This window comes from Plectropomus leopardus, chromosome 2, assembly GCF_008729295.1.
Source record: "Plectropomus leopardus isolate mb chromosome 2, YSFRI_Pleo_2.0, whole genome shotgun sequence".
Taxonomy (NCBI): domain Eukaryota; kingdom Metazoa; phylum Chordata; class Actinopteri; order Perciformes; family Serranidae; genus Plectropomus; species Plectropomus leopardus.
The window spans coordinates 21,564,616-21,798,523 of record NC_056464.1 but is presented as its reverse complement, the minus strand read 5'-3'; the positions used below and the strand labels follow the sequence as shown (position 1 = coordinate 21,798,523).

The following is a 233,908-nucleotide window of genomic DNA, read 5'->3' as shown; positions in this document are numbered from 1 at the left end:
GACTTCTACTCTCATGAGGAGTGCAAAAGGACATTTAAATTAGCCTTAAGGAGGAATTAATCCTAATGACTTCTTTTCATTAACAGCTAATTAAATATTCACATGCCGGCTCCAATCTAACCCCCCACACCCCACCTTTGTCTCTGTCTCTTATTTCATTGGTGGTCCGCTGCACAGTATTCTGCTATACTTGAGAGAAGGCAAAAGTAAATTGTATTGTGCCACTGCATGTATGAGATATGGGCTTAGGAAAATGGGCACCTAGTCTATAATATGACATGAAAGGCATTAGTTTTCATTGAGGAGATAATTGAAAATTAAATCGCCCGCAATTACTTTTTATAGCTGACCACTAAGAGTGCTTATAGGAATAGTTATTGTGAATGAATATTCAGGATTTTCAAGTCTGGTATTTAAATGTGAAATGACAAGGAAGTTTTTGATTTACCATGCAGCTGTCTGGCCACATGGGCCCCAATCAATAGCTTTAACTCATTTTGTTAGCTCTGTAGGGCAGAGTGAAATACAGTGGCAAGAGCTGAGTAAAGCCCTCCACTCTTAAGAGCGGATCAGTGTTGGTTCAGTGAAACCAGACAAAATATCTGAGTTTACAAGTAAAAGAGAGCAGGAAAAGAAAAAAACTTTGGCCAACAAGGTTATTCACAGTTCACCATAAGGTTTGTAGGCTAGTGAAGGTTTGCAGTGTTGACTTAAAAGCAAAAAGATAAACGCTCCCTTGCAGCAGCTTGGTTTGTATATTCTAATCTTTTAAAGGAGCAGTGTGTAAGATTTAGGGCAATTTAGCGGCATCTATTGGTGAGGATTGTAGATGGCAACCAGCTGACACTTCTCCATGTTAGAATTCCTTCAGTGTTCAATGTTCACCGGGAGCTGAATAATCTGCAAAGGTCTCCTTCTCTCCAATCCAAATGGACCGGTGGCCACTTGCATAAACAGTGTGTCTGCATAAAAGGAAAAAAAAAAAAAACTCACACATTCTTCAGACCAAGCGTACACACGGCTTTAGCTGAGGTTGCTGCAGGTGATATGATAAGGAGCAGATAAAATATAAGCTAAGCCCGGAGGCTAAAAATTGCCACAGCTATGTGTACTGACGGCTGCTATGGCACCATTAGAGGACCTTGCCGATGCGACGCGGTGGATGAAATTGTTCTTTTGCTTGTTTTCCATCAGTGGCCTGGTTTGGCATTACCCGGTCTGAGACTAGACCAGCCAGGCAAGCGCTGCAGATATTTGCATTTCAATCACTACCCGCTTGAAGATGTGTCTTTAGCTGATGAGAAAGTAAAAAAGTAGCGGGCAAAAGTCCCCTGTTGTTGTTGTGTTTTTTTTATGTTTGCATGTTTTTCCATTACACAGCGGACTAGTAAAAGAGTTGTAGACTGTTGGAGGTGATTGTTTGCAGTGGTGGTTAAGATCCTGTTTCCTGCTCTTCCTGTCCTAGATGCAGTACTAGTATACTCGTTTTCATTGAAGAAAAGCGAAAAAATCCTGGTAATTTAATTATACACTTTTAATTTCCTTCCGACACTTCGCAATGAAAGTCCATTGTTATTTTGTTAAGAAATAGCTTTTATTGCAGTGCAACTGAAGTGGCAAAACAAGGAAATGTTGGATTTAGCAACTGCAACTAGACTTCTGAACACGGACATGAAACAGTAGAATAAAGCAGAGATCTACAGTAAAAAACAGGCACAGGAGAGAAACTACACTCCTAAACACAGAGACTCAGTTAGAAGCTAGAAAAGTACTGAGAGCTGAACACAGGAAGACGTTAAAAAACGTTTTTCTCTCTGGTCTCCTGCTGCACTGAGGTGAGGGGAGTCTCGCACACACAAACACTTGTTTCAGGGGGAGAAGCGAGGTCTTCAGGGGTTGGCTGAGACGTCACTGCTACTTGCTTGAGGGCAGGCGTTTGAGCTTTTCGACCTACTACAGAGAAAGTCCATCTTGAGAGCAGTTTGCCGTGGCATGTGTATCTAAACTGACAATGGAAATGCAAATAGTTCTTACATGAAACTCCTCACCACAAGGTCTGTAGATTATCTTGAGTAACTGGGTCATGATTTCTGGAAAGACACATTGCCACTGAATGTTACAAAAGAATTGGCATTATTGGAGTGCTATCTAGTTCTATTGTATTTTAGAGAAGGCAGACATCTCTGTACCAACTCCGACCAAAACATTCTAGATTTATAAATAGCACTGCAAGTAAGAGGAAAATATCTCTTTTGATTTTTGGGTGAACTACCCCTTTAAATAAAAGATCTGAGTACCTCTTCCACCACTGCTTTCATCAGTGCCAGCTACTAGACACTGATATCAAAGTGGTTTGAGATAGAATGGCTATGCCTTTTAGAAACGGCTCCAAATTCCTCCTTTAGACTTAGTCACTGAACAGGCGTACTTCAAGCCTGAGAATCAAAGCAAGACTGGCCATTTTCTATCAAAGTGACTATTGCTCTGTAATTTGGTGTGTAAAGGAACTCGGCAAGAAATTCCCTCAAGAGCCTGACTTGGCAATTGCCTACATGAAAATTAGATGCATGGAGGATTGTAAACTTCCTGCTGAGCATTAGCCTGGCATGGTCTGCTGTTGGATTTGCTCAGGAACATAACAGTTTACAGGGCTGGAGAAGTTGAGAAGCATTACCCTTACAAAGTTGCACATACTTAAGCACAAGATCACTCTGAGGAAAAAGTGGTGAAGTACATCACATGGAGCTATGGTTCAATTGAGGGTATCGAAGCTTCCTGTTGATGGATTCCCCCAGTGTCGATAGAGACGTCCTTGACTGATAATGATCATTGCCCACTCGGGTAGTATGCATTTGTCTGGGCTGAAACCTGCAGATAGTCATTATTAGATCTAACGACCATCTGTCTGTGAAAACCTTGTCTGTCACCTTGTGATGATGTCATCCCCTGGACCAGAGCCAAAACAACAGTTGCTTGGGAGCTGGATCTAGGTGTGGGCTGGAAACAGACTCAAATCATCAGGGTCAAGAGCCTCTTGCTCCCTCTGTGTCCTGCTTGCCCAATGATAACTAAAGAGACTTGTCAATGGGACCCCTGAGTGTATTCATATTCCCTGCCAGCTCCCACTGAGTCGGTTGGCACACTACGCAGCCTTGGCCAAAGTAAAAGCCAATCTGCATGGAGTGAGCTGAAAGGAAAGGAGGACACAAGAGAGAGGGGAGGAGAGGAGCAGAGAGGAGAGGAGAGATTGGGTAATCTTCCCATGTGTGTAAACCTACTCTCACCACTAGTGTAATCCAAATGAAATATTAAAGGAGACTCGACCTCACAAAGTGTTACAGAGACGATCCTCTTGTTGTGCTAACATGAACCAGTTTTCCATACAAGTCCTCTACTATTCTCCTGTATACACTATGTAATAATGCTAAGAATATGCTGATCAGCATTAAAACAGTTTGTATAATCTAACAGTTTATATTTATCCCAAAGAGCAGGACAGAGCTGGTGTGGTTACCCTAAAGTTTACCATCTTTGCTCAGCTCACACACAGTGGGGGTTCCAGTCTCAGAAAGGATTTTTTTAAACTTAACTTGTAATAGCACAAAATTTATATATTTAGTCAATTTAATGCTCTTTGGCTTTGGAAGGAAAGAAATGTTGTTAGGTAGGTGTGCTAATGTTTGCAACTTGCATGAGAGCAGACAAACCAAGCTGAAACCTGCAGAGCTGAGAAATAGAGAATCCCAGTAATGAGTCCTAAAACGCAGAAATGAATTGGCATTTTAACACCTCCGATTCCCTTGTCTCAAAGTCAGTGGGTTTTTTGAATGGGTTTTTGATTAGAAGCCTTAAATAAGGTGTGTGGTTAACACAAGTTGAAAAGACTGTTGTGTTTTGTTCCAGGAGATAAATTATGTAAGTAAATACCTCCCTGTGAACTTCAAAGCTTTTATCTCTCTTAAAAAATGGTTGCTAACATGTGGCTAAATTATACTACAGAACATCATCATATTGAACCAAATCCAATTTTACAGCAGTAGCAACACAACCGTAGTGTGGGTTGTTTAAGCTTAACAGTAGTTTTTTTACTTCTGGTGATTACATTTAGGCTTCAAAAATCCTGAAAGTTGTGTTTATTTGTCAGTATTGTCTTGCTGAACAAAATGTGTAAGTATCATAAACGATTGTTTTCCAAAATCCAATGGAAAAATCCTGTGGGCTTTTGGGAATACCAGGGTGAAGTTAGCTTCCGGTCTGGCCTACAGATAAATGTCATCCTTGGGGCACTCCATGATGCCAATGCGGAAGTGCCCAAAAACTGCAGTTCCTCAAATGGCCACTTGAGGCTTGCCTGACAACTGTACTGGGGGTGAATTTTAACGTAACTTCACAGTTTAAATTAAATTAAGTCTTAAAGTTCTGATTAATCAAAGAGGTATTTCTCTGCTGGAAATAGTATATTCATATAACTGGGCTAACTATGGAGTAGAAAGATGCAAATACTTTCAAAGTCGGTGCTCAATGACCAGAGAAAACAAAAAAAAGGACTTTGAGCAACAGCCCTAGAGCCAGCTAAAATTTGAGGTGAGAGATGAGCAGGTAGCTCTGGGTGCTGTTAAGATGGAGGGAAGTTTACCCCAGTTCACTGAAACATACTTCTGCCATTGTTATGATACAAAGCTGGTGTTAAATCACCAAAGTATAATTTAAAGGGCATGGCAGCTTTGAGTGACAGGCTGGTTGCTGGGCCCATAGGTCGCTCCTCCAAAGCTCTCCCCTCTCATCCAAATATGGTCCCTTGACTCTTGTGAGTTATGAGTTATGGAGCCATAGGTGTAATTTATGGCTCCATAAATTTCAAGATGTCAGTGGCCAAAGTATCAAAGTTGAGGCCTCAAACCAGTCCACAAACCATTGGTTGGCATCACAGTGGCATGAGACAGTCTACGAGATAAAGACATGATTAATCAATTTCTTACATTCATTTCTTTTTTTGTGTTTTTGTTTTTGGAAAAGTGAAAAAAAATGCGTCCAGTTACTGTTTCTAAGCTGAGATTGAACCATCATTGTTCAGGGAATGAGTTTAGGGAATGGTGCTTGAGGCGGCCTTTAAAGTACTCACTCTTTTTTGCAGCTTCCTCTTATACCTTAAGCTAAAATCAGCTCCTTTTTTCAGAGAGGTGATGTGCTCATCAGCATGTGCAACAGCTGATGAGCACATCATCAGCAGAAAGAAGAGGAGAAAAACAAGTTATTTTTATGGAAGGACAGAGACAAGAAACTTCTCATCTTTGCTCTTTATATTCATGTGTCCATGCGTTAGCGTACACAAAGGGCTCGCTGTCATTAATGCATTTTGTTCCCTCTTGTTCCCAGTGCCTCTCAGTGCTTATTGAAAACATGGCTCTTCCCTCCTAACACTCATCTCTTGCATTGAAAGGCCCAGTCAGTATTTTCCCCCAAATAACAATGATTGAAAAAAAAGGCCTGTATTTCTTCTGTTTTTACATTAACTACGGAGTAAAACTACCATATTATAGCATCATTGCAACACTAATAACTCAAATTTAGTTGAATGTATTAATACCATGTAATCAGTTTGGTAGCGGTGGCTCCCTTAACATTTTAATAGTGTATTGCACCTTTAAATAAGCAAATAATGCACATTGGAGATAAGAAAACAGACTCAATGCATAACACCTAATGACTATGATAAAATATACACTGCAAAGATACTTCTACTGAAGCACCAAGATAACTGCTATGGACTGTGTAATACCTCTTACTTGATAATCGCTTAGTATAAGTAATTCTCCATTCCCTGAACAAAGAAGTGCTGCCAATAAATCTGACTTTTCTTTTCAGCTTCTGAGCTTTCCAAATGTCTTTTGTAAAATAAAGAGCCACTTTCATGGTGCCAATGGATGGAAATGTATTCATAAGCAGGCCTGGACAGCAGGAAAGTCTAGGCACAGCTGATCCAAAGAGCTGCCTGCAAAGAAAGCTGCACTGAAAAACGACTTTGTCGGAGAGGCCTATTCATTCAGGTGCTTGCCTCGGAGGAACATTACACTATCAAATTCCTCAGAATAATGCAAATAGCTAGAAGTAACCTCTCAGTGAGATACTCCAGCATCATTGTGGCATGAACAAACAACCATGACAAAAGCTAAATTTGGGTAAGCGTCCCTCCCAGCAAATGCTATCAAAATGCACCTTTGTAATTTAATATCTGCTGTAATTCCAAACCCGTGTGAGCCCCTGCTGCACAATGTCTACCCAGAATTCACATCACCTCACTAGAACAGAGCATGGCTCATCTTCCCAGCACTGCTGATCAATATAAGATGCCGGCTTTATAGATGACTGCCACATTGTCACAGTCAATACTATGGCAAATGGCAATTATGGACACATTATGAACAATTTCATGGGTGAGCTCCTCTCGCCTCTTGGCAATACGGTTTCTATGACAGATTTGGCACTGGCAGTCCTGCGACACATCTGCCTTATTGCCTGTGTTTGGCTCGCTCGCTCACTCTGACATATTTAGATGTTCCATTCAGTCAACGACAGAGAATTGGTCAGGAGAGAAAAAAGATTTGTTCAGGGATTTGTGTGAAGCCTGTGTACAACTCTGTGCATGCGTGCACTCATGTATAAACATGCATATGTGCGGTATGCACATCTGTGGAAACAACATGTATGCAAGCAATACAGTATATGTGTGAAAATGTACGTATACACAAGTATATGTGTGTCTGAGTATGAGTAAGACATGTAGACCTGAAGCTACAACATCCAGTATGTGCCGAGTTTCTGCATACAGTTCATTTATGTTTGTATTAGGGCTGCCATCTTCTGGTTGGTTGGCTGAAAACGCCAGTTGTTGTTCAGCACTAGTACGCGTATGTGACAGTTGGTCATTGTGGGATTTGTCTCACACCTTCTTCACTGTGAGTGGACAGCTGGGTAAAAGTAACAGTAATGAGTACAACGCATTACTTCAAGGAAAACATTTTTCACTTCTCATTTTTAAATCTTAAAATTGGATATATAATCACAGACCACTTAAAGTGTCAGATTTTTCACAAAGTTAAAAAAGACAGAGTTTAAAGCTGGATTACAAAGTTTCTGATCCCACCGCAGCACTTGTTGAAACGACAGCAAGGTTAGCATTAGTCTCTTGGCAAAACGAAGTACGTCTCACACATGCAGCGAGATATTTAACGTTAGTAACATTATGTTGTATATGACATCATCAACCCCAGAGTGGATTTCTATAGTGTGTCAGATTTTTTTTCACCAGTCCTGTTTAATGCTGAGTGATGAGGTGGACTAACACACGCAGACCAGCTGGAAAAGCTTCAGGGATACAGTACACAGATCAGTTTCAGGTAGATATCACATTTACTTTTCACTTGCCTGTTGGAAAACTGCATGAGGTGTTCCACTTTCCTGAACACGGTTTAATTGACATGGACAAGTGGCACTCTGCATGATGGGGAATTTAGTTAATCTAGAAATAAAGTGCAGATTTTTGTCCCCAAAGACTGAGATTTTCTTTGGCTGACTACCGCCCCAGTATGTATATGTGATTGTGTGTGTTTGTGTGTGTGTATACAGGTGTGCATCATTGGCACTCTTGAATGATTGTGAGGTTGGTAATTAACCTGAAGCTGTAACATTATTTCTGCATGAGATTTCAAAGTCTTTTAGTTTTCCATTACATATCATAGTCTGTATAATTTAAATTAAAAATATCTATTGTTTTGATACAGGCATTGCTTATCTTTTTCCTACGTGATATTTTTGTCTTTTGGTTGTACTTCCTGTGTGCAGTAAGTACTTTTTCCAGTAAGCAAACCTCTAAGTGCTTAAAGTGGCCTTTAATGGAAACCTTTAATAAACTAGAATATGTCTGTGCCTTAAATTGAGGCTTCCACCTCAAGCAAGTGAAGCGCCCTTATCTATCTGGTCAACTCAAGAACTGTGCGGTATACTTTTTGCACAAAACATAACTATAAAGCATCTGTAACTTTTTTTTTCATTCCTGCCCTTAATAATCTGCCTCTACAAGACTCAAAATGTTTACTGTTTTGAATTTAACCCAAACCAGTGCAATGTGTTGATGAGCAACTAAATGTACCCAAACTTCCCAAGCTTACCACTTGAAAATTTCACAAGCAAGCACAAGAGGCCATGTTTCGTAACATCTTAACCACTAACACTGTATACAAATAAATGCTAATGTGCTAAGTCTCGTGTAAATGCAGTAGCATATTTGTAAACTGAATATCTTTAAAAAAAAAAAAAAAAACTTTATTAAATTTTAACCCTGTTCCTCACCATTAGCACTGTAAACAACACAACTGTGGTGGACTGAAGTTGTTTCCCCTCCCTTTTAGAAATGCCACTTGATGAAAAACACATTTTCAGGGACAAATATTGAAAACTTTTCCATGACTTTTAAAGGACCCATAATAAAGTTTCCATGACCATTCACAACCTAAAATTCAAACAGTACAGTACAACCAACACTACTCCTGGCGTTAACAAAACTTTCTGTCACATCTAACAGTTGGCACTCATTTAGCTAAACCTTTAACCAAACTAATTTAACATTGAAAAACAGGTAAATTAATGGACTTCACACCTCCTGTAAGTGATAAGTTAACGTTTTGTCCCAATTTTGGTTTATGAAATGAAAATATTAACTTTTACTTGTCAAAAGTAAAACTTGATGCTAGCTATTTTTTAACCATCTAAGCTAACGTCAGCCTGGAGGACTTCCGGAGAAGCAGTGAGGTAACGGGCAACCGTGAAGGTAATGACTAAATTTGACTAATAATTTTTAACAGTAAAGAACATTTTCAGACGAAACCCCTTTTAGTGACCAACATTTTGATTAGTTACCTAACAGAGAGTGGTGACAACTAAAATTGCCAATCATTTGAGCATCAGTATGGTCGAACTCTAATTGTAAGTTCATTTTACTAGTTTTTGTGTTATACTGTATCGTCATTGCTCAATTGGTAGTCAGTGTGACAAAAGAAGGCATTCCTGCACGGTGTAAGCAACTGAATAAATGTTATATTCTACTTATTTTTTTTGTTTTGGTTTTGTACGGTAAAAATTCAGTTACATTTTATCCCTATTTGGCATCATAAAATGAAAATTGTATATTTTACTCTTAGAAAATAAGACTTGATGCTAGCTAATTTGAACCATTTAAGCTGTCATCAGCCCGGAGGACTTTCAGAGAAAAACACATTTAGGAAACAGGCAGTGGTGAAGGTGTATTGACCCATTTTTGAGTCATACTCTATTTTCATCACTCAATTTGTAGAATCAGTATCACAAAAGGGGGCATTCCTGCTAGGTTTAACAATGCAGTGCAACTTAATAAATGTTATATTCTATATTTTAAAAAATGTTTTTGTACCGTAAAGATATTTTCAGATAAAATCCCTTTGTTTTTCCAACATTTTGATTAGTAACCTAACAGACAATGGTGACAACTAGAATTGCTATGATTTTCTGCATCTATATGGTCCAACAGTAACTGTGAGTTCATTAGAATAGCTTGCTTCAGAGTAATCGTGAAACAGCTCCTCTACTGGCACTTATTTGATTAACAAGCTCAATTTGATGTTGGTTTATGCACTCTTGGACCTTGTGTAGGCCTATACTAAAAGTACAAAACAATTCCCATTCTCACTTGAGAAAGTGGTCGGGGGGCCACCCAGCACATCACGGGAGGCCAGATTTGGCCCGCAGGGCTTTTGTTGGGTATCACTGTTTAAGAGCAATGTGGTGCCTCTGATCCTTAAGGGCCACCATACATTGCCTACAATCCTGCTGACATTAAGGAAACTTTCCGTTTCACCTTGATGGCTAGGATTTAGTTGGTCATTTAGGTAAAAGTAGTTGCAGGGTTACTTAACTTAATATCACACATACACACGCATACACAACACACACGCACACACACAGGTTAATTAACTCACTTTAGACCTACGGGAAATGATAAGGTAACGTTTTATCTCCATTTTGGTTTTAAGATAAAAATACTCACTTTAACTAGTCGAAAGTAAAACTTGGTGTTAGCCAGTTTTTAATTATTTAAGCTAAGGCCAGCTCGGAGGACTTTCAGAGAAACACTGTGAGGAAGATAATGAGTAATTTTTGAGTCATGCTGTATCGTCATAGCTCAATTTGTAGACTCGTAATCTAACATTAGCTGGCTTCTGGGTTTAAGACATGCATTGCTGAAGTGACACCGACGTTGGACTTCGTCACCCGGTGTAAAACACATGCCGTCCTATCCTTGCTCTCTCCTGCTCAGGGCGAATTTAATTGATCCCGGCAAACCGCGACCACCTCTGAGGTGCTTTCCCCTGAATTCATAACGCTTTTCTTTTTTCTCCACATTTTTCCAGGACACTCTTATTCGAGATTAAACCAACGGGAATCCAAGGAAACCGGAGTAATTATCCCTGCATTGTTGTGGAGGCAGCTCGGAGGAAGGAATGGATGCAAGCAAGCGAGCAGAGGCGCACCGAGGCAGCTCTCTGACAGACCCAGCTCCCCTGTGATGCAGCTGTTTGTGCTGGCTGTGGAAAAAAAAAGCCCAGGATACCCCGACGATTGCCTTTAAAACGCTAACGGACGAGTAATCAGCCTGCTGTTTGTTATTCTGCACGTGTTGGGATTGCATATGATGAGCGGAGAAAGCTATGTAGCCAGTGTACTCTGCCGCACACACACACACACACACTGAGAGAGAATACACCGCCGCTTTGATTTTCTCTTTCAGATTTCTTTTTTTCTACGCCGAGGTGATTTGTCCAATTGTTTTCTTCCTCTTCAAACGTGATCCAGTTTTTGCAGATCTGTTTTGAAGCCAAATATCAACTCGCTGATATTACAGGAGTGTGCGAGGAGGAGAGGACAGCGTTGGCATCTATCCATGCGCGCTCCACACCGGGCTATTTATTATGGAACTGTGACCCCAGCCGAGGTGCTACACACCACACTTTCTCCAAGTGTTTTCATACAAGGACGGGGTATTTCGAGGATATCTTTGGTTAAAATGCTTTGAATGTCGGAGTATTTTTGCCGGCTGTCAGTGACGCAACATCTCATATAGACTGCATGAGAAATACATGCGTAGAAGGGCGTGAACTTGCAGACAGTAACCGCCTTCCCATAAAGAAAGCTTATCTATACAGCCAATTTCCTCTGTTTGCTATCTCGTACCCTTCATACATCTAAACTCATCCCGGGGACACTATGGATCTCAAAGCGGACTCGGAGGACATGGACTACAAGCAGCCGGCTCCCATTGAAGTTTTCGCCAGCAGGTCCACGCTGCATGGCATCTCGCACATGTTCACTTATGAGCGGATGTGTATCAAGCGCACCCTGTGGATTTTGTTCTTCCTGAGCTCCTTGGGTTTGCTGGTGATGGTGTGTGTGGACCGGGTGCAGTTCTACTTTCAGTACCCGCATGTCACCAAGCTGGACGAGGTAGCGGCTCCTATGATGGTGTTCCCCTCCGTCACCTTCTGCAACCTCAACTCCTTCCGCTTCAGCCGGGTGACGCGCAACGACCTGTACCACGCTGGGGAGCTGCTTGCCTTGCTCAACGGCAGGTGTGTGCTTCTCACTTTTACATAAGTATTAACCCTTTAAAGCCAAACCAACCGGTTTGATTTCTTTCAAAACAGGCGGAAGGCAAAAAGCAACCTATCAAGACGTGGGCCAAAAATTTAGTTAAAAAGTTACAAGAAAATTACCTGAAAATATGTTAAAAAAAAAAAAAAAAAAAAAAGTAGTTTAGTAGTTAAAAAGTCACAAAGAAATGACATTGGAAAAAGTGTGGAAAATAAAAAAACTATGTGTTTTAAATATTTTTAATATATATATATATATATTATATATATACACACACACTCATTTTAGGTAACATTTTTTGCAATTTTTAGGATGTTTCTTGCCAAGATGCTCATTGCCTTTTCCAAAAGCAATCAAACCACTTTGCTCCGTTTTGACAGGATCAAATATCTTGATCTTGTGAAAGGCGTCTGAACGCAGCATAAAAAACTGATGTCAATCCAGGTTTCATAGGGTTAAGGACTGCCTGTTGCCTTTAGAGGCTCTACCTGTTGGTAGGCATCATTGCTGAGGCAAGCCTGTCTGTGATTAAGTGCTGTTAAGGAAGAAATTTCCTGATCTTTTAAACTTAACCAACCTATAACAGTCAGTTTCTTTTATCATGTAGGCCAAAACAAACCAGTACACAGACTCTCAAACAGACTCCCTGGCTGCTTGGATGATAAGGTGATTGGTTTGCCTCTGGGAAACCAATCTGTGATGATTTAGTGGTTGTTGATTCAGGATTGGATTGTATCCACTGCACTATATGAGATAACAGTCACAAGATTGAAACATTTAGCTGAAACAGTACATTTTTTAAATTGGGTACATTCTGCAGTTATCTTGAAACTGAAACTATTCTTTATTCCAATAAAATGAATCGAGAACCATTAAATCACTAAATCCCTGAACCCACTGACTAAATGCAGAAACTTCTCTGGATATTCTGTCAAGGGAAATACTGCTGATGCTTTACTTGTTAGGCCCAACAGTTCAAATTCACAGTGGAACTGTGAACTTTCTTGAAATTTTATCTTGGTTTTCAGTAGGGATGCACACCTGGGCTTTGGGTATTAGCAGATACAGAGTAATGATCTGATACCAGGGTTTACATAATAAGCTGAATGCCTCACTGTGTGAAAGTGACTGGGATCATTCTTTTATATGTATTGCAACATCAAGAAGAGGAAAGGAAAACATTAAAGTAAGATCACATCTTTGTTCAGCCCATATCTCATAGATGTAAATAAGCTAAATTTGACATCAGTATGAGATTTTGACCCTTTTCTCACGCTTCTCAAATTTAGCTCTTGAGAAATAGCCTTCCTCTTGTCTCAGCTAAATTCAATATCTGAAAAAGATCTTTTTGTCTTTCTCACTGCACTGGTCTTTATTTGTCTGTAATAATCAGCTATTTATATAACAAGTGAAATCCAAAAGAAACTTGATTGGCATAAATTGACATGTACAATTTCAGTATTGGTCTCAGTGATCAAATTTCAAGTCTCAACTCTGCATTTTATCTGTTTTCAGAGATGTCTCTCTTCTGAGAAGCCTATGAGCACTGCAAAAGAACTCATGCTGATATATTCTTTCGCTTCTCATTTCTCATAAGGCAGGGTTTAAGAGAAACTGTTTATAATTAAGTAATCTCCAAATAAGAAGCTGATTTATTTCTGATGAGTCAAAGAAAAGACTATTGTGAGCATCCTCTGGGCAGGCTTGATTTAAGCATTGCTTTCCTTACTTGTAAAACAAAAATGTGAAAAGTAAACACATAGATTTAATTTTAATGTAGATTAAAATCTTAGCTCTATATTAAATTCAGAATAACTCCAGACAGATGAAATGTTTGTTGTTAGCTCCCTCAGCTATTCTGCATGATGTAGGACTGTATGTACACATGTAATCAGACATCAACATACAAGTGAATTAAATAGATTGGCCCTATTCTCACCAATACCTCAACTAACTGTTTGAGTCAGTATTGGCCCGCTATCAGTATTGGGTCAGTGTGCCATTAGTTTTCAGTATAGGTGTGGGCAATATGGCCAAAATACCCACAATGTATGTAATTTTATATTACGATAACAATATATTTTACGATACTGCTCTCTAAACTGAATTAAGAAAACACAAACATAAAAACAGCTGCCTAAGGAAACAACACTAAAAACAAAAGATTCAAACAGTAAAACTAAAATTATTTAATGGAAGCTTAAAGGTGTGTCAAGTTTACAACTTCACTCTCTTGCTCCTTGTCTGCCCAAATTATGATGTGAGGCAGCTGGATTTGCGAGATGTCGCAAAAATCACCTGCCCTGATATGCTACATAGCCTGCCCTGAATTGCTCCCGTTGTTGAAACAGTATTGCCAAGTCCCTACCAATAGACATACCGTTTTATCACCCAAACCTAGTTTTCAGCAGCCTTGTTCAGATGTAACGTTAGTTTTACTTTGATGTCTAAATTGTCTCAGATGAAATCTTACATATCACATGGAAGTGCAAAGCAGTGTTTTAACACCTGTCTCGCCGGTTGTCACTGTCAGGCCACCAGGAGATATACAAACAACATGAACGAAGCATGCAAAACCTTTTAAGGCTCTCCGTGAATATGAACTCGGACTGACCTTAGCTTGAGGTAATCGGGAAAAGAAAAAGTGTACGGATGAAAGGTGTTTTCTAAAAAGCAGAGAGAGGCTCAGCAATAGAGTTAGTTATTTAATAATTTAGTGGCGTTACAGATCATGTCAGCTGAAATCCACCCTGCACATAAGCTGCTGTATTTATGAAACTGTATGCGCCAACATGAAGTATACCCCTAACATCAATCTGTCGAAATATGTTGATACAGTATTTGATGTTTTTAAAAAAGAGAGAGGAACACATTTTATCACAGATCATGTAAATCCTCCAGGTAACAGATAACGGATGAGCTGTTTCTAAGTGGTTAATATAAAATGATGAAGGAGAAAATGCCGTCGGTGCAAATTCTTGCCTCATCATTTTACAGTTCATGTGATACGAATATCTCAATATTGGATAAGTAGACAAGAAGATTTTTAAATCCCCTGCTGACAAAGTGTGGAGAGACGTGCGTGTGTGTGTGATTCACAACTGCCTTCCCCTCCCTTTACACTTGTTGCTCTCTGCTCCGCTTTGATCATTTAGTCTTTCGGCAGCCATGACAAGCTCACCGTTGACTGTTGAAACTTTTGACTTTAAATTTCTTCACTTTTTCTTTTCTCTGCCACCCAGCTTATTCCGATCACGTTTTGCCAGTATAATACAGATAACCGTCCTTGACTCTGTATTCATAGCTGTAGCAGACCAATTCACACTCGCATAGACATGGAATGCAGCAAAAGTAAAAGACCTTCTACATACAAACATGTCTAAATACCATGTCGAACACATTAGCCAGTGTATTTTTAGCGTATTGATGCATGCAGCTCTGCAACTAGCCCAAGGCACAGCCGTGGTACATGCTAAAATGACATAAATCCAATTCCCTGTCTTCATGCTGAATATCGTTGCTCTGTGACCTCTATATGCATCCATATTACAGGTGATAACCTTAGAGTAAAGCAGAAGATAACTTTGCTCTGGGCTGCTTTGTGTGATGTAGATTTCAACCAGCGTGCCTACATCCTATACTGATACGTTTCTGCATGTTTGTACTGTCAGCTGTAATGGAAGACCATTAAAACATTAACATATGCTTTCACCGCTTTGATTTATTAGTGCAGGTTCAGCCAGATTTTCTGTGAGATGCACCTGAAGAAGAAATGAGGGCAAATGCACGGAATAAACAAGACAGAGGAAACAGACAAATTAAAGCAGTGGCACTTGCTCTAAGTGACTTTGGAACGAGCTGACTTTAGATGGAGAGGGGGGACTGCAAGCAGAGGCAATTAACTTGTGTCTCGTAAGCTGTGTGATGAACAAGTCTTTATCCTTGTGTAATTAGTGCTGTTTGTTAAGCTACAGAGTTGTGCCGCTGATTAACACCCTCACATCTCTCTCACTGTTTCTTGCCCCTGCTGTTCTATTTGGCTTTGGGGGAGATGTCTCCTTACGTTTACCCATTTAGACCATGGTACTCTATATGACATTTTCTTAAAAGATGGCAAGGTAATAGGATTGGGCCAGTGTAAAAATGTTCAAACCAGTTTGATATTAAAAAAACAGTGTGTAAGATTTAGGGGGATATATTGGCAAAAATTGGATCAGAGAAAGGTGAGTGCACATTAATTTATAAGAGTAAACAGGTGAGCATGTTGTGGATTAGCAGCCCCTCCCCTACATGCCAAACTGCGTTCGAGATTTGCTGATTTGTAACATGAAACTGTGTTATTAATTTTTTATTCTGAGTTTTAGTCAGCTGTTTTTAATCGCCTGCTTTGTTAGTTTTGGAGAGGAAGAGACCTCTGTGGATAATTTGCTCCCAGTAAAAACCTCCTGTGTAATGAAGACTAAAGGAATTCTAGCCGGGAGACGTTTTAGCTGGTTGCAATCTACAATTCACTGCTAGACGTCACCACAGCCCATTAAATTTTAAACACCTCACCTTTAGGACCCAAACCAGGCGCACTTGACTTACCAGCAGATCCCAAGTGGAACATAATGATCAGTGTCGGAAATTAACTTTTTGACTTGACTTGACTTTTTGCCAAGGAGACTCGGAGATGAAAAAAATCCACTGGCCAAGCATGCTTTCTATCAGCCAAAATAACAGTAGTGAGCAGCAGACTGGCGGCCGGAAATAGTTTTGTTTATTTTGAACGTATATATATGTTTACTTGCCAAAATGTATTTAATTGGGTATGACTTAAGTAGTTAATTTTTTAAAAATGCTGTAGTAAAACAGCTTGAAAATGATCATAGAGGTACTTGGGTACATGTTAAAAAGGATAATGCAGAGTTTGCTGATAACAACTTGATTTGATTTTTAAATGGAATGTTTAAAATCTGCCTATGTAGAAATGAATGGGATATTGTTAGGATTTTAGCATCTAATTATTGAAATGCTCTCCTGTTTTAAAAACAATCTTCATTGCCATTTGATTACAGGGCTGAGGTTACAAAGTGCACTTAAATGCACCATAGTCAGCGCCCACACTCTTTGCTGTAAAAGCAATGTTGATGTCAGAGTTAATGAGGTGCACCTGAATGCAGCATGAAGTTCACGTTACTGCCAGACAGACAGCAGAAGACAGAGGCAGCTTGGTTGTAAATGACATCAAAACGCTGTAGAGATTCTCAGCATGTTTTTTTTAATGTTATTTTTAATGTAACTATTTTGGTACAAATATTTACCTGCCAGTGTGGCAGTCAGCCCTCTGTGATTTACTCTCCAAACAGGAAATCTACTTGCATTTGGCTTTCGCCATCATTCATTTGAAATCGTGCTAATGCCACTGTGTCCCAGCAAAAACTCTACTGTGCACTCAAGTTCAGACTGAGATGTAACTATGTAAAGATGGTTGAATAGCTTATCTGCTATCTTTCCACATTTCTACCTTTTAAAACACGTTTTATATTGTGATATTTACTAGAGATGGCATGCAATATAGCCCTCCGCAAGTATCTCAGATTTTTTTTAATGATGGTCATTTAGTTTGCAAGAAATGTTCAGCTCCCTGGCTATGTCTCTCCAGCTAGCTGCCGCCCTTATTTTGGTTTTATAGTGAAATGAGGTTTTGTGTAAATAATTCCACATTTTAATGAGTTCGCTGTTCCTCGTCTATTACTGTGCTTTCAAAGGGCTTGATGATAGAAACACGGCATCCGATAAAAGTTCAGCTCAAAAGGGAGCATCTTATTGCTTGCAGCAAATTAGGGCACCTCTTTCATCAGCGTCAAATGTTGCCCAGTTGGCACAGTTTTATTTTCTTAAGTGACTAACAATGACATGTCTTGTTTGAACACCCCAACAAAACTGTGACCTTTGTAGTGAACAAACACAATGTATGCTGCTGCTGCTCTATCTCCACCCCCCCTCTACAGAAATTTGATCTCCTTCATTTTGCCGTGCACGGCTTATGGCCAACACACTGGGCTCTGTTAGTCTACTTACAAAAATAATATTATGTTAATCACATTGTCAGATTGCTTATTACTACAGTACATGTTGGATTTAGTGACATGACGCCATCAGTTCAGGTTGTAGGCTAATTTTGAATTTACCAGAACAGGTCATATTGTCAAATGCTGGTTCAGCCAGTTTGCATAAAATCAGTCAGGTTTAAGCTTTTACACTTACCTGAATGCCGAATCTTGAAATCGACAAGGAGAGTTTCTCTTTGACAATCTTCACAGAAGTATAAAAGCATGGTGTAACAAGGACTTTGGAGGAAAAAACAAAGGAATTGGAAATAACTTGAATATAACTTATCAATAAAAACGTCTTAGGGTATCCTGTAGACACTTCTTTGAAATTAAACACTGATTGGGTGGAAAATATGTCAGTGGTAAGCTTCTTGGTATCAGGTGACAACACGCTGTGGCATTTGTTAGAAAATGGCAGAAGAAAAACAAAGTGTCATGCAGTTGTGAGTCTGTGTCCATCTCTGTCTCAGGAGGAAGCAGGAGGCAATATCCACCCTGGCAGTGATGCCAGACTGTTAGACGCTATGAAGTTTATAGCTGAGCTACTAGTTACTTACTTCATCTTAACTCACTCCATTCCTGCAAGTTCTGTACCAAAAACAAAGTGAATCACTTTCTCATCGTGTTCTTGCAGGTTGAAGTCACACTTGGCAGTGCAGAACATTACAAGTAAATTGCTCAATTTTATTTTTATTATGTCGCAAGGGCAATTATGTGATAATTAACAAAAGAGAGGTCATTTTAGAAAAGGTGTTGGTTATGTGGTGTATGCTGCCAAAATCTGTTGGATCAGCTCATGAAAGTCAGAGAAGCGAGTCCTCTGCTTACACAGATCCCAAGCTTTAGCATGTTTCCTGAGCTTGCAAACATGCTCTAAATTCACAAGTGTTGTGTAAATTGCCCCAAAATATAATGCTCGATAACTTTGACCATGTGATTTGTCTCAGCAAATTCACAGATCCTAATTGGGATTTTATGGGTGTAAATAGTGCTTGGGAGGGGACATGGGGAGGCCAGATCATCATGCTGAAAATACAAAATTTAAGAGAAGCTTCTAAAGCTAATATTTCAGATGTGGCTTTAATTGCATTTAATATATGTCGTGAATATTTATCAGACCTATAAGACCTTAGCAGGCACCTTAGTGCTGGGTCAGTGTTTCTAACACTGGCGAGGCATTGCATGTAATTACTGTAGTTTGCATCTTAGTGTGATTGCTTTCCAATAAAATAAAAATTTGTGTGGGTTGGCTTCACCTCTCGCTGACCCTAGTTTACTTTTCTATGATCTTGTCCAAAGTGGCATAATAGCTGTGTCACAGGTGCACCGTCATTAAGGTGATTATCAAAACTCTGCTACCAGTCATTGCAGTTATTCATTTTCAAGGACACAGCACAAACAATCCAATCCTCTGTAGTAGATGAGTTCAATTAGTGCTAATTGGATAATTACCTGAGATTATATCAAGATGTTCATTGCTGTATCACACAGCCTGTGGTATAAACACCAACTTAACACAATAGGAGCATGAACTGCTATGGAGGGATTTTTTTCTGTTATTTATTTATTATTTTTTAACTGAGGGTATGAAGTCCTCACTGAGGACAGTTCTGTGGACACAGTCGTAGGTTCACTCTTAAAATCTGCAGGTGCTAGTATTTACCCACTCCTCTGAGTGAGGTGGCAAAGTGATGCAGATGCTGCCTTCATTCGTTTTAGTTCCCGCAAGAAAATTAAAGTGCTTGTGGCCCATAATCCAATTTAGTTACCCCCGCCCCTAACGCAGTGAGTTTGCTGTGATTGCTTTAGGGAGCAGTGGCAGGGCAATATTAAAAATCTACCCATATTATTGTGATTGTATGCGCTTCAAGTAAAGCCTCCTGACTCGGGGATCTAAGCACGGCGTCTTAAGTGCTCTCCTGGCAGCTTTGTGTTGCTTATAAGACAGAGGCTCAGGAAACAATTCAATTAAGTTGAGAATATACAACAACAGGCTGTATCTTCTTATTAGAACAAAGCGTGACAATGTAGTGATGTAGTCCCACTGTGGAAAAACTTAGTCAAGTCAGTTTTTTCTATATAGCCCAATATCACAAATCATAAATTTTGCCTCAGGGGGTTTCAGCATAGCATACAACACACACATTTGGGCTGTGCGTTTTATCTTATATACCATTTTTCAATCCTTACCAGGCAGGGGTCAGTTCTCGCTTGAAAAAGACATTCTTAATCTCAATTGGACCAGCCTGGTTAAATAAAGGTTAAATAAGATAAATGGGTGATTTTAAACTGTCTGGAAACATTACCATTCCTGTCACTGGAATTAGTAAATCAGTTGTGCTGAAAGAGATACTTTGCAGATCTTCAACCAGCTTCGAGTCATTATGTGGGTTGTATGTAAATTAAATATGGTAACTTTTTCCTCCATCTTACCAGCATCCACCCATTCATGTTATATAGTAAACAAGCTGACAGTGCTTATGGTGCATCTGCAGGCTTAAACGGTAAAACCAAACAGTGCTGATCAAATATGAACCAAGATTCTGTTACTGCTTTGCCTGTTTCTCACCTAAAATGTTTCCAGAAACATATTTTAGCTTACTGTTTGAGTGCAAGTCGAAATCGTTGTTACCAGTCGACCCCCATATTGTTTCCTGTGTCTAAATGGAAACGCTCATATTATGTAACCCAACAATGGGAGCATTTATTGGTTTAGTGCAGTGCATTCTGGCAGTTTTAGGTTTTCTGTTTTTTGAACAAAAGCAAATGGCACAGCATTTTTTCTCTGTTTTTGCTGGTCATGCAGTTCCAATTTCAAAAGTGTTTGCGTCTCTCTACTGTATAGATTGCCCAGTTTTAGAGCATCTTTCCAGCAGTGAAACACTCCTTTAACTTACTGCAATTACAATTACATCTTTTGATGTATCTGCCAATTTAAAATTAAGTCACTAAACGATGAGAACATTATGGAAACTGGAAACAGAATACATCACCATCTGCAAAGTTCCTTTAATCGTCAATTATAAAACAATGTGGATTACTTTTTCTGTTACACTGGCTCAACTCTACAACATAAACATGCTGTATGTCTCTAACATGTAGTATGGTTTCTTTTTGCATTAAGTCATTTTAGAGCATTTTGTGGCTCTTTTCCACTTTCAGTCCACTGGAGCAGCATTGTGAGCTAAAAACCTAGTTAAGTCTTTGAAATTCTAATTAATGAAATAATTTCCCCTAAGATAAAATACTTAATGCACTGTGTGTTCCTGAAGGATATAGGTAATTTTATGATAAAGGTTAGTCTGATTTCATGCGTAATCAAAGATTTAGTTGACCTCTATTCAGAGCTGCTCTCTCTCCACCTAAAACCCACTCATCTCTCATGGTAATGAACCTCTTCAAAAACAATTTAATTAGTACACTGAAGCCAGTCAGGTCACACATTTACAGTGCATTATCCGTCCACATATTCACACAACAGTGTGCAGTTTAGTATTAACCTCACATAACCCTAATTTGCCTTAATACAGTTTCAGCAACAGCTAGATACATGAAGCACGGGCAAATAACGGACAACCTTTCTTGGGTTTATCATCTATTTGATCTTTGCTTTTGCAAAATGTTCTTGAATTGTTTTTATTCTATTTTTTTTAAGACAGCTGTCACTTCTAATGAACACGTAAAATACACCACAAAATCAGGAAGTGTTGACTTTTAAGAGTTTGCTTTGATTATGTGGAGAAACTTAGAAGAAGACATTGACATGAACACGTCATGTCAATACTAATATTTTACTCAAGGATTTTTGTATTAGAGAAATTATTAGACGGGATTTGCAGATGGGCTTGAAGTACTTGGAAATAGTCTCTTTTTAAACGAAGTGCTTAAAAAGGCCTTGAAATTAAAATGAACCGCACACACTGCTGCCTTACATTTTGACCAAGTTTTGTTCATCGGTCATTAATTGCTCAGATTCAGAAATTGCACAGCTTTTTCTTTTAAAAATTCGGACTTTGGTCTTGTGGGTGTGTGTGTGTGTGTTGTGTGTGTGTGCACACCTGTCAACAAGTAATCTCTCATACTGCTGTACCTACAGATAGACTAAAATGTCAAGATTTTTGGGAGGTAAACAACTCATCCTTGCAGACTGGGTTCAAAAACTGCAGCTAACATTGTAATCGTGTGGTAAATCTGTTCTCCTTACTACAGTTTCAGTGTTAACCCATTTAGCAGGGGTTTTTGAGTCACTTCCTAAATTTGCTGCTGTGCCATAATACTTGTGTAATTGTGTTTCATAAATATATTTTTAAACACTTGGGAGAGAGCTGTCGCTTTTGATTTAGGGGAGGGATATTCAACTTTAAAAGGTTGTGTTATAATTATTTAAAAACCCTCAGAACCCCAAAACCCACAAATGGGTTTAAAGACATGTTTTCTTTGAAAAATATCTAAAAAATCACTGCATTTATCATAGCCAGAAACTGTAAAATATGGTTATTTGCGTTGTAGGGAGGATTATACATTTTCCCCAAGTCGCTAAGGGAGGCTAAATGAAAAATTTTAAAAGCACCGGGGCTAAAGTACAGTCCCTTATGTGGGATAGAGCATAGATTTCACTCTAACCAGTATCAAACTCACTAAGTCTACATACAAGTAAAAGGTCCAAAGTACCATGTGTGGATCAAACCAGTCAGGGTTACCCCACTCTAGTTGCAGCTGCTAAATAAACATAAAAAGAAAAGTATATCAGTTAATTGAGGTGTCAATCATTGTACCTGGTTTAGGTTGTTAATTCTAATTAATTATAATAATATTAATATTATTATGCAACTTCTGGTAAGATAAAAGAGCAGTCTGGTAAGATAAAAGAGCAGTAAGCTGGTTGTATGCAGTAAGCTGGTTGTATGCTTTAAATTTCTTTGTAAATGGTTTGTTTTTTTCAAAACTAATTTGCCTTTAATTTAGCAATCACACAGTACACACAGTGCACAATGTCCTTTTGACTCTTGTGAGGCGACTGCACGAGGGTGAAACAGGGACTTGATGCTGTTTTTAAACCTTAGACCTTTTTAAACCTTAGAGTTACTGAGGCAGTTGACATATGGGGACTGGGATGTGTCCTCGCATACCTGTATTTTTGCTTCTACCTCTTCAGTATTAGCTCACAATTCAACATGATACAAGCTATTTGGAATCTGCTTGGTCAGCCAAGGGACCACCTGCTGAATGCTGGAAGGTACACCACACAGATTTTCACCAGGGAAAAGGGCTCAACCAAACTACGATGGAGACTAAAGACGCCAGAGGAGTGCGTAAAAGACCATTGTCAAAAGCCCCCGAAGAGTCCATGGATTTTTGATACTGTCAGTAATTTGGCAGAAGCAGTAGAGAGCCAGTCAGTGATAGGGGATGGTATTGAGTTAAGAGACAGGATAGCATTTGTAAGCCTCCTAGAACAGCTGCTCAGTGTTGATGCTGCAAATAGAATCACGCCTGGGGAAGCTCTACAACATTGTTTTATTACAATGGCACACCTAGATGAGGACATGGACACCAGTTCTTATGCAGAAACTGCCGGCATAGTTGATGGCCGTCTGCCACATAGAAGAGTCAGATGATTAATATGGATTTGATGTTTCTATTGACTCGACTGATGGAGTAGAAAACTATGCTCCTCAGATCTCCTATGGTGCTCACCTACAGGGAGAGCCATTTGGGTCCACCAGCGGTGAAGATTTCATAATTGAAAGATTCAGTTATGGAGATGGGGACCCACGAGCAATCTCATGCATTCCTCTGATCCCCAATGGTGCTCACGTACACAGAGAGCCATCCATGGCTTTCAACAGTGTAGATTCAGTAGCCATGAACAAAGAAGAGGACCAAAAAGAAAACCGGTATAATCCTCCAATGCCAAATGGTGCTCACCTACAGAGAGAGCCATCAGGGACTGAATATTTATTAGCTACGGGATTCCATCTGTGAGTTTCGAGGACCTGCGATTACACTACTCTAATCCACCAGCTCAAAGGTCTCACTCACACAGAGAGCCAATCGGGTCTCTAGAGCTGAAGATTTAGTAGCCATAAACTTCATTTACCAGGACAATGACCAACAAGTAAACCGGTATAAAATTCTAACTCCCAAAGATACACGCCTACAGAGGGAGTCATCTGGGACTTCCAGTGCTGAAGATTCATTGGCTAAGGCTGTTATCCGTGAGATCGTGGACCTGCAGTTGTGCTACTATAAGCCATTTTGGACTTCCATTGTTAAAGATTCAGTAGTGATGAACTTCATTTATGAGGACGAGGACCAACAAGAAAACTTGTATGATCTTCCAACTCTCAGTGACACTCGCCTACAGAGAGATCCATCTGAGACTTGCTGAAGATTTAATGGCTTTGGATTTCCTCTGAGTGACTCACAGGTGTCCCTCACAGAGAGAGCCACGTGGGACTTTCAGCATTGGCATCGAGGCGTACACTACCTACTTCTGTGATGGGGCGTCATACATTCCAGTTTGCCTTCAACTTCTAACCTTCTACAAATCAACACCCTGTGGAGCCATTTGCTGCTGAGCTTTAGTGATGCAGCCACCACTATTTTAAATCCTGGTCCTGAAGCTGCCATTAGACCTGTAACACCTGATATGGGCACTGTCAACATCAGCCAGCACAGCTCCCAAGGATTGCTGAGTGAAAGAGGAAGAGATTTCCTTCTTCACTGTCAACATCGACCCTGAGAGAGGCGGCAGAACTCCCAGAGTTTGCTGAGTGACAGACAAGGAGATTTCCCTCTTAACACATCGAAAGGACTAATCTACATTGACTCCAAGACTTTAGCCCAGACAAATAGAACTCTCTACAATGACTGCGGGTACATGGACATGAAAAACCATTTATAAGGCTCATCCTGGTTCTAAAGACATTTGGGATTCATCACGGTGGTTAGAAGCAATACAATACCCAGAAACAGTGGTGGATGAAATACCTGATAGCCATACAACAAGGTCCTTTTTTCAACTTAAAGCATTTAAAGAACAAAATCTGGTTTTGCCTTTCTTGCCATTCCTCCTTTCGTCCGTCCATCCCCTCCTTTTTCCCTATTTTGTAGTAAGTACAATGTTTAAGAGAAATGTATTGGAGTAAAAGAACACTTTTTGTTTTGGAAATGTAGTTGAGTAAAAGTGAAAATTGGCATAAATATTAAAAATCAAGTTAAGTACAGATACTCTTAAAAAGTACTTGAGTACTGTAACAAAGTTACTTTATGATGTTACACCTCTACCTAGAACAAGAAAATACAACACAACCATTGTCAGTACTATACAGCTGGATATTAGCTTAATGTTTTAATGTCTTTGCATTTGATTGGGCCGCTAAAAAGTGGGTGCAGAGTTTACCACATATATTTACCTCAGAGTCCTCAGCCGAGTGAACCACTGGCTCCACACACATTTCCATTGCTGTTATATCAGGAGGATGACGAGGGAGAGATGAATCAATTAGACCTCCTTTTTCTCTACATATTGCTCTGTTAGCAACAACAACCCACTAACGGTAATGTGCCATTTTATATGATCAAAGTCTCATGTGTATAGATAAACTTTTGTAAACGCCCTTGAGTGCTGGATGAGTCATCAACATTTGAAACTGTTATACAGAAAGAGGAAAGGCAGGGGTTTTGATGTATAAATACTTGACATAAATGCGGCATATAGCAAGATAAATGATCAGTTACTATCGTGACACAGGATTAAAAGTGGGAAAATGTATTTTTCATTTCATAGGGACTGTTAAGGGGAGCTACACCCATTAAAACATCATACATGTTATTACCTTGGCCTAAGAATGTCATCAACATCTAAAAATGTTTTTTAATAGGAACAACTCTCTGTCAAATTGACATGAGTGCTAAAACTCAAATTTGTGATGTAATCAAGTAAACAGTCTGGAGCTGGATTTAAGTGAATTGGGAAAGACATTGTAGATGACACTGAGAGCACCCAGGGGAATCTTCTGAGTATATGAGGACATTTTCTGTTTCAGTACTGAGAACTCTGCAGTAGAATGAATGATTTGGATTCAAAAAACAAAACAAACATTTTGTGGGTCCACAAAATCAGGCTCCTACTCATTGTCTATGGAGCAGCTGCAGACATTACACTCAATGACATCACAAGTGTGAGACTGTCTCCTCTGGTTTTTGACTTTTAGAAAGGGTAGATCATGTTCACGAATATTGGTCAACTTTGCTAGGCCATGGAAAACTTTAGAATTACTAATTTATGCAGAGTTCTTTTTAGAAATACCAGCAAAACCAGGAGGCCTATGTTGGCATGGCTAATTTTAGAAGACTTAACTTAAGGGGCCGGCTTTTCACTGTCATTTGTTTTTCTCTCTTTAGTGGTGTGTGGAACTGATAGAACTGCAGAAAACCGGGGAAAAGATAAAGATGATTTTTTTTTTAACTTTCTTCACAATGTGTAATAAGTGACCTGTCACTGAAAAAAGAGACATTGATCACATCATTAATATTTAAAACTGGATTATCTTTTGAAAATAAAAAAAAAATAGGGCTTGAAAAAGTACTTCAAATTCCTTGCATTTAGTGCTGTAATGACTGTGTGAACCTGTAATTGGGTAAAATGTCAAAGTAATTAGCTGGTAAAATATCCATAATATTCTGCAAGCATTTGATTGCTGTGTTACACCTGATCTTTCATGTAACAGTGTTGAATTTGACGGCAATATTGTGGGGCATTCAGTGCAACTCTTCTTCAGAACAATAGTCTCAATCTTCTCCGTCGCAGCACTAATAACTCCATTCAACATGAAGCATGACCGATTCCCATCTCTCTTCAGTGTTATGAGCTCAGAAGAGAGATACAAGCCTCATTTCAAATTACGGCACATAGTGTCGCACATGGTGAATATTTTATTTCACTTTGTTTGTTTCAGGTAAACAACACTGTAGCTGTGCTGGAACATATTACGTTTCTTGTAATTTGGTTGGGACACGAGTTGAGGATACATTGCCGGTTGAATATTAAGGAAATGCTCACAAAAGAAATAATGTAATATTTCATTTTTTATTCATGGATCAACTTCCATTATTCCCATCATCAAGGGACAAAATCTTGTTCATGAGTGCCGACAAAGCTTGACCTTGTGGAATTAAAAAAAAATCCATTAAGATTTACCACCAATTATGGTTTGAAATAGTGCCCATATCCATGAGAAACAACTCTGCTGTCAGCGTCCGCAAAGTCATTCACAGATTTATAGTCAGGGGAGAAGGGTATGCCTTTGTCTCTCTCCGTCTCTCATGGTTCCCAATTCTAATTCTCGCTTCTCTAGCTTCTGGCTTATTCATGTTTGCAAATGTAAATTGAGTTGTCCAAAATTATTACAAAAACATAATACATGAACCCTATTATAAGATGGCTGCTGCTCTTTCACATAACACACAAATTCGGGACTTTATATTAAAATCCCTTACTTTACGACTTTGCAAAAATGTGGAACAAATGGAAGGAATGACTACCTTGTTGCTGAGTTCATTCAGAAAAAACATTATGCAGTCTTTTACAGTGCTGTTCACACTGATAGACTATGTGTGTCCTAAGTAATTATTCTCATAAGTGTCTGTCAGTAGTGCTTAATCTTAGCACTTCATAATTTGGATGCTTGTACCGCTGATGGGCCATTGCTCAGCAGGGGTCATCAACAAGCCGTCTTTTCTTCCAGCAGGGCCACACTGGTTAATTGAGGTTAATTTATATCTCTGAATGACTGTGAGCAGGTGCTGGAGGTTGATGGGTTGTCAAGCAAAGGCATGTCATAAATGACTTCCCCCAGTGTTTTCTTTCTGTGAGTTGTAGTTGAGTTTCAGCTGCATGTTTGTGTGGAGGAAACGGAAGCAGAACAGTGTGTACATTTCTCTATATGATGCACCTCATTTTTCCTTGAAAAAATGTAGCAGATGCTATGTGAAGTGTTTTGCTTTGATGTAAACCAGGAACCTTTTTCCTACCAAGGGCCATTTCAATTTTTATGAAGTCCTCCGAGGGCCATACTAAATTTATGAACACTTATGATGCAATGATTATAGATTTTGATATTATGAAAAAGCATAGTTTCACTATTATTACATGTAAATTACACTCCTTCAAACACTTAAGGCACTCCTTCACAGACTCCTTGTGCGTGAGGTTCCAGCTTCTTAGCTATTAAGTTACTCACCACAAAACTTGCCCTCCTAACATTGTCTGTCAGTCTGTGGTCTTGTGAAAGCTGATTGTTGGTTGCCCCAACTCAGACAAAGAGCGTTAATTTTATCAAAGCGCATTTGTCCTTTCAACTCGTCCAGTTTAGCTTGTTTCGAGCTGTAATGAATGATTGGCCTTTTTCATCACTGCCAGCACCATGCCACAAACAAGGCAAAGTGGCTTACCTTTTACTTCAACAAATAAATTATCATTTGTCCATTTCTCCTGGAAAATGCAGCTTTCTGCATCCACCTTCCTTTTCTTGGCACTCGCTATGGCGCATATCACTTGTCACTCAATCCTCAATGTTATTGCATGACGGCACATAACCTAACGTGTTGTATTCACTGACCCTGAACCTGACTCGGACGTGCATAGCCGTCAGTGTTATCTCAGAAATTGAATTGCTGTCAATATTTTTTTTCCCTGAGTTTATGTATTTATTTTTAGAATTGTGTGGTGGGCCAGATCAAATGGTCTAGTGCGCTGTATACGGCCCGGAGACCGGAGGTTCCCCACCCCAGATTTAAACGCTAAATAGTCTCTGTAATCTTTCCAGAGTGCGTAGGATCTGAATTACCGCTTTACGAGCACTGTTATGCTTATTACGTGAAAACACTTTGCCACCACAGTTAATCCTAATTATTTGGCAGAATGATTAACATGATTGTGTGAAAGGAAATACTCCCATCCTTTATGTGATGAGTGATTTTCTTCCACTCGGTGCCACCGATGGTGGCTGGCATGCCACAGCCAGGGTGCCAGTTTCAGTCCACGTGTGGATGATATTGTGAGAACTTGCTAACTGCAGGTATGGGAGAACTGGCATAAACATATGTACCATATGTTTAGTTAGAGGGTGAATATGCACGTTTTGCTGCTTCTCTATAATTGTTTTCATGTTAATGCCTATTGTCCTGCCAAAAACGCTTGTGTGCCTGCCAAACTCTTTAAATGCAATGAATTGAGGAACTACTGAAGTTGTGTCTTGTTCTACTTCCCATGAGAATTCTTGAGGTCATGTCTATTTTTTACTTTTTCGTGGATAGGCTACCGTTTTGCGTTTCGAGACTGACAGTTCAGAATTACATTCCTTGGAAATTCATTTCTTCTTTTTCATGTAAACTCTATTCATATCTAAGTATTCATTTTGAAGAAAGCCATTTTAAAAAAGTGCGTTCTTATGATTATGATGAAGAGAAGTTTCAAAAAAAGTTTGCATGTGAATTTGACATCACCTATGACTTTGAAAAAATTGTGGTGTAATATAAACCCTTGTCATATAATCATAAAATTAGTGTTGTTATGTTGGGTTAAAGTAGCTTAATTAATAAAGGGCTGCACAATAGGGATGGAACAATGTGAAATACAATAATAATGTTGTCGAATTAAGATGACGATATACAATAAATAAACAGACGTTAAAATGTACTCAGTTTTGCCTTTCCGCTGCTGTCACCATAAAATTCAACAAATTGCTTGCTGAATGGAAAAAATAAACTTTATCCAACATAACTAAACAAAAAAAGGCACCAATAAAAAGGAATAATGGGTACATTTAAAAGCAGTTTTCTACTGATACTTCTACAAGATTACTTTGGATATATTGTGCAGCCCCAAATTATTATATGGTTTATTTGTGCACTGACAGTATGCATATTTATGAGTAGGGCTGCACATTGTGCAAAAAATAAAATAAAAATCAAATTGCAAGTACTTTAACAGAGATTACACTTTCCAAAAAAGACTTGTTGGAATAATATGTTTTGCACTTTATTTTAATTGAAAAACATATAACAGCATGTTCCTTTCCTCTCTTCCCTGCTACTCTGATGTATGTATTGCAATTGCGATCATGATTAAAAAAAGGAAAGACATGTTGTGCAGCCCCAAATTAATAGATGTTTTACTTGTACATCGACAGTATGTGTATTTATGAATAGGGCTGGACACAGTGGAAGAAAAAAGCTTATAATAATCATATTGCAAATATTTTAACAGGTAATGTGATTGTGATACAAGACTGATTTTAGTTGGAATAATAAGTTTTGCAGTTTATTTTCACACACAAAAACAATATAAAAATTAAAAAATTTACAACTATTGCAATTTGGATGTTGTACTTTGCCATATTGCAATTTAGATAATATATTGATGAATTTTGCAGCTCTTTGTATGAATGTGGTACCTTGTGTCCACATGATAACTTAGTCCAGAATGTTCTTTTCTAGGTATGAGATCCGGGACCCACACCTGGTAGAGGAAAATGTTTTGCAGATTCTGAAGGAGAGGGCCGATTTTGACAACTACAAGCCCCGCCCCTTCAACATGCGTGAATTCTATGACCGTACAGGCCACGACATCAAGGACATGCTGCTCTCATGCTTCTACCGGGGTCTGGAGTGCAGTGCTGAAGACTTCAAAGTGGTGAGTCAGGCGTGTCAATAGTTAAATGTCCTCTGCAGGGCTTGCCAAGATGAGGGTCGTCGAAGGATGTTTGTAATACAAGGTCAGCGTTGGTAGAGTTTATTGTAACACCTTCATAATATGATCTCAGTTGAGCAGTCATTGCTGAAGTTTGCTTTTGGGACATGGCAGCATATATCAGTATAAGATAGTGATTTGTTTGGGCTGTGTAGACAGTTCAATCTGTGGAGCTTCATCAGTCTAGATCCCTCTGTTCCCCCTCAGGATGCGCCTGAGAACCATTGTGTACACAGGCCTAGGGCCACTGAGTGTACATCTTATCTTGATGCTGGCCTTAGTGCGCTAGTTTACGGCCTGTGAAAGGCTGAGCAATGCTTTCATAAAAGATTGAAACTTGTTCTGTTGCTGAACTCTTGGTCAGTGCCATAACACTTGCGTTATGAGCAAGAAGTTAAAAAAATCAGTCCCTCCGGGAGATTTTCTGGGAGTGTTTGTTTTTCTCATCTATGGGATGGTTACAGACACCCAGTTATTAACTGGAACCTGTGTGACCTTTACATCTATTGCACAGTATATGAGTTATATGTTTGGTTCAGTTTGTTGGTTTATTTGTCTGTTTGTCAGCAGAATTACAAAAAACCACAGGCCCAATTGTTATCAAACTTGGGGGAAAGGATGTAGCATGGGCCAAAGAAGAGCCCATTACATTTTGTAGTGGATCCAAATCACAGAGCAGATACTCAAATTATTTTTCTCTTTCATTAACATTGGGAGATGGGATATATGGCCTTGGCGGAGGTCTGTGCTCTCTCTTTTAGTCCTGATAGTGTAGATTTGGTTGTTAGTGGTTACTATACTTTTTTTTCATGCCTATCTCATAACACCTGCAACATGCGGTTATATTTTTAGACACTGGTTGCAAAATGACTTACACAGACTCACAGAATTTAGTCTTTTAAAATAATGTTAACTACTAAAATAAAAAAAATATTGAATGAACTGCAGGTACAGTAAAGTTAAATAGAGTAGCATATAATAAAGTTAAATACATTACTGTTATAGTAACATTTAATAAAATACGGTTATAAGGAAATTACATTGAGTGCTTTTATAATGAAGTTTTAAGAAGTATTCTTAAAATTAAATAAATGAAAGTGGGACCCACAGTGCTTTTATTTTGAAGGACCTGTCTTGTCTCAGGCCGAAAATGTCAGTGTTTTTGCTGTGGACTTGAAGCTTCCAGTCAACAGTTGGATGTTAGCATTAGCAGACAGATACCACGGCACCTTTAACCGTGAGAAGTCATTCACTGCGAGCTGAAATCAAACTAAAAGCTCTCCAATTCGTATATTACTAATATTTGAAGGTCACACTGGTGCTCTGTGGTGTCTATTTGGTCGCAAAATGTGACCAAATAGTCACGATCAGAGCTCTGTTACCACAGTGCTGTAAATTATCATGATTCATTCACTGTAAGCTGGAAACAAACTTACAGCTCTCCACTTCATATATTAATCGTATTTGCACATGACAGTAGTGCTCCATGATCACAAAATGTCATGGTCTGGAGCTCTGCAAAAGCCCTGCTTTGTGTGTGTTTGTCTATGAGAGGCAGAGAGCTGTAGGAGAGAGCAAGAGAACCACAACACCTGTTGTTTATATAAACGATGTGACAATTTATACTCGATGTATGTGATATAGTCATTTTATATACTACACGTGGAGCAAGCTGCGATACATCTGGTATATTCGATATATTGCCTACCCCCACTCTCAACCATACAGTACATGTTTGGGCTGTAATGGAATACTGTGAAACATTTTAGATTATCATCATCATTTTCAGAATGTTTTTTCCTGTTTTGTTGTCTGAGTAAGTGAGGCAGCGGTTACCGTACTTAAAGCATTAGTGAGGGTGGGACTTTGTTGATGCAGTGAAATAACTGCAATCTAGCTAAGCTCTTAAATAGATTGAGAATAAAGTGCTGAAAGGGATGACTGGAAAAGGATGTATTAAAAGTCACAGAAAAAGAACACCAAAACATTTAGATGGACAAGACAACTCAGAAAAATTTGTTTGAGGTGAGTGTTGCTTATGAAATAGATGAAATAAGAATCCTAAAATACATTCTAAAACTAAAAAAATCCTAAAAGAGAGAAATCCCTGTTTTCTTTTTTAATGTTACAATGGTCATATTAAAAAAAGGGGTCTCACTATAAAATGTCACACATTGCAACTAGTGGCAACATGCTGTGGGAGGGGTTTATTAGTTGATACTGCATGCTTGTTTCTGATAAAATGCTACTTTTTGCTCTAACTAACTCAATGTAGGTCCTCTGGGTTGGACAGGTGTTAAAATTAAGCCAAATAACAGAATTGTAAACTGAATTTAACATTAGGTGTCGCATCAGCTGCTCTTGTTTTGAACAGAATTACACCACGTCCCAACAGCAAATGAGAGTCCTTCTACTGGTCGCATCATTTAACATTGCAGCTCTCTTTCCATACTGAATCTGTTAAATATGCACTTCTGTTACATCATGTAAGGAAACCACATACATAAGATCTGTATGCTCGAGATCAGACTGGCACCATAACCACTGAAAAGATTGGTGTGCACTTGTTATCTTTCTGTGTTTGTACTTTTTAAACAGAAAACAGATGTTTTATATTGTGATATTAACTAGATTTTACATACAATATATCCGACAGCAAGTTTTTAGCAATGCTCATTTACCTTACCAAAAACTTTCAGCTCTTTGGCAGTTTCCCTCCAGTCTTCTGCCGCCTTAATTAACTTTTTGTTGTGAAATAAGAAGTTATCATGCTGATAATTAAGCTTGTACACCAGACCGAACCGTCAAAACCAGACATCACCTCAACTCTACTCTGCACACCATTTCATGATATGTATTTTCTGTCAGTTATAAAGACTGTTATCCTTACCAAAGCCTTCTACGCCTTAAAGTGGACTGTCTCTGTAGAGGCTGAGACATATGCATATGCATATATAATGAGACTATTATTACAGGTGCTCTTCAGATTACAAGCAAACTGCTGTTCCAGACTTGTGCTCCAGCTTGATGTTTGTTTATAGGCATATACTGTCTGAAAGAAGGCAAGAAAATGCTTATGAAATGTGGCCCAGTGTCTCACTCTTACATACTGTGTCCTTCAGGGGTCCTTTGAGGTAGAATATCTCATGCTCTGAGCGATTTTCTTTCTCCCCCGTATCCCGTAAAACCATGTAGTACAGCAGTCGGCTGCAACCTGGCCCACATGGTGTGGCACCTCTTAATGTGCTGATGTGACCACATTTGCTGTAGTTAGTTGTGCTTATGGCAGATGGTGCTTCGCAGGGCCATACTGTATTAGTACAGTAGAGGACCTGGATAGAACAGCTCAGCAGAGAGCACTAATGGTGTGGAAAGAATCCTCAGTGTGATAGAAAAAGGAAAAAAAGTACGACGAACGCTCCCACCAGTCGCTGCCTCCAAACCCCAGAGCATGGAAGCAGTAAAACTGTGATTAACACTGTCGGCAGCTTCTGCTTGTTTACCCCGAGCATCGGCAGTGAGTCTCGCTAGCTGCTCCCTGGCTGTGGAAGATAGCCAGACACAAATGTCTCCTCTACATATGGCGTCAGGGAGTCCAGTTGCATTGCATCATTTCATCAGTGCTCTGATAAAGATGGAAAATAAAACAGTCAGACCGCAGAGATGGTAGCACTCAATGCAGATAGATGGGATGGGATACTGAGAATCCGCAGTGTTATACAGTCTAATGTTCTGGTGGATGGATGGACTTGTTTGAATGGAATTGATTTCACATTGTTTTCAGGTTCACGTTCAGGTGCTGAGTTCACCATTATCAAATCAGAAGCTCACTTTGTCCTTGTCAGAGGCCGATGTTATCATCAATTAATGGTCATTGGCCCCAATACCCAGTGGGACACAGTGCCATATAACCAATTTTCAGTCATTACAGCTGGAAGTGTCATAGATTAGTAACGCCCTCTATCTCTGAATCCCTAAATTCTACTCATTGTGTCCCTAACTCCTCTTTCTCCTTGGAAAGTCTTTTGCTAATTAAGGATGCAGAAGGCTGGGCTTACGTCTTTTAGCTCAGCTGATATTAGAGAACAGCAGGAAAGAAAAATTACCCTCAATTAATATTAATAGGTGGCCTACAGCTTCTGAGCCATAGCTGCAGGAGATAATAAGAAAACACTAAAAAGTGAGTGAAATACAAAGACCGTAATTTGATTTTTTTATGACCTTTTGTTTAATTAAAGAGACACATACGTCGACACATAGAGAAATCATAAATTTAGAAAATCAGTTTAAGAAGAAAATTATTGGGTACACAGTCTATCTTAGCGCATCCCCAAGGAACCCTCTGCACAGATAATATGTTGATAGGTGATTGATGTCACAGCATCTCAGTTATTCCATTTTGAACACTTCAAGACACCCACGCCTGACTTGAATCACCGGGGAAAACTCTGACAGACTTATAACTTTGCAAGACTCAAGCTAAGAGAGTTGGCAGGGCGAGTAAGAAAGAGAGAGGCGGCGCATTAGAGAGAAAATAAGAACAAGAGAATGAGGGACAGATAGAGGCCCAGGTAACAACAAAGTCCTTGGGATGAAACTGAACATAATGGTCAAGTGCTGCAGAGAGGCACAAAGACTCATAACAGCAGCTGCCACAGCAGTAGCAGCAATAGCAGTACTATCAGTGGACACAGGTTTGGGCTCATTTAACCTCTCAGAGAATGCAGAGCTGCAGTGTATCTCCCCTTTGCAGCTGCCCAGTTGTTTGCCCAGACACAATGAAGTATGGCAGCTCAACAGGTCTCTCCTTTCCACTCTGAAATTTTTGTTTAAAACAAAATGTCAGCCTCTATCCAAATGCATAGACAGGAGTAAAATTATAGGCCACAGTGGTATTTAGACAAGATCTCAGGCTGTCTTGAAGGAATTGGGAGAGTCATCACAGTTACGCCAGTTTTCTCAAGTCCCTGTTAGCAGCTACTTCACCTGTTGTCTGTACAGTCTCATCTGCATTAGGGCTGCACAATTCTGGCCAAAAAGTTTGTAACAATTATTTTGATCAAAATGTTTTTATTGCACTCTTACATTTACATAAACCAGAGCACTGCTTTCACTGCCATGCTACATGCCAGATAATGCATCAAAAAATAAAAACAAAATATAAATAAAGCGGTACCAAAACAGTTTTCCCTCAATTTAATCAATAGAGCACTTTTTTCACTTTCACCTTGTGCTACATTCCTCCTAGTAAAAAAAAATCTTTGCATCAAAATGAGACTTAAAATAGGTTAGTCTTACTGGAATTCACTGCATCTTACATGGACACATCTATCGAATATATACTTTTATATATACTGATTTTTATCATATTAAAATTATTGCAAGACTTCTAAACACACAAAAGCTCACCCTCAAAAACCCTTCAGTATTTAACCCTACAAGCATTGTAGTACGACATTTAGACATAGTGAGTCTAAATAAAGTTAAGTTTACAGCCTGGTTTAAATATTATTGAGGTAATATTCTGATTATCTGTAGGGTTTTTTGTTGGTTAAATTTTTTTTTTTACTATATCCTATATTTTTATTTTTATTTATTTTACCTAACATGGTAAGAAGACATAATACAAACAGAGAAATTCTAAAAATTTCAAGTGAAAAAAAGTACAAATTATAAGGGGAAAAAAATCACTATCAACATTCATAGCTTGATGAGCCTGCTTCTAAGCCATTTAGAATCACTATAAATGCGTCTAGTGAGACCAGCTCCCCACAGATTCAGGTAATTTTGCATCTGATTCCAAGTGGAGGCAGCAGCATACATAAACACTCCTTTTCCTCAATTTGTTGAAGTTTAAATTATGGCTATATTAGACAAGATTTTTTATTTACCTTTCATAGTTCCCATCAGCCCACGTAGTCTCCTTGTGAAGCCTGTGACAAGGTCCACGCCCTCCCCCACCTTTGTGTAACCCAGACTCTTACGTAATTACAATGATCATTCTATTGAGCTATTGGCTCCATTTCAGCTGTGCATTGACCCTCAGAGTCCACCCTTGGTTGTACAGAGAAGTGTCACTAATGAGATGTGATCAATAGAGAAAGCCTTTCAGAGACACCTGCCCATAGATCACATTTCACAAACACCCTGTGAATCGATCCAATGGAGAGATTCAGATTTTTTGAAGTCTTTCTTAGATATAATTCTCCCTTAGCACCTTCCCTTAGATATGTATTATGTTTGAAATCCCCCCCCCTCTGTGTTTACAGGGGCTGTATTTTATGCTGAGCCATAGTGGAAGTACACTTGCAGTTGTGCTTGTGCTGGGCGACAGCTCGAAGCATCTGATTTCTTAGCCTAATTTCTGATGTAATCTAATTTAGTTAAATCAGCCATTAAATGTGATGACTGTCGAGACTGAAAGTCTTTTGAGGTAGTTGCCATTTAATATCAGACATGCAGATGTGCTTTAATCTCCCATTCCTCATCAACTGTTTTTGACACTGCTCACCTTTGTTCCACCCTTTTTTTATTCATTGCTATTCCAGTTTTATTCGTCGGCTCAAAGCCGATGATTCTGCCGTTCTTTTTAGCTGGACAATTCCCACTGCTCTCCCTCTTGAGAATAAATCAATCAGTTTGCTATTACTGTAGAACTCAAAGACATGGATCAATTAGGTTGTTGCTGAGTAATGGATGCATCCCTAATGAAAATAAAAACACCCTCCCTTTGAGTGTAACGAGGTCAGTGGCTCTCCCTGACACAGTCTTGTCTTTTACTTTCATCATCTGGCAAGTCAAAATAAGAAATTCAATTGATAGGTAATAACAGGGTGTCTGCAGGTCCTTAGGAAGTCCTAAAACTCTCAAGTTCAATTTATAAAAGGTAGGCCTTTAACGTCATTAAAGGCCTACCATCTTTAATCCTAATTTATGAGGTCTTAATTTTCCATATTATATTTTTTTATATATTTTTTTATATTTTATCTGATTTTATTTATCCATATTTTAATTTACTTTTTTCAAAATTAGTCAAAATCATTGGCATGAAAGTCTGCATGTCTGATGTTACAAATCTTTAAAGCTATTACTGAACTGATACTTTACTTTATACTTGCACTCACCTGTTGGCAAAATGTAGATTAACCTAACTAAAAACCTTCCTCTGCACAGGACCTCATATTTACCTTCATACTTACCTGCAATGCTTGAATAAGAACACAATGATATATCCAGAAATCTGTCTAAGATTTGTTAAAAAATGATCTTTAAATGGTCTTAAAAAGCATTACATCTGTGTATCAGATACCTGCACGCCCAAAATAAGAGTGTTGCAATGTGTCTATCCAAAATACTTTTTCAACCAACCACTATGCAGAATCATAGATTTTCAGTGCAGTTTCATTCAAGCCTTTAAGACTTGTCAAATCAGTTAAGGGAGACCCATATTTACAAAGATGCCAAGCATGAACTAAGATATAAAAAAACAATCAATAAGTGAACTAAATATACATATATCTTGTAGTACTCTGGTTAACAACCTTTCTCCTCTAATATACCAACACAACTCTATCAGATGAGCTCAAGAACCACTTAATCACCACCACGTTCTTTATGTGTTTTTTTTTAATGGTCTTTGAACTGTATGTAAAAGTAGATATTGTTTTTTTTCCTGCCCAGACTGCTTTTTTTCTTTTTTCTTAGATTTGATGAGGCTTTCAGTCATGCTACTGCCACTGTTCGTTCTGTACTTAAAACCTTCTTTTCCACTGGCTAACTAGTTTTCACTAAAGACATAGTATCAAGGTGAATCTGGTTGGTACAAGCAGCCAATTGTTGTTGGTCATTTATTGGTTATTGTTACAGGCATACTAAAGATTAGCCAGATGTTATAATGACGAAAAAAAAAAACGAAACACACCTAAAAAGCATAGTATGGCTGGTTAAGGGGTGGAAGAGAAAATTGGTACAGTATATAATATTGCAGTATTTTGTGTGGCAATATTGTATTGGTTCACAGACACCAAGTATTGATTTTTATAATGTCGAAATTATTAGTATTGCAAATACAAATTAAACTTTTTGTTGCCTACTAGAATAATATAGTCAGGTGTTTTTTTTCAGTTCACTAAATATATGTTGCTGTAGAAAAAATGATAGAAGTAACATGAACAGACTGAAACCTTTATATTATTAGACAAAAACAGATGTTGGCAAAGTTTTTCATTATTATGTAGTTTAAAAGGGTAATACATTGCAATATACAGTATGTTATTGCAATACTCAGCAAAACGTTTAAAATGGCAATATTATTGTATTGTGAGCCAAGTATCATGTTATTATTATATTGAATTGAGGGGCCTCTGGTGATTCCCATCCTTCATTTTGTTTAAATTAAATGGCAAGATGTCTGTGGCAAAAGTTTTTTACATCATTTATGTTACGTAGAATAATTTTTCAGTTGCATGTAGTTGTAGTTCTGATGAAGATAAATGTTTCATTGGCATGTGTAGTCATGAGGTGGCAAAGTGCTTTTACTCTCAGTAATTATTGTCCGTCCTCAGCGGTTTGACAGCAATCTGCCTCTTGCCTTATTGCATAGTTTTCGTTGGCTTTATCAGCAGAGAAGAGGGGGTCAATACCAGGCCTTCATTTTCTGACAGGGCTTTTGAAATAGCCAAACATGTCCTTTTGCCACCCACACTCATACACGAAAAGAACATCTTTACCTGACCTTTTGGTTGCATTTTTGATTGCAAAATGATGAGAAAGAGAAAGTTTCCTGATGTGTGAGTTGCAGAGTGGAAAAAAATGTAAAAACAGGAAGGAAACATAGATGAAGGCAAATTGAGGAGAGATCTGAGAATCCATTTATTCCATGTGACCCTGTCACTGCTCCTACCTTTACAAACTGATTTTTAATAATGAATCGGGTGGGGGACAAACACAGTGGGGATGGCTTATCCCCAAATAATCAATTATAAACACTTTTGTAGAGATCAGAGGCAACGGATGGCTGTATGGGGCTTTGGAGTAAGAGAGAGGAAGAGAAGGCGGAGGGGGCAGGACACTGTCCTGAAATAAGAACGTCGGTGTGTGCCAGTGGGGGAATCTCTGTTTGGCTCTGGGTTAGTGGTGTCGGGCAGCCAGTGGGAACAGTTGGGAGGAGGAAAGAGGTGGGGATTGATAGACACTGAGGGAGACCAGAGGCACACTAGCTGAATGAGAAGCAGGGTATTGTGAGCTCTCTGTGCTAAGGTTTTCCCTGCATGCACACGGTGTGTGTAAAGCTCTTGGTTCGCTCCACTCCAGTGCTCAAACATCGCATGTACGGTTTAGTTTCTGCAGACAGTCCTAGTGAGTATTCACATGGCACTGGCAGGTGGCACGCCGTCGCATTAGTCAGATAATTACCGTCCAGAGTCATACAGACGGGGCTGACTCTTTTTTTTCTTCTCTTATTCCCCTTTCCATCATTTTTGTAATTGAGTATTTCTTAAAGCAAACCTGTTACATTTTCCTTGGTACATTACATCTGGCAAATTTTATCCTTCCCTCTAGTTCATTAACACCTTTAAATTCATTAAAGATAAATTACTGGGAAACATGATGAATGGTTTTGACATTTAAAGTTGATTCTGATAATTAAAGCAGCTGATTGATGACTGTGACTGAAAGTATGTGCTGTTTCCAGATATTGCATGATGTGGCTCTTGCCTTAACGGTATTATTAAATATGACACTGGGGATGGTGAGCAGCAGACAGGTCAAAAAGATGTTTCTTTATTTCACAGATGAGGGGGTACAGATTCTGTCATCTTGTCTGGGGATAGATAGAGCGAAAAAAGCAATTGTAACACCACTAGTTCCCCATGGGATGGTGTGTTTTCATCTAACCAGCCATTGCCATGATTGTTTTTTTCCTTGTCTCTTGGGTACATCCACTCAAAAACCTTACATACCCTTAAAAATGCCCTATCAACTTCCTTTTGACTCTACACTACTACTGAATTGTTGGTTGTGTTCTTTTAACAGATCTGAAAAACAAATAATTTATTTCATTTGTAAATATGATTTTTATTCCTAATGCACTGATGTGTTAAAGCATGTTGGCAGGTACTTAGCATGGTGCCCGGGGCTGTGCATCTTTTTAACGCTTGCTCTTTTATTGATGTTGAGGCAATCTTTGAATTAAGCTTAAGGGTATGTTCATATTACAAGCAAATGTTGCCCATATCAGATTTTTTGCTCTTATGTGGGTATTGTGGACATAGAAATAATTTTATTTCCTATTAGATCTGGGCCACCTTTATGTGCTGTCTTAAATTCCATAAATATCCAGTCGCCAGCCATGCGACCCCTGAGAACTTTCATATCAGAATTTATCTGTGTTTTTGCCATACCTCATCATACCCAAATGGTAATCACTGGGGTTGAAAAATGAAGTTAACAAGGAAGAGTGCAATTCTTTGAATGGCCACTTGAGGCTGGCTCCAGAAGCGAATAAATCCCCAAAGACATCCATGTTAAAATGCCTTCACAGCAGATATAAAAATGTTTATAGCCTGGTACACTTATTTATTACAGTTATGTACAGTTATTCATAGTTAAGGATGGGTTGCTTTGAGTAACGGGCTGTCTGCCGATAGTGCCCTTGGCTCCCCCACAGTGCCAGCGTTTAGCCCAAATATTGTCACTTCTGGCTCCAAATAAAAAGTTAGCAATGACTGCTATGCCAACTCGAGGCTTCAAAACGTGAGTCCACAAACAAGTGGGGGATGTCACGGCAGCTCTGTCCATTCTTCTAACAATCTATGGTCATACTTCACTGCACAGAACCAGATCACTTCCCGTACAGTGTCCAAGCTGTCTGTTGCAATGACAGAAGGCTGCCTAACCGCTGCTGCTGTAGGCTGCCTTAGTCCAATAGAGCCCAACTGCAAGATGCTTTTTGACGGGGACAGCTTGCCTTCAAGCTGTGACTGCGCTGTCATGAGGTACCGACAGAGATGTTGGAATGCAGCCTTGGACATTTAAAGTTTTGAAAAAATTATTTCTCCATAAAACCTTCCACATTGCGGCCCCACCACTACTGACTCCTCAACCGTCAACACCCACACCACCATCTCCACAGAACTACCAGCAGTAGCTTTTAATATAGAGCTAGTGGATGACAGTCCATTTGTACGTACAGCCTGCTATCCAAAAAAAAAAAAAAAAAAGCCAACTGCTCCAAAGGGCCATTTCTCCAAAATTATGCTACACACTCTCCCAAACAGATGCACATGGGTAATTACTATGCAGAATGAAGTCATTGGACGATCCTTCTGTGGCGATCATTCAGAAGATGAAGCTTGCATAGCTATGTCATTCATTTTTTCTCCAGTTGCCTGTTTCACAAATGTGATGTTTTTGTTGTTGTTCCAGCGAGTATGTGTGAAGTTACTGGTTGCATGGGAGGCATTTCAGGTCAGGGATGAGTTCACACTGATGTCAGATATGGGTCACTTCAAACATGAAGTCCATAATTGAAATTGAGTATTTACGCCAGTAATGTGAACATAGCCTAAAAGTGGTTGCTATAGCACCTGGACTGCTGTGGAGTTGTCAGTTTGGAGCTTTGGTCCAGAGTACTTCCTCCGATAGAGACACAATATAAGGATATGATAAAGAGAAAAGCTGAAATAATTATCTTTATGTAGTAATCAATTGACTGTCTCTTTAATTTACAGTACATAAAAGAGTCTTGGGTCAAGATGTCTTGAGATGGCGCAAAAACAAGTGGCATATTTCAAAATATAACAAAGCATTCCTTTTCAAGAAACTGTATGCATTGGAGGAGACAAAACTTGAGAGGGGAGGCGATAGAGGCAGCCATGCATAAGACTTTAAAAGAAGTGGTCCACACATTGATGAGTCCTTATCTTGTTTTTACTCTTTGTTGTGTATTTTTTTGTTTTACTCAGATGTGATATAATGATCTTGTTTTTCATGCATTTGCAGCACCTGACTTCACATGTCTCAGTGCCCCATTCAGTCAATCAGTCAACAGTTTTAAATGAATAAAATATGCTTTGGATTCCTTCCTGATGAAAATAGAGGCTTGTCAGTCAAGGCTCAAACAACCTCCTTGTGTCCTTGTTATCGTCTGTTCACCCACCAAGGCCTGAAGGCAGCAGCTCATCCATTGTTTATTGCATCTGTTGTCAGTATTTTGATATGAAGTTTCTGAGTTGCAAACTTGTGAAAATGGAGCATTGAGAATATTGGCGTCTCAATCATCTGCCTCTGACTTAGAGCAAAGACAAGCTGCAAGAAAAGATGAGATCCAGAATTTCTCTAGAAATAGGACAAAACTGGTGTTAGATTTCCAAAGCCAGATGACATGAGAATTTTTTTTGTAGATAAAGATCTTTGAGATTATTTTTCTGGGCGATGTCTTGACTTTTTAAGCATTTTCTAGAAATAAAAATGTGCCTTGTTGGCTGGGGATGAGTCTAAAATGACTATGATATGTTCATTAAAAATGAGGCTGCATTTAGCATTCAAAAGGCTTTTGAGGGAACAGGGGACCTCCTAGAGTAACACTCTTTTTAGGACTAGAGGGTGGCTTCAGGGCCCAGTGTACAAAAACAAAAAAGACTTCCATAATTCAAACAGTTTTCCAATCTAGTAAAGACACAGACTCAGAGCTTCAGTGAGTGGCAGTGATAGAGGTGTGCAGAGATCCAGTGGTTTAAACCTACATGCCTTCAAGCAATGTTTCAATATTCAGACTCTGCCTGCAGGATCCCAGGCGTTGCTCTCTTTCTGGACCTCATTCATGCCCTGTCTGAATGTCACTTTTTAATGTTTAATTAGCAATATAGTGTAATTGATTAAATATATATGTAAACATAAATTTGAACCTCTGTAACCCTGACACTGCATTCTACATTTTCCATTTCTAACCTTTTTCCTCTTTGCTGAAGACAACTGTCAGTCATTATCTTTTAATGTTTCCTCCGCTTGCAGTCTTTTTATCTCACTATTCCCTTGCGATGGATTTTTTTCTCTCCCCCAGCAGTGGGGGTTGTAGAGGGAATTTAAAAGCATCAGAAATCATTTACAGATTGCTGAGTGTACAGTTCACACCAGCCCAGTTCAGTGTGTGCAGACCTCAGAAAGGTGCATGCAGCATATTCATGCAGTCCATCTAATTTATGGCTCTATTCAGTATTAAATATGTGTGTACGTGTGTGTGCGTGTAAGTGTGTTTGTGTGTGTGCATGCAAACAGGTCACACTCACTAAAAGCTACAAATTAAATAAACATATTTAAGAGTTTTTGCTACACAGCAATATGCTGACCTGCAACTTTATTGGTTAAACCTCCCAAAAAGCAAAGTTCATCATCTTTTTATCTCCTTTGGCCGGACAATTATCAAAAAAGTTGCCCAGTGCATAGGTTGTTATTTATTAAACAGGAGCAACTCTGCCTCTCCTGCTGTTTCCTTTGTGACTGTGTTTGTGTAAGCATGTTGTATTCATCCGTGTTTTTATAACGTGTTTTATGTCTATCATTATATATTTTTATATGCATTGTCATTTACTCAAGGCACAGATATTTTCCATGTGTTTGTGTAATACTGCAACTTTGGCCACTGCAGCATTTCTTTTTTAATACAGGAAAGTAATTTTGTCCTAATGCCAGACTGACAGTTGCAATAGATGTGCCAGGTCTAGATTACAAATCAGTAGATGGAAGGTGGCAGCAGCTAAAATACAGCTGCTGCACACTTATGCTGTCACTGAGTTTATGCTGCCGCTTACCAGAGGAGCCAACAGCTGGCTAGATAAGTACTGAGATTATTGTTTATGAAAGGAGGAAGGAAGGAAGTTTGTAGTGGAGTTACGGCCACCTTTATACATCACCTCAACAACAGAGACGGGATACGACAAAGTGGCTCACTCCACTCATGTAACTTTGGAGTCTCTTTCTCTTGGTTTAGTCAGACAGGCTCTTGACAGTTTTTCTGACCTGTTTTTTGTAAACATGAAAAGCCCAATAGCCAACTCAAATTGCCTAATTTTCTAGTGTCCTCTTTGTCATCTTATCTTATGGTTTTGTGCTTAGATCTGGTCACCTGGAATGCGTAAAATACAATAACACTTGTCTTTTAGTAGAAATGCACCTGATACCATCACTGATTTGGCTGATAGTTGATGCCATGTTTTTTTGTTGTTATTTATCCCCTCATTTGCACCAGGGAAGCAAAGTAATCTTCATTGCTCAGTCCTTTACTACACTGGGGTTTGAAACATTTTCATCCACCCGACACTATGGCTGGTGGATTCCAGAATCTACCAGCCACTCAATAGATTACCTTTTCTGTTTTTTTGACTTGTAAATGAAGCAAATCTAGCAGCCACTTCTTTATTTTATCAGCATTTTGCTGTTGGCTTCTGCTAATGTCCAACACCGATTACACTACCTTTGAATTTGCCCAAATTGAGTCATAAATTTACAAAACAACCTTCAGTATAACCTCAAAACAATAAAACAACAAATTTCTCCTTCAAACACCTGTATTTATTCAAGTTTCTCACCAAAAACTATAAGATTACATTTGAGGTCATCGTGATAACATTAAAATGAATCCTCACCAAATACTTATTGTGACTGAACAGATTGTGAATGCTTAATAATTCGTCAGCAGTTAGTTTCAGCCACTGACTGATTAGCCGGATAACGCCACCGTGATGAAAGGTCAAAGCCTCCAATTCAGAAAGGCCACATTACTTCTCTGCTGTTTGATGTTGATCAGAGAAGAACACAAATGATGCATGTTGTTACAGATGCAGCCAGGGTTGTCTGCAGGCTTTCAGCACCTCTCAGAATGGTGACATCAGAAACTTAACTTTTGGCAGTTTTGATGTTGCCATGTATGTTCGTGTACACACCTCAAAGAGACCTCAAAATTATGAAGGATGAGGTGATTTTTAGAATGCCTGGTAGAGTGTGCACCACATAGAGGCAGAGGCCTCTGCTGCAACCCAGGTTTGATTCTAGCCTTCTGCCTTTTGCTGCATGTCTCTCTCCCAAGTTTCTTATCTATCTACAGCTGTCCTGTCAGTAAATGAAAAATGGTCAATAATAATAATAATAATAATAATAATAATTTTTTTTTTTTTTTTTTTTTTTTTTTTTTTTTTTTTTGCGGTCATTCATTCATTCATTTTACTGCACCATGCAACCCACCGGCTTATGGAAAAAGGATGCGTTAGAATTTACAAAATGAATTCCCCTTTCTTTTAAAATTTTGTGTAAGAAATATAAAATCATCTTTCCATGATAAAGAAAATTTGCCCAAGTAATTCTTTCCCTTAGTAAGCCCTACTTTTCTCAACGCCTCTCATTTGTTGAGGAAGATGAAGCTAACCATTTGTGTAGCTGTGTTGTTTTCTGTGTCTGTCAAGTAGACTTTAAAAGTCATAGGGCTATATACATTCTGTACAGTTCCAGAAACAGTTTGTGATAAAAAAGAGAAGAAAATGTGAAAATCTGTAAATAAATCGTGAGAAATATGATAACATAGTGCCCTTAGGAGGACACCAAGAAAGGCTAATGAAAAACGGGATTCTCCTGGGAAAATTTAAAGGGTGTCCTGATCAATACATTTATTTATTTTTTTACTTGATAGGTACTGGCTTAAGCCTGATTTATGTTTGATCTTGTGTTTTTTGGAACCCTTTGCGCACCCCCTGGTGCATGATAACCCCTCTACAAGCACAAACAAATAAATAGCAGCCAGTTGTATATGATTATGATTTAACTTGTCAGTGTTTGTCAGCTGGAAAAGAGAGAGGAACTCTTTTTGGTATATAAAAAAGGCTTGGTATAAAAAAAATAACTTTTTGGGCTCAATAATATGTTACTTACATTAAAGACATATTTTTGCCAGGTCATCATTAGTGGGATAAAACAATTTGAATATACTGTTTCCTTTGTTTTTGCAGCATTTCCTAGATAGTAATGGCCTGAGGTTCTCAAAACCAGCCTGTCTATTGACTTTAGCTTCAACTCTCAGCCTTTACTACACTGACACAAAAGCCTCCATTTTCTACTTTAAGGCGCTGCGCAGAGTCACAGCTAGAATAATCACTTTGTCCAGCAGGCTATAAGAAGTAGATGGTTGGTGCTGAGAGCGAGGACCCACTTTTTTATTTATTTCTTTGATAGTCCCACTCTTGTCATGTCTGGGTCTCACAGCGTCTTTTCCTTGAGACACAAAATGTAGACGGCCTTAGTTTTCCGGTTCAAAGCATAGTTTAGTCAGGGAGCAGAGCTTCACTTCATGTGTCAGAGAAATAAAAAGCTTCCACTTAACACTGTTGTGCATGACTTCATCTTGCAGATTATGCTCAACCGACTGTAAGACTTGGTGTGTCGAAGGGAAGGGTGGTTGCTGGTCTTCCCACCTGTGTGTGAGCATTGGGGGAGCATAGGAGTGTGTGTTTGGTTTGAGTGTTTCTTTTGGTGCACAAAGGCCTGCATGTGATGCGTATGTGCACATCAGTGTGTGATGGTTTTAAGTCAAGAACAGTTTGAATCTTCTATTATAGAAAGTTGTAGTACCAAAAAGGTGGGGGTATATTGGAAATGAACTTCTTTATACAGTTTGTCATCTAAACATGTTGAGGGCAAATGCTGACCATATTAGAGGGGTAGAAAGACTTGATAACTGTTTAAATTTGGAGATAAAGTCGCACCCTTTGGGATGGTATTTCCTAGAGGGGATTCATAGTGTTGCATATTTGCACGCAAAATGAGATAAATAGTTTTGTAATTTTCAACTCCTACATATAGCCTTGAAATTGCAGTAAGTCATATGTGATATACTAAGACAGGGGACATTTTACTTTCCTTTTAAAGGGTAAAATTTCCAATTGTCAACCAGCTCTATGTCATCTCTGTGTGATCAGTATGTGCAGATGAACAGCGTTTGACTTCTCCCTCTGTCATGAGTATCCTAACTTCCTGTTAATATGCGGCAGACTTCGATGACACGTTTTTGACCCTCCAGTCTGCTGGGGGAGGAGCGCCAAGTTTCAGCAAAGTTTCCCTTTAAGAAGCCTCTGAACAAGAAATGTATATGTGAAAGCGAAAGGGAGGCCGTTGGCACTCACACTGTGAAAATGCAACAGCTAGAGAAATGTGTTATTTGGGCTTAACTGAATGGTTTTTTTATTCTTTTTTTTTTTTACATTCAAACTTTCTATTAAGGTTTTTCCATGAAATCTCAAAAGTCAGTTTTAACAGTTTTTGACATTTTCATCCTAAAAAGCAAAATCCTTGAACAAATTCTTGATATGAATAAAGTGATTCATTGCATTTACTGAGTCAGTCTATGTAAATTAAATAAAATGTATTAAATGAATTATAATAATTTATAGTGCTTTTAAACTGCTGTCAGACCCTTTGTGTGCGGCAAAGCCGGAGAGCCAACAATTTTCTTACATCGATGAATATGTTGTTTTTGAAGGCTAACTGCCAACAAATATGGATTGAAGCAGAATATTTCAATAGATAGAAACATGTTGTGAATTTGGGAAATGACTTCCTCAATCTTTTTTCCATGAATCTTTTTTTTTCAGTAACTTTTTAACTTGACGGCACTCTGGAGTGATTGGCGGTGTTTAGATTATATAAATTGGAAACAATCCTAAGAAGCCCCCATCTAATTCCACAAATTGTATATAAATAATAATAATAATAGTTCAGCCTAAACTTTTATCTGCAACAAATACAGACAAACACAATAAAATGCATGCAATAAATAAACAAGCTGTGCAGCAATTTAATGTTAATTTAGAATTAAAATGTCAACATTATGAATGAGGCTTCGAAACTTAACACTATTCATTACAGCCCTACAGCCCTTACATTTAGCTAATTAATGCATCAACAAATGTATATTGGTGCTAAAACTGTGATAAGAAAATGAAATTGGCATTCAAACTGTTTAAACATTACTCTGTTTTTAAATAATAAGTTATAGTCAGTGTTTAGAGGTCACACTCAGGTCATAACCAATGGTGCTCTGTTGTTTGACGTATAAAATTCTGTTTCATAAAGTAATTTGGTCTTTTTGTTCTCTGTTATTTTCAATGTGTATTATGTTTATTTATCTTGAACTGTAGGGCTAGATTGGTTCTAAATAGTGCAAACTGAGTTCCATTAAATACTGTTTGCTTGTTATGTTTCATTACATGCAAAATAAATCCTAAAAAGCGAAAATGAAAACCAAAAGTTATGGTCCATGTCAAGACCTATCGTCCTATTTAGAAAACACTGATGTGATATTAATGCCATATCGCCCACCCTGAGTGTGCATGCTTAATCTTTGTGTCAGTGTGAACGTACAATATGTGTGCACTCATGCATGATTACATGTATGCAGATCCCAAAAGCTTTCAGCAGAAGTGCTGCAGGTCAGTGCACTCTAACCTGGAGCACGCCTCAGATTTTCTCTCAGAGGCAAGACCTCGCGTTTTAGCAGGAGTGAAGAGAGCAGCAGTAAACAGCTATTACTATGCACCGTCACAGTCTGGACCCGAATTACAATTACTACCTGTCTTTTGGTCCAAGTGGATCTGCCTGCCCATTAGTGTCATATATTAAAATGTGGGATACCAAAAAGGCATAATTTTTTTTCAGTTAAATAGATCTTAATGAACAGTTTGGTTAATGAGGCAGCGAGCCATGAGGCGGAGAGGAACAATGGCAAACATGGCAACTGGCAGCACCTAGTGATTCCACTTTGTCATCAACCTGCCCTTGCCTGTCACGAGAAATAGGCTCCATTTCCTGGTATTATCCCTGATGTTATTCCCTTCCTCTCTTCACTCACATCAATATTGCATAGGGTGACCATGATATGCACGTATTATGTTTCTCTTGCTAAAAGTAAAGACATAATCTCGTATGAAGGAACTCGCAGTACTTTATTTGCTGTTGTGCAAATACATTCATGTCTAAACCTACATGGCAGCTCTCTGCGTGCTTGTGGCTTCATCGGTTTAAGCCATTAGGGAAGAGCTGAATGAATTAATCATTAACCATAATAAAGTGACATGTGTAAGATACATGTATCATTCATCAGTTTACCACCAGGCTGAATTAGTCATTGTCTCACTAGCCATCATTAGCTGAGGGAAGCAGAAGCTTTGTCATCTTGCTCACACTGCTGTGGAGAATATACTGTAAATCACGCTATTTGCTTCCTTGGCTGTTGTGTCTTTACGAGGCATTAACGAGGAGGTGATGCATTGAAGGTTAGAGAAGTGGGCCAGTAAGCGGAAGATTAGCTTACCAACCAGCTGGGAAAATTTGGGTTTGGAAAGTGAAACAAGTACTGCTTCCTTAACATCTATCATTAAAGTGCCCTTGAGTGGAGACAGTGAATGCTCAGTGGCCAACAGTAAAATACTGGTACGAATGTGAGTACAGAGGGAGATGGGAAATGAGAGGAGGAGAGTTGTCGATGGATGAAAGATGACGAAAAAGTTTTATCATTTTTATTAAGAATGTCATCAGTGACAGGCAGGATGTCATCACCCTCGGACCATTTTAAAGCGCATATATTTGCCTCAAGTAAGGGTTCGTATGGAAATGTAATTTTCTTACAGCAATGGATATTTGAATTAGAATAACACACTTTTTGTTCCCTTCCCACTGCTAAAATCATTTGTTGTTTCGGAGAACTACAGGAGCGGCACACAGGGAACTGTTATGTCCAGGGTAGCGATGTTTTTTGGTAAACATGACAGAGTTAGGCCCTGATCAGACAGAGTGCTTTTTTGCTTGCTTGCTGTGTATTTTTTAATTGGTGCAATGCAGCCCTTTAATTGCCTGCCCTTACCTTGCTGTTATTTTGTTCTGAATTAGCGTCACAGATCTGTACTTTAAAATATGCATAAAAACAGGCCACTTAAGGACTTGACATAGGTAAATGGAAATCTGCGTGGGTATATGAGCCCTTCAGAAAAAGGAGAAATCACAGGGAGTACCACCTGCTCTTGTAAGTTAACTGAGTTTTACCTGGATGATGGTCAGTTCAAGATTTATTTTATTTTATTCCCATTTTTGAATTTCGCCATTTTCTTATTATGGAGCCAGAACTGACCATATGTGTACAAGAGGGTGGAGTTGATAGGAGAGAGGAGTGGATCAGACTCACAGATAGCCTGTCACTCGAGCAGCCCCACCCTTAAATATGCGTAACTTTGTCATGAATCGTGAAATTAGCAAAAATGTAAGATGCACAGAGCAAAAAAAGTACTCGCCAATGCAAATACAGCATGCAAATCGCTTCACTCCTGTTGAAGACCATTACACAAAGCTGCCTCAGGCTGCTAAAACGTGCTCTGTCTGATTGAGGCCTTACAAAAGCTGTACAGGCCTGAGAACCCCATTTCTTTGGGTTTGCTCACTTGGTTTAGCAGAGCTTCAACACACGACAGACTCCCAAGTGGGCCAATTTAATGCCAACCAGGTTTCAGTTCTCAAATTATTACGTCCTTGTTTTTTTTTTTCTGAATTTTAAGGCTAGATAAATGTAGTATTTGTGAGAACAGACAGATTTTCAAACCAAAAATATTAGCAATATTTGCTTAGATGCCTTTATTTGCTTAGAATTAAATACACTTGACATCTCCAGACTCAATCTAGCTATTATCTTGCACAGCATTAGCAATCAAATCACAATTATGAATTTGTAATACCTGACAAGCATTAACTATGAGAGAGTGATTCACACACAATCCTCTGTGGAATAGTTGGGCTTAAGACATGCACGGGAGTCAAATCTTAATTTACCTCCCTTGAGCTTCTCTGTTCATGAGGGACTTGTTTCAAAAATTGACTTTATATCTGTCAAAAAGTCTCTGAGGGTCTTTATGAGGACTTAACACATGGCAAGGCATTAAGAAAAATTATTTTAAAAAACACAAGGCAACACAGTTATTCTGCCCTGTGGTCACATACTGTGTGATGGATGATTTTACAAGTTGGCTGCTGCTAGAACCTCAGCTGTCGTACACACATAACAACAATGCAGGCTTTCCCACTTCATTTGATAAATAACATCTGTGTACTTCAGGTCATCTTTGATCTGACTTTTAAGAGAGAGTCTAATGAAAAGCGATAAACAATGGCAGAGAGGCACGATTCTTCTCTTCTGAGGAGATGACGCCAATCTGACAGGACACGGGAGGAAAACAAAGAATAAGCAGATATTCAGTTGGGAGTAGCTGAGAACCTCTGGTGAAATGAAAGAGGAGGTGATGGGAAATGTTTGAAAAGAGTGTAGCTGTCCCGTCAAGAGGTCAGAGGTGAAGAGCCAGCTGTGTATAGACATACAGAAAAACTGTATGCAAACTTCCGCCATGAGTTTTCACTCACAAGTAAGAGGATGTTGTTCCAGTCTGGATTATGTTCTCCAATTTAGTTATGTTTCACTGCAGGAAATATTTCACCCAGTGAAACACTGCAGGAAAGGAGGTCCAGCTTGATGTTGACATCCAAAAACTGTTTCAGGGGAGGTTAGGGTTACATGATAATGGAAAGATATTGAAAAAAGATGAAGATGAAACATGCCAGAATGAAACTACAGAATGTTTTTGTCTGTTGAGATGTGTGTGATATTAGCCCAAAGATGTTCTCATTTTGAGGGGTGGATACTACATGAAGTGAAAGGAGAAGGGCTGGACGATATGGCAAAAAATATTATCACGATCATTTTTTCCACATATATCAATATCAATATTTGTCAAGATTTGATCATTCGACCAGTAAGAAGAATATCCTGATAGTTACCAAAGCCTGGAGAAACCAGAGGATTCTTCAGTAAAACCTTGAATACAGTTAATTAATTTATAAAACAGAATAATGCAAGCATTGAACTTTGCATACATGGCTTGGTTTAGAATATATTTTATGATAAAAGAATATCTTTAATAATATCTAAATGTCAACATTTAACCTTGCAAACACGCTTTATCCGTCTTAACAAAACAAATGAGCTTGCCTTGTATTTAGTGTTGGGTATAGTTTTTTTTTTTTTTTTCTCACTGTCAGCATTAACGGCACACACTTGCTCTTTCTGTGTTTCTATCTCTCTTTCTTTCGATGTTACACGCTACATCCGAAATCTGCACTGTGATTTGAGCTGGAAGTTACTGGTGCAATATTAGCTACTTGTAGCTCATCAATAAAAAATGTTGTGGTTGCTGGGATGGTGGAGAAAATTGTTTGCCTTTCCCATCTTGGATGGCACCGACTGACATTATGTTTTGCAGAATATTTGCACCTTGTCGTTTTTGAGAATTTAAAACCACTTCCATATAACTGAGACTGTGTCACCTCTTTGTCAATCATTTTCTCAACTTGAACCAAGTGCTTTGAGTTGGCTTATCATTGCAATAAGTAGCAGATATTGTAGAAAAAATGAAAGGAAAATGTTTTGCAGATAAAGTCAATATTAGATATTATTTTGAGATTTGGGATGCACAATATGAATGCTTTTCAGCTGATGCTGAATAATTATTTGCTTCCCATTGCCAATACTGATAACTGATTTTTTCACATTTTCGTTTTTCATTCTGATCTGAACTGCACACCTGAGTTCCACAACTGAATTGTGAATAGTTGTGACACTATTGCTTTGACAAAATCTGTCCACAAACAGATAGACATATGAAAATCTAGCAAAATACTGGAAATGGCTTCTGGGATGCGTCCCACTGCAATAGATGTCTCCGGGACCACATTTCACCATGATGACAAACACACACAAACTCATGAGGTGAAAACAAAACCAGCTGTCACAACGTTGTCACCACTGGGGACAAATTTAGGCAGCATTACTTTCATTAAATGTATTAGATTATGCAAATAGTTTTACTGTTCTTAGAGGCAGAATATTTTTTGGCATATTTCTCTTATCATTGTTTGGGGTTTTTAAGAAAAAAAACTACCGGGTATGACAGACGTTCCAGAGTGCACAATTTTCGAAAACTTAGTAATGCTTTGTGAGCAATAAGCAGTGTTGGTGGGACACTGAAAACTAAGTGGGTAAAATGAATGGATCTGTCAGGCAGCGGGGGGAAATGTGATTGAATTTCCCTCTTTGGCTGCAGCTGATATGCGGACTTTATTGAATTGCGTTCCCTTATTTGTGCTCCAACACTTAATTACGAGAAGTAAGATACAGTAGTTTTCCGCCGTAATATTTTGGCTGTCCACCAGATGAACCTTTTACGACACCAGCACTGAGTTGTGGGATTGTCACTTAAACTACTTGGTTTAATTACGCTTTTTTTTTACCCACACTTGTTCTTGAGCTGATAAACAAGAAAAAAAAATCTTCTCGCTACAATATTCTCAGACAGACTGTTGAAGTCCTCTCTGCATGCCTGCTGCACTGGGACAACAGAGACCACAGGCGCTGTGTCCTGACTGAGTAAGGCATGTGTTAGGACAGCACAGCACACATGGGTGTCATTAATATCTGCTGGAACTATTGAGCGTCAGGTAGTGAAAACGTGATCCAGCACTCTCACACCCAGCACGCATATCAATAGCACTTCACCCAATACTCTTGGGGGAAATATGAGTCCCCCCTTCTCTGCAAAGACACCATAATAGGCAATTAAACAGCTTATCTGGCAGAAGCAAAACAAGGTTGATGAAAAGGAATGGAGCATTTAGAGGGTGACTAATTAACACTAGATCTGGAATGGAGCCAATGACATGTTTCTGTTTCCTGTGTATTGAACTCTGGCAGCTGATGAGTGGGTATATGGATGGGAAATTGCAGCGCTGAAAAAGTGGCTTGTATTACATTTCATGAACCCCTTTCCATTATTGTTGTTAATTGTGTTGTGTTTGAGCAGGTAATATAGTGTCTGGGGGTGAAGAGTGTAGTCATCCATCCTAATAACAGTCCTCTTGGTGTGCTTCACATGTTATTGTTGCTCACTTTTCGGAGGGAAGTAGGTTGTAAGGAGGCTTGTAAAGACCTAACCCATATGCATTTACAGAAAAAATACATGATGATTGAGCTGAGCTCCTGGAAGGTGTTGCACACTTGAAAAAATATTACTTTAAATGTGTTTTAAGACACAACTTAAAGAAGCAGTGTGTGAGATTGAGGCACATTTAGTGGTTTCTAGCATTGAGGATTGCAGATTTCAATTAGTTGAAACTTCTCCTGGTCAGAATTCCCTCAGTGTCAATTTTTGAGGTTTTTACGGGAAGCTGAATGATGAATAGACCTCTCCTCCTCTCCAAAACAAACAGTACCGGTGATTTAAGCACTAGAGGCAGACACTGTTGTGTTTAACGCCACACCTCTTTTGCTTCCGTAGTAAAATCACCCAATCAGCATTCAGAACGGCATTATGGCACCTTTGTTTGGTTCTGTGTACAAATGCAAAGGCAGCGCAAAGATATGACTTTGTAATGGCCATATAGCGCAATCTCTGTGTAAAAAAAAGGCTAGTGTTTCTCAGACAATGTTCTGCTGGCCCAGCACCTGCAAATGTGTGCTTACTTTCTTTTGTCTGATAATTTAGGTGTTTACTGAATTATTCAAGGTGTCTTCCTCTCCAAAACAAAAGCACCAGTTGATTTAACCGTTACAAACACTAAATAAAGCAGTTACATGTTAAAAAACAGTTTTTTTCCAACACACTAAAGAGGAGCTGTTGACTACAGTGGCTGACCTAAATGGCTCTATTTAGAGCCAGTGTTTGGTTTGTCCGTTCTGGGCTACTGCAGAAACATGGAGGTAAAGCATGGCGTACTACGTAGACCAAGGCTAACTCCCTAGCGACTCATTCTGAGGTAACAAAAACACAACAGTTCTCATTTTTGGGCGATTTTACACACAAGAAAAAATACTTGTTATATTATGTTCTATTTCTTTCAGTATATCCCCCTAAAGCCTAAAAACTGGAAATTTAAACAATAATTATTTTTTCTTTACTGCATACTCGAGGCAATAAAGCCTGTAAAAAATTCTCACACCAAGTATTTGTACCCACAAACAGTTGCACACAACTATAGCTCAGCCATCAGACTTTCCACTTGGGTTGCCTGCTGCTTAGCTGCTCCTCATGGCATGCATCACTGGCCATGCGGGACCAGATTTAACCCACGTCCCTGTAATTAGAATTCAACCTCTCCAGCTGAGATACGACCAGGAGCTCTCACTCTATTTGGATATTTACTAACCATGCAGCTGCAGCTCTTACTGTATGCGCTCTCAGACTCAGAGACAGATTTTGTGAGGTGATTCAACAAGCCCTAACATGAGCCTGCAATATGTTAAAAATTTTGTTATTTCCCAGATGAGGGGGACAAAAAACTGATTGTTTTAGAAACCTATATAGAAGCAAGACCCCTTCCATATGGCTTCATGTAACCTTAGACCACTCTAGGGTCAGTTCACACATAGGAGAAGCCAATCTGTTTCAGGTCGTCTGCTGGGGATAGGGACTCCTAATGTTTTGCAGCATAATGAAAATATTCAATCACACTTAACGAAAAATGAAGACTTGCCCTCTGAAAGCCAGTGTATTTTGGCCCTCAGGACCACTGATATGCTCACAGTGTTAAAGGTGATGTGGGTTGGGCTGTATGTGTCTGCTGAACTGCAGTTTCTATACCAGCTATTAAAGAAAGGAATTCAACTGTTTGGTTCTGTTGAGGGAAATCAGATTTCACTATTTACAGTGACAGTTCACCCCGAAATCAAAAATACATAATTTTCCTCTTACCTTTAGTTTTATCTGTCTATCTAGATTGATGACCTGGTTACTCTAGATAATCCACACACCTTGTTGTGAGCAATTCCATACAGAAACTATTTTATGTCTACCAAACTACACCCTCCAACTGTATTACCAGGCAGTAGGAAGCGAACATCTACTGTTAGCTCATGTAGAACCAATAGGTTCTCAGTTATGAAGGGCACCATTAATGTTCTTATCTCGCACTGTCATTAGAACGGGCCTCTGATCTATGAGTATGCTTCATTCTGCGCAATGATGCAGTGGGAGGTTGTAGTTTGGTAAAAAAAAAAAATAGTTCCTACATAAAACTGCTCACAACAAGGTGTGTGGATTATCTTGAATAACCAGGTCATGATTTCTGAAAAAAGACATTGGTGTTGTGTTTTTCAGATATATTTTTAGTGCTTTGAGCACCACGAGCCAAGTGCCATCTAGTGCCATTACATTGAAGAGAAAGTAGACATCTCTAATACTTGGCAACTTACACCAAAACTATCAAGATTGATGAATAGCACTACAGGATGTAAGAAAAATATGTTTTTTTAATTGTGGCGTGACTTCTCTCTCTACTAACAACTCCTTGCTACAACTAAATAGTTCTTTTTTAAAATCTTACATACCGTATAGTGTTAAATATATGGCAAAAATACTCACTCCGAATGCCAGAACACACACTGGCACAAACTGGACCGTTCGTAAATACAAATGTACCTTTCGGTTATTCAGAATCCCTCACTCCAGCAGCAGCAGAGTGTACTCTGGACACTGTCTAGGGAGATGGAGATGGAGATAGAGTAGTAGAGCGCCAAGAGAAGTAAACCTGTGATTTACTTTTCTGTTCTTTAATTCATGCAGAAATAGAACACACTTTGTGGTTTTATTTTTTTTTTGTTGTTGTTGTCTTTTATACCTTATTTCTTTTCTCCCTGCCCTTCTGTCTTATCCACTATTCTTTTTAACCTTTTGTTCTGCATTACGAGGGCTGAAGCATCACTTCTTTCATCTTTTCCTTCCTTCTTTTTTCCTCTCCTGATTTCTTTTTGTACTTCCATTCCCCTTTTCCTTCTTCCCTTTTCCATCACCACTTTTCATTCCTTATCACATTTTCTTTCTTTCTTTCTTTCTCCCTCCATTATCCCTCCCTTCTCCAGTTATGTCATTGTTCCTTTCTTCTCTTTGTACTTGTAACTCTCCTCCTCTTCCTATAGTTCATTCACCTTCAGCCCCCCCCCCCCCTTCTTTCAACTCCTTCAGCAACTCCTCGCCCCCCCCCATCAATCTGCATTTCTCCCAGAAAATGCACTTTCTAGTTTACTGTCACATTCTTTTTTTATATATTTTTTCCCCATCATTTTATCAGTCCCTTTCTTCCTTTCTTGTCTGCTCTTGTTGGAGACATACAGTCACAGTCAATCATTATAGTGAACTTTGTCGTGCTGATGTTACCTTTACAGTGTTTTTCATGGCTATCCCATACATTTTAGCACCATTAGTGTCCCAAAACAAAAGGAGAGAAAATATAGAATTATCATTATCTGACAGTGATATCACCTTGTGTTCTTTGTAGACACGGAAGAAGAGAACTTCTCAGTTGTGCAACTGTATTATGTAATGCCATATAAAGTCACCATAAAATCACGTTTTCTAAGATTTGTGATGCATCAGATAACCAACCGATTACGAAGGAATATGAAAGCATCATTTGGTTGTGGTATACATGCAATTTGTCTGCATAATTTCCATCACATGGTCAAACTGAAAGGAAAGACAGGACAAACATAAATCATAATCCCTCGAAAGAAAGGAGGGATTATGATTTTCATTCGGACAAATAGCTTTTCTTGTGTTTTCCACATTACAGTTAATACGCTGTTTTACAAATGAACAAATAATGAACACAGGCCAAACAATAAGCCCATTGTGAGAATGTGTTAATTCTTTACTCCGCTCCAAGGTCAGATTTGTGCACTGCAGCATTGCACGTACAGTACAATTTATTTTCCATGTTTTCAGCATTTATCAAGTGACCCTGCTGAAGCCTATGCATTCAAACTGGATGATTATATCACTATATTCTCTGTGTATGGATTAGAGAGGGGGAGACAGATAGCTGGCTACTGTGACATAGTGAGCTGCAACATCTCTCTATGTACGACTACGTAACTGTGTCGAAAAAAGCAATCTAAGATCAGATCGAAAAAGCCAAAGAAAAAAACAATATTCTCACAGTAGGACGTATACTGTATATACATGCAGTGGTTTATGGTAATGCAGTTGGCTTGCCTGTAGCCCTGACTGGGATGATGATGATGAGGTGCAAATCTAAAAGCCATTACACCTCCCTATGAGTTCTATTATCACCGCTGACTGATAATTGCATTGGGCTGTGGTGCTATGAGAGCGACAGCCTGGCGCTGGTGCTTTTCTTTATGGTGCGGCCTGATATGATCTTCGGGCGCACTGGTGCGAACACTCTGGACTTTTTATGGTGTCCTTTTGTGTCACTCGGGCCAGACGGAGCTGAGACTGAGAGATAGGAGTAGGAAGAAAAGGGAGAAGAAGTTAATGTTAATTAACAGAGAAGAATGAAGGAGGGGAGAGCAAAATCAAATCTCATTTATGAGAATATTTACTGGTCCTCTGCTCTCGTTTTTATTCATCCCTTTTCTTTCAAAGAAGAGAATAATGAAGCTGGTTTTACTATTAAAGGGATGACGGGTCATGCAAGGACGGCTGAGTGGAGAAAGGTGAACCGAAATTACATCTCTCCTATAACATCACTAATTTAATGCTGTTATTACCACTGTAAGTGGATTTTCATCTCTCTATTTGCATTCCAACATTCAGTCATTGATATTTAACTTTAGATGAGCTCGGCTGAAAAGACTCCCCAAGGAGAAGTCTGTTGGTTTCAGTGGGTATTTTCATTCTCTAGCAAAAATAATGAGGCAGCTGTAGCCGAGAGGTGAGGATAATAAGCTTGTGGTCACTGGTGAGATCTTTAGTCTGGCTGAGAAACTCCTGGCTGGAGAGTCAAGACAACACACTCCATTAACTGATCAACTACCACTGAGATGCCTTAGAGCAAGGCACTAAACTTAATTAATCCAGCAGAGCTGCCCACCGGCAGATTGCTGTTGTCATATTACGATGCTCCAAGGTGTGCCTACATGTTTATTTGTAGAAAATGCACAAGGAAGCTTTCTCACTCTGAGGTATTCCTGAAAAAAAAAAGAAAACGACTAAAGAGCAGTTGAAATATGGATCAGTCAGAGCCTATTTAGATGCATCGTCTTTGGATCATGTTAATCAGTGCAAGATGCATCCCATTTAATCATTTACTGCTAAAGAGACATTAGAAACTGAGCATGCAGTGGATCAAACACTTTTTTTTTGTGTGTGGGTTTTTTTTTTTTTTTTGCATGTGCCATTTCTCTAGCAGCTCAAAAGACCGTTCAGCAGCATCATCAGTCCCATTTACATTGATCTGGTGAAACAGTCAGAACGTTGCTCTCCCTCTCCTTTGAGCTTTGAAAAAAAGATGCATCTGCAATTATTTTCCTCCTCTCCTGCCTCATCATTACCTCAGAGACTTACTTCTATCTCCCTCTGGTTTCATCTCGGTTGTCCGTCAAGAGCTCTGCTTTGATATTCATGTAGCTGCGTGATTGAGATGCAAAAGAGCTAGTTGCGAGGTCCTAGGTCGTCTTTTTCTCCTTGTCTGTTTCCTTTTCACCTCTTGCATCTCTTCATCCTCCTCTCCTGCCTTGGTTCATCCTCTCTGCTACTTCTTTAAAGTTGTTTAGCTGAGTTTGTGCCTGCATGGCAAAAACCTTTTATATGATCCACATACTAATCATTGGTTCTAACCACAAAAAACATCATTACATGCTCTCAAGTCAGCTTGAGCTTTGTAAATGAAGAAAAGAAGAAAAAGGAAAAGAGGGAATTAAAGGGATAGTTTAGAATTTCTGAAGTGGGGTTTTACGGGTACTTATTTGTAGTTGGTGTATTACATACAGTAGATGAAAATCAATCAATAAATCATTATCAGGTGTATGCTAGTAGAGAATATTTTCACTGTTTTACCTGTCTGTTAGACAGTACGTTCCAACCGTGACACCGTTAAAGGCTTCAGCTCCGCCTGTATGCTCTCGTCAAAGCCACCATCCTCCATTGACAAAAACATACATTTTAGCGCCCTGATCACATGAGCTGCTGGTCTACCACTGACTTGATCAGTTAGTTAGTTTGTGATACTGTGTGGCTTTGGCAAATCCGAACTAACTTTTTTAAATGCCAAAGTCACACAATTCTAGAAACAAATTAACTGTTTAAGGCAGCAGTACACCAGCAGCTCCTGTGTTCAGCAATGATAAATCTCTGTTTTTCTCGGTGCATCATTTCCCCATTGGAATTTACTGTCTGTCTTAAGGATAAGCAGTGAACATATTTCATATATAGTATACACTCAAACTGATATTGATTTTTAAGTGGCTAAAGTACACTTTTTGCTGACCCGTCCACAGCAGTAGATCGCTAAGCTTCCATTTCGGACTCCAGCCTGCTCTTCCAAACTGAGGTCGTGCTGACTGACACCTGCTGTATGTAATACACAGTCTGTGTAGAAGTATCCCATACAACCCCATTTCTTAAAAAAAAGTTGAGCCATCCCTTTGACACCGTCTTTTTTTGTTGCTCTTACACACTCTTTGCATTTTGAATTGTTACATTCTACATCGTATAACATCCCATCCAGACACTTCTTCACTCTCTGGTCAGTTTCTCTTGAGATATTTCAAAGCCCCGCCACTCATCAGGCTACAAAGACGTTCTACGTGTGAGCCAGCAGCCAACACTGGTCTGGTGTAAAGAGTTGGTAATTTGCCCTTCAGGACAACTTAAACCTACTTCTAATTCTTGAACTTGTGTGAGACTGGAAGAAAGTTTGGACCCTCTGAGAAAAGAACACATTTGAGAGAGAATTCGGGCGAAGCCACTTGATCCGGCTTTGCTGTGGATTTGCGATTTCCTCCTGCAGAGTGAACTGAACTGAACCTTTACCCTTTTTTGCCTCCTAGTGTCTCTGAGGGGGTACTGTAACACACCTTTTGTTCAGTGTGTCACATAGCCTTGTGCACCTCTTCATTAATATGACAGTAAGAAGATGGTGATGTGTCTTGGCTCATGTTTCTGAAAAATCTGCTGTAAATTCCGTCTCAAACTGTTAGTTTACACCCACGCTGCTGGGAATACATCACACACACACCCATTCATCTTTTCACATTCACATTAAAACAGATTTTCACATCAGGCAGTGCTAGTGCTGCAACCATGGCCTTTTGATACCTTGGTCCTCAGAGTTGTAGGAGGACAAGTTGTGCAGACCTCTGAAACGTGTTAGCCTCCCCCGGCCACAGCATTTGCACCACTGACCTTTTCAGACAGGCACGCTTGTGCTCAGCCCTGGCCACGTCTGTAAAGCCAAAGCCAATATCCAGTGATTTATTTCATTTGGCTGCTCGAGTACATCCTCTCGGCTGAACTGCTCTGCCTTAGGCAAAGATAAAGCTGCAGCTTGAGCCCTGGGGGGATGCTGTGGATGTCCCCCCTCATCAACTCTCAGCCACTGTCACATCCCCACCCTGCGCAGAGAAACGACACAGGACAGGGATAAGCACTAAGAGGTTGTGCCATGCCCAGGCTTCAGGTTAGAGCTCTGGAGTACGACGAGACACATTGACTGTGCCACTTAAAATGGTAAAGAAAGCAAAAAGAAAAGCAGCGCAGTGGTCATTGGGCTGCTGTTTGACAACCAGGCTGTGTATCTTGGGGGCTAAAACCCTGCTGTCTTTGTGTTACAGTGAACAGGAGTGGCAGGGGATGGAAGCAGGGGGTAGAGGAGGCTGGAAATGGGCTTTGGAGGACATGGACCTATAGAGCTTTGCCTGCAGCAAGAGCATTTGGTATTCACCCTCAGAGGGTTGTGTCAGCAAACTCTCAGAGGTCAGCATGAGAAAACGCATCCTTCCTACATGTCAAGATTGGATAAATATCACAAAGTTTTTTGAAGAGACAACTTTGAAGTGTCATACCATATAAGGATGTTAAATGGCGTATGCTGTTCTCAGATTTTTTGAGGCTTCATGCATGTTCGGATCAGCAGATATTTCAGGGTTTGGTTAAGAACGGGATAAAAAACTGCGTGTTTACTAATTTCCCAAAAGTAACCATTACTGCTGACATTTTGGAAGCGCGTGTATTTGAAGCAAAAAGTTAAAGCCCTATAAATGACATGGCAAAGAGATGCATGTTTCTATACTGCAAAAAAATGCTCAGCCATTGCATTAATGTATTGCATGGTGAGAAAGAAACAAGTGCGAGAAATAAAGAACACAAGTTAGAGTTTATCTTTATACATAAATATTTATGGCTTCACATAAACAGTGACGAGTGATTATGTGTCTCTGTGATCGGGTATTTAAGAGCAGTCATTAGTTTCATCCATCCAACACATGGCAGATATGTTTGAAATGTGGCTTCTGGTATAAAAAGAAAGTGCATCCAAGCTGTGATTGTCCCTGCTGATCTGGAACATACCTTGGCACTCATTTCAGTAACAACACCTGCAAAAAGTTAAGCATTCGTGATAATGCTTTGCTGTCATTAAAATAATGTTTTTGGTTCACGGCTGCTCCTAACCCCGGTGCTGACTTTTCTATAGTGGATCTAAAATACTTGTGTTTTGTCTTTAAAATCTGAAAAATGAACATCTTTTCACCAGTTGCATAAGTGTCCATTCACACATCTAACCAGGAAGAAAATTGTCATTGCAGCCCTTGTCTTCCATCAGGAAGTGTGTGATGAGAGCCTTTGTGCCCTTGTTTGAATAGCCCTTTTTATACAAAGATTCTGTAATACTGCTGTAAAGAAGTTCCAGCAGTACACCAGCTTTGCTTTTTTACTTGGAACCAAACAACAGTGGCATAATGCTGCCTATGTGTGTGATTTTAGATTTTGGAATACTAGTGTGTCGTCTGGACCTGCTCTATACGAGACGTGTCCTGAGATAACTTTTGTTATCATTTGCATCATATAAATTAATTGACCTGACTTGACTAGATAGCTGTCAGGGTTTTCCACACTATCATTTATTTGTGGCGGACCACCACGTTTAAAACATCTGCCGCCACAGACGTCAGGTGCATTGTGAGTTAAGGTGTTCATTGAGCTGTGTCTAAAAAATTGCATTCAGCTGCTCCACTCACCCATTGATCTGATCAGCTCTGAATGGATTGACAAATCAGTTATCCTAACCTCAAGTCACAAACTGCATGAGCTGCATGCAAGTACCCTCAGAATTTAGAGAGAGGACACAGAATGATGCAAAGGGACACACACACATTTAAAAAGACAATGTCTTGTCATCAGCTACTTCTACACGTACACTATAATTCTGTTGGAAACACTGGCTGTTATTTTATTCAAACGTCAATTCGACTGTTACTACCTCTGCTGTCATCCTAAAGGCAGAACAATAATGTCCCCCTCATTTTGTGTCCATTTTATACAGGATGGTAAGGTGGAATAACTGCAACAGGACTGAGCAGGCTATAAAAAAGGAGAAAAGTGATGCGTGAAGCACACATGTGTCAGTCCATCTTGTGCAGCCTTTTCAGAGCAGTGTGTAAATCCTCTCTAAACCCCTTAACAAGCTGATTGCTTGCCTTTATGTGCTTGATGGTTAAGTGACATTCAAGACCATGTGACCCTTTCTCCTTCTATATATAGTGATACAGGGACTGATGACTGGAAGAACTAGCGTAATTATGATGTCTGTCACAGGGGGAGAAGACATCTGAAACTAAGCATAGTTCTACGATATTGTCAAGAATATATATGATGTAGTTTTGTCAAAGTATTGTTATTTCTGTATGATTTTTAATGCATCTCCAAAGCTTTTTTTCCCCTGCCATTTTCTTAAACCAGTAATCTTTGAAAATGTCCACTTACAATGTAATCTGTAACACATTTCGATGCATTGCATAAAAGTGAACTCTGACCCTGATTGCTTTTTGAAATTTCCACTTGTCTGACTTGCAATTTCAATATTCTCACAGTTAATTATGGAACACAATTTTGTAAAGGATGAATGGCTTTTGTCGAAGGTAATTGAGCCGACCTATTATTGAAGGGAAAGTGGCAAACTGCTTCCTCCAGTTGAGTGCGAGAGACATAACTATCCTTGCTTTTAAGGCCTCAAGGCAGCAGAGAGGACACTAGAGAAATGCCAAGGAGCTGCTGCTGCCACCACCGCTGCTGTGGTTAGCCCTGTCTCTCAACTCTCCACTCTCTCCCGCTGTTGTCACCATTCCCCTTTTTCTCTAACCCGACGTTACATCTTTCCTTTTTTCCCCTCTTTTCATTCTCTTCATCTTTCACTGCACCTTCTTTTTACTCAGCAATGATAAAAGCAGAAGGGCATTACATCAAATCTCATATGCTTTCACATCTTTTTTTCATACATTGCTGGTGCAATGAGAGTTGGGGCAAGGCGAAAGAGCAGAGACCAGGAAGAAGTGGGTATCGCACAAAGTGAATGTGGTGAAGTGCCAAAGACAAGATGTAATGAAAACAGGATTTTGGATTTGTCTATCAATCCAAGAAGTAACATGTCCGTGAAAGCCGAGTGGGGTATTTTGTTGAACAACAGAGACACAGAAAGAGTGTGTGACTCTTACAAATATTTATAGATGTAATGATTTCAGTCCATCGAGGCAGTAAAGATTCATATAGAAAGGCAAGGCAATTACATTAGCCATTTTTTAGTAGCTCAAAATTATTTTTGGAAAATACCCCATGCATTATACTGATGCAGCATTGATGGATTCTTGTAGACATATCTCCAGATGGTGTGTGTGTGTGTGTGTATGTGTATCTGTATCTGTCTCCCTCTGTCTTTATACTTTGCCAAATATACTGTGGACAACTACAGTGAGATTACGCAGTTGATACCTACAGTACTGACTCTGAACATGGGCTGAATGTCTGAATGAATCAGGAAAAAAAAACATCTTCAAACACACGCACAAACACACAAACTGTTCTTACCTGTACACATTCCTCTTGAATGTTTTGCTGTTTTTCAGCTCAACATCATTTTGTGCATAAACAGACAATGGTGCTGTAGTGCAAACACACACATGTGTGTGTACACTACACTAATTCATTCTTAATTAAAAATATATGAGTGCTCAGCAAATGTTGACCGCTCTCCTTTAGCAGATGGCAAACATTGACAGCAGGATTTCTGGTCGATTTGTGAACTGTGTTTTTAATGGAGGGACAGACATAATTTCAGGTGGTGGGTTGTCACCATACTGGAATTTTTTACTTCAGTACAGTACCTTGAAAACACAGATACTCAGAGTCAATAGACGTTGACATTGAGGGCTCAAACCTTTAAAAAATATATCAAAACACAAATAAAAGATAACAATAACCTTTCTTGGTTAGTAGCAGCAAAAGGCAGGATAACTATTAACATTAACAATAAGAGAGAATGAATAAATTCAGCTGGTACTGGTGTGTTGAAACCGTTTGAAATATCAGAATTGGCATCAATAAATCAATATTTTTTGACAACACTAGATTGAATCAATGCAGTCTGCTAGTTGTTGCACAAAAGTGGTGGACCGACCAGCTGGTATTGTCTTCCATAGAGCCAAACGCACCTAAATGAGTTTAAAATGCAACTATTAAACACATGTTATGGTTGTTACAGCAACAGGTTACAACTTTTTCTAATAAGCTACTTATTTTATTGTAAAATCAGAAAATTTGAGTTCTGTGTATTTAATTAACAAACATTTTGGAGAAGAAAGTCCTGAATTCTGCTTGATTTCTGGTCCCAGGCCCTTGTATCAGTAATACCTCTGCTAACAGAAGTCTCAGTAGTTCATAACTCATTCATAATATATGATTTGTTGTGATCTGAACAAGGTGGTGCAACTCACACTCTTTCTTGGGCAGGAACTCTGTTGTTGCTGTTGCCGTGCTATCACAGCTTTCCTCACCTTGCTGCTCTGAATCTTAAAAGCTCAGGCATGACCTCTGGAGACTGTTGAAAGGCATTGTGGGAAATGCAGGAAATCAGTGACTGAAATAGCACAGCACCTAAACAAAGTACGGAGATAGGTTTGGCTACATGAGGCAAGTCTCAAGTAGCAACGGGGACTTTGAACTGAGATAGTGTCTGAGAGAGGTGGCCCATGGCAGGTTTTATACCTACAGTCTACATCCTTTGAGCCTCACTATTTGCCCCCAGACTTATTATAGAGAACCTTAAAGTTCACATTCACAGACTAAAGTGGCAATCAGGTCATAATAGTCGAGGCCTTCAGGTGTCTTCACAGACTGTTGGCTGTACAAGACGTGTAAAAAGAATTGAAAAGAAATGTCACAGCTTAAAGGGCCTTTTCACTTATTTGACACAAGCTGTACACTTAATGTATCTTTTGACTGAGTACCGAATGATTTGACAAGAGCTGAGCTACAATTAGTCTGCCAAGGTTTAAAGGATCAAAGTAATTACCCTGTATCATTTTTTAACACATTCATCTTGAAAATTTGTTCATAAATTCAGCAAAAGTCTCACAATGTCAGCTCATTCACTGCTCCGAGTATTTACAGCCAAAGGTCATCATCTGAATTTTAGTAACTGAAAAGACTTTCCTCTCTCAAAGCTTTCAGTAATTCTGAACATCTTACTGTACATATCAAATACATTAATCGGTTAAGAATATTTCTTCATCATTTTTGGATCAATCCTAATTCTATCCTAACTAGTACAAAATAAGAATGATGTAAAAAAATTAGCTGATGAGTATAACTTCATATTATTATATAAGGTGAAGTGAAGACACATAGGGATCTTTTTAAAGCTTCAGTCTATGATCAGTGCTCTGCCCTGGTTCCCTCGTCAAAAAGACTAGAGGTTTTTTTCCATTGGATTATGGATTACTGTAGAAAATAAGTTCTGCGGTTTAACAAACATTTATGATGTATTACTGATTGTGATATGCTTGGTATTTTTCATCTTGGATAGATTATTTCCGTGATCCCCCTGAGTGTTGAAATCCATTTCTTTTCTTTTGGGAGATCAGTGCAGTCAAATAAGCACAATTTCTAATCAATGTATAATTGCTACAAATGAATTATTACACCCATACTGATACTTCAAAGATAGAGTAGCCTGAAGTGACCTTGTTTTGTGCGACAGCCTCCAACAGATTGTGACGGAGACACTACACAGTGATGCAGTTTGCCGTTAGTGAGTCGGGTAGATGTTATGCGTATGCTTTTGTGTTGGAAAAAATACTGGAGTAGACAAGAAATCACACAACCAGAGCAGGTGAACCTTGAGATTGTGATTAACTGCCTGTCTTCGTTTGAGTCCTCACCTTTAAAGACGTGCTGTGTTTGATCATACAAAAGAATATGAAACAAGTCGACTCTCTTTCATGTCTGTACAGTTGAAACGTTTCAAAGGCATCAGACTTTCTCTCAATCCATCCAACAGTGGAGCTATTCGCTTATTATGTGTTCCTCTGTGTCGCAGACAGGCGATGATCGCCTTAGGGTACGCGACCACAGTGTGTTCACAGATTGGACTTCATTAAAGCGCAGAAGATTGCACCGGACAGGGATCACTGAGCCTCTCTCTCTGTCTTCCTCTCTCTTTTTCTCCTTCACTCTGTCTCACTTGACAGACTGAACTAGTGTCCCGACGGCAGAGATTAAATATAAAAGAAAAAAATAAATAAATAATGCGAGCGGGGAAAATGGTGAAAGTTATCTTATTAAAACTTGAAAGAGTGATGCAAAAAAGGAGGAGGTGCTGAACATTAGAGCTGGGGAATATATCCAGCCAAACTACCAGTTGGACAGATGGCCACTAAGTGTGTGACTGTGTGTGTGTGGGTGTGTGTGTATAAATACAGGTATGTGGTGCTGGTCATCATAAGCCTGGAGATATGTGTACTTGTGTCAAATCTTCCTGCAGGCTGACTGATGAAACACTACTGTACCTGCTTCCTCACTTCAGTTTAAAGTGATCGCCAAATTTCCAAAACACCCTTCAACACTACTGGCACCTGCTGTGCAAGTACAGGTGGAGTCGTCTCTCTGGTGAAGTGATTAGAAATCAAATATATGCTACGCAGGATTTTCCTTAGAAACAATGTTTAAAAGTAATCCCTCTCACTCATCACTTATGAATCTCTAGAAGTATGTGGCTGTGTATTTATCTGCAGAGATTCTGCCCTTTGCCTGTGCCAACAAAAGATCCAGCTTCAAACAACAAATTCAGCGACATAAAATGCCAAACAAGAGTGAAACTATGGTTGGCTTTATTTTCACTTTTGCATGTTTGCAAACTGTAACCGACAATCCTGCATAGTATAGCTTCAAAGCGAACTTTAAAAAATTACATTTTGCAAAATTTTGTGTGTGGTTTTTGTATTCTTAGTCAAATCAATATGGTTTTGGTTGGGCATCTAGATGTTCAGGACTTTTGTGTTTAAACTAAATAACTCCACAAACCTTAGAGTTTTATAGGTAAACAAATCAATCAAACCAATTTCATTTTGAAAGCTGTAATGTTAAAGATTTCATGCTATGCTTTATGTTGGAGTTTTTACAAGTAGGACATACACTCTGAAAATGTGAAAATGTTTTTTTTTCTGCTAAAAATAAAAGAAAGTTTAGGATTTTGCAAAGAAAAAACAGCATTTTTTAAAATACCTATCAGTAGTCTTTCCTCTATGTTCATAGTAACGTAAATCAAGAAAAAATTGAACCTGGAGACAAAACGTACATTTTTTATGTTTGTTAGTTGACCATAATAGATGGCACATATTTTTCATGACTTATCGTACCTTTAAATAGGTTTATGTAGAAAAAGTAAATGTTTAGTGGGTAATAATGGGACACTTGAGACTTTGCAGACGAGACTAGAGATAGAGGAAAATCAATAACTACCTCATTTTACCTCATCAACTACTTCTAAATTGAAGCTCCCACTTTAGATTAATTTTTGTTTTGAAAAAGAACTTAATTAAATACCACTAATATTTTAAAGATACCTGGCTTTCTTTATGCATTTTACTGTTATTGCCGCTCTCAAAAGAGATGTGGTGATCTTCCTCTCAATTCATTTATTTACACTCGATAACCCAGCAGATTGTTTTGCACTTTTTGGAATTGCAGACTGAGGGTTTGTGGCTCTAGCTATTTGTGTAGATGTTGATGTGTGTGTGCATGTGTGTAAATGCATGTCAGCACTTTAGCACGCTGGATTTTGATATTTCCATGTAAATGAGTGCTTGCCTTTCTAAGCCAGACTGAAGAGGGCATGAATAAACAACACCTGGACAGAGCTAGGAGGATCATTTAGATAAAATATGCAAGAGCTCTGTGGTTTCGAACAGGTTCTCTTTTATTTCTCTAACTTAAGTGTGGACAGACATTATAATACAGAAGATAGGGAAGAGTGAAGCAATCGAATAAATTACAATATCAGTTTTGTTTGTGTGTGTGTGTGTGTGTCTGCTGGCAAATAGAGTGACTAAAATGGAGAGGAAATCACTGAAAAGAAATGAATATATTTTTTCGATTTTGCAGCGTCTACGAACTTTGGACCTGATCCCCCTGACGTGCAATCTGGAGAATAACTACAAGCCAAATAAAGGGTCACCCATATAGAAATGTCCCTACCAACTCTAATAATTACATTTCTACATTAACATTGAGGAAAGACTGAATGGCAACTAGAATTAAGAGAACCCCCCCAATCTTTTGATAGGAGTCTGATCTGTAGGGTTGGTGTGGACCTCCTACCTTGCTTATATATAATGTGTTAGTCAGTTTAATTTGTCACGCAGGGAAATGAAAATGTGAAACACATTAAAAGAGAGTCATCTGTAGTTGTACACGTGTTTGTGGATCCCTAAGATTATCAGAAATAAAACAGCCTTCATCATTTCAAATAAACTTGGTTGGTGTTTTGTAGATATGCAACCTCTTGTGACCTTATGAAATGTCTTAGAACTGCAGTAGTTGAAGTAGTAGTAGTAATGGCTATTGCAGCAAAAAGTCTCTCAGGAAGCAGGTTGGGATCAGTGGTTAGAAATACAGAAAAATTTAACGGTCAGATGACTGTTCACATCCAGGTCTCCTGCCAACGCTCAGCAATGTTTCTTCGAGCTGTGACCACAATCTTTCCCTCTCCTTAACCAAGTGATTTTTGTTGCCTAAACCTAACAAAATCTCAACCATGCAGTCGGCAGAGTAGACAACCTTTTGAAGCACTATTTGTAACGGTTATGGAAGACACTTAAAAACAACATATTTTGTCATTTAGGTAGAGCTGGACCCGAATATTCAACGATTCGGATTTGGTAGTTTTGAGAATTGAATACTACTAAATAAATACAAATCTCTTTGTTTCCCATCCATTGATTTGTGTTTGTTTTTTGTACTATTTATAATTAGGAAAATTCTATTGTAGAGGCCCCTTGCCTTGCCCTCTCTCTCTCCCTCTCTCTCTCTCTCTTTATTAAGAGAGCTCTGACAGTTGGTGAGATTCTGCCTACACACACACACACACACACACACACACACACACACACACACACAGTGACAGGGCAAACTGTTGGCAAGGCTGAGCAATTAATCAAAAAATGATCGAAACCGACATTCGGAACCTCTAACTGACGTAATCTTGCCCATGTCGATTACTTAGGTTATGTTTGAAATTCTGTTAATCCTTCCTCCAGCAGAAGTTCAAGTCAGAGTCCTGCAGGAGAGGAGGCACAATGTATTTAAATATACCTGAAGTCTGTTTAAGATGAAGCTTTTAATTCTTATATAGTGCTGGATAGTTTGATAAATAATAATGCATTATTTATTTACTTATTATTACTTATTTATTTATTTATAGTTACATCATTTATTATTTATTTATTTATCATTCGTTTATTACACTCCAACACACCATGGTCACATGAAACCATGCCAGTGAATCATGGGGGCAAAAAATAAACAAAACAAAAAAAGAAGCGAAAAACAAAATAATCATTCATTAATCGTAATGGTGGTAAATTGATATTGATTTTAGGTATAATTGCCCAGCCCTAACTGTTAGTATCACAAAACCACATAACCTAACAGTTATTAACGTTTCAGGGCAGTGTGGGTTTGTTGGGATCATTTGTTATCAGATATTAGCTGCTGCTGTTTTGTTAGCTTGTGCTAACCAGGCTGAGATTATACTGACTGTTTACCGTGAGGAGAGCATCTTCAGAGATGGTCTTTCAGTTTTGGGTCGAATCTGTGTAAAGAAACACTGAATCGTATAATCTCAAATCTTACGTGTTAGAGCTAGTATGCTGTTACTGCAGTTCTGTTCCAATCCCCATATGAAGCTTTGAATATTTACCAATGATATACAGTCCTGTATTCAGGTCAGAAGACTTATTGGTTTCTCCAGAAATCAGATGTTGTTTGTTGATGTTAATCTTTAAGGCCACCCACACTAGGGATGTAAGAAATACCAATGCACTTCAGTATTAATAGTTTATATGTAAGGATTCTTGGCAGTGGTTCATTTTGTGTTTAAACACTTAACTGCTAGATCTATCAGTGTTGTAATCTATTTTCAGCCATTAGATTTTTCCACTAATGAAACAACATATCGCTAACATAGATACAAAGAATACACATCTTTCCCCCTGATCTTGTCAGCATGCACAATACATGCAAAGTGTTCTATGGCCTGCAGAGAAACGTTTACCAGGACAAGAGACAAGTGAGGAGAGTGAAATAAAGAAAAAGCTAATATATTTGAAGAAAATATTTAAGAGGAAATGGTGCCTGCTCTAATTTTTTTGGTGGAAGAACCGACCAGACAAAGTTATCAGTGTAACATGCCCATTTTACTTTCCCCTTAAATGTCTGGCACTACGCAGACAGACTACCTCGCTTAACCCCGAGTATAACAAATTGATGCTGGGAAAATGAAGAAGGACGTCTTCCTACCAAATGTGCTTGTAGAAACTTTACGACAGAGAACAGTGGGAGAGGTTTGGTTTGATAGATGCGTCACAGCGAAGAAACAATGGTCCACTACGTTTCCCTGCAGGGAGTTTCATTTCAATTTGCGCTTAGTGTGTAGAGCCATCTTCACTATCCTGGGAGGTGTCTTTCCAACAACCCTATACATAATGGATTGGTTATTTGAAATCCTGAATGTCCCAGTTAAGTTTGTGTCAGTTTAATTCATGAATAATTTCCACCTTGTTTTCCTTGGGCTTTTTACCCTAACTCTCCTTACAGTTCCTCTCTCTTTCCTCCCCCGTCTGTGTATGTGTTTCTTCTCCTCAGGCACTTTCTGTTCATGAAAAAACTACACCTTCTCGATCTCTCTTCAACCCCACTGCAAACAAAATCTTCCTGTTTAGGTTTTCGAAACTCAATCCTTCTTTTTGTCATCAATAGCCTCCAGATGTTGCCTTGCGCAGGATGTTTTTCTCTGTGAAAGACTTGCTCTTTTGAAGCCTGTCGCTGTGACCCAACGGCCAAACCCTGGATGTTGAAACGAACTCCACTAGATATGTCCCACAGAGGAGAGGGGAATAAAGATAAAGAGATAAACAATCTGGATACTTTGCCACTGTCACAGTATGCCCTTCAGAAGTGACTGGCTTGTTTACGACCATTTCTGGCGAGCTTTCCACCTCGACTTTTCAGCACTCGATGCAGCGTTCACTGTTGTTCGCAGTGCGGAGGGATGCTTGCTTCTCAGCAAGGTTGGTCAATCAGTCACACTGACAGGCTAATAAAGGGTCTCTCTGTTAGTAAAGGCGGAATAGTGACCCACAGGTGGCCGATCTTTCATTTACTTCACCTTCCTCGCTCCTCACTTTGCTCTCTCACTCTTTAAACAGTTGTCTTAATATTGTTGGGTTTTGTGTCCAATTTAATCTTGGCTCACCTGCCGTCGGTCCATTAAATTTGAGCCTTTTTCACGCCTGGTGGAGAGAACATTGAGCTTTTGGGGAGAAAGGTTGATTGTAGAGCCGCAGGAAAACAAAGTATGAGAAACAGTGAGCGGTATAAACTCAATGTGCCATTGGCTCAGCAGGGCTGGTAATAGACAACATATCTTGGTTACACTTAAATGAGAAAAGATGGTCTCTTTAGTCTCTTTATGCTCTTGCGTGTGCCACCATGGTGCAAATTCTGCTTCCTTCAAACTCTCTTCTTTTCAAGCCCTTCTTGTCTTTCTGTCTCTCTTCTCTCCAAATTCTCTTCCTCTCCTCTTTACTATTCCTCTCCCTCCCATGCTCTCCCTACCTCTTGGGTCTCAGGGATTCCCTGCACCATTGCCAGCCCCAGTAGTGATTCAGACACTCAGGTGGCTGCAGCTGGGGAAAATTGGAGCCATGCATCACCCCTCTGTAGATTGACGATAGAAAAATTCCATTACAGTCTGTCGCATGTCTCTGGAGAGATGTCCAAAAGAGAGGCAAGAGAGAAGCTGAGAGAGCAAAAGAGAGACAGCGGGAATGTTTAAAGAGAGATCGAAAACAAGGGAGCGTTTTGATAAAGAATGTCCAGCTAGGGGACAGACGGGATAAAAGGGTAATGGCTTGAAAGTATCACCATTACAATGTATCACTGTCATAACAGTGGGACCAGAGCAGCAGTGGGACCATTTGGACCTGTTCAGCTGCTCTCTCAAAGGAGCTGTGATGCTGGGACTGTCTGCCACATCTAGAGATCGACTTTATCCATTTTTAATGGAAATCTTCACGGTAAACATGGTCGTGTAACTGTGAGCTCAACCTTTGATGATGAGCATTTGTTCTGATGTGTCCTTTGCAAGACTCCAAGTCTTTAAAAGCTCTGGGGATGCTACTGTGACATCTGACCCCGCCTCAGAGGTGGACTAGAAAAATAGAATATCCACATTTGAAAATTAAATATTTACACTCAGTGGTCCCTTTATGAGAAACCCCCCCCTTTACAGCTCCCCCTCAGTACAAATATCAGCCAGTCATGTGGCAGCAGCTCAGTGCAAAAGAAGCATGACATGGTCAAGAGTTCAGAGCTTCAGACCAAACATCAGAACGGCAAAGAAAAGTGATTCTGACAGTTTTTGCCAGAGGTGGTGTGAGTATTTGCTTTCACACCCAACTTGTTTGGCGGAGTTCAAACAAACACTTTTGCCTGTTTGGCGAGTTACGCCTGGCGTGAAAACTGTCAACTGAACTCTGCTGCAGACCAAACAACTCTGCTGTGGTTCGATTGGTAAAATGAAAACAACCTCAGCGTGTTGCAATGGCAGATATGGGATAGAAATGAACTACTAAATGCAATAGATGCACCAGATGCTGATTGCCAATTGACAAGAAAGTGATCTATTAATATTCTTGCAATGTCATCTGGTAACCATGGTGACACATACTTACATACATCGTATGGGTGCAATGTTTCTTGCTTGATATATTTGAGAAAAGAGAGAAACATTTAGATGCAGGTGTATTATATGTTTGTGTCTTTGTAGTTGAGTAGTTCTTCATTAAAAACTGAGCAAAACGTGGTGATCACATAGTAACTCTACTCCCATAGTATTGGTGGTACAGGACAATGCACTCCTTGTACCCTCATGTTTCTACCTGTCTGTCACTATTTATGATTCATGAGGTCCAGTTGCAGTCTATGCTGCTCATAATTTCTTTAAGAGGTTATAAACACATCAGGTTTGGTAAAATGCTGCATGACCTGCTGTCAGTCACCAGAATTCATTTTTCTTCCGCTCTGTTGATGCAGGACAACAATCACCAAAACGAAAAAGGCAACAATGCATCATTTTTGCCCTTTAAAAAAAACGCTGTTACAGTAAATCAAACAAGCAAAAAAAACCCCCAAAAACCGACCTTTGAGTTCAGAGTTAAAAAAAAAAACAAACAAACTTTGTGATACTGGTTCATGAGGTGACAGTAAGTAGCAGGGTTCCCATGGTCATGAAATCTTTTGAAAAAGTTATGAAATTTATAAACTGTACATCCAAGACGGAATTGGGCAATATCAAATCACAACGGCAACAAAAGGTATAATATGTTCTTAAAAATTGCAAAACCTGTCTAATGTCATGAAAAATACATTCCTTATATCACTAATTTAAGACTATTGCCTATTTAAGGTCTGTTGCCATATGCAGCTAGCTGAGAGTGGGAATGTCTAACGAGCCAGTAAAGTTAGCAAGTGCACGCAGTTTGCTTATTCACAAATGCCTGGGAAGTGGCTGTTTATTGATGTGTGGCTGTATTGCTATAGGCCAACCTATTTTATACTCATTAAATAAAGCCATGGAAATAGGGTGAAATATTATGGAAAAGTTATACAAAGTTTAAAGTGACATTTAAAGGCGCTATATAAATCTAAGTTATTATTATTATTGTTATTATTATTAAGAGCTTATAAAATGTATTGTTAAAAATGTGTAAGAACCCTAAAAAACATGCATTGTAACAGTAGTGCAAAACAATACCTCTGGAGGGACAAAAGTTTGAGCTTAAAGTGGTATTCTGCAGTAGCAGAAGACACCTGCTTCAGGCTGCTGCTGGTGTTATAGGAATACTGTTTCGGCACACAATACAACTGAGGAATGTTCATATGCCACAGCCTGCTAGAATATTGCAGGAACTGTATGAGGCCATCATGTCAACATGGACCCGAATCTCTATGGAGTGTTTCCTGCACATTGTTGAATCAATGCAACCAAGAATTCAGGTTTTTCCAGGGGCATAATGGGGTTCCACCTCCTCCTAGAAAAGCTCATATCAAACATACTGCAGAGAATTAAATGCATGGTGGAACCCTTTCACAGTACACAGCGTGCAGTAATTGCAGTCTTCAAATGTCCACTGTTGGAGTCAACACAATATTAGAGAAAGTTTGAAAGAGTTTGCGAGATGATGCGCACTCCTACACACAGCAGGGACACACGGTTTGTGAGTGCTTTTCAGGCATTATAGGTAATCATCGCTTGTAACAGTGTTTCTGAAAAGTAGGAGCACTGTTGTTTCCTCTTGCAAAGAAAATCTTTGATTCTTTAGTCACAGATTTTGAATGATTTCCCATAAGACCTTTACTTTGATCCACTGCTACAAGAAACTCTAAAAGCCTCATCTCCATATGCACTGGGAGAGCTGAAGTCTGCTCGTTTTTTGTTGTGTCATTTAGCAATATTACAGATGGTGTGCAAAATCTGTACCAGAATGGGCAAGTGAAGCCTGGCACACAGAAACATCCAGGAAGGGTTGATATTAAGAGATAAATGTCAAATCTAAGCTTATCTTTCACCTTCTCATGTGGAGTTGCCAAATGTAGCCTTGAGAGCAGTGGAGAGTGAATATTACAGGTGTTCTGCTGCGACTTCTGATTTCAAAGCTGCGGTGAGCCGATAAGATTTTACTGACACCAGCATCAACAAGCTGACCCCCATCTCTCATTCACTGTCACAGAAAAACTGAGGTGAAAGACAGCAGAGAGAGAGATGGAAGGAAGGAGAAGAAAGAAGATGAAATTAGATGGACATGGCAGTGATGAAATAAAATGACAGGGGAAAGGTGGATGAAAAAAAGGGGAGGGGGGGTTGTGAGACAGCACAGCGAAAAAAGGGGAAAGACAGCATCAAGGTGAAGAAGACAGAGCTGGAAGGTTTGGTGGAAAGTTATCATTTCTCAGTTCTTCTTTAAATGTTGCTTGTCATTGCAGGCTGAAATCCTGAAATCCTGACCTGCATATGTAGTGTTGGGATAAGTTGTCCTAAATATTAACGTTCAGTTTGACCGAATATGTCCTGGCACCCACCCCAACACTGAAACAAAACACAAAAATATGACACAAATTATGCAGTTTCAAGTTAATGGGTGCCCAAGTATGCTATATCTCCTCTGTATCCACTACATCTATCTGTACAGGCTGAATGTGGAGATATTCATTAAATATATCTTAAAAAAAATTTAATTAAATGAAGAAAATGTTTGTGCCAAGTCAGGAGCACAAACTTTGTGTAAGAAAAAGAGACTTGCAAACTGTCATGTAAATTACAAATGTATTTATGGCAGCCCTAAAAATGCGTGGTAAATAAGTAATAAGTAGTAAATAAGTGTTTATCACAATTTGTGTCATGCTTTAATTTAGAAAAAAACATCAATGGTTGTTGTTGCTTGGGAAAGGCGGTTTAATTAACTTCCATACTTGAGTACTCATGAAATTATTACAGAGTAATGGAGCAGTCACAAAAAAATCTAACGGTAGAATAGGAAACTTAATAGGAAATTTAAATTTCATTTATTTACCAACTAGGCTTCAATTGGTATATTAAACCAAAAATTAAAAGTTTACATAAGAAAAGTCAGCAAACTTCCTGATGCTACTGTTACACAGGTGAAATGCAGCACAGAAGGCCTGTCTCCGCAGCCGTTCTCACAGTTAGCACTAACACAGTAGCAGCAGCTAACATCCAACACTGAGCCGCAAAAAGTCCCGAACAAACTTACACCGACATCAAAACACCTCAACTCTATTGTTAAACCCTGTAATAATTGTTAGGTAATGTTAGCTGTGAGAGACTGACAGCAGGACAAGGAGGGACTGGGTGAAGTGATCCACTGCATTTTTACCCGTTTTATTTAAATTTAAGAAGAAACATTTATGTTAAACGAATACTGATATCTAAATCAAGTACTGGATTACTCATGGCCATTCCTGCGTTTTTTTATTTTTGTTATTGTCAGTCAGAATATGCACACCACAGAACTCCACTGGCCAAGACCTCAAACGTATGGTTTAGCCTTATGCTAACTTGAATAGTGATAAATTCATTAAATTGTGCAGCACTTCCAAAACGTTGAATGTTATCAAATGGGATTAATCAAATTCTTATAGTGAAATGAGTCACAGTAGACTACGGTGGAGCATATGAGCACAAGTGTAACTAACTTAGTTGGTCAGTGGGTCTGCATGCTCTCATGTGCACCCTGGATGACAGGCACACAGGAGGGCTGCAAAAGAGACAGGCCTTCAACGCAATGATCAGGAATAGTGCTAGTCATTTTGTTGTATTCCAGGGAATCCCGGGACTACAGTTTTTTTTTTTGACTGTTTTCTCCCACACACAGCAAAATTAAAACTGCCCATTCCCACTAGATTTGTGCTGTCCTGCAGGATCTCTGCAGAATCATAATTTAGTCTTCTACAATATACTAACTGCTCCTATGGATCAGAGGAAATGCAGAACTTAATGCAAGGGAACGCAAAAGTTATTCAGAAAAAAATTCCCACTGCGACCCTTCAAGGGCTCCTTAAGTTTTAGACAAGACCAAGTATGATGATTTTATTTCAGTCTAACTTCAGCAAACACCTTCCAGGTTAAAATCCACCCACTATGAAGTATTATGAGTGATTTTCAGGCTTTTAGGATGCTGTTTTCTTGCTCTTAGGGTGTCTTGTCTGCTGTGAAAGCAATTACCAATATTAAAGTAATACACAGAGACACGAAACCTTCCCTGATTAGCTGTTTTTTAGTTTAAGCATTTCTCTCTCAGCAGGCCCACTGAGCACATGTGCATGTTTAATACTGACTTATTTCAAGCTCAATGCAGCAAAAATCATTTCTGGCATTGCGTGCCATTTGTCCAAAGCAGCAGCAGCATGTTTATTTATGATATTGATCACTTGATGGTTTCATAAGCTGCACTTGATTCATCATTTTTGATTGGTGGATGATCTCTCCCGAAACTATACCCAGAGTTAACAATTTTAAAATGCTGTTGTTTCTGGCTCCTTTGTAGCATCCACTAGCCCTTGTTATCAGTTTGTGTCTCTGAGGCAGAGAGCATTTTCTTGTTCTGCTGTTTTAAAATAAAGTGTTATAGGCCGTGTATCAGTCAGCCAACACTCAGACAGGAACAATCTGGGTTTGGAGCATTGATAACAACGGCAACTGAATATGACTTTGGAAGTGTATACAAGTTCATAGGCACCAATCAAACCGGCAAGCTTGTTTGACAGTAGCTTCAGTGCCGTTGATGTGGCTCTGTGTCTGTGTGTCCTTTTGTCTCTCTAAGTCTTATGATGAAGTAGAAGACTTTCGACCACGAAAACATGTCGGAGGACTAATGGCCTTATGAACATCTGGGGCCAGACAGACAGACAGAAATGACAGTTATTTTGCCGGGAGGTTAGACAGACAGAGGAATGAGAGAGTAAAGCTGGTGGGCTGGGAAAGAAACAACTAATGACTGCAGAGAGGCACGCAGACAGGGAAGAGTGCGATTTGACAGATGGAGAGCAAAGAAACACACAGTCAATCTGTTGTTCTATGGAATGTTTTGTTATGCATCTCAATTAGGGTCAAGTTTTCTAGCAAATGGTTAATCTCTCCCAGTTATATCTATTTTTACCATACCTTGTAGTTGAAATATATCAGCTCAGTCCCAGGAGGTATGGGATCATGTCAGCTGTCAAATACAGTAAAAATGCTGGGAGTGTTTTTTTCCAAACATTGACTGTGTGCATAGGGCTTGGAGGAAAGCAAGCAGACAGGCGCAAAGACAGATTTAGACATAGACAGAGAGATGAGGAGAGGGAAAGATACAGAGGGGTTGAAAGAAATCAGACAAGAAAGTAGGAAGACAGACACGGGGGCACAGAGAGGAAATCAGATGGGCTGGGACCAGACAGGACACTGCAGAGGGGTTGGGGGAGTTGGGGTCTGGTTGGCAGACGTGGGGGGCGTTCCACCTGCTGAGGTCCTACGTGAAGGACATCTCTGCGTGTGTATGTGTGTTGGTATTGATGTACTGTATCTTGTTTGGACATGTCCCCCGTTGTGTTTGTGTTCTGATGTTTGTTTATCTATGCTTGTGGGTGTCTCGCAATGTCTGTCTGAGAAGTGTGTGTGTGCATCTGGGTGTGTGTGCATCTGCTTATCTGTGCAGCGTGAACTGAATTTGTGTACACCAGATGCCAAACATGCTATGTGTTAAGAAAACAGCTACACTAAGCGAATAAATATAAAAAGGTGCTTATAGTTACATCTGTTACACTCATTCATTACAATAACCTCTCTTAGAGCTGTTTCACTTTCATTTTTGTAATCAACATTTGTGCTCTTTTTCTTTTTCTACCCCAAATCTCACATGGGTATTATTCTGTAATTTTGAGTAAAAATGTAGTCACAAGCAGCAATTTTAGCATTCAAGCCAACATGGACTGTAAAAGTTGAAAAGTGGGAAGGAACAAGATCTTCAACAATTTACACCACCTGCATTTAAAAGCATTAAATATAACTAACAGGTTTTATGATGATTGGACAGACGCTCATTCATTTAGCCTGATGGGCCACACTCTTCTTTGGCAAAGCCATCACCTAAATTGGTTCAAGTGTTTTGGGCATATTTTTCTACAGACATTAAAAATATCAACTGAGTTTAGTGATGTATGGACAAACTGTCCAAAGTGGTTTATAGCTATATTTTGTGCCAGTTCAGTGCACTTGTTGGGAACTGGTGGCATCTTCTATTGAATGCTTTCAAAATCATTATAAACATTGTTACGAAAGATATCTTGCAAGTTTTGTAATCATTTAACAAATGATTTGTAATTTAAAGTGCGAACTGTGTTTTTCTGCACCTTTTTTTTTTTTTTTTTTTTTAGCCCCCTAGTGGTCAATTTGAATTAAACTTTCGGTGGATGTTTCAGGTACTTATGTGGACATGTTCTGAGGATTTTGTGATGACTGGCCCAGCAGTTGAGGAGTTAGATCTATTCATTAGCTGAAAAAATTTCATGTGGAGGTGATAAATGTTCATATGAGCATTTACTAGTGTGCAGACTGTATTTTGCAGCTATGTTACAATTTTACAAAACCTCCAACTTTGGGACAAATAAAACGTTTTCAGTGTTTATCGATTGCAGCTGGCAAATATTCAGTGTATTTTCTAAGGTAAGTATTGGTACAGCAAGCATCTATCATTCGAATCAGTGCATCACCTGCATGTATTTGCAATGTGACAGTGTATAACCAGTATCCAGAAGTTCCCACCTTTAATTTCACCCCTGGTTAACCACTTTATAATCACACAGCCGTGCTTGGAGATGTCTGTAGTTCATCGAGTTGGAAAAGGAAAACCCCCTACTGGAAATTGCACTCCAGGAATATAAAGTCAGTTGCCTGTAACCCTGTAACGCAGTGAGTCCATCGACGATCCACTGCTGGGTTATTGTGAAACACCAATCTTGTCCCCAGACTCTGTAAGCTGTTGAGTAATATGTCAGGATGCCAGTGGCTCTGCTTAAGCAAACCTCCAAGGAGGGTCTTTATTGACTTGCCAGGAAGAGTGGCAAATTTGGACTTTACAGGTCCTGCACGCCCACATGTGTGTGGAGTTATTCTGGCCGAATAGACCCTTAGGTTTGGTGGATTTGTACTCAGAATTACCTGAAAGAATAATAAAGGCGGAAGTTGTGTGGCCCGGAGAGGTGCAGAGAGTCCGGAAGATGTCAGTTAAATGGAGAATGTTTGTACTGCATTTGTTAGTCACTAAATGAAAACACATGTGGGTGTGGCGGCAGCAGGAGTGTTTATTGATTGCATCCTCTTCACATTTCATTTTCCTGTTTGTGACTTTTACACAGTCAATTGCACTGATTATCACATTACAGGTACCATCTTCTAATCACCTTGGTGATTACTGTAACGTAATTTAAACACAGGCAGCTTCCCAGCTAGTTGTGTCCCTTCATAGAACTGGCTTTACCTTGATGTCTTCTTTGCTCAACATAAAAGCAAGGTGTTTCCCAAAATCACAAACTGTACTGCTGTTGGGAAACAGTTACCCTTGCAGTCAAGGTAATATTAACATTGGAGTAAAACGTACTTGAGGATTTATAATAACATTTACAGCCCCAGTATCAGGACAGACAGCTCATGGTACTTTTCCGTGATAAGGTTTGGGATCTTGGGTCAAGCTGTGTAGACTTACTTGATTGTTTCAGGCCATTAATTTATGAAGCTGTTATATTGTAGGTGAACATGGGCCATGTAGATAAATTTGAATTAACTGAGTAGGCATCTTATTTGTCAGTGGGGCCTGGTTAGACATTAATGTAGTTACTTAAGTCCCATGTTAGATTTTCCCAGTGTGCAGACATGGTTGTTGTGTATAATAACAGCCTCCTCTCTAGAGGAGGGTTTCCCCTGTCTATCAAACCTGAGGCATGCTGCCTATGTGCAAAATAAAAAAAAAAAGGAAACGCATTATGGAAACAAAGCACTGCTGAGATAAAATAGTAGTACAATGTGACGATTCTGTCAGTGCAGACTCAACAAAAAGCAACAAACTAGATTAAGACTTTCAGAATTTCCATTTTTTTTTTTTATCTCTGTGCCAGTTGCAGAATAAATGGTGTTTTGTGTTGTCTCTCCATCTGTCCCATTCTTTTAAGCGCAATATTTCAAGAACGCCTTGAGGGAATTTTTTCTAATTTGGCACAGACCTCCACTTGGACTCAGGGATTAACTGATTAGATTTTGGTGGTCAAAGGTCATTGTCACTGTGACCTTCTTTGTCTCACTCCCATGAACATAATGTCTCAAAAACACCTTGAGGGATTTTTTTTTTTTCCAAATTTTGCACAGACGCTCACATTAAGTCAAGGATGAGCTGATTAGACTTTGGTTGTCATAGGTCAAAGGTCAAACTGACTGTTGTCTTGCATCTGTCTCAATCTAGTGAATGCGATATCTCAAGAAGGCCTTTAGGGAATATCTTCAAATTTGGCACAAACGTCCACCTGGACTCCAGAATGAACTGATTAGAATTTGGTGGTCAAAGGTCAAGGTCACTGTGACTGCATTTCACTGTGACCTTATGGCAGTATAATTTTTGTGAATGTGATATATTAAGACCACCTTGTTTTTGGCCATAGCTCAAGAATCAATATGCTAGAATTTTACAAAGATGTCTAAAATGACATCCTGATGAAGTGATGACCTTATATATCCCAAAGATCAACTTAATTTTAGTTATTTGTTTAGTTTGCCTTGAAAGACCTCTACTTGGTATTTGCTACCAACACTTCCAAGATCTGTTGCCATATCTGAGAGAGAGAGCCACCATACATTAAGCCCAACCACCATTAGCTTGCTGGATTCACTATTGTCTGCTTTGCCAGAGATTTACTGTAGTCCCACTGTTTTGTCTTTCCACTAACGCTGTGAAACATCCACATAAACAACACATAAAGTCCAATGGTTCCTTTCACTGGCAGCCCAGAGCTGGCTGGCCTGCATGCCTCCAGCCACAGTATACTGGCCCACTGCTGGGTATTCTCTCCATCACTGCCATATGCCTCAGTGCTGGGCCGTCTCTGGGCGGTTTGTCGCCTCCCTGATTTCCTTCTACATATATCTCGTCTTCCTCGCTCTTTGTCTTCCTCACACTTTCTCCCTCTATCTCTGTTTCGCACTCATATAAACACGGCCTGGTGACAACACACGCAGCAGTTATCTGACTCTCTGCCTTCTCTCATTCGGCAGAGAGAGAAGGCAGTTGTTCCCAATAAACATCCTTTCTCATAAGGGTGAAAATGTATTAACCATTTGGGTCCTGTTTGGGGGCATCCTTTGACAACTAGTGAAAGAGCTGTTGTGCATTTTTTATCACTTAATGTATTATCATGTCATGAGTAATAGCAAAGATTTACATTACCGCAAACTTGCTGTTACAGTAATAGACTGACTAAATTGATCATTGATACTCCTATGTGCCAGTTGATGTCAAAAAGCCCTTGTGCACTTAAAGTGTTTTAATCCCCAGCTAAAAATAGTCCCCAGCACTGTTTACTCCTGTCTGAGTTGTGTTTGCTACAGTAATTAGTTGTCTTTGGAAAATACTTAAAAATGAAACCACTGTATATGTTTGTGACCCTTGTTAAAAGGTTCAGCTTGAGCCAGTGGGCTTCAGGCCGAGTGCCACAGACTGGCAAGTCAGACAGTATTGAGAGACAAACTAATGTATTTTGTTTTTGTTCTTTTAATAGGATTTGTTGACAGTAATGAAAATATAGAATAACTCTACCCAGAGCTTGCTTTAGACTTTCTTCTGGTCGGTCATTTTAAAGGACACGGCTGAAAAATTTCCATCATGATCTATTATTACCCATCATTTTAATTTTAACTCTGATAATAATAAGACTGATATAATTGCATGTAATTTTCATTCATTCAGTTTCATTTTTTAAATAATTAATATACTGTACAAGCTTTATAGTTTATGCATTTACAAGGCTATGGAGAGAGCAGATAAGCAGAGACTGACTGTGCGGTTACTTTTCATGTCAACTCCACATGAAGAAGTTCGGGGATTTTTTCCACTTCGTCAGCCCCTCTGTTTCATAACTGCCCTCAGTTACTGGGCTTTATGAAGAAACTCAGTTCCTGTGGCATTTTTGCATGGTATGTAGTGATATACCAATGCGATGACTAAAACCAACAAGATAACAAGGCCAGACATGTACGATTAAAGACCAGGCTAGTTTATAGCCAATTAAAATGCACACATCACTAACTGAACAGTTTTGTGAATTACAGCTACATACGTTAGCCATCAGTACTCTAACCTATCAAAATGATGAAATGCCTCCCGATTTTTAATCATTGTTTAAAAAAAAAACTGAGTTAATAACGGAAAGTAGTTGGTTATGCTTATACCTTAAAGTCCAGGTAATGAACATTACTGAAATTACAAATGGCAGAAGATACTTGTAGAAAACATGTTAAAAGGCTGTGAACTGTGTAGTACTTTACTGTGGAGTTTGATGGTCAAAGTATTTTTCACTATTTCTGTGTCCAGGATTTTTTGGGCAGGCCTAAAGGATGATGCAGTGGAGCCACCCTTAATATAATCCCTCCCCCACTTTTTATAAATGAAGAAAGAAGCTGCTACGAAGCAATAGACTCTTGTTAGCAGCTAACTCAGTAGCACAGTAATGTACACACCTCGACCCAAAAACAACAGAGGCGCTTCATGGCAAATAGCCTCTCATTTAGCAGTTAAAAGCCAGCTAACACTGGCACAAAGCACACACCCAAAACAGTGAAAAGAAACTGCTGGTGGACCAATAGTCAATTTGGGCAAAAATGACTGAAATGCACATAAGTGACTGATATTCCTCTTGTGTTTATATGATTTTGCATTTGACAGACTTGTTAATTCATGTATTTATTAGCCTGAAAGAGCTAAAAGGGCGCGTGGAACATAGAAAACTCGCCGCTCGCACTTATATTTAATATAATGTTACGAGCTCCAACTGTAGTAATAACCATAACTTCGGCTCCTTCAGTGGACATGCACCCAGCATCTCAGGGCAGGAAAATACTACATTTTTTTCAAGATGTTGAAACCCAATTTTATATACTATAATCTTATATAACTCAAATTTGACCGGGTGGTTAACATTTTCTGTGGTGTGACAGACTCATTACACATATTTGTTCTTGCTTTATCCAGACTTTATTGTTTTTTGGGAAGTTTTACTAATTAGACTAATCATTGTTCTTTTTTTCTTTTCTTTTTTTTCTGCTTACCAGTGAGGGAAAGGCATACACCAATAGCCTCAATTATCACGCTTGTTTTCTAGACAACACTGGCATACAGTACAAAGTATGTGTAGTTTCTAATTATAGATTTTCCATGATTTTTGCACTTGGAAAGATACACAGTCACTGTAGAGTGAAAAAAAAAATACTCAAAATTGTGTATGTCCCCAAAAGGAGCCGCACAGAGTTTGTATGTTTCACTGTACTTGGTAAGTCCTGCAATCCCCATGTGTACTATAGATGATTGTTGGACAGGCTGTCGCTCACTGCCTGGGCTGGTTGGTCTGCCTGCTGTTCTGTTCCTAGAAACCTATTGGGAGGTGTTGGCGAATATTCCTGAGATGTAGTTCTTCAGCCTCTCTGTGTGTCTCTCGGTGTGGGGGTGTGTGTGTCTCTCCCTCCGTATGACCATGTCACAGACGGCCATGATTGATGTGCTACCTGACTAGCCTGATTAATTACACTCCAGGTCGATGTCACAAGGCGTACTCCAGCAGCATGCATATACTATGCACACATACAGACACATGACATCTCCCCCACAGGCCCGGACACATATGATGTAGACATAGAACGTGCTTACTCTGCAACATATGCAGTGCAAATAAATATTAACATAGCACACCCCTTCACACATTTTACCACCCATGTAGAAAAAGATTCAATCCTCCTCTGGGCAAATAAAAAACAAATACATTGTCAGTGTTTTGACCTCAGATATGTCTGTAGTGCCTTTTAGTGCTGTGGTGCATTATTCTGTCATGCTCAATCAAAATTAAGCAGCAGCATCTGAAAGGAAAAAAACAGGAGTCCAGTTTGTCCACCAACTCCTGTGTTTGTTTTTCAGTGCATTATCACACATAATAATCACATAGTAAACAAATATGCAAAGTATAGTACCATTTATTCTCGTTAATGAAATGATTTAAATTATTAATCTTTATGCTTGCAATCGCAGCAGTAAAAAAACTTTTATTAGAGCACCCTCCCCTGTTTTATTCAGTGTTGCTTTTGCCTCAGTTTGGCGGTTTGTTTCCCTCCAGCTCTCCCTCTCATTCCCCACATTGGCTGGCAACACAGCCATCCTAAGTGATAAATAGGCTTCAATTAAGGCCCTGCTTTGTAGACTGCAATGTGTCATCTGTGCCTAGGTCGCCTTAACATTTATTCAATAAGGATTCAGCAGTGAGCAAGAGAGAGGGAGGAAAGACAAATGGATCCCGAAGATTCCAGGTCATGTTCGTCTGCTATCCGGGGAAGAGCTCCTCCGATGATTATTGCATTGGTGTCGCCACAGTGGTTTAGCATCGGTGTTGTATTCATCAAAACAGGCTTGAAGGCAGCACAGTGTGATTAGGTTATTTCTTGGCTAACTAATGACTATTATTCTTTATGACAGCGGATTCACTGTGTATCTGTGTTTGCTCAGTAAACAACCTCAGGCTCGTTCCAATATGAGAGTTTTGGTGCTTCAGCCACTTATGAACGTGAATCTGCGAAACGTTAGTTGAGATTAGATGATATTACACGCAGCCACATCTCAGAGTGTACACTTTAATTAGTTATTTGTGGAACTTTATTTACAAAGATTGGTTTGTTTGTTTGGAGTCTAAGACGAAGGTTGTGTTTGTGATGGATACAGAGTGGAGGAGAGGGTTACCTGTCTCTGCTATGGCTTTAAAATGCTCATTACTGTGACTTGGTGCAAAGCAACCCAGGTCACCTTGGAGAGAATTGCTTTTCTGTAACATTTGATTAAGGACCCACTATGTCTTGTGCCATTTTGAATACCATGAAACTCTGTATCAAGCAAGCCCAGACTGACATTTCAGAAGAAAATGTGCTGTCATACATTGATGGCGTTGTAAATCTTGGAATAGGGAGAAGGGGGGAAAAACGGGGCAATTAGTTTTTCCCAAGTTTTATAAGCGACTTCATGAGAACCATATCAGCTGTTTTCACAGTCTGGCTTTGTAACAGTGAAATGGTCTCATGTTTTAATTAGAAGGAGCAGGCTGTATAAACCAAACTGGGGACCATTGTTTTAATCAAGAGAAATGAGATTTTGATTAGCTAATTCCATGTGATTTTGTGGCACACGTGTGTGTGTGTGTGTCTGTAAGCATGTGAGTGAACGTCCCTCTGGTAGATTCATTAGATGAGGCCTTCAGTAGATTGTTTCCAGACAAAGTAATGAATGATGTGTTCTCTGTAGAGGACTTAAGAGGAGAGGCGGGGTGGGAGAGGATCAGGTGGTACAAAGGAAAGTTGAGGAATAGCTGAGCAGAGAAGTGAAGTGTTGAATTCAAACAAGAGAGGATGGGAAACAGGGATGAGAGGATACCAGGGGCCAAATTGAATGAGGATCTTGGTCAGAGAAAGCTTTGACTGGCTAATTTTGCAGGATCTCTCACTTGTTTCAGTCAGCTGTTGTTCTCAGACGTTGAGAGATCTGAAACATTTATGTGGATGGATAAGAGTCGTGTTAAAAGCTCTGCGTCGGCGTATGTATTTGTGTGTCTGCATAGACGCACACTTGAAATATTATGCAGCCTGAGTTCCCCCCTGCCCATCTGTTCTCCGCGTGTTCCACTTGCATCTCAGCTTGGCTTGTTTTTGGTTTCATGTCCCCCCTCCCCGCAGGCAGTCATTTAAAGACATGCATCCATGTGTCTCTGGCTCACCTCTGCTGGATCCGCTCAGGGTGGTTCAGCCCTGTAAGTGAATTGACCTATGAGCCCCCTCTGTGTGGGCGTATTTCCCAGAATGCTGGGTTTGGAGGCAGTGTTCACTGGGCGCCTCATTATGTTGGAAGAGGGGACTCGAGGGAGGAAGACAGGTTTTTGGGAGCAACATCCCTTCTGGCTGTGCTTCATAGAATTTTCTTGGCAGATAAAATTGTGTTTTTCGTAGTGTTTGTTTTTCCTCTCCTCTCACTCTTGATTGCATTGTTCCATTACAATGAATGAAACTGTTGTGCTGAATACAAATGTAGCGTTTTAATCGATGCTCGTGCCTCAAAGGTACAATTCACCCAATTTTAACTCGTTTGGTAGGCGACCTGGAGGTCTGTGCTCAGTGTTAATTATCTGAAGTTCAACAAACAATTAGGTACATGCACATCTGGTGTAGCACGTATAGAAGGGAGCAATGTGAGGACAAGGGTTGGTAAAAGTGGAGCGTCTCTGGGAGCCTTTGCGACCAAAGCACCCTGTAGTAGTATGAAAGGACATATTTAATAGAAGTTGAATGAGTGTGTCACAGACACCAGAGAAACCATAAAATGTAAGAGAAGTTTTAATAGCTGCAGTAGCTAGTAGCTGTCAGATTTAGGTGCATTTTAAACAGTTCTCTACTTGCACAATGTAGTGTGGCATGACCTCTATCCATTATCCAGAGACTAATTGTTAGCAAGCTTGAGCTCCGAAAATCAGACTAACTTGGTGCTACACCGAGTGACTAACACTAGTGGTTATCTTCTTAGACACTGAGGTAATAATAGAAATGACCAAATACACCGAATACAAAAACGACAGGTGTATACTATTAACAATATGTAAATTACAAAGCTAAATGTGAACAGGGCTGTCAGTTTACTCCCTTTCGACTCTTTTATAATTTAATGACTTGGGATGTCTTGATCCAATCTCAGAGATTGGTATCTGGGCCAATCAACATCGTCTTATCGGTACCAGCTATATTAACACATATTAAGCCTGATCTGATCCTGTGTTTTTGTCACACAGGTGTTTTTACCAGGGAAGGTTTCATGCAAATAGGGACCACTATCTACTGTATGTAATTCACTAACTATAGATATCTCAGTTTAATAAAACCCAATTATCCACTTTGATCATTTAAGTGAAAGCACTTTGATCCCTTAAGTCGGGCACAAAGGGAACTATTTACTGTAGAATTTACAGGGAGTAAAGAGATGTTAAGTTAGTAAAAGCGAGCGTCACACTACATTGTGCAAGCAGTGAATTAGCTCAATATATGCGGAAGCTTGTAGGGTAAAGATGTTTTGCTTAAGGGTAGTTAGTAAGATTTCTAATGGATTTACAGGTTGTTTATGTGTTAATCTTATTCTTTAGTTGCGTAAGTGGTTATAAAACACAAGGCCAACCTGTCTTTGATGCGCTTGAAATATAAATGTAATAGAAACTTGTTGAATAGTACAGATGCCACATAGACGCAGTAGACAATCAACATACTGTACTTAGAAGGGTTTTTGGCTGCAAAAGATATTCCACTTCACAGGCACTGCAGTTTGCTGTTTTAATTAGAGTAAACCAGTTCAATCTGTTCAGCTCCTCCAGATTGACACTGTTTAGGAGTTCTACAGAGAGAGAGTTGGCCGACTCTTCAGATCTAATTCGTCATACATCTAGTCCTGCTCCAGGAATTTAAAAAATTCACAGACAGCACTACAAGGCACTGTGATGTGCTGTTGATGCAGGTTACCTGCTGTCAGTCTTTCATGCCTTCGTATTTGCCACCTGTTTTCACCTTTTGGACAAATTACTGGTGAATTGGGCTCAATCTGTTTAGATAGCAGTTATCTCAGAGGCAGGTATGGTATTTTTTTTCCTGCTGAAGATAGTGTTACATCTAAATAATCTGCAAAAGAGACAGCATCAAATGAAATCTGCCCTGATAATACAAAAAACATTAGCTGGTAAGATGCTGTAGTAATAACCGAGGCAAAGATGGAGTGGTCTGTCTACGGTGATGTATGGTTCCTTGTTTCTTCATACAATCATTGCTGTTGGCCAGTGTGATGAACAGCGACAGAGACCAGGGAGACCCATCCTGCTGAGACTATGATTCATCATAGCCTTTACAGCCTTTAGTCCCCTGTCTGGTACTGAGCAAGTGGCGGGCCCCGAGTAAGTGTCTGACCAGGCTGGGCACATGTGTCACTGAGAGGCAAACCAAAGACAAAAGACATAATGATAAAGCAAAAGATGGACAGCAGGTAATATGCAATACATCAAGGCACCCATCTCTGCTTCTCACCTCTCCTCATCTCTTTTTGATCCAGTCTAGACTCTGTGGCTATACCTCTGTTTCCCCTAGAAAGACAAAGAAAGTCTTATAATAATTGTTAATCATTATTTCAGCTTACTTGAGTTTTAATTGGTTAAAAGTTAGCCTTACAGAAGCAAGCCTGCAATCACTGGCAAATTATAACTTCAGTTACAGATAAAGGTAGTTTAAATTGTGTGTATAGTTGCACGCACTATTGAGCGTGGCAATGTGCTGCTGTTACAGGCATACTGCTCTCATTCTACCCGGCTGCATCTGTGACCTTTTTAGAGTTACAAACATCCCTCCAGCAGTCTGGCATGACCTCAGGAACCTGATAGACCTATCAGCACACATACTGAGCTGTGGGTGGCTTTTGAGTAAACAAGACCTGATAACTGCTTGTCTACATGTCTACAACAACAAAGTCAACTATTACTCATGTGCTTGTACACAAAGGTTGTTTCAGGCCATTGACTGCATTGCAGGTCATTGACTGAGAAGGTGGTATCAAAGGTGTCTTTGACTTGACACTTAAAAGCAGCCTCCAAAATTAACTTTTTGATTCACTGACCAAGGGGTCTGGTAGATGAAAAAATCTATTGGCTGATAATTGTCTTTTTTGTATATACAACCATTTAAGTACATTTCATTGAGAAAATTTGGTAATTTATTGAAGACACACATAAAGAAAAGGCCAGAGCAAAGTTTGAAGCAAAATTATTTTGATATATTGAAGAACTCATGTCTAGGACCTTAACTGTTAATTGTTAAAAATGGAAGGAATGAAGATGCATTTGCTCCTCTTGACATTGTGGGAAGCAATATATGTTTGCTGTCTTGGTTCAGACTGTGGAGCCTCTGTGTTGTTATTTTACCTTCATGTGATAGTTTAGTGGAGTTACTGATGTCCTGTAGTACCACTCGAGATGTTCAGTTTTGCGGCACCATTAAGATGTATATAAAAACACATTTGTAGTGTGTGTGTGTCTCTGACTCTGACAGCAAAGAAGCAGCAGCACATCTGTAAATAACACCAAAACATTGTAGAGACTCTCAATATAGTTTTTTTTTTCACTGCATGACTATTTTCCTGCAAACATTTATCCACCAGTGTGGCTGATGGCCTGCTGAGATTCACTTGCTAAATTGAAAATCTACCCGCATTTGGAGCTTGGTGGGTGTTAATTTCGGACTCTGCTTTTAAGACATAATGAAGGATGCTTTAACATTGCATCCTTCAGACAGTAAACTAAAGATTATGACTTAAGCAGCTTAAGGACAGTCATTTTTAACATGTAATTTGATCACTTAAGCAACAGGAACTGTGGTTGTGTCCATGCTTTGGTTGGAGTAAACAGTCACCAACAGGTTAGCACGGCAGTCCAGAAAACTGGCAGTGAATGGGATTTGCCTGAATTGCTATGTGGTTCAGTAAATCTGACATCATTCATTCATGTTAGTCATTTCGCTTTAGGCTTAGGAATCAAGAACTGATTTGAGTTAAGAACCAGTTCTAAATTGTCTTATCCGTCTGAATTGTATGTCTTGAAGCTTATCATTTCCTTTCATCAATGCTAGCATGTTTTTCTGACATTTGTACACTGCAAAACAATGACATCAAACTCAGATGTCTGACACTGCTTGAAATGGCGGTCCAAAGCGTGGCTTCATTTTGCCAAGAAAGATGACAACATTGCTGCTTGTAATGTCTGTAATATAATAATTTTCAGGAAGGGCACAAACATTAGCAATATACTGAAACATCTCAACAACATGGGCTTAAATTTCAGGAACATTTTGTATTTGACCCTCTACACACGAGTACCACAGCATGTCCGTTACCGTGGGTAAATAGCCTGTGTTATAACAGCATCAGCACCATCCATCTACACTGTGTTCAGACTCACAGGTACATAGACACTGCTGCAATGACAGTGGTCATCTTGCTTTGACCAGGCCACTTTTGCAATATGATGGGAGGTCAGGGGCCAGGTGATAAACTAGCATTAATGATTAATATAATAATTAGGGCGGATCCTCCCCTGGCACTTTATTTGATAAACAAACTATATCGTATAGCTTTTTCATCTCTTCTGGCACCTTATTTACATTCAAAGTACAAAAAAGAAATTCTCACTGTCAATCCGTTTCTGTTCATTATGAATTATAAATAGTCCCGGTCACCCAGCACCCTATTACCAGCCACATTTGGCCTACAGGCTATAAAGTGAGTGAGTCATACTGTATTTCCAAACAGAAAATTGAACAGGAATCAACAAGGGAATTGATGAAAAAAAATATGGCTGATAAGCAGAATAAATAAAGACATTTGTCTCAATAAAATCGTATCAACTCCCATCCCCATTTAGCTTGGATGATAAAAAATATCATTCACTTAACATCAGCCAGCAGTAGCAAAATCAGTAAGGTTGGAGCTGTTGACTGAACATTTGTCACATCAATCAGAGACTTACAACAGCCTGTATAACTGTGATAATCTCATCCGCCCCTTGCATCATATAGGTTTGAAAGGAAATCTGAGTCTGGCACAAGACAATGATGTCCCCATTCTTATTCCCGCCTACAAAGCTCTGACTGGCTTTGTTGTTTTTTTTTTTTTTTTCAACCACGGAAACAGCTGTCAGTGAGTAGACCAGACCTGTTTGAATCATCAACAAAAAAGGGTCTGGAACAAGGCTAGACTGGAACAGACTCAACTTGAGTGTAGAGTGTGGTCGTCACTTTGACCTGTGAGTGAAAGTAACAGGTTTCAGCACTCCCACGAGAAGGAGCAACCATATTTAGCTCCACTGTGAACATAGCCGCTGTCTCATCAGCTTTTAGCAGCTTGTAGCATTGGTGCCATGGCAACAGTGCTGCAGAGGTGCCAGATAAACAAAATGTAGAGACAAGTGAATAATAATAAAAACTATGATATTATATCTAAATAATTGCGCTTCAAACATGCCATAAAAAATATCTTGTCAAATGGTCATATTTTCTTTTGCATTTGATTTCAAATATTATAATAACTGCATGCTAGAAATGTTTCAAGTTTAGACTGAAGTATGTAATGTTGTATTTATTGATTTAGAGTTTTTATCCATCCTCTAGGGATGCAGATGTCTCTTTGGACTGAAATATCCAAACAACTAATAGATGTATTACCATGAAATCTTCTGCAGACGTTTATGGTCTCCAGAGGATGAATTCTAATTTCATTTTTATATTTTATTACCACCATGAGGTTGAAATTTGTGATAAAGAGCAAAATATCTTGACAACTATTGATAGATTGCCCTGAAATTTTGTGCAAATATTTAAGGCCCCTTTGAGGGCAGTCTATCATGATGTTGGTGATCCCCTGACTTCCACTAGCGCTTCAAGCAGGTCAAAGTTTTCACTTATTCACCAAAATATGTCAACAACTTCTTGATGGATTGGCACCACATTTAGGGTCCCAAAGAATGAATTGTAATAACTGCTATCCAGCACTTTCATCTAGTGACATAATCACATCCAAATTAATGTTTTTGCCAAAATGCTTGCAGAATTATAACAGTCCAAGCAGACTCAGCTCTAGTTTGTGTTTAACATGAATTTACAATTATTTACATGGTAAACATACCCAGTAGACACCAACATGTTTGCATTGTCATTGTGAGCACAGTAGCATGCAGACTTTCAAACTTTGTTCAAACCACTTAACTGCACAGAGATGCTAGCGTGTCCGTAGACTTTCAACCCTGGTTCAAACTTCTTGACATGATTATTGATTGTGATAGTCACTATGTCATATTATGCGATTATGGAGTAATACAGTCTTGCTGGACAGCTCTGACTCCTAGCTGAATCAGCAAACTTTCTGTTGCTGCTGTTACATTAGTTAGACCTGATGCTCTCATCTCGGGGATAAATCCACAGCAGCAGGGAGCAAGGTGGAGAGACCATTGGTTGTCTAGCTAGCTCATTCTCATCTTATTTGTGATCTGATACAGAGAGAGCATGGGACAAGAAGGGAGTGATGCAGCTCAACAATGAAGTAATATTACATGAATCAATGTATGGGAAAAACTGGGTTACTGTATAAAGCGTATGCATATGCCCATGGTCACCTTGTCTGGTGGGAGTGGCTTAGGATGGAGAGGGAAGAGCTGCAGAAAGAGGGTTTATTTCCAAATTCTGTCTTTTTTTCCCTACTTTTTCAGATTTCTGCCTGCCTGTCATAGCTTTAATATTAAATATTCATGCATGTCCAAATTACACCAAATATGATGCTGCATGTCCTTGGATCCCAAGCAGTGCATCCACCAACTGTGAAGTATATCAGATGAACTGTTCTCTAGATACTATATGAAGGTCATACAGACAGAGAATCCTTGCCTTATACTTTGATGTGAATAAAAGTAGCGTCGCATTTTTAAGCAAACATCAAAGAGAAGAAACACTCTCTTAACTGTAACAAGCTCTTTGAAAGCTCATGTTGGCAAAAGTCTGGACTCAGCAAAGCTGTCAAACGCTTCTGCATGGGCTGATTGCCCGACTTGTTCCCGAAGCTTCTGTTGAATGAAATAAGCCTTAGAAGTGAAGGTATTTTATCTTAAGGCACATATTAGTATGTGTGTGCACGTATGTACAGAGATACATTACAGAAGTGGTGCTCCATTTTATTTTGTGATTCACCTGAAAACACTCCAAAATCTCTGACTCCTACTCTCCATAAGGCTGAACATCACTTAAAGCCATCGAGCTGTATTTATGACTGCATTTATTAGTCTCTCCATTCATGTTATACCACTCATTCCCTCATCCACCTTCACTCATTGCACTTATTCTAATTGAAATGCCATCATGAATAATGTCAAATGGCTGTGGTGGAGGGACATTTGGCTCACCTCATGTATGAATACCCTCAAATGAATGAGTGGCAGCTGTGTGGATCAGGTGGTTATTTATAGAGGACATTGGCAAGTGTCTTCAAAATGGTTTTTGCCATGAAAAGGCAGGGCTGACGATAGCTTTGGAAGAAGGGGCTGAGACATGTTTGGAGCTACAATGACTATCTGAGTGACAGGGAGGAGAGGATGTTGCTGCTGGATAGCTCCCACTTCAGACTGCCTCCTCAACGCAATTTATTTCTAGGTTTGATTCAGTCTAGGGGGATCCATTTAGCCCGATGCACATTCTCTTACCCTTCAGTTTGCCCATTAATCTAGATTTCTCTTGAATTTATTTGTTGGTTTCCCAATGTTTAGAGACCACTTCTTAACAAGACATTTCTCCTTTGGTGGAAAATACCACTGCCATGGAAGTGAGGCGTTCTCATGCAAAGAAAGTGGAAAAATGTGTACAGTTTTATCTTATGAACACAGATACATGCACGCTCTTATCACAGAGTATCACACTTTGGCACTTGGTCACAGATCAGCCAGACTTAGCAAGGCTTTTTTTTATTACACTGATTTCATCTGTAAAGCAATGCAGCCAGTCAGTACCGCCAGCTAACAGAGAGGGCTGTTTTGGCAAGCCTGTTACTATAATTCTGTTAAGCCATTAAGTAAATCAGGTTACTCAAACAGACAGTCAACCAGTCATACCATCCCATAGAGAATGCATTGGTTGTCAGTTTTGTTGTCTGATTTACTGAGACAACTGAGTCTCTGAGTTGCACTGAGTTGCATGATGTTTTATTGTTGAACTGACATTTTTACATTCATGCACGGCACCTCTGCAGCCTGGCAAAGTAACAACAGGTGACTTATGATTTGTTGTCATGGTAATGTTTTGCAAGGCAGTTGTGTTTTATAAAAGGAAACGAAAGCCTCACCTTTTATTCACAGTTTTTCCAACGATGGTCGCCAATCCGAAAGGCTCCCACACATTGCTTTTATTATGGTTTGGGGCACGACTGTCCATTTAAAATGGCAGGCCCCCCATTTTGATTTAACAAAGATAACAACTATTGTTGTTGCCTAGTTTACTGGTAGGGCAACAGGGCATGCATTTAAGCAAAGTGACAGTGTAATTTTACCAAATTCCATGCTTGAGTGCAAAACCTTATCTGTTGGGCTTATTTGCTGTGAATTATGAATTTAGTGACTTTATTACAGATAAACAGACTATTACTGAATAGCAATTTTGAAAAAAAAAGATTGTTCTATAGTTTTTATACCAAGAGCTGGTGTTGCATGGTATGGTTGTCCACATGACATTATTACTTCTCCGCATGTTTTAGGATTTTACGCAGTATAATTTCAGTATTTATATTAGGATGTTTGGGCAGGTATCAAATTAAGATAATCATTTTTGGGACAACACTACTAAAAGCAGGCTTATAGTCAGAAATTCCCTGTTCCCTGTTCACCAATACATGGATATTTGGATGGTTGTAACTACAGTTGAGCCTTATGATTTATACTGTGACAATACACATTTTTATTTCTGTTTTCCTCATATTTTATATATACATGTATTACTGATGCAGCAATTTTGAAATTCTTGGCCAATACAGATGTTTATATATTTTTGTTTATCTTGTTTTTGTTGTTATTTATCCCCTATAAAGTAATTAAGCTCTTTATTACACTACCATTGAATGAACCCAAATTCAATCATACAGATAAATGAAACAACCTTTAATATAACCTGTCACATGAAAATCATTTAAAAGAAAACTGCTTCAAAAGCCGTTTTACTGTATAGTCTATAACATATAATTCCCCCTCTAATTCCTTTTTTATATTGCTTTGAAACATCTACACATTTCTCCTTCAAACAACTGTATTTATTCAAGTTTGTTCTACAGAAGCTTCATTTTATAAGTTTACGCTAAACACATCATGAGAAAGTTATAATTTACCTTCGGCCAGAACTCATTTTTAATGAATAGGGATTAAACGCATCTAAACGTAAGTCAATGCAACCTCGGAAGCCTCCAGTTGCGCCCATCGGATAATCAGAGCTAATGTTAACCAGCTCTCCTTCTGCTGATTTCAACAAGGATTTTTGTTCACGATGTAGCATTATCAGGAAAACAATAGGTTGCGTCCAGTTACGCAACACTAGTGAATTTACTGCTTCCTTTCGTGAAGTCATCGCGGGTAAGATCTTTGTTCCTCCCAAAAACATTTTCCGTTAAACCGGGATGACGGGACTGCAGTTGCTAATAGCCATTTCGTCACACAACAGTGAGATCACAGAACCCATTTCATCAGACATTATTTTCTTCTTGTACCTTCTCCTTAATTTCTGTCTGTGGCCGTGAGTCTGGAGGACTGCATTTAAGCCTGCCCAAAATATATGTGATACAAAAAAAATTTATTTGCGTATTTGCTGACAGGCCGATGACAGCCGACAAGGCAAATATTGGCCAATACTGATGTTCAGCCGACAAATCGGTGCATCCCTAACATTTGTGGGGAGGTAGTTATCCCTTAAAATGGTTTCACTGGACCATACTGGACAGAATACTCAGTTAGCAGGACACTGTTACATTTTTTTCATGATTTGTGCATCAAAGAGAATCAAAGCAAATGTGTCCCTTAATGTGTCAGCAATTGAATTTATTGGTAAATAAGTAATGCATTTAATCAGGTATTTAACCCCAAAATATGTATTCCCATCTTGCTGGTTAAATCTTCAAATAATTGTATCAATGTATCAATATTGTGACATAAAATGTCATACTGTAATTAAGTATATCATTTCCCCATTTCACATACTTAGTTCTCTTGTGTGAATGAAAGTGGGTGAATGGGTGAATGACAGATCATGTTACTGGTAGATGAATGCAAGGAAATAAATATGGGGGTACAGATGGTAAAGAAAAATGATTCCGGTGCTTCCTCTGGATCTACCATCCCCCCTCACTCTCATATTCTGAAACCGTCTCACATGTCGTCATGCATTGACATACGTGTGTGCGATGCATTAGACACCGCCATTAAACATGCGCACACACATCCACACGCAGGCCTTCATTAGCTGTTCTCTCATCATTGTTTACCCTGTGCAGAGGCGGGGATGCTCTGCTGCTTTTCACATCAGTCTGCCACAGTAGTACCATCATACTCCCTGCCTCCTCCCTCCGTGCTCCTCTCATGCACACACAAACAAACTCACACACACTCTGTCTCTGTGTGTTGCATCATCTCAAGCACCCTCACTTATACCAGCTGGAAAGCACATACAGTACATAAATACAAACAAGTCACTGAAGCAACACTTAGTATCCATTTCATTACTCACAGCAGAGGTGGCCTTGCACCACATCAACACTCTGACACACAAACGCACACACATACACTCGAGCAAACTGCCTTTAGTCCTGCCAGCCTGTTTGTGGCAGATGGTGGTGGACCCACCGCTTCTGGCACAGCTCTGATCTTACTGGGAGGAAAGAACCAGATAAATGAGCAGGTGAACCTGTATGGGGACAGAACCAGTTTATGTGAATTTTAAAGGCTGCCCACACAATAGAGGCCCAAGGAACGAAGTGGAATTTAGAAAAAGTAGTTAAGTAATGTTAACAATGAAACAAGAGAACTCCCTTTTGTTTTGTGCTCGCAATATTTCTGTATGAAAATCACCTAATTAAGAACTAGAAAAAAACATGTAACTTGATATGAGAGGGTATAGTTGTTGTTGAAGAAATTCCCTCCAGTATGCCATTATAGATTATTTTGGTCCTCTGTTCTCAAATTCCTCATCTGTGCCCAACTACACTCCAACACGTCTTCAGTCATACACAGTCAGTACATACAGTAAATACACTGAACAAAACAAATTAAAGTGTTGGCAGCATAATAAAGGAATACATTGTCTGTGCTGTAAATTGTCCAACATTTTGTGTGAATGTATAATGGAATATGACAGTTTACACGAAAAGCATTTTTCTTAACATAAAGAGGAACTGCACAATAGTTATTTTAGCCATACACATTATTATCACAAAGATTCTTGTTGGCATATGTACAGGAGCTTTTTCTAACAATACACATACTGCATGAAAAAGCTTTCTCTGTTCAAAATTAGCATATGTGAATAACAATAACTGTGCTGTATTCAGAGCTTAACAAGATGTCTAGGGCTGACAAAGAGTAATAATTGTGATAAACAGCATGGCTACAGCTATGTTCTTACATACACTGGAGGGCCTTTTGTAGTAGAGCTGCTAGTTTCAGGTACCCACAAAATGAAGGGCCATTAGTATTCTTGTAGTGATGCTGGAATCCACTAGCCTCCTTGTCTGTACATTTATGAAGAATATTTGAAAGCGTGCAAATATTGTACACAAGTTGAATTTTTTTTATATGGCACATGTGGCTGTTTGTGTAGTCAAATTGTAAATTGAGCATGTATAATGAGCAAAAATGAGTTTATGTATAAAGAATAATGTGTGGATTATGTGTAATGAGTTAAGTGTCCTTGACTCTTACCAGCGTGGGAACCCTACAGCAAGGTCTGATTATAATAATTACAATTTTAGAAGTAGAGTCATGTTTTGGTCAATCTCAGAACCCATCGACTATCAGTCTGACTATTAGACCTTTGATGATGACCCTTTGAGCCTCTTAAGGTAATGGCCAAATTTTGGGAGATCCAGATCTAAGACTTGCTCCTACTTGCACCAATCATTCCAACTTATCTCTGTGAGCATAAATCTGTTTATTAATGCAGATTAATTATATAAAAGTTGATAAAAAGCTATATCGTCCAACAACAGCCAGTGGGCTCCGAGATTGCATTTTGGCCAATGCTTTTTGCGCCTCGAGAGGGACTGTTCACCTGCAGCATTATCACACTAGAGCAAATACTAGAGCAGCAATGATTCATTGATTATTATCAATTACTAAATCTATTGCCAACTAATTTAATGTGGAATTAATCAGTTTAATATGTGAATATTTTTTGGTTTCTTTCTTCTTATATGACAGTAAACAGATTATATTTGGGTGGTGGAAAAACAAGACATTTGACATCATCTGGGACACTGATCAATATTTTTCACCATTTTCTGAATTTTTTTTGACCAAACAACTAATCGATTAATTGAGAAAATCATTGAAGATTATTGACAGTGAAAATAATCAGGGGTCTCAACCATAGTCAATACTTCTTGGACCACAAATGGAAACCAAAATGCTTTCAACCAAAATCAGAATCTGTATACAAAGTCCTGTTTTCTTCAGATTCTGCATAGATATATCTGTTTATAAAGGTGTTTTGATTACCCTTTGGTCCTCAGTTTCTATATTTGTCATCAAAACATTTAATGAATTAAATACACAGTCCCTGTGATGTTTCGATGTGGTAAATAAAAATTGTACTTTTGAGGGGAATGACTCGCATTTGAATTTAGAGTGTATTAATGTGAAGAGGCACACATTTCAAAGCCAAGCGGAGGTTGACCTTATGAAATGGAGTTGTTGATGTAGACAGATGATCTTTATTTGTTTGTGAAAAGGTCAACTCAAGAGCAGCAATAATAGCTCTTCTGTATTTTCAATAAGGATATAACTACACATCTGTAAAAGTCAAGCTCCTGTGTTCTTCACACCTTCTTGTAGGTTCTAGGTTCAGAGATGACAAGCATAAAGCATGACCAACATGCTGTTTTGATGCATTTACTTACTTTTATATTAAATAGCATAAAAATTATCATCACGGTCAGTCAGTTCAAATAGAGACAAATTATCAGAACTGGTTGTAGATATATGAAGGTAGAGTAGGTTAGAGTAGGGTACCTGGTTTGAAATCCTTGACTGCAAGAAAGCCTTAACAGAAAACATCAGTGACTAATGCCCTCTTCTCTCAAAGCAATTAGTGCATAGTTGTCCTTGAGCTAGCCAATTAGCTCTAAAGTTCCTCAGTGGAGATATTTACTAACCAATAACAGAAGATAGCAGTTCATAGCCCACAGTAGACGTGAATATAGTGAAGAAAGGACTAAAAACTAAGTCAGCAGGAAAAAAAATTTAAACGGTAGTTACAAATTGCATCTCAGAAAGTTTCAAAATAAAGAAAGTATACATAAAAACATGCACATAAAGTACAAACCACTTTACCACTTTTCTTTTTTTTTTGTGGTTTGTACTTTACAAAGCAAAGTACAAACCACAAAATAGGAGGTTATATAATCATGAAAAAAAACGCTTTAAACGTTCTTTCTTAAAATAGCCGCTGATTTTTCTTCTCTTTGTTCCAGTCAAAAAACAGATAAAAATTCATAAACAGCACTCATTAATGCTCCTTCTAACATGCATGTAGTGTACTGATTCACCATCTTGTCTCCACTATTATAATTTTTATAAAAATACATTATATATCTAGACTGTCCATAGCCGCTGTACTCATTATACCAACAAGCCTTCGGTGTCACCTTTTTAACATGTCGAAAAGATTCAGAAAGACGATGCGAGGCTACAGTAGTGCTGAGCTAAGTTATTCAGTGCGGATTTGGGCATTTTGCCATAAAGTAATTAGCAAAAGAAGCAGCAGAAGTGTTCCTTTTCCCTTTTTAAAATCTACAATATGCAACCTACATTTGAAAAATAACACCATTAACTATGCTGTTGGAGGCTAAATGAGGCACCTCTCTTAGATGGTACATTCACGCTCGGGCTCTCTGTCCATGCCAGCTACGATGGTATTTTGTTATCAAAGAGCAAATAATTGGCCCTGATTTATAGACAACACTTAAAAGCAATGGAGGCGGGTTGTTGTTGGCTTTTGGGGCAAATTGTGAAACTAAAAGAAAATTACAATTGCATGCATTTTTTAAAAAAAAAAAAATTATGTTATTGGATGATATATGAATGTGTCCATTTACCATTCCTGAGAATGCCGCCTGCCCTCCCACCTTTACATTATGATTTACTGAGAATATTTGTATTGCAACCAGGAGGCAGTGTCGTTGTCACTCCCCGTCACTCCACATTGCAGCCAGTATGATTTTATATCAGTAGGTGCTGTCAGCCAGCCAATCAGTCAGAGAGCCCTGCTGTTACGGTCGTGTTCTGACGTGTTGTTCTCTGACCCCTTCACTCTGGCTGCCCCGGCTTCGCCCTCATATATCACTGATACTGCACTAATACTGCTGGACACGGGGACTCTGCAGTAGATCACACTGGGTTCAGACTCTGCTCTGACAGGGGCTGAGTGGATGGCTTAAAGGAATGACCTGTCTCCATCTTTACATGCTGCACCGTAGCTAAAAGTTTGGTGGTAGCAGCACACAAGGTGATCCAACAGGTCTTTGGTCCAGCTGTGTGTCATTTCAGTTGTTCTTCAATATTAATATACATATTACATTTATGATCACACTGACATTCATGCTCAGTGTGTGCCTTTCTGTTGTGTGACTTTATGCTGGCTGCAGTCATTTGAGACTGGAGTTGTTGCTGGCGGCACTGTCGAGCTGTTGACTTGAGCTGACTCTTTTCACCAAGGTGGACATTTCTGAGATGCTTTTGTTGTTGTTTTTATTATTTTTGATTATTGATGTCACCATTCTCCTAACCCACAATTCAAATTTTTCAATTTTTTGTTTCAGCACAGACGGCTATGCCATTGTTCGATTTATAAGTAATGATTTGTAAAGATCAGCAGATCATTGTTTTTACGCCTGCCACTTACATTTTCAAATTCTTCTTAAAAAAGATCAGGTGTGATATAACCGCCATATTCTTTTGGAATGCACAACAGACCATATGGTCAAATATAAATAATTTAAAATGTAATGACAACAACTTATTTCACTAGTTAATTGGGAACAAATTGTCAAACACAAAATCAAAAAAAGAGCCACTAAATGGCAGGAGGGTACTTAGATTGCCTGCAAATACGTTCTGCTGTATTTGCCCTGTGGCCTGAGGTGCTGTATGATACCTGCACATACCATCGCCTACAAACTGCAGTTTTCTATCAATGCTGCATTCATTGTTAACACAACTCACAGGGAAGGCAAAAAGTTTAGGAGGATTTTTCAGTTCTGTTGTTTCTCTGTTATGTCTGCCACCAACAGCGGACGTGGTGTCTTGGAAAGTGCATCTGCAGGCTACCTGTAAGCTACTCTTTGTTTACTATGAAGCGTTGTTTCTTTTTTTCTTTGGAGGTATGCGAATTGGTGCGCTGGAGAGAGAAAAAAATACCTGGAGACTCGCAGATCCTGCTTTTGATTTTGAAGGTCAGAATCAAAAGCAGATTTTGATAGTTTTCAGTATAGTCATTGAAATTGTTTAAAAGGAGATTATTGAGCATTTTTGATCTTAGATGCAGGTGTGTTGGAAAGTATAATATCGTAAGTACTGTCTTGAAAAGAAGATCTCTGCACTGCTTTTCAAAATAAATACTCTTGACAAATTTCCAGAGGGACCAAAACATAAGAATAATCAATGAATTATGCTGAGCAAGAGCAGTGTGCGGTGTGTCAGTGAGCAGTGATACAGGTAATTGTAATCGTGGCACCCATATTAATGACCATGTTTATGTGTGAGGGCTAGTCTTAATTTGGTTCTGATTCCTGATGAGTTAGTAACACTGATTAGGTCCTACGAGTTTCTGTACTGTACCAGTATTTGAATAGCATTAATTTATTTAACATTTGACATTTTTAGTTTGCCTGCTGTTAAAGTATTTTTTTCTCATTTGCGGTCGCCCAGCAGTGACACTAATTATGGTGCGTTCCTTAGTGACTTGAAACTACATCATAGGCTTGTTTACATTTTGAGGACTGGACACAGGTTGCAATCCTTTTAAGAATGGGTTAAACTTCAAAAGGTGGTACCAGGTACCAGGTACTTTTTCCTAATCGAAAACCAAAAAAGGTCAGTAGAGTAGAGTAGAGTAGAGTAGAGTAGAGCTGGTACCATGTAGTGGAAACGCCCCTTTGGTTTCACATTTTATCCAAATGATGAACTGGGTGAAACATCATTGTTTGCAGTATGGTCGATTTCTTTAGGTTAGTGTGACACTAATAGGTCCAAGTGAATGTTGACTTTACACTTAAACTTATGATCAAATTTACATTCAGCTAGAGCAACAAGCACACGACTCTGATGATCTGGCATGATTCCACATTGCAGTCTTGACCTTTGTGCCATAAGCATATTTGAACTATACTCTGATAGCTGTAAGTACTGAAATATATTCTGTAAAGCCTTGTAGCAATGATAAGGCTCTTTCTTCAGCAGCTTGCACGATATATAAACTTTAGCAGGAATAGTGTTAAAATTTCCTGCCTGCTGTGACAGTTGCCCTCCTATAACCAGAGTCTGGAAAGATGCCTAAAACTCCCACTCTCATATGGTAGGATGCCACGTGTACAATTCTTTAGAAAATCCTACTACTGTACTTTGAGCTGTGCAATCCCTTCCTTCTGAGTCTCTCTCCCTCTGGTATTCATGTACTGTAGATACAGGCAGCAGTTGGCCGCCCACTCCCTTTAGAAATTGTCCTCAACAATTACTGACTTCAGTGAGAGTGTGCTGCAGGTACCAGTGTTGTAGGTGTGATTGACAATGTAGCACATCGTAGCTTTGAACTAAAACAATATCTGTCACACACCTTGGAGCTGCAGTAGTGAGACAGACACCAGATGACTTACTGCACTCACACTCACAGTCAGTTAGCTCAGCTCAGTTCACTTTAAAGTAACAACAAAAAAAGAGAGATCTCAACAGGAGGTCTTCTCTCTACTGGCTATGCTACTGATGATGGAAGACAAGAGCCTTTGTTCTAGTGCTTTGTCTTATGCAGCATTATTGAAGTTTCTTATTTTGTACCACAAACTCTGAGGGCATGGTTATTTCACAGGGCCGCAGCGTGTATGCTAGAGGCTTGGGCGGTATCTATTTTTTGATAACTTCATACCTTTCTGACATTTTACTGGTGTATGACGGTATCAGTGTGCAGCACTACACTTTCAGCTTTTTCAGTCTAATAAATAAACAGAAATAACCTCACAAAATGTCAAAAAAGGAAATATTCCTACAACTGTTTTCCTTACTACAACCTTCTGAATTCATAACCTCTCCTTTACCAAATAAAGATGAACTTAATTGCTCTGTTAACGCATCATAAAACACATCCATTTAAACTGGACAGAAACAAAATAAAACTCACCAAAACCATCTTAGTTAGTGTTGTTGGTTGTTCAGTTCGTGAGTCCACTCTTCTAACATTTATCAACTCTGGTTCGGTAAATGTTCACAGAATTAGATGTGAAAATATGCTCTCTGTGTTTACAGTCCTGTAATGTTATCCCCAGCATTCACAGTTGCCATCTTTCTCAGCTCAGCTGCCTGTTCCACCAGTATAGACCGACCTCTGGTGGCGCCTGCTGTGAACTACATGCAATACATCCCAAAAAGGCATCCCGTATCAATTTAATGGAAAGATGAGTGTCTTCATTTTTGGCAGAGTTTAAAATCTTACTCTCTGGATATTTGAATACTCTGTCTACTCATGTTTTTTTCTCTTTAATTTTGGTCATCATAAAATTGGTCTGAAGTTTGATTTTGAGTGCCATTAAAAAAATCTTAAAAAATCTTCAATCCCACTTGCCCACTTGCCTGAAAGTGTTAGAACCCTTAATTTTAACTTATCCAGTGAAATACCTGCATATGGATGGATGGATTGACACAAATTTTGCACAGTAATTGATTTTTCTAGAGGATGAATATATTGGTGATCGATACATACAAATCACTTTGGCATAGATTTGCATTATGCGTAGATTAGCCTTACTTCAACACGCCAATGTGATTTGTCTTTACATTTGAAAGGTCACTGTTGAATCAGTGCAATGATTTACAGTTCAAGCAATGCCCCAAACTGACTAGATGCATCTTAATACGTCAAGTAAAACCTCCTAGGTGCTTGATGAAAAACAGGTTTGTCATTCCTCACAGAGCTGGGATATGATTAATAGTGTCACCTCCACTGATGAATTAGACATCCTGTTTTTTAAGATAATTGAAAATTGAAGAGAGATTCAGGTGTTGATACCATGCATGAATAAGATTTAGAGTAAAACTTAATTTTAATGTAATAGCCAGTTATTAATGCTGTTTGATATTTTTTGCACAAGCTTACCTGAAGATAAATTTACTAATTTGTTAAAGGTCTTTCATTGCAGGGGATTTTGGTTTACTCCAATTCAGAAGGTAATATTCTGTCATTATGAGGACGTATAGCGATATGGGCTCACACTGACTACATTCATTTTGCTTATTGGTTTAGAGATTTATTGAAGAGCAAGTACTTTGCATGAACTGATTTGCTGTAAAGATTAACTTCCAGGAATTAATGATAATACTCAAGATATTAAAAGAAAAAAGTACTTTTGTCTCATGCTTTAGAAGTCAAGTACCCTTAAACACAAAACAAAGCCAAGTCCATCAGTAAAAAGCATATATATTTATTCTCATTAAGGAGTAACCTGCAGCTGAAAAGCAGAATGAGCACCTGACTGTTAAGAGCATTATTGTAATGGTTACAGTAGAGAAGATTACAACACACTATCAGTTGACAATCTTAAAAAAAGTAAATAAATTTTGGAACTGAACTGACATTTGACTTTGTGCATGGAGCCTCAATATTTTGTACTGGCAGAAAATTCAAATTTGAAACAAGACGCTTTAGAGCTGAGTAATTTTGTATTCCTGAAATACTTTTCCAGTGATTCATAAAACTTAACATAACACATAACAAGACTAGTTCAAAATGAGGCCTTTTATTTTAAGTCACAGGCTTTATATTTGAATTAATTAGAAGCAATGGCAGACATTTGCCATGAATGTATTAAGTTACATAGAAACGCCAATGAAGGGGGGGCATTCATTCGATCAGTTAAGCTAAAAACTTAATTTAAATACATTTTAAAATAACCAATACATTGAAACACAGTCACACACCTTTACCCGCTGATTAGCTCCTTTTTGCTCCATTTAACACAGCCATGCCCTCTTAAGCTTCGGTCAGTGATGTACGTCCTGAGTAATCGGTGGAGGCTGCGCAGCCAGAGACAAGTAGTGCCAATAAGAATAGTTTGTAAAATGTCCTATCTGTGTCGATTAATCGGACAAACAGATAAATCGATTGACCTCTAGTTTCAATCCCTGATCTCTTCCCACCAATCATCTTATTTGCTGGCTCCAGCAGACCATTGGGAAGCGGGCGAGACGCATACATTACTGTATGTTGTAATTGCCGAGACATTGTTGCCGTAATGGGCTGTCTAGACGGTATGGATGTACTCATAACACTTTTGTTTCTGCTGTTTACAACTCTGAGTGCTAAGTCTTAATATCAGCTGAACAGTGGGTCACATTACTAGAATGTCATAGTTCACAATTACACTGACTTGCTGCAATGATGCAATTAAGGATCAAGTAAATGTATGTTCATCCAAATTTAAGATAGTGATGATGATAATATGGCTAATGTGCATCTGTGATGCAGTACAGAAGCTGAAATGTATTCAACTTTCAAGTTCTGTTATTGGATTTCCACTTCCTGTTGAACTCGTCATGTACATCAGTTGATGTGATGGCATGCCACACCATTAAGTTCCTTTCAGCTGACATAAAATGAGCTAATATTTTCCTGATTGGTGTATGGTGTATTAGCTAATTTAATGCACTGGATGACAATTACCCTCAATGATGTGCTCACATTGCATTATTGCTGTATATAACTGAGCATCCTGGTGGCCAATTGCGTGGATATTTGAAGGACATGCATTACATTATGAGATTACATGGACATGTCATCTCTGTGATGGTCTGTGGAAAATTTCCAATTAGTATCATCTTTCAGCCTGACACAACCTCTCAAATGCATTTCATTTCACATCTCTTTCCCTCTAAAAGCATTTCTTCAGTGTCTGTGTTGTGATAGACATTTACCATACTTTAAATGGAAGCCATGAAGGACACCATGTTTACTACAGTATTCCTGCTAACGCTGCTGCAGCATTTTTTTTTATTAAATATCTTTTAAACATCAACATTTTTGGTATATCTCATATCTGTGCTATATCTGCACTTTATATAACAGACCACTTAAATTCCATTCCTTGACCAACTGATTTCAGATCTCCCAATAAATGTATAAATGTTATGTGTTTTTGTGCTAGAGTCGTGTGTGAAAGCAGAACAAATTCTCTGATGACCTGGTCTACTAAGTGTTTCAGCTCATACGAATATTAATTATTTATAGATTTATGCAAATACACAGCCATGCTTTGTCTATAATATATTTCTGTGTATTTTTGTGGGATTTTTCTGTAGTCTACACAGAGATTATAAAATCCAAATGCTGCATTTATATTGAAAAAACTCATCATTTTATTTCCGTCTGTTAATGTGTTATACAGTTTATACTCTGAATAGCTTTGTAAACTCTCTTGATATGTGTTATAAGTATTTGAGATACAGGATAGCGGGCTGTAAACCAATCTGTGATGGTAATAATTGGTTCACAGAAACGTTTGGTGCATTAATGATAACACTGGAGCTTTCAATAGCCACAGATTTGTGCACATAATGATGCTCTCTCCAACCTTGTTTGCCTGACACTGATGCAACAAAACTTGTGAAATTACACTTCTTTCTTTTCTGAAAATATGAGTCCATTAATGTATCAACCTCTTGTTCACCTACAGTAAACGTCTCGCCAGGGAGCTTTATGAATAAAATATATTGCCTCTTGCTAATAAAGTTACTGCTAACTCTAAATCTGTCTTCTTAAAGTATAACCCATATTTATTAGTGAAAATAGAAAAAAAATCCAAAATGTATCATTTCACCTAAAACAATTAATATGTTTTGTATTGGGTATTAGTTTTACAATCATTTCATTCAACTTAGATATTTCATGTACCTCTTTACCTCTGTATTCACTGTGTCCTAAGCCTCTCTCTCTTTCTGTCCATAATTAGTGAACTTTCAGTTACTGGTAATTGTAAGGAAAATCCCAACATTTTGTTTCCAATAGTCCCAGATAAACAAAAAGTTTGTGCACTGTTACATCTCTGCACAGGCTTATATTTTATTTGACATAGAGCTTATAAATCACATGAATCTTTAATGGGAGTTTCACCATTTCTGCACTTATACACTCAACTGTTTGCAGAATAAATGCACCAGTACTTCCGCTTTGATTTATTTCATCATACCAATACTTTGTTTTACTTCATTTTTACAGTCGTTTATTTAACTTCAGTGTAACTGTACATTATTTAACTTTATTGTAACTATTCTTTACTTAACTTTATCAGTGTGCCCCACAGAAATTGAGTGTATGTGTAATTGATTAACACTATATCTATTAAACACAACCCCTTTCTCTTTTTAAGAAAACATTAATCGTTACACAGGAAGTAAAACTGGCTGGCCACACTGCACTTTATATAAAGATAGACAACATGACAGCTTCCTAAAAGTGAGGCCAAACATCTTGATTGACCCCTGGTGGCTGGCAGCAGTTTAAGTCATAAACCCTGCCCCCTCCAGGTTAGCATAAAGGACATGGGCCAAACTAAAAACTCAACCATGGTGTCTGTCATTTTAAGTCATTCTTATCACGCTGATGTATGTTCAAGCTGTGTGTGCCGATGGGTGTGATCACAATCAAAGGTGCTACTTGCGATTGATTGGATGAATTTATGGGCAGGAGCTAATTCGCAGAGACTTTGGCTGCTCAGATTTTGGCTCCAAATGACGTCACCAGCTCGAGATGGCAGCGGCTGTATCCAGATTATTTTGGCTTCAGTTTTGTACAGATGAAGGAAGTGGAGACACGGTGTCCAACTTTATATACAGTGTCTTTCATCTTCCTCAGATTTGTGATTCAAGAATCTTTCTTTCAAGTGGTATCAGTATATCTATGTACAGAATTGTAACAGAGGAAAAGAAAGATGGAAATTGAAAAACACTATTAGTTATTTTACATTATTATAGTATGAGGAGAGTTTAGTTAGCTGAATCTCAGGAGCTGCGCTGCGAACAGGACAGCTGGTTCTGACAGCTGTAACTGAGTCCGGAGTCGGTGCGGATTGGACGGATGGCTGCTTCCACAAAGCTTACGCACCACTGATGTGTCACTTCTAGAATGAGCATCATGCAAGACTTTAATACTGTATTATTTTCCAAATCACAAGCATTGTTATTATTCTAGAAAACTACTTACAACTTAAAACATGAAAAGAGAAAAGGCCCTGCCACACTCAGAATTTCTTATCTTACATTTTCACTCTGCCTTGTCTTTTTTTTTCCTGGGTACATTTTATCACTGTATTTCATTACAGTAAACAGTGAATATCAGAGTGCTCGGACTCTGTCCCGTCTTCCACTGTAATTATGTTTCTCATGCTCATCTCATTATCTAAGGAGTTGTCATTATTGAGAAATTTTCCCACACCGCCTGGTGTGAGATAAAAGCAATATTTGTCCCGATTCTCATTAGGAGCAGTTGAGCTCTATCACACAATAATGAATGACAGAAGAAGAAAAAACACGCAATTAGAGTGATGGTCTGCCGGGAAAGTGATGACATTCAGTTATTTCATCTTCTATATTTAGTCGCTGTGCTCCAACACACAGACGTCACGAGAAAACTAAGGAGACCCCTGGGATGTGGATGTGCACATGGTGTTTTGTGTGTGTGTGTGTGTGTGTGTGTGTTGTCTTCAGACACCCTCCCCATGTGTAACTGAGCAAAGAAGACTCATTTAAACAATTGTGACTCAAAGGGTGTTGCGATCAATAGAGAGGCAGAGGACCAAAGGGCAAGGAGTCATCCTCCCACTCTAATCACAGTCTTAACCTTCAGCATATCTGCAGGCCTGACAGGCTCACCTGGATGCCTGACAGGCTGCTAACTCCATCTTGTATTCTGCAAAGGTGTCTGTCCGCACATGCACCTTCAGAGATATTGAAAGCAATTCAGGAAACTGTAGACTGCACAGAGAAAACTATGCAAAGAAATGTTGTGCTTACAGGAAAATCTATGTGCCAGAGTGGTCGTTTTCATGTAGATTTTTGCTTTATTCGTACTGACTTATGAGTGTTGTGACAGAATTATTTTTCCCTTTTTAGGTTTGTTTTTGTAGCCCTATAAAATGTGTCATGTAGAAAAACCTTATAACATTTGTTTTAGGTGCAGATTGTAAAAACGCTTTTTTCATGCAGCCTATAAAAAGGACCAGGAGAGACAAGAGCAGCTGCAGATCTTGTTGCCTCTTGTTCAAGAGGCAAAATCTATTAGCACATGCTCTTATATAGCTCTCTGGTGTAGCTGACTTTTGAGACTACATTTAGACAGAGAAACACACTGTCACCCACCTTCGTGGTCACACTGATTCATATCTTTGAGGGACAGACAATAACTGAGTTTCTCTTAAGGATTTTCCTTCCTTCCTCTTTTCCTCCCTGTCCTCTTGAGAGGAAGGAAATTGCATTTATCCTAGTGTGTTTCCCTCTGCCTTTGTGTCTCTGCTCCACATTCTCCATTTGTCTTTTGTCTCTGTTGTTGTTTTGTCTGTTTGCCTTACTATCCTTCTCCCTCACAGAAAAGACTTAGTGCCATTAGGTTTCTTTGCTCCATATTGTCCTCCTGCTCAGAAAAGTCGGTCTGTTTTTAATGAGCTCTGCGTCTATGCCTCTCAGCCTGAGGCTGTCCACTACTGACCTGTTGGCATTTACTTCTCTCTGCCTTCTCCTGTCTCTCTTCTCCTCTTCTGTGCTCTATTTTTCTCTCCCTATAACGCTCTTTGGTCTCTTAGATTAAAAATGCTTTGGTGTTCAACCCACCGAAGCATCTCCTACTGGACACTTTAACTGGAAGCTACTGCTTACCTATCATCCTCAGTAGCAGCACAGTGGCTACCGAGACTACAGTCTTACAAACAGCAACTTTATACAGACAAATCTTTTACCTCAGACCCACCAACATGTTTCTCCTCAGCTGAGCTGATTGTTTTAAGAAACAGCTTCAGTCTTTCATATAATACATCAACACTTTCTTTGCCTCACTGAGTAATGGCTCACACCAATCTCTGCACCTCTCAGGTAGCATTTTCAGCACAATGAGAACCACGAGGTTGTGTTGGTTGGAACAGCTGGCCTAACAGCCAGACGTTTGATCTTTAGACTGCACTCCATCAAACTGGGAGGCAGTGGGCAGTTGATGAGTACAATGACCTTTAGCAGCATATCTGCCACAGCGGCCTTCAATCACAGCTGACTGAGAGACAGGGCTCAGTCACCAGCCAGACTGGAGGTGGTGAACTGCTGCATGACTGGATGCTTGAACTGCTCATTTCATTGATCTCCTCTGCAGCGCTTTGCAAATTACAGAGACGTGCTGTATGTGTAAACCACACACATCCTTTAGGGCTGGGTATTGGTACTCGATACCTTTAAAGTATCAACGGAAACAACACAGTACTAAGTGGCATCGAACTATCTCCAGTCAAATGATACCTGCAGTTGATACTATTGCATGGGGGGTCTGATCATGACTTCTCGCCGGATTAGTAGACTCTGTTACAGCTATCTCCACAGCTGCTATCCTTATGGCGTATGGTCAATTCAGTGGTTGCCTGGTAAGCATGAGTTACACAGCTGCTAACGTCCCACACCCTTTTAGTTCCAACAAACTCACACCAACACCAAAACGGCTCAACTTTGTTGTGAAACCCGTTGATTGGCAACAGTTAGCCCTGTCACTGTGTGTATCAGGGGGGACTCTCACAACTTTCCTTGGTGCAAAGCTCTCAATCAGCAGCAGTTGCAGCTTAAGGTTCATTCGTCACCAGACATCACAAACTAAAGTTGTTTTAAGAAAATAAAGAGAGGTGTTGTTTCAGTATACTGGGAGCTGTAATTCTCGGATGCCGTAAAACTAGTGTCATAACGTTCTCTCTCTTAGTCTCTGTCTACCTACCTACAACCCTACCTGATTGCATATAAACAACATAAGCGTAGCATAGCATAAGCTTTTTGGTCTCTTTCTCCCACTGTCTGTTTCTTTGTCTTGTTTGCTTTTTTCATGTTTTTTTCCTATCTCCCAAACATATGTAGCCACCCTTTTGGTGCACTAGAAAGTACATTTTGACCTTTCCATTCTGCTTAGCCTCCTTTTAGCTTCCAACTATTGTCTCTGCCAGGCATTACAGAAAAGAGGCCTTGTTTTTGCTCATTATTGTGCCAAGAACATTTTAAAGAACTGTGAAATCTGACAAATGCGAAAAAAAAGCACCTCATCTTGTGTTTTACATAAGATACACTACAGGTGTTTATTTCACTAGATGAAACTTGATGAATATACAGGTTATGTGCTAAAACACCAAGGCAGTGTAGATGCCATTCATTTACAATAATGCCTCCTTTTGTTTTCGTGTATAAGTTGATGTGGGCGACAGCGCTTTGATCAGGTACAAAGAGGAAAAGTCGCAGCAGTGCTCTGCGTTAAACCTATGTGTTTTTATTGGTGTCACATTCTGACAGTGACAGAGCACCATATGCCGGAGCTGGTGTCAGTCTCCATCTGAGTCTGTTTGTCGCTCCCTCTGTATCTCTGTGCATCACAAGCCGCCCACAGAATCAACCACCATCTCTGCTCCTCCTCCTTTCATATGCCGGCTCTCTTTTATCCCGTGTCACGCTAGCTCCCACTCCCTGGCTGCTTCACATGCTTTGAAAGGAGCAACACAGAGACACAAACATACAAACATAAATAAAAATACAGTGCAATCATGCACATACTGATTTGTGCACAGATACGCACAGACATGACATGGAGAGGGTGAGATTGTATGAGGGTAACAAGGAGTTGTTTTGTTTCATCTGAGCGTCTGTTGGTGATTTATCACGTACATATAATAAGAGACTTTTTTAAGGGATCCAGAAGCAGGTGCTATCATGACTGATTGTGCATGTAAATCAGCGCTGATGGTGATGTGACAGTGCTATGGTTATAGTTAGTTTAAGGCCCCAAAACAACTTTGTTCAAGTTAGAAAAACATTAAGGTTTGGCTTAAAATAACTAGTTTATTTTGGTTAGGGGACCTTCATCATCATGGTTACAAAATAATAATCTGGTGGATGTTATGAAACAATTGTTATCATGACAATGGATGAGCAGAAAAACAGCCATCCAATGTTTTGTTTTAACCCTATTGCCAGAAAAAATGTTGGCATTGTATGTTTCTACAAAATCACAGATGCACTACATTTGTACATTATTTCGTAAGGGATACATTGAAATTTATGTTTTTCAACAATTCTGTCGTGAAGGTGTTGTTGTGTTTAGGCAAAAAAAAAAACATTCATATACTGTACAGTATGTGTAGTATTACTCTGACATTGGCGACCTACAGCACTGAATTGTTGCACTGGAAGTTTCTGCAGTATTCCACAATCTCTGTTGAGGCAGAGGGCCATCTTGCATCTTCTGATTTATTTTATGATACAAGAAATGAGTGAAAAAATTCCACAGAGTTTTTGTGCCTCTCTTGCTGGCATGCATGAGAATAAAGCATGCTGGGGTTTTTTTTCCCCCCCCTCGCTGATTTTTCACTGTTGTTTAAGTTGATTTTTGTTCTAAAGCCATGTCAGAGAAAATGCATAAATGTACATATATAGCGTATGCATATATGTCAAAAGGCATGTAGGGATTCAGATATTATTGTAAAACCTAATTAGCCAGCTACAATCAGCATCAGTTATGATAAACCTGAAATTGTGGAGGTCATGGTTCCATATAACACATTCATGAGTTGTCTCTGACAGTCTAGTTACTGAATGGAAGTGATAAACACGGATCAAGGACCAAGTGAAGAGGCTACAGTACAGTACTGTGTGTCACTGTTTGAGTCAGAGGGAGATTGAATTCATCACTTGTGTTAGAAGAAGGCCATAACTGAGAGAAAACTGTGTTTTCACATTTACTTATTAGGCATTTGTATAACCATGATAGTCAGTGGGCCTCTGTTTTTTTGTTTTTTTTCTCTGTAATGTCACATGTTTCTGACAACGATGACCATGATTAATTGACGATTGATTAATCAGTCCTTAAGACTTTAATTAAACATGTGAAGTTTAATCTATTCATAAATAGGCTATGCAATAGTCCCAGTGTATTCTATATGTTGCGGTGATCTTTAATAGAGTAAAATACATTTGGTATTGTTTGTGATAAGCAAAGTTTTAAAGTTTTTTTTTTCTTTAATAACGATTAATCAATTGCTAATATAACTAAAAAAAAACGATCAAAGGAACTGCTCACAATGTGCAACCCAAGTTCCTGTGAATTATTTTTCCTTTTCTGTGTGAAGTCAGTAACCAAGACATTTCCTCTTTCCCTCCCCGGCTCCCGTGTGGGATTTCTAATATAAATCACAACATTTCCTCACCATTGTATTCTTAAATTGAGTTGTGAAGTTGCTGTTAAGAGACACGACGGTCAAGGTAATGAATTTCCACTGGCCATGTTAAGAGAGATAATTCTGTGCTGCGGTTTGCATAACCTACAAGCCTGACAGGACTCTAAGCCATTTTCACGCATAGAATGCAGCTGCCCAAATAGGAGGTTTGGGGCTTTAGAGGAGCTTATACTAGCAAAAGGGACTGAGCTTTCCTCTGGCTCACAGGAATACTCCTGAGGTTGTATATTTGTCTGTAGATAGGCATGCATAAAAACTTAGTTATGTTTTCCCCAGTCAAAAACATTTATAATTGAAATGAAGAGGAAAAAATACAATTACAGGCATTTTCTTTTCATGTCAGGGAGCAAAGCTGTTTATACTTAACATACATTTATGGGTGAATTGTTTTAAACATTTATGTGTATTTCTCTCTGACCTCCTTCCTCTTGCAGCCTGTTTCTGCCTCCCTCTCTCACTCCGATGCTATCTCCTCAGGAGGTTTTGTTACCAAGGGCATATGCTGGATCAGCATTTACTTTTTTTTAAAAAATATGAAATACTGGCATGCCGAGGCAGTGGTGGTGGCTCTCAGCATTTAGTCGATAAGGACATGCAACGTGAAGCACTTCAGGACTAGTGGTGTAGTACACTGGCCGGGGGGGGGGCGTCTATTTAATTAGCCTTCACTGAACAGTAAATCTGTCTTTTCAAAATCATACAGCGTTTCTACAGACACCTGTCACTGGTGCAGCAGGGCTGAATACGCTTGGATCCAACTTGAAGTCTTTGTTCATGAGACATAGCTATTAACCCGGTCCACTACTTATATTCTTTTCTGGTTTGATGAAAGTGGTTCAGGCCAATTAGCTTTCTATGTAGGAATGTCACTTATATCCCCCTGAAAAGGTGGATTTTGCCTTTGCAGGCCGCCTGCCATAATGTATGCATGATGAACTATGTTACAAGTTTCCCTCTTGGGATGGTGTAAAAGAGGGTGTGAAGGCGTGATGCTCATCAGATCCATTATACTGTGTTCAGTAACCCAAGAAATCAGAGATATTCCTTCTTCACCCCCTTCCTTTTGCTCTCTTTCTGTGTGCCAGCTGTAATAAAAGACAAGCAGACCTGTTTCTGATATCACACATCAAAGACAAAGCAATGTAAAGTAGCACAGAAGCTAATTTCCATACAGTTCTAAAGCAATCTGACTCCAGCTAATGTAAAAGCCGTCATTACAGCAACACAAAGGTGGGAACGAGTCAACGTTTCAGTCCAGCGTGGCGCTCCGGAGGCTCATTTAGAAGCTGATTTTTAGTTCATTAGCTGCGTGATAAGGTTAATGCATGAACTCAGCTGGGAAATACAAGAAATTAATAGAACATTATTTGCAACTCTGAGATGTATTTCAATTTGAAGAAAGTGTCCATCTTACGGGGGGAGGGGCTGCTCATTGTTGAACCAGCAAACAAAATGAGTCACAGCCGAGCATGACTCAAAGTAACACATTGAATTCCGTGTTGCAAAATAATGAGATGAATCACACGCCTGTGTTATGTATTTCAATATTTAATTACCACAGAGGCTTGGACATATCTCCTGTAAGGTAACTGTCTCTTCAGTATTCCAGATGTATAACGAAGCACAAAGTGGCTGCGTTTACTGAGTAAAACACACAGAAAACATCCTAATGTAGAGAAATCATTTTACTTTGCACCTGTGTTACAGGTTTGGATTACATTATGTTAAAAGAAAAAAAAAAACATAATCCAATAATATGTCCTTTTTATCTTGTGTGTGGAAAAATCAATTGGTATACAAGGATATACTATAAAAAGATCCGGATCAAGAAACAATTTATAGGAATTCACTTTTTCTTTGACTGTCAATACTGTTGAAGGCATCTAAAGATTATTTTCATCATCAAGTAATCTGACTTTTTTTTCTCATTTAATCAATCAATTGTTTGATAACATGTTAGAAAATAGTGAAAATGTTCGTCACAAGAGTCCAAGATGATGGTCTCAAAATGCAACGATAAAAAATAGAGGTACATGATATTTGCTATGATGAAGAAGGAGAAAAGCAGCAAATTAAAGTTCTTAAAATGTTTGTACTTAAACATTCAGAAGATTAATAGATGCAACTATTTGCTTTGTATGGCTATATACAAATGTCGTCATCCATCCATGTCCATGAGGGTCCCATACAGACGTCCACATGCAGCCCATTTTTTTAAGACCGTGTGGACTGTAGGTGCCAACTTAGCATGCTCCAATCTCTTGTTGCAAACTCCAGCCTGGCAAAACACTGCTGTCAATTGAAGTTAGTTTAAAGTTGGTTATTTGACAGATATTCACTCCACACCTAGCAGCATTGTTTAGTCTCACTGTCACCCGTTGTCGCCAGCAAAGGAACAATGAGCTCACCTCCAAGGCCTCCCATGTGCTGGGAGCCGACACAAACCCTCAATAGCACTATGAATATAATCAAATCCACGTGACCATAGTTGTCTGCAGATGTTCAATGTGAAAAGTATATCTGGGCCTTAGGTACATCTCAGTCTTTGTATTCCACTGGCTAACTAATCACCAGCACTCAGCACTCATACGCGATATTGCTGCTTTCATGGGGACAGCATCGTTGCAGATTCCTCCAGTTTCCATTCGTGCTAACACTGTTTGTTCTGCGGCGGCCTTTAGCTCACCTGGTAGAGTGTGCCCCTACATGCTGAGGCCTTTGCAGCGGCCTTGAGTTCGACCTGTGGCCCCTTGCTGCATGTCACTCCCCCTCTCCTGCCCACATTTCCTGTCAGTCTCCAGCTGTCCTGTTATTAAAATAATAATAATCAAAATAATCTTAAAATCTATTTGCGCTGATAGCACTGTTAGCTGCCAATTCAACCACCTCCAGATTGAGAACTGTGTGCACACAACCTGAGTCAAGGATACGCTTTGAATGTTATGTAAAGCTCCTTTAAACGGTTTAATGTTGATGAAGATTCATTCTCAGTTTCAGTTCTAGACAAAACTAAATTGCAAATGTTGATGGAAATAATTATATATGTATGGTTTGTCAAGTCTTTACAGATTTCTGTTGATTGTTCCCAGCTCGACCTAATCAGCTGTGTTTATGTTGTCTGTTCAGCACATGAGATTTATTAGACTAGATTAAGCAACTCCACAAATAGCTCTAGATTCTTCATAATAATAATGATAATAGATTTTATTGTTGTTGTGCTTTAAAAGTTACACAAAGGCATTTTACATGGTAATAAAAACCACCATTGTCTTTGTTCTCTGCTTTAAGTTACTTAGATAAATCAAATCAACAAAGAGCTTCCATAAAAAACCTTTTGTGGCTTTATATCAGCGATACAATTTACCTTAATGATAGACAGAACTGTTTTGTGCGGATATTTTGTTCTATTTAGACAAATAAAGGTTGTGGAGAACTGGGTTATTGTCCGTAATCAACTTCATATCCACTTTGCACCTTCTATCATTTGAATTTAATCACATCTGTTATGAAAGAGTGAAGCAGATCTCTGTGAGCAGTTTGGGGCAGACGTGTCTCAGGTAACAGGCTTGTTAACCATTCACTCGGTTTCTCTGGTCACGCTGCAACATTGGAAAGGAAATAACTTTTTCCCTCGTGTTGACAATCATGTTGCTTGCAGTGTGGATTAAGTTTATCTTGTTGTGGGGTGAAAGTATGAGGTTTTTTTTAAAGTACACATTCTGATTACTATCCTGTTCATGTCTTTATCTAGCAGTGGTGTTGCGCAGATTTCTGGATTTGTTGGTTTGTGCTCACTGGGAAGTTGCTGTTCAATCATGCTCAGACTGTAAAGTTCATATATTACGCTTCAGAGGTTGATTTATGTGTGTGCTGAATACATTTATGCATCTGCGTGCATTTATATATAAATTTGCAAGCTAGCGGAAGTGCACAAAATATAGATGTGTATCAGTACCTGTGGTTAGTGAGGTGAGACAGAGCAATGGGTTAGCTGTAAGGCTTGCAGGCAGGGAGAGGGCTAAATGGAGACATATTGTTGCAGGTATAGTTCTGCTGCGCTACTCTGCAGGAAGGCTAATGAGGAAGTTTAGCCACAGGGGTCTTTCTATTAAAAACAACAACTGCAAGAGATGGAAGGAAAAAACAAATCTAATCACAATCTCTCCAAGAAAAAACAGCCATGAATGGCCAGTTCTCAATCAGATCGGACAGCTACGTCCCTGGGGTGTGGTTTAAAGTAGAGAGACTGGGAGTGTAGGGGACGACAGAGGAAAGGAAATGAAAGCGTGAGAAATAGCTGTGAAGTAAGAAGAATGAAGGAGACAAAAAAGGCAAATGAACAAATGGTTAAATGAGAGAAAATACGTAGCAGAATGGATAAAAGTCCACAAGAGAGCCGAAACTGAAAGAATACGAGATTTCCTGCAGGAGAATTTCTTCAAAAGATTTCCTCAAGGAAGAAATGCACTGCGGCTGAAATTGTTGAAGGCTTGGCAGAAAAATATACTTACAGCTCAATCCTGATTTGCTGTCAAGTCCAATATATCAAGGCCACATAAAATTATGGTGTCAGTGTTGTGAGAAATGGTCATGTATTTTACTATCGTGTCTAGAGTGTTTTACTTCAGCTTGCCCTCTACCCAGTGGCAAGGAAACAAGGTTTGTTTATAAAAGCAGAATTGTTCGACTCCTTTGAAACCCAAACCAAAGCAGTGGGATAATTTTTGGAAAATGTTTCAGTGAGTATTGAGTCTGGAACACGTACAAGTGAAAAAGAACAAATGGAGACGTTCTATCTAATATTTGTGATATTTGCGTGGTACTTTAGTAGCACTGGCCTCTGGCAGAGGTATCAGACTAAAAAGGAAAAATGCATTGGATAAAGCCACGGCAAAATCAAATTAGGCAAGCGTCTGGGACAAAAACAAGTCTTAAATGTTGCCTCAGGATTATAATCAAGGTCAAGAATGTACACAGTTGCTCTATATTAGTATTAAGACTTTACAGTCCTCATTGTTGAAGAGAAACTGCTATTTTTTCAACATGGACTCCCATGTTTTTGTGTTTAAGTGACTAATGAGAACAACAATTTTTTCAATTGGTTAGGTACTGAGAGAGAGCACTGCAGCCACAAAGCATCCTGCAATGTAACCACTTGGTCCATGTCCGCGCCCTCAGTGAATATGCAATAAAAGTGCTTGTTTTTGCCACTGACAGGCTCAGATTATCGTTAGTGTGTGGAAACGTTATGGACCCTGAAGAGAAATAAAATATTTTTCATAGACTTTCGCTTGATACTGTCATTATATGTAAATAAGTCTTGTTCTGAAGTGTCCCAGGATTTTCTCCACATTGTCAAAATCAGTCAAATATTCAGCCTTGACACTAAAAATGGTTTAGATACCTCTAAGCTAAGCTTTCTGAGCTCCAACACAACAAACTCTTCAAGGCACTTCTCTCTCCAACTCTCATTAACATTTCCACTGTTGCCTTCCTGCAACAAATGGTGTCTCGTGAGATTTCAGAATAAGATTTCTCCTTTAGCAAGTCTTGGTTGCACACAAGAACAAACAGGGCGGCTCAAGTGAAAGATAAAGAAAACCATTTCATTTCTCTGTGGGTATCCTTGCCTTAAGGTTCTCAAACACCAACAGTAACAGAGAGTGGTTACATTGCAGACTGTTTCGCAAACTGTTGTGCTGCAGTGGGCTCTCTCAGTACCTTAACTTTTAACTGTAAACCTTAAAAATATACCAAGGCTCAATAATAAGGATTGCCCGGGGCAAGTAAAATGCCATGTTGACAGTTGCTCATGTGCTGTACGAATCAGACACTCACAAGAAAATGGCAGCAGGTTAAGACAAAGTTTATGGTCTGAGGTGCAAGCAAACATTTTCATTAGCCTGGAAACACAAGTTTGGTTGGTTGGCATTAGAGTATGTGGACACATCGTCAACCACAAACTGAACAGTTTACAGCAAATTTGAGAAGAAACTTACTTTTTCAATATGCAAGAAAGTTTGTTGTTATCATGATTAATTTACTTAAATAAAAATTAAACCGGATAATTAATGTTAAGTCTGTGTTGTTATTAGAAAACCACTAATAATGAATAAAATGAGTTATATAAGGGCAAGTAAAAATCTACTTTGGGCAAGCAGAATTCTGACCCACTTTCCTGACCGAGTAAGTAAAAGAAAAATAAAATAATGTTGAACCCTGTATATATTATATTTTCTCTGCACCTCATCACTATTCTCTCTTGGCTGTTCACTCACTGATTTAATTCAAGGTAGGAGTGGATATTTAATCCAAAGATCCAGGTAATGAGGTACTGTAACTCTAACGTTTTCAGCAAAGTTACAGTAGTTCATCGGCCTTTCTGATGTGTCAGTTTGCCTTTCTCAGTCATTGTTTAGTTTAAAACATGATGCAAAAAAGCAAACTGAAGCTCCGTTGAACACAAAACATCCTACAAAGAGTTTGGGGGAAGCTACTTTAATAGGTGAGGCTACAAGCTACTAATAGTTCAGCTACAGTGGCACTACTTCGTTGGCCGAGTCAGAAAAAAACATAACACACTGAAACAGTTTTACATCGAGAAACTGTATTGTGCAGTGAACATGAGAGTTAAAGTAATGGTGTCACTATATGGAGCCACACGTCACCTCAGCCTTGCCCTCAAATGTGAGACAGGCTTTGGATGAATGGAGTGATGTCTACGAGCTACTATAGCAGAGCTTCATTCAAACAAAACACACGATACTAACTGCAACACACAATATATCTGAAAGACTATTCAAACTGCCCCCATTTGTGTTTCCTCCTGTAACCCTGCTGCAAAAACTTGCTGCGTCCCCAAATCTGTTTTTTCGGCTGCTTATCACATCAGCTGCCGGCCTCAAACAAGTGTTTCAAGCCGGAAGCTGGCTTTTCCTGTCCCGCTGTAGGCAGTTTTGGACCATGGCAGCTCCTCCCCTGAGGGTTTACCCTCCACTGAGATGCCAGAGATCACTGTGTCGCTTCACTAAGCTACATATTTGCTGCTTGTAGCAACATACGTATCATGAGCTGGAGTCTCTGTTCAGTTGGTGTTCGGTTCCTCGTCGTGTCAGTGTGAAGCTGCCAGTTTTATTGCTCTCCCACAGATCTGCTTGTGGTTAATGTCTCAGTCTCTGCTGGTTTCTAAATCTCTGATGCTGCTGCCATTTTCTATACCTATGCACAGTATTTGCAGATTATTTCAGCGGCTGTTCCTACCCTCCTGAGAACTTGAAATTGACACGTCAAACAGATTGCATACATTTTGTATGTAAATATCTTATTGACTAATAAACCACAAAATGAATATTGTTATTAAAATCTACAACACACATTAAAGATGGCAAGCTAAGCCAACCAAATTCTTCATCAAACAATTAAATCTTCTTCAGTTATAAGGTTGCCTGCATGACTTTTAACTGGCACTATCAAATGCCACACTGATAAGGATGAGAATTAAGGAACAAAAAAACATAAAACAAAAACAAAAACAAAAAAACCCCCAATCAACCAATGTTGATAATTAATGAATCCTTTGGGAATCATTTTTCTATCTTTAGGAAATTGTGGTTTTCAATTTGTTTCTTAAGACAGAAGCATTATTAACTAATCAAGAAAAACAGCAGATTACACAATAATTAAAACAATCATTAGTGGTGGCATTTCCATATGCAACCAGTTGCTGAGTCAAATGTGTTTCACCTCCGTAGACACGAACTCTGATAGAAGATGTTGCTGTGCTGTTTCAGAACGGTGCTCTGCACACATGTGTTCTAGTTTTCTCATGTGGTTTGATACAAAGTCACACTGATCATTAACACCATTGATCGTTCTTTTAAAAAGCCAGGTAATCATGATTGATTTGCTGCTGCTCAGCTGATTGGCTCCATTGGCATCTGTGGGGCTGAACTGTCCAGCTGCTTGTTCTGTGTGATAATGACACACAAGGTCAGTCACAGGACCTTTTAATGATTTGACTCCCATTGAATCTGCATGAATTTATCCTGCAGTGACACTATTAGAAGGCCATTAAAAAGCTCAGTGTATAGTTGTATTGTCACCAAAGATGGATTATTAAAAGGGCCTACTGGGAACAGACTCAGGGGCCCAACAGTGTCAGGGGCCCCCCTGGCCTTCACCTGCAAAATGTTACTTAAACTATCATGTAGTGGCTAGGGAGAGACTCAGAAAACAACAAAGACACACAAGAGATCCAAAGAAACTGCAAAAACACAAAGCGTCCTCAGAGACTCAAAATTGCCTCAAGAGACACAAAATTACCCCAAAGAGATATAAAAGAGACACAAAATGATCTCAATAAAACCCAAAATGACTACAGGCACAAAACATTTTTAAAGAGTCACAAAATGACCTCAAAGAGACACAAAATAAACCCAGAGACACAAATTGACAATAAAAAAGAGACACAAAATGAATTTGAAGAAAAACAAAAATAAACTCAAAGAAACACAAATTGACTACAAAGAGACTCAAAGTGACCTCAAAGGGACACAAAAAACTCAAAGACACACAAAATAAACTCAAAGAGACACAAAATGAGTACAAAGAGACACAAAATCACTACAGACACAAAATTACCTTTAAGAGACACAAAACAAACTCATAGACACAAAATGACTACAAAGAGACAACAAATGCATGAGGACTAAAACACAAACCAAGATAACTGACTCTGTGTGTGTAGCTCCTATGCGGGAGAGATGGTGGAGTCTTTTGCGTATCTGTGCCCAGAGGTCTGATGTTTCATAATCCACTCATGATTGTAACATGTCTCAAAAAAAAATAAGTTAGCGTTTGATATATCATGAATCAAGCACTGGTTATCAAAAAAAAATCCTCTACTGAGACGTGTCAGTAATTGTAAGTGAGTGGTGATATAACACCAGTAGACGCCCTGCAGTGCGGTGTTGTTTGAGCTTGCGAGTTTCCCCTCATTTCCTCAGTTCTTCTGCTCCACCATCCCTTCCTTCATCCCTCACACTCTCCCTTCAACCTTCCCCCTCATAGCAGTGCCTGATTCATTTTCCCAGCAACAGCCTCAGTTCCCTGTGATTTATATGTTTATGGTCATTACTGACGTTGAGTAATACATTTCCGTTTTTCCCTTCTTCTCCGTCTTCCCCCCATCCCTCTTTTGGCAGAGCCCCGGGGTCCTGCAAGGAATATCAATTACTTTGTCCCTGTTTAATCACAGTCCTCCACTTCCTCTCACAGCTCCACTTTTAGGCAAGCAGAGGCAAATTTTGCTTTTGAGGCGTCTTGTTTTATTTTATCTTCGTCAAAATCACTGTTAATGATCAAACACCAAAGGATTTCATACACCTTTTCATCTAAAAATAGTGCTGCAATTTGCTCTCATTAGCTATAATTTCCCTTTTTTACCTGTCAAGTTTCTCAAACTGGCTTCTGCAGCACATTGCTCACAATGTTTACTGACACGCAATGCAAGCTAATAGCAAGATGATATCTTTATTACCAAGGCTGTATCCATACTCTGGTCTTTCATGCTCAGTTCTGCATTGCTGCTCATGTTTGCTTCTTCCTTTTTTTTCTTTGGATGACTGGTTGTATCTATTCCAGGATGTGACCCACATCTGATACCATATAAACTGACAGCAAAGTCAAAAAATAAGCAGAGAGCAGCTGTAACAAAAAAACATCACAGTCTGTTTTCTTACACTTTGTGTTTCTCCCACTTGTTTTCAAATACATTTCAGTTACAGTGCATGTTCATCCCGGTTTTGATGTGAGGCGTCTCGACTGAAATCAAGTGTGCTGTTTTTGCCACTTTATTCACATTTCTGTGTCTCATTGTTTTCACTGCTAAAGCTGACTCAGCCGCGCAGCCCAAAATGGTGAAAGATGCATGAGTTACATCCTGACATGGCAATCCGCATAGAGAAAGAAAGGAGTATTCAGCTGGAGTAGCTCAGGGTTAAGTGCCTGGCTCAAGAGCTGGGTCGAGTACAGTACTTTGGTGGATTTTATGCGTCTTATTTACTTTCGCTGCACAGATTCTCCCAGCTGGTGGAGGGATTCAGTCATGAGCAGGAGGCCAATGTGACCCCCCCACAGTTCAAACAGTGGCAGTTGGTGTTCGGCAGGGGAGATGAGCAGACGAGCAGTATCAACAAATGGACAGACGTGCGGTATCAGCACACTAACTCGCAATCATTTGATTCAAAGAGAAGAGGTTCGGGAGGGGGGGGTTGCTCCAGTGAGAGCAAATTCAACCTCCTCATTACTGCCTCCTTGTCAACTACATCAAAGTAGCTTCCCAGATTCATTCACTTGAAAGTTCCTGGTTAGCAGCAGCTTTAAGCTGCCTGATGGAAAACATGCCTTGGTTTTCATTCATGTGACTTTATATTTCAACTAACTGCAGCCAGCTTCTCTCCATAATATCCAGCTTTCTCAGCATGGAGCCCTAACGAACCAAGACTCCCTCTACAATAGTCTTTTTTCTCTTTGAATATAAATCATCAAGCCAGGTAGCAGCCTGCAGCATTTATTTAAAAGGGATTGAGGCTCTATCCCTTAAAGGCAGGATTTCTGTCCCTTAAAGGGATTCTTTGCCAGGTTTCATCCAGCTTTCAATCAAAACAATGTGAGTAACAACTTTCCTGGTATATTACAGTAAACTACTGGCAGCTATAATTGCCAGCATCATACCATGTCAATACCATAAATTACTTCAACAGTACATTACTATTAAATCTATACAGTATTCTGCTGTGGACTTTGAGTTCAACAGTGTAATATTGGCTCCGAAAAGCATCAGGGTTTACACTTTTACTGTATTTTGAAAAAACTGCAAAACTGTTAGTATTTGGCTGTACTTTTACAGCACTAATAATACCTACAAAATAGCATCAAGATTTACAGTGTTTTACTATGATTTGAAAAACTTCTGCTGAATGACATGTAGTAGTCAGCATCCTACTGTTTTTTACAGTGTCAATACTGCAAATTACTTCAAAAGTATATCAACGTTAAATCTTTCACAGTATTTAACAGTAGAATATGAGGTTTACAGTGTAATATATGCTTTTTTTAAGTATGGTACTCTTATTATTTGGCTGTATTTTTACAAATTGTTACAGTATAGATTTCTGCTGAATGACATGTAGTTGCCAGCATCCTACTGTTATTTTAAAGTGTCAATACTGTAAATTACTTCAGTATTATATAACTGTTAAATTTATTTAAGTATTCTACGTAGAATTAAGATTTGCAATGAAATTTCAAATTCACCTCATTTAGCTGTGTTTCACTGGTTCTTGGGACTGTTGCTCGAACTACTGGCTGTATATCCGCAAATTTGTAGTGCCTGCCAAACACGACGCCACCACCGCGTACACACAGAGTATAAAGCTGATCAAGAGACACACCCACCCCTTTTTATGTCTCTTAAACTCGGATCGAAATGCAATGTGAAAAACTATGCAGCGCTAATCAAATATAAACCAAGATTCTACTGAGTTTTACTGAGTTTCATATTTCTCACTTCAAATGTTTTCAGAAACATGTTTTAGCTTACTGTTTAACTGTAGCTCGTCAAACAGACAAGACTGCATTATGTCGCCCACCAGTGGGAGCATTTATTGGTCAGATGCATTCTGGTAGTTGTAGGTTATCTACCTTTTTTTCAAAAGCCAATGCCACGGTCTTTTTCTCCTTTTTTTTTCTGGTCATGCAGCACCAAGTATTTGCACCTTTCTACTGAAGAGACGGCCTAGTTTTATGTGAAGACTCTCTTCATATCGGTGAAGTATTTCTTCTTTTTGTGTCGTTAAGTTATTTAAAGAAAGAGGGGCAATCAGTTTGTTTCCTTACATAAGAAGCATCCTGTTTGTAAATACTAAAGAATAGTTTTATTAATGCAGACTTTGGTGGAGTAAATACAAAGCAACGTAAGCCCCGAATCAGTGAAATCAGTGAAATAAAGTGTAGGCATGTGGCCAATTTTAGGTCCTCAGATCCATTATTCAGTGGGGGGAAAACATACTGTATAAGGAGCTTACTCTAGAGGCGGAAGAAAAACTAGCAAGAAAAATAACGAAGACGCGAGTAGCGCTGTCCTTATCAGTCTGATAACAGAAGATGCTTTTCTTCCCTAAGCTGTGTTCTCACTGAGGAATTTCTCTGCCTCTGATGCAAATATCATCTGGCTTGTAAATTGGGCATGGTGGTATAATACCAAACTACTTGAAGCTGTCACTGCACCTCCTCAGGACACAGTTTAATGACTGCCTCTTGTTGATGTAGACGCTGTGTGGGTTTTCTCTGCAAGTTCTGCTTTTTCTAATACACAGATTTGATTGTGTTCCCTCCCTCCCATGTAAAATCCCAACATAACCGTTCTTTTTTTTTCATCTCTGTGTGCGTGTGTGTGTGTGTGTGTGTGTGTGTGTGTGTGTGTGTGTGTGTGTGCCCCAAGTTGCTGCAAGTTAGTGAAAATACAAATGTGAGACAGAAAGTTGAATCTTTGGATTGATTTGAATTATAGCCACATATTTAATGAGAAAATGCAGCCAAAAAGAAATGTCTTCGTCCAAATTAATAACGATATTTACGGCCGCAAAATGCAGACTGATATGGTAATAGAACAAAATTAAAGGGAAGGGGGGCAGAACTGTATGCGCTGCCAAAACGAAATAGAAGTGACCTTCCATCTCTCGGTGCTACCTATCTTAGCAGACTGAATTAACTTTCCCATCATTCTCTGATGTGAACGGCATGCATGGCACAGTGCAACCCTGCACTCTCATGTTTATTAATTTCCTTCAGCGAGAGATGCGCTAAATCATTGACCCTCTTTTAGTGCCTCATGCTCCTACTGAGCATGGGAACGAGGAGGGCGTATTGATTTTGCCCCCTTCTCATCAGCAGCCAGGCCCTTATTTGGGATGAGGAAATGGTAAATCTCGTGTAGTGAACCGCTGTCAAGGCCTGTCCAGATCCTAATCTTCACCAGTTGATGGCTCTCTAATCCTTTTACCATCATTAGGGGCCGAGGAGGTAAATGTAAGGTATTAAACACTGCATTAAATCTCAGGACATTCTTGAGAAGTTTATAAAAGAAAAGTTTGGGGTTTTTTATCGCAGTTTGGATGTGACACAGTAGCAAAACAAGCTTTTGAATATGGCTTCAGTTTTTTTTTTGGAGAGTGACTCCCAGGTTTTCTGTTAATAATGGACACATTGATGTCTATTAGAATGGACCCCGGCAATAACTGTCATCATATTAGGTGTTTTCAGATCAAATTTTTGTGGGAACTCCCTGAGAGGAGCACAAAAGTCACATGTTGTAGTCCTGACAGTGGCTGGTATAGCAACGTCATTTTCGCTTTGGTGAGTCAGAATCGTGCTGTATGTCCACCATCGCATACATGCTCAGTAAAGTCATGGCTCACTGTAACCTTTTTTTTTTTTCGTCACAAGCTGTTGTTGTGCCTTGGTGCTGGTAATAGCAATGGACTGAGGCATTTTGTTTTCAGGTTGTCCATCCCTTTCTTGTGAACGTGATATCTTCAGAAGACTTTGAGGAAATATATTCAGATTTACAAATGTCTGCTTGAGCGTGACACTGAAGTGATTTTGGTGGTTATTGGTCAAAGGTCAAGGTCACTTTGACCTTGTCTGTCTCTTTCTTGTGAAAGTAATATCTCTAGAACACCTTGAGGGAATTTTTTCAAATTTGGCAAAAACATCCACTTTGACTCAATAATGAACTGATTAGAAAATGTTGGTCAAAGATCAAAGTCGCCGTGACGTTACTAAACCCAGTTTTTGCTATAACTCAAGAAGGGGGTTCATAGAACTATGAAAAAGTTCCTCCACTGTGAAAATGTATATGAGTTATGAGTTTTATGAGTCAAAGCAGAACTCTTTTCCTATTGTACTGTTTTCTTGACCTCATCTTGGAATGTTTGTCACTTCTGTTTTAGGTTCATACACAGTATTAATGCAGAAGAGAACAAAGATTACTCCCCCGTGTTTTTTAGCAACCACTTTTCTTTTCTTACGATGTAGTTTTGTGTCCAAACTGGGGCGCCTTTTGTGGCATTTAAAGGAACAAACAGTCACATGGGGACAAACTCATTATGAACTTATTGGACACAGAGGTTTCGCTGACTGAAGTGTGACTTCCACCCACCTGCTCCACTGTGGGATGGAAATTTAAGCTTTAGCTTTGGTGGGAATTTTAGACCCAGCACTGTGTATTAAACATAGTAAATACTGTAATGCAAGTGTGTAAAATGTAGCAGACTGATTAGTGATCACGCCAGGCCCATGAATAGATGGATAGCTAGAGGACTGAATGCATGCATAATACAGTCCTTCAGGACGAAACGTTGTTAAAGCAGCCCTCTCAGTAAAATTGGCGAGATCAACAACTGCGGTTGATGCTCCCCCAATTATCCAAACTATCCACGTCTCTGACAAATTTTCAGTTTTACTCAAAGATACACCATAATCCGGTTAGCAAATGAGCAAAATCTAATCTTGTTTTAAAAAGTGATGAGTGCGTCAAGCTCCCGTGAGTGTTGGCTCTCTTAGTCCTTCAAATAAATTGAGGTACTCTCAATAATCTAGTTATAAACTCCCCCTTGGAGCGCTTGTCATATTGTCTGACATGACAAATAGATCTAAGCCTAGGCATCTGGCTCCCACCCTCCCTCTCTCCCACCCTTTTTGCTCCCTCTAGTCTTTCTTCACCGCCCCTTCCTCGCTCCCTCCTTCCACCCTCCCTCCCTCCTGCTCCCTGAGGGTTCTTGGAGGTAGCGCTGCTGAATACTGAAGCAGGTGCAGAGATGCACCAGGTGCTTTGGATCACAATTCATGTGTGATTGTGCTGCGATGAGGCCGGTGAATCTGGCCACAGCTGACCGTCCATCACCTGTCAAGGAATGGCGGTGGGGCATGTTTGTTTGCCACCTGAAAGGCTCATGTAAATTTTTTTTATTTACAGTGATGATGGAGTGGTTGTCAACATCAGATTGGCACCGACAAAATGTGCATGCCGGCTTCCAACCGTGCCTTGACATGTGTGTACACAACTCTGTGCTGATGTGTCCCGCAGCCACTGTGTCCTGCCTTGTTAGTCCTCTGGTCTCGGTGTGCAGCAACGGTGTGCGCTCCGGCTCATACCTGATTAGATTGAGTGGTGGTGTGTGAGTTGTTGACTGTAAAGCTCCAACTCATCGTGGCATGATCTTCTTAACAGCTGAAATCATAGAGTCAGCAGCAGAAGGGCTGGGCCACGTGGTCGGAAAAAAATCTCTACTTCTTTTTCAAACTTGAAGATGATTCACAATTTTAATCTGCTTTTTTGTCTACCTTGGAAAATGCACAAAGACTTCATATTGTTCAGAACTTCATGTGCAAAACATTTAAGCAAGAATAATAAAAGACCTGCAACACCTGTTATCATCTTGCATATCCCAAAAATACAGGAGATCTTACTGTCACCAGTAGATGCTTTTATTTTTCAACTTGAAAATACAGGAATTCAGTGTTGGGAATAGCTTTTTTGTCCACTTGCCAAATTGGCTGGTTGCTTCTAAAATCCACCATCCATGCTACAGATTACCATTGTTTTTTTGGCTGGTGGCTGATGCTAATTTACAACCCTGGCAGGAAGACTAAAACATGATTGAAACTTCAAATTGTTTAGGAAATAATTCAGCAAGAATAATAAAAGACCTGCAACACCTGCAAGGCTGTTATCGCTATGCATATTTTCAGCACTCAGATATTCGGTTTAAGCAAAGACAGTGCAAAAAGTCTAACTGTTTGTTCTTTTTGACATTGACCTGTTATCTGCAGATAGCTGCTAGCTGGCATTAGCTAACCAGCAGGTAGTGACAGACTGAACAAAGTAGAATATGCACGCTGTTCCGTTCTCCACTGGTGCAAGAATAGGATGGACAACAAGACATGTTGTCCATCCTAACTTTCAGTGCGTCATCATGACGCACTGAAAGTTTTAGTATCCTGTGAAGAGTTTTTCTCAAAGGAAAAGTATGGTTGTCTGGGACTTGGAACAGGAATTTTTTTCAGTGAAGTTACTTTAATTTAAATAACAAATTTAAAAACAACAGGAGGTGAGCCAAAGTGCAAAGTGCAGTCGAGGCAGATGGGTTAGGATCCTCAACACAAGTTTACGTGTTTAAAAAGTAGAAGGTGCATAAAAGGCAAGTCATGTAATACAATAAAACAAAATTAGAGAGAAGGCAGCAAAGAAAAATAGTTTTGAACCTAAACAATCTCTGTCATATCATGGTGCTGTTTTCAATGTGTCAGTCTCCAACACTCCTGTTGATATTCGTAGGCAGAGCCATCATTTAGGATCCTTGTGCCCTGAGGGTAAAAGCTCCTCCTGAGTGTCCCAGTGCTGGCCTGGTGTAGCCAGTACCTTCTGTGTTATCTCAAAAGGCAGAAAAGGCTTTTTTTCTGAGCTGTTGGAATAATGGATTTTTCTCCTTGCCTTATTTTTGCAGCATTTGGTGTAAATATGCTTTAGGCAGGGTACAGCAGCGCTCATAGTATGTTCAGCTGAATAAACCGCATTTTGTAGGGCCTTGTGCTCCTGGTCAGTGCAGTTTAAGTTTATCTGCACATGATTAAAAACTGCATGAAAGAGAGTGTTAGGAGAGGTCAATAAGCCAAAGGTTTAGACCACCCCCCCCCCCCCCAAACCTGCGCCAAAAAAAACCCCAAGACTGAAAGGCAACAAACAATATTAAAAGAAGAAAGAAAGAAACACTAAACTAAATAGAAATAGAAATTCCTCAGTATCTAGATGGATACTCCATAATTTCCTCAAGTGTATCAGGTAAAACAGTTTCTGTCTTGCCTCTCATTACTGCGTCAGTATGCAGTTCCTTTGCTGCTTCTAACTAAAGTCCACTCTCATCTCCATAGATCTGCTGATGTTCAGAAGCAGCTTGTTGTCCTGACACCAGAGAGTCAGGTCATCTGCTGCAGGTAGACCTTTTCATCATTATCTGTGAACAGGCCCACTACAGTTGCGTCATCAGCAAACTTGAAGATGGTGTTGGAGTCAACATTGACTACACAGTCATGTGCGCACAGGGAGTACAGCAGGGGATTTAGAACGCAGCCCTGGGGTGCTCCTGTGTTAAGAATGATAATGGAAGAGGTGTATCTGCCCACTGTCACCCCTTGGGGGTCTGCATTTCAGGAAGTCAACTGCATAGTAAGGTGTTAAATCCCAGCTCCTTGAGCTCTGTGCCAATTCTGGAGGGTAATATGGTGTTAAACGCTGGTATATATGATTAATTTGATATGTCGGATAACAAAGTTAATTTCCCTTACTTATTTATTAGTAAAGATTTCTGTGGTTGAAGCTTTGATGGACTTAAATTTAAGGAGAAAAACATGCCAAGCTGTTAACTCCCTGCTACTTTTTGAGGGTTTCAGTCAGTACCACTTCCTTTAAATCAGAGAAAAACCAGAGCACTCTGTGTGACTAGAAGGAAAGTGTCTGAGCCAGAGTAAAGACCCTGGACTTCCAAAACACAGCCTCAGCATGTCCATTTATTATAATGCATATGCAAGATGACTGTTAAAACCTGCAAAAATAAGCCTTATTGTCTATTTAAAGGGTTTTGACTAGACTAGAGTGAATTCATGCATATCGAGGGAGTTTGATATATATACACACACACTTTTGAAAGACTTTGAAAAATTTACAGAAAATAAGTAAAATGGCATGTCTGGCAAAAGGAGAAATACAGCAAATGTCATGATTGTCACGTAGTTTCTGGACGGTTTGCATGGGTTTCAGACAGAAATAATAACAAGACACAGACAGAAACACATTATGTCTGAGCCAGAGTAAAGACCCTGGACTTCCAAAACACAGCCTCAGCATGTCCATTTATTATAATGCATATGCAAGATGACTGTTAAAACCTGCAAAAATAAGCCTTATTGTCTATTTAAAGGGTTTTGACTAGACTAGAGTGAATTCATGCATATCGAGGGAGTTTGCTTGGCGGTTATTGGTATGTATGAAATGATGCAAATGGAGGTCCTGAAAGCAGACTCAGTAATCACTGATATTAGTGTTGAGATCCCCAAGCTGTGTGACTCCGGGCCTGCCCTTATGAATTGGCTTTATGAAAATGCCATCGAGTGACATATTTAAACCATTCAGCTTGATAACTGTGTCCCTCTCGGCTCTCGTGTTAAAAGGCAGCCTGCTGCCCCACTGGTGCTCGTCTTAGTAATAGAGATAGAGAGAGGGAAAGGTAGAGAGCGAGGAGAAATGGTGAGAGATAAAGTCAGAATGAATCAAACAGAGATAGAACGAGTAAAGGCTGATTCGAAATAGGTGAGAAGGAGACAGAGGAGACCTCGCTGTGGAGGTAATGGGCTGGACCGAGTGATTATCACATTCAGAGAGGAGCCGGTGCCGCTGTGTAATGCAGCAGGATGGAGAGCCAATCAAAGAGTGGCTATCGTCACCCTCTGACCCAGCTCTGTTCACATCTGACATGTCAATCAAAGCCAGCGAGAGGAAGAGGCTCTGAAGTCCCCGACTGATATTTGCAGGCTGGTGTTTCCATGGATTCCATTGAATTGAAAAGCAGAAATATGATATCTCCATTGATTTCATCTGTCTTCTTCTGCTATAAATCCCATCTAGCATCCATCACCAGCTTTAGTTCAGTGTTAATTGCACTGACCTTAACCACATTGCTCTGGCTGTTTCATTTTAGTCTTGTTTTTCTTTACACTAAAAGCACTAAGTGGCCTGACTGCCATTAGCTGCATTATCATCATTAGATTCCTGTCCATACATAGTGTGAATTTCAAGCACAGCATAAATATCAGCACTTCTTGAGATGCAGCGTGTGCATGCGCCGCCTGTAGCTCGCTCTTGTGTGAGCATATGTGTCTTTGACTTCAGTCTGCATCACAATGAAATCCCTTTTGAGACCCATCTTTACTGCTCACTGAGCAGCAGCCTCTGTTTACCTCTGTCATCTGCAGTTGGTCACATTGCTGCATTGTTGGTGCGCGGGGCCAAGGCACCGAGTGGGCGAAGGTGGGCAGTAACCTGGAGAAGAGAGTTGCACACCGCTGTGGAAGACATTTTCCTTTGAAGGCTTTAGTTGGCAGTGTCAGTGCGTGGCAAGCGAGATCTGCTCTCCAGTGTTAAACAGGCAGCGACACGAACCAGCTGATTCACGGAGCAGTTTCTTCTCCTCAGCTGTTGGCTTTTATAAAAGAACCAGCCACATTCTGTTTGACATTACGTTTGGCTCTGACCATGGTCAGACAATGAGTAATTCTTAGCATAATGAGTCATTTTTGTTTTGTTCTCAAGACTGTTTCCTGGGATTTTAACCTTTTTCAGATAATAGTTTAAAGTGGTGAGAAACTCAGCAAATTGGTGGATAGTGGGAGTAAAACAAGCTGTTCTGGACGGAGTTTAAACTTTGACATTACAGTTTTATAATGTGGAACTTAGTCTACTGAACTACCAGAACACCACAAGTGCTAAGTGAATCCGAGTTCCACTTAGCCAAGTGACAACAATAATACTTCAAGTGTCTAAGGATTCATTTATGCTCAACGTTAGGTGTGTATGATGACGTGGATGGAGCCTTACTCTGCATTCATTTTGTTTGCGCTTGTGCACATTTTCTTTAAGTTTATGGATGTGGATGAAGAAGAGCAGTAACTCGGACAATGCAGCCTAGTTTAAGCAAGATACAACTGTTGGAGATGACAAAGACATAAAAAATAAATGGCAGAATGGAACAGTTGGGTATAACAGTGACAAGAATTTTCCATCCTCATTTTGCAATGTATTTGATTGCCTCAAAGAGAACCGCTGTCTAAAACGCTGCCTCCATTAAAATTTTTGCGACTCCCTTGTACCGTCACCATGTATGTTGTTGTTTGAAACTCTTGGCTGTATTTATGCCAACATAAAAGATGTATGGAAGTATGAAGGCAGTGATGTTTGGACTGTTTGAATTCGACCTATCTATTTTTATATGTAAAGGGAGGATATATATAAGCCCTTAAAAGTACAGTTCACCCCAAAATCAGAAACAAACTTTTAATATCTTACCCATAATCAATCAGTCTAGATTGCTTGGGTGTAGAGATGTCTGCCCTCTCTCAAAACAAATGGAACTACGTGCCACAATAATACATGCATGCTTTATTCTGCGTTATGATATCGTTAGAAGATGAAGTTCAATAGAGAGAAAATAGTTCCTCTAGAAACTCTTCAGAACAAGGTCTGTGGATTATCTTGAGTGACAGGGTCATATTTTTTGGAAAGAGACACTGCTGTTTAGTTTCTTAAATGTATTTTTCTGGCACTTTAAGCCACACAAGCCATGTGCCGTGTAGTTCTATGGTATCCAAGAGAAGGCAGACAACTCTATGGCCGATATCTCCAACGCTCTGCAGCTTACGTCAAAACAATGTAGTCTGGTAAATGGCACCACAGGTAAACGAAAAAAAAATACATACTTTTGATTTTGGGGTTAACTGTCCCTACAAGCTCCAGTTTTTTCTAGTAGCCACTGAATGCCTTCTCCAGTAAAACTGACTCAGGTGATTTTAAAAAATACTGACTTATAGCAAAGAAGAGTAGAGATGAAAAAAATAGAAGATGAATCAATTAGTTCATCGACTGAAAATTACTCAGCAAAAATTTTGACAATAAATTGTTTTTCAAGCAAAATTTCAAAAAGATTCACTGGTTCCAGTCTGTCAAATGTGAAGGCTTCCAACTTTTCTTTTACTCACATGTTGGTTGTTGTTTGGACAAAACAAGCAATCTAACCTTGGGCTCTTGGAACTTGTGATTGGCATTTTCAACTATTTTCTGACATGCTGAGATTGGTCTTCAGCCATAGAAGCCTTCATTCTGAATGCATAACCAAATCACACAGCAGACTGAAAAGCAGCACTTGCCCATTATGCCTCTGATGAAAGCTTTCTAGCCAACACACGTACTGTGAGCCCAACAGTCATTTTATCATTGAATCTGCTATTAGACAAGGTCATGTTTAGAGGAGGTGGACAGGTGCCACCCTGTGTGCCTCAAATATCTTTTGAGCACATGAGGAGCTATACTTAAAACCTCTCAGTGTGTTTACTTTGACTTTTATTTTCCTTGTGATAGCTGAGTGTTGGATTGTGTCCACAGTTATGTGAGGCATGTGTGGCATAGCCAACACAAACAAACCTGGGATATTTGTGTGTTAGTGAGACAGTGTCATGATTTAACTTACAAAAAGGAGAATTGAAAAAGATGAGGAAATCGGCACCATTACAAGAAAAATGGTTTTGGTGTATTTACTCATTTTTTAGTCATTCATTTCAAAATGTAATTTGACACCAATCTTTCTTGAGCTTGTCACTCACTTTACTAAACGCAACAGATATGATTTTTTTATCAAGTGATGAAGCTTTTCCTGCAGGCAGGCAGAAATCCAAATCCAAATTTATTGAAATAGCAAATTTAAAAACAACATTAGTAAGCCAAAGTGCTGTACAGTTTAAACACACACACACACACACACACACAAACATCACAGCAAAAGACAAAAACTATAAACAGGGTTCCCACGGTCATGGAAAACATGGAAAAGTCCTCTTTAGGGTTCAGCAGGAAGTGCAGTGTGACAGTAGCACTCATGTTATATAGTAAAAAAGATAATGACGGATCAGAAATGTACAACAACAATTTTTTCCAACACTAGATATCAAACAAAAGCTAGAGACTGTATCGTGTTAACTTGCTGTGAGCTGTAGATTCACCACTTTAAGCAGAAGGCAGAAGATAACTTTATCTCAGAGCCTGACTGGAAAAACTTCTCCTCTGTGGGGCAGCTCCCTCTGTGTCTGCAGCCGCCTGTACCAAAGAGCAGCATGAAAGTGAAGAGCGCTCACTCAGCGGCTAAATCTGGGACCAAAAGATCCCCAGAAGTACAGTGCACACTGACTGACACACACACAGTCAAAAACACTGCTTGACTTGAAGGAATCTCACTCGACTGAGGGGTCGCCAACTGATGATTCAAATCTCTGACTTTCAGGGGACAGCCATAAAAAAATGGTCCTGAGACAAAAAACAGTCTTGAGTATTACAGTACTGGGCTGAATAACATGATACATGGCTCAAATTTTTTCTATGTATCTTTTTTCTTTTTTCTTTGTCCTTTTGTAGTGAGATGTTTGTCCACCAGCATAAAGATTTAGCCTCCTGAGGAGACAAGCATGACAAAACATTTTTTCCTTGAACAACTCAACTATATTGTCATCTATCAACAGGAAAACCCCGTATCTGCTCTGTGTACTATCACAGAAATGATCCCCTTACTATCAGCGATATCGTAGGACAGGTCATGAAGTTGCATATCACCTACGGGCTGCTTTAAATGAGAAATGTGTTGTTTGGCCACAACAATTCACTTAAAAAATAGGCCATTGTTCTCTCCACATTATTTCCTCCCAGCAGGGGAGTTTCTGCGTATAAGACTCTGTGTATCAGATGTGGCCCCTGTTGAAAGGTGAGGGCATAATATTGTGTTTTAGAGAACAGCATCATTGCCTTTGGCCTCTGCCTCGTTCCATCTCAGCGTCTTCTGGGACCAGGCCAAGCTTGGTTCCTGTTTACTTGCTCTTTGTTTTTTCCAGCACAGGCCGAATCTATTGCATACCACAATAACCGAAGAATATGAATCCTAGACTATTGATTGAACACTGGCTTTGAGCGAGTAATATCACTGCCTCAGTGTGGCAGCTCCTCTTTGTGATATCTTTATTTTGTCATCTTGACTGTCCTTTCCTCACTTCAGATCCTGAGTCAAATCAGATTTATGAGGTGTGCATAAATTATGTGACAGCCTCAAGTGACCATAGTGTGTGTGTGTGTGTGTGTGTGTGTGTGTAAGAGAGAGAGAAAAAGAGGGAAAAGGGAAGAAACCCAGACTGTCATGTGTCCATGTTTTTCTCTTTCCTTTCTGACTGTTTGTGTGTGTGTTCGTGTGTATGTGTGTGTGTGACTATATGCATGTTCTGAGTAATGGGCTTTGTGCATCCTCTCTCGCTGACGGCCAGGATGTATCCATGGCAACGCCAGGTCGATCCTAGCTGTAAGCGGAGCTGGTGAGAGGGACTTGAAAGGGAGCGTTAAACCTCTCCTCTCATCTGCCCTGCGCTCTTCTCACTCTGACCATGGCGAAATGCGTGGCCTTGTTGAAATCCCAGCCCCAGGGGTGTGTGTTGTAGCTGTGACCGTGGACACTCGCATCACAACACTGCCACCTTTTGACCCGTATTGAAAATGGACCCTCAGAACATGGTCATATTGTTGTTGTTTTTATTTCCTGTTTTCTGAGCGAGTTCAGGATACATATAAGGAGACAAACAATGATTTTTTCAAAATGTTTTTCCCCTGTGGGGGCATTTAAGGTCTTTTTGTAGAGAGATGAGGGAAGAAGGAGATGAAGAAAAACATGCAACAAACGCCCCCAGCTGGATTTTAACTGGGGACCAGTTAATGGTCGGCGCCTTAAGCCCCTAGGCCACAAGGGCAGCTTTATTAGGAAGATTTCACGTACAGCACATGCTGAATCTATTAATGTTGGTGACTGTATTTAAACATGCCCTGCGAGCAAAAGTGAAAAAAGCCAACCCCAGATTAACTTCTGGCACCTGGTCGCTACCTTTTTATAAAACTCCAACCTCACCTGTGCTGTGGAGGGACCTGCCCCTAAACATCCTGAGCTGAGATACAGGCAGAGGGCAGAGTCTCTGTAGAAAATTACACCGCCACACACTTCTAGGAGGTCCTAAATGATAATTGAGTGGTAAATTTGATGAGTATTTGCGTTGTTGGTTTTTACGATAATCCTACGTAGTACGTTTTAATAAATTTATTGTGATTTCATGGGAATGAAGTCACATCTCTGTTTTAAAAGGTGTTATTTTGAAATGTGTTTTTTTTACAACAATCTGCTGTTGCTTTAAAAGCCCAAGGCTATCATTTGTGAGTCTACAAACGTAGTGAATCCATTTACTTTAATGCAGTTAAAAAGCAGCTTTATTTTGTTTGAAGTTAGTGTTTATCAGAGGCGTCTCATCTGTTAAAGTCAAAGTATCATGTTAAAAAAGAAATAATATGATTTTATTTGGCACATGGAACAGTACTGATATAAAAATAGGTAGTGTAACTTAAGACAGATAGAAAAGTATATTTTCAACACAGTTTGCATCTTAAAATGTTACCTCTCAAGTCCTTTGATGCTTTGTCATGGCAGTTTTAGCCCTGAGGAGAGACGACAAGATTAGATGTGCTGCTGCTGCCCCCTAGTGGAAATCAATACACACGTTTAAGCAGAGTGAACATCATTTGAAAGCAATGAGTAATGACAGGGAAAAGGATAAGGATGAAAAGACCTAAAAGAAAAAGATAAATGTGGAAAGAACGGAGAAAAACAAACATGTTTGGATTTATCTGTTTTGAGGAGAACATAGATGCCAAAATAATCACAGATTTATTGCAACCCCATGAGCATCAATAAATCTGCACTGACAATGCAATTAAGATATTTTTGCACAAAGAGCATTAACCTAATCATGTGACTTTATTCAGAGGGTCGCTGCACTGCTTTGCTGAGTTTAATTCCCTCCACAGCAGTTTCACAACTTCCCACCGTGTGCCAAATCCAAGATGTTAGCGTATGTGAATATTCATGCAGGATCTCCTCTCAGAAGCCCTGGGGACGGCAGCCGAGGGAGCTCCGTGACCTTCTTGTTAGGTCAGGCTGGATGCTGGAGGCTATCTAGTGATCACTAATACATATTCAGGAATCAGAGGCTATCAGGCACTGCTGGTAAGCAGGCTTCCAAGATAGAGCCGGATCAAGGCCGAGCCATAATTCTTTTGTTTGCTCTCTTATCGTCAGCAGTTTTTTCTTTTTCCCTGTGATGGACAATCTTCACAGCTGCAGTTAAGCACATATTGACCAAGTCTGCCGACTTTCTCACCCTCTCAGTTGATATTAGAGTTTCCCCCCGCTGATAAAAACACGCCAGCGGGCTGTTATGGTTTAACAGCTCAACGCGATGGATCGGTTTAGGTTAATGTGCTTTCCATTGGTTTTACAGGTTTAATGTGGCCGCTGCTTAAAGGTATCCTGTGGTGTCATTAGCTGTTATTGTAAAGAGTGCTGTCTTCTCCCTAAATGCATCTAAGGTTTCATTCTCTGGCACCATCATGTTTCTGAAAATAATCTCGGCGGTCTAATGGAGGTGGATCGATACAGATGGATCTTACATTTCCTTTTCATATCACAACCAACACCACCTCTGGGAATCTGCATTTATCTCCATATTCAATAATGAGAGGATCCAATTGAGATGTTTTTTCTCTCTCTCTCTCTCTCTCTCTCCACTGCTTGTACATATTTGCTTTGCTAATCTGCTTCCCACATAACTGCTCGCAGCCTTGTGAGATCTGTTGGCAAAATGAGCTATTAGATTGAAATAACAATAAGCAAATGGAAGTCGTGATTAAATTTCTTTGACTTTTCTCCTCGGTGTTATAGCTTATTTTCTGATCACTTTTTTTGTTGTTTATCCCTTCACTTTAAAATTCATCCTAAGAGCAGATATTATAATGAAACCACAGCTTAAAAGGTTGTGTTCCAGTGTGTGAATCTTCCGATTATTCATTTCTGTAACACCTAAGTATTATTTGCATTTGATTACACAACTGGGCTGCTAACATTTTCTTTTCGGGGGAGGAGTGAGGTCACGCCAAACATTAAAATCAGCAGAAATAAAAACAGCCTATTTAGAGCTTTTTGCTCCTGTACATTGGCTGTCACATTTTCTCTCTCCCACTGCATCAAGGTTCAGTTTTTTTCCTGTAAATGGTGAAACTCGGCCCCCGGCACGGTGACCTGTAGCTGGGCCCTGTGGGAGTATTCTGTGTCCTGTACTCCTCATGGCATCACCTTCTTTCCCCTCCTCCTCCTACTCCTTTTCTTCATCTCCTTCTTCTCTCTTTAGAAATTGCTCTAAGGGATGGATCTGCCCCCGAGACACAAGGACAAACCCAGGCGAGGCATCTCAGTTCAACTCAGAGTAGATGTGAATGGAGGCGGGCAGATTGCGTGGTTTGCTTTGCAGCTCTTTGCTTCAGATGATGTTTTGACTTTGTTTCGGACAGTGTGTGTTTGATTGGGTCAGGATTTGCACCTCATTTAAAGGGTCAGCTGAGTTTGTGATAGAGATAATACACTTCTTGCTGTCGACTGAATTCCAGGAATATTTTGACTAATGGTTATGCGTCAGTAGCCAGATTTGCCAGATTTAATTGCTTCAGGATTTTGGACTCTTGCTCTTCATCTTATTTAAAGCATTATAAACTTATTCATCCTGCCACAATGCCGGTCCGGATCATGTGCACCATCTCCTTCTCTGCTGACGACGAGCCCGGCCGAGGGTACGGCGAAGACGCTTTTGACGGCCACTACAAGCGGGTGAAGAAGAGTTACAGTGATGGGGGCTCGCAGGACTACCTGGATGGGTGTAGTCAGGTGGACGATTACAATGACGAGGAGGACGACGTCAGCGATGTAGATGACCTTGCCACTTTCTTTGGCGGTTGCTCGCTTCACGGTGCCAACCATGTATTTGTTGAGGACAAGAAGTTCGGTATTCGACAGGGTTTGTGGGCATTGGTCTTCACTTTGGCCCTCTCCGCTTTCTTGTTCCAGGTAGTGGACAGGGTCATATATTATTACCAATATGATTACATCACCATGCTTGATGAGAAAGTAGCCAACAACATGACCTTTCCGGCCATCACCATGTGCAACTACAACTTTGTTCGCAAGTCTCAGATGAGCTACAGCGACCTGATTTTCATGGGCCCTCTGCTGGGCTTCGAAGAAGGCATGGCACCGGGATTTCCACTTGCCCCGGAGCCAGACCGCCTGCCTGGCTCTCGCTTTAGCCTCGATGAGTTCTACAACCGCACTCGGCACCGCATGGAGGACATGCTGCTGGAGTGTAACTTCAGAGGTTTAGAGTGTGGCCCTGAGAACTTCAGAGAGGTAAGTTACAGCGAGACCCCACGGCGAGAAGTGTATTTCGAAATAGTTTTCAAATGTTTGATCTAACTGGGAACGAGCAGACTGCAAATTGGAAATCATCAGTGGGAGTTGGCACTTCTCACATTCTAGAGTTATTTTATATTCATCGGGATGATGGTTTTGATTGATTGGTGATATTGCATATCTAAAATTGCAGTGTGGCCCAAAATTATATAGAGAGGAGGCGGCTGGATTTCATCAAGAAGTATCTTTTGTTTTGGTTCATTTTAATGAAATGAGGACGTCCGATGAAACCTAACAACTAAACTGTAACGCCAGGATCGTAGTCCTCTCTGATGACAACTTCCACAGAAAATCACTGATGCGGAAGAAAGAGTTTATTTATTGCTGTGATATAAATCACTCACCCTCAATCCCAAGTCACTGCTGTAAATAAAAATGTTTCTAAGTCAGCTGTCTGCTTTAATGAAACTCTATTGTAAATAAAAAAAGAGCAGACATAATAAAAGCAGGTCCCATTACCTAAAGTGGCGTGCTTGGCATACAGCTGTTCTTCCTGAATTAAATAGGCACTAAAGGAATTTTTGTGTTGCTTAAAGGAAACTTCAGGGCTCTGAATTTTTGGTGTTTTTGTTTTTTGTAACTGCTGCACCACATTCTCTTGAGTTTGCACATCAGACAACAAGCGAGAGGAATACTGAATTACCAAGAAGTGTTGACCAGATCCAGCTATTGGTCTATTGATTTCCTTGACCTTTGCACAGTTATGGATAGGAATGTGCAGACTGCTAATGGATGTACTAAAGTTACATGTGCTGCAATTACATCAGTGTGTAAAAGCATGGACATGGCATACGATTCCCATTTAGACTAAATTGATAACATGATGCCTTTGTCAATCTTTAATTTATTTGTATGACCTCATTGCAGTGTTGGTAGCAACACCATTAGAAAAGCATTGGTGGATGTTGTAGTTACAAGTGATAGTGGCTTCTAGTGCCTAAATGTAAATGATTAGTTGGTCGATTAATTAGTCTATCAACTGAACAAGTAACTGGAAATGTTTTGGTGATTTTGGTGCTAATCATTTAGTAATCTTTTTACCAAAAATGACTGTAGGTTATTTTATTTTATATCATCTTTTTTTATGGCTTTTTTTTGTCGTAAATGTATGTTCTGACAATTTATAGACTAATTAAGAGAGTGTGGTGCAAAATGGGTGAGGCATGTCAAATATTTTTTAGCACTGGGGAGGGACTTGTGTTTTTTAATTTTTTTTTTTTACTTAGGGGAGGGACATATAACTTCAAATAGTTGTATTTTGTATTTAATTGTAATAGCCTCTGAACCTCAAATCCCACTGGCAGGTTTGAAAGGCATGTTTTCTTCAAAAATCACCAGAATTACACCATTTATCATCGTAAGAACAGAAATATTTGTCAAATATTTAAATTTCCGGTACTCCTTCAACTCCTTTTTTAGCTGTGTATTTTCGTGATAAGTCTCATCAAGGGTGGGTGTTACCGCCAAGCTGTTTGCTTGTTGCATTGGCTCCAATACTGCCTACATTTGATGTAAATATTACAAATATGGTTATTCACTCAAGGTGCCTCAAGGAAAAACACTTGTAACTTTGGGGAGTGTCAAGATTAAAAAAAAAAGATTAAAAAAAACAACCCTCTCCTCTGATCAGTAAAGTACAGTTCCTAATCCCTGTTTTCAACAATAAAAACAATCATTAGTTGCAGCCTTCGTAATTTTTGGAGTTGTGGATTAATAGATAAAAACTGTGTTGTTATGAGTCTGTTCCAGAAATATAGATGTGCTTATATAAAATGTCAGAATATAACTTAGTACAGCTGTCACAGGGAAGATAAAAAGGCAGAGGAAAGCAGAGCGACATGACATTAAACATTAAAAGCCTGTCTTAACAGGTGATTTTTTTCATTAAGAATCACACAGCGTCAACACTAAAAAGCAGCTCTGACATTATGGGGTTGGGAACTTCTAAAGTAGAGAGCTGCATCCTGTCAACCAAAACGCAGGACTCTGAGTTTTGCAGGAGTGACGGAGCGATGTTAAATGAAAGTCTGGATAAGGAAGAATGTGGAGGTGAGAGTGGGTGAATGTAACGAAGAGCTGTGAACATGTTTTATCGCACCTCAAATGAAAGGGCAAATAATTAAAATCAGAGTGTCTTTATTTACTAAGTACAGTCTGTTCAAGCAGCATGAAATTAATGTTCCTGCAGTGAAAGAGAATCACTGCCGCAGTAAAGAATATGATACAGACAAGAACATTTTGAAGATTGAAAATTGTATCTCCATCATAGCATTACAGTGGTATATTTGACTTGAAGAAGGTCTCTTAAACACAATTTTTGACAGTTTACCCTCACTGTGAGGCTTTACACTGTCATTTGTAAAGTGACATCTTATATAAGCTGAATTTGCCAGCTGGAGGGGAAGGTGGATGGCGTGATACCTATAGGCATGATGCATGGCACTTTACAGACCACTGTTCAAGACCACCACCAGTAACTTGTTAATAACGACTCCTTGCTGCATTTTCTGCGACTTCTTCACCACCAAACTTAGGTGTTCGTTTTACAGCCCAGATAGTGCCACAAAAAGCAGCTGTTTTTAAGGCAAGGTTCCATTTCCAGCCAGGATGGTGCCATGAAAAGTGGTTGCTTTTCATCAAGACATTGTTGCATTTTCTGCCACGGAAAGCAATTATCTTTTGCAGAGGTATAGCTGCATTTCCAGTCAGGATAGTGCCACAAAATGCATGTTTTTGTTGGTTGGTTGGTTGGTTTTGTTTGTTTGTTTGTTTAACCAAAGTATTGCTGTGTTTTCTGCCAAGATATTGCCACACAAAGTGATTTTTTTTTGTGCTGAGACATTGCTGCATTTTCAGCTAGGATGGTGCCACAAAAAGTGGTTGTTTTTTATATAGGCATCGCTTGCTTTCTAGCCTGGATTGTACCACCAAAATTGGGTATTTTAAACCCGAACATGGCCTTTATCCAAATATAACCAAGTGGTTTTTTGTGCTTAAAAAGTAACTACACATTAACCACAGCATACAATTTTAACATATCTGTTACATATTAATGTAAAAATGTAATTTATCCATAGTTTGCATAAATGTACAATTCCAACATTTAATATGGGGAGTCGTTGGAAAAAGGGAGAGCAAATTTTTGCTGTGACAGCAGACTATAGATCTTAGTCTACATATTTTAAGTTCCAGTGTCTTACCCATGCAAAAACTGCACAGGTTGAACAATCAGTACCTCGAATGAAAGAATATGGCCAGTGTCCTTGAGGTGAAATAGGGCCAGCTGTCATCCTCTGGCGATGTGCTTTTTAAAAGACAAAGTACTGTGACGGCAGTGCAGTCTGCCATTTTATTATCATGAGAGGGAGGCAGTGACCAGGCTTTATTCAATGACAGATGTTACTGCTGTGGCACTGTTCAAGACTCCTTCTTGCTTACATTGTGTCTTACTTTGAATTAGATGGAGTGCTCTTTAGATCACATTATCATCCTGCACACCCCGGTGTGCTGTGGCAGGTTCTTGCATTTGAATCAGCAGTAACTGTCCTTATTAATCCAATTATCTTCAAGTAGTCTATCATTAATAATTATAGAGCAGGGAAGAGGGTTAGAGTATGTTGTGAGTATTGTTATACCTTAATTCTTACACAGATATATGTCAAAGAGGTCTTAAACAGCGTGTATGTGTTCTACACAGTATGTGATTATGAGCATGTTTGTGTCTTGTTTTCATATCATTTTTAAGTGAAATGCTGTGTATACCTGCAGGTCTCAGGTGTATCTGTTACTGTAGCGAGGCTAAAGACCCAACTAACAAAGGTGACAAGTAATTATTTCTTTGTCATTTCTAATGGGACTAATTATAGCAGTTGTCAATTTAACTTCACCTTTCTTCATTAGAGCCTCCCACGAACACGATCATTGATTATACCCTCAGCTTCTGTTTGTCCATGCAGCAATTATAAACTGTTGCTTTCTCACTGTTCTTGTTGCCTGGTTTAAAGAGCAGTTTTAAAATGTAATGTGTTACTTTAAAAAATAACCACGTATCTAAGGAAAAAGTCCCATGCAACACCACTGTGTTGTTCCCTTAGACCGTCTGAAATAGTACATAGCTCTTCTTCGTTTTTTGCAGCCAGAATTGACAAAACTTGGAAGAGAAGCTGGAGTTGTGGAGGAGCGGGGGGTGGATCTGACTCACAGACTTTAGTGACGCCTCGCAGGCAGCCTGTCAGTCAAAGTGGCCCCATGCAGCCCCCGTATAGTTGTCACAAATGTTGAAATTTGCTATAGAGACCAAAGCTTTTTAATATACCAGGTTTTAAACATATTTCTTTTTTCTATTTACTTTTCGACACTTTGGCGGTGACTTAATTTTTCAGGGTTGCTGCTTGGTTACTTCCTGATATAAACTGTATATTTTGTGCAGTTAACAGGATCAGTATTGATCATGCAATAGCATGCTGTCATATTTTCAGTGACATTACAATGCTATACATATTATATGTGTTGTTACATTTCAAAATCAGATGATGGGCATCTGTGATGCTTTGAAATCCAAATAATCTGCAGTTGTTTTCCTACCTGTAGTTGGCCGATTTAATACAAACACATCGTATCCGTTTTTCTGTATTAGTAGATGCAGTGGTGGAATGTAACTAGGTACATTTACTTGAGTGAATGCACTTAAGTACAAATTTGAGGTACTTATGCTTTATTTGAGTATTTTCTTTTCATGTCACTTTATACTCTCACTCCATTACATTTTTAGACTTTGCATGTTCAGATTTTTTCATAATAAACATATGAAAAGTTTTGGAGAAAAAAATGTTATGAATAAAATTACCAATAAGTTTACACAAGTACATCTGTAGTCGATTAATCCAATTGATAGACAATTGACAGAAAATTAATTGCCAACTATTTCAATAAACATTAATTTTTTGGGGGGTGTTCATTAAATTTTATTTTATTCAAGATTGTGCACTTTTACTTCACTCAACATTTTCAGTACAGGACATTTACTTGTAACAGGGTATTTTCAGAGTGTGGTACTTGTACTACATAGTTCTTTCTCCACCGATTAGATGCACCTCTGTGTTCAGGAGACCGTTAAGTGGCTTTGCATATTAATACTCCCCATGTGCCAGTTATTGATTAGAAACAATACAAGTCAGCTTATTCCCCTGGAGTTGTCAAAGGGCATTGTGGGAAATCACAAACTGATTAATTCAATTGGGTGATAATGACAACTGACAGCACAAGAGGAAGCAAATGCGACAAAAATTAGGCAAGAACAGAGACTGCCATCATTGCTAGCAGGTTGGCTTCACTCGTGGTATGAAGAAAAGCTGTAGTTATATCTATAGAGCACAGACTCACTCGCTTAACAGCATGCATTATGCATTTCTCTCATACTTTTCTCCCCACCAGCAAATCAATAAAAGTATTTATTTTGTGTAATGTGGAAACTGGCATCGCCACTGGTCCCAGTGTGGCAAACACTGGACTCCTGCAAAAGCCTGTTCATTATATCTGCCAAAGAGCCACTAATGGCCCCCAGACTCTGTTGTTGGGAGTATTAAGAATGGGCAGGAAAAGGGAGGTGAGCTGATTGATTGCTTTCTGTCTCCCTCTGTCTCTGGGGATTTCTGTTCATTCCTCGTCTCTCTGTCCAAATCTGTCTGCTGTTTGTGCATGTGAAAGTATGTTTCTGTCTGTGTGCGTGTGCACACTGCAATGAGCTCTGGCTCGGGGCTGGGTCAATAGTAAAGTGAGCGCCCTGCAGATAGACGGTTCAGGTTGCAGCAGTTCTGTCCCAGAGCAGAATGTGAGCCCCCCTCAGAGCAGTGATCCAAATCCACGCTTCCTGCTCCATCGCCTGCCCATTAGCTACAGCTAGTCTTTCTCCAAAGCTCAGCATCGTCAACAGAATCAGCCAGTGGCTCCAGTTACGCCCTTCTCCTGTCTCCTCAAGAGCATCAGTCTGTATATGCCCCGAATCCAACAGACAAACAGATAGGCAGGCGTACTGCGAGGGGAATATTTTCAGAGAAAGGAAAATAAAATGCCAGAGCTGGCCTCACCATCTGGCTCTGAGCTGTAAATACTTGTTATGGTTCAACACTTCTTTTAAGCAACCTTTGGGAAGGGATTGTATCAGGGAGAATGTAATGTAATTATCTTCAAGCATATGCCATAATAAATTAGATGTTAGTAAATTATCTAGGAAAAAAGAGCGCGGTGGATCATAATGTGTGTGTTTCACCAACAAAGAACAAAGACTGAATATAGCACGCTGCCAACACTGAGTATGTGCTGAACTCAATTTGTTCCTGTCAGTTGTAGAGCAACAGTTACTCTACACCTTGTGCAATTAAGCTAATTAAACTGTCACTTCTTCAAATGGAAATTGATTTCTGTGCCTCCATTTGTAATATGTAGTCATTTTGTGATTTATTTTATTTTCTAAATGCGTTCTTTGGAGCTTGATCTATGTTTGATTGTCGCTGTTTCATTAGTCAGTGTGAAGTTTAGCTTCATCAGGCGATACTAGCACAGCAACACATACACAGTGTTGTCTGGTGCTGAACAGCAAAAGCTGCCATACGTTTGGGTTAAGTTCCTGGGTCTTCAACAGGGGGTCTGTGGCCCCTAAAAGGTCTGCAAAATTATTATTTGGTATTTCAAAAGGACACTTTGACAACTTTCAACCAATTTTATATCATAGCAATGTTGGTAGTATGTCAGTGTAAATGAATTGTGGTAAAACTGTGGTCTCCCTCTTCCCCCACAGCGTAACACAGCAGGATGACATAACAACATGTTATTCGATGGAGTGTGGGGTGGATAAGTGTAAGGACATTCTTGTTAGCCACAGTGGATTTTTTTTGTAACTTTTTTGAGCAAGAGACTCTGAAATAACGTCCACCTCAGAAACAAACGGGAACTTTCGAGGTTGAAAAGTGGCAGTTCATCTAATGGCCACTTGGGGCTGGCTCCAAAAAAAAGTGCCTAAAATGCCCAACTTTACAGCCGAAATAAACAAGTTAATAGCCTCATACAAACAACGGTTTTGGTTATAGCTAATTTCAACATCCATGACAAGAGCAGGGGAAGTTATTCAACCAATTAATATAATTATAATATTATTTTATTAAGGGCCAAAGTTTTGCACATTTAGGGCAAGATTGTCCTCAGCTTCAGTCAGACCAACCCTGTCATCTAAGTTTATTCATTTCCGGCACCAAAAAATGAAGTGGGTGACATCCTGATAGCTACTTCCATTGTTTAAACAGTCCATGAAACAAACTTATAAATATATGAATCTGACAGTAGTTCTTGTTTAAATAGGTTAGTAATGTATGCCCCATAAAAGGGTATGTTTATGAATGGCACTTTAGGCCACTCTTCATGTTATTGTTTAATGTACAAGTTTGTTTTTTGTTTTTTTTATACAGTATATGTAGAGGGTGTGTACCTGCTCCTTATCTCTTTCAGCTAAGGGGCCCTTGGTCTGCAAGGTGCATTTGCACCAACCTTAACAAATGCAGAAGCTCTTAGGCATTGGCATATTTCACACTGACATGACATGATGTAAAAAAAAGGCTGCCTTTTGAAGATTGGTTGGGTTTCCATCTAAATGTACTACAAATTTGAGCAGAATTTTTAGGCAAAAAAAAAAAAAAATGCAGATTTGCACTTTTCCATTAACTACAGTCAGAGGCGACTGCAGAAGAAGGGGATTTTACAAGTTTATATTATTAAAAGAGCACCACTCAAACCACTGTGATATGCAAGTTAATTATTTTTCTATGATATACAGAAGTTGAGAGGTCCCTTCTCTGTCTCACTTTTAGCTAAGGGGTCCTTGGCCTGAAAAACATTGAAGATCCTTGGTTTAGTCGAATGTCTTCCCCTGCGGCTTCTGATTCTGTGTACGTAAACTGAAGCAGAAATAATGGATTTCAAATTTCAGGTTATGGAAATGACTTTGATTAAGCACAAGTAAAGTAGAGACTCGGTGTTAAAAAAAAAAAAAGAAAAAAAAGTGGTCATTACCGGCTCTGAGTTTGAAAAAGTGTGCACTGCTGAAACGCTTCCCCTCTGAGAGGTGACAGCACAGTGCCATTAAATATTCATGGTAACACCGAAATTCAGATAGCTGTCTGTGACTTTCTCTCATCCTCTCTGCCATTATTAAATGTTTTCACATCAGAAGTTCAGAGGTGCCCTCTTTCATGCATAGCTTTACATCACAATTTACATTTTATCAAAATTCTGAGTGCAGAGCTTATTATTAATAGATTTAATTTTGCATTCACTTAGGTTAGATAACACATTTAATGAGGAACACTAAAGCTTCCCTTCTCTTAATCCCCAATCAAACCAGTCTGATGATCTAATTAGTGAAATTGGTACCTCTGATACTCATCTTCCCTCTGCTTTGTTTTCAAGGCTTTCCAGCGAATCCTTTTTGCCTGCCAGCTTGGATAATTCCACTTTTGCTGGCAATGTTCTCATATCAAACAGTGATCACAAGGGGGCAGTGTTTTACAATTATTTTAGAACCTACACTGGCTTTCATGGAGTTCTTGGCACTGGGACGCTTCATGCTGTTCCCTTTTTCTTTTTGTTTGCAAGAAATCACACAGAAATACACTTAATCCCATCTCTAACCAAAACCTTTGATTCTCACTACAGTAAAACATCAGACCCTCGGAGCTGCAGTGACCGCCACACAGTTACAGCTTCATGCAGAAGCAGAGCTGCTGCCAGTGGAAACATAGTGGTTGCATTTTTCTGAGAGAACTGTTTTCCTGGGGGATTAAACTCTATTTGTGTGTTGTGCGGATTACTAAAATGAATATAACAAATCAAACATGAGCTGAGGTTTGTTCGCTGTGGACGACCCTGGCAGAAAACCATCCCTTGCTCACTCTCTGCCTCTCTCTTCTCTCCGTCTCTCTCTCTCTCTTCACTTTTTCTGTACATGAAGGACTTCGGTCCAGTAGGAGAAAGACAATGTGATACTCTGTCATCCACGACATCTCTCTCTCTTCCCATCCAAGTGATGACCCCTTGTTTTCAAATGCAGCCATTTTAATTAAATCTCTCATCAGTCTTCTTTGGAGGTTGGTGACAAAAGGTGCAGCAACACCCACTCCTGGGTAAGATGAGTCCAATCTGATATAAAGCCTGGGTTATTTGAATTAAACAGATACATCATGACCTCTCTTCAATATCAGCCAACACTTCACAACACAAATGCTGATTAATCATTAAAGTGTCATGAATGAAAGGAGAGACTTTTCACTTTCCGCTGCGACTAAGATTAATGACGCCTAATGATGTGAAAATGAGAGATACTGCAGTCTTGTTGGAGCAATTACATATGAATAAGACATATGGCAAGTGTCCTATACAGGGCCAATAGCCACTTACTAGCAGCTAATTAGACTGATGAGAGGGCCTTAATGGCTTCCTACAGGATGGTTCCCTGTACTTAATATGGGAGCTGAAGTAAAACGTTTGGCTCCGAATGACAGAGGAGATGTAAGACGAGCTATGAGGAGAAAGGTGTTGTCCTTTTTAAGAGCCCTGGGTTAGAGCTCCCTCTTTTTATGTCTCTTTTTGTGGCTTTGTCCGTGTCTTTCACCCAAATTCTTTTTGTGTGTGTCCACAAGTCTGGATGTGCGCTTAAGTGTGTATTCAGGCAGACCTTTAAATTATACCAATTCCTTTAGTGGAATATTTTTATTAGGGATGGGATGATAGTCAATTTTATTACAGATCACAATAAAAAAAACTTAAAAAAGACTAATGGTAGGTTAACTGTGGTGAATTTCCCTAAGGGTAGCACAGTGTCTCAGAGGTTAGCACAGTTGCCTCACAGCAAAAAGGTCCTGGGTTCGAGTCCCTGTTGTGCCAGATCATTTCTGTGTGGAGTTTGCATGTTCTCCCCGTGTCTATGTGAATTTTGTCCGGGTGCTACAGTTTCCCCCACCACCAACAAAAATATGCATGTCCAAGTAATACACCTGTTGGTACTCGTGACAAAGGTGCTGGCAGAGAATCTGTCCCTGAGTGCTGCACGCTACTGCTCACTGCTCTGTCACAGATGGGTTAAATGCAGAAGACAGTTTTGCTGTACAATGTACATGTGAGGATAATGAATTCTTCTTCTTCTTCTTCTAAAAGTTGAAGATTCAAATCATCAGTTGGAGCCCTCTCAGTCCACTGAGATTCGTCAAGTCAAGCAGTCGTCTTTTGTTTTTTGTCAGTCAGCTTGCAGGTTATTTCTAAGGACATTTCGGTCCCCAGAATAAACTGTAGAGTGAGCGCACCTCGCTTTCGCGCTGCTCTCCAGTGCAGGCAGCTGCTGACCCAGACCCAGGCGAGACTGAGTGAGACGGAGGCTTTGCCTGGTGAGGATCCGAGATAATTGAATATTTTGCCTCCTGCTTAGAAGTGGTGAATTTGAAGCTCAAAGTACCTTCACACAATACAGTTTTAGGCCGTTTTTTTTTAATATCAAGTGTCATCAAAAATGCTGTTGCACCTTTCACATCCGTCCTTAGCATAGTTAACACACATTAGATTAAAGGGCTAACTTGGTTTTTTTTATTGTATTACACTAACGTCGCTATCATGCTGAATGTCCCACCCAATGCAGTTCAAACTCTAAAATGCAATATAAAAGACAGGAATGAATTGTGGTATATTTGCATTGAATAGCCAAATCCGATTTGACCGACATAAATCTGAGTTCGTTACAGCACTAATTCCAATTACTAAGATAATTGTGAGTATCATGTCCAACAGCACTGCTGGGCAAGCAACAAATAAAGAGAGTCTGCAAAAATAGGCCGCTTCTGCACCAACCTGAAAGAAAAAAAAACGCAAAAGATTTTAATCAAGTATTGTCATATTTCATATTGAAAGTTATAATGGCATTTTATATAGTTCCTGAAGTCTTGCTTTTTAAGAATATTTGGGTTTCCATCAAAATGTTGTGGAAATTTATGCAGAATTTTTGAAAGAAAAAAGGAAATTCAAATGTATGCACTTTTCCATCCACTACTGTTATGGTAAGCAATGGGTGACACTAATTCTCCAGGTGCAACTGCAGAAGGAGAGGGCCACACAAGATGACTTAATTAAAAGAACTCCAGCAAAACCTCAAACAAAGGAAAATAATCAATGTGAATTAATAGAAAACACACTGAACAATGAAACTAGAGTTTTGAACATCCAATATTATGGCTGTTTGCTCTTGTATGCTAACAGCCCTGTCAGCAAACACAAGTGTGTTAAAAGCCATCCAAAGATGACAAAGAGAGACTGCAGTGGCCTATGACAGTACATCATGACTAAATAAACTTATTTGCGACAGTGCAAGAATTTGGGGAATTTTTTTCCACTCAGTTTTTTATGCTCAATTTGAAAATGTGCAGACACAAAAAAGTGGTTAATGGAAATGCACCAAACCACAGAAAAGGATGCTTAGTAAGTCTTTTCTGTGATGTAATAAAAGCATTTGTTTCTTAACAAAAATGTATGGTTAAGTGATTCCGGTATGTTTTAGTGTAATTGTTGGAATAATATCGTCCATTAGAATTATATTGGCCAAGATAATCATGGCGTGAAATTTTCATATCGTCCCATTCCTAAATTATATATCACTGACAGTTTGTGCTGAAAAAAATATCAATTCACAGTGTAGCTCGAGTACATGGAATCATAAAGAACAGAGATATTTAAGATGTGTGTAGTGTGTGTAGTGTGTGTGTAGTGTGGTTTTGGATGATGCCTGAGGGCTGCTGTGTGTTTGTGGCCGGGCTGGTATTTGCTGCCTCTCCTCTCCACAGTTTCACAGATGACTGCATCTATCGTGGTCAGCAGGACTCCCTTGGGAAGTGAGTGGCTCTCTGTGGCAGAGTGTAGAATCAGCAGGATGCCTCAACTCACCCCACACATATGTGTATGTTTGGATATATTTATGTGTGTTTGCAAGAGAATGAAGCAAAAGGAGAAAGAGATGAGGGGTGTCTTTTTATATAGACTTTGTTAAGGCCCATGACTTCTTGCTGAATATCAGCTCTAACACGCCTTTCAGTAGCTGACTCTTGCTCTGTAACACTGCAACATCCATTTGATTATATATTTATACTGGATCCATTTTATATGGATCCATGCCAAATTTTAAGGTGCATAAATGTATTTTAGGCCACTAGTGCTTTGGAGAAGAACTCACAAACAGATGTTATGGTTTCTCACGCATCCAGCTACTTTATCTTCTCTTTGGAGTTATGTTGGTAAACTATAACAGTGTTGTAGAAGAGGCTCAGAGTAGCATGATAATTACTTTTGGTTCATCACTTTGAGCTTTCATACTGATTACTCATTTGATTCAAAGCACAATATTTTCTTACGTGTTCAGCTCTAATAGACTAATGGGAACAACAATTTTTTAAATTGGTCCAGTTTTGAGAGACAAGGTTTTTAGCCAGCAGCAAGGACACAGACTGCAATGCACTCAGGGTATCCGTCAATTTATGTCCACTAAAAGTGCTTTTTTTTTTTTGCTGCTTATGGGCTCAGGCTGTTATTCTAAGGTCTAAGTGTGTGACAACAGTATAGAGAGGATACCTACAGGGGTTGACCTTAATGTTAAAGAGTAAGATCCTTTTTTATAAAATCAGAAAAAGCTCCAAAATTGCTATTGCTAAACCCACCACTTAAATAAACACTTAAATAAACAGCAATTTTATAATTGTAAAACACACTTCATTCTAAGTTGACAAAAATGAAATAATACTTGAACCAAGACTTAAGAATTAAGTCTTGGTTCATCTTTTCACTGTTTCGACTATCATCAACTCTGGTTTGGTTGAATTAACCCCTAATTCACCCAGTCAGATGTGACAATATATCCTGACTCTATACATGCTAAAATGACTGTTTATTTAAATGGAGTCTGGTGGGTTTGGCAATAGCGACTTCTGGCTGTTTAGAATAATAATCTAAGCCTGTCAGTGGCAAAACAAGCACTTAAAGTGGACGTAAATTGATGGTGCACAAAGTGGTTACATTGCAGTCTGTTTTGCAGATTCCAGCTGCAGCCCTGCTGCTCAGTACTGGACCAATTTGAAAAAATGTCCTCATTATAGACAAAAAATACCTTTTAATACAATACTCACATGCTCACATGTATATCAAAGAGTTATTGGTCACTTTTGACCTGTCAGCAGGCCATGAAGAGATCTAATCTCTGACAAAATACACAGTCATTGTTCAGAGCAACAACTGGTTTCTGATATTCTGTTGAAGCTAACATCAGCAGTCTGTAACCAGTAACTTTTTCATGCACATATATTGCGTCTTAAAAAACACTTGAAAAAAATGTAACCTGCGTGCTTCAGTGCAGTTTTAATATGTAGTTGGAAGAATTGTGGAGGTTTCAAGACACGCTCAAATATCACAGATGTCATCCCTTTAACCGGCGGTGCGAAAACATCATCATCTTCAAAACATTGTTATTTGAGACTCTGAACACACATCTGCTCAGTCATTTTGGGACACTCTGGATAAAAGCAGTGGCAGACTGCCTTAAATGTAAATGAGCTCAGCATTGCGAACAGGCCTGCCCTGAGCTAATGTTAGTGGAAGGTCTATTGATTGAGCGGCTGTTGTTTCATCCCAGGATCTCAGAGTCAATCTCAACGGGTCTGGTGCTGTTGCCTTTGGGCAATACGAGAGGAGGAGCTGATTATATTATTCAGCGCCGCAACCTAATAAGCACAGCTGATGCAAATCTTAACACCAATAATGTCTGCCTGAGTAGCATATGATGGCAGAATTACAGACATCAGCAGGGAGGTGCGCCCTCTTGATTCAAACCCCCACCTCTGGGTTTATATCAGGACATCATTGTTCAAGCAGCTGCAGAGCTGAGAGTTATTAGGGAGGAAAAAGGCAAATAAATCACAGGAGCAATTAGCCACAGTGTCTGCCACACACCTTTCGCACCCAAATTCAAGCACACACAACATATATTCACACTAGGTGGAAGACATTAACCATCGTATTGCTTTCAGTAAATGTACCTCCAGAGGGACCATTATACTGCAGACCAAAATGAAATCAAAATGAAAGCTCCATTTAGGTGCAACCCACCATGGAGCTGGCTTTGGACTGTCTGTTACATCCTTTCTGGCAGTCTGATCCTCGCCTGTGTGTCTGTAAGTGTGTGTGTCTGTCGGTTTTCTTCAGGAGTTGTCAGCCAGTTGGACAACCATCGACCCCCTTCGTTAGTCCTGCTTTCACGGCATGTCTGACATCCCCCTGACATAAGGTGTAACACACATATGCACTTGCACACACTCACCTCTTGCCAGCAGTTTAACAAGCTGCCACTGTTTTTGGTGCAAAACAAGATTCTGGATGAGGAGTACCAACAGAATTTGGACATATGTAAATTCACGGGCAAGAAATCGATGAAGTGTTTTGTTTCTGTGCTTTCCTGTCAGAATATGTTTGTTAATAGCAGCTCATAGGCCTGTGATTGTGAACTGCTTTTAAAGTTCTGGAGTTAATAGGACGTGACAGGATATCTTATGAGGATCTCACTAGCTGAGAAGTTCTTGATCTCATTTATGCAGAATTAAAAATCAAAAGCGAACTCGATAGAATATTTTGAAAGGGTTAAGACTTTTATGATACAGCTTGTCTCTCAGGGAAGGGGGTGGGGGTGCTTGAGGCGTTCGTTTCTTTTAAAACAGACCGGATTGAATGGATATTCTGTAAATCTGCAGAAGGAGAGAGAAAACTTTGTTTATGCTGTTGCCATTTGGGTTTGATGTTGATTTGAAAGTATGCACACGTTCTACAGTGCAGTTTGTGAGTTTTCTGCAACCCGGTCCACAGAGTAAATTTTGGGATTGTACATATCTGCAAACCACAGCGGTTACGTAATTATTTAGCAGAAATGTTGAAATATTGCGCTTATTTATATTTTAACATGCTGTGTGGAATATGTGGTTAGGTTAAGGCACAAAAAAGACTTGGTTATGTTTAGGAAAAGATCATGTTTTGGCTTAAAATACTTGTTTTTGATGCCAAAGTCACAGCTTTAAGTGCCACCAATGTCTCACTAAGGGCAGACAGTTTTGTTGTGTCTTGAACATATACTGTAGATAAAGATGGAACACATCTCCACTTACCCCCATTATGCAAAAATAAAGCCAAAAAATCCCTGGAAGGGCTGCTGCTATCTTGCGCTATTGACGTCTTTTGGACCCAGAGTCTGCGCTGTAGCAATCTCCATGGTGTTGGAGTTCCCGCCATTTCCACCCATACACCCATCTGACCAACTATGAGCACTGCCATTGATAGCGAACACACTAGTTGGCACACATAGCAGTCAATCAAGATATAAAATCCCCTTTTTTTATTATATTAGATAACTAATTAAAACCTTATAGGAAAATCGCACACTTGAAAAAACATAAGGGTGATATAAACTACCTAAAATGACAGAAACCGTTTTTGGGAAAAATGTATTTGAGCTTTTAGCTTGGCCCATGTCCCATTCACTAATATGGCGGGAGCGGGGTTTATTACCTATACTGCAGCCAGCCACCAGGGGGTATTCAAGATGTTTCTCTTTTGGGGAGCTGTCATGTCATCCATTATATTATATATTATGTTATATACAGTCTATGGTCTTCAGTGTGGCAGCAATCTTTCCTAAATTTCATGCCATTCACCATCTCCTCCACCTCCCGATGACAAAGTCATTTCGTAAACATTTAATCAGCTGCTTTAGAAACGTTGGTATGATACGTGTCAGTACATCACAAATGTGACGTATCTAAAGTTTGCAGAAACGTCTTTAACACCTTTAACATTTTCTCCTGGCGACTACGCAGAGATTTTTTTTTTTTTCACTTCCATACTTGGGCTGATGCTTGTCTTATGGGAGGTTATACATGTAAACTTACCCTTACCCATGATATGAAAAAAATCGTTGTGGATTTGTGGAGCAAATATAATTTTTATGAACTTTACATGCTGTGGATTTCCATTTGATTTCATTACTGTCCTTGACATTTTAGGAAATACACCAATTTTCTTGTTTGTCAAGAGTGAGATGAGAAGATAGTTATCCATTAGAGCCCATTTATCGACTTCTCATAGCGTATCCACAATATACATTGTTGTGTTAGCTGTTGGATAACAAGAAATTGCAGTAGTGAAATGCCAAAGAGCAGTTTAAAAACAGTGCTCACATTATTTCTTTCCACCAGACAGTTGTATTCTATGTGTTTATGTAACAATTATTAATGATTAACCCACAATATTTTTTTATTTTTATAGCATTTATAACTTTCAGTATTGGTCTGGCTATAACATCAATCTCATCTTTAGTTAAGTTTGGCATGAAGACTCGAAGCAGGAGGAAAGTAGTTAAAAATAACCCTCCGAGCATGTGCAGTAATTAACACATTGTATCTGATTTGTTTAATCCATACACAAGCAGAAATTTAAAAACTGAAAATTGTGTTTTTAGGCCAGTTGACATTGGAAAACAAGAGTTTATCTTTCTGATCAGGATTGCCAAACCAGTCCACAGAATAAATCTTGGCATTGTACCTCCCCACGTTTCAACAGGGCTGTGGTTAATGTGTGGTTATGTTTAGGCACAAAAACCACTTGGCTATGGTTTGGAAAAGATCTTGTTTTGGCCTGAAATATCCGCTTTTCATGCCACAGTCACTGCTAGAAATCCTGCCAATGTCTTTTTACAAAAAACAACCGGTTTTGTTGTTTGTTGGTTTTGGACAGTGGTCTGCAGTTTGGCCCTCTCACACCTATGTGTCATGCCGTCCACCATCCCCTTCACCTCCTGATTACAGTCAGCTCTTATGTGTCATCAGAACCACATCACTTTAGAAATGTTGAAATGTAAAATGCCAACATTTTGTTCTGGGGACTGGGCTAGTATTGAACAGGTTTTGGTAAAGGTCTCAAACCTGGCAACCTCATTGTGACAACAAAACTTCAGGGAGCTGCTCACAATAACTGCAGTTGGCTGTTTCTCAGTAAGAAATAGCTCCATCGAGGAACCTCTCTCAAAAGCATCTTGACTCCAGCTCCATATTTACTGACACACGAGATTGATATCGATCTACTCATCTCACTCTTCAAAGAAAGCAAATAATCGTGTTTACAAAAATGTTGAACCATCCATTTTGCCTGTTTTTCTGTTTACTTGAGTGATTCGTAATTGCACCCATTCTTGGACCATTCCAAAACAGCCTTGGCCTCCACCACATTTATACATTTCTTAAATCACCACCGCTGTGTGTGAATATGACAACCACACAATATCAAGTGCCAGAACAGGAAACTCACCTCCACAACTAATAAAACAAATGGATGGATTTAGTTTTACAAGAAGGATTCATTTGTAAATGTCAGACAGAAAGGGACCATTTATTTCACAAAGGGCCATTCATTCATTTCTCCCTGAGCGGCAAATAGGAGGCATCAGGCCTGTGGGGGACTCAGAGACTGTTTGCTATAGCTAGCGGCCGTACTCTGAAAGTCATTCATCAGAACCGTTTCCCCTTTCCCAAACTCTCCCCAGCCCAGCTGTCATGATGCTGCCGAGATGAATTAGCTGTGTCATCCTGTGTTTCCCTGTGCAGGCAAGGATACACACACTGCCCCTTGGGCTGTAAATATAAATCAGCTCCATTGTGCCACGATACTTATACAGTAAGACTCCTGAATCCATTTTCAGATTAATGCATTGTTGTGTCATGCACGGTGGTGCTGCCACTTCACAACGTGAAAATAAGATACCATCCTGTCCAGAGTGCAGTGATGTTAGGTTAACCGAGCTTGGAATCCAATCGGCCGTTACCACATGCCAGCTTTTCACAGTATTTAAACATCTGCTCTGTAGCTGGCTTGTGCACACTAATATTACGGTAGTTTATTTTTTTAAGCGTTTCCAACACAGCAGCATGTTTCCCAAAGCAGTGCTTCACACGCCAGTTTTAAAACAGCTCAAAGGCTTCACACTGTGTCTAAAACTGTCCTAACTTCTCTCATGTACAATCACTGTAAAATGGGTCATCGTAGGCTTTAAAGACTCACACTAATTACAGTATTTTTACTCTGAGCTCACCCATGTCTGACATGTTTGTGTTGATGATTGAAGTTGTCAAATCTGAACATTTTTGTGTGCCAAAAACATACTAGTAGTCAGTTTTTTTTAACACTTTCTTTCAATCTTGTTACAGTGAAACAGCCTCTGATACTGCTAAACCGTTTACATTTACGTATACAGTATATTAAAAAAAATGTTTAACATCATACTGTATTAAAGATGTAGTCAAAAATATACACCCCTCCCATCATCTCTTTGTTATTTTGGCTTCATGGTGCATCTCCGTTTCTCATGGGCAGGGACGTAGAGAAAGGGAGAATAGCCAGCATAGTGTTGTGTGACTCGGTCCGAGTCACTTTGTTTGTTTTCCATTAATGGAGCCAGGGCTGTGTGTCAACTCTGGACAGCTAGCAGACTTTGAGGAGTCGGGTTTTAACGGTACAAGATTTTCACAATATGATAATCGTCTCAGAAAATATCACGGTTTCATGGTTTACAGTTTTTTACACAGTTACTATCATTATCAGTTACAATTATCCTTAAAGGCTTCGACTACTTCTTTATTTCCTCTTCTTCTCTGTATTTGTATGTATACATGCATTTACACACTAATTTATTTTTTTTTGTGCATATTTGTTGTATATGAAGTACATTGAGCGTACATTGTATGAAATAGTAATAGTATGAAATGTGCATTACAAATAAAGTCGACTTGACATGACTTAAAGGAATGAAAACAAACAAACAACAATACTTTTCCTTCAAAGTAAAAAAAAGTAGAAATATAGATCTTTCATAAAGTTAGGGGAACCACAGTAGACAAATTACAAAAAATAATGCTCAAGAAAGGAAGCAGTCAAAGCTGAGATATTCTGACTTTTAGTTCACAGTATGACTCAAGCTCATATATATATATATATATATATATATATATACATATATATATATATCTAATATATCAGATTAAAAAAATCATCCCTAATGTCATGTATCCCTAATATTCAGAGGCTGTGTAGCACCTCTCATGATGAATGAACAGCACTTCATGTGTAAAAACGGTTGAGTGCCCCTTTATGTAGCAGTTTCACAGGCTTTGATGTTCAGCATGACTGCTGAAAATCAGAGCTGAAAAACATGATCCTTCATTGTACCATTTAATTACTGTACGGCTGCATGTCAATTACAGCAGTATGTTCTCTTTATTCCCATACTTCTCATTTAAATTGTTCAGAGCAGTCAAATTAAACTATTATAGTTAAAAACCTAGGACTTGTGTTCACAGCACTTACACAATGTGGCTCTTAATACTTTTTATGCTCAGAGTGCTGTCACAGAGTATTCAGCTTTGTTTCAGTGTCACTGCCTTAAGCTCTCTGGGTTCACAGGCTCGCAGTGAGCTGCTGAGCTACTTCCACCGACTCTCATCTCTCACATTGTTTTTACAGTACGGCGGCATCTTATTTAATTCAACCTTATAGCCTGGCAGATGGAGAGGCTATTGAAAAAGTGGCCTTTGTGACACTTGTCCCTTACAGCACATCATGTACACAATTATCCTCAAAATTGTTTCTGTAAATCACCACCTGCTCCTCTGTCAGCCCCCGCAGCTACAGCACCCCTCACTGCCGCTGCTGCTCCCTGTGCCTCCACCCTGTGCCTCCAACCTGCTTCTCTTCCTTTGCTCCCCCTCCCTCCTTCCCTTCCTCCCTCCCTCTCTCTTTGCCTGCTCCCTTGTGGATGCTTTGGCGCCAAACATTCCCAGCGGGAGACAGAGAAGAGACAGCAGAAGCAGCCAAGAGAGGCAGAGAGAATACGGTGATCACAGACAGAGAGGAGGAAAGAGGGAGGCAGCGGGGGAACAAAGGTGTGTGTGAGGAGGGTTGACTTGAAATGTTAACACAGAAAACAGAGAATTGGCAGAACGAGGGAAGTGCATTGTGTTTATGCCCTCACAAACAGGCAGAGGGGGTTGCACTGTAGGTACCGAGGGTAAACTGAGAGAAGGGAGGTAATGACAGAGGTAGAGTTTGTACAGCAGAGTAGATTTAACAGATAGTGGTAAGCAGAGAGGTTGGGAGGGGAGCTGTGCGGCGTGGCTCACCTTGTGTCATGTAGTTTGACTCTACACATGTCCCCGCCCTGATCCGGACCTAGAATGACAGTTTGATTAAGTGCCTCGACACCCCAGAGCTCTTGCAAACAAACCGCTGCCATCAGCGCATGCAGTCAGACGCATAGAGCAATGCAGACCCCAAAGGTTTATTTACCCATCAGCACCCGCACACTCACCAGGGAGGACGTTCATGTCAGAATTATTGGAAAAATCCCTTTTTCACTCATTTGTACTATCAGTAGCTGAAATATCAATCTACAGACTCAGGTAGTAGAGTTTTTTAATGCTATTATATCTTAGCGTGGGTAAATCCCAAGCGGTAGCCTCCAGGATTGAAAAATGAAGTCAATACCGAAGTGCCAAAAACTGCAGTTCCTCAAATGGCTGCTTGAGGCTGACTCTAAGAGCCAGTCAATTCCCATAAACCCCCATGTAAAAATGGCCAACTTTACAGGAGAAATAAACATGTTTACAGCCTGGTCCCAAAAACGCTTAAGGTCAAAAGGCCGAAACCCACCGAACTGACATCAGAAAGCTAGAAGCTACGTCCCTTGTGTTTTGGCCAAATTGTTGCACATGAACACACCACAAGCTCCTACACACTGGACCTTTAAGGGTTAAAGTTATGCATAGGAAGCAGCTGCTTTGACTGACAGGTGGGCACCATTCATTGACAAGTTGTTACCTAGATGACAGCATTTGTTAGGTAAATTCCCAAATTCCCAGAGTATAGGCATAGCTGTCACTATATCAGTGTGTTTTCAGTTCATGACAGTTAATTGGAATATTTTGGACACCTATTCAGCATTTAGCTGTACTGAAAGACCCTTTAATGACTTGGATATTAATAGTTTTAAGCCTGTTTTTCTCAAGGAAAAATTAGCTTTGGCCTTTTCAGAGGTAACCATGGCTGTTATAACACGGTACTAACCAAGCTAGAAGCAAGAGAGTTAGCTCCACCCCCATGTCCAAATATGGTCACTTCTGGCTGTAAAACTCTAAGATGGCAACAGCCAAAACGCAAAACTCGAGGCTTAAAGAGTCCACAAATTAATGGTTGACGTCTCAATCACTACTTTCATAATATATTCAGTCTATGGTATATCTACAACTATGTATCTACCACTATGGTAGATACACAACTTAAATACTCCACAGTTTGAATATACCACATACACATATTGATAGAGTATATTACATCATGCTTTAACCTCATCTGTAAACTTGTTTCTTATCCATTTCCCAATCCACCCCAACTCCCAGCATAATCCATCTTCCTAATATCTACAGATTCATGCACCAGTGAACCCGTAGCTAACGACACATGTGCACACAGATAAACTACATTCACAGTATGTATTTGCAGTGTCTGCAGAAAAGAATATACCCTAAAGTAATCTTCTTGCATAATGTGGGTATGCATGCACGTGCACATGCACAGCAGAAAGCTCCCATATACTGTAGTGCAAGTCTGCAGTGTCTGTAGTACTTAACAATATATTACATATATTGTTGGAAATATTGGAAAGGGAGGAAAGAGGCCACTGAAAAGAGATGAAAAGGAAATACATACATACATACATTAGAAAAGATAATAAATGTAGTTATATATAATTGCATCAAAGGTCAGAACTATCTGGCAGGTACTTCTGTGACGTGTGTACATTTTACACATTTCACACATGACATTTCCCTCAAAAGTCTGAATACTTAAGTTGAAATAAGAAGGAAAGAAATACAGCATGTAATTCTGCCCTGAGCTCACACTGCGTGCCAAAAGGTGTGCTCCTTGCTGGCAGGGTAAAAAGACTGATAAGATGTGACGTCAAGTGGCAGTTATTAAATTTCTGTGCTTGTCGGTGCCTTTTCTTTCATTTTCACTTGGCTTTTAAGCATTCGCTGCCTCACTGGCTTCACTGATTGAAATTGAGGTCTTTTTCTCATTTAGAGGAACTGTCAAAGCTGAGATCCACCCCCCATCCCCCCACAAAACAGCCATCTACTGATTACTCTTATTCACATTAGCTCCTAGCGATCAAGCAACTAATACTCTGTGGTGTTTAATAGCCTATGATGGAAATTCATGACATCGGTTTGCAACAGATACTGACATTTGTGGACAGAGAATGTGCTGGTAATTACATCCCTTTTTGTTTCATTGTAGCTGCTGCGGCTGACAGGTCTCAACTCCAAAATGTGTCCATAAATTCACCCGACACACTGTCACTGCGTTAATGGAAGTCCCCATCAGCTTTATGTTTATCAGCCTCAGAATTTGTCTCAATAACATCATTGAAATGACTTTGTGGGAGACAGATTCACACTCTGAAATGAAGTTTGGTCTGTCAATGATTATAGTAATGCCATTATGTGTGTTTCCCTTTAAGGCAATGGCCTTGGGATGCCTGAAATCTTTATTCTTTGAAGAAATAAGTATGCAGGCATTTTATAGACTCAAAAGTTCTGCTATGGGAGTATACACACAGCATTGGAAAATCAATAGTCTTTTACCAAAGTCTGCATTTTTCTCCCCGGCACTAATCAAGGAAACTGCTTTTTTATGGGATTTCTTTTTTATTTCCTTTTATTCACTCCTGAGTGAGATGAGTTCGAAACAGTGTCCCCCCTATATAAATATCCATTTTTAAATTCATGGTTTATTTTAGGAAGCAGTCAATCACACCGCATATTTATTCACATCTGAGATACTTAGGTATTAATAGACTTAAGATATGTGCCCAGGGTCCCCTAACAAATATCCTCCCTGCTTTCATAATGGCTTCATTAGTGAAACTCTTTAACCGCAGTTTCAGAGCAGCGTGCATTTGTTATTGTGCTGTTGTTACACTTGCTGTGGGATTGTGTTTCTCTGTCAAGCCAGTACATCATTATCCCTTCACCCAGACGGATTAGCTTGTTGCTCAGAACCTCTGCTCCGATATGTCTCTCTCTTGATGAGCTGGCTGGGGGAAACAGGCCCGAACAAATGCTGGTAAATGCCAAAAGTGTCAGGATCCATCTTCGGTGAATTCTGATGCACCGCCCGCCAAAAAAAAAAGAAATTACAACAAAATCAATATGCGTCCCAAATGTTTATGCTTAAACTTAAATGGTCTTCTGTTTGCACCGGATCTGTCACGTCCTCTCTCTTCACAGGTACACAGCGTTCTGCACATGACACACAGCTTCAGTCAATCAAGCACTTATCGATTTCCATGGTACAACTCCTGAATATGTAGTTGTGGTATCTCACTCATGGACCCACAGCTGAGTAACCGTTTCCCATGACACCCTCTCTCGTTAAAACATGAGTAATCACCCACGAAGAGGACTTGATTGTCCTCAGGGGGGACGGTATGACGTGTGTTGCAGTACAACTCCAGCGAGAGAATGAGAGTGAGAAGCATGAGTAAGATGAAGGCCATATCCAGAAACATAGAGAGAGATTAAATTGCAGGTGGTTGCCTGATGTCATCTGTTACTAGTGCTTGAGTCTCCTGTCATGAAGTCTGTGGGTGGTTTCAGACCGGACAAAATAGCCGACTGTTATTAGAAGGAATTACACCAGTGTAGGATGTGGATTGACCTTCATGTAGCAGGAAAACGAAGGAGTGTGGAGATCACAGGCGTGTGGAGGCAACTGGAGTCCGCATCCAGTCACAGACCTGAAATCACAATCACCTTACCACAACATTGCCCTCATTTTAAGTTTGCGGTTCAACCTAAAATCAAAAATAAATCTGTCCTCTTACCTGTAGTATTATTTATCAGTCTACATTGATTTGTTGTGAGTTGCAGAGTGTTGGAGACATTAGCCATGGAGATTTCTGTCCTCTCTACAATATAATGGAACGAGAAGGCCGTGGACTTGTGGTGCTCAAAGCACCAAGAAAATGCATTTGAAAAACTCAACAGCATTATCTCAGAAATCATGACTCGGTAACTCAAGATAATCCACAGACCTTGTTGTGAGCAGTTTCATGTGGGAGCCATCTTTTCTCTACAGAACTACACCCACCCACTCTATTTTCTGCACAGAAGGAAGTGTGCATCTACTCATGGATAAGAGGTTCATGCTTGTGGCAGTGTGAGATGTAATAATGAATGGCGTCCTCCTCGGCTGAGCTGTAATGTTGGGTAGTTCAGTGTTGCTGCAGTGATACAATTGGCAGATGTTTGGTTGAAAGATAAAAGACTATCTTCAGTATCATGGTCATGATGTCTGAAAAGAAACATTGCTGTTGAGTTTTTAAAATGTTTATTGTTCTGTTTAGTCCTCTGACACTTTATCTAACACTGTAGATCATTTTGTTAAATTAAACGTTATCGAACAAGGAAAATTAAACTCTCCTGAATGTTAGTGACCGAGCTAACAGGACAATGAGAGACAATTTTTACACTTGACTTGTATGTGTCAACCATTGGCCCTCTGTAGTAGTTTTCACTCTGTTTGACCCTTAGAAAGTTAAATAAAAGGTCTATTATTCAAGGGCCATCAAAGTTAAAAAAAAATACAAAAAAACGTTTCAGACAGATGATGTAAAATTTGTTTTAACTAAAGTGCATAGTAGGTTTAACCACCATATTTGAAGTATTCTGCATTTTCTTTGCATTGGCATTTATGTCAAAGCAAATAGTGGTAACTAACCTCAGGGTGCTTTATTATTTGTAATGTTTGAAAAGGGATATATCATTTTACTTCTTCATACTTCTTTTTGAACATGTGGTGATTTCTTTATCACAGTATTAAAGCCATGGTTGTTTTTAACCTTTTTAACCAATCACGTTAACAGTTAATTTCCCTTCCTCCATTAACATATTCTTAAATTAAACTGAGAGTGTAGCTTATGCTGAATTACTTTCTAAGAGATGGTTTATGATTTCCTATGACTCATAAACAGGCACAAGTTCATTCAGTGAATATTTAATATCACTTTATATTAATTTAGGTCCACATGAAGTAAATAATCAGGATGTTTCCTGGATAATACTGTTTTTATAACTGCTAATTTATTGAATCAAGGTTCTACTGAATAAAACATCATGCCCAGTTTAGCAGAGGACTGCAGCCGAGATCAAAATGTAAACTAATTTTGCATCCAGTCATTGGTGAAACATGCACAAGGATTTGTCATGGTTGGATTGTTCAGGTATAAGAACCAAACCCTTAAACAAGATAGTTGGTAATATCCAAGTGCAATTTCAGACTCAGCGATGCGGGGTCAGCACAACAACTTTTTGCTGTCGGGTCGTATGGATCAGTTTTATTAGCCAAGCAAGCCCCTGGCATCATTGTTGAGTTCGTCTCGGTGTGATATTCTCTGTGTGTTTTTTTTTGTGTGCTTTTCCAGTTTGACAGTTTAATGGGTTGGATTACTTATTTACTCATTTCATCATTGAATTTTTGCAGTTTAAAGTGCTGATGTGACCAAGCCTTTTGCCAGGAGCAGTTGCCCTCTTTGCCTGGTTGATTATATAGCCTTGTCTTCATGTTCACCATTTCTTTTGGAAGAGAAGTGGAAAGGTAAAGTTATTAGCTCTCTATCTATTCCAAATGTCCCTCACAGTTTACTAACTGAGCACTTTATAGACTTTGCCAGAATTGTGCGTTTTCAATGTGCAGTGAGGGGTTATTACCTCCTTTTGGCGTCAGTTTCAGAATTAAATTGGTTCAACTAATCTGGCTCAACTTTTGGCTTCTATTACAACCTGCCTGATGGTTTGACTGCAGGTGTTTCTCTCTTTGACTTTTTTGAGATGATACCACACTGTTCCCAGATCTCAGCAATTACCCAAGTTGCAAGAGACCGATTTCTCCTCTACGTGAGTGAAAGACAAGACTATAAAAATGGATTCACTAGGTACACCTCATTCATGCTTCACACCATTTCCTCCTCATCGCTTTTTCTTCAGTCACACAGGAAACTATGCACACCACACACACACACACACACACACACACACACACACACACACACACACACAAGCACACACATAGTGACTGTACCCAAAAGTATGACTAGAGTGAGATAGAGAAACAGACCGGCATGTTGTCCAGCTTTTACTCTGGATTTGAACACTGTGTGATGATGCCCAACCAAGCATGAACCACCACTTAACCAACACCCCCCTTGAGAGAGAGAGAGAGACAGTGGTTGCAAAACGCTCCATCAATGATGCGTTCAAGCTCGTGTCGCCTGCCTGAAACAGGTTTCCCCCCATCACAGTTTAACTGTGGCACACAGGGTCAAAAAACCCATTAAATCTAATTTAGGCTCGTTGGGACTTCAGGGAGATGTTTTAAAGACGCGCAACATGATTTGCATTAATTCACCAGAAGCATCTTGACCTTTCTGTTGTCCCACTTAAACACATCAGAGAATTGACAGTCAGGAACCAGTTTTCTGAGAGGATCACTGAAATGTTAAGCGCCCAGTTTTGTTTCTGAACTCAATTATTTAAGATTCAACTGGTGGAACAGTAATGAAACAGACTACAGTCTCTAAAGCATTCATCTCTATGATGCAGTGTTCAATTTTGGGGAAGAATACAAATTGTGAGCCAGCAGGGATTACGATGCATGTGTGTGGGTGTACCCAAAGGTGTGTGTGTGTGTGTGTGTGTGTGTGTGTGTGTCGGACTTGAAAAGGAAGATAAATGTTTTGTAGCTAGGCTACTGAGGCCAATGATTTCATTCAGCAAACAGCACTGAAAGAGAGAAAGTGAGAGAGAGAGCGAGAGAGAGGGTGTGTGTGTGTGTGTGTGTGTGTGTGTGTGTGTGTGTGTGTGTGTGAGAGATTGGAAACAAAGATTCAAGATCAGGACGCAGACAGAAGGCAGAAAGAACGTGCGCCTCCAGTTTAGGACTAACTGTGTGATTTTGACTAAATCCATTATCTCTGGGGTATTTCTTCATATTTTCAGAGCCTAACTGCTGTAATTTTGATGAAATAATCCCCTGGACTCCTGTTGCTGCACAGTTGCGCACTAAATCATTCTGAAGAACTTCTCTCTCTCCCTCCGGACAAGCTCAGGGAGCGCTGTGCGACTGACAAAATACTCCCCCATCAGCGCCACGAGCTGCTGCTCAGTGCCAGGACCGAGTAGAGCTGCGTGCGCTTCTCTCTTTCTTTATCTCTCTCTCTCTCTCCTTCTCCCTCTCTCTCTCTCTCCAAAGTCTCTGACAAACAGCAGCCATCTGAGAGCACAGTTTAGGCTCATTCACTGTGACCACAGCGGCACCGATGTTGAGAGCGCGCACCAGCCTTCCTCCAAAATGTGCCAGTGCGACTCATCTGGATCGAAACCGAGACCGGGCTCCCTCACCGAAGCCGGGAAGCTCTTCTTGAAGCACACCACCTTGCACGGCTTGAGGCACATCTTCCTGAGCGGCTCATACCCGAGGAGAGTTGCGTGGCTGCTGGCTTTCCTGGCAGCTCTGGCTCTGCTCTTCGCCTGGTCCTCAAACAGAGTGCGGTACCTGCTCTCCTCGCCCGTGTACAGCAAGGCGCACATGGTGTACGCCAAGCGGCTCGTGTTCCCTGCCGTCACCATCTGTAACCAGAACCTGCTGCTGCCGCGGCGCATGAAGAAGACGGACATATTCAGCGCGGGGAGGTGGCTGGGACTTTTCGGGAGGAACTGGCAGGTGTCCCCCGCTGCGAGAGAGGCGCTCACACCTCTGGGTGACGGCGGAGGGAGCGCAGGGGGCGAGCCGCCCTGGTCCCCACTGTCTCGGATTTTGGACTTCAACCACTTTCTCCCTCCTCCGCGGGAGTCCCAGCCGTCCATGAGGCAGCTGCTGGACCGGCTGGGACACCAGCTGGAGGAGATGCTGCTGTACTGTCGGTACCAGGGGGAGCTCTGCGGGCCGCGCAATTTCAGCACCGTGAGTGTGTCGCCACAAAGTTCATTCTTTGTTTCAACTCCCCCCAAACACCCCCTCCTAACAGGTTGATGCAGCTTTTAGAGGTGGATGCAGCTTCTTTTTCGATTACAGGGCTGAGTCAGAAGGTTGTAATTGCCTCTCAATATCTTTTATGTGTTGCGCGGATAAATATCAACTCACTCAGGCTAATTAATTTGCTTTGAACACATGCAATCACAAGGCTGTAGACAATACGCAATCCTCTGCACCCGTTGCTTGGTAATGCGCATCAGTAGTTTAATTAACTCTCTCTCTACCTGTCAAGCTCACGCCATATAACATCTTGCAATATCTATATATGGATTTATGCTGTGTGGCATTCTGTAGTGAGTTTACAGTGATTTATGTAACATAATTGGATTTCAGCTCACAGTAAATCTTCATAATGTTGCTGTGTTATTCCTGTTTTCCTAAATTGACTTAGTTGGAAACACTGGTGTTGTATTTGCATTTTAAAATTGATTATGGCATTTTTTCCATAAGCATCTGTTCTTTTATCTCACTCTTCTTTTCTTCTTGTCTCACTGTCACCTAGCAGACATAAACACTGAGGAACATTATGTTTGTAAATTCAATCCCAAACAATATCAAAAGTTTTATCATTTCATTGGAGATGATTGCATTCTTCTGCGTTCACCATCTGGTCTGAGCAGGTCCTTCTTATCTTGTCATCCATCACTGCTGGATCAATGTGTGTGTACAGTCCTAAGCTGACAAGAGACCAATCTGTCCCTAATGAAGACTTTTGATTCATTTAGCAAGGCTTTACAACACTCCCCGACACTGTGATGGAAAGCAGTTAGTGCTGGCCTCGATGGTAAACTGCAGCCCCATTGATTGCACTCCATCACTGCGCGGACGACAATGTGAAAGCTGGCGTCCCTCTCTGTCTCCCACCTCATTACCCAAATTTGTTTTCAGTTAAGTAGATTTTCTTCTGGTGTTTGAAACACAGTATGATGTGGGGGGTGAGGGGAGATCAGGGTTTTTTTTGTTTTTTTTCCAGCAGGCATGACTGAGGGTTATTTATGTTTTGAGGGAGATTTTATAATCTGAAACTGCTTGCCTCAGTGTCAGCCCTCAGCCTCTGTGTCATCAAACCATATCCCCCAATAATGCATCAAACAGATGCGTTTTTATTTCCTCGCAAATGTTTATGCAATGCATCTGGAACCACAGAGCAAGTTATCACAGTCAAACACATTTCTTCCTACCAACATCTTTAGGAACGCTTGATGTTGTGCAGGGTCTTTTTTAAAGGGTGACCAAGCAACAGCAACCTATTTCAGAGATAAACACCGAGGTCTGAGTTTTGGGGATATGAGCTTGTGCATAGATAATCGATGATGCCCTGCTAGGATTCAGGGAGGGCAACACGAGCTGTCGGCATGAGTCAGACCAATAGAATCAGTCACAGTTGAGAAGTGAGGTGTAGAGGAGGAAGGAGAGCTTGTCTACATACAATAGGTCTCAGGATGTATTGACTTTTGCACAGGAGCCCCCCCCCCCCCGTGTGTCTGGGTCTCTCTTGAAACTCTATAAATTTGGTCCACTGGCCTCATCAATCCATCCTTCCCTCCATGCAGCTGCTCCATCCTTCTTCATCCGTGCTTTAACAACACACATGCTTAATTCTCATCAGGCCAGCCTCCCCTCACTCACAGGTCTCAAATATTGATTTCAGCCACGAAATCCAATCCAAGAACATGCAGTCGTCCTACCCTCCCTCCCTCTGTGTGCTCCATTGATGCCCCCCCCCCCAATTCACAGCAAATCTAACTGAACGTGTATTAACTCTTTATATTTTCTGTCTGGACAATCAGTGTATTTGCTGCATTTGTATATGACATGTTAAGAGAAACCTCTCTTTGAAACCATTTATCTTTGCTTAAAAAAAAAAAAACTAAAGCTGCTGGCAACAGCTTTGGATTTGTGGGCTCAGTTTGCTTTTTGCTCTTCATTTGATAAAAGTAACCAGACATTGCTGCAATATGTTTAATATTTACAGAAGGGCTACAGTAATGTGTAATAGGAGATGACGTTTCAGCAATCTTAACTCAGGTTTAAGCAACTTTGCAAGAGGTATCAATAACTCATGTTCACTGTTCAACTGATGTTTTGACTAGGACTGGCAACCTGTTGTCAGCTGGTCGATTGGTCGGTCAGTATGCTATTGGACACCCAGGTGTCATTGGTCAGACAACTGCTATTGTTACTTTCAAAGCGTTTTTTTCCCAGTTGAAAACACCCAGCTGGGAGTGCTTGAGAGGGCTTTGGAGTCACAGCGTTTTTTTCAGCGGAGACTATGTGGTTGCATTCAGTTGCTATCATCTGGAAAATCAACTGAAGTAGAAATGTGGACACCATCCCCCAGGAAGAGGCTTTAAAGCCAATTGTCACTTTGGCCAAAATTGCATCTGTCATGTGATGCCACTGGGCCCAAAGAGACTTTTTTCCATAGACTTGCATGGCAGAAGTGACATCTATAAATCAGTGGATACACTGATTTGAGTGTCAAACCTCTACAAAATGACTCATTTCACTATCAGGATGTGATCTGTTCCATCCAATAACATTTAGAGAGTTTAGAGGATTCACCCAGCATGATAAAATCATTTATCCTCATCCAAGTTAGCCAAGCACAAAAGTATCCTACTCTGCCAGTGGGGGTCTCTAGTGTGCCTGCTGTATGGGCCCAATTATGAGGAAACAGTGCCGATGATTCGGGTAATTTCATACGTGGCAGTTGAACTTTTTTGGCTTCGTGCGCCACTGAGCAACTTTCATAAGAGTGAACATGGCCCTGCCTCCAACTCTCTATCCAGTTCTCTTCATACATTTGTGGTCAGCACAAGGTAGAGTCCTTGATCCAGATGGAGGGAAGGATGAAACACATAGGGACAGAGGACGGTACCTGTGGCCAGCAGTATTAATTTCTCCTCCAGTAATCTTTTCCTCTGTCATTGTTTAGCAGTCGTATATGATGTGATAGTTGATCTTTGTGGTATTTGTACCACCCTGCTTTTCTGTGCTTTGACAGCTGGGTAAAAAGTGAAAGTGATGAATGGTTTCAGCGTCTTATCCAAAAATGAACATTTTTCAACTTTGGCAATCAGAAAAAAAAGCCAAATGTGCAGTGCCCAGCGCAGAATAGATGCTAGGCATCTTGTCACATGGCTGGTGTGTGTAGCATAGTGGAAACATTCAGTTCTCCCGCTCTTAAAAATTAAAAATGATGATGGTCTCAGGAAAAAAAGCTTTGGATAACATCAACAGGTAGAGTTCACTCAGTGCACTGTGGCTGATTTAATAAAGCTTCAGATAATTGGTAGATTTTTTTTTTACCATTAAATAATCAATTGATAGGTAGAATGGAATTATAGATGACCAAGATTATCTTTGGTTGACTACATTCCTAGTTTTGACCATTCAGGGCCAGCACTTCGAGCTGTAACAGCTGTCCTCAACTTGTTCTCAAGCATTTGCAGAGTTACACATCTAGCCGACACAGAGTAACATTAGCGTTGATATTGAATCACGTTTCTGACCACGTGGTGAATGTGAGTCCAATATTCACTCATCTATTAATTCATTTTTGGTCTCCACCAGCTCCTTAGGGAAAAAAATCTAGAGCTCCACTATGTTAACCAGCTAGCCGCTAACTTTGTCAGTGTATTATTTGGTGCTTGGCACATATTGTACAGTTGAATTATCATAGTTTCTTTTTAATTAAAAATCCTGCTCTGTCCGAAAACTATTCTAATGAGGGCATTGAGAGTGAATTCAAAGTGTGAAGTTGGAGGCCATAAAATCAATGCAATGAAAGACGTTGAAAATTCTGTAGAGCTGAGAGGAGCTGCAGAGTCAAATAGGTCTTTGTGTGTTCCTCACTGTGTGACTTCTTTCACGTCACAACAAAAAATATTGAAGATTGCAGATTTCTCAGTCTCGCAAAAATCCACTAATACTCTTTTACCCATCAGCAGTAACAACTCTAGTCCATAAAGCAGTGCAGTCATGCTCATTTTATTTAACAGGTGTGACCCGTTTGACTGTCTCTGACTGGAACAACTGTCTCACTCACAGTAAGCTTTCAGTTTTCCCTACCTACACATTTTACTCTCCTCTGCTCTCTGACAATGAGTCCAAGGCAGTTTTTAAAGTGTATTACGCAGGTGGACAGAATAACCTCCTGTTATAGATACTGCATTTGTAAACCTCATTTTAGGGTCCATCTGATAACTCTTCTGCAGCATTTTGGCGTATCACACAGTCCTCATAAGCAGATGAGGCAGGAAATGTAGATGTAGAAACTTGACTGAGCACCTTTAGGACTCCTCATCCATGTTGCGTTAAACGTTGAGGTTCAACTTTAAACAGCAGTTGACAGAACGATCTCACCTCAAGGTCCATTTAGTAGCCTCTCTGGGTTCTGATCTGCTGAAGAGGACTGTGTGAATTGCATGAAATGGACTTTGACATGAGATTATTTTTAGAGGTTTGAGAAGGTTGCAGTAATGTTCAGTTTTTTGTTGAGGCTGGTTTAAAAGTGTTTTGTTTGTGGTGTTGTATTGGACTGTATTATAGTGTAAGATGTTCTATTGTATTTTGCAGCCCTCCCTCACCATACAGATGAAGTACACTGACTGAAGCCCTTTCTCACTGGACCAAAAAACTACTAACACCCACTAACATCTGGCTTTTGTGTTTAATGAGAAAGTTTACTACCAGCAATCCTTTCATCAAATGATTACTACTCATACTTACAGATATTTATTAGCTTCAGCTCTAAAGGGCAGTGATGGAAATACTGCAACACCTGGATGAACGTGCTAATTTAGCCCCTTTGCAGATGCCATGCAATGACAGGCTGCCACAAAATACTGTCTCTGTCCAAGCAGCACTCAAACATTTTTCTGAATTAGTCTAAAATGAGTTTAGGAGTTGGACTTAATAAGTAACAGAAATTTAAAAAAAAGAACCACTGTAACATTTTCACTGGCCTCCAAGCTGCTTTCTGCCATTTACCAACCTGTTTTCTGGTCCATCCATGATGTTGAATGTGACAATGAAAAAGCAGCCTATTTTAAGGGGTGTCCCATATTTAAAAAAAAAAACTTGCATACACATGTTAATTTTTTTGGTGAAGGGTTTGACAGCAACTGGATAAACCAGAACAGTAGATTGCCACACCTCATTATCCACCTATTAAATGTTTAACTTGTTGACCATAATTTAATGCATAAAAGAAAGCAAGAAAATCATCAAATCCTTTTTTGGCTGTATTGATTCAGTGGAAAGTACAAAGCACACAGTCTTTCTTAGGTGTGTGTGTGTTTTTGGTAGCTGTCATTGCACATTGCACCTCCATGCTCAGCACTGATTTTAAAAATCAATGGAGAGGAGAGAAAGTGGTTCCCTGGCAATTTTAGGGAACAGCTTGTGCATCCTTGTCACATTGTCATGTGAGGGATAGCCGAGGGCCATCTCAACAGTCTCGGGCTGTTGGTGAATTATTTATCGAAGAGAGAGACAGTGACATTTCTACACCCTGCGAGAATGAGACAGGGTGATGTCTCTCTCTGTGTTTTTTTCTCATAGGTGAGATGGGTTTTAAATATTTAATTTCTGTGTTTACAAGTTCAGAGGATACAGTGGTTCTCATCTGAATGCAATGTATACAGGACCCAGTGTGAGAACCAAATGCAGTAAAGCTGCTTAGGCATCCCAAATATTTGCTCCCCCCTAACATTATTTTGAGGTTAATACCAACACATTCTAAATGTTTACCATCACTATGTAGAGCCATTAAGTGCTGCCCTGATGGCTACACTTCATGTAGAATTATTTGATTAGCAGTTTTTCTTTTGTTTTGTGTTGATGAGGTGTCTGCTTCTGGCAAAAGGTTGCACTTTTCTAAATCAGCTCTTGCTGAATTTTTGTGATGTATTTGAGGCTGTTCGTTCGACAGACATGAAGAAGCATGTTGAGACTGAGTGTCAACCTCAAAGCTGCAGAACACAATGAAGATCCTGACTCCCCAAGGTCACCAACGGCACCCACTGCTGCTGCTCTTCACTCAGTGCAGCCAGCACAATATCCTGGTTACCACAGCAACTCTGACTACAGGCCTCAATCACCACGTTATCAACACACACACACACGCAGATGGCAAGCAAAGGGGCGGCTATACACGTGCACACCAAATACTGTATGCACACGCTTTCCTATGTGAGGATGCTCTTTCATATTCTTTTACAAATGTGTGTGCGTGTTTGGGCCCATGCTGAAAAACAGACACGCACGCTTTCACACAATCACCAACAATGTTAACACTGTTTCCTTGATGCGTATCTTCCAGAGGCAGCATCACTTCTTTCTGTGAATGTTCAGACTTGTCTCCTGAGATATCAGTCATTGACTACATTAACATGCACACAATGTTCCGTTTTTCATCCCCTATGGGACATAAGGCTTCAATGATCTCTCTCCTTTGCATTTGGTCCCTGGCAGCATGTTGCGCCTTGCTCCATGACAGGTTCATCTTTTCCAGCTCCTGTGTCACAGCTGTGTGTTAGGTAGTTTTGAGCCTCCCTCGTTTCCTTTTGCCTGTTGGTGTCCATCTTCAGGCAACTCTAGTGATCCAGTTCTGTTTCATTCTCAGTACATGACCTAGCCATCTCAAACGTCTGTAGGTGATTTCTATGGTGATGCTCTGGCTACCTGTTTTATTGTACAGTTTGTGGTTGGAGATTACGTTTGGTCAGAAAATATGGTATATATGTCTGAGGCATCCATTATGAAAGACTTCCAGTCTCCTCGTGTCTGTTTTAAGTCCTTGCCAACTCTGAAATGTACAGCTGTGCGATGTGTTGTGGCCGAAAGAGGCTTTTTTCCATTGACTACAGTACATGGCGAAAAAGACATCTGTAAATCAGTGGATACACTGTTTTGAGTGTCAAATCTCCGTAAAATGGCTTGTTTCACGATCAGGATTTGATCCATTTGGCTGCTTGGCTGGCAGAAGTCTACAGTTTACTTGCTGTTTGGGCCACACAGTGAAGAAGCAGTGTAATTCTCATAGGAATGACCAGGGGCCTGGCCTCCGATGCTGTATCCAGTTCTCTTTATACATTCATGGGTGGAACTGACTGAGAGCTGGAGGACACCACCATAGAGCTACTTGACAGTCACAAGGTAGCCACGGCCTAAACAATACCTTGCTTTGTCATCGATTTTACTCTAAATGAGATTATGATTTACTGAATGAACATCATGTTGTCTTGAAGAAGACTCGAAACTTGTGATTTTGACCATAAACTTATCAGAAAAATGTTTGCTGAGTTAATAAATCAAGTGAAAAGTACGATACTTTTCTCTTAGACTTCTACACCATCTGACGTCTTTTCTACAATCCGTGGAGTCGTGCAGTTCATGTGGACTCAGTTATGGTACACATCAAGTGTGAATACCATCTGTACTAAAACGGAGGGGGATTGCTGGTTAGTTTTCTGTTGATACCTCTATATCAGACAGCAGCACAGTTAGCCACAGAAAGACCCAGACTTCTAGTCCGCACAGAAGCGGAGGTGCTGATTGCTGCTTCATTGGTCCCCCCTGTTGATAATCCTTGGGAGTGTCCGTCTTCAATTACATAAAAATGGTCACATAGATGATGACGCAAATGTATGGAACATTACTGAAGTGAAAGCTGACTGGCATACTCTGGCACAGTACCAATTTGCTGTTTACATGACCATATCAAATTCGGAATATTGGCATTTTCAGAATGATAGTGGACTACTAGTGCATGTAAACATACTGATCGTAAGTTGTACAACTCTAAAACCATGGTAAAAAAAAAATGTGTTTCTCATTGGGAAAACCTGTGTGTGTAAAACTCTCATAAACAATTTTTTCCTCTAGGATTTGCCCATTCTAACCATTAGATGTTTTGTGCAGCGGATGCAGGTGGTGTCTTGTATTCCCGGCCTTATATTCCAAAGAGTAATGATAAACAGTGATCTGATTATGGTGAGAGGCGACTCCAGGACTAAGATGGATTTCAGGAACATTTTATCGATGTTTGTATCCTGCTCTTGAGTCACTGCACATAGGCAGGCATTGCGTGCACAGTTTTTGACTCGGTTTTGCCACTTACACACTTGAAAGGTCACATCTCATATCGTGTCCAAATATCAGAAGGCTTTTTATTACATTTCACCACTTTGTGCCCTAAAAGCTTCCTTATAACCGCACTCTGGGAGGGCCATCCATCGTGATTCCTGCTCCATTCTTTCCCCACACACTTCACTGAACAGGATTCACATTATACTAACTTTCCTTTTGTTGAGACACGGCTGCAATTTTTAGTCAGCTCTGTGCATCTGGTGTTTGTGGCATTTGAGTAATTTGTCATGTAGTGCTAATGTCTGACTCATTAGTCACCCATGTAATAAACGCCTCCTTGTGTACTCCTGAGGTCCTCACAATGCATTTGCAAGAACTAAAGCAACATTTTCAGGCAGTCTCAGCTGAGAAAAAAGCTTTTTGTACAAACTATGTGTTGTGATGAAGTTATTTGTACCCCTATCTCCCAATAAAGCCTATCTCTTTTGTATGTTTTGAGCACAATATTTAGAGAGTGGAGGACAAAAAGGAGGAGACTTATTTCCATTATTACTTTTCTGTTCCTTTTGTCATTTTTCTCAACCAAACCCCTTCCTCTCTTCCTTTTAACATTGCCTCATATGAATGTCAAAATGCTGAAGGTTAATAATAAGCTAATTGTGAGCTAGGATGCTTTGATACAGGCCTCACAATCATGTGGCTTGAAAACAAAGTAGAAGAACGCTTGATTTTGGATCCTGGCCATGGCTTTCCATTTCCTAATGTCTATGATTCGATTACAGATCCATTAGTTCACTGGCAATCATGTCTTTGCCAATAGATCACAGTTTTCTGTCGGGATCTATAGTAGCGCTCCTGTACAGTATATGCCTGATCCACTAGTAAGACAGAGCACACTGCAGGCATGTATCTGAGGGCAAGTATTGTCAGGATCTGACGAGGCCGCTCCATGTTCATTGAACTACAGGTTGTATCTGCAGATTTGTGTGACACTGTGGAGATAAAAGTGGAACTGAGCATATTGAGCTCGCTTGATCTGTTCTGTTTTTTTCGAGATGCTTCTAATCCAGTTTGAAGTGAGCACACTCTGTGATCATTTGATTACAGCTGAAACAATCAGTCCATTTTAAGCAAAAATTCCCCCCAAAAAAGAATCACTGGTTCCAGCTTTTCAAAAGTGAAATTTTTTTTGGTTTCATTTTCTATTGTAATTTACTGAGAATTTTATTTATTATTTTGAACTTGTTAGGCCCAGACACACCAAACCGATTTCAAGAACTAGTAGCGACAAAGACCTACTGCTGCAATGCCTTGTGTCACTTGTGTCTCGGCCAAAAAGTTGTACCTGAACACAAAGACTACATACATGCAAAGGCCAACTACCACATACACTATGCGTCTGCGTGAGAAGAAATAAATCTCCATCGCCACTGGTAGCGGTAGTTTATATTTGTCAATCACAAGGGGATATGGGGAGACCAAAAGGATGGATATAAGACAGTGGTTAGCCGGTTAGTACATTAACAACACAACCTGATGTTGAAAGAATTAAGGATATTTACTGTGTTAGCGAACAAAAAACAAACAATTACAACCTGTTACTGTATAAGACGTCAATGGCGAAAAACTACTAACTGCTAATCAGAGTGATTTCGCTCACCAACAGGCTCCGCTGTCTCAGACGCTGATTCAACATGCTGAATCAACTAAAAAAAAGCTGACATATGCTGACTAGTACCAACAGTGTGGGCCACAGATGCTCACCAATGGCCCGACATTGACCAGTGGCCAATTGTCAAATAAGACTATCAGGGCCCAGGGTCCTTTACCATTTTCTGACATTCATTTTCAAAATAATCACAGATTGACCAGTAATGTAAGTACTTGTTAGATCCAGACATTTGACAATCATTAGGGTTAGACCTACAACAAAAATGAAGTAACCGACTTAACGAGGTCATAAAAAATGATCATGTCTATAGCTTGTTTGATATTGCTCGTTGCATGCTTGCTGTTTTGGTTTTCTTTACCTAAGAAGGCTGTCAAAATTTTAGCTAACATGGTGCCAGAATAAACAGCAGGGTTTTCCTTACTATTATCAGACATTAACCCAGTGCCTAAGGGTTTTTTTTTGAGCGCCTTAGCCAAATAAACAAACAAAAAACTATGCTGAGAAAATCACTGTCATTTTCTGGTCAAAAGTTCATCGCTCTTTGAAAGGCTGTACTTGCATTATTCTGCTATTATCAATATGTCAGTGGCATAAAATGGTCTTGAAATGGCAACAATATTGTTTATCGCAATTATTTCTGAGACACTATATTGCCCAACTGAAGTATTTATCATGACAGGCCTAATTAGGCAGCAAAACACTGGTTTCTTTATGGACCAATCTGCCAATTATTTTCTCAATGTATTGATCAACCTTTAGGTTGACTGAAATGTCAGAAATAGATTCCCATTTTAATTTCCCAGAGCCAAACATGGCATTTACAAATTACTTGTTTTATCTGAGTAACAGTATAAAACTCAAAAATATTATGTGTAATGTCATGCATGACAGGAAATGCAGAATTCTCATCCTTTAGCAGCTAGGATCAATTAATATTTTGCACTTTTGCTTAAAAATGAAAAAAAAACTTTGTCTGTTGTCTAATTTTCTGTCAGCTGACTCATTCATTAGTCAACTATTTGTTTCAGCTCTAATGATCAAACACTAATCTAATCATCCCTCCTTTAAAAACAGAAATCATTACATTCTCTAAAATGTTTCCATTCTATATTTTGAGTTCTGGCAAGAACTTTAATCACTTTTTGCAAGATTTACTTTGACTCCAGCTCTTGTGGTTATGTGTGAGGAAATCCCACTCTGAAATAAAAGTCATGTCGTATTCACTCAGGCACATACTGTATCATGCGGCGCTTAGAGGGGTGAGTGTTCGGTTTGTCAACAGCATCTCAACACTAAGACCTCTGAGGTCTGCGGCTGACAGCATAACAAGAGCGGGTTCCTGTTAGATGCTTTTTAAGCTTCTCTGCACTAGTTTTAGCTCCACTTTTTAAGGGTTTATCACTTGCTGCTGCAAGCTGAGATCTTCACTTCAGGGTCAGAACTGAGATGCATGCTAAAATGCTCCCATTTCTCTCCTGTCATCTTGTTGTGACCATGTATCACTAAAACCCCTGACTGTGTGTATTTCAGATATTCACCCGCTATGGAAAATGCTACACCTTCAATTCAGGCCAAGATGGACGACCCCTCCTGGTGACGATGAAGGGTGGGATGGGCAACGGCCTGGAGCTGATGCTGGATATCCAGCAGGATGAGTACTTGCCTGTATGGGGAGAGACTGGTAAGCTCACCTGGAGCATGCATCACATGAAACATCCCATTCCCAGTTCTGAACACCTCAGCTAAAAAACACAAGATTGGTGTTCCTGTTTATCCTTAAGCAAGGACTTTGAGTTAAAAACAGATTTCTTTTAATCAGCTTGACATAAATGTGGCCAAAGTTATTTTCAGTTTTGGTGGGGAGGGGGAAACTATCCCTGAGATAGATGTGTGACTTTCTGTGTTACACACTAGCACTATAGATGTAATTTGGCATATGCACAGACATACCTGAGGTAGTGCTTCAGCACCTGCCCCTTTGGTCACTGACAGGAAGGGCCCTTCTTGCAAGTCTTTATTTAATTTTTTTTGTTTGTTTGGTTTTCTTTTAAACATTTTTTTTAATATTGACCATGGCATTAATTCTCAATTAAAAGCGTTTTGTTATGGCTGGCATCTGCATATAGGAAATTCGTATGTAGGGCCAGTGAGAAAAACACTGCTGCGCATATTCAGGGGGCAGTATACAGCAGAAGTAAACCCGGAAACTAGAAAACTTTGGTGTCTAGGTAGTATTAAAGTCTATGACATATACCTACGAAAACTAATTCACTATAATTTGTGTAGAACCCACATAATCAGAAGGGCTGCGATCACGTGACAAAGGCACTTATTAGAGTAAAGAAGGAACCCCTTGATTTATTTTAAGGCACGTCTTCACCATGTTGCTTTTCCTAAACCTAACCTAGGTAGCATTACTTTTGTAAACCTAGCCTAGGTAACTTTTTATTAAGTATGTAGCATCACACGTGGGGCGCAAATTTGTGACATATCATACAAATTGTAATTATTTTGTTATTGTAAAATGTGTGTAGAATTTTATTCCGAGTGGCAAAAGACTCTTAAATCCAGTCTTATATCTAGCTTCCCTCAAGCATCACAGTTGTTTGTCACTGTTAAATGTGAAATTGAGAGGGGTGCCCTTTTTTCTCATAAGCACCTGCCCCTCCAAATGTCTGTGCACGGCCTTCAATGTAGTTGCAAATCCCTAAATGCATCAATTTAGTGAGCATGTGGATACTTTATACCAAATAGGTTTAAGATGGGTTCTTTTAGCAAATCCATGCTAAGTTATGCACCTGAAATACAAAATAGTCTCTAAAATATTCCCTACACTCTCATTTATTATGAGTGATGATCCTGAAAAATACGCGCTCTGATCATTTGAAAGCCTCCCGATGTGCCCACTGGATGTTATCGACTAATCTGTATAAAGACCGATGGATATTGATCAGGAAAACTTCATTTCATTGTAATATAATTGCATCACTTGTCAGTTCCGCTTCAGGTCCACATGAATCAAACAGGAACTTAAACCGTTTGCTAGATATAAAATCAATGGAGGCTACAGGCTCCTCCATTCAGGGCCAACCCCTCATCAACACGTTCGAGTCTCCTCAGCGGAGCTCCAGGAGACCCTGAAACTTTGATTTTAATGCAGCTGCATATGCTGCTGTGTGTTTGTATCAATATTTTATGTATACCAGGCAGTGAATGTAAAGAGACAGTTCAGTATGGTCGCAGAAACACGCTGCACACGATTATCATTAAACATGAAGCAGAAAGCTGCGACTATAATATTTAAATTTAAAGCTGCATGTACTCAAAGCTTAAATGATTTAATTATATTAATATGTAATGCTTTATGTAAGGTTATTAAATGATTAAAGACTTTTACAAAAGGGGCTGCGGTGCAAACCTAAGGATGCAGCAGCTACAGTTCATACACATTGATATACGTTTCATCATTCAGTTCATTTTAGTATTATTTCATTATTTATGTTGTCAGAGGTTTTTGTTGTTTTTTTTTTTGGAGGGGGGGGGTGCAGGTTTTGTCATTAATGTCAAAATTATGCAGATTGGCCATTGATTATTCCTATTATAATAGCGTTTAGGAGCTGTTTGTTTAATTTGGCTGGATGCCGTGCAATGCATAATGTGCCAGTTCAAACACCTGGGGCCTCATTTATCAAACCATGTAAGTTCTGAATGTGTGCGTGAGAACTGTGTGTACGAACAAGAAAATTGGTATTTATCAAACATGTACACACACAACTTCACACAATGAACAGTGATGAATCTTACCTGGTCAGCCATGAAAGTCAGTGTCCTTGTAGCCATAATGTAGAGCTACATCTCATCTCGTCCACAGCTTGTAGCTGAGAGCCTGATCACCACAGTTGTAATGAAAAGTACGTCCCATTTGAGACCTCCACAAGGGGCTTGTTAAAATAAAAATGAATAAACATACAGTACTAACATACAGGATAGGTAATGACAGGTGAAATAATGATTTGCAGTACACAAAATAGACACTGGGCGTAATAACACTGATCAAATTATCCTTGAGTTGGAATTAAAGTATTTCTTTGCTGGGAAGATGTTTTTATAAAACTAGGATGTCTCTGCAGTACAAAAACACAAATACTTTTGAAATTGGTTCTACATAACCAGAGAATACTGAAAAAGGGATGCTTTTGCTCAAGAGGTAGTAAACCTACAACTACCAGAACTGCGCTGTATCAGACCAATACATGCTCAGCTGACAGGTGACGTAATGCAAACTCATTTGAGACAATAGCAGCCGTCTGGCAAGAAATAATCTGGTATCACAGTTAGAGGTGAGACGTAGTCAACTTTGTAACAGAATTGTTGGGTATATTTGATCAGCGCTGCTTAGTTTCATGGTTTGATCTCATTTTTTTTGTTTCTTTTTTAATTGTTTCAATTTGCAGAACACAGTATTTCACCCCCTTATTGTTCACAAACTCTCACTATTACAACCAAAAAGGCACTAAAATACATTTATGAAAACAATTTAAGGCAAGAAATATCCAGTGCCATAATATGTATAATGATTTCAGAGAAATAAGTCTTTTGTGAGCACAGAAATAGCCTTAGATCTGTAGTTAATGCTTGTAAAAAATGGGAGCAAAAAGAAAGGGGCTGTATTTATGATTTTGCTCAGTGTAATTCATAAATTCTAAAATTGCCTTTCACCATAACAGAAATTATATCTGGTTTAGTTAAAACTATAAAAATCACTTATGCTGATGTTGTACAATTTCAACACTGTATATCATGAACAGATGCTGTGAATGTGTTATGACCACTGCTTCAATGACACAGGTGCTCAGGCAAAGCAATAGTAGAGAAACCAGTGGAAATAGAGCCATTAAAGGTATAATTTTTCCCTGAAATAAGTGATTACATTGTTTTCTTAGCAAAAATGACTTCAGGAACAAAAGGGTTAGCCCTTACAATCTAGTGTTTTCTAAATGTTGGAATTACTGAGCATAGGACTGGAGAAAAAAGACAGAAACACGGACTCCAATATTCAGTAAAACAATATGTTCTCCATTTTCTGTGGAGCCATACAAGAAAAATAGAGTTTTCTTCACAAATTCAAGGTAGCACGGCATGACTAATAGATATACATATGGACATTTTGTGGGTGAAGTATTCCTTTAAGCACAAGGAGTAAAAATTAATGTATCAAATTGTGTGTGTAGAAATGAGTGTGCGCATGGTTTAAGCACATAACTGTGAGTGCACACAGTTGATAAATGAGGCCCCAGGTCTAAACAAGAAACTGAGTATCCTGGATATTTCATCCATTTTTCATACCCACCTTCTTCATTCGGGGTCGCATTGGGCTGGAGCAAATTCCAGTATGCATTATGTGCATGGCAGGTCAATCCCAGGACATGTCGCTGGTCCATGAGAGTGTTAGTCTAACACGTGTCAACACTCACTTTAGAGTTTTAACTTTGCATGACCTGCGTGTCTTTTAACCGGGGGAGGAAGAGGAAAAAATCCTGGCAGACACAGAACATGCAAACTCTTCACAGTTAGACTTTCATGCTGTAAGGCAACAGGGACAAACACTGAGGACCAGCCCTGATCAAACAGTACAAGAAGAGCTCAGCATGATGACATTAAAAAGAGAAATGCAGGTGAATATGAGTGGGCAGTTAGTCTGATAGAATTTAAAATTAGATTCATGGCAGCATTTGGCTTTCTTTTTTCATAGAAACAGTTTGTTCTGTGGTTATGTTGACTATTTTAAAACACTTTTTGTGTGATTATTGCATGCTTGAACTTATTTCACAATAAAGCACAGAAATAATTTCAGTCAGCTCAACTTGCTTGTACAGTGTCAAGTGTGATCAAGTTTCGCTCCAAGGTTAACCTGAATATCGTTATTCCAATTGTATGAGGATGACAGATGGCCATGACTTAAAGATGACATGCGCTTTTGCGAGCAAGAGCTTGGGCAATACTTATGTATATTTTGCTGCTCCAAGCCTCAAGCATTAGTCTTGGCAGCGGCAGAGGATGGCTTTGTATCGTGTCTCAGAAGAGCAATGTGTAACAGTTAAAGTCTGTCGCTCTTTGTCAAAGCTCTCGTGCTGAATTCCAGCCACATCCCTGAGCTCTATAATTGAAAATAGTGAGAAAGCCTGGCACTTAAAGGACGATGCCAAGTGACAAGCGAGGAGGAAAGGCGGCATGAAACAGACGTCCTACTTTATCCCCGAGCCAATGCTCAAAGGGACTAAATCTCTTGAATCCAGCCTGCCATCGCCATGATAAGCACTTCCAGGTCTCTGCGAGTATGATAGAAATATGTTTGCACAAGTATAGACTTGAGTCACTGTGTCATTGTGATGTTCCCCCGATCTCGGTATCAAAGAGGCGCATCTGCTTCATTTACAATCTATACAGCAGAGTGCAGTAGCGAAGGAAGCTGTCAGCTGTATTGATTTTCCTTTTATCCTCATCATCATTTATTTATTAATTTCTCCATTCACTTTCACGTCCCCCCTGCAGTAAATAAGACTCCTGTGGGGCTCATATTGTCATCCACCGCTCTACTTAGGAAGTCCATCTTCTTTGTCCTTTCACTCCTCATCCCCGCTATTGTTAACTTCTGAAAGACCACAATGTGTTTTGTCATCCCTTTAAGTCCATAGATGTAACTAATGAATATGCAGTTGCTCTCCGGGAATGCTTCTTTTCAGCTCAAATGAAACTACAAGTTAATGATATTTTGTAATATCCCATGTATCTATTTTTACTTTCTTTAAGATTTTGTTTCCAGCTTGTTTTTCACTCACCAGCTGTCACATAATCCACCGCTGCTGAGCTTTCTCGCCATTTGATTAGTAACAATTGCTGCTGGGAAGATCATGCAGGCCAATGTGTGCATACAAATCATCATCCCTGTTGTAAATGTCCTAACCTCTTTTTGTCAACAGATGAGACATCGTTTGAAGCAGGGATCAAAGTTCAGATTCACACCCAGGACGAGCCGCCGTTCATAGACCAGCTGGGCTTTGGAGTGGCGCCGGGGTTTCAGACCTTCGTCTCCTGTCAGGAACAACGGGTATTTCTTATTTTCCCTCTTACCTATAGTGCTATTTATCAATCTAGATGGTTTTGGTGTGAGTTGCCAAGTGGTGGAGATATTGGCTCTAGAGAGGTCTGCCTTTGGTTTGTGGTGCTCAAAATGCCACAAAAATACATTTGAGAAACTCAGCAGCAATGTGTATATACAGAACTCATGACCCGATCACTCAGGATAATCCACAGGCCTTGTTGTGAGCAGTTTCATGTAGGAACTATTTTCTTTCTACAGAACAACACCCACCAACCGTATCACTACGGAGGGAAGCGTGAATCTACTCATGAACGAAAGGCTCATGCTTGTGATAATGCAAGATGTAAACATTAATGACGTCCTCTTTGGCTAGCTGTAACGTTAGCTAGCTTTGTGGTGCTTGGTGAGAAAACAGTAGATGCATGTTTCTCTTTATATGTCTGGCAGGTTTAGTGCAGTGGAATGAAAATATTTTCTACATAAAACTGCTCACAACAAACTCTGTGGATTATCTTTAGTAACCATGTCATGATTTCTGAAAAGCGAAGCGGTTGAGGTTTTAAAATCTATTTTTTTGGCTGCTTGGGCACCTCAATTCAAATGCCATCTTGTTCCGTTATATTGGAAAAAAGGCAGATATCGCTACAGCCAAAATCTCCAACACACTGAAACTCATGCTAAAATAATCTAGACAGATAAAAAGCAATACAGTTAAGAAGATAAACATGTGATTTTGATTTAAAGGTAAGCTATCATTTTAATATTACCCTTCTAATTTAATTTGAAGGATGTTGTGTCTGTACAGCAAATAATTAAAAGGATGCCATTATAACAAGAGTCACTCCAACTTTAATAATAATGATGAAAAGATCTTATTTGTATACCATTTTCAAAACAAAATTTTGCAGAGTGCTTCACAAAAACAAAAAAATATGATACCTAAAAGTTAAAAGTGGCATGGCACAAAAAGTCAAATTAGTGTAGAAATCCAAGTTTGTATTTGCAATGTCAGAAGTCGCAAAGGTGGAATGACGGATTTTTGCGCCCTGACAGCAAATGTCACCTTTAGTTTTAAACCTACGAGCTGCTTGCAGAGTTTTGTTTCAAGAGTTGACGTAAAGTGCAAGTGCATGTGGGCACAAAAGCCCACAAATGTATTCTGAATGATCCAATTTTTATTTGAACAAAACATAGCTGCTAAAAACAGGGCCGACCTACCTTATTAACCTAGATTTAAATCAAAGTTATATTCTAAATTTCTGGCACTAAGCTATTCTTTAGCTGTTTTAACTGATAGTATAATTCGGTCAGTTATAACTGTTGTTTAACAGTTGACCCTTTGAAACCTTTAGCAAGTGGTTTGATTTCTTTCAGAAACATGGAGAGATGGCAATGATCAACTTAATAACACATGGCCCAAAAATAGCAAGAAATTAGTAAAAAGTTATAAGAAAATAAGCAGAAAAAGTAAAAGAACAAAAACAAACAAGAAATTGACGCGAAATATGTGCAGAAAATGAAAAAAATTATATGTATCTTTTTTTGTAACATAATCTTAAATGTAATTATAATGATTATAAATATACTTTTTTGGACATTTTTGCCAAGATTTTGATAATTTTCTAATAAATTTCCCCCCTTTTTCAAAACTAGTTTTCAGGCCATTTTCTTTATCACCTTATACTAATTTCTTGCTATTTATGGGGCATCACTTGCCAAGCTGGCCACTGACTTTTTTTTTGCTCAGCTTTCAAAGGATTACATAGTTTTTGAGGGGCGTCTGAACACAGCACAAGAAAACTGATGTTGAACTAGGTTTTAAAGGGTTAAAGCAGCAATTATTAACATCCCTACTCAATGGTAATGTTGTTAGCTTTTCGATAAGTCTTGATAGTATTTATAAAATCAGGTTTTTGTCTCCGAGCGGGGTATGTGTGTATTGTGGCTAGTACTAATATTATGATTTTCCTGTTTTATTTCTGTTTCGTTGTCACATCTAAGTTGTTCTTTTAAAATACCCTGTTTTAGCCCGCCTAGCTTTGCTGGTAGTTCAGAAAAACTCACCTTGTCATTCTGCATATCCCCTAACTCATACCATCTGACATTGTTGTCAGTTTTTCAATTGGCAAAAAAATGTTTCAATGTCAAATCCAGGTTTCACTCTGACAGCTTCAAATCTGATGTCTTTTCTGTCCCAGATGCCTGTCACAATCTGTTTGTTTACATGAACACTGAAAATACGACTAGCAAACATTTTGTCTAATGTGAACAAACATCAACTCATAAAAAAGTCATATCATCAGTGATGTATCGGGGTTCTCAGCCTCAGACAACCTGCATGGCCCAGGTGACCCTGCCAGGGTTGATCAAGCCCTGGCCCGTGTCCCAGTACCACTCACTCTCTCCTGCTCGCTCCCCTTGATCCTCAAACCATCTGGAGGATCTCTCTGCCCCTGTCTGCCCCCGTCACTCCCAGCAGACTTTACCGAGCATTAGGCCAGTCGGTATCTCAATCATTTGAAATTTAAACAGTGAGCACAAGCTGTTCAGTTAGCGAGCTTATCAGAAACCCTCTCTGTGGGTTTAACAATGTCAAGGCATACGGGACACATTGTGAAAGTGTTTAAATCTCTACTAGGAGACATTCTTGTATGGATTTAGGACCTAATGACTCCCTGTAATCTGTGGCTTGTGCCAAAACCACGGAGATTTGTCTCCTACCAGTCTACACAAATTTTAACCTTCTGGTCCATTCACAGACTGCATGTTAACTTTCTTCCTCCATTACAAACATTTCTATACATTAAAGTGATCGTAAAACTGCTCATATAAAGGCAGATTACAGAGGAGAATGGAATACTTGTGTTTTACTCGAGTATTTTCATTTTATGGTACTCTGTAACTCTACTTCACTACATTTCAGAGGCAAATATTGTACTTTTTACTTCACTACATCATCTGACAGCTATGGTTGCCAGTTATTTTTTGGATCAAGACAAATGTTATAAATAAAACATAATGGACACTAGCCAATTTGAGGGAGGACGCTATCCCCCTTGTTTGAGAATGACCAAATTGCGTCCCCCGTGTTAACCTGTCATCTCTTTCCATCCCCGGAGACCCAGACGCCATTCTCTCCATACCAATATCTATGGTCTATACATTTTTAGAATGATTACATTTTGATTGGGCATTTTTATTTTTACTGGCTAGAGTTAGTAGAATTGGTTTTCAACCAATTGCATGCAATAATTAATCTCACAAAATGGTATTCAGCCAATCAGATATGTTCATTATGACTCAGTGAGTGAGATACAAACCAAGAAGGCTAAAAAAGGAGAATTCACAGCGTCATATCACATTATACCAAGTGGCAACCTCCGAGGCTGAAAATTAAGCCAATGCAGACGTGACAAAAACTGCATGTCATCAACTGGTCAATTGAGGCTGGCTCCAAAATAGAGAAAATCCCAAAAGACATTAATGTTTAAATGTCCAACTTCACAGCAGAAAATAACGTAAAACCTTAAACAAAAATGGTTTCAACAGTCATGATAACTGCACAGTTAAAAAAATGCAGAAAACATTTCTGTTTACATTTTATTAAGGCCCAAAGTTACACATATTTATGGGCAGGGCCGCTTGAGTGATCAGCTGTCTGCTGATACTGTCCCACCCTCTCCCCCAAGTATGGCACTAATCTCAGATATGTCAAATGATAGATAATGTCAAATATGTTACTTCTGGCTCTAAAAAAAAAAAAAACAAGATGGCAACAGACGAAATACCAAGCTCAAGGCTTCAAAACGGCAGTCCACTAACCAATGAGTGTCGCTACGGTAACTCCTTCCCTTATTTATACATTCTATATAATTTGCACTGCACTAAATAGCCGGTTTATCATAAACAATGGGGGATGATTGGTTAGTTTCATAGTTTCACTGAGGTGTCTGCAGTTGGCCCTGGGTTGGACTTTTTTGTAAGTGAATAAAGATATGGGAGAGAATTACAATTCTTTAATTACTGGAAAAAATCTGTCATTATATTGTATATTGACTGCCATACAGATGAGTTTACCCAAAAGTGCACCCAAAGAGCACCTGAGCAGACACAGTCAGGCTGCAACCTTTCCAAATCACAGCTCCAGTTACGTTGTGCATGTGTCATATCCCATAGCTCTTATTGGGTCAAAGGGTGTGTCCAGTCCTTCACTTAGCAACCTTGGGACAAACTAGGAAGAGACAAGAGAAGAGACAATAGGCGGAGAAATAATGGAGTCAGAGAAAAGTTATTGAAACTGGCATGTTCTGACCACAAAAACAGCTTTTAATCAAGAATGGACTATTGCATGTTCATTCTTTCCACAAGCAGTTAAAAACCAGTATGTGTCACCATATGTTTTGAGGGTATTATTAAAAGCAGCAATGTGAAGCGCCACTACAAGACCAAAGCACAGAGCATCTTTTAAACAAACGCACACTGCAGGGCATTGTTATTGATTAAACCAATAGTGCAACCTTTTTGGCTTGTGACCCCTTGCAGAAAGAAGCAGTGTCAAGTTGAGCCCCGTTTCAGATGTCTGTGATTTGTTAGCAGTTCAATCAAAAGTGATTTCCTCTCTAAAATTCTCTGATGGATTCATTTAAATAAATGTCCAAGGTCCAGATAGGTTTGTAATATTTCACAAAAAAGAAAAGATTACAGAAACATCCAACAATGAATACAAATCTGTGTAGCAGAGCTTTATTTTTTTTTTTCCTTTCCTACCCCATAAATCATCTCTGACGAATTGAAACTAGCTCCACAGTAAAATGCTGCTTACACATTGTTGCATCAGTATCAACAATCTAATAGTGTAGTATATTATAATCAGTCATAGGAGGCATTTTTCTGCAGAACAGCTACTTTTGCTTTTGATACTTTATGTAAGTTTTGTTAATTATTCCTCTGTACTTTTGCAGATTTTAAAGTCAGGAATGTAAAGGAGTATTTTAGTTTATTTGCACATACTTGTATATAAATAAAACTTTAAGAATTTAAAAAGCCAAAAATGACTTATGAAGTCTAAAATGCTAATAGTCATACTTGCAGAACAAACAGATACCAAGAATGCATCATATGTTAAAGTTTCAAGACTAATCAATAATAGAAAATTGAAAGAAATGTACAAATTACAAAGGTTACATACACATACACAAGCTGAAATGTGTTACAAAAAGGAATTAATTAAGTGTTATAACTGCAAATTAGAGTCCTTAAACCATTGTTGTATTGGATCTGGGACTTGGTTTCAGTGATATTGACAGAAATGACCCAGTAACAAATAGTAATGAAACTTCTCCAGACAAATGATACCTGCATCCAATCATTTTTGTACCCACTATGCATTTGCTCACAGCAAATTACTACAAGCATTTTTTGATTTAATGGAACATGTAATTGGCCCACTAAGTCAGAAGCTACAGCCCATACAGGCTGCGTTGTTGTGAAGTCGAGCATGGTGTATATTTGACAGAGTTGGTAGTTAAGCATGGCTTCACTACATGCCACTCCATTTCCATTATGGGTATAAGTACTCTATCGATATCAACATCACTTTAAGATTACTGGTATTGGTACTTGTATCATAACGTAGCCCTAATTGGATCTGAATACTTCTTCCGACACGAAACAAAGTGTTTCCTTAATCTGGTTGATCACAACCTGTGCCTGTGCCTCAGTGATTCAGCTCATTCGGCAGAGCAATATTTTTGTCACTGGCCCCGTTCAAGGTTTTTGTTGGACCCTTTGGGAGTTGAAATGAGGCGTCCTACATGGTAAGCACTGCACTCTCAGCACTACGCTGTGTTTTGAAGGAGAAATGCTATTGTGCCTTCACACAAAAGGGGTTTGAAACATAATTTTGGCCAGGAGTCAATCCTGTGTTTCACACAGAAGGCAAAAAGTCTGTAACAGACACATCAATAACCTGACAGTTTTAAGGACAGTAATTTTTTGTTTGAATAAGCTGTTTTGTTAGCTGGAAACTGAATGCTGAGTCTTTAGGGATAAGACGTTTACCAATCCCGCAGTGCAATTGACTGTTCATGTTTGTGGGTCCCTAAGTGATCTGGGGCACTCGCACAGTTCTGATAGTTAAAAACTTGAGACCTTAAAGGGCCATCTGCGTTCTTTTTAGAATAAATATTCTCATGGAGCCATTATCAAAAAACAGTCATGTAGGTTACAGCGCTGATCCCCCACAGAGGCACAGAGGCTGAACAATGTAGCCTCGTGCTGTGGACACACTATCGGTTTGGTCCTAAAAATCACAAAATAACACAAACTAATTAACCAGTCAAAGGCAGTGGTAATGTGTAACTCCTCATGTTATGTGAGATAAAATTCCTATTTCTGTCAAAATAGTCTGGTGGCTATGGACGGGAGCAACGGCAAAACTTATTTTAGCTTACCAAAAGAAGGACCACCTAAAAATGATCATCACCAGTTTAAGTGTACATTGTATACAGATTATTTTACTGTTTTACCTTGCTGTCAGACAGCATTGTCCAACAGGAAACTTAAGCTGTTATCTGTGCTCTCTTCAAAGCCACCAGACTCCGTTGACACTGTAGCCTCTTTTACACTGCCTGTTCATGGTGGGAATATTGCATTAAAAAAGCATCTGGATGCAGTTAGCAGCTAACTTAAAGAAGAACAGGCATTTAAAATGTCCAGAATTTGGGAAAACAATGAGATTTGAGAGTTCCTCAACCTCCAAGCAGAGGACGAGATCAGCTGCTGTATAACAGAGACAGTATATGGCTGAGCTCCTCTGATAAGGCCATGTTTTCCTCAGCGTTACGGCAGTGGCAGGGCGCTAGGGAGCGCTTCTTCCCAGTGCTTCATAAAAAAAACGCTGCGGCGCTTTCTAATAATTTGCTGCCTGTGGGGTTTTTTATGACAATGTTCCCTCAACATCAGCATAGTGCATTTTTGTAAAAAGAATTAGTAGTTTTACCTCACGGCACACGTGCATTGCTGGTTTCGCCGACTTGATCGTTCAGTTTGCTTGTTATTGTGTCTTTTGCAACTGCATTAATGTGGCGGCCACAGCAGTACGTCGGTTTATACGTAGCAACAACATTATGCAGAAACCTGTGTCAGGTCATGCGGGAAAAAAGTTGTAGTGCTTGGGAAAAAATACACAGTGTCGCTGCTTTCCTTTGGCGACAAAGGCGGCTGCCTAGGCCGACATCCTGAGGGGGATGCTAAAAGTACACTAAAACAAACAATAAGTCAGAACAGTCAGAACAGGGGATGCGATCTTTGATGGAAAATGTTAAATTGTGGTGGACTCAAGTAGACATCAGAGGAGTGTATGTGGAGAGAAGACAACAAATCTGTGTTGAAATTAGCAGGAGGAGAGCTAGTTAATGTTACGTCTAAGCAGCCAGTGGCAGCTCACGGAGGCTGCACTGAGGTACACTGAGATGCATTCAGTTCAGTAAAAATGAGTATTAGGCTTACCTAAATTATGATGTTCTCATGATGTGTTCAGTGTTATTTTGTAAAATGTAGATTTCGGCAAAAAACTTGAATACAGTTGCTTGAATTTTGATATATATAGCATTTTTATTTCTGTATATTTTAAAGATGTTTTCATGTGAAAAGGCCATATTAAAGGCAAACACCACTGCATACACACCTAGACCAAAATTTGAATGTTCAGATTTGAATAAATCAGAAACAGAAGCTCCAGAATATTTTTAATACTACAAAATTGAAAATAAATAAATAATGGAGACGCCCCTTAATATAGAAATCCAAACTTTCCCCAGTCAGCGTGTGGAAGTCTGTTTTGCTCAGTGAAACGAAGTGTATGTAGGTTATTCTCTGTACTGTGAATAATTCTGTGGGTGCGATGGCAAGCATAAAGCCAGAAAAAAATCATATAGTCTGGCCCTTAATATGCTACAGAACCATGCATAATGAATGGAAGAGAGAACAGGATGGATTTGGGAGCGATCTCAGTCCTTCCACGTCCACACTACCAGTGAGTGTGTTCCAGTGTCGGCAGGCTGCAGCAGGATTTTGCATGCTGCCAATGTCGCGTCTGCAGGAAACTGTCCCTTTTTGTTTTTCTCACTAGCTCCCTTACTTTTTCACTCTTCAACAGTCATTACAATTCGTCTAATACAATTCCTGTCTCTCTAATATGATCCCCCCCTCACTCTCTCACTCTCTGTATTTACTTATTTCACTGGCTGGCAGGCTCACTCTTCATTAATCTAATGCAGTTTGCTCACATTTATTCAACTGCCTGCTTCAGCAGTCCTGTAGTGTAAAACTGCTGGGGTCTTTTCAGCCGGCCAAACTGTCACTCACCATGATCCCACAAAAGAAAAATCTGCAATTTCTCCCTACTTAACATAAAAAGAAAAAGAACAGAATGTTTCTTCTCCATCCTCCTCGTCTTGCTGACTCTTGCCTTTTTTTCCTGCTTCTTACCCTTTCGTTTTCTCTCTCTCACCCCACTAACGAAGGGGGAGTTGAGGTCACAATCTTTAATATGATTTGTTTTCTTCTTCATGGTCATTAAACAGCACGCTAAGATGTCTCAAAATCTCTTACGCCAGATTCTTTTTTGTCCACACTTGCAGAATTAAGCTTTTGCAGAAGTTTAACCAATAGGAAGTAATGTTGCCACAAGGTGGTTTAGGATGGCTGAGTAGAGCCTTTGAAAAAAAGCAGAAAAATTGAAATAGCTGAGCATAAGAGAGTCATTTCCCAATCACACAGCTCCTCCAATAGGTCCAGCCTACGTGATGAGGTGAATAAAGACACAAGCACCTTTTATTGATTACCACATTTTACCCAGCTCTGATGGTTTTTATGTTCTGTTTGACTTTGCGAGATGTCCTTGATGTGGAAATAAGCAGAGGAATCATCATAATCTCCTGATTGGATTCTGGTCAGAGCTTTCTTTACTTGAGTGTGCTGTGCTGTGTGTGTGTGTGTGTGTGTGTGTGTATGAACGCTGTATGTGCATATTGCTGAACATCGCCTTGGGTTATTAGTAACCAAATCCAGTGCGCGACACACGTGGCTGCCTCTTGCACTCCAGTACAGATTGTAAAAAGCTGGTCCCTAAATCATAACAGTGGCCATTAATTTATTGCTGTGTGAGCCATCAGCGATGCACTGTTTGAACTGATGAGACGGAAACACGCAGGGGCTGTTTTAATGGCTTCTTTCTTCATTTAATGCACCAAATTGTGTCCTTTTGTTTAAGATAGCTGCAATCTAAATAAATACTGCTAATAATTTCATATGGTATGTACATTTCAAAAAGCTCTCTGTTGGAGTGACTTCAGTTCACTTTTTCAACATGAATAGAGTGGTGCAAGCATAAACAAGACTCATTGAGGCTTGTTTAGGAGTAGGAGGTATATATTTTTAAATTTGTCCTACTTTATGTATCTCAATTTCTGCATTACTTCTTCATTAATTATTTTTCTTTCTGTGGTTTAGATTTTTTCCTCTCATTTTGAATCTATAACAATCAGATGCCATGTTGATGGAGGAACTAGTAGTGCCAGCTTTCCTATACTCATGGAAAACCTGGAAAACACATAAAATTTAGCAATACAATTTCCCAGTCCTTGAAAAGTAGTGGAATTTGTAAAAAAGTTTTGGAAAAGCTATGGAATTTTGTTTTGTGTAATGAAATATTCGCAGTAATATTCCATGGATAACTTTACATTTAATGGAAAATAACAGCACCTTTATTTTCTGTAGCTGACAACGTAATGAAGCTCTAATGTACGTTGATGTATGATTTTTTTGTAATTGTTGTTTTTACCATCACATATGTTTCTTTATTTATCAGGTGTTCTCAGATCCTGGCTCAGGTCCCTGATGTGAAAGCCTTCTTATATTAGTCCTCCTTCATAATTAATTTAATACCCTATGAGGTTGAATGTTGGCTTTACAAAACAAACCATTTAAATATGTCAACTTGAGCCAAATTGTTGTTGTTGTTTTTAACCATTTTCATAGTTATTGTTTACAAAATAATTAACCCTTTAAAATATGAGCACATTGGTTTGATTTATTCTAAAAAAAAGTGTTAGATAATTTCCTTGTCACCTTTTACAATTTTTTTTTATTTTGTTGGACATTTCTTGCTCATTATGTTTTTCCCATGTTTTCTGAAAGAAACCAAACCAGTTTTCTCAGGTTTCAGAGGTTTAAATGCCAGTAGAAAAAACGTCTGATGATAAAATTTGATGTTGATCCAAGTGTTAAAAGGGTTAATAGAGAAAAGTAACTTACAGATTTATCTATAATAAAACTAATTGTTTGTTGCAGGCCTAGTCACATGCACAGACAATATGTGCAGTGAAGCAGCATACTCTTGAGTTTGTCCTAAAAATGTTGGTATGCAATGATGAGTAATCATTAAAATAAGGAACCTTAATGGCCAGAATAAGACATATAAGGGATGGAAAATCTGAGATAAAGAAATACAAATATAAGCAAAAGTGTACGTTGGCACAGTGTGTAAATGGGTTTTTCAGCGTTTCAGTATATAAAACTCTAAAGTCACAGTGTGGTAGACGAGGTCGAGGATGTACAGAGGTCAGGACAGAGTTCATGGCCTAAGGGAAGAAGCTCTCTGAATCTCTGTGTTTGACTGACAGAAATGTCTACATGTCCACATTAAGTGGATATTTTATCGCACAGGAGTGATAGAAAATGTACATTTGCAGATCAAAACAGAAAGAACACGGCACCACACTGTCCTGCAGCAAAGCTGTTTTGAGTGTAAACTTCAACATCACAGCTGATACTATTCAGCTCCTGCATGGAGAGTGGGCAGCACAATAAAAGCACAGAGGGAGACTGGGAATAGGAGAAGCGTAGGAGAGAAACTCCCACAATAAGCACCACTATATACATGTATTCACCATAGAGAATGAGATTCATTTTCTGTGCCAAATACAATAAATGTGTAATGGCCTCTAATATAGATATATCGACTGAAAGTACAAGGTCAAATGACTGCATTAACAGGGCACAGGACACAATGTTCAACAGACAATATGCTCTATAACTAAAGTGGTTCTGCACTGTTGCTTCTTTCTCTCTTTCAGCTGACGTATCTTCCTCCACCGTGGGGAGACTGCAAGGCCACAGCGATGGACTCAGACTTTTTCAGCACTTACAGCATCACAGCGTGTCGGATTGACTGTGAGACACGATACCTGGTGGAGAACTGCAACTGCAGGATGGTCCACATGCCTGGTATGAACTAAAAGGGCGTCTCATTGCTGGATACAAATACACGTTATCCACATTTATTCATGAAGATGAAGATGTTATACTGTCTTTTGTTGTTGTTGGAAGCACTTTCTTTTAAAAATGTGTTGCCAAATAAGCAATTCTTAAGGAACAAACTGCTTTTTGCCAGCAACCGCAGATGCATCAGATACTTTCACACTCCAGTGAATCGGAAAACTCAACTATTTTCACTTTGTGTTTGTGCAGTGATTACAGCTGGCATTCGCTGTCTAACCTCGTACATTTAATCACCATGTGGCATCTCAGATGGCAAATTGAAAAGGAGTTTGGCACAGAGGAAACATTGGAATTTGGCCCCCGTTAACCTGCACTCACCTGTCCAATAATTGTAAATGTCTCTCTCCCTCTTCAATCAGGGTCACTTTCAGCTCTGTGTTTGCCCATAGAGAGCCAGACAATCTGTCTGTGTAATAATCAGGATTAGCTGCTATCTTATAGTGATTGTGCAGTTGATTAATGTGAGTCTACAGAGAACTCCCCCAGCTAAAATCCTCCACTCCTATTCATCTCTCCTATCTCCCTGTCATTGGAGGGATTTTTAAAGAGTATGGAGAAAAATGCAGTGAATAATTGCAGCTGGGAAATAATTTCCTCTACATTTAGGACATGTCTTTTTTCCTTTGTCGGGGGGAGAAGGATGGCTCAACTGCCACCAGAGAGAAAGATGGAGAGGGCGACACAGACGAGGGCGACAGACTGAAAGTGTAGACAAGAGGCGTCGGAAGTACAAAACGTTAATGAAATCAATTACAAGATGGGATCACATTTGTGACGAATATACAGTCCTGATAAGGGCGGTAATGACAGTATGAGACAAAATTAATTATGAGCCTCGTCATCCTTTATGCTTCTTCGAAAACCCCCCGTCTTCTTCCCTTTCTCCCTCGTTTTGTTCACACTGAGAACATAGTGTTTCTCCTGCCTGTCCTTAGGAGATGCTCCATACTGCACCCCGGAGCAGTACAAGGAGTGTGCAGATCCTGCCTTGGGTAAGGAGATAACCCAGCATGCTGTGTGTGTGTGTGTGTGTGTGTGTGCGTGCGTGTGTGCGTGCGTGCGTGCGTGCGTGTGCGTGTGTGCGTGTGCATGTGCTCTGTTCAGTGTGTATGTCCTGCTGTTCCAAGCCCCCTGATCCATGCTGATAACAGATAATAGTGTTCCTTCAGCGCTGATGGTAGCCATTCTCAAATAGTAAACCTCAGGCCTGCCGCTGAGGCTCTCCTTTTCACACTCTCCTGTCTCTCCATCAACTGATACCTTTCAGGCCTTTCATGTCTGTTACTTGTTTTCTTATTGACTTTCAATCTCTCACTCTTTTATGACACTGGCTGTCTCTCTGACTCTGTCGCTGTGTTTCTTATATCTTTTATATTTCTTATAAGGGTCTCTGGGCTGTCTCCTCATGGCGTCTTTTCGCAACTTTTCTCAGACACCTTTCTGCTGGCATTTTGTTTATCATCCTGGGGTGATGATAAATCTATCCGTCCCAGTGTCTTCTCTCTTTGAATCTCTCCTTCCTCCTTGTCTCCCGCCTTATCTATTTTTCAGACTTTCTTGTTGAGAGAGACAATGACTACTGTGTGTGCGAGACACCGTGCAACATGACGCGCTATGGGAAAGAGATGTCCTTTGTCAAAATTCCCAGCAAAGCGTCAGCCAAATACCTCGCCAAGAAATTCAACAAAACAGAGCAGTATATAGCGTAAGTAATATTCTTTTGTATTATTTATCCAGTGATGAGATTTTTTTTAGCTTCATTATTTAGTTCAGTTATACACATTATCAATGTTTGCTCAGTATAACTTCATGCACTGCTGACTGCTGAGCTGATACACAAATAGAAGCTAAAATTACACTTGTTGATGTCATCCGACTGTCATTTAGGTGCGCCTCAGTAGTTGTGATTAAAGAGCACCCCCACACACATTCATGTTTTAAAGTAGGGCCGTCAACATTAATGCATTTATCGCAATGCAATTATGGTCCATACATAATGCTTTTTTTTTTTATCATGTTAATAGCCGGTCAACATTCCTGTCTATAAGAGGCTGAGTGTTAAAGCTAGTGTGATGATGATGGTAACATCTGAAACTAGAAGACTTGAGAAATCCAGTCAACCATGTCATGCTGGCTTCTCAACTTTTCTCACTTCAAGCATTTTTTTCTCAATATTTTGACATTTTTTTCCACTGATGTTCTTTTCTGCACAAATTGAAAATGTGCATAAAACAAGAAAAATGGAAACGCACCTTGACAAATTCCAGAATCTATAAAAATGAATATGATTTTTCTTTTGACTACTGTACACAGGGTGTCTCCATTCTCAGCTTTAAGTGTGTTGGAGGTTTTGGGTTTTCACATCTCACTTCTTTGCTATGCATATTAGACCATGACTGTCATAACATTACCAAATTATGTTCATACATAAACCTCTAGATTCAAGGTGAACACAAGAAACTTCAGCACATGAGCCTAAAACAGTTTAATGTCAAACTCTGTACTCACAATATTCTGCACAGTGACACTGAAGTGACAATAAACAAAACAAATTTCTGAGGGAGATTTTTAGTGTTATGCATTATTTTTTCTAGTGCTAGAGGATCAATCAAGAAGTTGTTGTTGTTTATCAACTTTCTGGAGAGTCAATTTGAGATAGTATGATACAGTCATGTTATTCTTTTTACAAATTATGTTGTCGTAATCAGTGATTCCTACTAAATATTTAACATTAACTTGATCATTTTTGATTTTTTTTTTTACACAAATGAATTTTGAAAAAAATCACAATAACATTGTGATCTTGACTTCAGCCATTTCCCACAGACCTTCTTTCAGTTTTAATTGTGTTTAACTTTTGTGTGTGATTTGCTATGTGGTTTAACAATTTTCAGAGAAAGGGAATCATTAGTTTATTACAGCTTTTTGTTGTTAGTCAGAGAATATCTAACAAAACCAGGTTCCTCCCGGTCTGAGAAAACAAAAATTGCACTCGTAGTTGGTCTTTATTTAGGGCGAATGCTACTGTCGTACAGTTCTGACAAGTCTCAAACATCATATGGTCTTGATTATAAGGACCTTGAAGTACCACCCTATATTTAATTTAAAATAGTTCAAACCATGTCAGTAGAAAAAAAAAATTAGAGCTGCACTGGAACTCTCTTGATACAAGTGTTTTGAGGTCGATTTGGCAGCTCGCTTAAAGGCTAAGCAGTAACTGCTGTAACTATTTAACTTCCCAAAACTTGTTTTTTTTCCACTGAGGTAAGGAAATAGAGTAAGGATCTCCCACTAAAAGTTTGACTTGATTAATCAGCCAACTATGTACTGTTTCTTTGCCAAATCTAATGAAAAGATCAAAAGTAGTTCAAGGAAATGAGAAGAGGGTGTAATAATAGTTGAATCTTTTATCTACCATTCCCAGCAGAGCTGTTGAGGACAAGATAATTACACCATATGTAGTCAGAGTGCTGCAAAAACCTTTCACTGCTGAAAGTTTTATTTAATTCCCTGTGGATAGATGTGAGTCCATCCGGTTCATTTTTTGAGTGGCCATATTTCCAAGCAATGTCAGTCTGATGAGCATTAGCTGGGAGTGTTCTGGTGTCTGGGCTGCACAGTGTTTAGTGGTGTGAAACTGAAGTCTGTGACAGTGTCTTTCTACGGGGAACCACTAACACATCCAGAGGGAGAGGGAGAGGGAGAGAGAAAGAGCGCTATATCGGCTCTTTGACCACAGCTCTGATTAGATGTAGTGCAGGTTACTTACTAAGCAATGAGAACACAGTGAGGAAGCGTCACTCAAGCTGCAGGCTGATGCCTCACACAGGTCCACCCACAAATCAGGTGAAAACGTCCAGGAATGTCACAATAACAAGATGAAAAACCACCTACATCCGTGATTCTCAACCAGGGGCACTTCTGTCCCAGGGGGTAACTACTTCTGCAGCTGTCAGGGGGTACGTGGAATGATTGTAGAGAAGCTCAACTCAACAAGTCTGGGATGCTTGATTGAAATATGTAGCTAAATGTGAAAGATAAACTGTTTTAATAATTGGATAAAAAAATTGAGTTCTGTTTGAAATATTAGTTTGCTGGTGTTCTGCACACTCATGGTGTTCCACACAGGTGCCTTTTTTTGCCAATAGCTGAATAAATAATTAAAGGACATTAATAAAATGTATATGTTTCTTCCTCAGTTCCCCCTCTTTCATTATCAACCAAGCAAAACACCCCCACGCCATTTGTTCCTGTGAAATTTCAGTATGTTTGCTAGATGTGCCCACACCGCTTGTTGATGCAGTGATAAATATTTTACTTTTTGTTAAATAAATGCATTAAAATGGGCATTTTTAACATCAGTGGTGAGCAATGACCACTTGGCAGCACTTTCATACTGCAGCCTACAGGTTTTGGGGTGGTTTTATGACTCTGCGCTAGCAATAGCGTTCAATCCATCCCTTTTTAGTGAACGTGATCATTCAAGAATGCCTCGAAGGAGTAAATTGATTATAATTTGGTGGTTGAGTGTCAAAGGTCAGAGGTCACTTTGAACTCACAAAACATATTTTTGGCCATAACTAAAGAATTCATAGGCTAATCATGATAAAATTTCACACAAATGTCAAATAGGACATAATAATGAAGTGATGACATTTCATATCCAAAAGGTCAAAGGTCAACTTTACTGTAGCCTCATACTGTTCTGCAAAAACAATTCTGTAGCCATTAATCCCCGTCATAAGTCACGAACAGAAGGGGAGACATTTGGCAAGAGACTGAATTGTTGACTCTAATCTTGAAAATGTGCTGACGGTAAAGATCATCTGTGCTGCCAGGGGAAGATGTGTGTGAAGCATCATGTTTTTTTTAATTTGGATCAAATTTAATGAGACAATTATACAAGTTTACAAACCTAACCTGCAGCTGCAAGTTTGTCAAAACAGACATGGTTTTGCTCGTCATCCTGTGAGCAATTATGGTAGGATTTCACAGATTTTATATATAATACTGACCATAATTAAATAATTTTATTCCCATTTACATAAGCGGAGGACTACACCAGAAGTTTCATTTGATTTGATGTGATTTGATTTTGCTGGAAAAAAAAAAAAAAAAATCAGTCTTGCACCCCTGGTTGTCTACAGTTTGACATAAATATAAAAAATACAAAACAACAAAATCATGCAACAAACACTAGAAATAATAACAACCATTACAACACGTGGATGCAGTGCAACATTTTACTCAATACCTACCGTCAGTGTTCGACCCAGGCTACTTAGAAGCCATACAATAATTTAATAGGTTGACGGACTGATGAACAAACTAGTTGAGTGTGGGGCTCTAAATCTTCTGTGTGATGGCAAAACCTGATATTCTTCAAATAACATGTGAGAGGGGTCAGACGTAATATTACCAGCCAGAGAAAACATCATTTAAGTATACGCAGTTTAGAAACTTGTCTCAGGTGCCAAATTAGCTGCTTGGCTGGCGGATGTTAGCAGGGGGCCCCCACATTGTGTAAGATCCAGGTAATTCCTTACCCTGGAAACCAAGCTTTTTTGGCTTCATGTACCACTGAGCGACTGTAATAGTAATAAATATGGGCCCACCTTCAACGCTGTATCCAGTTCTCTTTTTACATCCATGGTTAAAACTATTAGTTAATGTTAAAAGTTATGAATAATTGTCAAAATACTTGATTCAACTTAAACATCCAACTTCTGAAACTCAAAGTAGTGATGGTCTATGAATAAAAACTTCATCAAACCATCCCTAATTATTGAACATTATCCACTTTTATATAATTAATAGTGTTATATGTTCAGTTTTACATTCAGTTCGACTCAAAGCAGGAAATGCTCAGATGTAATTAGCATTAATGAAGGCTGTTTAGGTGAGCCAGGTCCAGGGACATACTGGCTCACTGAAAAGGACATTAATGGAAAGGGGTCTAACTAAAGTCAGTTTTTCCACCTGTGTTTTTCCTGCTGTTTCAAGTCAAAATGTCTGCTATGGAACAGGTATGTGAAAAGTTCATGTGTCAGGGCTGTAGGTGTATATCTGACAAAAAAGGCTGTGAACCACTGACCCAGATCACCTCACCAGGCTACAGAATTAAGTGAATGATGATTGTTTTTCCTGCTTTTCACTAAGGAGGTTTTATGTGTTTTTAATAGTCCTCTGCAGTAAAACAGCAGGAGCTGCAAGTATAGCCTATCTCCCACACTTAGCAAGAAACAGCAGATGTGTGCTCATTTTGTATTAGCACATCTCCATCTCTACATTATCAGCTATAATTTGCATTTCAACTTAGCCCCCGGCTTTACCAGAGTTTCTTTTAAGACTGACAGATCATCACTTGTCTTGACTTAAATTTAAGTAATAAAACAGTGCGCCACGTAAGAAAAGAGAAACTACAAAGTCGAGTTTCAGTTTTGATCTCAACTCCAGTCGGCTGTGAAGACTGATTTGGCCCACAGAGGGGATATTCAGGAATCAAAATAATAGTCAGCTTTGCCCTGCAGCCTTCAAACTAATCCCCATTCTTTTTCATTCTGCTGAAGTCCTGAGTTTTTGACATTAATACAACATAAAATCAAACAGCTGTCATAATTTCCCTTGTTTTCCTCAATGACCAGACCCACCTAGGGGAAATTAGCTAGTGACAGCAGGTTATATGCTCAACTCGATACATCTTATCTGCAGGAAGTAGCAGAGTCACCAGTCTTTTTAGCCGCCTGAGGACACTGATAAAAAAAATGTATATATATTAACTGAGACATTTGAATATGTGACTTTAAGACGGTGTGCTTCTCCCTCTGTTTACAGTGATAACATTCTGGTTCTGGATATCTACTTTGAGGCGCTGAACTACGAAACCATTGAACAAAAGAAAGCCTACGAATTGGCAGGCCTTCTGGGTAAGGAAATGGCTGTCAAGTGTTTTCATGGGAATAGATAATATGCAGTATGCAACTTGACAGATGCTTTTTATCCAAAGTGACAGTTACGCAAGCGCTTGCATTTTTATAATAGGTATTCAGGTCCCAGAAGACACAGAACTGTCTCTTTAATCTATCGTGGCTTTTCAACTACATTTTTTCCCCCAACATCTATGTTTTCTGTTACATTTCTCACCTTTCAGACCTTGATAAAAATGTTTCAAAGCTGTTTCGTGTGAATGCACAGAGATGACATTCCTCTTTATTTTGTGTTAAAGACATTTCAAATTTTTTTAAGTGGGGTTGTATGGGATACTTAACCATAGTCGGTGTATTACACACAGGTATAATTTCTGCTTTTTTTTGTCTATCCAGGTGATATTGGAGGTCAGATGGGTCTCTTCATTGGAGCCAGCATCCTCACTATTCTTGAACTCTTTGACTATCTATATGAGGTGAAATATCTCCTTTTTTAAAATATCTCACATCATCAGCGGGAGCCTTTCTCACACATCAACATCTATATTGTTTATGGAAATGTGTACTGCTCCTGTATTATTGGAATTACTTGCTCACAAAATGGAGTTTTTCACACAATTTCTACCATCCGCACAAGGATGTGTTTTAGCGAGCGTGACGAACGCTGTGTCCCTCACAGTCCTGCAGCCCATCTCTGTGCGGCACACACACATCTCAGCAGCAGCAACTCTGAATACATTAACATTTTGGATGTATTATATTTTAGATTAGTCAGGATGTCGCTGTCCCTTCTCATTAGGGTAACTCTGTGTTGCACGCTTCCTCTATGCCTTCTCTTCTACCAGTCCGCAGAAGGATTTTTGTGTATCTGTTGATTTTAGACTTGTGTGTTTGTGTATGAGGTGGATAGGACGAAAAAGCAGCACCTGCTCGTGCAGCCTCAAGGAGGAAACATATTAGTGAATGCATAAAATCAATCTCTTTATTGAATTTTACTTTGCCTGATAGTTCCAACTCCAAAGCATGTGTGGGCCTGAACCATGAGAAGACCAATATAGAAAAAGAAGAGTTTTTTGAATATTGTGTTTTGATCCCGAAAGGTCATTAACGGGTGTCCTCTCCTGTTTTCAGGTGATCAAGTACAAGCTGTGCCGATGCGTGAAGAAGAAACACAAAAGCCGCAACAACAATGACCGGGGAGCTGTGCTGAGCCTGGATGATGTGAAACGCCATGTCAGTAGGCTGCTGCTAAGTATTTTCACTGTGTCAGATTGCATTTCTTTGACGGGGGCACACTCTTCTTTGTCCTCGTTGGTCTCGACTGCAGCTGGTTTGAAGGGGTCGAAACAGCCGTGGCAACGGTGGTGATGGTGGGGAAGAGTAAAGGAGCTAGTGAGGAGATAGAGATGGAAGAAAATAGGGAAGGGGAGGACTTGAGAGACAGGAAAGAGAGTGAAATGGTGATTGGGATGAGAGGGAGAGAAAATTGAGTGAGAGAAAGAAGTAGGAGAGCGGAAAGCGGCTTGAATTTAATCAAAGGCTGGTGGACGGGACCAGCAGGGACAGGCCAGAATTAGAGCTTTGGAAGGTGTGACAGCTCACTTATTTCCAAGTGTAAATGAAGCCAGTTCACTTTAATTGTAAGTCTGAGCCCTGGTAGAGAAAAAAAAGAGAAAGCTCCTCCTCTGATCTGTTCTCCTGCTTTACTTCTTTCCATCCATCTTCATTATTTTCATCATTTTTTAGTATTTCTTTGGGATCTATTTCCTACCTGGCTCGGCTTGTTGCTCATGTCATGTTTCCCTGGGAGTTTACGACTTTAAGGTTTTCTCAAATGCGTTTTATTTTCTGTTTTACTCCAAGCATGAGGACTCCCTCTCTGCACGTTTGCCTCCCCTCTATCTCAATACTTTCTCTCCTGCTGATCATTTGTCTTCTCTGTCGTTATCCTCCTCTCTACTTTATTTACTCGTCTTTTTTTCCGCTCTCTCTGTCTCCTCGCTTCTCTCTCAGACTCCTTGCGAGAACCTGCGTACACCATCGACATATCCTGGCAACATGCTACCTCATCACCCGGGCCAGGGCAACTTTGAAGACTTCACTTGCTGAGCAGACCCGGGTGGAGCAACAAAGTGCGTGTTATGCAACCAAAGCCAACCATACAACAGGAACTATCCAGCACGGGGAGTGTGAGGAACTGATACAAAGTCTAACAGAGACACTTTTTACACAGAAAAGGAGTAAAGCGGACAAATCAGATACGACACAGAACTGTCACCAGAGGCCAAGTGGAGAGGATTTCCCAAACATATAAAAAAAAAAATGTCAATTTTCCGGAGAACATTTCATGCAGCATTCTAAATCTCTGTGTTTTCCTCTGGAATACTGCCGCAACTCGTGGAAGAGAAACTTGCCAACACGGACCTCTCTTTCAAAAGACAAAAAATAAAAAAAGTAAAAATAATCAAGGGAACATGTACAGCTATCTCACCATAGACAGCAGATCATAAAAGAGCCCTCCATGCCTTTAAATAACAATGCAGCAACAACAACACGATGGTTTCACACAACAGCGGCCTGTTAGTGGGACAAATTCTCATACTGCTTACTCCACTGTACATGTACCAACATCTGTAAGTGTTGCAGTGCTCCATAGAACAACAGCTGGACTCTGTGTAGTTTGTACAAGAATGTATCTATGTTTATGATGAGTGTAGGCGGACGTGCAGAGGAATGTTCGGGCGGCTTGTGGTGGCAGTGGTTAGTGGTAGAGGTATATCATCTACCGTTTAAAATGTACTGGTGATGATTTCAGGTCTCATCATGTAAATGCATGCTTATGTTTGTCCAGTGCATGTTTATCATTTCATCATTTAAATTTTATTTTCTTTATATATAGATATATACTGTATATATATATAATATATATACTGTATATACACTGCATACATAAAAATTATAATTACCGAGTTTGCCTCAATGATACACAGTAAAGGGAGATCATACATCTAATATATTTCTGCGTATGTGTGTAGCTATGCAGTGTGTGTGTGTGTGTGTGTGTGTGTTTGTCTGTGTGTGTGTGTATGGGTGGTCAGATTGGTCAATTCTTGTACTTGCAACCAAGTGGGGACCAAACATTTTTAACAACCAAGTGACATTTTTTAAACGTGGGGACCTTTTGGTCGGTGCTCACTTTTTCAAAAGCCTATTTGAGGTTTAAGACCATAGACAGTTTTTAAATAATGGACGTAGCTACCGTGACATCACCCATTGATTTTAGAACTCCCATTTTGAAGTCTCAAGTTAGACATTTCGACCGCCCTTAATAATATGTAACTTTAAGCCTTAATAAAATGTAAACAGATGAGTTATGTAAACTTTTACCTCTGTACAGTTGACACAAAAGGGATGAATAAGCTACAGAGACCAAAACCGTTTCTTGTATCAAGCTGTAAACATGTTTATTTCTGCTGCAAAGTTGGACATTTAGCATGGGGGTTAATGAGTATTGACTCACTTCTGGAGCCAGCCTCAAGTGGCCAGTCAAGGAACTGCAGTTTTTGGCACTTCCTCTTAATTTTTCAGCCCCAGAGCTGGCCACTTTGTTGAGACTTAGTTTTAAGGTTCAGGGTAGAATCAGGTTTAGATTGGAGTAAGGGTTTGGTTCAGGGTAAAACAGTGGTTTGGGTTAGGGTAAGGGTACAGGGAATGCATTATGTCCACAAGGGTCCTCACAAAGACAGAAGTACAGGTATGTGTGTATGTGTGTGTGTGTGTGTGTGTGTGTGTGTGTGTGGGCTCACATGTCCTCATCAGTACCCAAGAAGGTACGGCTTGCATTTGTTGACTGTGCAATGAATGAGTGAGCTTCACCTAATTTCATTTCTCATTCTTTAGTTTTTTTCATTTCCACATGTGCCCGACGAGTCGAGGAGTCTTCATTCAACTTCATTACACTCTTATCTCGACTGCAGGATGAGGTGAGGTGAATTTTCTTTCTGGGAGAGTTATTTGCTGAAATCCTTGGAGTTTTGTGGGGCTGTTAAAAAAAAATTCTGTATCTGTGTTCTAGTTGCAAAAGTCTTATCAAAGCACAATACCGCCAGTATGTAGAGGTGATGTAAAAGACAACGTATTATTCTTCTTGATATATTGTCATATTATTAATATCGTGTTGATCCGACTGTTTTTCAGTTGTTTTTTTCTTTCATATAAAACATACTTAATATTGCCTGATAATCCTGTCTTCATATTCCAGGTAATAGGCTGGTTTATTTAGTTATCAAAGCATAAATAAAATGTAAATATCATTTTTGGAAATTGTTATTCTTCTGAGGTTTTATTCTTATCAGTGATTTCCTTCTCTATAAGCCTTTATTTGTCCATTTTGTTGAATAGGTAAACAGAGGGAAAGCAATTCATTTCTCCAGATACTGTGCAAATGTTCATTTTTAATCACAAGTAGCTCTCAGAAAATCTGATTAAGCATTCTGCGCTTCATCTAAAGCATTTTTGCTATCTCCATTTTCTCTAATCAACATTTTATCTTGTGTTTTGCTTCATACAACATTTTCGCGGAATTAAGTCCACATTGAGCATTAAGGGTTTCGTGGGGCAGGAGCCTGGTATTAAGCAAGATATTACTTATCTACTCGGCCATTCATTTATGCTGCAGTTTTACAGCTGCAAGCCACAACATTGGTGTTTTTGAGCTCCATACGCTTGAAATGTAATTACAGTTTCTGCTGCTGTATGACAAAAGGATGGATGAGAAATATCCTGCACAGCCAATACAAGTTTTATCAAGATTGTCAGTCAGCCAGCAGCCGCACATTCTGGACGTCTCCTTCTCTCGTATTCTACTGTACATCTGGTGCTGCCAGCTGCCACACTTGTATTAGAAAGGCGGCTTGGTGATGCATGACTCTGTGAATATTAGAGCCCAGTTATGCACCCTTAAACATGGTCTGCCTTGAAATCATGTTTGTTGCTTGGCCGGCTGCTCGCCAGTCCACTGCTACCAGACACTAGGGGTTATTCCAGGAGACGAAGTTTACTTTTCCCTAATGATTTTTTCATGATTTCTTTTCAGAGGGGAAACCAAACATCAACATTGTTCATCAAATGTGAGCGTGCATTTTTATTATTCAAAGGAGAAACCTCAGCTGGTAACCATGCATTAATATACAAGCGTTAAAGCTCCCGGGAACCAGCTCCAAACATCTGATGAAGATTTTCCCTGTTCTGAATGTCTTAAACATGATGTTGCCCCCAAATGGTTTTATTATTTTCTGTTGTACCTGCCAAGAAGACAAATTAATCAAGAAATAAAAGATGATGCTGTTCATTTCCTGCTGGCATTTGTGTCTTTGTCTGAGCGACAGTCCTGTGACTCAGAAGATTGCAGGGGAGGGTCAAAATACAGGAGAGCTGTCTGCCAGTGACAGAAATCCTGCAGAAGATGCTTGCTGCATCCTGATAAGGCTTCGGGTCAAAGCAGGTGGGGGTGTGTGGGAGGTGGCAATACTAGCGGGAGTTCAGACAAACTAAAAACCTCTGCAAAAATTAGGTTACATTAGGAACGATTTCCTGCAGTCTTGTCGTCCTAATTTGGTTTCACGTGTTGTTGGTGGGTCCAGAATTCTTGGCACCCCTGTTTCCTTTCTGAATGAGATCAGATCATTATTTGCCCTCATTCAGCTCCAAATACAAAGATCAGAGCTCCCTCCTTGCTTTCACTTAGTTGGTTGACATACAGCCAATCTGAGGACACTATATGATGAAGATGCTACTGGGATCCATCCCAAACTGCCTGCCCTTCCAAAATGACTGTAACACCCTCAGCTAATCACTTCAGACAGCTGGATGTGATCTTCTGTGTTCATGCAGGGAACTTCTAATGTTTGTTGTTGTATTTTAATGAGTTGTCATGGGGCATGTTTTTTTTTTACCCACATCTGTCAGTTCATGCCTTCTGCTGTCACTGAACATGCACACTCTAAATCCTTTTACATCAGAGGTAATCCTATTATCACTTCTTGTTATCTACATCAACAAGGAGATTAGCTTCTTGCTCTACACTTTCTTAATGTGGTGCAATGTTTTATCATTTCAAATAACTAGATTAACAAATACTATAAAAATCACTGGGATAAAGTCAGTCCACTGTTGTGTTAATATGCAGTTACATCTATGCAGTACTGGGTTGATTTTAGTCAGTACCAACAAGATATTTTGACCCAGTGTGAGTGTTATTTTTTTGTATTAATGATGGGTTAGTTACATTTATATTTAACAATAAGTGGGCTAACAGTAGATGCACGCCTCCTTCTGCACGATGATACGGTTGGCAATGTAGTTTGGTAGAAAGAAAATAGTTCCTACATGAAAGTGCTCATGATAATGTCTGGATTATCTTGAGTAACTGGGTCATGATTTCTGGAAAGAAACTTTGCTGTTGAGTGCCAACTACTTCCATTATATTGGAGAGAGAGCAGACATCTCTACAGCAGATCAAACACCAGGCAGCTCACACCAAAAAAATCTCTATTGATAAATAGCACTACAGGTTAAAGGAAAAGGGATGAACTATCCCTTTAAATATATATATATACATATATACATACATGCATATTATAGCTAGATAGATAGGTAGGTAGCGATAGATATAGATATAGATACAGATATTTATTTTTTGTAATTTTTGTAAAATTTTAAGCAAGACTAAAAAGAGTATTTTGACACTGTGGTGTTACTTCTTTTGTTTCAGTAAAATTTCTGAACACTTCTTGCACTGTTGCCAGTTGTAGTATAAAAATAACAATGAAACCAATCCACCATCTTGATTTTCTATCCATGGGTACTGAGTAAAGTTCACCCATACATTGACCCAAAATATGAGACATTTAGTATGCCTTGGACTAATTTATATTACTGGATATGTATTGTACAGAAATGAATTGAAGCTCCAGCTTGTCTCCAGGCTCTCTCTCCTGTCAGCATGTCAGATGAGTCACGTTTCTGGTATAAATTTATCCTGTCAGATCTCTCAGTGCAATTAGGATGCTCAGCCGTTTGTCATAGATAAGGCCGCAGCTCGGCTCCTCTGGGCTCCACTTTACATTCTGCTCGTTAAGAGGATTGATAATTACAGCGCAGTCAAGTTTCTCAGCTCTCAGGGAGATGCTGTATTATATTTCAGACTTGAGTCCGCCCGATTTGTCCTTTGATTTGTTTAAAGTAGGTACCCTTATTGTTTAATATCCAGGCTGTCAGCAGGCTTGTAGAGGATAAACCTAATCACCTGCCATCTCACACACACACAGGATGTAAAATCCTCTCTGCAGATTTGAATCACAATGGAGCAAATCTGATACTTTTCTGTCTCATGAATGAGGATTTCGCTACACCTTGCTCCAAGAAAACATAATGTATGCCCCCCCTTCTCATGCACACGCACTGTGATCAAACACAAGCAGGCTATCCGAACAGATGGGATGCCATGTTTTGTACTGTTGTAGCTTTATGCTAATTGGGGGGAAGTGTAATGACATCAAAGTTTGGAAACAAAAAAGAGTTCGAGTCTGTTGCTGACTTAAAAGATGCTGCATTCTTAACTTGTTGTTTACTTGTCAATTTACTGCAACTTCAGGGGTTCAACATCCACTCTCAAGATGAAACATAATATGTTGATATGCACTCAAAGAAGGTCAACTATGGTTTCAGGTCAACAACCATTCAGTGTGGATGTGCTGCAGTTGTCATTTAAATTAGCTTATTGTCAAAAAGGGAGCTAATTTACTAATTTATGAACCCCTGCTGTGATGAAAGAAAACACAATGTTAAATTTCTGTGATAACTGAGACTGACAGCTGAAATTCAGTGGGAGCACATGATACTTTTAACAGGGTTCAGGTTAATAATAAAATCTCTGTATGTGCAAAGAATAGTTGTTCTCATATTAGGTATTTTGGTTGTGTATTTAGTATCTTTCAGCATTAAATAAAAGAGAATCACTGCATTGTTTTTACATTTTTAAAAATACATTTTAAGTCCATTGATTGCTAAGATTGCACAGGTCAAAATGAACAGAAAGCACTTTTATATTATGATATCCCATATCCAAAGGTGCACATTTCTTCTATGCTTTTTCTTTGTGAGCTTCAGATGCTGTTTCACTTCTATCCAGTTTGTATAGTGTCTGACAGAACTCAAAGCTGGCTGACATTACAAACAAAAGAAGTTCACCTTAATACTCCTCTGAAAAACCTAGACAGGGTTGTTTGGTTTGGGATTGCTGTACAACCAGAAATCAAGTCTTCAGCAGGCAGGGAACATTTTTGCCATACACCAAAAGAAAAACAGATTGTGTTAAGTCATATTTGCTGTAGCACACCTGTTAAAATCTAGCATTGCCCCTGCCACTGTATATGTGTAACATAACTGATGTCAGAGTTGGGTGGTAAACAAAGTTCAGTGTCATTTTTTTGGTAAATGTACAACAACTGCAAAAGCAGTCATTGCCAATGAAAAACTTGGGTCACAGACTCCCTCCAACAATGCTATTTACATGTATAAAAATGAGAATAACAATTTAATATTGTTATTTGGTTTGGTTTAGAGGTATATTCCCAACTGAATAATAATAATCAAACAGAAAAAGCAAAAGACAAAAACAAAGATAACACAATTGATCAAATTTTCAAGACTAAGCAGTAGGGATGCACAATATTGGATTTTTTGCCAATATCCAGTAAGCTGATATATAACAATTAATTTAGCAGACAACTGTTACCGATATTGATATATATAGTCACTTCTTCCCCACATAATCTTAGTGATCAAGTCTCTTCTGTAGTGGAATTAACATCATATTATACAGACTTTTATCATGATGGCCCACCAGCAGATGGAGACAAGAAATATAATGCTATTCATTGTATGTAGTATTCATTAATTTAACTAAATTAAAAAAAATACTTGAAGTTAGGGATTTTGTTTTGTACATGTTCCTTTAATCAGTAAAACTATAAAATAAAATATATATTTTTCATACTGGCAGAAATCAGCATTTTGGCCAATTCTGATTTCATTATAAAGAAAATATCAGCCGATACCAATGATGTGCCGATATTATCGTGCATCCCTGTTAAGCAGTAATACAAAATTGATAAATATGTACAGATTACAAGAGACTGTATTTACAAGCTGAAAATTACAAATTAATCAATTAGGTGCCTTGAGTCTATGCAAAGTAGTCATTTTCAGATGTTTTATGTATTGCTTTATACAATTATTATTATTATTACTATTTAATTTTGCATTGTTGGATATAGCCTTCATTAATTCAGGTCAGTTTTGTGCAATGGGGTTTTTAAGGTGCAACAATTCTTTATCACTATTTTAACAGCAATAATTGGTGAAATAATTGAACTACAGCAATTCTCTGTGCAATTGTTCATATATGCAATATTCTTTCAACTGTTGAATGTAGGCTGTAATTAACATGCTACATATACTTTAGATATTGTATATATTGTTATTGTTCTTCTTACTCATGTATTTTTCTGTTGCACATTGTAGCATAACAGATATTTTATATTTCTAACCTACCTACTGGTTTTATAAAATGCATTGTAGGATAAGGCACAGAGTTTTTATATTTTACACACTTTACATGCTCATCACATTACAGATGTTTATAATTTAAAATATTCACATACTAGTGCTAATTATTTCTTATTATTACTGTATTTATACTTTTACACTCTTTAAACACTCAGCACATTATACACTTTTATCATTTTAAATAGTCGCATACGAGTGCTGATTCTTTCTTATTATTACTGTAGCTATTTATATTTGATATTTTTGCACACTTTGCATACTCAGCACATTATTCATACCTTTAAATATTTACATAATTGTGCTTCTTTTTTTTTATTATTATTACTGAGGTTCTATTTTCTATTTTACATAATTTATGCTGGTACTTCTACTTTCTATAGTTATCTATGCTTGGCATCAGAGCGACTGTAACGAACCACATTTCCCCCCGGGATCAATAAAGTATTTCTGATTCTGCCCCGCAATCATCCAGCAGGGGTCGCTCACCACCACCCTGCACTCTGTTCTCGCTCTCGCGGTAACTCCGTCTCCACCGGCGGCTACACTCAGAGAGGAGATGGCGGCCAGAGGGGGGTTTCAGTCGGCACCAACGGGAGGTGGTGGTGGAGCAATGGGACCTGGACCACCGGTACCGGGAGCAGGACCAGGCATGGTTCCCGGGACTCCGTCTGGAAGGATGGGACCATCGTCGGCCGCGCAGAACCACATGTACCGCTCCCCGATGCCCGGGCCTGGGTACCCGGTGAGATATCACTCCATCTTTGCTGCTGACGCGTTAGCCAGTCCGCTAGAACAAAGCCTCTTACCGCTGCTTTGTCAGAGGGGGCTAATGTTAAACACCGACACCGGTGCGGGCCACAGCTTACTGTAGCCGTCAGTCCGGCCGAAAATTTCCACCAGAAACGTTTTAACCGGGCTCTTTGAGCGACTATAGGAGTTTGTTTGTTGTTTGAATTCGCTAATCCTCCCGCCCGCTAACGTTTAGGTTAGCTAGTTAGTCACGGTAGCCAATTAGCTTAGCATGCTAACGTCGCTAGCTGTAAACTGTGTTTCCCTCAGTTTGCTTGCTATAATAACATTAGAATAGCTTTGCGTAGTTTATAAACAATGTGATAACGGATGCCTTAGTGTTTAACGTCGTAGTATTCAAAGTTCAAGTTTTCGTTGTATTATAAAGTTGGCTTTACAGTGCAATAATGTTGCCATGCCTGGTCAACTATTGAATGAATTGGTTGCACGAAGCTACAGTTTCTATCATTGCAGAGTCTCACGTGAAGCAGAAGAGGCTCAAAACAAGACCAAACTACACACTCTCTGTGTTCAGTGTGTTTGTTGCATACCAGCTGGTGTTTTCCACCCTGCAGAGGCAACATCAGTACTCAGTAAAGTCTCGGCTGGCTGTTGAAGGTGTAACACAAGATGATTGGACCCAGGTGGTTACTACACATTAATAAAGGAATTTATGCGGTGATGTTAAAACAAGCACATGAATTCAGTGTACATCCATTCATATCAGGAGTGTCAACTTTTCAAATGCACAGTATGGTGCTTTGTTGATAATATAGGGCTAACTTTAAGTTCATATAATATTGTAGCTCACCACTGATGATGTGACCAACAAGCACAATACAATTCAGTTTTGTTATTTGTCCCATAGTGCAATTTGTTTTGAAGCAGTCACAATAATGCAGCATCGGTACCAGCACCATGTAGGATGATGCTGCAATATAGCAGACAAATACAATATGCATTGTTACTGTCGCCCTCTCATCAACATCATCATTACTACAAGTACAATATCTATTGTTACCGTCACAATGTTGCAGATCATGTGATATAGGAAAGGTCATTAATCTAAGGCTGTATTCAACAGTTATTTTTATTGAAATGAATTTGCTGGTTGTTTTATCAATTAACAGTTTGACCTGTAAAATGTAAGAAAATGGTGAAAAATGCTCATCACTTCACCCTAAAGCCGCAACTTATTACAATACATGAACACCTTCTCTACAAAAGAAACATCAGAGGCAACAAAATACCCTAACCAGAATAGCAAGGAAAAGTAAAAGCCAACAAAATTGACAACAGAAACAGGTAAACTCTACTTTGCTTAAGACATGTATTAAAGACAAAAGTCAACCAAACAGTTTCTCATATGGACATTTTAAATTGTTAAAACAACAATTATCTTTTTTTTTTCCCCCGGAAATGTACGGCCAAAATCAGTTCTTGTAATCATTTTTGGAAATAATGTGCAATAGTTGTTGAGCAAAGTGTTGGGGGTGTCCTCAGTGCATCCAAATATATCCATGTCCCTGTAAGGAAGGATAGTTTGTTTATTTATTCATTGAAAGCAAGTAGAAATATTGAATCTAACTAAATGTAACATTGGACAAACCCAAAATAAAACATAACAATATCTTTAATTTTGTGTACATCAGAAAATTGACACACTCAAGGCAGAGATACTCTACTTGCTTTGCCCGGCAGCCACGTTTGCAAAATGACAGAAGGCCAGGGTCAGTTAATAAATAAACTTAGTTATGATATAAATAATTAGATCAGACCTGTGTAGAAGGGTCTGGGGAATTAGCCCTCTGCACTTTTTCAAGCTCTGTTTAGATGCTTTTTACACTTGGCATGTTATTCACACAAGCACATTAAAAAATCCCAATGTGACTCAATTCATTTTCATAGAGAACTAGGAAATGGTTGGCAAGTTGAACCAGATTTGGCCTGCAGGCTGCAAGTTGAGTATTACTGCAGTCAGAGATAAAAAATTGAATAATAAGACTTTTGAATAATGGACCCAATGCATAACTTCATAACCTGTGACTGACATAACATATGAGTCTGAGCTAATGCAGACTTTAGTACCTTCAACTTGCTTTTGCTTTTTGTCCCACAAGCAATCCAAAACTTGAAAATACTTAACTCTCACACAATACAACAATTGCAGAAAATCCTATTAGCCCAAGAAGATGGGAAAAGGGGATGTTTGGAATTTTATAATGAAAATAATTAAATTTCAGAATAGTTGATTAATTGTCTGTCAATCAACAAGTTGATTCTGCTTTATTTAAAACATATACAGTGACTGATTTGACTGGGGTGCACTTACAAACTAAGCAAATATTTGTAAATGTGACATGAAAATGGTGGGGTTTTTTTCTCTCTTAATGTGCTTCAGCCTTATGCAGAACCATGGTCTTAACATCCCTGAGTGGTTACTGTTGTTATTTTGTCATACATGCTGCTAATTCCACAAGCAGATTGCTAGATTTGTCATTAGACCCTGACACATTACTTTTGTTTTATTCTGATCTGTGACTAGTGCATTTTTTTTTTACCAGTCCAGCACTATTTTATTGGATAATGGGTACATCTTGTGCTAATATGATGTGTCATGGAAAGGCACATTTGTATTTTAAATTCTGATAGAAAGTAATTTATCATATATCTGCAGCAAGTGAAGTGTTTGCTGCTTAGCTACTGGCAAACCTGAAATGTGGTTTAGTGAAAGGATGTAACATCCTTTTTTTTCTCCAGCGTCCTTGAGTGCTTTCCCTCACATAAGCAGCCTTTCACAACATAGTCGAAGAGGCTTCATACTCTGAATGCTGCAGAACTCCTGTTGTTCTCAGGTGAACCAAGGTTGTACTGCTGTATAGTGTAAAGAGCACTGAATGATCGACATGCGGACTCTTTCTGCCCACACTGTGTTGTGTGGAAAAGGCAGAGCGCATTCATCTGACTTGTATTGTTGACAAGTCAATGTCCGTCACTCTTCCTCCCCTCCACCCTCCACCATATGCTGAGCAGTGTTCTGCTTTCATCTCACTCATTTGTTGAGCAGACTGCAGGAGGGAAAGCTGCTATCAGTGATTTGTCAGTAATCTGCGTTTCTCACCTGGACTCATGCTGTCAAATACACGAAGCCGCCTGTTTGAGGTCTTAGCGCTCGGCTTGGTGAGTTGAAAGTGGAGTTTTGCTCTGTATTAAGTTGTTTGAGGGAGTTTGCATGTAAACTGTTGCTTACTCTTCTTAGTATGTGGATTTGATTCTTTTTTTAAAAAGTAGTATTTTTAATCTTTTTAAACAGTACAGAGCTGCTGATGTTTGGTTTTATTGTACTTCCTTGTATTGTCAGTAGCAAAATTTGTTTTTATTTGTTCAGAATTAATAGATTCTTATTAAGAGATGTTCTGGTGATGTTTTCCTGCTGAGGAAAAGATGACAGGATTGCAGACTTAAATCTGTTTTTATCTTAAAAAGGGTGGGGGGTTGCTGTTGACAATGACGGCAAACGTTCCCCTCTCTTAAATGTTTGTGTGTCTCTTTGTGTCATTGTGTCTCCCCTCTCTAAATTCTGAGGTTTTGGTGGATCTGTGAATGCAGCTTAGGCCAAGCTCTCCATGAGTTATTTTTCTCCTCAGCAACAGTTTGAGACTGGCTGTGGAGGGGGGGTTGAGCGGTCCATCCATTCAGAGCTGATCTGTGAGATTGATGGATGAGAGAAACTGCTGCAGCGAGTGAAGGCAAATTTGTAGACCGTTCTATTTTCACAAATAGAACATTAATTATATTTTAATAGTGGTAGGCCACCAAAAACAAATAAATGAACATGTGGGGAAACCCCTGTGTGCACAATGGCATCACTTAAATGTGCCAATCAACGGTACAAGGAAAAAAACAACAACCAAACAAACCAAATCTCAACTTCTCATTTCTGTACTTGTGAACTTGTGTTGGATATTGTCACTCTTAAGTCATGTTTAATGTGTGTTTTAGGGGTGTTTTTTAATCAGTCAAACTTTACAGCCCTTCACAGAAACAAAAACTATGAAATGTTTGTCAAGTACTTCTCAAAAAAATACTTAAAAGATCTGTCAATTATCACAATATTTTTCTGTAAATCTGCTTAAACTAAACCGAGAATAAAGAGGTAAACTCAAGTCTTGCAGTGTCTGCAAAATCTCAGTAAATCAAATAACTTCAGGGCTGTGAAGCAACTAGCGGAAACGAAAACTAACACCCAGAAAATCTTTATTCAAAAGTTTCATGAGGAAAATAAACATTTTCCCTTTATTTTCTATGCAGAGACCGGGCATGCCCCCATCCAGCCGCATGACCCCGCAGGGACCAGCCATGGGCCCCCCGGGATACGGCAGCAGCCCGGTGTCTCGCCCTGTCATGCCTGGCGTGATGGACCCATCTCGCAAGAGGCCCGCCCCCCAACAGATCCAGCAGGTTCAGCAGCAGAACCGCAACCAGCAGTAAGTCGTACACTCTCATACAGAAGATCAATATTAAAAGCCAATGTTTAATTATGAACTTTGTTGTATTAACGGTAGGGATGAATATGGATAAGATTTTAGGGCACTACTACTTACCAATAATGCTTATCGATCTGGTACTTTTGGGGAACTTTACATTGCTTTATTTTCTATGTATGTAAGTATAGTGTATTTCTCCACAAGTATACGATGCTATTACGCTAGATATTTTGTAAGGTCACTTGTGTTTCCACCTACCTGCCGAAAAGTAGTTGCACTTGTGGCGACAGCGTGTGTGGTGGAGCTGACCCCACCCCTCGAACAGGCTGCCAGGCTCCGACACACAGAGCTCTCCTCAGGAGTAAAAAGAGAAAATTAAACATAAATGAATGTCTTAATTTTATTGCAAATTAAAGACAAAGTTGGTGAGACAAAAACTGTAAAAGATAATGTTAATAAATAAGAAATCTGTTTTCTAAAATCGACAATACCTGTAGCAGAATTGTTAACCATCTGAGCTTTAATAATTCAGCACCGGGGCCAGTGAAATACCAGGTTTTGGTACTCATCCCTAATTAACAGTCATCTGTGGTGGAGATTTTGTCAGCCTGTAAAGAAGATTGTGTTTTGATTGTGTTTGGAGGTTTCCACAAGTTTGATATTCGAGCCCTGCAGCCGCCCTTCCCTTCAGACACGCCATACTCACAACCATCATCACTGCCTTCCAAGCAGTGTTTCCTCCAGGTTTTAAAGGGGGACATTTCTAAATGAGGAAAACATTTATTTAAAAAAAAAAATGATTTCATAAATATTAACGTAACATTAACCTCATTAAGTGTTTTTAAACTTACAAGGGAAGCTTCTGGAACAGCTGAAATTATTATTTGAAATGAGACAGACACAGAAATTTAATTGGCAGCTATTTTTTTTAGGTATTTTTGTTTCAATCTTATTTTGAGCAAAACAGCTAAGCATCCTTGAATGTGAGGATTTGTTGTTTTTCTATGTTATATGTTTCTGTGCATTGAATTTTGGGTCTTTGCCCAGTCAAAACAAGCTAATTAAATGCATTATCTTAGATTTACAATTTACAGACTAAGCAATATATAGATTAATTCAGAAAATAATAATCAATCGTCGCATTACTGGTCTTTAAATAAAAATGTATGTAACAGGCTGACCAGCTTGTGTCAGGAGAAGGAGAGAGAACACAAGTTGATTAGTGAGAGAAACGTAAAACTGGCGCTGTAGATGGAGGCATATGGACAATAATTGAATTGAATCCTGCGATGACACTAACTGCCCCCATTGTTTCTGGACCTGTGGGATCCTGGTCCCACCGGTCCTCTTAGGTCTGGAACTGAGTTATTGTGTTTATGTTAATCTAGCGTTGCTCCACTCAGACTTATCTTGTTTCGATAATTTGTTTTTACAGCACAAAGAAGAAGAAGATGGCTGATAAAATTCTACCTCAGAGGGTGAGTGTTAGTCAAATTGCAGTCCACGGAGATAATTAATCCTGGCCTCGAGAGACAGATTTCCCTTGTCCGTTTTAATTTTAATTCAGGTGGCTCTAAACAAAGACTACAGCTTTTTAAGGACCCTGTTTAAAGTAGTGGAATTAAGAGTGCTCTGACTGTAAACACTGGTGATTACTTGACATTTTAGGCAGCCTTACTCTCGCCCAGTGTGCTGGTGTCTGTGGTGGATCACAAAAAAAACGTTGATGCACAGTAGTGTATTCATTTTAAGTTTGCCTGTCTAACCCTCAATCAGAGCCAGAGCAGGTGATCCCTGATATTCTTGTCACTACAACTTAATTAGTTATGTACAGCAAATGTTTGAAACAGAATTAAGTGGTTTAACCCTTTAAAACTTGAATCGACATCAGTTTTTGTGTGCTGCAATCAGACACCTTTCACAGTAATTTGACCTTTGAAATGTGAATGTGGAGGCTCGTGCACACCTTCAAAAAACGTTTGATAAGTGCGTAGGAAAGAATTGTCAATAGATGAGTTTAACAAATTGTTTTGTTCAACCTGATTTGGGTTTGTTGACCAAAATGTTGTTAATGTTATAGTGTATTTTGCAAATAATGGTACAGTGTGCAGGAATTCTATCTTAACCTCACCTTTGAAATGTGAGCAAATTGGTTTGATTCCTTCAGAAACATGGAAAAAAAAGGCAATAAATATCCCGGCAAGAAATTAGTAAAAAGTGACAGGAAAAAACCCTCAAAATGGCTAAAAGACAAAAATGAAGAGACATGTTATGTTGTTTTTGTTATTATTTTAGCACTTTTCAGGTCATACTTTTCTCTTTTTTGTGCTAATTCTCGGGTAGTTTTTGTAGACCTTTTTATCTTTTTTTTTCAATTTCAGGGTAAATTCTTGTTAGGCTGCTCATTGCCTTCTTTCAATTTTTTAAAAAAGAAATCAAGCCAATTTGCTCAAGTTACAAAGCGTTAAAATGCTGCCAAAATGCTACTTCATGGCGATGGAATTGTAAACTAATTGTGTGTTGCTCTGAGTGTGCTCCTCACAAAATGTTGCACAAGTGTTCATCAGTGTCTTTTCATGTGTCCCAGATCAGGGAACTGGTCCCGGAGTCTCAGGCTTATATGGATCTGCTCGCTTTTGAGAGGAAGCTGGATCAGACCATCATGCGCAAGAGGCTGGATATTCAGGAGGCCCTCAAGAGGCCCATTAAGGTACGGTTCAATTAAAGTTTTCACTCCAGGAATCCCTCAATCACTGCGGTTCAGACATGAAATTAATTTCAAAGCCATTCAGAACCCCGGGTGCCTCCATCCATCTCTATAACTTGACATTTAAAGGTAATGTCATTCAGTAACGGCTTGTAAAAATGTCTACAGCAGTGGGGTTCATTTGTTATTGGGGTTTTTTTTATCTTGCTGTTCAACCAAGAGGATTTTTAAAAGTAATGTATTAATGCTGCCATGTTTTAATTTTTATTGAAAATAAATGATTGTTGTCCTAAAGATAAAATATATTGGCACACTGAAGATGGACAACATGCCTGACAGATATTTATTTTATATCAGTTTAAAGCCGACAACACATTGATCTGATCTTAAATTGAGCTTCAAGCTGTCACAGCGAAGCTGTCTTATCTTTCCCTTGAGGAAAATTGACTTGATCGAATGAAACAGGACTTGACTCATGGGATTTTAAGGAGCAGTTGTGTTTGGAAGTTTGTCTGCCTGCACTGATTATCAGTGTAGACATCGAGTCAGCGTGGAGTGAATGAAAACACATCAATTTAAAACTTCTGTTGACTGATTGTTTCCAGCAAAAGAGAAAGCTTCGGATCTTTATATCGAACACCTTTAACCCTGCAAAGCCAGACGCTGAGGATGGAGAAGGCACAGTTGCATCATGGGAGCTACGTGTTGAGGGGCGTCTGCTGGAAGATGTAAGCTTTATGATTGAATATTGCTTTGATATTCTGAAATGTGAATGTTTTGTATGTGTATAGTATTTATTTGTCCCTTAAAATGTAAAGCGATAGTGTTGATTTTTTAATGTGGAGTTGTATGAGGGACTTACCAGAATGCCCCCAGTTTGGAGAAGCAGACAGGAGTACTGACACAGTAGCTGAGCGATGCACGGTTGAATAAGGGCAGTAGTGAAACATTTAAATGCCCATCAGTTTTAAGTGTCGAATATTTTCACCGCCTTTCCTTGCAGAGTAAAGACTATAAAAACAAAAGATCTTAACTATTAATCTTTAATGTTTTAACAGACACCAATTTAACACAGATATTTTAAAATTGCTTGCATCCATATTTCCAATAACCACAACATTGGCTTTGCAGACGGCTGTGTCCAAGTACGAAGCCACCAAACAGAAGCGCAAGTTCTCCTCTTTCTTCAAGTCTCTGGTGATTGAGTTGGACAAAGACCTGTATGGCCCAGATAATCACCTTGTGGAGGTAGGATAATTTATTTTATTTATCTGAATATGTACATCTGCCGATATTAACCCAGTTGTCCCCTCTCGGATTATATAATGTTTGTTCTTTTATAATGAAAAGAGGGGTGGCTGTATGCTTTAAATATCTCATAAAATTTACAGCCAACACCTATTGTTATTATCTCTTTATCTGCCGAAATTTCTCTTTATTAACTGATCAATTGTTCTGTGTTAATATCAGGGAAATGATTTTATTTCTTTTTGTTGTTATTGCTGGTATTTTAATTCCTCTGTGACATCTCCATCTTCCTTTTTATCTGTCACATATGGCAATAAAAATGCAAAAATTCTTCCTTCTGAGAAACTCAAACTCATATCAGATGTTTGGTGTTTTTACTTAAAAATGACTGAAATTATTAATTAAAATAGTTGCCAACTAATCCAATTAAATCCACTATTAATTTCAGCTGTAATAAAATTGGATTCTTTCCAAAGCATGTTTTATTTTTTGTGGCATTTCTGCTCTTCACTGTGGTTAATTTGTGCTTTGAATAGACTAATTTAAATAAGATCAGCTAATGTTATGTTGGGGAAAACGGTATGTTTATTAATTTGTTTGTATATATAATTCATAAATACTTGTGCCTCTCAACTGTGGACCTTACTGCCTCTGGGTATTAGAATAACAAGCTCCTTTTTTTGGGGGGGGGGGTTTAACCTTAAAAAACCTTGTTTTTTAGAAGATTACAGTTTACATTTATATTTTTTTGTAATTTTTTTTTGCTTTGCAGAGTTTTATTTACTGCTGATGTTGTTTTTATTGTTTCAGTTTTGCTATTGACTCGCTGCATGTTGGTATGAAAAGTGCTATATAAATAAAGTTGAGTTGACTTAAGTTGTTTAAAATGTCCTTTATGTCATTTTAGTGGCACAGGACTGCCACCACCCAGGAGACTGATGGTTTCCAGGTGAAGAGGCCCGGGGATGTGGGTGTTCGCTGCACCGTCCTGCTCATGCTTGACTACCAGGTAAATTAATTCTCAGAGGGTTACCTGCCAACATTTACCCTCACTTTACCTTCAAACATTTGTTCAGCTACTGTACAGTTTAATATAAAGCTAAAATCAAATCTAATAGCAGATTCACCTTCCTTTATTCCACCAACAGCCCCCTCAGTTCAAATTGGACCCCCGGCTGGCTCGTATGCTGGGTATTCACACCCAGACCAGACCTGTCATCATTCAGGCCCTGTGGCAGTACGTCAAGACCCACAAACTCCAAGACCCCCATGAGCGGGAGTTCATCAACTGTGACAAATACCTGCAGCAGGTCAGTGATGTCCTTTTTTAGCATAACATGGCGTAAAATTTTATTAAGTGCTTCATTTTGTTGTATTAAAATACATCAAAAGAGGCCTCTCTGCCCTTAAAGCCTGATGGATACAAGCTGTAGCCGCTGCATGAAGCTGAAATTATTGACGGTCACAGTCCTGCTGGTTAATTCCTGCTCTTGATGTTGTACAGTCCGACTCTCTACTCGTCCCTCTGTCCTTGTATGGAAACTCTCACTCTGTCTGGGTCGCTGACTGGCCTCTCAAGTGCATTTCTTTGTGCTGCGCCAAAATAAACAGAGGATTGTGGAGCGTTAACTGTGAATTCCTACAAAGTTAGCGTATGAAATAAATTTACTGTTAACTTACAGTTTCTGATAAACAAATCATTGATTTATGATGGTAAAGATGAAACGGAGCTATACAGTTAAAAAATGAGTTCTGCTATATAACTACATTTCCACACACTTTCAGTAAAAACAGATTGTAATAGAGAGACGACACACCCTAAAAAGAACAGAGTGGATTATGGCAAATGTAATCTGTTAAAGCTTTGTCCTTGTCCCTATTCATATAAACGTTAAATAAATTAAATAATTTAACGTAAGTTAAAATGTTATTCATTTAACGAATAAATGTTTATCTCCACCAGACATGAGCCTGTGTGTGTGCGTGTGTGTGTGTGTGAGTGAGTGAGTATCTGTCTGCAGGCAGCTAATCTCAGCTGCTGCTACCAATCAGCCTAATATTTGGTGTGTCATGATTGTATGCTCAATGATCTGCTTTATTGAATGTTTTATACCATCATAAAGGGGCTGCAAGTCATCCGTATTATCATGTAGCAAAAGGCATTTCTTAAAACTGTCTTGACTAGAACCGAGAAGCCTCACCGTCAGTTACAGGACACATTTTTGCATCTGTCTCAGCTCAAATACTCACATCTGTAGAAAGGTTTTGTCAAATTTTTAACTGGAGCATCTGCAGATTAATTCAATACCTGACACATTATGAGTCGCTAAAGTTAGGCACAATACAAGATTGATAAGTCCTTGTTTTTCTTATCTTCACCACCATCTTGTAAGAAGCCGGGAGGGACAGTGTGGTCACATTTAGCCCCAGCGGCTTAAACACGGCGGCAATCTGAAATCTGAACTCTTCCTTGTTAATGTAGAATATATTGCCTTTCTGGTTCTAAAACTGTCTCAACAATCATCTGGTCTACATCTGGTTGATTCTTTTGTCCAGGTAGCCTTTTAGAGTTCTAAAAGTTTGAACATTTAGCTCAAAGTTAGACAATATTGTGTTTCACTTTTTTTGCAGATCTTTGAGACTCAGCGAATGAAGTTCTCTGAGATCCCGCAGCGCTTGCATGCACTCCTGATGCCCCCAGAACCAATCATCATCAACCATGTGATCAGGTAACTTTATTATAGTGATGTGTGAGGGCTTCTTCTTGATTTATGCTCAATAATAAATCCTCAATTAGATTTGGAGTGATGGAAATATTACCCACACACTGTTTTAATCCTGTCTTGTGGATTAATTTCATCACCGGCTGCTTTGATGTCGTATCCACATACTGACTAAAACTAAATATATTCTTTCATAGTGTGGACCCTAATGACCAAAAGAAGACAGCTTGCTATGACATTGACGTGGAGGTGGACGACACACTGAAGACCCAGATGAACTCGTTCCTACTTTCCACCGCCAGTCAGCAGGAAATAGCTGGACTGGACAACAAGGTACAGACTGCAGCCAAACGGCCTCAGAGCTTTAAAAAGACACATCCCCTCCCCTCTGTGATGAAAGGGAGTTGTGTTTCCTGTTTCCTGCTGTATTTCTGTGCCTTTTTTTGTGGTATCTATTAAATTACTAAATTCCTGCGGACTGTACCGCTCCAAATGTCACACATTTTTTGGGTGATGTAGTTTGAAATAGCTTAATTCTTTGTGACAACCTCCATCTGCTGTAGCTGTGTGAATGCCATTTTAAGCACTTTAAAGTCAATGTGAATGGACAGTTTTTTTTATTGAACTCCTGTTCCACTGAGCCACAACATAATTTTTCCCCTGAGCCTGCTGAGGGCAATTTCACACATATCTGCTCTCTCATATTGTTGCCTGTAAATTACCTTCCGCCTTCTTTTCTATCCAGTTTTGAGAGCAGTCAGGTCTTTTTGACCTCCTGCGTGCAGCCATTACCTTGGCTGGGGTGGCTGTAATCACATTGATAAGACGCAGAGACATTCCTCTGAAAGACGTCCTCCTGTGTAGTCTTTGTTCTGAGACAAGCGGATATTGTAAATAGAGCTTGTTTATAGTTTTTGTTTTGGGTTCGGTGTCGATCACTGATATACACCCAGTTCCTGCCGGCTTGATATCAGAAACAGCTTGTCGTAAAGCCCTTCTTAGTGTTCTCTGCATTTATTATAGTGTCTTCTGAAATAAAACATCATTATGAGCCAGTGCTCTGGTTTAAAGCAGCTTTGGAAATGCTGATCTGAGGAATACTTGATGTAAAATGGTTTTTGAGGAAACACCTCTTCCCTCTTTTTTTCTGTATCAGTGATTTTCCATTTAATGAATCATTTAATAAATATCTTGGTAAGTACTTTAAACTGATGACCCCTGTCTTTATACTGTTTAATTCTTCTTAGATCCATGAAACCATTGAGACCATTAACCAGCTGAAGACCCAGAGAGAGTTCATGTTGAGTTTTGCCAGAGATCCTCAGGGCTTTATCAACGACTGGCTGCAGTCCCAGTGCAGAGACCTCAAGGTGAGTCCGTCGGCCAAGACTGACTCTTCTAGTAACACCTTTATCTGTGGCCTGGTATCACTATCGATACCATGTCAGTGTTAATGTTCAATGTTAATTTTGTGTGTCAGAAATAGGGCTGCACCCAAATCAGAATAATGTAATTTGAATATATTTTAGTCTGAAAGATGTTTTGCAGGACATTCAGGTTGACATTGACGTTCATGTGATATTGTAAACAAGCCAAGTTGGTCCTCCCGAGCTAATTTATGCTAACTATGGTAATGTCGGATCTGCAATATGGGACGTTTTTTGCTGACACCAGATATCAAACAAAAGCCAGAGACTATGTCTTATTAAGTTTCTGTGAGCTGTAAATTCCCCTGATCTAAGCAGAAGACAATGTCAAAGTTACCACTTTCATGGAAGATCTGGAAAAGCCGTAGAATTTTACAGTCATGTTTTCCCAGCCTGGAAAAATAATGGAAATACTGTACTCAATTTAGTTTCTGAAGTTGTCGACATAACCTAGTTCAAATGAAATTACAATTATGTGCAATTAAGGCAATATAAGAAAAATATGGGTTCTTTAAAAATCATGTTCTGAAATTTTGTCTGAGCAAAGCCTTTTTTCCTCATGGAAGCTGCTTCCGTTTCACTCAGACTCACCCGAGTCTGCCTGTACAGGAGAGCAGCTTCAAAGCAAAGAGTGCTCACTCTGCGGCTAAATCTGGGACCGATAGTCCCTAGAAGTACAAAAGAAAATAAAAATACAACTACTGGACTTGGAAGAATCTCAGCCGACTGAGGGGTCACTGACTGAAGATTTGAATATTTAGTTTTCAGGTTTTTCAGGTTTTCAGAAATCTACTTGCCCAAAATGAATTTTTACTTGGCCCCATACAAAGTGTTTCATATTATTTGTGGTTATTAAATAACAACAAAGACTGAAGTTAATCATCTTAAGTTGAAGAGAAAGAAACTCCAAACATAGTTTGAGATCTGCCCACATCCTCCGATACTATACTACCAAACTAAACTCCTGTTTCTGGATAATTGAAACGCTCTCTTGCACTTAAGCTCATAAACTTTGTCTTTACCCGCTACCATTTTCTCACAAATGCCAGTACTGCGCATATGCAACTCAACAGCGATGACAAGGAAATGACATGCCTCAATCCTTAGCTGCTTCCACCATGTGTTTTGTTCTTTTTGTTTTTTTTGTTCTTTTTGTTTTTTCTTATCAGGCATGTGAGCTGCTGCATTTAGCTTTTTTAGATTTTTCTTGCCTCGGGAAGTCTGTATTGTTGAGCCCTGCAGGTTGCTTCTGTTTGAAAATACAAAAATCCACTTCACAGCACTTTACAGCATAACACAGCTTTTATTAAATTAAATTAAATTTAAGGGATTGATATGTAGTGTGGTGCCAGTTATTCAGAATAGTAAGTTCACTTCTATTTTGCGTAAATGTTCAGCAGTTATTCAGCGAGAAATCCAACATGGATAAGAATTAGACATGTCAGTTTGTCCAAAAGGCCGTAGCCTCAGTGGATCAAAATGCAACACAGTCAAAAGATGTGTAGTATTTTGAGTAGTTGTTCTCAACTAGAAACTTATTACTTATTCTAACTGTAATTGCTCCACCTACCTGCTAAATATCGTTATTCTGTTTCTCCATAGTGTTGTTTTATTGTTATTTCTGTGTGTTTGCATGATATCATCTGGATTTAAGATGTTATAATGCTCTACAGATTTGTGAAGCCCATTGAGGCAATTGTGTGATTTGGGTTATTTCAACTGACAACCTGTAAAACCCATTTGAACAAAGGCACTGCAGCAACTACAAGCACACTCTGTGGGTGTTAGAAAAACGCTAACAGCGGCAGAATCAGGCAGGGTCGTTTTGGGAAAGTGCATACAAGAAGAAGAAGGTCTGCAGTACTAAAAATCAGAGACATAATAAATAACTGAGTACGTTAGAAGAACACACTCTCTTTTAAACTATCCATAGCCTCTTGACATCTCATTAACCACTACTGTCAGATATCAAATGTCAAGGATCAGAAAAAAAGAACATCAAAACAACAATTATGAACATACCCGCTGGTATTTCTGTGCCTGGTTTAATGTCAAATTCAGTGAATTCTTTGAGGTCATGTTTGAGGTAATAATATTTGGTCTTATGGAGGTTTGCTTAGACGCAGTGACTTGAGTTTTTAATTCAAGGTTCAGCTGTGGGGAGAGAGGAATTTGTTACATACAGATTTCTTGCTCTCTGTCAAAACACAGGGCTCATGCTGTCCATTCAGGTGTAACTCAGGAGGGCAGAGTCAAAAACCGAGCGATACATTTAATAACACATCTGGATGCACGCTCGCATCTCCTCTGTCCGCTGAGAGAGACTGTTAAACCGCTGACCAGCTGTTCCCACCTGCTGTGTTTGTTCAGCCGAATCTCTGTTAAATTGAGTAAATTCAGTTCAAAGCTCACCAGCTGCTTTTTACGGCAGAAACAGCCGCCCTTATCAAAGAGAAAAAAGACGTTATTGTGAGGATTTTTTTGTCATAGCTGCGGTCAGTGTGTTTGATAGATGTTATTTATCCTCACAGGATCCTGAGTTCTTTCATTTGTCATCTACGGGACCAGTCAAGATGGAGTTATTTGTCAATGTGTCTTTATCTGTTGGCAGACTATGACTGATGTGGTAGGAAACCCAGAAGAAGAGCGGAGAGCAGAGTTTTACTACCAGCCGTGGGCTCAGGAGGCGGTCTGTCGCTACTTCTACTCCAAGGTAACCCAGCTTATTTCTGCTTTTTTATTTTGTCTTTCACAATTTCTGATTTTGCACAATTTTGCACAGATATTGATGTTCCCCAGAGGATGAATCCTGTTGACTTTATTAAACCCTGACTTTTCTTCTAGCATCACAAAGAGGTTGACATTTGTAATTTGAATAAAATATCTTGCCAACGATTGGATTGATGCCACGAAATTTGGTTTGGAAGTTGATAGATGAATTGTAATGAGCGTGTTGATCAGCTGTAGCCTGACATTGCCAGACCAAATCACAAATGCGAACTTCTCTGTTCATTTTCAGTGTTCAAAGGGCGTTATCAACGGCTGCATATTAAAAAGCCTCTAAGACGCAATTGGATAGACCTGCAACTAATAACAGCATTGAAAAGTGATGTAAAGCTGAGCAATGGACAAATGTAAACAGACTACAGCGTGCAGAGATGAGCTGTGATCGTGTAGCATCAGTATGTTTGTGAATAAGTGTTGCCGTTTTTGCCACCAGAATTTGAAAATGGTACTTCAACAGAAAGTTGCACATCAGCTGCAGCCATCTTGGCTTCATCAACAGCGCTCCTCATTACTAAGCTAGTTTATGCTCGCAGTAGTGTCCCTGGCATGTGGGTGACATCATCATATATTTTGGGAAGGCTCCGCGAGTTGTCAGTCATTCTCTGAAACATGAATTCATGATGCTGCTAGCGAAAGCACTAAAGAGAACAACATGGAAAACAAAAACAAAGGAGGAGTTCAGCACTGAGACTTGACAGTGTAATTGTTTGGAGGGTGAAATGATGGACCTCCATTTCTCATGATTCTGCATTTGGAAGCTGCGTCACCAGCATAGCTACATAGTTTCTGACGCCTACGTCATTCACACAGCCAGAAAGGTTGGTGATGTCTGGACACAAATCTGATCTGATCACTTGCTAAAGACAGTGTGT

General features: G+C 39.4%; 2 protein-coding genes across 3 annotated transcripts in view; both read left to right on the top strand.

Moving 5' to 3' along the window:
- Positions 1 to 10,582: 10,582 nt before the first annotated feature.
- On the top strand, positions 10,583 to 209,987 carry asic1b (acid-sensing (proton-gated) ion channel 1b). 2 transcript variants are annotated; one of them, XM_042495665.1, is made up of 11 exons: positions 10,583 to 11,657; positions 30,279 to 30,474; positions 183,398 to 183,548; positions 188,848 to 188,975; positions 200,108 to 200,258; positions 201,248 to 201,304; positions 201,864 to 202,017; positions 207,147 to 207,238; positions 207,635 to 207,714; positions 208,370 to 208,471; positions 209,252 to 209,987. In XM_042495665.1, the coding sequence occupies exons 1-11, from the start codon at positions 11,296 to 11,298 to the stop codon at positions 209,345 to 209,347; spliced, it is 1,569 nt and encodes a 522-aa protein (XP_042351599.1). In that variant the 5' UTR covers positions 10,583 to 11,295; the 3' UTR covers positions 209,348 to 209,987. The 2 variants fall into 2 exon arrangements, with proteins under 2 accessions (XP_042351599.1, XP_042351590.1); XM_042495656.1 differs by lacking the exons at positions 10,583 to 11,657; positions 30,279 to 30,474 and adding an exon at positions 171,320 to 172,026.
- Positions 209,988 to 217,416: 7,429 nt separating this feature from the next.
- The window catches only part of smarcd1 (SWI/SNF related, matrix associated, actin dependent regulator of chromatin, subfamily d, member 1), an 18,111-nt gene continuing 1,619 nt past the window's right edge, over positions 217,417 to 233,908 (top strand). Inside the window, exons 1-12 of the mRNA XM_042505144.1 lie at positions 217,417 to 217,610; positions 221,969 to 222,144; positions 223,580 to 223,622; positions 224,732 to 224,854; positions 225,457 to 225,579; positions 225,983 to 226,099; positions 227,007 to 227,108; positions 227,248 to 227,409; positions 228,731 to 228,828; positions 229,020 to 229,155; positions 230,070 to 230,192; positions 232,861 to 232,962. Coding sequence (XP_042361078.1) covers positions 217,425 to 217,610; positions 221,969 to 222,144; positions 223,580 to 223,622; positions 224,732 to 224,854; positions 225,457 to 225,579; positions 225,983 to 226,099; positions 227,007 to 227,108; positions 227,248 to 227,409; positions 228,731 to 228,828; positions 229,020 to 229,155; positions 230,070 to 230,192; positions 232,861 to 232,962 — 1,491 coding nt within the window. The 5' untranslated portion in view covers positions 217,417 to 217,424. The remainder of the gene's footprint in view (positions 217,611 to 221,968; positions 222,145 to 223,579; positions 223,623 to 224,731; positions 224,855 to 225,456; positions 225,580 to 225,982; positions 226,100 to 227,006; positions 227,109 to 227,247; positions 227,410 to 228,730; positions 228,829 to 229,019; positions 229,156 to 230,069; positions 230,193 to 232,860; positions 232,963 to 233,908) is intronic.

What these genes read in the sequence shown, in the direction of transcription:
- asic1b (XM_042495656.1), top strand. Translation starts at nt 171,415, where the DNA reads ATGTGCCAGTGCGACTCATCTGGATCGAAACCGAGACCGGGCTCCCTC. An exon ending in CAGGATGGTCCACATGCCTG is followed by an intron (nt 200,259 to 201,247) that starts GTATGAACTAAA and finishes GCCTGTCCTTAG; the next exon opens with GAGATGCTCCATACTGCACC. An exon ending in CGAATTGGCAGGCCTTCTGG is followed by an intron (nt 207,239 to 207,634) that starts GTAAGGAAATGG and finishes TTGTCTATCCAG; the next exon opens with GTGATATTGGAGGTCAGATG.